At 50.6% G+C, this 211,226-nt stretch overlaps 6 protein-coding genes and 1 pseudogene across 6 annotated transcripts; 5 read left to right on the forward strand and 2 right to left on the reverse strand.

The window, feature by feature from the left end:
* Positions 1-9,461: 9,461 nt before the first annotated feature.
* On the forward strand, positions 9,462-66,807 carry EFCAB8 (EF-hand calcium binding domain 8). The gene is given in 27 exon segments (XM_057529712.1): positions 9,462-9,507; positions 11,797-11,980; positions 18,269-18,387; positions 20,184-20,287; positions 22,752-22,887; positions 25,921-26,026; positions 26,256-26,340; positions 26,875-26,999; positions 28,977-29,050; positions 31,080-31,210; positions 35,260-35,327; positions 35,655-35,803; positions 37,190-37,327; positions 38,706-38,819; positions 39,981-40,208; positions 40,975-41,045; positions 41,883-42,087; positions 42,953-43,168; positions 44,225-44,359; positions 52,553-52,774; positions 53,338-53,475; positions 55,676-55,844; positions 63,330-63,462; positions 64,937-65,141; positions 65,228-65,326; positions 66,335-66,641; positions 66,644-66,807. Coding segments are annotated over 27 exon segments (3,867 nt in total). The 5' UTR covers positions 9,462-9,465.
* LOC103011210 (40S ribosomal protein S24-like) lies at positions 50,446-50,828 on the reverse strand (annotated as a pseudogene).
* Positions 66,808-83,183: 16,376 nt separating the features above from the next.
* SUN5 (Sad1 and UNC84 domain containing 5) lies at positions 83,184-103,771 on the reverse strand. The gene is made up of 13 exons (XM_007193285.3): positions 103,686-103,771; positions 101,644-101,702; positions 101,379-101,447; positions 100,313-100,379; positions 99,351-99,412; positions 95,531-95,580; positions 94,207-94,241; positions 93,508-93,616; positions 86,818-86,896; positions 85,755-85,870; positions 84,992-85,159; positions 84,389-84,475; positions 83,184-83,315 (listed from the first exon to the last, which is right to left on the reverse strand). Exons 1-13 carry the CDS (start codon positions 103,769-103,771, stop codon positions 83,184-83,186), a joined length of 1,119 nt encoding a protein of 372 aa, XP_007193347.3.
* A 2,940-nt stretch (positions 103,772-106,711) lies between these two features.
* Positions 106,712-126,552, forward strand: BPIFB2 (BPI fold containing family B member 2). Its single transcript, XM_007193284.3, has 16 exons — positions 106,712-106,759; positions 107,529-107,672; positions 109,936-110,029; positions 111,882-111,986; positions 112,899-113,045; positions 114,525-114,585; positions 115,965-116,025; positions 120,816-120,907; positions 121,179-121,364; positions 121,591-121,644; positions 122,215-122,385; positions 122,900-122,967; positions 123,132-123,177; positions 123,889-123,952; positions 124,329-124,405; positions 126,353-126,552. The coding sequence occupies exons 2-16, from the start codon at positions 107,564-107,566 to the stop codon at positions 126,392-126,394; spliced, it is 1,377 nt and encodes a 458-aa protein (XP_007193346.2). The 5' UTR covers positions 106,712-106,759; positions 107,529-107,563; the 3' UTR covers positions 126,395-126,552.
* A 4,927-nt stretch (positions 126,553-131,479) lies between these two features.
* Positions 131,480-145,958, forward strand: BPIFB6 (BPI fold containing family B member 6). Its single transcript, XM_007193383.3, has 16 exons — positions 131,480-131,528; positions 134,032-134,250; positions 135,502-135,601; positions 136,689-136,793; positions 137,278-137,415; positions 137,567-137,642; positions 138,105-138,169; positions 138,954-139,044; positions 139,828-140,001; positions 141,146-141,199; positions 141,562-141,735; positions 142,527-142,594; positions 143,868-143,913; positions 144,726-144,787; positions 145,202-145,280; positions 145,926-145,958. Exons 1-16 carry the CDS (start codon positions 131,480-131,482, stop codon positions 145,956-145,958), a joined length of 1,533 nt encoding a protein of 510 aa, XP_007193445.2.
* Positions 145,959-153,954: 7,996 nt separating this feature from the next.
* Positions 153,955-176,638, forward strand: BPIFB3 (BPI fold containing family B member 3). Its single transcript, XM_057529713.1, has 16 exons — positions 153,955-154,072; positions 154,792-154,951; positions 157,438-157,542; positions 157,964-158,104; positions 159,573-159,636; positions 161,424-161,484; positions 162,268-162,359; positions 162,497-162,676; positions 163,901-163,954; positions 165,906-166,076; positions 166,961-167,028; positions 168,226-168,268; positions 169,045-169,108; positions 169,719-169,795; positions 170,620-170,754; positions 176,618-176,638. Exons 1-16 carry the CDS (start codon positions 153,961-153,963, stop codon positions 176,636-176,638), a joined length of 1,548 nt encoding a protein of 515 aa, XP_057385696.1. The 5' UTR covers positions 153,955-153,960.
* A 1,707-nt stretch (positions 176,639-178,345) lies between these two features.
* Positions 178,346-200,925, forward strand: BPIFB4 (BPI fold containing family B member 4). The gene is made up of 16 exons (XM_007193283.1): positions 178,346-178,451; positions 179,422-179,484; positions 179,848-180,367; positions 181,331-181,435; positions 182,192-182,335; positions 184,741-184,804; positions 185,243-185,303; positions 186,300-186,391; positions 187,955-188,158; positions 189,494-189,547; positions 192,433-192,603; positions 193,189-193,256; positions 195,172-195,214; positions 195,542-195,605; positions 197,545-197,621; positions 200,902-200,925. Exons 1-16 carry the CDS (start codon positions 178,346-178,348, stop codon positions 200,923-200,925), a joined length of 1,860 nt encoding a protein of 619 aa, XP_007193345.1.
* The last annotated feature ends 10,301 nt before the right edge of the window (positions 200,926-211,226 follow it).

Raw genomic sequence — 211,226 nt, forward strand, 5'->3', positions numbered from 1 at the left:
CCTCCAGGAGTGCATGGAGTTTGTGAAGATAATTTTGGGTAATGTCAGCTGAGACGTTACCTTGGGAAGAGTGAAGCTGATAACTGTGTGTATCTCTGACCTAGTAAGTCCATTGGCCTGGCTCTTTAGGCTGAGGCACAGTCTTCTAATGTGGCTAATTCAGGTTAGATCACTGGTGCGGTGAACTTGAATAAGCTGCTTGGTTTGCTTGGCAGGTTCTGTGTTGCATGCGGTATAGGTAAACAGATGGCTGGATTTAGATTTAGGATTCACTCATGCTGGTGGTCCTCAAACTGATGGGCTTCAGAATCACCTGTAGAACTTGATTGACATACATTTCTAAAGTCCAATCCCAGAAATTCTGAGTCAGGAGATTAGAAATCTGCATTTTACTATATACCTCAGGTGACCTGGGCTTAATGTAGTCCTCAGACGTGTACTTTTTGGCCTAACATTTATGCCTGCAAGTTCAAGTCTAATTCTGGCAGGGGGGATATCAGATTGGAGTCCTTGTAGGTCCCTCCTAGCTTTGTGACTTTTGAGCTAATTGATCCCTTTTCTTGTTCTGACCTGCTAAACAGGGATGATGATGTTGGCTGCAGTGCCTCCCTCACTGGGTGCTTGTTGAGATCAGAATGAGCTGAGAAACAAAAGGTGACCACAGCGTTAGGAAGCCCTGCATGGGTTCTTGATGCAGTCTGAAATTGTTTATAGATCAGAAAAGCTTAGGGCACAATTCAGGAGGGTGATCCTTAAGATAGACTTTGAGTATTTTGTAAGGTAAGTAACAAGTTCTTCTAATGTTTCTTTTTCAGCTTGCGGGGATTGATTGATGAGTCCAACTCCTTTTAGTTTTCAGACTATGATTTTCATCCTGTTTTTCCCCCAGGTGAAATCGTGTTCTAAACACACCTTTCCCCTTTTTCTTTTAAATGAAGATTCAGTGATTCAGTAATTGATTCATTGATTTAAAGATAGGTATTTCTTCAGGGTTTACTCTCTAGAACATAATATGGTGTTGGAAAGGAAGCAGTTTTCTTTTGCTATAACCAAAATGAGTCTAGGGAAGTTTTTCTTTAAGGATTGTTTTATGAGATTTGGTATGAGGAGCTCCTTTTGTGATGTTTACCATAGTTCACCATAGTCTACAAACAAAACCTAGGCTTTAAGCCTGATCAGCCTAATCAGATTAATTTGCTAGTATGTGGGTGACCCAAATCTGACTGCTGTCAACAGAGTGGAAGTAATTGCTTTGAACCAAGCTGAACCTGAGCCTTCGGTTAGTGTTCATGAATCACCAGTCATTTTGCTGGTCTGGCACTGTTGCTGTTGTTTTAAAATTAGGAGTATGTCGTATTTTTGAATTCATACATTCCAGTTATAAAATTTTAAAACCCGATGAGTTCATACTTATTTCTTACACTTGCAGCTTTTTTCTCAGTTTTCACATGTGACAGTATAACTGAATATGCAGAGTCCTTGTCCGAAAGAAAGCCCAGAGAGGAATTCTGTGCTTTTACATTGAACTTGACTATCCTTAGAACCATTATCCCAGATGCCTTCAGCCAGATTGTTATGCAGGTATAATTTGTGAAGGTCTGTTTCCCTTTTGGCTTAATCTGAGTTGGAAAGCAGTGTTACCTTAGCCTGGAGCACAGAGCTTTCTGTTGAGGTTGTGGTCAGGTTGCCTTATTAATTTCGTTATCTAGGTAAGCAGGTCGAGCCCTAGAGTCAGAGTTCTAGGCCCCTTATTCCAGGACCATACACACACACACACACACACACACACACACACATAAAAAATTAAAGTAACCTATATTTCTTTTGTATTGGATGCTCTGATGTTCTGAATTGTAAAATGAAAGTAGCCTTCACAGACATGTTTCTGCAGGTAGGAAGAGGCAAATCTTTGTCTTGTGATCATTTGAAAAGCAAAGCAAGTTAGCCATCAAAAACAAAGCCTAGAACTTTGTGAATGGTATCAAGAGATAGATTTAGAATTACAAAGTGAGTTTGGAATTGTGTGAGATGTCTTACCTTAAAAGTTAAAAATTTTTTTCCTTAACTTTTTCCTGGTTTACTTTGAATATTTTTCGCAGTCTGCAGGAATTGGTGAGGATAGGCTTGATGTAGGTATGAGGAAAAGGAGGAAGAGCAGTTTATTCCATTTGCTAATGTCTTTAATTTTCAGTTTTGGTGGGAGAATGAGATTTGGGAAGCTGTAGTGAGGTTCAGTCAGTCGGGGTAGGTCTTAACAAAGCTGGCTTTGTGGCTCTTACTAGTTTCCAGCGGGGACAAAGATGAGTTTCTAAGATTCAGCTTTCATGGATGATTCACAAATTGCAGTTTAGAATATTAAAGTTAAGTCAAGGTCAAGCATGCAAGTGGGTAGACTGAATATATAAAGGGAGTGTGTGGCTGGAGCGCTTCTCCAAAATGAACAAGGGAGAAGTGCTGTGATCAGGAGGCCAAGGATCAGGACCAGGGTCCTTCTCCAGGCCCTGCCTCCTTGGTCTGCAGAGCATGGCTTTTCTTTGGCTCAGTGAAGAGATGAGCGAGGATTGTTTCCCCAGGAACCTTTCTGAGCCAGGAAAAGTTACTTAGGTCTGTAAACGCCAGTAGGATACCAGAGCCAGAAAGAGTGGGAGAGTGCCCAGTTCCAGCAAGTGTTGCCTCTGGAGGCCAGTTTTCAACAGTTGAGAAAGTTTTGGTTCAGAGAAAAGCAAAATGTTTCTCAGCATCAGCTACATACATTTTGCATGTGAAATTTTGAAAAAATTTGCACTGACAATGAAATGGTTTGTAAAGTGTACATCCTTTTGTATTTTAATAAAAGTTTTGACTCTAAAAGAAGAGATTTTGACAGATGAAGTAAAAAGTGGCTCAACACATGTGTTTGGCTTTTTTTCCCACAGGCTGCAAGCTGCAGGGAGAACTTTGCTAATACATCCATCCCTGAACCACCATTTAGTGCAAGAATCTAAATATATTGCACCCAGGATCTGTCACCGTTTATCCTAGTCTAAGCTTGAGTGACCTTCAGATTTCTTTCCTGTCTTGCTTGCTTCACAATTGTTTCATCACATTCATATTTATATTTCTCCTGATTGGGCCCATTTATATATTTTGGAGTAGTTCTAGTGATTTTAAGATCCAGCATACCTCAGGGTCATCTGGATTTTACCATTCTAAAGGTTTCTAACCTGATATTGCCTTTTTTTTTTAACGTATTTTATGTTTTTCTACAAAATAATGTGAGTTAAATGTGTAATTATACATGACTGCTGTTTTTACTTTGAAATTTTAAACCCTACTAGGAAGAATGGAATAACCTGTTTTTTACAGGTAGCTGTAGGCTAATCGCAGCTTGCCCCTGTGTGTGCGCCTCCCTCCCTAGTAATTTTAAAGGCTGAGAGAAGAAACAGTAATTCAACGTTGAATGAAATAAAAATTATTTAAAAAAATTTCCTAAGAATTTGTAACTCTCTGACTTAATTTTTTTTCTTTCTTTTTTGGGGAGGAGATGGGTAATTAGGTACTGAACCACCCCAAGAATCTGCTGTTTTTCTTGAATCATGGTATTTTGAAATCTTTGGTACGTGAATCCGGAGTTCTCTTTGGCAGTGTGGTAGGAAGAGCATTGTTTTAAATGTCATGTGAGTTGAGTTGTTAGTCTCGACTAAAGGTGTGATCTTGACATTAATCCTCAGGGTCCCCTCCAGTTCCAATGGTCATTGGCTTCTGTCTTGTTTATTCGATTTTGAAAAGGAAAAAGCCTGTCTTTTTAGCTATCAAGTTGCACCTTAAAATTTTCAATAAATTTTATAAAGCTGTGAAGAATAATTGCAGCTTTACTGAAGAGTAATTCACACATATAAATTGTATGTTAGGTTACAATTTTTTACGTTTTAAGTCCCGCAGTGGTAAAGCTGGCGAGGACAGAGTTGGTGCTGCTGCTGAGTGGAGTGGAGCTGCCTTCCCTGGAGCAGTAACTGTGTCCTTGAAGCCTTCGGGCAGCATTCCATCTCCGCTTTTAGGGAGCAGAGTAGAATCTCCTTAGGATTGGCAAGCGATGGCTGAACTAGTCTCAAGTAGGACTTTGAACTTTTTTCCAGAATTATTTTGTGCAGAGGTTTATCTACGAGATTTTTTTCTTCTTAAACACCTTCCCTCCTACTTCTTGAGTTAATAAACTTGAATTATTGATGATCACGATTTTATTCGTTTTAGGTGGGGGTTTTCTGAACTTTTCCTTACCTAAGAAGTGGAATGAATGCATCTTACTATTTCCCCTTTGTTTCATGTTTCTTCTTTGGGAAGGAAAGTTACATTTATTGTGATAGAATTTAGCATATTTTGGCCCATGTAAAAATGTTGATAAACGCAGGGGCTGCTGTAAGTAGAAATGATAACATTGGATTGGAAAATGAAAACCCCAAACCAAAAGACAGTGGGGAATAGTCAAATCGGCCTGTTTCTGTTTTTTGTTGTTGTTGTTGTTGTTTTTTAATAAACCCTTCTAGTTTATTAATACCTAGTTTAATAAAACTCTGATTTAAAAGACCTTCTGCATCTTTTATGACATTTCATTGAACCACTCTACTTTTCATGTTTTACAGTGTGACAAAGTCTTTTGTCTCCACTGTTGATGAAATGGGAGCAGAAATTTTTTCTCTGTTTGGGTGTTCTCTTTGTGGTGAAGATATGGGGAGGGGTCTTGGCTTGGTGATCAGTTAACATTTTGGTAACATCTAGATCATCATGAAATGTGATTCAGCTGGGTATCTTTAAGTCTGGAATCCATGTCCCTGGTTGAATTCTGCCCAAGAGATTTGCCTTTGGCCAGCTCATGCTGCTGAATTGTGCCGGGGCAAGATTGAACAGTGCTGTATCAAGTCCAGGCCTGCCATGAAGTCTGGGTTTATAGGACTCCCATCTTACACGCAGTGCTCTTGTAGTCTTCCTCTTTTCAAAGAGTTGGAGCTCACGCATCTTATGTTGAGAGAGCTGCTGTGCCTTCCACTGTCCTCCAGCTGTGGGGGCTAGTTGGCCTTTTGGTTTTGGTGAACGCTGCTTTATCATTAAGCTCCCGGGCATTTCCCACAGTTTCCATGAGTTGTGGGCTCTCTGTGCTGTATTTGTCCTATGGGTCGTTCTCCACTCATACTTGTCCTGCCTTTGTGTGCTGTAGCTCCTCCTGTCACTGTCTGCTGTAAGTTCAACTTCATCCATAAAAAGAATGTCTCAGATTAGATGAAACATGGCTGTGTGGTTATGGTTGTGGGATGGATTCTGCTGTTCCGTTTTGTGTTCTGCATATGGAATTCTATCTCATTTTCCTGGTTCTAAGTGTGGCCAGCTGACCCTGCAGTCAGGTTGAGGCCCTCGGAGTTCCACAGCGACTTCATAGAGGAGCTACTTTGGACTTGGGGACAGCTGTCAAGATGTCTCTGTCGAGAAGGAAGTTGAAAACCAATAAGCCTCTGTCAAATATAGCCAGCAGTGTTAACTGGGGAGAGCAAATTAGGTCAGGGTGAGTGAGGGTTTGGGGTTAAAGTCATCTCCAAAAGATTGGACACCTGGGCCCTAAAATCCATTTGCCTGAGATTAAAGGCCGAACAGGAGAACTGAGCCTGTCTGAGCTAGATTTCCAGGACAGCTTTAACTGCATTTGGCCTTAAGTCATCTGCCCCTGTAAATTCTTACAAACGAATTACTCAGCAAACCAGTTATTCTCCCGTCCTCCGCCTACTTCCCTAGTGGCAGTTGTAATCTCACCCCTGTTCCCAGGTTTGTACCGAACCCCACACCCTGGCCCCCTTCCCCTCAGAGGAGGCTTCGTCTGATATTACCTGCTCTCATTCCAGATAGATATTTAAGTCTACAGCTGAATCTTCTCTTCCTTCCAGTATCAGAGGACTAGTACTTCTCTTTGCTTCTTACTCTTGTGCTTTGCTCTTGGGTGTCTCTGTTGCCCTCAACCAATATTTTTTCCCCTTTGTGGCCTCAGTCCACGAACATACAGAGCTCCTCCCTTTCTCATAAAACTTGTAGTTTAAAAATAATTATTGTAGTTTTAAATAAATTAATTATTGTAGTTTTAAATAAAATAATTATTGTAGTTTTAAAATAATTATTTATAAAATAATAAAAAGATTTAAATAGTTGTGAGAATAGTGTAAAGAACTCCTCTTTGCCCAGACTGACTAATATGGTGAACATTTTGCCGCATTTGCTTTATCATCGTATACGTTTGTTGAACCATCTGGGAATAAATTACAGATATTGTGTCCCTTTACCTTTAAATACCCAAGTGTGTATTTCCTAAGACCAAGGATGTTCTCTTGTATAACCACAGAACAGTTGTCAAAAGCAGGAAACAACATTAATTCAATATTATCTAAGAACGTAGTCATGTTTAAATTTTGCCGATGGTCCTAATAAAGGCCCTTAGACCTTTTCCCCACCCAGTCTAGGATCCAGTTCAGAATCACGCATTGCCTTTAGTTGTTAGCTCTCTCAGTCACCTTTAATCTGGAACAGTTCCTTAGTCTTTGTTCTTCATGACACAGATTTTAAGAGTAAAACCCAGTTACTTTGTAGAATGTCCTGCAGTTTGGGTTTGTCAGGTTACGTATGTTTGTGGATGGTACCGCGGAAGTGGTGATCTTGAGACCAGCACGGCAGGAGGCAGGGCCTTTGGCTCCCTCATCAGTGATGTTAACTTTAATCACATGTTAACCAGGACTTTAAAGCAAAACAAAGTATACTTGATTTCTGTATACATACCAGTGCTTTGTTGCTTAATATAAATGTGGTGATATACGTGCCTTGTGTTAGTGCAGACTTTTTTGTATTCCTTTATTCTTGGCCTACCTTTTCTGCCACATTGGCCCCCAACTCCCCATAATCCATATGTACGCATAATTTTGTATGTGCTGACAGTACAGTACCCCCTTAGACCCAGGCAAGAAGGGCCCCTGCCCCGGGCTGAGCTTTAGGGCATCCCACTCTGTCCCTCCTCTGGCCATGTCCCTCTCCACCAGATGAGGTAGGTTCAAGGGGCTAAGCAGATGGCCACTCAGGCCCCACCGGTGTGCTGCCCGCTCCGGCCCCCCCCCCCCAACCCCGTCCCCTGCTCTAAGTACTGGAATTCCCCACCCAAATCACTTTGAAGCTGATTCCAGAGTCTTTGTAGGCCTATTCCTCAGAGCGTCATTTTTGAGGGCAGCCTTGCCAAGGCTTGCAGTGGCCATGGAGCAGTGGAGGCATGGGGGACATGCAGCCTGGGTGTATGGGCTGGGGTGTCCGTCCCCGTGCCACCATCCACAAGCCCCCTCAGCAGGATGGAGAGGACATGGGGTTGGGCAGAGGTCTTGGAGGCCACACTGCCGAATTCTGTCAGTGAGCTGAGGAATTCGAGAGTTCTAAATTTGAACCTGGCCTTCCAGCTTGTTAGGAAAGTGTATTTGTGAAGGTAGGAGAATAGAATGTATTTTATTTAGCAGTGTAATAATTTATAAACATTTTAAATAACTAGACTTGCTATGTGGACCAATATTTGTTCTTTTGCTCTTGGCCCCATAATTATTAAGGGTAGTCCCATTTACAGATGTGTGTATGTGTACACACGTACTTATATGTATAAGCACGTACCTGTTTGTCATTCTTTTATAAATATTGGCATCATTCTGTGCACTCTTTTTGTATGTCATGGGAATCCCTCCTAGTCGTCTGCCGAAGGTCAGATTCATCCTTTTGATTCCTTGGGTAACGTCCTGAGTGCAGGTGTACTGATTTATTCAGTCATTCCTCTACTGATAGTCATCATTTTATTTTTTGCTGCTCTGAACGATGTTGCAGCAACCACTTTTTTTTTTTGGCTGCACTGCATGGCTTGCAGGATCTTAGTTCCCCAACCAGGAATTGAGCCCGAGCCCCAGCAGTAAAAGCGCCAAGTCCTAACCACTGGACCGCCAGGGAATTCCCAGCAACCACTCTTGTACAACGGTCTTTCACAGATGAGTAAATTGCTACCCACCATCCATTCCCTTGAAATAAATCTTAAAGATTGGTATGAACCTCTTTTGAATTAAAAAAAAAAGAGAGATGCATGATTTTAGACTGTAGAAATTCTCTGTAATCTCACCTGCCAGAAATAACTGACATTACATTTGGAGTTTATTTTTCCAGGCTCTCTTTCCATGCAGGTGGCAACATATACAGGTATATATTCTGAACAGAAATGGACTTATGAATACACCTCTGCAGCTTTCTCACTGGTGACCTTTCATCGCCGTGTTCAGTGGCCTTCATTTCTTATCATCTTGGCTCACTGTGGAGCATCCCAATCTTCCTGGTTGACCCATCCTGTCTTTTGTGTGTTTCTCCTCCTCTCTCTATCCCCTAAATGTAGCCACTCAAGTTTCAGTTCCCATATTTCTAGGTATTTGTTTTTTATTTCTAATTGGACGGCCCAACATCACATGCATTAAGCCACTTTCCCTCAATGCTCCCTTTTCTGGAAATGTTTCTGGCGTTTCCCTCAGTTACCCTGGTTCCTGGCTTCCAAGTCTCCTTTCCTTCGGCTCTTCTCTCTCCTTTGGTCCTTATAGCTGAGCTGTCGCCAAGACACAGTTAGGTTAGGACACCATGGGCCAGTCTTCCTCCTCCTCTCTCCCTCCATCTTATGCTGATGAGTTTTCATAGTTGCCTTCATGAAAGTTTTCATGCCATCCTAGAGTGCCCTCTCGATTCCTGCTGGTGACACTTGCCGATGAGGTGGATTGACGCTCCAGTAATCCTAACTCAATGCTGTCTTCCATCCTCTGTGGAGGTGCCATTGACCCAGTGGAAATGTGCCCTTTGTATTCTCAGAGCAGAGCTCCACGGAATGGAACCGTCCTCCACACTCACACCCGACCCCGTGCTGCGTGAGGAGAAGTCCTGCCTCCAGGGGCACTGAGGGCGGGTGGGTGCACACAGTGGAGAGTCGGGGGCCCATCTTGCCCCACCTTTGGTGCACGTGTTTGACCCTTTGGAAATGTGCTTGCCCCGGACCTTACTTCCCTAATCTGTGGATTATAATTGGACCCCCGCATGGCCTCCTAAGCCTTTTCTAACTCTGAAGAAAGGGTGACTCCCTTTAGGAAGCCTCTGGCATTAAGCCAGGAGTATAGTAACTTGAGAAGCCTCAGGGCCTCAGTAGGACAACTCTTTCCCATCAGAGGAAAGAAGGCTCACAGGTATAAGCTCTAGAAAAACTCCCTGTTGGAGGATCCCCTATGAGAAGACGGGTGCTCATCAAATACGGGCTGGGGGTCCATGGGCACAGGGCAGCCATCCTCTCCCTTGACCTTGACTTTTTTTCCACCCTCCTGTGAGTCAGCTAGGTCAGCCTCCCACATGGTCCTTACAGAGACTGGAGTTAAAGCAACTATGATTCCCTATTCTAGGTCAAGGCCAATGTCTTCTGAGGACTTCAGAGAGAGCTCTCTATCTCAAAAGGTAAGAAAGCCATCAGAATTGATAACGGGAGGGGGTGTTCCAGAGCCACCAGGCATCACTCATGGGCATCCAAGTCTGTCGGTTATCAGGTTATCAGCCTCTGCACAGGGAGTTGCAAGCTTAGATATTTACAAAGTAACAAGTCTACTGCAGTAGGCTGGTTTTCCATTTTAAAGCATTGTGTGGGCCAAATGCAATAAAACTGAGGCCACCAATTTGCAGTCTCTACGTGGACTGTACTTAATTTTGTCCAGCTAAGTTGTGATAATGGTGGGGTGGGCTGTACAAAGTATTATGAAGCCAGATGAGTATTTAGTGTCCATTATGTGCTTGGGGCTGGGGAAAATAGAATTAGTATAGATTAAACCAAGATAATTTTAAAATGCCCTGGCCTTCAAAGAGCTCACTATGAGATGGGGAGTAATAACAGGAGTTCTCATTGATTGTGTAATACAATTTGTTGGGGCTTCACATGTGTTCAGGTGTCATTTTATCTCACCACAACCCTTCAAGGTGGATACTGGGGAGAGATTTTGCAGATAAGGAAACTCGTGGCTCAGAGAAGTGATGTGATATGTCCACGATGAATTAGCTTGGGAGCAGGGAGCCAGGCAGAATTCTAGCCCAGAGAGCTCTGGGACTCTAGAGTTGTGTGTTTCCCATCACACCTTGCTGTCACACATATGGACAGACATGCACAGGTGTCAAGCATGCATGGCAGATAGGAACAAAGAGTTTGGAAGCACAGAGGTGGCAATGATGACTCTCACCTGAAAGTTATTGAAAAGCTCCTTGGAGGAGGTGTCATTTGAGCCAGAGCTTGAAGCATGGGTAGGAGTTCATCTCTGGGGATGGTGGTCTGTGTTGCATAGAGAGAAAGACGTGAGTAGAATTGGAATGCTGTCTGTGTTTGTGGGGTGGTGGAGAGCAGTTGGTGTGCCTGGACCATGGTGTGTGCATTAAAACTAGAAAGACAGGTCGGGGCTACATTGCAAAGGGCTTTGAGTGCCACACTCAGGAGTTGGGGATGATGGGAGTAGCCTGGAAAGTGTCAGCTGGGGTCGAGTCATGATCAGATTTGCCTTCCAGAAAGATAATTGGTGCCAGTGTATCGGGAGGTGGATTTGAAGGGAAGACCAAACTCTGGTCCCAGTTGGGGAAGGTCATTGTACTTGTCCCAGCAAAAGGCTAGGGTTTAGGGTGGGACAGGGATGTGGGAGAGGAGGGTTTAGATACAGGGGATGGATCATAGTAAGAATCAATAGGAAGGACAGTAAGAACGCAAGGGAGGCAGAGGGAAGAACCAAAGATGGTGGTGGGATTTCTAACCTCGGGGCCTGCGTGGCTGGTGAGGGCATTAACTAGCTCATCTGTTGGGCTCCATGAAGGCAGGTCTCCACTCTGTGCGATGGTGTGTCCACAGTGCCTGGCACTCACCGAATGTGCATAGACCCTGAGGGAATGAGGGAAAGTTCACAGTTGGAGGAGCACTGCGTTTGGGGAGAGTGAGTAGTCCAAACTCCACCTTGTCTTTTGACTTTCTGAAGTGAAGTCTTCTTGACTGCCCAAGGCCCAAAGCAGTGCATTTCAGTGGGCAACACCCAATGGTTATCACATAGTCCACACCTGGAGTCTTTTGGGGGAGGTGGCCTTTGATGACCTGAGTCCTCAGGAACCTGCAACACTGCTAAGTGTCAAAATGAGTCACGTGTAGGGGCAGCAGAGAGGAAGCTTTGTGGAGGGCTGGAGGGATGGGGAAGGCTGGGTGGAGAATGCGGGAAGGTGAGCAGGAGGAGGCAGAAGCCGAGAGCCCCCGATGGAGGGGACTGCATAAGCTTGGCTGCTGTGCACAGGTGATCTGACCTGATCCGGGGTGTCTGGGCTGGTCAGCACAAAATCACATTGGCTGGAGAAGATGGAGCTGGATTCCTTGGGGTCTTGAATTCTGACCACTGAAGATTTGAAACTATATAGTTACTAAACTGAAGCACCTTGTAAAGTAGAGTCCTGTGATGTGTGAGGTGGGACCTTGGCTGTGTCTGCTAACCTCGCTGAGCCTCAGTTGTGGCATCTGTAAAAGGGGAACAGTAGTTACCTCCCCAGAGTCAGGAGAAGCAGTCTAGATCTTCCTTGGGCTTCCTAGGCCTAAAAGTGGTTAAAGACTTACTTGTTTGCATCAGTAAGTAACACACCATAACACTACCTACCCCAAAGGTGTGCTCTTTCAATAAGATGTGCTTAAACTGTTCAGCTCAGGAAATCACCCCTCTCAGTGCCTGGTTCTTGTAGTCATCTGTGTTCCAGGTGTCCTCTGCAGGTGGGTCCCAGAAGAACAAGGAGGTTCTCAGCTCCCCAACACCCTCCGTCTCCCTTAGCCAGACATCCGACTTCCAGCACGAGTCTGAGCTGTTCACTGAGCCACACCTGGCCCAGATGGAGAAAACGTTTCAAGATGAGGTCGACTCGACTGGAGGTGAGGCTACGTCATGGGCTCAGCCTCTGGCTTCTGCACAGGGAGGGACCCAGGACCTGGCGTGGGTGAAGGGTGCAGACTTGTCAAGCGTTTTTATATCCAGTGTCTCCTTTAAAACTTTTCATCGTTATACTGTGTGGGTATTGTAAGCCTACTAGAGGCTATTTGGGACCGAGGAAAAAAATACCCCTAATCCAAACACTTGGGTAACCTCTATCAGCATTTCAGTATGTTTTCTTCCAAACAGTTTCATATGTATGGTTCATTATCTATTGCTGTGTAGCAATAATCCCACAAAATTAGTGGCTTAAACCAACACATGTTTATTATCTCACCATTTCAGTGGTCAGGAGTCTGGGCACAGCTTAGCTGGCTTCCCTGCTCAGGGTCTCACTAGGCTGCAGCCAAAGTGTCAGCTGGGGTTGCAGCATCATCTGGGGCTCGACTGGGAAGGATCCACTTTTTTTTTTTTGCTACGTCAGGTCTTAGTTGCAGCAGGCAGGCCCTTTGTTGTGGTGCACGGGCTCCAGAGTGCATGGCCTCTGTAGTCTGCGGCACATGGGCTCTCTAGCTGAGGCACAAGGGCTCAGTAGTTGCAGTGCATGGGCTTAGTTGCCCCTCGGCATGTGGGATCTTAGTTCCCCAACCAGGGATTGAACCCACGTCCCCTGCATTGGAAGGCGGATTCTTAACCACTGGACCACCAGGGAAGTCCCGGAAGGATCCACTTCTAAGTTCGCCAGGTTGTTGGCAGAATTCATCTCCTTGAAGCTGCAGGACTGAGGGCTCTTGTTTCTTCCTGGCTATTGAAAGGCCACTGTTTTCAGCTCCTAGAGCTGCCCAGTTCCTGGCCCTGTGGGACTCACCAACACGGCTGATTTCAAGACTCAAGTCAGGCAGGAAGATAGCAACTCCAGCACGATGTGCGCTACAATCTCGTAATCATGCACACACAGTCCCGTATATCCTGTCACCTTTGCCGTATTCTGTTGGCCAGGAGCAAGTCACAGGTTCTGCCACACTCGAAGGGATCACAGGAGGGCATGAATGCCAGGAGGTGGCCATCATGGGGCCACCTTCAGCCTCTCTGTCCCAGATGGCTGTGTGTGTTTTCACATGTCTGTAATTGTACTTTATGTAATTTCAGATCCTTCTTTTGCTCTTAATGTTAATTCTTTAAGGGTTTTTTCATACTTTATGTGGTCTTCTGAATCATCATTAGCAGTGAATGCAAGTGCTCTACTGGTTGACTAAGCCATTTCCCTAAATGAAACATTTAGGTTTTATTGAGTTTAAATAACATTGTGAAGGACATCCTTTGTGCATCAAACTTTTTTTCTCTTTAGAGCTTGATTTATCCCCTTGGGAAGATACACATAAAGTTAAATTATTATTCCTATTGGAATACTTAAAGTCATCTTTATTTCTATCCACTAGACTCTGAGCGCCAATGCTGGGGCCATGGCTACTTGCCCCATCAATTTGAGTTTTACAGCCACACCGTGTTTTGGCAGGAAAGAGTAACAAATGGTCAGTTTACAAAGAGCAAAGTGAGGTGGGGGCGGGACAATTTGTGTCTGACCTGAAGCTGAGATTGTCCCTAATCAGAGTTCTTCGGCCAGGAGGTGCCACCACTGTGTCTTAGAGGACCCGACAGCCCCAGCTTTAGCCACAGTTTTTATTGTTTGTCTTTTGTTTTGAACAGGTAATATAGGCACACAGTTCAAAATTCAAAAGGTGCCATTATCTCTCCCTCTTTTCGAAGCAGACCACCATGCAGTATTTTTACAATGCTGCATTACAAACATTTTCCCAAAAAAAAAAAAATTCAAAAGGCACTTTTCTCATGATGCCTTTTCTTGGTATACAGAGAAAATGTCTCCCTGGGCCAGACTGTGCTGCTCCGTCCAGCATGCAGTCCCTGCAGGCGTTACTGCTTTCCGTTTCCCGTGACCTTCAGAAGCACAGAGTGCCTGTAGTTGCTTCCCCCTCCTTTTCATATGCACTACTGTCTACACTGCTCTACTCCTTGCTTTTCTTCCCTCCAGCTTTATTGAGGTATAATTGACAAATAAAATTGTAATGTATTTAAAGCGTGCAAAGTGATGATTTGATATCCGTATACATTGTGAAGGATCTGCACAATTGTCTACTCCTTGCTTTTTTAAAAAATAATTTTTATCTAGTTTCCCCTCTTGAATATGTCTTGACCTAATATGTCTTGAAATCTTTTCCTATCAGTGTAAAAGGAGCTTCCTCATTTTAAAATACAAAAGAGAAAACTGGCCGTGGTTTTAAATGGAGGAAAGGAAAATTCACTCTTAGTTGATGGAGGGTAAAGGAAAATAGGACCCTTTTTCTCTTTCAGAAGGCTTTAAAAGAGGTGAATTCTGAGCATGGGCTTGAAACCGTTTCTTGGGAACCCTGGCCATTTGTGCTTGCCTCGGAGGGAAGAGGGGAGATACATGGTTCTCTTCCCTGTTCTGCAAGTTCCCTTTTTGGACTGCAGTGGTTTTGCTGGTCTTGAAAGTGTCCACGTACCCCTGGCCCGCTGCCCAGGGGCGCCTGCCTTGGGGAGGCTGCAGGCTGCTCAGGGGTCGTGGGAGAACCACCGGGCTAGGGGGCCCTGCAGCTCGGCCTGCAGGCAGGGGAAGCTTACCTTCTGCTCAGGTGCTCCTGGGTGGACGTGGGTGGCACACAGGCTGAGTGCCACCCACCCTTTATGCCAACAGACATTTTACCAAGCTCTGCCGGGCCTTATGGGTTATATAGGCCTCTGCTGGATTTTATTCAGTTCTCCCAGAAGCCTTGCAGCAGGGGTCCTGACTGTCCACGGGAGGCACCTGGGGCCTCTGCGCAGACAGACATCAACCACAGGCCCCGACAGAGTGGCCAGTCCTGTGGCACCAAAGCCTGTGCCTTCTCGGGCACCCCCACCGTGTGGAGCCCCTCAGACGCTGAAGCAGATGAAGGAGGCCCCTTCAGTGAGAGCAGGGGTGTGAGTCCAGTGCCCAGCATCGTCCTGTCCTCCATGGTCTGTGTGCTGGGAAGGGCAGGCATGCGCTCCGGACAAGCGTGGGGAACAGGTGCTTATTTCCCCTGGAGGGCAGAGTGGAGGCTAGGAAACAACATTTTTCTTTTCTTTTCATTTCTTTTCTTTTCTTTTTTTCAATTGAAGTATAGTTAATGTACAGTGTTGTGTTAGTTTCAAGTATACAGCAAAGTGATTCAGTTATACATACATATATATTATTTTTCAGATTCTTTCCCATGTAAGTTATTATAAAATAACATTTTTCTTAAGTATTTTTAATATAGCATTTGTTTTTTTAAATGCTTATAAGTATATAAAAAACAGAGATAAATAATCCATTATCCTACCTCTTGGCATTACAAAGAAAGGAAGAGAAAGGGACGGGGAGCTGGGGGCACTTGGCACTGGAAGAGTACACGGGTACAAAGTTCAGACAACACAGAGAGGTGCGGGTGCAGCCGGAACCTGTCCCCCTTCCTTCACCCCTGACTCCTGCCCCACTGTGTTCAGAGGAGGTCATCCTTGACCTGCCTGGAAAGGTGAAGTGGGAGTTTCCCAGGAGATGGGGAACAGGGAGGGTCAAGGCAGGGCCTGGCATAGGAGAGGTGTTGCTGGGCTAGAGGGCGAGCGGGGCATCCTGGGGCAAGGCTGGGGGGCCAGGTGTCCCTGGGGGGGCGGTGGGTGCCCTCGGGTCAGGAGGGCCCTGAACTCCGGCAGTGGGGCTGATGGGGAGGTGGCACATCTAGACCTGTCTGAGAAAGGTAAGTGTCATGGTGGCCAGGAGGTCGGGCTGGATGTGGAGCCTGGGGGGTTTGTTGAAAGAGCTCATCATGTGATGGCCCCACTTGGGGTCCTGGAGATTATAACACAGAGGAGGAAGTCTTCTGGTTTCAAATCCCCGCTGCACCACTGTGTATCCTTGGGCAAATCCCGCACCTCTTGTGCCTCTGTGTGCTCATCTGTAAGATGGGGAGAATGACAGTGCATCATTCTAGGACCACAGGACTCACCCCTCAGGTGTTCATCTTGGGTGACTGGGTGGAGATGACGCCGTTAGCAGAGATGGTGAACACAGGAAATGGGAGCAAGTTTCGGGATAAAGATAAGAAATTGGATTTTAAACATGCTGAGTTGAAAGGGCCAGGGGGACACTTGGAAATATTCAGGGACACGGAGAGAAATTCTCTCCTGAGATGTAGAGATGGGTGAATAGATGAGGTCGTTCAAGGAGAGTGTCCAGCAGAAAAGAAAGGGACAGGGATGGGAAGAGCTGAGGCACAGGACGAGTTACAGGACAGAGCAGGCGACGGAGCCTGGGGGAGATGCAGCAGCCCGCGGAGGCGAGAGTGGCTGGTGCTTGGCTGCCAGAAGGGAGGAGGCCCCGAGGACCAGGAACGGCATCCTCAGGGGGGGTTCGAGGTCACTGGGGCTCAGAGGAGTGAGCTGGCAGGAGGCAGGGAGCCGCCCAGAAAGTCCCTCCTGCCTGATCCTAGGGTATGTAGTGGCCCCCTCCCCAGGGACATGATATTTTCACTTTTGTGCCTCGAGAGCTGTTAGTGAACCGTTTGGTGTGAGGGGTGAGCGCTTCCTTTTAGCCGTGATGAGCAGGGGACCCGACTGGCTCCCACGGTGTACATTTCCTTTCCAGGACACCCTTGTGTGTATCCTCTTGTTATACTCAACGTTTTTTCAGTAAACTGTTTTTAAGAAGGATATTAAAATAATACAGCAGTGAACAATATATACAAGTTCTTAAACACCAATGAAAGGGACTCTCCCTGTAGTGTTGTCAAGAGGGGTTTGTTCATTAACCCTGCACAAAGGCCCTTTGACTGCCAGCTCTTTCCCGAGGAGACAGCTCTGTGCTCGTGGGCTGTCCCCTGACGTCCATCTGATACACGGAGGGGCTGTTACATGTCACTCAAATGTGTAAGGCTCTTTGGCTGTCGCTTCACATCAGCAGGATGGCTCCTTCTTTAAGCAGGGCAGCTTTCGTTCAGGCTTTCATTTGTTCCTCAGTTTAGCAGTAAACAATGATAATTGTCGCTGTAGTGCCGTGCTGGGCGTTGTATGAGGAGCGTGGAATAGGGTGAGAACGTGACCCCAGATTGCTGGGGATGGTCTGGGTGCCACCACTCACCAGCCATGTGACCTTGGGCACACGACCCCACCTCTCTGTGCCACAGTTTCCTCACAGTACCCCCCCCCAGCCCCTGCCCCCGCCTGCCACCATCAGGCGGTCAGTAAGAATAAACGCAGATGGTAGTGGTCCCCAGTCATCGTCATCACGTCCCAGTGCCAACAGAAATGCTCAGGGAACAAACATTTGCTGCGCGCTGAGGACCCAGTCAGAGAGGGGACAGGCTCAGCCCTGCACTCCCCGAGCTCATGGCCAGCTGGTAAGGAGGAAGGTCGGGGGGAAGTAGGATCCAGGCATGGGGCTGGGCCACCCCCTCCTAGAGTCCCTGGGGAAAGACTTCTCTGTGGAGGAACCAGACGCTGCAAAGGCCTTGAGGTGGCAGGGTGAGAAACGGTGTGGGGACATGGTGGCTGGAGCAGAGAATGAAGGGGACTGTGGTGAGAGGTGAGGTCCGAGAGGAGCAGCCTTCAGGTCACGGCGCAAGTTCCAAATATTTGGAGGGGGTTTTAGAAGTTCTTTTTAAAGACTGTGATTCTTTTTAAAAAAATCTAGACAGGAGTAATTGATCCATTTGCAGACAGATTCCCCTGTAGCCACAAAACCCAGCAGGGGAAGAAATTTTATCCCTGCCCCTCTGCCTCTCCCCTGCCCATCTTTCCCTCCAGCCCAAGTTTGTATTTTTATTGCCTCTAAAAGGTGCGTTTCACCTCTCCCTCTATAGCTTTGAATTTATTTATGTTCCTTTGTTGCCATTGTTTACTTATGTTTTTCTTCTTTCTGTCTTTATTATTTATTTATTTATTTTGGAGTTTTCATCAGTTTTCTTTGTCTCAATGCCTGGTCTGTCTGATTTGCTCAGAAATGGGATCTGATCTTTTTTAGGACCCACCCCCGTCACTGCCATGGGACCAACACGGTGCTTTCATGCGGCAGGTGTGCAGCCAGTATTTTTGGGTGATCGCGTGTTGAACAGATGAGATGCAAAAGATGACCCAGCAATGTGATCCTCTGTGTGTTCCCCTCAGCACCCAGACACCCAAGAACACTGTGGCTGGTGATGGGGCCGAGGGACTTGCGGTGAAGTGGACGGTGTTCTTCCTTCTCTCTTTTGAAGCTCTGGACATGAAGACTTTCGTTAAGGCTGTGAAGAAGATTCTGAGCAATACGTCCAACGAGATGATAGAGGCGCTGTTTTTGAAGGTGGACATGAACTGTAACGGCTCCATCACCTGGGTGAGGAGGGCGCCCCCACTTCTGCAGGTGGCTGGAGGGTGTGGGCCTTGGCTGGTCAGTGGGGCACGCGGAGGGCCGAAGAGGGGGTAGACTCTGGGGGGCTTGCTGGGTAGAGGGAACACTTGGAGTCTTTGAGGGGGCCCTCCCGAGACCCCTGTGAGCTGGGCTCACTGCAGCTTGTTCCCCTGCCGGGGTACAGGAGAGTGTGTGACAAACGCTAGTGACCCCTGCCCGAGACCGGCTAAGCACACAGCAGTGAGCGGCAAGGACCCCGCCTGCCATGTGGCTCTCCTGCACATCAGCCTCCCATTTGGCTAAGGGGATTCCAGCCGGTGCCACAACCATCTCTTAGCCCTTTATGGTCACTCAGTGGCTGTTAAATCAAAAAATGTCAGGGTTTTAGAGCATATTAATAATAATGCTTTTTACCCCTGATTTTAAATGTTCTACAGTGAACATATATAGCATTTAAGAATGCAGAAGAACACAATAAAGTACAAAAAAACAGTCTGATGTATTGATGTAGCAATGCTGACAACGATAACTAGCATTTACACCAGACATTGTGCTGAGCAGTTTATATATTATTATACTTAAACCTCACAGGAATCCTATGGGGTACGTGCTGGTAATGTGCCTCCATTTGACAGATTGGGAAACTGAGGCAAGAGAGGAATAAATTGGCCCAGGGTTACAGAGCTAGTTAGCAGCCAGGCCAATCTTCAGACCCAGGGGTTTTGCCTCAAGAGCCCATGTGTTAACAGCTCTGTCATATCTCCCCCTCAGCATAGATGTACATTCTGTTTCTTTATGTGTGTTTTTTGCTTTCATTTCTCTAATACTCTATAGTAAACATGTTTCCAGCACTCTGTCATCTACACAATGATCTTTGTTCATAGGTCCCTCTTTTTTTTTTTTTTAATTAATTAATTAATTAATTTTAGGCTGCTTTGGGTCTTTGTTGCTGCACGTGGGCTTTCTCTGGTTGTGGTGAGCGGGGGCTACTCTTCCTTGCGGTGCATGGGCCTCTCATTGCGGTGGCTTCTCTTGTTGCGGAGCGTGGGCTCTAGGCGCGCGGGCTTCAGTAGTTGTGGCATGTGGGCTCAGTAGTTGTGGCTCGCGGGCTCTAGAGCGCAGGCTCAGTAGTTGCAGCTCGCGGGCTCTAGAGCGCAGGCTCAGTGGTTGTGGTGCACAGGCTTAGTTGCTCCGCGTCATGTGGGATCTTCCTGGACCAGGGCTCGAACCCGTGTCCCCTGCATTGGCAGGCGGATTCTCAACCACTGTGCCACCAGGGAAGTCCCCTGTCTCTTGTTACAGCTTCATATGGTGGCCAATTTCGACCTTGGCCATATTTTCGTGAGGCTGGTCAGTAGAGTCTAGATTTGCCCTCGTGGCCTGGCTTATGGGTCCTCCCCAGCTACTGACTTCTTGATATATGAGCTGGGGCAACTCATCTATACTTATATGGGCCTCAGTCTTATTATCCATAAAGTGGGGTGAATAAAGAGACTCAGATGCAATGGCAAATGTGGAGCGATGTGAGGATTATCTAGGATTACAGAAACGCGTTAAGGAGGGAGGCGCTGCTGTGCTGTCTTCACAAATGTGCGCACAGAGGCCCTTTGCCAATCCAGATCTAAGAACAGCTCTGGTGCCTGGCTGCCTCCTCTGGCCAGAGCCTCTGGGGGCTCCCGGAGTCCCTTGGAAGGGGCTGGGAGAGACAGGACAGGCACTGGAAGCCGGGGCTCAGCCAGTTTGGCCGACGCCCTCCCTGCTGGCGTTTCTTCCCGAGGCAGCAGGAGTACCTGGACTACGTGATGCGTGAGTTCAAGGGGAAGGAGAAGATGATGAGGAGCCAGTGCCGCCTGCGCTTCCACCTTCCCATGAGGATCGTACCCCTGTAAGGAGCCTCTCCCTGGACTCCCTGGACTGAAGGGTGTGTCTGGACCAGGCTGGGGCCAGCCCTGCATCGCCCCTTTCTGAGTCCCCGTGCCTGTCTGTGGGGCCACCGCGGGCCTGGCACCACGCCTGCAGCTCGGTATTCTTTAGCTCATTTCAGCCTCACAACCCCATAGGTGGGCTTGAGCATCCCCTCGTTGTGTCCCCATTTTGCAGACAAGGAAACTGAGGCTCAGAGAGGCCAAGTGACAGTGGTGGGGTCGCTCTCTTGGGCCCTCCCTATCAGCAGCATAGATGCTGCTCCTGCTTCCTGCTCTGGCTGGGGCTGAGCAGGTCTGTGGTTTCATCCACAAGGCACAGATGGCTCACATAGCGGGGATAGGGCTTTCCTCTGAGGTGACAGGAGTGAGAGCCATCACAGGAGACTGCTCCTCAAGCCCGCACCAGGCCTCGGGAGCAGCCCCTGCATCACTCCTGGCGCAAGTGACTCCTGTCCCTGCCTTGATCTGTGCCTGACCCTGCGGGCTCTCTCCTCCATGTGGCTCCTCCTCTCTCTGTGCCCTGGCCCTGTCTTCCCCCACCCCTCCAAACTCCCTAAGAACGAGGAACATTCTAGTGGATCCAGCCCGTGGGCCCAGGCCTCCTGAGCTGGGCTGCTGCAGGCTCCTTGCTCTCCTCTGGAGTCCGCCTTGGTTGGGGCACCAGATGCCCCGTGCAGGCGGCTGGGGCCCGGGAGCCGGGTCCTGTGGTAACAGATGTGGTGGCCTCCATTTGTGGCCTGGTTAGGAGGGGCTGTGGGTGAGTTTGTCTCCGGGGACCACACCCAGAGCAGGCCACGGAGAAGACCACAAACTAGAAGGGTGTCTCTGCCCTCAACCAACCTGAAGTTTAATAGAGAAGATGGTGTGATGAAAATCACAAAAGGGTAACTTTGAAAACAATTTGGTCAAGATTTAATTGAGGAATAGCCAATAAATATGAGTGATGACACACTTTGTAACCATAAATTTCTACATGAAAACTTTGCTGGGTGTCGTCATACCTTTGCTGGTCTATTTCCTGGGACGTTTGATTCCCCAGGGTGATCCCAAGGGCCTGAAACAAGAAGCTTATCCCTGTTTTCTCCTATTTATTTGCTCAACCTACTAACCTGGAGGGCATGTCCAACTTGGTGGAGAAGATAGCCAAATAATATTTCATCACCATCAGGAAAGGGGAACTTTGAAAACTGGCTCACCTGTACTGAGCCTGGGCCAAGCTCACCTAGCGCACCATCTCCTTGATCCCGTGGAGGTGCTGTCACTGTGGAGATGAGGAAGCTGCGACCTCAGGAGGGGACAGCTTCCTGGGGCACTCTTCACTTTAGAGCTCTCACCTCTTGGGTCTGTTCCCTACAGTCTCTTGGCCCTGACAGAGGAGGCAGAATTGGAAGGGACGGCTAGAGGGGTGACTGAGAAAATTGGTCAGGCTCTGAGCAGAGCCGTGGGCTGAGGGCAAGAGAGGGGAGAGCCGTGTCCAGATAACGAGTCCCCGTCTCTTGTGCAGAGTCTGTAACACAGTAGAATTTCCCAGTGACGTGGGTTATCCTTAAGTCACGGCTCAGCTCACGTCCATGGCAACGTGTGGAAAGGGCTCCGGCTGGAGTTGGAGTCGAGGTGCCTGGGTTCTAGTCCCAGCTCTGCTGGGAACCAGGACATAACTCCAGGCAGACGGTTAGCCCCTGACTCCCTGTAAGGTGAGGCAACATCACCTGCCCTTCTGGGGCCCAGAGGTGTGGGCACATCAAGTGGTAGAGGGTGTGCTGTGCTGTGTCTGGCCCTTTAATAGCCAGTTGGCTTAGCCAGCTTGGGGACAGGAAAGAAGCCACTGGAAGGTGGCATTGAAATTTGCTGGGAAGGCCGTTCAGTGGCTTCCTGCGAGGCCAGGCATGCCCCAGGAGCTATTAGCTATGCTCAGGGCATGATTTTGGAGATGAAGAGTTGGGTTCACAAGGCCCTGATTTCTCACCATCCCTTTATCTACTTTTATCTCGTTCTTGGGCCCTATTCCCCCCCCCCCCCCCCCATCTCTAAGCACTAGAGTAGTTGCTGGAAACACTGTTATTTTGCAGTTTTCCTCACAAGCCCCACTCCACTCGCCTCCTGTGGACTGTTTTTCCTGTGAAAGAACATCTGTTCCCTGTCTCGTCTGGCCCATCCCATCATGAGGAAGCTGACTGGCTATTTCATGGGGTAAACTTACTGCTCTGGAAGCCCCGTGTCAGCCCAGCATCCCATGTGGGTCTCCTTTCCTTCTGGCCACGGTTGTTAGTGGTGACAGTCCCCTTTGGAGGAGGGGCAGAGCCCACGTCTCACAGAAACTCACCCGAGTTTCTCGTGGTGCCTGTGAGGGAAGCTTTGTCCTTCCTCCTCTGTGCTCTTTGTTCTGGTTTGGTTTGGGCTCCTCTCTCTTATCACCTTCCGCAGGAATCATGGGTGTGAGATTGTGAAAGTGGAGTTCTTAGTCCAGCGGTTCAAGAAGATCGGGCATTTCCTGACTGTCACCAAGGACGGGATCCTGCAATTCTGGTCGGAGTCCTTCTCACTGACCAGCTCCTTTACGGTGAGTGGGGCCCACGTGGGTGGTTGGAAAGCCTCTGCCTTCATGCCCTGGACCCGAGTGGGCTCCTTCTCTGGACCTGTGGGCTAGACAGCCACACTTGCTCCTGGGAGCAGGTCCTGGCTTCCCCATGGGACCATGAGCCTCGCATTTCTCTTCTGAAAGCAGGATTCCACCTGGATGTCCATTGCACTTAGATGTCCAACAGACACCCTAAACCCACTTTGTTCAAACTGAATGTCACTGTAGCCCTCCCTGCCCACCAGGCTTCCTTCTCCTGTGCCTCCAGGTCAGTGAATGGCATCATCATCCACCAGGGTTCTCGTGCTGGAGATCAACCTCCTTTCCTTTCCCTGTCACACCCATTCCACCCCCAAGTCCTGCTGGTTCAAATCCTCTACTTGGACCAGGGAGGAAGTCACAGTGACTGTGAACATGGGCTCCGGAGCCCAACTGCCAGACGTAGAGCCCTGACTGTACCACCTCCCAGCTCTGTGACCTTGGAAGTTACTATATTGCTCTCTGTGCATCAGTTTCCTCATCTGTCAAGTGGGGTTAATAATAGTATCCCCTACAGACAGGGTTGTTGGGAGGATTTAATGACATAATCCATGCCTGGTGCTTGGAGCAGGGCAAGGCATGCAGCAAGCACCTGATAAACATAACTGACATCGTCGTCGTCATGGTCATTTGTGCCATCAGCTCCTGGCCAAGCGCAGTAAATGATAAAATGCTCAGGAAAACCCCGGTGTACTTGCTGTTGGCCAGGCCAAGCCAGAGTCCTCCAGCAGATGAGGGCCCAGCTCTGCAGAGAAGGCTGAGTGAGCATGCTCTGTGCCTGCAGAGTGTTTCCTAAGTGCATCAGGGGTCATCCTTTGGGGCAGGAGGATTCTGTATCATCCTCCTGACCCCAGTTGCCAAGGGAGAGAACCAAGGTGTGTGGAGTTCTAGTGACTCTCTTGGGTGCACTTGGTAGCCTAGGACCAAGGGGGATTCTCACCTGTACTCCTGAGGCTGGGGTTTCTGGCACATTCCACCCTCTTTTTCTCTGTGTGCTTATCAGGGGGGCACATTATAGCCTGAGCTCCTGCTTGTGGCTACTACATGGTCACCTCAGCGCTCCTGAGGGCCAAAGCCTGGGAGGGCAGAAGAGGACAGAGAGGCTCCCCCAGAAGGCCCACAGACCTGGGCATCCTTCCCTGAGGGGCTGCTTTGGCAAGTAGATATTGGCAAGAGTGAGCTGCCAAGCACCATCCTTGAACACTCACTGCATGGCCACGGTTGTGCAGCTGGAAGGCCCTGGAGTCTGGGCTTCACTTACCAGCTGTGCAACCTCGGGCAAGTCTCTGAGGCTCCCCAGGGCTCTCAGTTTCTGGTGTGAACACGGGTCTAGGGGGGTGATGGGCATTACCATCATTGTGTGTGGGTTAGACCCCAGTCCTGGGCCCAAGAGGGGCCTTGGGGGCCCTGGTGCATTGTTTGAGCCATTAGCTCAGGCCCCTGCTCTTGGTGCTCTGAGTTCTGATGGGACAGTTCGGAGCCCGCGTGGCGCTACTCAGGGAGTAAAATACAAGTTCCGCCGCTGGCCACCCCTCACTCATGGCCCGTCCTCTCCAACCCAGACCTGTCGGGCTGGCCTCCTCTTCCCTGGGCGTGGCAGCTCATTTCTGCTGACTTGCCTTTGTTCGTGGTGTCCCCTGCCTGGAGTGCCGGCTCAAATTCTGTCTGTGTAAGGGTTGTGTGAGGCTGACACCGGGGCAGGAGGCACCCATGCCGGCCCAGCTCCTCCCAGTGCCGGCAGCACATGGATGCTTTAGCTGTCACGGCTCCATTCGTTCCTCACAACCTGGCAGGACGGTTTCTCGTTGATAAGCCGCTTTGACCAGGCAACACCGGCAGATGGTAAACAAGATTCGGACAAAACAAACAAAACGAATACCAGTATTATACGTCAATTACATCTCAATAAAAATCAGAGAAAAAAGATTCAGGCAGAGAGGAGCAGGTCGTGGAAAAGTCGGTCTTCCTCTCCCAGACCCTAATTCCTCTCACTGGAGGCAACTGCTGTGACCACTTTGGGGTTACTTTTCCATGGACAGCCTGTACATACACCGACCCCCTTCTCTTTAAATACACAAATGGTAGCACATTATAATGCTGCTGGTCACCTTGCTTTTTCACTAATAACAGATCTTGGCAACTATTCTGCATTGTATGTACACAGCTCCCTCGTTCTTAATGTCCGGGCAGTGATCGGTGGTGTGGGTTTGTAAGGTGTCATTTCCAGGCACAGACTCTGGCCTGTTGCTGTTGTAGCTGGGCAGCAGTGCCCGTTCCTGCTTACACTTCTCTGTGAGTACCTGCAAACACATCCGTAGATGCTTCTTGGAATGGATCCTGGGATCACAAACTATGCACATTTAAAACTTTGTTGAGGGGCTTCCCTGGTGGCACAGTGGTTGAGAATCCGCCTGCCAATGCAGGGGACACCGGTTCGAGCCCTGGTCTGGGAAGATCCCACATGCCGCAGAGCAACTGGGCCCGTGAGCCACAACTACTGAACCTGCGTGTCTGGAGCCTGTGCTCCGCAACAAGAGAGGCCGCGATGGTGAGGGGCCCGCGCACCGCGATGAAGAGTGGCCCCCGCTTGCCACAACTAGAGAAAGCCCTCGCACGGAAACGAAGACCCAACACAGCCAAAGATAAATAAGTAAAATTAAAAAAAAAAAAAAATTAAAAAAAACCTTTGATGAGCTTGTCAAACTCCCTAAAGGGTTGTGAGGATGAGTGTTCTTTAAGCCCATTTTACAGATATGGAAACTGAGACTCAGGGCAGGGAGTTTATCCAAGACCCCACCGTTGGTAGTTGGTGGTAAGGCTGGGCTCCAAGACCCCACCGTTGGTAGTTGGTGGTAAGGCTGTGCCTGGCTCCAGGGCCTTGGGTGGCAGGAGAGGGTTTGTGGGGAGGCTGTGTTCCTGGCGTGCTCTCCTGGTCAGCCTCCCCAGCCCAGGTCTCCTCTGCTCTCCCTCTGGCAGCTTTACCAGATCCATCCACTCCACAACCAGCAGATGTGGGTCATTGACATGGTGTGTCTGCACAACATGAACCTGGTTGCGATTGCGTCGACCGACCAGAAGATAGGTGAGTCCCTGAGGCTCCCCAGGCCAGCGCCTGGCCACTGGAAGCCATGCAAGCCATGCATTTGCACTTGGAGAGGGCTGTCACCCAGCCAACTGTGAGCATGAATTAGAGTCCCCTGAGAGTATTGCTGGGTGGTGGGTAGTGAGGCTTCTCACTGTCACCAGAGACTCCTGAGGCCTGGGACGTGGGTTTGGGTTCATGTGTGCCTTCCCTTCTGTCTCTTCCCCAGAGTTCTTTGATATCAGTAACCGTAAATGTGTCCGGGCCTTCACCTTCATAGATCTGGACAGCTGCGTCCTGACCTTGGACTACTGGTGAGTCTCCTGGGAGACTGGTGCAGGGGCTTGGCAGCAGTGGGGCTGGGACCCCCAGAAAGCCACTCTGGAAGCAGCACTGGAAAGATCCCCACCCTCTGTGCCTGTGTCCTCTTCCCCTCAAGCTGCTTCTCTCTTGGGTCCCCTTTCATGGTCACTCAGACCTCAGAGTCATTGTCGGCCCCTCTTCCTTTCACCAAGTCAGCCATCAAGCCCGGCCTGTCCCGCTGTGTCTCTGGGAACATCATGGTCCATCAGTAGGGTGACTTGACAAAGAGCAGCTGAAGGACCAGGGATTCATTTATTCTGGTTAAAAAAAAGTGTTGATTTCTCTTGGACCTGGTTCACCAACGGTCTGGATCTGGGCGGCTGGGCCCACGTTTGTCAGCTGTTGAGGTCAAGGCTGGAAAGTTGTGTGGGATCTGCCCTCGCTTCCAAGGTGGAGGAGGGCCTCGGAGGCCGGGGAGGGGCGGAGGGTTGCACCGGACACACCCAGCCGGCTCCGTGGCCTCTTCTGTCTCCCTCTTTTCCCAGGTCTGACTATCACAGGGCTGTGTTCTGCTATGGGGACACCAAAGGCAATGTCATCGTCTTCACCTCCAATGATGTGACCAATGGACTGTTCAACCCCCGAATCCTCCCCAGGACCTCCAAATGGGGTAGCGGAGACGTGGGGAGTGGGGAGAGATGGTTCTGCCCTCGGAGCTCTTCCCCCTCCCTGCTTCCCTGCTCGAGAGCGCCTGGGAAGGCGGTGCATCCACATGCTCAGCTCAGAGCCGCCTGTGACAGATGGGGTGATGGCGTGACAGCGGGACACGGGACAGGGCTGGGGAGCTGGGCAATCTCTCTGAAGGTGGGAAGTTGTGCACGTGAGGGCTGGTGCGGAGGTGGGGGTCTTCAGGACCCTCCTCATCCCAGGAAGAAAGAACCTGTGGCAGCTGTGTAACCCTCCCTGGGCCTTGGGGAGGTGGCACTGGCTTCCTCCATGGCGTGAGGAGGGTTCTGCTCTCCTTGGCTGGGAGCTGCCTGTGGGTGGGTGGTGGGGTGGGGCGGAGAGGCTGCCAGAGGTGGGCTTTGCAGCGCCTGGAGGAAGGCCCGACTCCGCACGAGCAGCATGAATCAGCACAGGGACACTTGCTGAGCCCTTGGGTGCTGAGTGCTTTGGGCAGTCACCTCCTGCAGTTCCCGCCTGCTGCGTGGAGGGGCTGCTGTCGTCACAGCCTGTTAAGGGAGAAGGAGCAGGGGGTTTAGGGGGAGAAGCGCTTACACTGGCCCCACAATGACTAAGCGTGGCTGAGATCTGAGGCAGGCAGTCTGCGCCAGAGCCTGCACTTGAACCACTTGCTAGGCTGTATCCCAAACCGACTAAATGCTGGAGGATGCTGTCTGGGGCTGCTCTGCCTAGGGGCACGAGATCCCGAGGCCTCGGGGCCTGGGGCGTTCGGGGACATATCTGAACTGGACCCTGCCCGGGATTGAGCCTTCGACCTGCAGTGTCAGGCCCCCAGGCCGCTCTGCATCCATCTGGAGGGGGCCCCAGCCCCCAGGGACACTGACTCCGCTCCATCCAGGACTCCAGAACGGCCACTTGGGCTTCTAGCCAGAGTTTCTGAGCAGGGGCTCCAGGGGCCCCCAGGGCTCAGTGACACCTCCTGCCCAGCTTGTTGGGGCCGCATCCGCCACTGGCCAGACAGAAGATGGATCCTGCCCCGGACGCAGCAGGGGGCTGGCACCCTGCTGTGTCCTGTCTCGTCAGCCTCTGCCCCTGGTGCCCGACCTGCCCTGACCCAACCCACCGTGGTCGCTCTGTGCCACCCTGGGAATTGGCACAGGAGGTGGTGGTCTTTGAGCCGAGTGGTGGACAGGAAATCGGAGGGGAGGCAGATGAGCCTGGAGTGTTGGATGGGAGTCCTTCCATGCCGCATGCAGACTGAAGGCTGGGGACAAACAGGAAGGAGGGCCCAGCAGCGTGTTGACTTGGGAGGGACTGGACAGACCAGCTCTGTGTGACTTAGATCCAGTTGCTTAACCTCTCTGTGCCTCAGTTCCCTTATTCAAATGGGGCTGAGCACAGTCAGTTCATGGATTTCTTAGAAGGTGGAAGGAGAGAAAAGTGGGAGGGCAAGGCTGTGCTTACTGCGCTTGCTCCAGCCAGACACACTTGCTTTACGACGCATGCATGCAAGTTCTCCTTCTTGGAACTTGTATTTGCCAGACAAGGGGGGCATGTATTCAGTAGTTTGAAGCATGATGGCAAACTCCCAAATGATTATTTTCAGAATGAATAAGAGCCCAGGATCTCAGTTCATTCTCCGCTCCAGCAGAGTCAGAGCTCCCTAATGGAGACTCAACCAGCTGGGGAGAGTGAGGAGCCCCGAAATCTGGTTCCAGCTCTGCTAGGAGCTGGCAGGGGGACTCTGGGCAGCAGTGTTTATTGGCCCCGGTCTGTTTTCTGGGTGCCGAGTTCACCCCACTGAACTTACCAGGACACAGGGAGGCTTGAGTGAGCGTTTGGATGGGAAAGCCTTTTGGGATGCACGGGAGTTGCAAACCAACTCAAGGGGTCTTCTGAGGTCTCGCTTGTTCTACAAACGAGGAGAGCTGGTGACATGGGCCTTGATTTTCTCCCCTATCAGATCACTGGACCAATGTTTCCACACGGAAGCTCTTAAATGAGAAGTCCCCTATGTATAGAAATTACCGGCTGAGGGTAAGTGGGATTTTTCCTTGGCTGTAACCATGGTAATTAGCTGTACACAGGTAAAATAACAAAAATGCAGCAGGTGGATCTGCCCTTCGGTCTCTGGCCTTGGGGCTTGGTCTCTGGGGATCGGGTGGAGGCAGCTGCTGGATCCCGTCCGCTCTTTCTGCGGAATCCAAACCATCCCAGGTGTGACTAGTCTCTCTCACCGCCTTCATTGCTCAGGCACCAGCCCTCCTGGGTGGCTGCAGCGGCTTCTCGCCGTCTCCCCACGTCCTTTGTCTATGCAGTGCTTTCTCCATTCGGCAGCCTCAGGAATCCTGAGCTAGAAATACAGTCATGTCACTCCTCTGCTCAAAATCCCCCAGTAGCTCTCTTGTCTTGCACAAAATCTCAAGTGCTCCCCCACGACCGTCAGGACACGAGGGGACCTGGCCCTTGGCTTGTTCCCAGTCTTGCTTTCTACCTTTCTCCTCCTTACTCTGACACAGAGATGCCAGCATCCTGGCTGTTCTCTGAACATGAAGCCCTTTCCCACCTCAGGGCCTTGACACACGCCGTTCCTTCAGGCTGCCGTGCTCTCCCCCCACATACTGTACGCCCCCCTCTACTTCCCTTGGGTCCCTAACCAGCCAGCCTAGAACAGCCCTGCTCCATCAGCCTCTGCCTTCATCCCTTTACCTGCAGCACTTACAGGATTCTGACACCCATTACAGCGTGTGTTTTTTTCCCACATCTCCAAGCGATTCTCTGACACGAGCTGGGTGTCCTACAATTCAACTCAATTCTGACACTGTCTACCCCGAGATAGCGTCAGATCCTGCAGTTTAAGGGTCCCACAAGACTGCCCTCCCCTTCAGATGCCAATCCCAAGTTCAGGTTGTTACCTGTGCTTCTGACCCACTGGCATTAATCAGAGGTTTCCACGACCCCCTCCTTGGGTTCGGTTAATTTGCTAGAACAGCTCAGAACTCAGAGAAATGTTTTACTTTACTAGATCACTGGTTTATTAGAAAAGAATATAACTTAGGAACAGCCAGATAGAAGAGATGAGGATGGCAAGGTATGTGGAAGAGGCACGGAGCTTCCGTGCCCTGTCCGGGTCTCCACTCTCCCTGCACCTCCGTGTGTTCTCCAGCCCAGAAGCTCTCAGAACCCCATCCTTTCGGGTTTTTATGGAGGCTTCATTACACAGGCATGATTGATTATGTCATTGGCCATTGGTGATCAAACCATCCTCCAGCCTTCACCATGACAGACACTTGGTGAAACAGCTCATGCAAAACCCAGCTCACCTCGCCTCCATTCTTGTCTTGGAGAGGAAAATCTCCTGATTGGGAGGCCAAGCACTGGGCCAGAACACAGAGCCTGTCCAGCCAGGCCATGCCCTTGACCTGTGGGTCCCAGCCTTTATTTTTTTTTCACCACACCACGCGGCTTGCGGGATCTTAGTTCCCTGATCAGGGATCGAAACCAGGCCCTGGCAGTGGGAACGCGGAGTCTTAACCGCTGGACCGCCAGGGAAGTCCCAGTCTCAGGGAAGTCCCGATGTCGCCCAAGTTGCACCAGATAACATCTTCGCTCACTGCAGACCACTTTCCGACAAACACGAAGGGCAGTGGTGGGGCCGGGAAGTGCAGGCTCACCCATGGTGGGCGCCCCGTGGATGATAGGGACTGTGGACTAGGCAGACTTGGATCCGTCCTTCCTCCCACCTTGGCATGGGGCCACAGACAATGGTATTAGTATGGACCAGACCTTGCCTGTCCTCTCACTTATAAGCGAGAGTTCACCTGACAGCAGATTTCAGTGCTTTTAACCTGTTCCACTGATAAATGATGGCCACACACCCCTGATCACATGACCTGGGCTAGGACTGTGGGGCTGGAGCACTTTGTCAGAGCTGTGATAACTAGACGGGCACTAGACTTGGGGATCTCCTGGCCCCTCTAGCCCCCAACCCCTGCCACGTTCTGGCGGCTGGGCCTGGATGACTGTCCTTGGGTTGGGTCTCCCACCACCACCGCTCTCTTCCCAGGCTCTCCACCCCAACTGGTGTCAACAGGTCAAGTTCATCCCCCAGCTGAACCTGGTGGCTTCCTGTTCAGCCATCGACAAGTCCTCTCTGGTGCTGACCATATTGCCGTCCAAAGTCCCAGAGAGCCCCAAGTAAGGAGCACCTGTCTCCAGGCAGAGGTGGTGGGGCTGGGAGGGGGTGGGTGGTGACAGTGACTCTGGGACTCTGGCTTCACTTCAGCCACAGGTGGCCGTCCCTCCTGAGAGGGGACCTGCCTCCGGGACAGTGGCATCTCCTGTGGGCAGTAATACAGTGTCCTGTGGATCATGCTGGGTCCAAGGAAGCACTGTTTCCTATGGGCCAACAGTGAGGTGTGGTGGTTAGAATATGGGCTCTGGAGTCTGTTTTTTTTAAAAAATTGAGGTTGTCAGTTTAGAAAATTGACATATAACATTATATTAAGTTTATATTAAGATGTATAACATAACGATTTGATATTTGTATATATTGTGAAACGATCACAAGTCTAGTTAACATCCATCACCACACACAGTTGTGCATTATTTTCCCCTGTGATGAGAACTTTTATGGAATCTGGTTTTAATCATTCTGGCATTGCCACCAGCAGCAAAAATATGAGGCCTCTGTTATCCACCAATTTATAAACAAAACTCAGCACAGAAGCTGGCACATAGTGTAAGGAGACAGTCAGAAAAATGTTCTCTGAATGAAGGAATGAATGTGAGTTGCTTCACCTCTGTGAGCCTCAGTTTTCTTGTCTGTAAAAGGGGGTGATAATAGCCCTTCACTTATCTCAAGGCTTACATGAGTGAGTGTTGTACATGGCATGTATTCAGTAGTTGGCCACATTAATTCTTTGGAGATGGTTCTAATCTATTTCCTTCATTCTAGATTCCTCTACCCTAGGGGGCATCTTTTCCTCTTCTGTCTTTTTTATTTTTTAAAATCAACCGTTGGGAATTCCCTGGTGGTCCAGTGGTTAGGACTCTGCATTTTCACTGCTGGGCTCGCGGGTTCAATCCCTGGTCAGGGAACTAAGATCATGCATGATGAGCAGTGCGGCCAAAAACAAAAAACAAACAAAAAAAAGAAACAACTCAACTGTTAGTCACACAGGTATATGTACATATGTAAAAAATTCAAGCACTGTAAATAAAGCCGGAATCCTGTGGGCTTTCCTCCCCGTTCCCTTATCCAATCCCCAAGTCCTGGAACTAACTGCAGGTTGCAGGAGGGGAGTGTATGCCTGTGGCGGTGGGGAATCTTCTGTCTTGGTTTTTGTGCTTTGAGTGGGGCGGTGTGGTGGGATTTTGCTTGGAGCTGGTTTGCTGAGGTCTGTCTCTCTGCTTTGGTGTGAGTATTACCTCATGTCTGTGATATGCCTTTCATTCAGCTTCTTGTTTTATTGGGTCTCAAGGGCAGGAGGCTATGACAGGCTCCTTGGTCTGGCCCTGCCACCTTCCCACTCCAGCCACACGGGGCCCCCTCACACAGCTCACACATGTTCCTGCCCCCAAGCCTTTGCATTGCTCCTCTCTGCCTGTTTTTTTTTGTTTTTTAAACATTTTTATTATGAAAGATTTTTAAACACACACAAAAGTAGAGAAATAGTATAATGTTTTAATATCACTAGTACTAGTCCAAGTTAATCTTTACCCAAGTGTCTCAAAAATATCTTTTTATGATTATTTGAAATCAGATATAGACAAGGTTCTAGGATGGTTCTGAGCTGAGGAATGGTGTGGTCTGGTGTGTGGGAGCATCCTTCTGGCCGCTCTATTGCAAGTGGAATGTACGTCTGTGGGCAGGAGGGGAGATGGGGACACCAGTGAGGATGCCATTGTAATAATCCAGACTACATGTGATGGTGGTCTGGAGTCTGCCTGGAGTGGAGACGGAGGGATTTGAGATATATTTTAGGGGTGGGTTGCAGAATATAGTTATACACATGAGCACACATCCCCTTCCTTCTTGTCTGACTGCAGTACACACACTGGCCAGCAGGTGGCACCATTGACTGCTGGCTGGTCTCTTGTTCCGGTGATGCCCTCTTGGGGCGTAGCCTCCGCAGGTGGGGCTTGGCACTGCCAACCCAAATTCTGCCTCTGGAGTGGCCTTGTAGACTTCTTCCCTGCGTCCCCTCTGACCTTCCAGTCCCTTCTCTGCACAGCAGCCATCTGTGCAGAGACCTGGTCTCCTCCAGCCAGCCGTCCTGTCAAAGCCACCTGCTTATTTCCCTGCAGGACTTGCCATGACGTGTACATGTCCGTCTCCCTGTGCCTCTGTTCCTTTCCTTGCTCAGGCTGTTTTCCTCCAGAAGAAAAGCTCCAGTGAAGGCAGGGACATCCTGTCTGCGCCTCTGGTCATCCTGGAAGGGCATAAGAGCCAGGAAATCTTTGTTGAATGAATGGGTGAATCAGCCTGAAATGATTTCTAGTAATGTTTTGTGACTGTTCTTCCAGAAAATTTCTCTGCACACATAAGCATGGAGGGAGACTTATCTGGTTTGACAATACAGGTATTTGATATGCTCTTCTTGAAGTTTTTTTTTTTTTTTTATAAATTTTTTTTTTAAAGACTTTTTTTTAAAGGAATTCCTTTATTTTTATTATTTATTTATTTATTTATTTATTTATTTTTGGCTGTGTTGGGTCTTCGTTTCTGTGCAAGGGCTTTCTCTAGTTGTGGCAAGCGGGGGCCACTCTTCATCGCGGTGCGCGGGCCTCTCACTATCGCGGCCTCTCTTGTTGCGGAGCACAAGCTCCAGATGCGCAGGCTCAGTAGTTGTGGCTCACGGGCCCAGTTGCTCCTTGGCATGTGGGATCTTCCCAGACCAGGGCTCGAACCCGTGTCCCCTGCATTAGCAGGCAGATTCTCAACCACTGCACCACCAGGGAAGCCCTTGAAGTTTTTTAATTTTCTTTTTTTTTTTTGGCCGCACCGCGCGTCATGCGGGATCTTAGTTCCCTGACTAGGGTTTTTTGGTGACGTTTTGACTTTTAGAGGAATCCTTCTGGCTGTGGAGTGGGGAGCACAGGGGAGTGGGAGCAAGGCGGGAGGTTAAGAGGCCCTCCTGGGAGGCTGATGCAGAAATGAAGGGACCCTGGGCTGTGGTGGGACGTGAACAAAGAGGATTTGGGGCCCAGATGAATAATGGGAGCGCAGGAGAGGGAGCCTCTAGGGTGATAACCAGGCTTAGTTCCCTGGGGAGTAGCAGAGGTGCAGTTCAGGGGCAAGTTCAGTGGAGAGCATGCTGAGTTGGAGGCCTTGGAGTTGAGTTTTGAAGGGAGAGTTTGAGTGGAAAGAGCTGGCGGGGCAGGATGTGTGGATATGAGGGAATAGCACACGCAAGGCACAGAGCTCCCAGGGCTCTGGGGCCCGTGAGGGCTGTTGGGCCTGACCTTTCCCCTGACCTTCCCAGAAGCCCTGCCTGGGTCCCCTGGCCCTCCTGAGCACCCCAACCGCCTCCTGGCCCCCCATCCCCCGGGCCTCCAGCCCTGCCACACCGCTTCCTGTCCTGGAGCTCTGGTTCCTGAGCCTGCTGCCTCTCCCTGCCACGCCCACCCTGGGTCTGAACACTGACCCCCCACCTTGTCAGCCATGGGACCTTGGGAAAGCTCCTTAATTTCCTTCTGTGTCCTCCTCACGGCACAGGGCTGATGACAGTCTTCAGGGTTGTGTGAGGGGTCCAGGTGACTCACAAGACAGCATGCAGCACAGGGACCAGCACGTAGCAGGGACACTTTGTTCTCTTCCCCTAGCCTTTGGGGGACCCCCTTCCACCTTTTGGTCTGTGTCATGGGTGGGAGGACACCCGTCCCGGTATAGTGAAGGTGCACATCAAGTTAAGTTTGCCCTTGGAGCGAGGCGAGCATGGTACAGCTGTAGGAGTCACTCCTGCTTTGGGGCTGCTTTCACCTTCATGTGCAGGCGAGAGGTGGGTGTCTCCTCAGGCACTGCTGGTTTCGGGCCGAGGGGGGGCTGCTGCTCTGCTGGCGGTGCTGGCCCTGCCTTGGCTGCAGGGTGAGCCCAGGGCAGGATTCTGGGGGCTGCTCCTCTCCTTGGGTGGAGACGTGGTGACTTCTCCCTCCTGGCGGCCCTGCCTCTAGCTCCTCCACACCCCAGCCTCAGAGGCTCTCTGGAGGCCTCTGGTCACAGCCTTCCCCCTGTGCTGTTGTAGGCTTTCAGTGCTGAATTTAAGAAAAGGGATTCTTTGCTTTGATTACTGCCCAGAAAAGAATGTCCTGGGTAAGTAACGTTTGTATCACACGAGGCTGCTGGTCTGGCAGAACTAGGGTGAGAGGGCTGCTGGGGAGGTGGGGCCCATCAGAGCGGAGGAGGAGGCCCTGCAGTGTCTGCTGCGGGCCACACTGGTCCCCGCTCCTGGGCACTTGGGGTGGAGTGGTGACATGGGCTTGCTTGGCATGGTGGTGGAGGGGGCGGGGCGGGAAGGGCAGAGGGATGGATCATAGCGACGCCCCCCATCTGCCGAGCCTGGCTGGAGTCCGAGGCCTGGCCCCAGGACAGGGTCCCAGCGCAGGCCCCCAGTGGCTGATACCCGGTTTTCAACTCCAGTGACTGGTGGCCATGACCCCCTCATCCGCCTGTGGAACCCCTTCTTCTCGAAGAAGCCTGTGTGGCTGATGAAGGGGCATCAGACCTCGGTGACACACATTCTCGTGAACAGCAAGCACGGCGTCCTCCTCAGCATCTCCAAGGACAAGGTGTGCTCAGGGAGCTCGGCCCTGACGCCCGCCACTAGCTGCTGTTCCCCAGCAGAGATGCTGGCCCAGGGATAACGATCTAGCTCAGCCAGCCAGGGAGCTGGCTGGCAGTTGGCAGGAGCCTGAGGCCCAGGGCAGTGGTGTGACCTCCCTGTCCATGGTCGCACCCTGGCCTGAGGCCTAGAGGGAGGTACCCCAGGTGGCACCATGAGGGGGCCGTGGGTCTCTGACCACCCCCACAGGGACCTGAGCCCAGCTCTGAGCAGCCCACCCGAGCTGGGCAGGGCCCTTCCCTTTATGGGGTCTCAGTCTCTTCATCCAGAGAATGGGTGTTGAGTGGTTTAGAGAAGAGCTGCTGGTAAAAGCAGAGGAATGTCTGGCGCATAGTAGGTGTACAACAGATGTGAGCCTTTCCCTCCCCACAGACCCGAACTTGCTTCTCTCAGCTCTCCCAGTGACCACTGCTTGGCTGCCCTGGCTGCAGGGCCTGACTAGACCTTTTTCAAATGCCCGGGGTTCCCCTGATCAGGCCCGTTACTCTGCTCCTCTGAGCTATGGGTTTAGGGTCTCTCCCCACCTGCTGGGAGATGCAGGCCAATGGTTCCAGGTGCCCTCCTTCAGGGGACAAGTTTGTGTCTTCTGGGACTCAGTAGATCAGGAGCTGGCAGGGCCCTGGTTCACCAGGCCACGCTGCCCACACATCCCCACACTTGCTACTGTCTGGAATTCTCCTGGCAGCGCTGGGAGCTGGGCATCGTCACCTCTGATGAAGGCTCCGAGGCTGGAGGGGTGGGGGACAGAAATGGACTTGCCCAAACCTTCCTGGGCAGCGCTGGGCAGAGCCACGGTGAGGACGGGAGTCTGTGGCCTCCAAGCCCATGCCGTGTCCAGCTTGCTGCCGATGCCCCGAGTGAGGAGTGTCCTGGAGGGACTTCCACGGGGCCCCTCTGGGGACACTTCCTCAACCTGGGAGGAACTCGAGGGGGACAGGCGAGCCTTTTGGGCAACGATGTTGGCAGCTCTTTCTGTGCCCTGCCTGGCTTTACTCGAGGGAGGCTGGGGTGGGAGCTAGCGAGGGTCTGCAGGGGCAAGTGCTGCCTTGTGAGGTCTTCATCCTCAGCCGATGAGCAGCAGCTGCTCAAGCAGGGTAGAGGCCCTGGGGGAGGCTGGGGGGGGCGTGCCTCAGTTTCCTCATTTGAGCATAAGCACAGCGTCTCTGTCATAGGGTTGTGATCCATGGCAGTCACTTAGTGTGGTGGGTGTGTCTTGGAAGTGCTTGCACTGGGTGCCCTGGCCCCGCTCCCAGGAGAACCCCAAGGCCTCAGGTGCCAGCTGCATCCCCGAGAACCCACCCTTGGCCTCTTTGCCTGTTTCTCACCCCCGCAGAATATTCGCATGTGGGACATGCAGGACTACGAATGCCTCCAGTCCTTCTGCGGGAAGCATTTTGCCCTGGGACACTGCCCCATCACCAGCGCATACTTCCACAAGGATGACGGCAGCCTCATCTGTAGCACCTATTCAGTGAGTGCTGCACGGGAGGGAGGTGGGACCGTGGCTGCACCCAGAGGGGAGGGGCCGTGGCTGCGGTCCGCAGTCCCATGGGACACCGAGGGGTGGTCACATCCTGTCCGTCCTGAGACTGCTTCGTGCCATGAGGACAAAGCTGCTAGACTCTGTGACCTGGTCCTCAAAGCTCCCGTCTCCTGGGATTTCCTGGGGGACTGTTTCGAGGCCCTCAGTGGTCACCCTCTACGCTGCTGTCCTCCTGGCCCGTGCATCCTCGAGACTCTCCTTCTCGAAGCCCACCTCAAGGCCCGGGCTGGCTTAGAAGTCCCCCCACCCGCCCCCACCGCTCCAAGCTCCCTTGCCTCCCCTTGATCACGGCCCTTATAACTCTGTCCTGTCATGGTTACATGCCTGTCCTTCCTGCCAAATCGTGAACCCCAGGAGGGCAGGGCCCATACCCGAGCAGCCCCTCTGAAGGAGAGAGCCTGGAGGGACCTGGCATGAACACCGTCTATGAGCCATGACTTAGCTGGTGCCCATGTGAGGTCTGTCCTGACTCTGGAGGACAGGACAGCCTGGGAGAAGCACAGGGGGCTGACCGTCCAGGGTGACAGGGGGACCTGTGACAAGATGGGAGACAATCAGCAGCCAGTAGAGGGGGAGGTTCTATCTAGAAAGGGAGGCGAGGTGTCATTTGTGGTTGAGAGGAAGGGGAAGCCCCACTGAGACCTCCTTCCCACTGTTGGCCAGGTGACACACACGCTGTCCTTGTGCCCTTGGCTGGCTCTCCCAGGTGGCAGGTTTTTCTTGAGAAGGGAGTTGGTGGGTTCCTTCGTCTCTGCTGAGTGTCAGACTGGCTGCCAGCATTTGTTGAATTAAATAGACCTTTGAAGTTCATTTCAAATCATCACACGTTATCAGCCCTCTGATCTTTGTCAGGAGCAGAGAATATATTAATTAGGCACTGTCCCATCCCTCAAGGAACTTATGGGGTAGTAGGAGAACACAAAATTTTAGTAGAAAATGCTGTGTGTTATGATGGAGATGTGTGCTAGGTGCTTCATCGAGCACAGAGAAAGGATCCTTAGCCTAGCCTGAGGCAGAGGTAGTCAGGGAAGGCTTCCTGGACGAGGGGACACCAGATTGAGGCTTTATGCTTTTCAGAAGTTATAAAAGGGACCTTGGACTTGGATTTTGGGCTTGTGGGAACACGAGATTTGGGAGCCCTGATCTCAGGAAGTGGGGGCCATGGAGTAGGGGTGAGCTATCAGCAGGCCTGCGTGTAGTCGAGGATATCTTGATGTCTCAGTTTACTGGAAGTTTCTCCCTGGGGCCAGTCACTGAGGGCAGGCCCCTTCTGACTGCCCAACTGTCTGCCCCTCCTCACCTGTAGATTGGCGTCCTAAAAGGCCACTTGGAGACGCAGGGGCCTGGGAGAGCAGAAGAGAAGACCACGACTTACAGCACGCCCCTGTGCGCCATCCTCTACAGCAAGGTTTTCAAGCAGGTAAGTGGGCAGCAGCTCGTCTCTGAGGCCATCAGGGGTTGGGATGGGACAGGACGCTGGCAGCTTGGGTGGTGGTGCAGCGCAGTGGGAGGTGGGCGGGCAGCAGCCCTGCAGAGGGGTCACCCCAGGTAAGATAGGAGCTCCACCACGTGGTCAGTGGGTCACCAAACTCCTGTGAGCCTGTGCGCCCCTGGCTACTGCCCCAGGTCGGTTCTGGACGGGCAGCCTTCTTTATACAGTGTGAGATGGAACACAAGGTGTGAGCTGCGATTCGAGGCTCCCCGGGTGGGTGTGGGTGCTGCTCCTGGGGGCCGTTTCCAGGGAAGCCCTGGTTCAGCGTTGTCCATCGTGGGAGGGGAGGGAGGCCCAGGCTGTGGACAGCCCCCTGGTCCTGAGTAGAGATCTCTGCATTGGGCAGGGCAACTGGGAACGTGGATTCTGAAGTGTGGGGACACAAAGGGCTCCTGGGCCCTCTGCCCACTGCCACTGGGCCCCCTTTCCTGGCCCCGCCGCGTCTGCTGCAGCGTGGCCTTGGCTGCGCGAGGCCAGAGCTCACCTCTTTGGGTTTCCCTCTCTTTCGGACCCCTGGCACCACCACCCCTCATACCTTAGGGCTCTTCAGTGCCTTCCAGCAGTTTCAAAAAAAAATCCCCCTTCCCCAGCTTTTCTAGATGTCCTCATCAGGAAGGTTGGTCTGAAGTAGGCTCACCTGTTACTGTTTCATTGTAATAGTTGGAATGTCACCTTAGGTGGAGTGACCTACCTTTACTCCACCTTTCCCTACTTAAGGGACAGTTAGTGTATTTCCTGATGTTTTTTTCTATCCCCCATGATTAATGACTTTGCAGTAAATGTCTTTTCTGAATTAGGGATTATTTTCTCTGGATAGATTCTGATAAATGCCATTTCTGAGTTAAAGGGGATTTCACCAAACTGGTTCCTTCTGAAAAAACTGTGCCTGTTTGCACCGCCGTGGGCCTCAGGGCCGAGGAAAGCCTGTTTTCAAGAGTGGCTTATCCTGCAGTAGGAGGGCCCAGAGCGCCTGTCTTCTTGGTACACAGAGTGGCAGCTGAGCTACCCGCAGTCATGCCAGCTGGAGGCTGCCCTTGGGAGTGGGGGCCCTCTCCTCTCCAGGAGCCCTGGCTGTGTGCTCCCCCACAGGTGGTGAGCGGCTGCCTGAGTGGCATGGTGAGCGTGTGGGAGGTCGTGACGGGCAAGAGGATGACGGAGTTCTCCATGACTGGTGACCAGCACGTGGAGCTGACCGCCATGTCCCTGGATGAGTCAGAGGCGTGCCTGCTCACGGGTCTGCGTGACGGCACCATGAAGATGTGGAACTACAGCGTTGGTGAATGCCTGCTGACCTTCCCCAACCTGGACCAGATGGAGGTCAGTCTGGTCCATCAGCTGGGGCCTGGGGGCCCCTCGCAGCTCCTGTGACCCTGGGACATGCTATTGTCCATGCCTCTCTGAAAGGCTGTGCACACAGACTGCCTGGCCTCGTGCCTGCCTGAGCCTTTGTGTCCTTGTGCAAAAAATGAAGACAGGTAACAGGGCCTGTCCTTCATAGGTGTTCTACAAATGTTAGCTACTCTTGCTCTTTTGGTGTGTTAGCACTTCTTACCCTACAACTTGGAGCTTTGGATGGCATTGCTAGCAGTGGGGTCACATGATTCAGAGCCACCCGTACCCCTATTTGGGAAATGACTGCCAGGGTTATAGGGATGGTCTGTGGGTGTGACAAAGTGCAAAGCCAGCAGTCCCACTTTGGGACTTGCGCCCATTAGTAACCCCCGTGACACAGTCCTTTAACCAACTCAGAAGGAGCTCTTGGCCAAGAAGCTGGGGATTTAGAGGACTGGTCCAGATCCTATCACTCAGTCGTTTGACCTTAGCCAAGTCACTTGTCTGTTTCCCTGCTATCCCCCTATAAGACGGACATGGATACCTACCCAATCTGCCCCCTCCAAGTCCATCAAATGGATAATGGGATGTGAGAGCGCTCTGAAAAAAATATGGTGGTATCACCTCTAGGGAATTCTCATCATTATGGGGAGTTTTGATTTCTTGCTTGGTATAATTAGGAAGACATTTGGGGCCTGGAGCCATTTCCTCTGAGGTACCTTGGAGTTCTGTTTCCTTTCATCTTCAACAGATTAGTGGGATTGTCCATATGAACAAAGTGTTCTACATGACCGGATGGAGTAAGAGAATCACTTATTTCACGTGAGTAGCCAGGGTGCACGTGGGAGGTGAGGGCAGCTAACTGTTCTCTCTTTACTTCAGATGGGTTCCTCCATTCCTAGCTTTGCTGGTGGTTGGAACACCAAGCAGGAAATTAGTGCTGGGTGATGTCTATTGCTTCACCCACTCATCTGTCCATTTATTCATCACTCCATGCAGCCGATATGTTCTAGGCTTTGTACTAGGTGCTGGTGACAGGTATAAGCAAGAATATGGAGTCTTCATCCTCCTGGAGCTCCTCCTGGAGCTCCCAGGGGGAGGCAGACACTAATCAAATAACTTCATTTGTGATAGTCTGTTGAGTGCTATGAAAAAAAAAAAGTACAGGTTTCTATGGGGAGGGGACAGAAATCTGATCTAGTCTCAGGGGCCATCAGAAAAGGGTCAGCTGAGGATGTCATGGGTGGAGTGGGATCTGAAGAGTGAGCAGGAGGGGTCTCAGTGAAGCAGTGAGGGGCTAGGGACAGGAGGGACGTTCCAGGCAGAGGGAACAGCATGTGCAGGGTCCCTTCCTCTTCAGAGGGCCTTTCTAGGGCCATGGTTTCCCCTTCTTTCAACCTGAATCCTTACTCAGGTGTCTGAATGGGGCAAATCTGTGAGATTAGTGTACATAAAGCCCCTAGGACCAGACCTTTATAGCAGGCACATAGTAGGTGCTTAGTAAATGCAGTCAGCAGGGCAGAGCTTCAACCCTGATCTACACCTCCTCTGGAGTGTCCTCCTCTGGGTCAGCGCTCCAAATCCTAGAGGCCTTGATGGTCTCCCAGGAGACCAATAAGGCTGAGCTCTCAGCCCTTCTGCCTCTGGCCATGTGTGCAGGTTCCACAAGACCAAGCCAGTGCTCTTGTGCTACCACTGGCAGACCTTCCACACGGAGGATGTCCTGAGCATGGCCAGGTACCAGAACCAGTTCCTTGGGACTTCCTCCTACAATGGGGACATCCTCTTCTGGAACATCAGCATGTTCAGGCCCATCCTCCATTTCAACGCCTCTCAGAGTCCCTTGCCCTCACTGCCCAAGAGGGTAAGGTCAACAGAAACAAGCTGTCCTCTTCCTTCTTTCTCAGCTGTGGGCCAGAACCACGTAGGGCTGGTGGGTGGGTAGGGGACACCCTGGGAAGTGGAGGGAATTGTGGTGGCTTGTTCTGGAGGAGGTTGGGAGCTAGGGATGTAGGTGGTAGTTTTTATAATTATCCTCATTTGACAGATGAGGAAACTGAGGCACAGAGAGGTTAAGCATCTCGCCTAAGGTCACACAGCCAAGAAGTAATAGATCCAAATCTAGGCAGTCTGACTCCAGAGCCTGGTGGTGCTAGTCCTGTTCTCCCAAGATTACTGTCTCCTTGAAGGTGGCTCACTTCTGACCCATCGCTACTACAGCTTACTGCTCTGGTCTCACTGGGCTCTTGGTAGGACTTAGGAAGCCATACAGTCTCTGAATGACCATATCTTTGCAGATTAAAGCTGGAAGGGGCCTTCGGGGTCACCCTGTCCAGTAGTTTTCCAAACATGTTGTGGAGAGATGCTTGGAGGCTATTACAGCGGCTTCTCCAGAGCACTTCAGCTTTTTATCTATTTTACACTTTGGAGTTTCCCTTCAGATTAAAAAATACCTCAAAAATACTTGGAAAGCACTGTTCACTTTACAGATGGGGAGATGGAGTCCCTCATGGGCGCCATCTCCTGCCCGTGGATGCTCAGGGCATGAATGGTGGCTCGGGGACAGGCTTCTAAGCTCTGGTTCGATGCCGTTAAGGGTACAGGGTTTCTGGGAAACAAACCCCCGGGGCTCCTGGAGGGCCCTGTGGTGTTGGCATTGGGTGGGGAGGCCTCCCTCCCCTCCGGGATGTGCTCAGCAGCGCCTCAGGGCGGTTCCCTCCCCGGCACAGGTGCAGGACGCGGCTGACTGCGCCACGACTGAGAGCCACAGGCCCAGTAAGCCCTGCGCCGGGCAGCAGAAGTGGGCACACAAACTGCACACGCAGCCCCCGGGCCCCAGCTCCAGGGCCATGGCCAACGCCAACCTGCGGCGGAATCTGATGTCGGCACCCCCAGTGATGAGATGCCCGAGAGACAAGGAGCCGGCGGGGCCGGCGCCCCTGCAGGTGGCCGCCCCCAACCCCCCGCCACCCGAGGAGGTGCCTTGGCCAGGGGTCCCTCCCCAGTTAGGCCCACCGCTGCCTCGAGCCTGGGCCCTGTCCCTTCCCGGAGCGCGGCCAGTACAGACCCAGCGTCTGCAGGCTCGGGTGCAGGACCAGAGGGAACACCAGCCGGAGAACCTATGGCTGGGGCTTAAAGCCTTTCTCCATCCTCGGGCTCCTGTCGCCCAGGCAGAGATGAGCCACCTGGCCGCCTCGTCCAACAAGCCGTCTCACTCCCGAGAACAGGCTCCAGGGGCCTGAGGCCCAGATGCAGCAACCGCTTCCCTCCCACTCTGAGCCCTGGCCTCTGCCCCGGATTAATCTTTCCAGGCTTGACTGATGGTCCTGTTTTTGGGGGAGTAGGGAGGAAGAGCAGGGGAGCTACCCTCTCTACTCACACAGGGTGCTTTGGCCTCTGACCCTCAGCAGCGAAAACAGTGATCTCTCGTGAGGGGCTTGAGGGACCAGTCAGATTGTCTCAGCAACCAAAGTCTGATTCCCATTCCGGGGAGCCGGGCTTGAATGAGAAACCCCACCTTCCCCAGACACACGATGCTTGTGCGGCATAGGGCAGTCCACACCTAGACCCACACGACCTGCCAGACACAGTTCTGCTGTGAGATGCACATATGTCTGTCGCTCTGAGGCTCTCAAACCATCCTCGAAGTGTCAGGGTTGCACCACCGCATTCACATCTTCTAGAGCAAGGGGTATACACACCCCTTTATCCTCACCTCTAGCCAGACTCTCTCTTCCAGGACAAAGAAGGGGCCTTCCCCAAGGACAACTCCAGTCTCTGCCCTGAGAGCAGAAGCTGCCAGTAACTTAAAATGGAGACTCTCCAGCCTCAGAGTGTCTTTACGCCCAGGATCCTTTAGACACGCAGCTTTCACAGTACCTTTCACAGGAGGGTGTATCTACTGAGTGGGGCTGGGGTGGTTGCTCTTTCAGCATCTGCCTCTGTCTCTGTTCCCCAGAGACCTTCTCATGCTGACCTGGGAGGCCCATTTTGCTTTTCAGAAACCTCTCAGCGCCAGCAGCCTCAGTCGGTCAAGATCACCCCATGGCAGACCATCAGTTTTCAGAGAGGCTGAAAGGAGAAAAGGGGAATTCCACAAGAAGCTATTGCTGCAGTCCAATGCATCGGTGGAGAAGGTTGGCCATGCTCAGGCAGGGTCTGGGTTGTGAGCTAGGGGCTGGACAGTTGGGATGCGGCCGGGAAATGCAGCGCCTGGGAGCCTGGGGGCCCGGGGGCCCGGGGACCCGGGGGCCCAGGGGCCCAGCCTGGTTCTCTCCAGGGCCCGGAGAGGCATGCTGGAGATGATGGTAGCACTCAGGATCTTGGCTGCAGGGCCGCTGTTTGGGGGGAGGTCTCCAGTGTGGGGGGCTGTCTAGGGAGGTGAGCAGTGTGCCCTCCTGGTTGGGGGGCTGGACAGGGAGGTAGGAGAGGTGGCATTTCCAGAACCCACTGTTAAAAGGCCCTCCTGAGTTTTGCATGACACATGAGTGGGGATTGGGTCATCTCTGTTCTTCTCCCTTCCTCCTGTACCTTTCCCCTTTCTGACCCAGGACGCATCTCCCTGTGCTGTCACCCCGGGCGAGGTGGCCTCTAAGGTCCCTTCCAGCTTTAATCTGCAAAGATAGGGTAATTCAGAGACTCTATGGGTTTCCTAAGTCCCTACCATGAATCCAGTGAGAATACAATTCATAGTTGTAGGGTTCGGCAGGTCTGCCCCATGGCCCAGCCCCAGGGGACTGGGGACTCGAGAACAGGGGAGCGGTGTCCTGTGGGACTGGGTCCTATAAGGTGGAGCAGAGAGCTCCAGTGGCTGGACTTTCTCTCTTCCAGGTTCTGAATGTGCTTTCCTCTCTTTTAAAAAAATGCCTTTTAAAAAACCCCAAAACTTTTAAAAGTAGAAATGCTGATTGGTTAAAAAAAAAAAGAATAGAAATATGTGTAAAGCAAAAAATAAAGGTCCCTATTTCTCACCGTGTACTCCATCTCATCCCAACAGCAGTAGTCACAAACACTGCTAACAGACTGGTTTAGCTTTGTCTTTTTTTTTTTTTTAAGGGCAATGATGTAAAATTATAGCTATGTCCATTTGCCTTTTTTTTTTTAAACAACTTTTTTGTGAGTGCTACAAGCTACTGCTTATCTTTGGTTTTTATTATTATTATTATTGTTATTATTATTTGGCTGTGTTGGGTCTTCGTTGCTGTGCGGGCTTTCTCTAGTAGTGGGGAGCGGGGGCTACTCTTTGTTGTGGTGTGTGCTTCACATTGCGGTGGCTTCTCTTGTTGCGGAGCACGGGCTGTAGGCGTGCGGGCTTCAGTAGTTGTGGCACGTGGGCTCTAGAGCACAGGCTCAGTAGTTGTGGCACACGGGCTTCATTGCTCTGCGGCATGTGGGGATCTTCCTGGACCAAGGCTGGAACCCGTGTCCCCTGCATTGGCAGGCGGATTCTTAACCACTGTGCCACCCAGGAAGTCCTCCATTTGCTTTTTAAATTGAACTATATATTATGGATATGTTTTCACATTAGTAATTTAGATTCAGCTTATTCCTTTGTTAAGTTTAAAAATTCTTTTAAATGATTGCATAGTGCCCCATAGTTTGGATGTATCATAAACTATGAAGCCAGTCTTTCATTGATAGACAAGTAGGTTAGTCCCAGTTTTTAACTTTTATGAGCAGCACGGCATTGCACATCCTTGTACCTACATTTCTGTGCACCTGGGTGAGTGTATTGAAAAGATGGATTCCTGGAAGCAGCAGACCCCATCCCTTTCAATCTGTGAATCTGACCGAAGTGGCTGACTCAAAGCCTGACCTCCTGGGTTGGTGACCTAGTCCCATCAGGGCATAGACAGTTGTTAGCTGAGCATTTACACATGCCAGGTACTGGGGAGGTAGCAGTGAATAGAGGAGACAAAAACCCGTGCCCTCGTGGAGCTGATGTTCTAGTTGGGGTGAGACTGACAGTTAACCAGTGAGTGAAATAGATGGTGGGTCACAGGGCGAGCAAGTTCAGTGCTTGGGTGGATAAGAAAACTGGGCCGAGGGTAGTGAGAACAGCATGGGTGGTGGAGAGGGCGCTGCCGTTTTAACAGGGAGGTCAGGGAGTGCTTCATGGAGGAGGTGGCATTTGCTTAGAGCGTGAAGTCTGTGGTTATCTGGAAGGAGGGTTATCCAGGCAGAGGGAACAGCAGGCACAAAGGCCCTCACAGGAGACCTTATTTGGAATGTTCAAGAAAGAGCACTTCTCCCCCTCTCTCTCTTTTTTTTTTTTTTTCATCCTAGGTTTCAGTTTATTTCAAATATTTGAGTACAGTGACCAGTATACACTAAAAAATAGTCAGGTACACAAGGAAATAACACATCATGAGCAAAATGTGACAAGGACTTCAGATGTTGGTATTATCTGACACAGTATAAAGCAGCTGTGCTGACTAAAAGAAATGACAGATTCGACGGTATCTGAGAACAGCAGCTGAAAGCAGAAGGGGTCTGTACCCCACAATGGATGAGGACAAGGAGTCCACAGCCAAGACTGAAGGGGCCCTGGGAACCCTCAGAATTCAGCAGCCGTAGCTTCCTTCCAGAACTAGGTCACACTGGGGAGAAACATACAAGCCAGCAGTTCCCCTCCTAGGTATCTTTTAAAGATGGTAGTTTTTGAAGTTCTCTGTTATTGCTGGCGCTAAACCTGGAAGAATTTTGCCGTTTGTCTTTCTTCACTATGGGCTGAGGGACTGGCACATTTATTTTACTAGATACTGCAGACCGGGCAGCAACAAGACTGTTTTTCCTGCTGGGAATCTCAGATTCTGTTATATCTTATCCTTCTTTTGAACTTTTCCCACTTTTCCCTGCTTTTGGTCATTCTTTCTCCTCCTTGTTTTTATCTGGCCTGGCTGGTGTGGACCACCGCCGCCTGCCCCCAAAGCAGCAGCGCCCCCGCCTCACCCCCCCCCTCCGCCGCCGCCTCCTCAGCCCGGGGAGTAAGTCATTTGCCCGCTCAGTGTTCCCCTTTTCCAGGCTCCCAGAGGCTGCGGCAGCTGTGGCGGCGTCGGCGGAGGCAGCAGCAGCTCTCCCTCTCTCTTTAATCAGAAAGTGATATATGTCCTTCATGAAAACTAAAGCCTTATAGGAGAGTATAAAGGAAAAGAATGACTGACTACTTCCTCCATCTCCAGAGGTCTAGTAACTCTTAAGACCTGTTTTCCTGTTCCTATACAAGTGCACAAACATGTTGCAATGTATACATGTGCCTATAGATGTTTTTTTACCAAATGGTCTGTGTGTAATACGGATTTGTATCATGAATCTTGAGTGAATTTTTAATTGGAGAGTTGCATGCAAAGGACTGAAAGTCTGTTGGTGAGATTTCAGGCACCACGGCTGGCAGAGGGGTGTGTGTGCGTGTGTGTGCATGTGTGACTGGCAGTCACCGTCTCTGATGCTGGCCCACCTCTGATGCTGACCCTCACCTCTGGCTTCTAAGTGCTCTGCCTCCCACCCCCACTGCTCCTTAAGCAGAAAAGTCCTTTCCCTCTGGGGACCTGGGCAGCAGACAGAGTGAAACTTCTCAGGATGGTGCCCTGGAGAGGGTCCAGAGCTGGTGGGTCACCCTTGGTCCCAGCCTTTCCTTAGTGGGGTGAGGGTGGGCTAGGACAAGGATACCTGGGGTGGAGGGTCTTGCCTGTCAGGTCTTCCTTCCCACCATTTCTGCTTGGCCATCTCAGAAGACTGTGCAGTATGGCAGTCTCCTTCCTGGGAAGGAGGCAGGGATGTGGATCCAGGCGCAGCTGTGCCCCGACAGTCTGTAGATGAGCCCCAAGCTCTCCCTGGTAGTAAAGGACCGAAGAGGTGAAGAGTGGCGAATTGCTCTGAAAGGTATGAAGCCTAGCCTGGGTGTAGCCTCTGCTTCCTCTGAAGGGCCTGCTGGGAGACGTTTGGTCCCCTGTGGTTGAGAACCGTCTGAGACCCCTCGGCTGAGTGAGGCTGGAATGCCCACCTTCAGTCTGGCTGCTCGTTCCAAACTGGGCAGGGGACTACGTCAGAGGTTTCCGGGGCTGGGTGCAAAGTGCAGAAGGAATAGTGTTGGTTCTGCCTCCCAGCCACCCGGGTCCCGCTCTGTCCTGCGCTGTGCCCCTCTTCTCTGTGCCTGCTCCTGACACTGGCCACACAGCCCTGCCCATGTGCTCCCAGCCACAGTCCTTTCTGCTCAGTCACCTCCAGCCTGCCCTCTTTAGCTGTCCCAGGGCTGGTGGAGGAAGCTTTGGGAAGGAAAGCTCAGCTTTTCCCCAGTTCAGAAAAGGGAGATCTTCATGGCACATATTTTTGGTAAATTCTGTGTAGCTATGAGGAATCATGTTTTAGAAGTTGGTAAATTCTGTGTAGCTATGAGGAATCATGTTTTAGAAGAACACTTAAGGATCTGGAGAATGCTTATGACAAAATTTTTAAATTTTCCCTAAAAATGATAAATAATGACTACTATAAAAATTGTGTGCATCTTTGAGATGTATTTTTTATATGTCTATATGCTATATATACACAAGTATAGCTTTGGTTTTCAAATAAAACCGGGAGTGCTTGAGACTGTAGTTCAGCTGTTTGCCTTTTTTTTTGTTTGTTTTAAGCTAGCAATGTACAGTGGACAACTTTTCCTCTCGGTACATATAACTCTATCTACTTCATTGTTTTTTTTTTTTTTTTTTAAAGAAATTCACGTTCTTTTATTTATTTATTTATTTATTTATGACTGTGTTGAGTCTTCGTTTCCGTGCGAGGGCTTTCTCTAGTTGCGGCAAGTGGGGACCACTCTTCATCGCGATGCGCGGGCCTCTCACCATCGCGGCCTCTCTTGTTGCGGAGCACAGGCTCCAGACGCACAGGCTCAGTAATTGTGGCTCACGGGCCCAGTTGCTCCGTGGCATGTGGGATCTTCCCAGACCAGGGCTCGAACCCGTGTCCCCTGCATTGGCAGGCAGATTCTCAACCACTGCACCACCAGGGAAGCCCCTACTTCATTCTTTTTAATAGCTTCATATAGGGGGCGGATCTAGGTTTTTTAGAGCCTGGAACTTACACAATTTGGGAGGCACCTATAAGAAAAATAACATAAACTTTACGAATATAAAGTTAGATACAAAAGTGAAAATTTAGTTAGAATGAGAAAAGAAATGATAGCATATTTCAAAACTTACAAAGTTGACAGTTACAGTAGTCACTGCATGTTGCTAGTTCCTCCCATGACCTTGGAAGAGCTTTGAACTTGACCTTGATTTTACTTGGCCTTGAGTTTTGTGAACTTCAGTGGTAATTCTGCCCCTGGCTGCAGTGTATTTCCTTGAATTTGCCATAATTTATTTAATGAAAGCCCAACTGATACACATTGAAGTTGTTCCTAGTTTTTTGCTATTGTAAACAATGGTGCAGTTGAGACTCTTTATAGGTTTATCTCTGCAGGTTATGCTAGATTTCCTAGAAGGAGGATTGAGGGATCACCAATTGTGCACAGTTTATGTTTTGATTGATCAAGCCAGTTTTATCTCCAGGAAGACTGTGATGATCTACATTCCTTTAACAGTACGTGAGTCTGCCTTTGTCCTCACGCTAAGCCAATTCTAGACATCAGCCTTTTCTTCATTTCTGCCAGTCTGATAGGTGGAAAATAGCATTGTCTTTTGATATTTCTTTGATTATTGGTGATATTGAGCTTTTTGTATATTTGTTAGACATTTGCATTTCTTCAGTGGAATAAATATATATTCATATCATTTTCCTTTCTTTTTTTATTAATTTCTTGGAGATGTCTCTATGCTCTGGAAATGAATCCTTTGCACATATTTTCACCTCATCTGCCTTCATGGTATCACACTGAGGTTTTAATTTTTATCTAGCCATCTTTGTTATTTACCTTTGTGACAATAAAGGCATTGTTTATCCCAAGATCACAGAAATTTTTGTTATATTTTCTTCTAGACATTTATAATTTTATATATTTTAGTCAGCTTTTTGTCCTGTATAAGTAATTTTGAGTATGGTGTGATGTATAAATCTAATTTTTTTTTTCTAAATTGGTAGACAGTTGTTCAAATACCATTTATTGAATAGTTTATCTTTCTCCACTGGCTTGAAATTCTATCATCATTATATAAAAGGTTTTAGCTTATTAATCCTCTCATGAAAAATCTGCACAATCACTGCAGATACAGTTACTGAAGAATCTTTATTCCTTCTTTTTGCCAACACCAACAATGGCCTTTGCAGTCGCCCTGACTTTCTTCATTCTGTCCTCGCGTTCCTTTCGCTATTTTCTTGAGGTCTTTTTCTTCTCATACAGGCCATGTCTTGCAAGCCTGTGTTTGGGCTCATTCTTTGTGTAATCCAAGGAATCGTGATTCATGCCAAAGAAGTTGTCTTGCCACCACCAAAATGGGTTCTGAATCCAAATACAAAGATGACATCAGGTGTGGTCTTATACATTTTGGCTAGTTTTTCCCGAATTTCTGTCTTAGGTACTGTTGCCTTCTCATCAATGACCATTTGTTTTTGCTGAAGTAGTTGGTTGATCATGAACTTCCTGGTCCGGGTAGTTACTGTGTTGTTCATGATGGCGGCTGATCTGCAAGCAGCCAAGGAGCAAAAAAAATCTCTATCATCATTATATAGCGTAGTCTTCTGTAATCTATTTCTGGACCCTCTCTATTATTCCATTAGTATATTTGTCTATTCTTTTTTAATAGAATTTCACTTTATTATTTTTAAATGAAATTTTATTTTTAAAATTTATTTTATTGAAGTATAGTTGATTTACAATGTGTTAATTTCTACTGTACAGCAAAGTAATTCAGTTATACATATATATATACACATTCTTTTTCATATTCTTTTCCATTATTATGGTTTATCACAGGATATTGAATATAGTTCCCTTATTTGTCTATTCTTGCATGTATATTTCATAATTTTAAAAGATATGATAAAATTCTTTATAGACAATGTAATTAGAAAAAAGCTGGAAGGAAATGCATTAATATCTTTTTTTTAAAAATTTATTTATTATTTATTTTTGGCTGTGTTGGGTCTTCGTTTCTGTGGGAGGGCTTTCTCTAGTTGCGGCAAGCGGGGGCCACTCTTCATCGCGATGCGCGGGCCTCTCACTATCGCGGCCTCTCTTGTTGCGGAGCACAGGCTCCAGACGCGCAGGCTCAGTTGTTGTGGCTCACGGGCCTAGTTGCTCCTCGGCATGTGGGATCTTCCCAGACCAGGGCTCGAACCCGTGTCCCCTGCATTGGCAGGCAGATTCTCAACCACTGCGCCACCAGGGAAGCCCATGCATTAATATCTTAATGGTGGTTATTTCTGGGTATTGGGATTCTGTGGGTGATTTTGATTTCTTTTCATCTGTGCTGTCCACATTTTGTACAGTGTGCAAAGTACACTTATGTAAAATGGGAAAATACTTGCCCTTTGTCTTTGGTTTAGAGACTCCTGGTTTTGTGACCCTGGAACCTGGGTCAATGGGACACAGGCTGAGTATTTTGTTTTGGGTCTCTGTGACAATAAGGATAATCAAAAATTTTGTTGTTGTTGTTGGCAACATGGGGACACATAAGCTACCACACTGGAATTTTTGATTTAGCAGGAGTGGGGAAGCCTCCAATTTCTCGTGCCAGGTCTGACTCGCTCTACCCCTGACTCTGTGCTCTCTCTGCCTCACACATGGTGGGTACCAGGCAAGCAACTCTCTTCTCATGCTAACCATTCAGGGTGGGGGCCACAGGAGTGACGTGTAAGGTGAAAGTGAGGAGAGCAGAGATTTAGCAAAGAGCATGATCCAACCAAGACTTGAGGAAGAATTTGGTTAAAATGCTTTCTTGGTGATTGGCTGGCAAATACGGGATTTCACTGTAGATATATATGAAGGGGAATGAGTTTGTTCACCACATCGCTTTGAGTTGAGGTCAGGTCTTAGAAAATCTAGTTTGAGCCTTAGGACAAAATCAAACTTGTATGTCTTCATTCAATAACCATTCATTGATCAGTTATGATGTGTCAGGCAGCATTGTAGTTGCTGCTGAGGATAAAGTAGTGAACAACAACAAAAAGAACCACAAATCCCTGTCCTCAAGGAGCTCATAGTCTGGCCAAATGTTCCTGGTCGCCAGCTAGGTAGGAAAGGTGGTATCCCATCACCATTCTCAGCGGGCATCTAGGAAACTGGGGTACCAGGTGGGTGTGGCTCCTTGCCCAGGCCCCTCAGTACCTGTGACGGCGGCCAGGGTGAGCTCCAGCTCCCAGCACCGCTAAGCGGGATCACCTCTCTTGCACAGATAATCTTCTTGCAGAGCAGGCCTCGCCTGCCACACACGGCTGCCCTGCTGAGCAGCTGCATGGACGGCTACATCTATGCCTGGTCCATCCACGGGAGCGGAGGCCTGCTGGGGAAGTTCCCCGTGGACGCTGAAGACAAAGGGGATGTGGTGGTGGGTGCCATGGCCACTAATGAAAATGACTGGATTCTTGTCACAGGGGATTGTAAAGGACACATCAAGGTGAGGAAGCACTGGCGTTGAGATTGAGGGACTGGCATCAGCCAAGCTCTGGCCACCTCTTTGCCATATGTGGCCCTTGCCTAGTCCCTATGCCCTCTGGGTACTGGTTGCACTTGTAAAACAGTGGGCAGTGGGGTGGGGTTACCTAGAGGAGTCCTCTTCTGCTCTCGTGGGCCCAGTGAAATGAGGAAGGGCTTGGTCAGGAGGCCCCTCTAAGAAGCCTTCCCCGTGGGTCCTGTGCTCCATCATTCTTTTCCTGCAACTCCCTCACCCCCAGCCATGCATCTGATCTGTGATCAGCTGTCTCAGGAGCTGATTTTGTGCTTGGTGGTGACATGAGGTGAGAGTGTCCTGACCTTGGGTCACTCACACCCTCCCTACATGCTAGCTCAGGGTCTGGTCTAGAAGATCCTGTGGGCCCCTTCCGGCCCTGAGTGTCTGGGTATCTCAGAGGTGTGAGTAAGAACTATCCCCCTAAAGTGAAGAGACATGGTCTGGGAGGGACCCCCAGAGTGACCTGTAATCAAGGAGTGCTGGGCCACTAATCCACAATTTGTGCCTAGATCTGGGACATCAAGAATTACTGCAGACTTACTGACAAGCAGCCAACCTATCCTAGTAAAATAAACAAGTTTCCATTCTTAATTCCTAAACGGATTCAGATCAACCTCCCAAACTACAGTCCCTCGGAGGAGAAAAAGGTAGGAAGATTCCTGGACAGTTGCTCAGAATAGTGCCTCTGAGCCCCACCAGCGAGCAGGGACCATGGTTCCCGTACTGAGATTCTGAATCTTTTATGTTTTCTGTTCCAGATTGTCTGGTTGATATGGAAAAGTTTCTACTAACCAGAAGTCACCATTGACCCGTAAAACACAAGTATGCACACACCAAATACACCCACATACTCGCACATGTACACACACACACACACATATACAAACCTTCCATGGGCTTTGATCTTTGTAATGAAGGCCCTGGAGTCATGAATTCTTTTTAAAAATAATGAAAATATTTATGTATTTTCTTGAGTAGGTAATGCATTTACATAGTTAAAAATCACTTGATATTTCCCTGATGAGTAGTGAAGTTGAACATCTTTTCCTTAGTTATCAGGAAAATGCAAATTAAAGCCACAAGGTGATACCACTACACACCTACCAGAATGACTAAAACTGAAAGGACAGGCAATGCCAAATGTTGACAAGGATATAGGTCAACTGGTGATGAATGGTTATGATGGTGGTTGCAGAATCTGTGAAAATACTAAAAACCATTGAAGCCAGCACTTTAAATGGGTAAATTGCATGTGAAATGTATTTCAATAAAACTGTGTTTAAAAGCTATAGAAATGATAGAGCAAATACTCTTTTTCACAAGTCTTTGTTTGTAGTTGTTTATCTACACATCTGGTAATTTATACCAAGGAAGTAGTATGTAAAAGAACATAAAGCTAAGGCCTTTAACGTGTACTGCCAAACTGCATTCCAGAAAGTTTATACAGGTTTGCACTTTATTAGCCTGTTTTGCTTTATCCTTGACAACATAAGGTTTTTATTTCTAGCAGTAGTTATCTGAGTAAGTGTCCCCTGGGTCTATCAGAGTGCCTTGCTTAGAGAAGACATTCAATAAAAAAATGTTTAAAGTGAAAAAAAAACTTTCAGTTGATTTTTAGATACAGTTTCTTTTGATTTTAATTAAAATGTTTGCTTGTTAGTGATGTTGACATCTGTCCTCATTTTATTGGCCATATATAATTTTGTGAATTGCCTCTTCATGCCCTTGGCCCATTTTTCTATTGTGGTAACCATCTTTTATAAATGATAAAATAATCATTTATAAAATCATGATATAATCTTTTTAAAATATATTGAAAGATATTAACTCATTGCCTGTCATATGTATTACAAATATTTCCCCCCAATTTGTCATTTGCCTTTTAATTTCATTTATGATGACTTTTAAATTATAACATATTTTTGTTGTCAAGTTAATTTTTCTTCCCATTGTGCTATTTCCTGTCGCTCATCACTTTCTTATTCAGTGATAAGTAGTCACTCATACTTTCTTTTCGATGTTTTATTTTCATTTTATTTTATGTTTCATTAAAAAGGATTCTTCTAGTGTTTATTTAGTTGTAAGATATAAGGTAATGATTTAAGTTTCACTACTTAGTTTATCAGGAATTCCAGCACTGTTGAGTCCTGTTCTCTGTTACCACCATTTTTCCTACCTTTCTTATCATTTGCCAACGTTTTAAATATATATTTGGGTTGATTTCTGAGCTATCGTCTTCCATTGTTCTGCTTAGTTTTTATTATTGTGACTTAACATACTTGAACATGGTAAAACACATCCTCCTTCATTAATCTTGTTTTATTTGAGAATGGTCTTGTGTATTTGCACTCATTTTCCAGTTAAGTAGAGTTTTATTCTCTCATAGTGCAATGTGATATATCACCCCCTTACTCACCCTATTCTACGCCTGGTGCCCAACTAAACAACTTGAGAAAAAGACCTGTGTTCTTGTCACTTTCTAGCTGTGTGGCTTTGGGCCGGTTACTGAATATCTCTGACTCCCACTTCTCTCCTCTGTGCAGGACTCATATACATCCTGTAAGGTTATTGTGATGCTCAAATGGAATAATCTGTATACGGGCGGCTGGTAAACAATACAGCAATATGCAGTGCTTTTGATGATCTTACCAAAGGGACCAGTGAGAGCCAGAGAAGTGCTGGGACTTACCTAAGGTCACCAGAAACTTCATGTGGGAATGTGTCTAGGACTAGAACCCTGGCCCATGTCCCAACTCCTTCCAGAGGGCTCTGCTGCCTCCAGTCCTGGGTGCCCTCTGATGAGCCTGTGTCTTGGTATAATTAATTCTCCTGCACTGTCCCCTGTAGGTTGAGGCTGGCCAGACCATTTCCCTGGTTCCACCCAAGCTTCTGATTACCTGGAAGGCCCATTTGGATAGTGTGGCAGACATCCTGTATGTGGACAGCCTCCAGCTGGTTATCAGTGCTGGCCAGGACCGGGATGTCAAGGCTTGGAAACTCTCTGGTGACGCCATTGGTATGGTCCTGCTGAAGCTCAGCCATGCCCCATGGCCCTTCCTGGCCCTGGCCCTGTTAGAACATAAGAGGAGCATAACCTCATATCCTGGGGGTGGGGGTTTCAGGCAACAGCAGCTGTCTTTGCTCAGATAGTATTACAAGATGTGAGTCTTTCCAGTTGTCCATTCAGCAGTCTGTCCATCCATCCATCCATCAACTGTCCATCCACTCATTCACTCATTCACCCAACGCTATTTGCCTTTGTATATCAAATCATATATCTGATAAGGTACATTCTTTTCTCTTTTTAAAAATAAACTTAATTCTTGAGGTATAACATACATAACGAAAAACACACAAACCAAAAGGGTTTTCAGCTTGGTGAATTTTCAGAAAGTAAACATATACCCATATGACCACCATTGTATTAAGAAAGAGAACATTACCAGCACTCAGGGCTCCCCTCATCTCCTAACCCAACCATCTCTACCTACTCCTCTCCAAAAGGAACCACTGTTCTGATTTCTAAGTCCAAAGATTAGGTTTGTCTGGATTTGAGCTTTGTGTAAATGGAATCATCTGATAGCTTCTCCTTTGTGTCTGGGTTCTTTCTCTCAAACACCATTACGTTTGTGCCATTCAGCCATTTGTTGACTGTAATAGTTCATTTATTCATTGCTGAGTGATATTCTGTTGTTGATACACCATGCTTTATCTATCTGTGCTACTGTTGCTGGGCATTGGGGCTATTTCAGGTTATTAAAAATAAACACTGCTATGAACACACTTATAAGATTTTTTTGGTGAACAACTGTATGAATTTCTGTTGGATAAATATCTAAGAATGGAATTGCTGAACCACAGAGTAGACACATTCAGTCTCAGAATATACTGCTAAACTATCTTTCAAAGTGCTTACCACTTTGTACTCTTTCACCTGTCCCATAACTTTGCCAACACTTGATATTGTCAGTGCTTTAAATTTTAGCCATATTGATGAACATATAGTAACATTTCATTCTGTTTTTAATTTGCGTTTCCCTGATGAGTAGTGAGGTTGAGCATTTATTTATGTATTTATTGATCACTTGGCTGTATTGTTTTGTTAAGTGTTTGTTCACATATTTTGCCCATTTTCCTATTGAGTTATTTTGTTCTTTTGGATTTATAGGAGTTATTATATTTTCTGGTTATGAGTCCTTTGACAATTATATATTTTATAGGTGCCTCCAACCAGTTTAAGCCTGCTTTTTATTCTCAGTAATGTCTTTTGATGAACAGAAGTTGTTAATTTTAATGTTATCCATGTTCTCAATCTCATCCTTTATGGCTTGTGCCTTTTATATCCCTCCCCCCCGCCATTTTTTTTTTTTTTTAAGGTGGTTAAAAAACAAATTACATGAAATCTACTGATTCAGCAAGTCCAATTCCGGGTATGTGTTCAAAGGAAATGAAATCACTATCCCAAAGAGATATCTGCACCCCCATGTTCATTTCAGCCTTATTTACAATAGCCAAGATGTGGAAACAAAGCTACATGCCCAACGATGGATGAATGGATAAAGAAAATGTGACATACATTATTTGTGACTCATATATATATCATATATAACATATATGTATTGTGTATATATTATATATGTATAGTATTGTATATGTATGTGTGTGTATATACACACAAAAATACACAATGCAATATTATTCATTCATAAGAAAGAAGGAAATCTTGCCATGTGTGACAACAGGTGGGTAATATGCTAAGTGGAATAAGTCAGAGAAAGAAAAATACTGTATGATCTCACTTCTGTGTGGAATCTAAAGAAACCAAACTCATAGAAACAGAGTAGATTGGTGGTTGTCAAGGACAAGAGGTGGCATGGGGTAAAGGGATAAAGGTTGTCAGAACACACTTCCCGTTATAAGATGAATAAGTTCTGGAGATCTAATGTACAGTATGGTGACTACAATTAAGAATACTATATCATGTACTTGAAAGTTACTAAGAGATTAGATTTTAAAAGTTCTCATCCCCCAAAACAAAAAAATGGTAACTGTGAGGCGATGGATGTATTAACTAACCTTATTAAGGTAATCATTTTGTAATAAGTCAAATCATCATGTTGTACACCTTAAACCTAACACAATGTTATATGTCAATTATATCTCTAATTCTGGGAAAAAAAACATGAAATCTACCCTCTTAACAAAATTTTAAGTGTACAGTACAGTATTGTTAACTGTATGCACTTCGTTGTACAGCAGCTCTCTAGAACTTAATCATCTTGCATGACGGAAACTCTGTACACATTGGACAACTCCCCATATCCCCCTCCCCTCAGACCCTGACAACTACCATTCTACTTTCTGCTTCAATGAGTTCGACTGCTTTAGATACCTCCCATAAGTGGAATTATGCAGTATTTGTTCTTCTGTGACTGGCTTATTTCACTTAGCATAATGTCCTCAAGGTTTATCCATCCTGTAGCATAATACAGGATTTCCTTCTTCTTGAAGGCTGAATAATATTCCATTGTATGTATATATCACAGTTTTTGTTTATCCATTTGTGAATTTATGAACATTTAAGTTTTTTTTAACTCTTAGATACTCTGAATAACACTGCAATGAGATACCTCTTTGAGATCTTGCTTTCAATTCTTTGGGATAAATAACTCAGAAGTGAGACTGCTAAATCATATGGTAGTTCTATTTTTAGTTTTTTAAGGAACCTCCATACTATCTTCCATAGTGGCTACACCATTTTACATTTCCACTAACAGTGGAAGGGTTCCAATTTCTCCACATTCTCACTAACACTTTTTATTTTCTGTTCATGTTTTTGGTTTTTGACAGTAGCTATCTCTATTCCTAGTCTGCTGAGAAGTTTTTTCGGTAATCATGAATAGGTGTTGGATTCTGTCAAATGATCTTCCTGCTTCTATTGTGATGATCGTATGGTTTTTCTCCTTTATTCTGTTAATGTGGTGAATTACACTCTTTGAATTTTGAATGTTAACGCAATCTTGCATTCCTGGGGTAAACCTCAGTCAAGGTGTATTAATCTGTTTAATACATTGTTGAATTCTTTTTGTTTGTTTTTGACTGTGCCATGCAGCTTGCAGGATCTTAGTTCCCTGACCAGGGATTGAACCCGCACCCCCTGCAGTGGAAGCTCGGAGTCTTAACCACTGGACTTCCAGGGAAGTCCCATGTTGAATTCTGTTTGGTAAAATTTTGTTGCTTCTATGTTCATGAGGAATATTGATCTGCAGTTTTCTTTTCTTGTAATGTCTTTGTCTTGTTTTAGTATCAGTGTAATGCTAGTCTCATAGAATGATTTGGGAAGTACTCCTTCTTCAATTTCTGGGAGAATTTGTATAGAATGGGCATTATGTTCCTTAAATATTTGATAGAATTCACTATTAAACTCACTGGGTCTAGAATTATCTTTATGGAAAGGATTTTGATTATGAATTAAATTTCTTTAGTAGATATAGGGCTAATTAGTTTTTCTATTTATTTTTGTGTCAGTTTTGATAAAGTCATTTTTTTCAAGGAATTTGTTCATCTAAGTTTCAAATATGCTGTCATTAAGTTCTTCACAATAATGCCTTATCATCTTTATAATGTCTACAGGATCTCTATTAATGTCCCCTTTTTCATTCCTGATACTGACAATGTGTTTTCTTTTTCTCTCTCTTTTATCAGTTTTGCTAGAGGTTTATAAATTTATTAATATTTTCAAAGAATCAACTTTGTTGATTTTCTCTATTGTTCATTTTCTATTTTATCATACTAAGTGAAGTAAGTCAGAGAAAGACAAATATCATATGATATCACTTACATGTGGAATCTAAAAAAGTGACACAAATGAACTTATTTACAAAACAGAAATAGACTCACAAACATAGAAAACAGATTTATGATTATCAAAGGGGAAAGGGGGTGGGGAGGGATAAATAAGGATTTGGGGATTAACAGATACACATTACTATATATAAAATAAACAGCCAGGACCTACTGTATAGCACAGGGAACTATACTGAATATCTTGTAATAACCTATAATGGAAAAGAATCTGAAAAAGAATGTATATAAATATTCTTTTATATATATATTCATATATATGTATATATATATATAAAACTGAATAACTGAATCAATTTGCTGTACACCTGAAACTAACACAACATTGTAAATGAACAATATTTCATTGGTGAAATATCTATATTTAGGTCTTCCGCCCATTTTTTAGCTGGATTGTTTGTTTTTTTGATATTGAGCTCCATGAGCTGTTTGTATATTTTGGAGATTAATCCTTTGTCTGTTGTTTCATTTGCAAATATTTTCTCCCATTCTGAGGGTTGTCTTTTTGTCTTGTTTATGTTTCACTTTGCTGTGCAAAAGCTTTTAAGTTTAATTAAGTCCCATTTGTTTATTTTTGTTCTTATTTCCGTTACTCTAGGAGGTGGGTCAAAAAAGATCTTGCTGTGGTTTATGTCAAATGGGAAGTAGCAGCATAGCACAGGGAGATCGGCTCGGTGCTTTGCGATGACCTAGAGGGGTGGGATAGGGAGGATGGGAGGGAGGCTCAAGAGGGAGGGGATATGGGGACATGCATATGCATATGGCTGATTCGTTTTGTTGTGCAACAGAAACTAACACAGTATTGTGAAGCAATTATACTCCAATAAAGATCTATTAAAGGGACTTCCCTGGTGGTGCAGTGGTTAAGAATCCGCCTGCCAGTGCAGGGGATACGGGTTCCAGCCCTGGTCCCGGAAGATCCCACATGCTGCGGAGCAGCTAAGCCCTTGTGCCACAACTACTGAGCCTGTGCCCTAGAGCCCGCGAGCCACAATAACTGAGCCCGTGTGCCACAACTACTGAAGTCTGTGTGCCTAGAGCCCAAGCTCTGCAACAAGAGAAACCACCGCAATGAGAAGCCTGTGCACTGCAACGAAGAGCAGCCCTGGCTCGCTGCAACTAGAGAAAGCCCGCGCACAGCATCGAAGACCCAGCGCAGCCTAAATAAATAAATATATTTATTTATTTTAAAAAAATCTATTAAAAAAATCAGTATTTCAAAAAAAAAAATTCCATTGTCTCTGACTTCTATATTTCCTCTTGAAGGGTCAGTTGTAAGTTGATACTTATTGGGGGGCTTTTTAAAAAAATTGAAATATGATTGATGTACAATATTATGTTAGTTTCAGGTATACTACATAGTAATTTGACATTTGCATACTTTATGAAATGATCACCATGATAAGTCTAGTTTCCATCTGTCTCCATACAAAGTTATTACACTATTCCTTATGCTATATATTACATCCCTATGGCTTATTTATGACTGGGAGTTTGTTCCTCTTAATCCCCTTCACCTATTTCACCCCCCAGTCTTCTTCCCCTCTGGCAACCACTTGTTTGTCCTCTGTATCTATGAGTCTGTTTTTGTTTTGTTTCATTTGTTTTATTTTTTTAGATTATGTAAGTGAGATCATACAGCATTTGCCTTTCTCTGTCTGACTTATTTCACTTAGCACAGTACTTTCTAGAGCCACCCATGTTGTCACAAATGGCAAGATTTCTTCTTTTTTATGGCTGAGTCATATTCCGTTGTATATATATCTCATTTTTATTTATTCATCTACTGATGGACACTAAATTGCTTTCATATCTTGGGTGTTATATATAATGCTGCAGTGAACATTGATGTGCATATATATTTTCAAATTAGTGTTCTTGTTTTCTTCAGGTAAATACTCAGAAGTGAGATTGCTGAATCATATGGCAGTTCTGTTATTAATTTTTTGAGGGGCCTCCATGCTATTTTCCATAGTGGCTACACCAATTTACATTCCCACCAACACAAGTGTTCTCTTTTCATGGCATCCTCACCAACATTTTTTAGTGATCTTTTTTGATGATAACCATTCTGACAGAGGTGAAGTGATAGCTTATTGTGGTTTTGATTTGCATTTCCCTGATGATTAGTGATACTGAGCATCTTACTTACTGTAAGACTTACTGTATGACTTTGTAACACATCTGTTTTGTTTTTCTTAATTAAAAAGATTTCTGCATCAGGAGAATGGCCTACAACTCAACTATACCCTGCCCAGAAACAGGACTCATGTTTCTCTATTCTCACTGCCTACTTTCTACTCCAGCCCTGTTCCTCCCCAGACCCACTCCTAACCTCACATCTGATAGATGCCCAATAATGTTTTTTTTTAATTTTTTAATTTAATTTTATTCTTTTATACAGCAGCTTCTTATTAGTTATCCGTTTTATACATATTAGTGTATACATGTCAATCCCAATCTCCCAATTCATCACACCACCTCCCCACCCCCCCGCCGCTTTCCCCCCTTGGTGTCCATACATTTGTTCTCTACATCTGTGTCTCTCTGCCCTGCAAACCAAGTTCATCTGTACCATTTTTCTAGGTTCCACATATATGCGTTAATATATGATATTTTTCTCTTTCTGACTTACTTCACTCTGTATGACAGTCTCTAGATCCATCCACATCTCTACAAATGACCCAATTTCGTTCCTTTTTATGGCTGAGTAATATTCCATTGCATATATGTACCACATCTTCTTTATCCATTCGTCTGTCGATGGGCATTTAGGTTGCTTCCATGACCTGGCTATTGTAAACAGTGCTGCAATGAACATTAGGGTGCATGTGTCTTTTTGAATTATGGTTTTCTCTGGGTATATGCCCAGTAGTGGGATTGCTAGGTCATATGGTAGTTCTCTTTTTAGTTTTTTAAGGAACCTCCATACTGTTCTGCATAGTGGCTGTATCAATTTACATTCCCACCAACAGTGCAAGAGGGTTCCCTTTTCTCCACACCCTGTCCAGCATTTATTTTTTGTGGATTTTTTGATGACTGCCATTCCAACTGGTGTGAGGTGATACCTCATTGTAGTTTTGATTTGCATTTCTCTAATAGTGATGTTGAGCAGCTTTTCATGTGCTTCTTGGCCATCTGTATGTCTTCTTTGGAGAAATGTCTATTGAGGTCTTCTGCCCATTTTTGGATTGGGTTGTTTGTTTTTTTAATATTGAGCTGCATGAGCTATTTATATATTTTGGAGATTAATCCTTTGTCCATTGATTCGTTTGCAAATATTTTCTCCCATTAGACGCCTGATAATCTTGTGCTATTACCATTTTACATGCAAGCCGCTTAAAGCCCGACTGCGGACCATTCAGTCATTGCCATAGCGCTCTCTCCATCTAGCCTACATGTGGGGCAGGATGCTTTAGGCCTGAGCTCCAAGTATATCCTAGGGTTAGTGTCTGATTCCTCCAGATGTTTGCCGAGTAGCTAGCATAATGCCTGGCATACTGTGGGCATAATAAGGTGTAGGCCAGGGGTAAGGGATTGCTGGCTGACTTGAGGGTGGGTGGTGAGGGGCAGAGTGTTCAGAGGAGGTGGGAGTAGGCCAGTCCTTGTTACTGAACTGGGTCTGGTTAAATCACAGGGACATTTGGCCTGAGTGTTTGGAAAAAGCTGCAGGATGCCCCCATGATTAGTGATCGCAAACTAAGAAAAAGCTTAAAGGAGGAGGATGACTTCATAGACGCTGATGAGAAGACCTTCCATCTAGAGCTTCAGTGAGTTATCGCAGTGTTCACTGGTCAACTGGTCAACTCTGGCCTGAGGAGGGGGATGCTGGGAGCCTCCTCAGATCGCAGGTGGCCTCCCCTGGCTTGGGTAGTGCTGGACATATTTGGGTAGGGCCCTCAGAAGGCCACAGGCTTGGGGATTGCAGGCAACTTGACTACACAGGTGGCAGCTATGGCCTAGGAGCCTGAGACTCTTTTCTAGCCCAGATCAGCTACAAGATTGAGCAGTAAAAACCAGAAAATATAAAAACCCAAGTCCTTAGATGGGACCCTGCCCCAGAGCCAGGTTCAGATTTGCCAGGGCTGGCTTCCCTGCAGAGGCCACTTCCATGTGGCTGGAGGCCCCTGGTGGGAGAGTGCCCAGGGCTCTGGTCCTAAAGAGACACGTGCGTTATTTCTCTGATTCGGGGGAAGCAGGTTGCTTGCTACTTGTTCTTTCCTCTATAGGGTCCTCCTCCACCTGGGCTCTACCCCTATTCTTGACCAAGTCTCAGATAAATTTGGGTCATTCAAAAAGTACTTATTCATGGACATATGTACACTACCAAATGTAAAATAGATAGCTAGTGGGAAGCAGCCGCATAGCACAGGGAGATCAGCTCGGTGCTTTGTGACCACCTAGAGGGGTGGGATGGGGAGGGTGGGAGGGAGGGAGATGCAAGAGGGAAGAGAAATGGGAACATATTGTATATGTATAACAGATTCACTTTGTTATAAAGCAGATGCTAACACACTATTGTAAGGCAATTATACTTCAATAAAGATGTTTGAAAAAAAAAAAAAAAAGTACTTATTGAGGACCTGTGACTGCCAGGTTGTGCTAGGTTCTGGACATCCAGAACAATCCAGACACAGGTCCTGCCTCACAGTCTACTTGGGGAGATGAACATGCAAACCCATGGCCACAGTTCTATGTGATAAATGATAGGACTACTAAGAGCAGGCATGGCTCAGAGGGTAATCACCTGACTGGGTGGAGCAAGTAAGGAAGGCTTCATAGGAGAAGAGATTTTGGAATTGGGTTTTGACATGTAAGTAAGAGTTTGCGAGGAACTCATAGAGTCCTTATGGCTCCTATGCTCCTATCAAGGCATACATCTTTACAGTCCTGTCGGGAGATATCAAACAAGGCAGAGGCAGGGTTTCCATGGGAGGGAGAGTATGTTTAAGTATTCTACAAGGGGAGGCCCAGGAAAGGTCAGGATGGGGTGTCAGGCCTCCATAGAAGAGGGCATAGGGTGTTGGGAAGGGTTGCAGGGCTTGTTGGGGGCCAGGATAAGCAGGGCGTTGCTAGTGTTAATTGAACACTTGCTCAGTGATGGGCCCTGGGCTGTATGGCCTCAGGGGAGGGATGAGAAGGTTGGAGAGGATCAGGCCCAGAAGGGAGAAACCCTCTTGCTGTTTCTGGGAGGGCTGTCTGTGGCGCAGAGGGCATCTCATGAAGGAAAGCCCCTCACATCAGGGAGGAGCGGGATCTTGCTGAGGCGCTGGTGTACCAGCGGCGGGAGCAGGTGGCCCTCATGGCTCTCCTGTATGGCAAGGCGGACACAGAGCCTGAGGCCTGGGCCAGGCTGCAGAAGATAACCCTGACATCCCCATGGGCCGGAGAGCGTTCCCCGGAAGACATTGAGGATAGCTGGTACAAGTGGGAGTCCAAGGACAAGCAGGTGAGGCTGGGTGGGGGCACGGAGACGGGTAGGGGAGCCCTCAACCCTCAGTCCTGAGCCTTCGCCCTTGCCCGGGACTCCTGCAGGTGAGCAGTGTCCTGGGAGCAGCATACAAGCCCAAGGAGCGGTTGCAGAGCCCCAGACTTCTGTTCACTGACGTGCAGTATGGCTGGATGAAGCACCAGGTAAGGCAGGGTGGGGCTAGCTCCCTGAGACGCTGGGGCTCGAGGCTGGGGGGGTCCCATCTCCATTGGCAGCCACCCTTGTGCCCACATGCCCCTCCAGCGGGGTTGAGGGGCACATCTGTCCTTTAACAGGGTTCTGGGCCACGGACAGTTCTGGGGTGAAACTGGTCTGGCTGGCTTGGTTGCCAAGGCCCTGTTTGAGGCCGTGGACACAGGTTTTGTCCTTGAGGACAAACCTCATTGGGCCTATGGGAGGAGGTTGTCCATGGGCCTGGCACCTGTTGATTGCCTTCAAAGCATTTCCCAGAGTCTGTTTGTTTGTTTGTTTGTTAGCATGTTCACTGCTCGTGTCTCCGTACTTTGGGCCACTCCCGAACAGACACAGGGCCTCCTGGTGCCAGGCACACAGTCAACAAGAGAAAGAGGGAGTGGAAGGGGGCCTGTCCTTGGGGAGACAAAGGAGCCAGGAGCTTTGGAAATACCTGCTTTGAGTCCCATCCTGCCTCTTGCTTGGGCGGATTCCAGCCTCTCTCAGCCTCTTCCTCCACCTTAGGGGCATTAGGGGAGCTCCCACGCTCTGTGGTGGGGACTCAGAATAAGTGAGATAACCCCCGTGTCCCAGCTGGGGAGGGGTCAGTGCAAAGAAGGAACGCTCGTTATCCCTGCCCTTTCCCGGAGGTGGGTCTCAAAGCGCAGCATGGCGAGTGCTGATGGGAGAGGTGGGGGCATGTCTGGAGAGCTCCTTGCATCTGAGCCTTACTCGGGGTGCAGCTCGAGGCCTCATTCTAAGATGGGGACAAGCCAGTGCTGACCTCACAGGACTGTTAGCAGCACCAAGAGGCGGGCCGGTGCTGGGCCTGGCGCACAGCGGGCTCGCGGCTCGGCAGGGTGTGGTCATCAGTGGCAGGCCTGGTGCTTTCTCACGGGAAACTCCCTGGACCCACCCTCCCTGTTAGTCCGCTCTTGGTCCTGGGTGTCCTCCGCACTCCCTGGCTCCGTCTCCCACAGATCTCGCCTCAGATCTACCAAAGCCTGCACTTCGTTGAGCTGGCGCCCACCCAACAGCCTGACTTCACGAGGCACAGGGTCCTGGACCAGCAGAGGCGGCTCACTCTCCTGGTGACCCACCGCATCCACGAGGACCTGGGTCCCAACAGGGAGACCATGCCCGAGCACAGGGCCAGCACGCCCACCGCCATGGTCTCCTCTCCCTCCTCGCTCTCTCTGTCAGCCTCAGGCTCCGGGTTCCTGGCGTCAGGCTCGCCCGCCTCCCCTCGGCCCCAGCCCCCCCGATCCTTGCTGCAGCCCCGGTCTGCCCTGGTGCCCAGTCCTCCCCCGCGGTCCTGTCCCAGGTATCCGGGGACATCCTGCGGAGGCCGGCACCCCCCATGCCCGGTGCCTCTCCCCTCAGGCTGCTCTCCAGGCCTCTGAAGGCCTGCCTTCCGCCCTCTGTGCAGGAGGGTTCCCACGTCAGGCTCTGAGGTGGCCCACTCTTCTCTCCCGTCCTCCGGCAGGACCACCAGGCCCATGGGGTCCTGTCTGTCCCTGGCTTACCCCTGCCAGGCCCAGAGGTGTCCCCACTGGGCCATCTGGGGAAGCTGACCTTTTTTGCCAGAGCCCTGGCGAAGAAAATAAATGTTCTCAGATGTTGGAGTCCCACCGGCTCTGGGATCAGGCTGTGTGTCCCTCGCCCCCTTAGGCACCTTGCTGTGTCTCCGAGATGGGGTCGTGCTCCCTTGGCAAGGCCCTGGGCTGATGCGGGGAGGAGAGACCCTCCCCCCAGGATACCTGGCGTGGCCGTCTGGCAGGTGACAGGCCGAAGCCTGGGACAGGGGCTTCATAGGCCCCGAGGTGATGTGGTGGGTGGGACGTGCCACTGGGGTGGGCTGTCAGACTCTGAAACTCGGTTCAGCCTCACGGCAAGAGTGGGGCCCAGCAGCCGTCCGCAGGGGGTAGCCGTTGATCATCCCCTGCCCCTGCTGGGTGTCTGTCCTCCTTCCCCGTCAGACACTCCTCTGCGGGGAACCCTGTATTTCCAAACCGTTCTGTGTCCCATGCAAGGGAGGCCCGGAAGTGTGGTGGGCAGCACCGCGGCCTGGCTCTGCCGCTGTCTGGCTTGGGAGTCCCTTGTTGTCTCTGGGCTCATTGTCCCCCTGTGGCCCGGAGGCACCTGTCCAGGCCTCTGCTGGGCCACCCGCCCTCTGGGGACTCTGGACACACGATCTGATCTGCGGCCTGTGGGGAGCCAGAGCGGCCACTGCTGTGCACCATGCTGCCCAGGGGGCCTCGCTAGGTGGGGGCTTGCTGGAGCGGTGGGGAGGTGGGCTGCAGACCTGCTTTTGGGGGGGCGGTCTGGATAACTCTCTGTTCCCACAGGTCCTCCCGCCCAGCTCAAGGCTCAGCCCCGAGGCGGTGAATGTACAGCTTCTCATCTCTCTCTCCACTTCCATCTCCCTTCCACGCTTCCCTCTGCTCTCGGCAGGGAGTACCTGCATCACTGTTCCTCCTCCCCAGAGCCACTGTGTTCTCTCTGCCATGGAGAAACTATGGTCTGAGCCCTCCAAGGCTTGGGTCTTGGAATCAGGGGGCACCCAGGAGTCTGGATTATTGAGGCCAAAATACACCTGCATGCTCTACTCCCTCATCATCCCTGTATCTGTTTCCTAGGGCTGCAGTGACAAAGAACCACAAACCGGTGGCTTGAAACAACAGAAATGTATTGTCTCTCAGTTCTGGAGGCCAGAAGTCCCGGTGTTGACAGGGCCATGCTCCCACAAACCTGTAGGGGAGAATCCTTCCTTGTCTCTCCCAGCTGCTGGTGGTTGCTGGCAATCCTTGGCTTTCCTCGGCTTGTAGAGGTGTCACTCCAATCTCTGCCTCTGTCATCACGGGGTCGCCTCCCCTTGTGCGTTTGTGTCTTCACACCGTGGTCTCCTCTGTGTGTGTGTCTCTCTTCTTCTTGTAAGGACACCAGTCACTGGGTTGGTCACTGGGACACCCTACTCCAGTATGACCTCATCTTAACAAATGACATCTGCAGTGACCCTATTTTCAATCGGGTCACCATCTGAGTTACTGGGGGTTAGGACTTCAACATCTGTTTTTGGAGGATGCATACAATTTAACCCAAACCAACCTCCAATCCATAGATCCCCTCAGATGATCGGGGAAGTTACAGGAGCCACAGGGACCTGCAGTGCAGGAAGTGAGGGGTGAAGAGTGGGTCTTCTGAGCACAGGGGGCAGTTGGGGCTGGGGGCCGGGCAGGTTGGCCAGACCTGGGTCGTCAGTCTGAGCCTCTCCAGTGGCAGGCCTGGCCCTCCGCCCGACTCTGGTCCAGGCTCCTCTGCCACAGTCTTGGTTCTTCTCAGGGGCCACTGGGGTTTTTGTTGCATTTGAGCCTCAGCAATTCAAAGGCAGACAGAGAGGATCCTGCAGCCCCTTGGGGAGGAGCTTCCCTGCCTGGTCTGAGGGCTCTGGCCTGGCTGTCTCTGGCAGAGGCTCCCCTCTGACGAGGCGGATTTATCAGGGACTCAGTCTGCAAGCTGGGATGGCTGTTTTCCTGGCAGAGTTGTCAAAATCTGGTCCCGAACAATGGTCCCTGGCCTGGTAAGGGGGGTGGATTGTAGAGCTCTGACCCCATGGCTCGCTCTTCAAGCCGCTGTTCAGTTGCACCCATTTGGGGCAGTTACCTCGATGCTCCACCATGCTTGGCTTCCAGGCCTGTGGCGGGCGTCTCTGGGCCCCACTGCCTTTGGGAGCCTCAGGGTATAAAGGCTAGAAGGGCCCCAGGGCTCAGCTGCTCTAACAGGGAGGCTCAGGGAGCCCTAAGTTTTCATATCTAGAAACTGGTTGAGCTGGGACTCGAACCCAGGTTTTCCTGAGGCAAAGCCTCCGATCATTCTGCTGCATCCTGATCCGGGCAGTGTCTGCGGTAGGGAACGCAGGAAGCGGGGAGGTGCGTGAGTAGGGTGGTGGTGAAAGCGGTGGCAAGGCCAAGGCCTGTGTCCAGAGGTGAAGGGAAGGGTATGGTATGAAGGTATGAAGGGGGAGTATGGTGGGACCTGGGGATGTGGCAATGACCAGGCCTTGAGGGATTTTCCTTAAAGGCCTCTGCACAGCCTTGACCTGGAGGGCAACTCAGGGTCCCCTATAGGACCCGAGACCTTGACTCAGGGCCCACTGGCTGGACACTAGGGGCCTGGACATGCTGACCTCTGGGGAAGCTTCCGCTTGACTCTGGGACTCAGTGAACTCTGCCCTCAGTGGACCCAGCCCTGTTACAACATTTACTGCATCTGCCCACATGTTTTAGTTTTGGCATGTTTTAGAAAATAATTGTAGAATCTGAGTCCCACCTCCTACTGAGGCCGCGGCCAGCCATAGAAATTCGTCTCTGGCCACAGGAGGCTGCAGGTGCCCAAGATGCACGATCCCAGGCCCCAGGCTGAAAAGTGGGGCTGAACTTGGCCAACAACGTCAGTGACCCCTGTCTCTCCTGCTGCCTGCACCTGGCCCAGGCCCTTGTGGGATGTCGGGCAGATAATTCCAGAGCATCAGGGTCACAAGCAGCTTAGAATGCAGATGAGGAAATGGAGGCCAGTGTCACACAGGAATGGGTGTGTGAGGAGCCCGGGTCGGAGGCCCTGCCTCTGGGTCCCCCTGGGCTTCCCTGAGCCCTGCGGCACCCCTGCCCCTCCAGCTTCCGCTCCCTCCCCAGGCCAGCTGCCCGTGGGGCCACACCTGTCTCCTCTCCATCTGTTCTCTGCCTTTTGCATCACTTAAAAAACTACTTGTTTTAGATCTTTTCTGATTCTAAAAGTAGCACAGGCTGAGTATAGAAAATTAGGAAATTACAGAAGAGCATACAAACCAGTAAAAACCATCTGGATTCTATCTCCCAGAGATCATTTTGGTACATCTTCATCTAAATTTTTTTCTGTCTTTAGGTGCACTTGTGCACACACCCATTTACACACACACTCACGCCCTCACATTCACTCACAGGCAGACTCACACCCACTCGTTCACTCCCTCATCCACTCACATCACACAACTCATACCCTTGGCGTTCAAGCCTCAAATGCAGAATTCCTCATGCGATAAGCAAATGCCTGTCACTGCAATTCCTCGTAGACCTCGCCTGTGATGGCCGCGTTCAGCCCTTCCTGGTGTCATCTTCTCCAGGATCTAGGGTTGTCGCCCTGCTGCTCTTGAGAGGAACAGGAAGGCACACGCCTCCTGTCTGGCCCCAACAAGGTCCTGCTAACAGAGCAAGGAAGAGATATTTACCTCCAGTGGCGCAGAAATGGTTTCCTGGGCCCAGCGTGGCTGAGGGGTCAGGACCAAGGGTGGGTGTCTCTCCACCAGGAGATGGGGTACGAGGGCACCAAGGGGAGTGTGGGGACCAGCTTGTCCTCGGAGAGAAGCCATCGTGGACCTTGTTTTCTGGCCCCACTTCTGTATTTCATACTTGTTCAACACTTACTGAGCACCTGCTATATGCCAAGCACTGTCCCGGGCCCTGGGGACTCCAGAACGAGGAACACCCAGCCCTTTCCTACGGGGGACAGGGATCACTCCTCTGCAGTGTGGATGCGTATTCTCATCGGTTTATCCAACAGATTATCTCGTTGAGCACAAGCACCGGGCATCTGGAGGGAGGCATGGAGCTCGTGGGACAGTAGGCAAATGCAGTGGGGAGAAGGAGAAGCCATCCGAAATGGCTTCCTGGAGGAGGGAGCTTTTAAGCCCAGCGCCAGCCAGGACCTTTGTGTTTGTTGTCCACTCTGCCTGAGAAGGGCTTCCCCCGGATCAAAGGACCTCTCCTCCATGCCCTGCTCAAACACCCCTCAATGCCCGACACCCCTGCACTCTCTGACCCCTGCCCCACTTTATTCTCATCACAGTATTTCTTTGTGTATCTATTTATCACTGTGCCCCCTTCCCCCAGGGCAGGACCAGGTCTGCTTGTTCACGGTTCCCAGGCCTGGCACAGTACTTGTCACATCACAGGTGATGGAAAACTACTTGTCCAAGAAATAATCTTGACTCTCAGCTCTAAGTCTCCCTCCTCCAGGAGATCTGAGATTGATCTCACCCCGGTTTTCCCTTCTCTGAGGCTGGCTGTCCTCTATTTGCCAGCCCTGGCTAGATTTTGGAGTGTCCCTCCCCAGTGGGGGACCGCAAACCCTGTCTGTGAGCCCCAAGCCTCTGGTGGAGCTGCTGGGAAGAGGAAGTGGCCTGGGGACTTTGAGGACCTGACTGGCTCTGGAAATCTGGGCTTCTTTCTGATTCCCAGAAATCTGAGTGTGTCCTGACTTGGGTCTGGAAGGGTGGGTAGGCCTTGGATTGGCCGGTGGTGGGGAATAAGGGTGGGGCAATGAGGAGGGCCTGGGAGCTGGGCTGGGGGTCCCTTTGTTCTGAGGGGCTGGCTGTGGAGCCCATGGGGATGTGGCGGCTGCTGGGTGTTCTGTGTGGCAGAGCTCACCCGTGGGAACTGCAGCATCGGCGCCCTGTGCTCTGGGAGTGGAGGGCAGATCCAGAGCAGTGCGTCACCCGCCCCCAGGGCATGAGTCCATCTCCTGAGGCGGCGGCCTGGGGCCAGGAGGGTAGAGGCCTGGCCCACCGTCACAGGGGGGCTTTGTGGTGAACAGTGGTGCCTGGGTTTCGTGACAGCTGTTTCCAGACCTGCACTGCCAGGTGTTTGTGGGGGGCAGTCGGGAGGGGTCTTCCAGCAAAGGGGACAGCCAGGGAAGAAGCCCTGAGGTAGGAATGAAATGGCATTTTCAGACAGTGGCGAGGAGGCCAGTGTGGCTCAGGGGAGTGAACAGAGGGAGGGAGGGGGCGTGGGGAAGAGGCCTGGAGCTGCCGGTCGCACAGGGCTTTTTTTCTCTTGGGAATCCCAGGGGCATTTAATAAAAGGTGCAGCACAATCTCATTGGGGTCTTGAAAAGTGCCCTCTGGCTGGTGGACTTTGGAGGCAGGAGAGGTCCTGGAGACCTGGGGTTAGGGAGGGGCAACTTGGGTATCCTAGACCAGAGGGTGCAGCCACTGATGCCAGGAGCTGGCCATGGGGGGCCTGAGGTGTGCAGGAGAGGAGCTCTGGGCGGCTCTGGGTGGCTCTGGGCTGCTTTTCCTTCAAAAGATTTTTTTTTTTTCTTTTTACTTCAAGAGCTTTTAAACACTACCAGATTTGCTCAATTCTCAGACATAATTTTAAAACTGTATTAAAGGGACTTCCCTGGTGGTCCAGTGGTAAAGAATCTGCCTTCCAATGCAGGGGATGTGGGTTCAATCCCTAGTCAGGGAACTAAGATCCCACACGCCACGGGGCAGCTAAGCCCGTGCGCCACAACTACTGAGCTCGTGCGCCTCAACAAGAGAGCCTGCGTGCTGCAACTACAGAGGCCATGTGCCCTGGAGCCCGGGCGCCACAACTAGAGAGAAGCCCATGTGCTGCAACAAAAGATCCCGCATGCCTCAACAAAGATCCCGCATGCTGCAACTAAGACCCTATGCAGTGATAAATAAATAAATAAATCTCTTAAAAAAGAACTGTATTAAAAAAGCAATTTAAAAAGATTTCAGAAATTGGGATGTCTCACGATTGATGGGTACATTCAATGACCTTTTCCCCTTGGGAAGCTGATATTGCATTGATTGTGTGTATCCTGGGGTAGAAACAGGGCGGGTAAGGCAATCCTGCTGGGGAGGGAGCGCCCCCTCGTGGAGGGAGATCCCCTCACAGACCCAGCCCGCTTTGAAGATGCAGGAGACAGGATTCCTTCGTTGGGAGAGGAGTTGGGCTTCTGGAGGGGATTGAGGGTGGGTGGGGAACCTCTAGCTCTTCTCCTTGGAGCCTTTTGGGGGGTGGGACAGGAAGTGACACTACCTTCCAACTTGCCAGATGTTTTACACACATTTTCTCACAAAGTTCCTACAAGGTAGGTCATCTATCCCCATTTTACAGATGAAAAAACTGAGGCTCAAACAGGGTGATGACTTGCCCAGGGACCCCCAGCCAGGAAATGTCAGAGCTAGGATTCCAACCAGGGATGTCAGGTGTTTCTGCCTCTTCCAGGCTGAGATGCTCAGGATTTGGGAGTGCTGCATTTGGGTGGGGATCCCTTGAACATTGGAGACAGAAAAACTGTGGGAAGATTCCCTGTGACAGGAGACCCCCACCTGTAGCAGGCAAGATCAAAGGCCAGGGTAAGGGGAGTGTTCTGTTGCCTCACAATGCTGTCCAAGCTTTCCAGGGTGCTGGGTGACCTTGAGTAAGTCACTCACTTTCTCTGAGAGAGCATTAATCCCCCTGAGCTCTGGGCTGGGGCATACACCTTATGGTGATGGGCATGTATGGAGGGTTGAAGGGAAGGCTTGGCGGATGGAGATGCTGTCCCATGAGTTCTTTCCCTTTGCAGAGAGGGCAGCAAGGCTCTGAGTTCCAAGGAGTGGCCTCTGATTTGAGGAGTTGAGGGGGAAGCACCCATCCTCTGTGGCCCCTCCAACCTCAATGTTCCCTTCACTCACTCAGTCACAGGAGCCAGTAGAACTGGATGGAAACCTCTTCACCCAACCTTCTCCCAGTCATTACTTCTTAACACACAGCATTAAGGAATATTAAAGTTGACAGGCCATAAATTTTATTTGTTCAAGGGTGAAGTGTGGACAAATAGATGGCATGTGTACTACCTCCCTCCCACCTCTCACCCATTGCAGACATCACTAATGGATCATGCACTTTCTTGCTGAAGTTGGATGTGGCTTCAGAATCCTTTCCTAGGCAGCCACTTCCAACCAATCTCAGTTAACACTTGAGGTTAAACTCAGCCATCCATGCTGTTAATCCCCTGAAAGACCAACTCTGCTCTGAAGCCAGTTCAGGGGTGTCTTCATTTAGAGGAGAGACAGGAAGCCAGTCCACTCAGTCAGTAAACATTCATTAAAAAACACCTTACCACTGTGGGCTACTGGAGCTCTATCCCGCTGGGGCTGAGTAGACATGCCTCATGAGATGTTGTGAAAATTCATTGAGATTGTTGCAGTGCCTGACATAGAAAAGTAATACTTTTTATTGAGTAGTTACTTTGTGCCAGGTGTGACCACATTTAACCCTCACAACCATGCGACTCAGAGAGGTTGAATAACTGGCCTAAGGTCACACAGCTAAAAAGTAGACTCCTAACCAGCCCACTATCCTGCTTCTGCAGTAATAATACTGACTGACATTTACTGACCACTTATTATGTGCAGGTACTGTTCAAAAGACTTTAAACATTCTACAGTCTTTACTTTTTTAATCCTCACAACAATGATAAGAAATGGATACTAATATTATCCCAACCTGCTAGATAAGGAAACTGAGGCACAGAGAGACACAGAGAAGTATCTTGATGGTTAGTGATGGGGCTGGGATTCAAACCCAGGAAGAAGACTGGCTGCAGAGCCTATTTTTCTGTTTTTTCTCCTTTTTAAATAGTCTATGTTTTTGGTCAGCACATTATTTTGGTTCTCTGAAGGTACCTAATGCCCAAATTGTGAGCTATTACTATTATCATCATTGATACTGTAGGTGACAAGCTGGAGGCTCAGAGAGAAAGGGTGTGTTGACTGTAGAGCAGGACACACTAAAAGCAGAACTCAGGTGTGTAGGTGGAACCCGAGCTCATGGCAGTGAAAGCACCGAGTCTTAACCACTGAACCGCCAAGGAATTCCCTCTGTAGGTATTTTTAGCTCCTTATTTTTCAGATGAGGAAACTGAGGCTCAGAGGAGTTCTGTAGGTCTTGTCTGGCTCTCTAAGGTATTAGACTCGCTGTGGGTGAGGGACTAGGGGGCCCCGTAAGGACCCTGGAATCAGTAGTGTCTCAGGGTTGAGTTGGTGCTCGGCGGAATATGGACTCCAGAGCTGCACCAACTGGGGTTCAAATCCCAGCTTCTCTACTCACGCCTAGTGTGACCCCTGGCAAGTGTCTGACTGTCTCAGAGCCTCACTTCCCACATTTATAAAATGGGGATAAGTGGTTGGTGGTTGAATTCCCCGACGGGAGGGGGCGTGGCCTGGCAACAGAGACTCTGGGTTCTCACAGAGGCTGAGGATGGCAGCTGATGTGCGGCAGTACACTCCGTGCCTGCTCAGTGCCCCTGGTGCTAAAGGAGATGGTGTTGGGCATCCCCAGGGAGCTGCCGGAGGAGGGCTGGTCTTTCATGAAGATGTGCACCCTGTGGAGCGGCTGCTGAGTTGGTCCAATGGCTGGTGGTTCCTGCTGCTCATTCTCAAGGTGGTGAGGACTGTGGGGGGCATCCTTGCCCTCCCGCCCGCCTGTTCCTTCTCTCACCATCCCTGTCTCAGTGACTCTTAGGAAGGACTCTGCTGAACTCTTCCCCACTGAGGTGTGAGCGACTGAGAGCAGCACAGACCAGGCACAGGGTTTTAGGCCAAAGGGACATGGTACTAGTGGTGGGATGAACCGCCACTAACAGGGCTGATGCTTCTTTCTCAACAGGCAGAGCTGGTTTTACTCTGGAGCCTGGGGGTCCTCATGGCCCCTCCCCCTGTTCTGCTCCCCACCCCGCAGCTAGAGAAGGCACAGACTTGGGTAACACAGTCTTTCTCGACAGGTTCAGGGACAGGAAATGTGACAAGGCCGGTGACGTCCAAACTGCAGGTGTTGGTTCAGACACGGGGTGCTGGTGGTTCCAAGAGGGTTGATGGAGCAGTGGAGATGGTTGTTAAATCAGCAGGTGACTTGGCAGGTTCAAGGCTGTCAGGAGCTGGGCAGGGCAGCTGGGCCCCGCCAGCCCCAAAGTCTTGGGTATCAAGCTGGTGATGTCACCACAAAGATTGTCCAAGTAAGCCCCCAGGGCCTGGGCGCTCCCTGCATGCAGGAGCTCAGGGCTCTCTCTCTCAGAGACCTGGCCTGTGGTGCCTCAGTTCTCCTGGGTGAGAAACGGCAGCATTCTGCTTCTCCAGAGGCCTTTCCTACTTTTTATCATTCAGATGAGGCCGAAGGGCAGGAGGCAGTGTGCCTATTGTGCAGATGAGGAAACTGAGGCCCAGAGAGGGACTTGGCTGGACCCCATGCTTCCCACTTTCCAACACTTGTCTCTGTCCTGCCTATTTGTGGGTGAGCCACCGCGTTCTCCAGAATGCTGCTGGTGCAACCCTGACCCCAGACTCGGTGACTTGGGGGAAGCCAGGCAGCGCCAGCCCCTGCTCATTTTTAATGGACCTCACACAGCATCAGCACCCCATTGTAGATAAGCACCCTCGTTTGTTCCCGGATTCTGAGAGTCTGAGCCTGTGCTGTCCCTGCCGCCGGGTCGTTCAGGGTGTCAGCACTCTTCCCGTGTGCTTTCACTCATCAGCTTGTGTTTATGGAGCACCTACCGTGTGACAGGTGCTGTGCTGGGTGCTGGGGACACAGCGGGGATAAGACCGCCATGGTGCCTGCCGTCAGGGACCCCACATGGAGCAAATGATGCAGAATAGTAAAAATAATCAAATCACATCGATAGAGCACTAAGTGCTAAAAGCAGGGGGTGGGAAAGGCAATGTTGGGTGGGAGGTGACAGGGAGTTAATTAGGACACACGATCAGGGAAGGACTCTCAGGGAAGGTGACGTCTGAGCAGAGACCTGTAGGACCGAGGAGCCAGCTGGGTGGCCATTTGGGAAAGAGAGTTCCAGGCAGGAGCACAGCTGAGACAACGGCCTTGCGGGGGGCGGGGTGAGGCCAGCGTTTAGGGAGCAGTAAAGTGGCTGGTGCAAGCGAGCTGAGGGAACAGCGGAGGAGAGGAGGTCCGCCTGGCAGACAGGGCCTTGCAGATCATGAAAAGGAGTCTGGAGTTACTCTGAGTGAGACAGGAGCCATCGCAGGGCTGGAGCAGGGAGCAGCATGCTCGGATTGGAGCGGGGCCGGGGCTGGGGAGGAAGCTGCTATGAGCAGCGATGGTGGAGCTGCGTGCAGAGGGCGAGGGGGACGTTCAGGAGGTGAAGGTGGTGCAGGCGCCGATGTGCAGGAGTAGAAGTGTTGGGGAAGGAGGTGTCTTGCTCAGCTCCCCGGTTTTTGTCCTGAGGCCCTGTGCACTGCACATCCCACTGAATTTCCAGGGAGGTGGCTGTCTTCCCCCCATTTTACGGAAGAGAGTAGAGGCTCTCAAGTAGGGGAAGTAACTTGCCCGAGGTCATCCAGCACGGAAGCCAGAGGGGGATTCACACCCAGGCCAGGTTGACCCTTGCATCTGCTCCCCTCTCTTGGGTGCCTCCCTGGTCCTGCCCCGCGCTGGTAGGGTGACCATGTGCCGGTGACTAAATCTCTTCCAGCTGCATCTGGAAAGCTAGGCAGCTCCTCCTGGTGATTCAAAAGATTCAAATAAGAGACAACATTCCCCGTGGGTGGCACTCAATAGACAGTCTAGGGCTGAGGACCCCTCAGGGAGGAGGAGGAAGGAGCCACCTCTAAAACCAGGTTAGAGAATCCAAGGAATCCTGGGCTCTCGTGTAACTCCACCCCCCGCCCCGGCTTGCATACCTCCTGGGACGGGGGCTCAGTCCCTGCAGTGTTGGACTGGTAGAACGTCCTTCCTTGGGTGGCATCCACGTTTACCTCCTGCTCCGGCCCAGCTCTGTCCAGGAGGGTGATGAGGGGAGGCAGTAGGGGTGCCAGACCGTGTTCCCCCAGCTTCTCACAGGGACCACAGGAGGGACCTAGCGCACAGCCACAGACCCCATCACGACCAGCCCTTCCCTTCCCGTACACCCACCAGCAGCAGCTCCAGAGCTAGACAGCCAGGCTCAAATTACCGCTCTGCAGCTCTCGAGCTGCGTGACCACACGAGGCCTCGTCCCGCTCATGTCCTCCAGTTGCACCTCCCTCACAGGGCTGCCAGGAGAAGAGGACATGGAGAGGTACAACGAGTTCCCATCTCCAGGCCCAGCAGGGTGAGCCCTCCACGAAGGGTGCCTATTATTGTCATTTTTATTTCTCAGCCCCCTTGCAAAGCCCAGGGTCTCAAGCGTCCTAGGATGATGCCTGACATATCTGTGCTACTTGGAAGGGCCATCTGGGAACTTCCCTCCTGTTGCAGGGGTACCTTCTGGAGGCAATGCCCTCACTTGGCCACATGGCTGGTTGGTGGCATTGATAGCAGACAGCTGGCAGGTTAAGAAGGGAGGGGTCGCTGGGAGCTCTGCTATTCTGAGCTCTGGGGGGGTGGACAAGGCCTCCCCTTCCTCCTCTTTCCCACTCCAGACCCACTGCCAAAGCTGAGGGGCTCAAAGGACTCAGGGCTGAGTGCTGGGGACAGAATCCTCCTGGAGCCCAGCCCCAGGGAACTGCCCAGGACCAGTGTCTGAGAGCAGAACAGAGCAGGAGGTTCTCTGCCAGTGCAAGGGACAGGAGCAGGTGGTGTCCAGACACCCAGTGTGGAGGGGGTTCTAGGGGCCCCAGAGTCTGGGCCAGCCTTCCAGGCCACCTAGAGATTCCCATAAGCCCTTGGGCCCCATAGTGGAGAAGAAGAGTAGATGGGGTGCTCAAGCTCAGGCTCCCTGACCTTGACCATGACACGTGGTGACCAGCAGCCTCGACCCCTCCTCTCCAGGGCTGAGTCATCCCCAAGAGCCCTGGGAGGGTGAAAGTGGCCTAAAAAACCACTGTGACCACTGTCGGGTTTCCCACTGGCCTAGATGCATGAGGCCTCAGAGCTGGATCTGGTTTGGAGAAATGAAGACTGTGATGCTTCCCTCACTTTGTGTGTGAGGGGTTCATACCCATCATCACAGTTGGCAAGGGCCTTCCACACCAGGAGCTTGGGGGCCTCAGTTTGCCTCTGGCCTCTGAGATGAGGTGAGGACTAGCGTCTCTTGGGCTCACGTGGGGAAATTGAGGCTAGGAAGGTGACTCCCTCCAGGTCACATGCTGAGGGAGCACAGGGTAGGGGTGGAGCCCAGGGCTTTGTCTCATCACTGGGCCAGGGGGCTCTGAGTCACGGAGAAGCCAGGCCCTGCCCGTTGGCCCCAGCCCTACCTGGCCGGGCGTCCAGGGATTAGCGGGATTAGTGAAAATCCTGGGGCTTGAGCTAGGCTTACAGGAGGTGACACTCCGGGTACCACGGAGCAGGGCGGTTTGGTGCTCTGTACCTCTGGTTCTGTCATTGCAGAGCCGACTCCCACCCTGGCCGGCTGCCCACTCCTCTGCTCCGGTCCAGTGGGTGGGCCGGGTGGCGGGCGGGCAGCCAACCTTGTGCATTATGGGACTGGCATGGGGCAGCGGGGAGAGAGGCCCAGGGGCAAACTTTGTTCTCCTGCAGGATGCTGCCCCAGAGATGAGCCCCTTCTGGCCGGAGCAGCCCCCTGCTGTGGGCCTTGGGTGACACTGGATCCCTCTGGGGGCCTGTCTCCTTGTCTGTACAGCAGGGCTGTTCAAGGACACCGTGGATTGCAATGCCCAAGCCAGGGCCTATTGACCTTCAAGGGCAGGGGCTGTGAGGCATGTAGGGGATGCGTCTGGGGCAGGTAAAGGGGGAACCCGTGGTGAATAAGGCAGAGGGCTGAGCTGCATGCAGTGGGGGCTCCTGGTGAAGAACAGGACCCCCCGTGGATGGAGCACCCCCGCTGTGCCCTTCCCTGCAGTCTGTGCGATGGCTCGGTGTCCTGGGGTGGGCGGGGCGGTCAGCCTGCTCCCCAGGGTGCAGCAGGGACAGACCCAGCAATCCTGCTGCCCCTCACACTTCCACAGTTGGTCCACCCAAACCGACTGGAATCTAAAATGACGGTGAGAAGGGTTGGATGGGCGAGCAAGCATTTCGGGCCTGGAAGGGTCTGGGTTGATGTCATAGCTCCACCATGACGCATTGTGACTTTAAGAAGTCACTCCACCTCTCTGTGCCGCAGTCACATGTCTGTGCACTGTTCCCAAGCTACAGATGAAAGATGGACTGTTTAATAAAGGTACTGTATTGTGGCCTCTGGTAGCAATTTAGCTAAAATTAAACTAGATCCCTACCTCACACCAAGCACAAAAATAAATTCCAGATGCATTAAAGAGCTTTCACACATCTAAATCTTGTGTGTGTGCACTAAAGAGCATATATCTATATATCTATAGTGTGTAGGTATGTACATACATTATATGTAAATTAGAAAATTAGTAGAAGAAAGTATATGAATATATTTTTGTAGTCTTGGAACTGGGCAGGACCTTCCTGACAATACATACAACTTAGAAGCTATAAAAGAAAAGACTGATTTAACTTTGGACATAAAATTTTTTTAAAAAATTAACAAAAGACACTTTAAACAAAGTTAAAAGACAAATGACTAGAAGGAAACATGTAGGGCAGTTGGAGGAGTGAGACTGGGAGAGGCATTTGGGGGAGGAAGTAGGGTATCTCTGGGTTCACTTTTCACCAAACTTCAGTATGGTGTGTTAATAACATTCTTGTTAATAACAAGGATGGTTCTCATAAAAACTATGGAAATAATGCCAAGTTGGATATGCATGGCTCCCAGGTCCACTGGTTGCTGGGAGGGGGCAGGGAGTGGCAGGAGGATGAGGTGACCCTTTGAAGCCACCCTAACCATGGAGACCATTAGAGGCAGGCCCTAGGGCCAGGTGCTGGAGGGTTCCCAGGGGCTGGTGAGGAGCCTGCCTGATGGCCAGAGGGGTGGGTTCTGCAGCAGGACAAGGGCCTGTCCGGGGTGCTCTCCCAGGAAATGGTGTATTTCCGATTTATCTGCCCTTCTAATGTCCAGCTGAACCCTTGCCAGCCTCTCCACCTGCCTCCCCCTGCCTGTATGGAGTCCCTCCCTTGCAGGTTCCATCCCTGTGCCCTTTGCGGCTTGAGCAGCCTGCCCCCTTCTAGCACAGCGTCACCCCGTCCCTGAGTACTGGACCTCCTATCACCCGCCTGGGGCCAGAGGTTGACAGTGATCATTTACCTTGGTGATCATTTACCCATCATTTACACAGCACCTACTGTGTGCTATGCTCTGTGCTGAGACCTCCATGGGTGGAACCGTGGTAGATACTCACAGTAGATACTGGCTTTAGCACTTCCGTAAGCTCTTAAGTAAATACTAGAACAGGTGAGACTCAGCTATGACAAAGATTACGCACATAAAGAATGAGTGACTGATTGAGGGAACAGAAACAAAAAAATATTTACATCTGCATTTCTAATCGTATACAGTGATGACATGGAACACGCTATCAGAATTTATAGAGTTTTCTTACAGTGTTTCCAAAGTTTCCCAGAGTTTCTCCTTTACAGGATTTCAGATATTTTATAATTTTTTTTTCAATTTTTAAAATTGTGGTAAAATACATGCAACATAAAGCTTATCATCTTAACCTTTTTAAAGTGTACAGTTCAATGGTATTAAATACATTCATAATATTGTGCAACCATCCATCTTCATAGTTCTTTCCATTTTGTAAAACTGAAATTCTGTACCCATTAAACACTAACTCCCCATTCTCCCCTCCCCCAGCCACTGGCAACCTGTCTACTTTCTGTCTCTAGGAATTTGACTACTCTAAGTATCTTATATAAGTGGAATCATACTGTATTTGTCTTTTTGTGACTGGCTTATTTTATTTAGCATAATGTCCTCAAGGTTCATCCAAGTCATAGCATGTTGTGGAATTTCCTTCTTTTTTAAGACTGAATAATATTCCATTATATGTATAGACCACATTTTGTTTATCCATTCATCTGTTGATGAACACTTGGGTTGCTTCCAGCTGTTGTGAATAATGCTGCTATGAACATGGGTGTACAAATATCTCTTTGAGACCCTGCTTTCAGTTTTTTCGGGTAAATATCCAGAAGCAGGATTGCTGGGTCATGTGGTGATTCTATTTTTAATTTTTCTGTGAACTGCCTTACTGTTTTCCACAGTGGCTGTACATACCTTCCCACTAATAGTGCACAAGGGTTCCGGTTTCTCTACATCCTCATCCACACAGTGTTTCTGGTTTGTTTTTTTGTTTATGTTTTTAAATTTTTATTTATTTATTTATTTATTTATTTATTTTTGGCTGTGTTGGGTCTTCATTTCTGTGGGAGGGCTTTCTCTAGTTGCGGCAAGTGGGGGCCACTCTTCATCGCGGTGCGCGGGCCTCTCACTATCACGGCCTCTCTTGTTGCAGAGCACAGGCTCCAGACGTGCAGGCTCAGTAGTTGTGGCTCATGGACCCATTTGCTCCATGGCATGTGGGATCTTCCCAGACCAGGGCTCAAACCCGTGTTCCCTGCATTGGCAGGCAGACTCTCAACCACTGCGCCACCAGGGAAGCCCTGTTTTTTTTTTTTTGATGATAGCCATCCTAACGGGTGTGAAGTGGTATCTCATTGTAGTTTTGATTTGCATTTCTGTAATGATCAGTGATGCTGAAACACTCTGTGATGCAAGGGTGGGATTTCTCATCTCCCACATCATCTGATACAACAGCCATAATTCTGTCCCCATTGTACAGATGGAGAGACTGAGAGGGCTGGGTCTTGCCCAAGGTCACACTCGGGTCAGGGGCAGAGCTTGACTTGAAGGCAGGAAGCTGAGTCAGGTACGGGCATCAGACTGCCTGGGGTTGAATCCTAGTGCTGCCATTTGCTGGCTGTGACTTCTGGCAAGTCATTTTTTTTTGCTTGGAGACTTCATTGTCCCCATCTGTGAAATGGGGCCTCATGGGGCTGCTGTGAGAGTGCCTGGGTACCCAGCACGTGATTGATAATTGCTAACTGAGCTTCAGACATCAAACCCTAGCCCACCCTCACTTTTTGGGGCCAAAAGACACTCAGACTTGGGCAGGGGCGTGAAGAATAAACTTTAATCTCTCTTGGGGTGGGGCCTCTAGTTAGGCTGCTCTATGGGTGGAGTTACAGAGCCGTGCACACGCACTCGGTATAGGCAGGTGAAGCGTGGGTTCCCCCAGTTGCTCGATATCTTCACCTTGACTGCTCCAAAAGTCCTGGGAGGGTGGTTCTAGAAAAGAGTCACAGACAGGGGGCAGCTTGCCATAGGCCCCCACCTGGCCTGTCCAGAGGAGTGTTTGGGAGAGGAAGGGAACCCTCCATTTCCTCAGGTGGGGAAACTGAGGCTCAGAGAGCAGAGTGTCCCAAAGCCACACAGTAAGTTGCTACTCAGGGGCTGGGATGGAAGGGGATGAGGCCAGCGGACAGATAGACTGTGATGAGGAAGGCGTCCCAGCACAGCACATACGTGCTCCGGGACCCTGGGCAAACCACGCCCTCTCTGGGCTTCAGTTCCCGGTCTGTAAGAGGAAGGGGTAATATCTGCTTCTCAGGGTTGCCGTAAGCATGAAATGAGATCTTGGGGCCAGATGGCTTACTGGCACCTGACACACAGTAGGTGCTCTGTAAGTGCTTCCCCCTCCCCTTTTTGCACCCTCCCCAGAGGGGATGGAGCCCAGTGCAAAAGGGGGCCTTGGCCTGTGAGATCTCACTGGATGGTCTCAACCTCCCAGGGAATTACACCAGGGGAAACTGAGGCCCAGAGAGAAAGGGAATGGCCTGAGATCACACAGAACTTTTGGTTGGGTCAGGATTTGGGTCAGGGTCAGCCTGATTCCCAAGCCTAGACATTCCACTGAGTCTCAGGGCCATTCCAGCAGCCACCCTCTGGTCCTGCTTCTGTCCCCAACTCCCTCCCCTCCAGGCCTCAGCTTCCCCACCTGTGGTTGGACCAGGTGCTGATCATGTGACCTCCCAGTATGGAGACACTAAGTTTGAGGCCAGCAACCCTGGCCTGACGGGCCCCACCTGCTCAACACCTGCTGTCCCTGGAAGGAAGCACAGTGGGAGGGATCCTGGGCAGGTCAGGGAAATGGAAGCAAATAGGTCTCCTCAGAGTCCTACTCTAGGCCCTGGGCAGTAGCTCTATCACTCTGGGCCTCAGTTTCCTCATCTGTCAATGGGTTAGTGACAACTGTGCACTGCCTTGGGCTGCTGGGAGATGAAGTGGGGTCACCTGGGTAAAGCCCTGAACAGGGCTGTGTGTTCATTAGGCGCTCAACATGGGCAGCTTTTCTCAGGTACCTGGAGCTGGAACATCTGAATGGTGTTTTCGGGCTGAAACTGGAACGCCCCCAGGAACACCTCCTCCTTTGGGGAAACTTCCATGCCCTGGAGAGTCAGAACCAAGAAGAAAGTGTCAGGCACAGGTAGGACCTCTAGAGGGTGCTGCCTTCTCCCAGCCGAGACTTGCACACCTCCCAGGATGGGGAGCTCCCTACCTCTTTGGGCACCGTTCCATTGCAGCACAGAGTAATGAGTAGGAAAGAGCACTGGACTGGGGGTCAGAAGGTTAGGGGTCCACTCCTAACTCCGCCATTGACTTGTAGGGTTTGATGCTTCCCTGCCCTTTCTCTGAATCTCCAGTTTTCTTATCCGTAAAATGGGGGCTTAATGGTCTCTGAAGACTAAATTGGCTCTGAAAAGCTTGGGTTGAAATAAAGTACTGTTTACCCCCTTTCCTTGAAGGCTGTGATCTGACCCCGACCCTGGCCATTCCCAGCCTTATGTCCAGCCCCTGCAGGCTGTGGGAATTGTGCAGACAGTTTATCACAGCGCCTGGAATGCTGCCATTATGAGCTGTCCCCTCCCTCAGTTAAGCATCGCTCCCGGCCAGGGCGTGCTCACGTAGATGACGAAGTCCTTGGGGGCAGCGTCCAGGCTGCCTGACAGTGAGATGGTCTTGGGGATGTGCTGCAGTGTCAGGTTGGACAGGTAGACCTTCTGGGCCAGTTGGATGGTCACCTGGCCTCTGCCACCCGAGAAGGCCCAGCAGTTGCCAGGTGTCACGTTGGGCTAGAAGTGCCAGATGCAATGAGGGCTTTGCTGGGTGGGTGGCTGGGTGAGAGCAGGTCCCTCATCCCACCCTGGCTCACCTAGACCTCCGCGGCCCTCCTGGATGAGCCAGATCCTTCCTGTCTACAAAGCTTGGCTCGAGTACCACCAACACCAGGAAGTTTCCCTGACCGTAGGCAGCAAGGATAAGCCTTCCCCTCAGCCCAGCGCAGCGAGGGCAGGGGCCTTCTCGGGGCCCTGAGGGTTCCCTGCCCCTCAAGACTTGAGGGCTGGGGGAGGGGCCCCTTCCAGTGCCAAAGCAGGCTGTCCTTGCCCCTGTGCCTGTCCCCTACTCCTGCCTAGCCCCCCCAGGGGTCCCTGCTGTCTGCACTTGCCTCTTGTCCTTGCCCCCTGACTTCTCCCCAGAGCGCCCCCCCCTTGCCCCATCAGTTGCCCCCTTTCTCTGCCTCTGCACCCCGCTCTCCTGTTCTTACCCCTACCCCTGCCCCAGGCCCCCACCCCCTGCACTCTCACTCCAACCTCTGCCTTCAGTTCCTGCCCCCAGGCCTCTGACCACACCCCTGCCACTCTCCCCAAGTCCTGCCATTCCTCCTGCCTCAAGGATCACGTCCGGGGGCTGCGCATAGTTCCACAGCCGGATCCAGTTCCAGTAAGAGCGAGCCTTGTCGTGGTTGTATGTGGCTGACGTTTGCTCGTAGTCGATGGAGGCCCCTGTATGGGAGGTGATGGTGCAGGGTTGGGGCGGGGAGGGGTGTCTCAGCTGAGCAGCCCTGGCTTCTGCCTGGTGGAGGGGAGACTCACTATGTGCCGGGGGAGCACTTTGGAAGAGTCACTGGTCCTCTCTGGACTTTAGTGTTCTCCTCTGGGAAATGGGAGTAATAATAGTAACAATAATAGTAGTAATGATAGCATCCATTTCATAGGGTTGTCGTGAGGTTAAAAGGAGTTAATACACCAAACTGTTTTTACAGCAGCGCCTGGTGCAAAGTAAGGTGCTTGCTCACTTACGTCAGCCTAGTTACTATAACCTAGTAATTATTGCTATGGCCATTATTATACCCATTTCACAGAGGAAGAAACTCCGGGCCTGAGAGGTTAGACTGATGCCTTCTGACCCTACATCTCCTTGGGCCTGGGGGTGCCTGGGTGAGCTGGTACTGTCTGCACAGGGCAGCTCGCCCTGCCAGCCCACCTCCCCGCCTTCCACGCAGCCCCTCGCAGGGGCACCTTTCACATCGGTTCCCTCAGTCTGGAACGCTTTTCCCTCCTCGCCAGGTCTCAACCCAGCGTCCTCCTTCCCACCCGTCTACTGTAGCCACTGGCCTTATTTTTCCAAGGCACGAATCCCAACTGTAATTGGGCCCGTGGTCAGTCTCCCCAGCCAGGCAGGGACAGATCTGCTGACCCCTGGGTTTGGAGGATGATGGGTGGGGGAGGGGTGGGGAAGGGCCTCCCCACCCCACCTCAGCTGCCATGGGAGAAAACGGAAAACTGTATCAAGGAGACCAGCTGGGAGGCAGAGGTTAGCTCTGAGGACAGACTTCCCAGCAGCAGAGTGTGCCCCAGACCAGAACTGAAATCTACCCTCTGAAGGGTTTCTGAGGAAACTGGACGTGGGCCGATTGGTGGGGCAAGGTGGGGGGGGGGGATGCACTCACCTATCGACTTCAGGGCAAAGTCCGGTTTTTCAATGTAATCTCCTTGGATCATCTTCATTATTTTCTGGGCCATTTTTTGCTGAGAAGGCAGAAAACCCAAGCTGTGCACTGGTGCGTTCTTAACGGATCATGGTCCACAGGCATGTTCACACCAGGTGATGTGTGCCTTCAGGACCCCTCTTGTCCCTACCTGCTTGTCCCTGCCTGTTCCATGCACAGGGCTGCCCGGTGCTATGCTGTGAGGAAGCCCAGGGCCACCCCTATCCCACCCATGGGGTTACTTAGTATTTTCACACCCACCGTGATGGGATATCACACACGCAGGACCAGGAGTCTCAGTGAAGTTAAGGGCAGGGGACCTGGAGTCAGACAGACCTTTCCTGCTAAGAGCCCTTGGGCTATTTACCACCCCCTGAGTCTCGATTTTCTTGTCTGTAAGATGGGATGATAATCGCGTCCACTTCCTACTTTTGCAAGGATTAGAGCTGAGACTCATAAAGCCGCTACTATATGCCAGGACTGTCTTCGGCTTCACATATGGTCACTCTTATGCCCTCACAGCAACCCTAGGAGGTGTGTACCATTATCATCCCCATTTTAAGGAGGAGAATCCTGAGGCACAAAAGGGTAACTTGTCCAGGGTCACACAGCTGTTAAGAGGCAGACCTGGGAACTTTGGTTCCAGAGTTCAGGCTCTTAACCACTATGCTCTGTTGCCAGAGAAAGACTGCAAAGCATTTAGCACACTTGGTGCTCAATAATCACTGGCTATTGTTTTGTTAGACTCTTCACAGCTGTGGCAGATTGTATTTTCTAAAAATGGCTGCAAAAATGTCTCCCGTTCCCCGCTCTTCCTTCAGTGTGGCTTTGACACCCTTCTCATGGAGACGCGGGACTTCAGTTCCCTCCCCATCGGTCTGGATGGGCCTGTGACTATGGCAGGAGTGATGCTGTACGACTTGTGGGCTCAGTCCTAAAAGGTGAACAGCCTGCTTCTTTGGGGACGCTCACTCTTGAAAGCCAGTTGCTGTGTTGTGAGGAAGCCCGTGCCATACGAAGGGACCACCTATGGGTGCTTTAGTCAACAGCCCTGACTTCCCAGCCGACAGCCAGCATCAACCTCCAGACGAGTGAATAAAGATTCCTCTAGATGATTCCAGACCCAGCTATTAGGTCATCCCTAGCCTTCAAGTCTTCCCAGCTGAGGCCCCAGACATCATGAAGCAGTGAAAAACCATCCCCACTGTGTCCTGTCTGAGTTCCTGACCCACAGAATCTCTGAACGTAATAAAATCGTAGTTTTGCACCACTCCGTTTTAGGATGGTTTGTCATGCAGCAGTGGTAACTAGGATAACGGCTAGAGTGTTACAGGGCAGTGATTATTACTCTATTTCGTTGATGTGGAAACTGAGGCACAGAGAGGTAAGAGCTGAGCTCCGAAAGGTAAGAAAAGATATTGCTCATAAAAAGCTATTGCATCAGGGGGCTTCCCTGGTGGCGCAGTGGTTGAGAATCTGCCTGCTAATGCAGGGGACACGGGTTCGAGCCCTGGTCTGGGAAGATCCCACATGCCGCGGAGCAACTGGGCCCGTGAGCCACAACTGCTGAGCCTGCATGTCTGGAGCCTGTGCTCCGCAACAAGAGAGGCTGCGATAGTGAGAGGCCCGCGCACCGCGATGAAGAGTGGCCCCCGCTTGCCACAACTAGAGAAAGCCCTCGCACAGAAACGAAGACCCAACACAGCCAAAAATAAATAAATTAATTAATTAAAAAAAAAAAACTTAAAAAAAAAAAAGCTATTGCATCTATAAAATAAGAATAGGAAAATAAGAATATGAAAAGAAGCACTGAGAGAACAAAGAGAAAACCGTTAACGAATTCAGAATATATTAGCAGAAATGAAAACCTCAGTAGAAGTTTTGGTAGATAAAACTGACAATGTTTTCTCAACTGTAGAGCAAAAAGATAAAGAGAGGAAAATGGAGTGAAAAGAAAAACTTCCCAGAGGATTAGTTTAGGAGTTTGACATCCACATAATAAGGAGTTTCAAAAATGAGAATAGAGCAACCAGGGCCTGGGGGAAATCATCAATTTAATCACATGATTAAAGAACATTTCTTTTTTTTTTTAATTGAAGTATAGTTGATTTACATTGTTATGTTAGATTCTGGTGTACAGCAAAATGATTCAGTTATACACATCTATATGTTTTTCAAATTCTTTTCTATTATAGGAAAAGATGTTGAATATAGTTCCCTGTGCTATACAGCAGGATCTTGTTGTTTATCTATTTCATATATAGTAGTGTGTATATGTTAATCCCAAACTCCCCCTCTAATTTATCCCTCCCGCCTTTCCCCTTTGGAAACCATAAGTTTGTTTTCTATGTCTGTAAGTCTGTTTCTGTTTTGCAAATAAGTCCATTTTTATCATATTTTCAATTCCACATATAAGTGATATCATATGATGTTTGTCTTTCTTAAAGAACATTTCTTAGGACTAAAGAACACATGTTTCCAAATTAAAAGAGTTCCAAGTGTGGCCAGCCCATAGGCACACTATTATGACATTTCAGGTATAAGGTAAGATGTGGGGCTTCTAGGTAAGATGTAGTAAGTTACAGAGAACCAATGGTCCCACTAAAAACAACTAGAAAAAGCCAGATAGTTTACTAAATCATATTTTAAAATCATCACTGAGCTATGAAAGAAACAGGAACAGAGGGACTAAAATTCTAGAGAGGGGACAACCACTCTAAAATGTGCTGACATTCTTAAAAAAATCCCTGGGGCATTTGATGATTCTGGCATGGGGAGGATCTGAGTTTAGGTCAGACAAGGGGCTGCTACTGGTAAAAGAGAAAGTAGCAAAGTTTTTAACAGTTACATACAGTGGGTGAGACAAAATTGGAGATTTGAGGAGCCTTGACCATGACCAGTTTCCTCCATTAGATGCTAACTGAACCCCAAGACTATGTAAGAAGATAAAGGGCTACTTTGAAAGCTTCTGAAAGGCAGAATAAAACTTCCTGGTCTCACAAGCCTTAGTAAACCAAGTCCCTCTGAGGAAGGGGACCCCAAAACAAAACAAGCAAGAGGTTAAAGCCTTAGAACAGTGATTCTCCTTATTATGTGCCAGAATCACTGAAGGACTTGTTGAAACATAGATAGTTGGTTCCCATCATCAAAGTATATGATTTGGTAGGTCTGGGTGGGGCCCATTAATTTGAAATTTCTAACATTTTTCCAGTTAATAGGCGGATGCTGCTGGCATAGGGGCCTCACTGTAAGAACTCCTGCCCTAGAAGAAATGCTAAATCAATACTGAGCAGCTACAGCTGTGCTTACCTGAGGGCACTAAACCAATTATGGGTACAATTAGAGGCTGAGAATCCAAGCTTGCCCTGGCAGAGAAGGCTGCCAATGGGGTCAGAGATTTTGTATCCAAAATTGGAAACTCAAAGCCCAGAAATAAATCCACACACCTATGGTCAATTAATCTTTGACAAAGAAGGCGAGAATATATTGATACAATGGAGAAAAGACAGTCTCTTCAGCAAGTGGTGTTGGGAAAGCTGGACAGCTACATGAAATCAATGAAGTTAGAACACACCCTCTCATCATACACAAAAATAAACTCAAAATGGCTAAAAGACTTAAATATAAGACATGACACCATAAAACTCTTAGAAGAGAACATAGGCAAAACATTCTCTGACATAAATCGTACCAATCATTTTTCTTAGGTCAGTCTCCCAAGGCAATAAAAATAAAAGCAAAAATAAACAAATGGAACCTAATCAAACTTATGAGCTTCTGCACAGCAAAGGAAACCATACACAAAATGAAAAGACAACCTACAGACTGGGAGAAAATATTTGCAAATGATGTGACCAACAAGGGCTCAATTTCCAAGGTATACAAACAGCTCATACAACTCAGTAATAAAAAACCAAACAGCCCAATCAAAAATGGGCAGAAGACCTAAGTAGACATTTCTCCAGTGAAGACATACAGGTGGCCAACAGGCACATTGAAAGATGCTCAACATTGCTAATTATTAGAGAAATGCAAATCAAAACAACGAGGGACTACCTCACACCAGTCAGAATGACCATCATTAAAAATTCTACAAATAACAAATGCTGGAGAGGGTGTGGAGAAAAGGGAACCCTCTTACACTGTTGGTGGGAATGTAAATTGGTCCAGCCACTATGGAAAACAGTATGGAGGTTCCTCAAAAAGCTAAAAATAGAGTTGCCATATGATCCTGCAATCCCAATCCTGGACATATGTCCAAACAAAACTATAATTCGAAAAGATACATGCACCCAATGTTCACTGAAGCACTATTTACAATAGCCAAGACATGGAAACAACCTAAATGGCCATCAACAGATGAATAGATAAAGAAGATGTGGTATATATATATATATATATATATATATATATATATATATATAATGGAATACGACTCAGCCATAAAAATGAATGAAATAATGCCATTTGTGGCAACATGGATGGACCTAGAGATGATCATGCCAAAGTGAAGTATGTCAGAAAGAGAAGGACAAATACTATATGACATCACTTATATGTGCAATCTAAAATATGACACGAATGAACTTATTTACAAAACAGAAACAGACTCACAGACATAGAGAACAGACGTGTGGTTGCCACAGGGGAGGGGAGGTGGGGGAGGGATGGACTGAGAGTTTGGGACCAGCAAATGCAAACCATTATATATAGAATGGATAAACAACAAGGTCCTACTGTATAGCACAGGGAACTATAGTCGATATCCTGTGATAAACCATAATGGAGAAGTATGAAAAAGAATGTATATATATGTATAACTGAATCACTTTGCTGTATAGCAGAAATTAACACAATATTGAAAATCAACTATATTTCAATAAAATAAATTTTAAAACATTGGAAACTCAAGAGACCTCAAACACATGGCAGTCTTTCCCATCAAGACATTTGCCAGGACTTCCCTGGTGGTGCAGTGGTTAAGAATCTGTTTGCCAATGCAGGGGACATGGGTTCTATCCTTGGTCCGGAAGATCTCATGTGCCATGGAGCAACTAAGCCCATGCACCACAACTACTGAGCCTGCACTCTAGAGCCCACGAGCCACAACTACTGAGCCCGCACACCACAACTACTGAAGCCCGCAAGCCTAGAGCCCGAGCTTCGCAACAAGAGAAGCCACCACAATGAGAAGCCCGCACACCGCAACGAAGACCCAACAGAGCCAAAAAAAAAAAAAGACATTTACCAATTTTTGAAACTGCATGGGCAGGAGGCTAGAGGGTTAAACTGAAAACCTCTGACTAAGTCCTATAAAAATTGCAATCCAGCAGGGAGATCAGCTCGGTGATTTGTGACCACCTAGGGGGGTGGGATAGGGAGGGTGGGAGGGAGGGAGATGCAAGAGGGAAGAGATATGGGAACATATGTATATGTATAACTGATTCACTTTGTTATAAAGCAGAAACTAACACACCATTGTAAAGCAATTATACTCCAATAAAGATGTTAAAAAAAAAATTGCAGTCCAGGTCTGAACCAGTTCAATGCATGTTTACATAGAAGTGATTAGTATACTTCATCTTCCTTACAAAGAAAAGGGGGAACTCTCCCTGTTTGAAATTATAATTATCTGGAGCATCTAGTTCTTTTGTAAACAATGTCCAGAAAACACTAAAAAATTACCAGACATGAAAAGGCAAGGCCATAAGATTGATACTCCAAAGAAAAAATGGAAAATAGGAGGAGACCATGGATGATCCAGATATTAGATTTAGCAGACAAGGATTTAAAAATAATTGTGACTAGTATGTTAAATAAAATAAAGGAAAAGATGGACAGCATAGATGAAATGATGGAGAATTTCACCATAGAATTAAAATCTATGAAAAAGAATCAAATCTATATTCTAGAACTAAACTATGCAATATATGAAATTAAGAATTTAATGGAAAGGTTTAAGAGTAGATTGGACAGAACAGACTACAGGATTATTAGTGAACCTGAAGAAATATGAAGAAGAAGTATCAAAACTTAAGCACATAGAGAAAAAGAATGAAAAAACAAGCAAACCAGGTAATAATATAGGAATTATGTGGAAAGCACTCTAAAGTTTAGCATAGATGTAATTGGAGTCCCAGGAGAGGAGATAGATAATGGGGTAGAAACAATATTTTAAGAAATAATAGCTAAGAATTTTCCTAAACTATTGAAAAAAAATCAACCCAGATAATCAATAATTTCAGCAATCCCCCAAGCAGATTAAATATAGAACACTGGAGTTAAAAATAATATCCTACAAACTCTCAGGAATGAAAAGAGATCACACTCAAAGGACAAATAATAAGAGTGACATTAAATTTCTCTAAAGCAACAGTATAAAATAGAACACAATAGTGGACGTCTTTCAAAATCCTCAGGGGAAAATTTCCTATCTAGGATTCTATTCCCAGCCAAACTATCAATCAAGTGCAAGGGTAGAGTAAGGGTGTTTTCAAACATGCAAGTTCTTAAAAAATTAATATACCTCTTATTTTGCTCTTTCCCAGGAAATTATTGTGGGATATGCTCCACCAAAACTTGGGATATGAGGAGTGGGGCATCAAACAAAGAGAGGTCAAGTGTTTGGGGGCAGAATGGCCAGCATCTCACCTCATCTGACATGGCTTCCATCTTCTGGAGCTTGGCAATGAGCTGATTCAAGTTACCTCGGAGGTCCTGGATTTCCCCAGCATGATGTCGCACCTTTTCTTGGTACATCCTTATGAGGAAGGAGTGAGAATATGGACTGACCAATTTGTGATGCTGTTACTTTTACCCTCAGTTTCTACCTTTGCCAGTCAGCCCACAAAGAACTAGCTTCATATTTTTCCACTCTCATGGGCCCATCCCTGAACCTACCCAGAAAGTTCTTATCTGTAAAATATTACTCATGCTCTTCCTTCTGCTTGGACTGTCCAACTATCCTTAAACCCAGCTCATTGCTTCTAAATATTTGAGTATTTTGTCTGCATTTAAGGATGCTGCCACCAGGTGGTATCTTGTTGGTTAAAATTTTTTATTTGCTGAGCACTAACTATGGGCCAGGAACTATTCAAGAAAGTTTACACCTTCTTTAATACACATAATTACTAGAACAGGGTGGATGTTATACCTCACTCATAAATGGGGAATAAAAGGCCCAGAGATGTGAAGTGACTTGCATAAGTTCAGCCAGGTAGGAAGTATGGAAGCTGGGATTTAAACCCAGGTTTTCTGGCAGAGCCCACATTCTTAGCCAATACATCTCAGGTCCTGGCTATAGCTCTGGTTTTTAGGTGATAATAGGACTATTTAGCAGATTCTTCTTACCTCAAGCTCTGCAGTGGACTATTTATGCTGTCATCCTGGTGGGGTGTTGAGGAAAGCAAGGGATCTTCTTCAGATGGCCTAATCTGGGTCCAATAGAGTTTCATCCATCTATGCTCCCGCAACCATAACTCCATCCATTCATCCTCTTTCCTATTTATTCTTCCACCCACCGGCCCACCCATCCACCTGCCATCCATTCAAAATCCAATTTACCCTTCTTTTTATTCATCCATCCACATACACTTCCATCCACCCTTTCCCATCCATCTGCTCCTCCATTTATCCAATCTTTCTCATCCATCTACCCTCCTATCCATCTGCCTTACCTTATCCATTGACCCTCTCATCAATCCATGCATGCATGCATCCCTCTACCCTCCCATCTATCTACCATCCCACTCAACTATCCATTCATCCATCCATCCATTTACTCACCCTATCCCATCTGCCCTCCCATCCATCCACTCTCTCATCCATACACTCTTCCATTCATCGATCCATTTTTCCCCTTATCCATTTCCCCCATCCCTACCTCCATTACTTCCATCCCCCATCCATTCACATTCCCATCTGGCCGTCTAGACATCCAGCATTGATCGTGTCCACCTTGTGCCTAGCATTGAGGTGGACATCGCTGGAATGAATCAGACCTGGCTCTGCCTTCAAGGACTCCCAACACAGTTGGGGAAATAGTTATGATTACAAAAAATTGCATTTATGTTTACAGAAAATTGTGGAAGGGGGGAATGTGACTACCTATGTTTAGGTGTTCCTGGAGGAGGTGACGTTTTAGCTGGATCTTGAAGCATATATATGATGAAGTTCATGAGGGGAGAAGAGGAGAGGGAAGGACAGGCCCATCAGATCCCCTTTCTCTCTAGGGCTCTTTGCTGTCCTTAGACAGGGAGCTCTGGCCATTGATTTCCTCCTCCTTCTTCTCCAGGAACCACAAAGCAAATGGTCTCATCTCAATTAAGCAGAAGAACAAACTGCCTTGAGTAGAGAGAGAAATGTGTTCCCCGGCCTCACCGTCCCACTCTAGGTGGGGGCCTTGATAAAGAAGAAATGGGTCACTTCTGGGAATGAGTGACAGGAGAGGCATCCTGGAGGAGGAACTATGCATCTGGTCCTCAAAAGTCACATTTTGGCAGGGGAAATGGGTTCCAGGTGGGTGGCATGGCAAAGGCAGAGATTTGGAGCTGGAATGAGTCAGGAACTGAGTAGGATCCAGATGTGGTAAGAGTGAAAGGAGCTTATGAAGGTGACATTGACTGGCTGGGGTGAAGCCAGTCAGTGGTGGGGCCTGAAGAGAGCACACACTCACCTGCCAGATTTCCACTTTGGACGGCAAGTGCATAGAAAACACCCAGAATCCTGTGGGGATGGGGGAATGAGAATGAGCCATTTAAGATGAAAGGTTAAGAGCTCTGGAGTGAAGCCATCTGGATTCAAATCCCAGCCTTACTAGCACTTGGGAGAAGTTACTTAATCTCTCTACACTTCAGTTTCCTCCTCTGTAAAATGGGAATAGCAGTAATATCCACTTCATGATTGAATGATATCATATATGCAAAGTGTCTCACATAAACCAAATAATGTCTCCTCTCCCTCTCCTGTCTCAATCTTACTGAGGATAATTGGCAAAGAGAAGAAAAGGGGGTGTGGTCTCCCCTGCATTTTATGATCTCTGTGCTGCCTGAAATCTCATCATTCAAGCCATTATTAAAAGCTTGTAAAACTCATTGGTTGTTCATGATAAAACACTCAACAAACCAGGAATAGAATGGAACTTCCTCAGTCTGAAAAAGGCCATTTATGAAAACCCACAGTTAACATCATACTTAATGGTGAAAGACTGGAGGTCTGCTCTTGCCGTTTTTCTTTCTTTCCCTTTCTTTCTTTCTTTCTTTCTTTCTTTCTTTCTTTCTTTCTTTCTTTCTTTCTTTCTTTTCTTTCTTTCTGTCTGTCTGTCTTTCTTTCCTTCTTTCATCTTCCTTCCTTCCTTCCTTCCTTCTTCCTTCCTTTCTTTCTTTCTCTCTCTTTCTTCCTCCCTTCCTCCCTTCCTCCCTCCCTCCCTTCCTTCCTTCCTTCCTTCCTCCCTTTCTTTTGACAGCACCGTGCAGCTTGTGGGATCTTAGTTCCCAGACCAGGGATTGAACCCGGGCCCTGGCAGTGAAACCAACGAGTCCTAACCACTGGACCACCAGGGAATTCCCTGCTCTTGCCATTTCTATTTAAAACTATCCTGGAGATTATAGCCAGGTCAATTAGTCAAGAAAAAGAAATAAAAGGCAGATGACATGATGTTGCATATAGAGATCCTAAAGTATACAAGACTGGGTGTCTTGCCCAGTGTCAGCAGTAACACATGAATTTGGCAAGGTTGCAGGATACAAGATCAGTACACAAAAATCAATTGTACAGTTGATCCTTGACAACAAGGGGTTGAACTGTGGAGTTTACTTACACACAGATTTTTTTCAATAAATATACCATTGGCTCTCCATGTTGGGGGGTTTCACATCTGCAGATTCAACTAACTGCTGATCTAAATTTCCATCTGCATTTGGTCAAATCTGGTGATGCAAAACCTGCAAGTAAGGAGGGCTGACTGTATTCATTGTATCACATGATTTTATATAAGGGATTTGAGCATCTGCAGACTTTGGTATATACAGGGGTTCCTGGAACCAGTCCCCCTGAGGATACTGTATTTCTAAACACTAGCAATGAACAATCTGAAAATGACATTAAGAAAACAATTCCATTTATAAACAGAATGTCAAAGAATAAAATACTTAGGAATAAATTTAACAAAAGAAGTACAAAATTTGCACTCTGAAAACTACAAAACATCATTGAAAGAATTAAAGGAGGCATAGTTATTCATCAATAATGGAAAGACAGCCCAATGTTTGTGGATTGGAAGACTTAACATTGTTCAGGTGACACTACTCCCCAGATTCATGTGTGGATCAATGCAATCCCTATCAAAATCCCAATGACCTCTTTTGTAGAAATGGAAAAGTTGATCCTAAAATTCATATTGTAATGTAAGGGACCCATAGTAGCCAAAACAATCTTAAAAAGAACAAAGTTAGAGGACTTGCACTTCTACATTTCAAAACTTACTGTAAAGCAACCAATCCAGGGTAGTACTAGCAAACAGATAGACATATATGTCAATAGCATAGACTTGAGAGTACAGAAATAAACCCTCATATTTATGGTCAATTGATTTTCAGTAAGGGTACCAGACAATTTAATGGGGAAAATAATAGTCTTTGCAATAAATGGTGCTGGAACAACTGTATATCTACATTCAAAAGAATAAGGTTGGACCCTTACCTCACACCATATACAAAAATTAACTAAAAAAATGAACCATGGACCTAAATGTAAGGGCTAAAACTATAAAAATTTTAGAAGAAAACATGGGAGTAAATCCTCATCACTTTGGGCTAGCCAATGGTTTCTTAGATATGACACCAAAAGCAAATATCACAAAAGAAAACACAGATAAATTGGACTTAATCAAAATTTACAATTGGCCTTAATCAAAGGACTTTATCAAGAAAGACAACCCACAGAATAAGAGAAAATATTTGCAAATCATATATCTGATAAGGGACTTGAATCCTGACTATATAAGAAATTTTTAGAACTCAATAATAAAAAGTCAAATAATCCAATTTAAAAATGGGCAAAGATCTGAATAGACCTTTCTCCAAAGATGATATACAAATGGCCAATAAGCACAAGGAAAGATGCTTAACATCATTAGTCATTAGGGACATGAAATAAAAACCATAATGAGATATCACTTCACATGACCTAGCATGGCTGATAAAAGACAGACAATAATGATTGGAAGGGAGATCGGCTCAATGCTTTGTGTCCACTTAGAGGAGTGGGATAGGGAGGGTGGGAGGGAGACGCAAGAGGAAGGAGATATGGGGATGTATGTATATGTACTGCTGATTCACTTTGTTATACAACAGAAACTAACACACCATTGTAAAGCAATTATACTCCAATAAAGATGTTAAAAAAAAATGATTGGAACCCTCACACATTGCTGGTGGGAATGTAAATGGTGCAGCCATTTGGAAGAGAAGTTTGGCAATTCCTCAGATAGAGTAATCCAGCAATTCTACACCTAGGTATATACCCAATAAAATTGAAAACACGTGTCCATGCAAAAATATTACAGGAATCTTCATAGCAACTTTATTAATAACAGCTAAAAAGTAGAAACAACCCTAATATCTATCAGTTGATGGATGGATAAACAAAATGTGGCTTACCCATACAATGGATTTTCAGCCATAAAAAGGAATGAAATGTTTACGTATGCTACAAAATGGATGAACTTTGAAAACACTGTAAGTGAAAGGAACCAAAAGACAACATATTGTATGATTCTATTTATATGAAATGTCCAGAGTAGGCAAATCCATAGAGTCAGAAAATAGATTAGTGGTTGCCTAGGTCGAAGGGGAGGGGACATGGGGAATGACTGCCAGGGACTGGGAAGTTTCTTTCGGGGGCAGTGAAAATACTGGAATTTGTTAGTAGTGATGGGTGCACTACTTTGTGAATATACTAAAAACTGCTGTATTATACATTTAAAAATGGGGTGATTTATGGTATGTCAAGTACGCCTTAATAAAGCTATTTAAAAGAATTTTATCTGTTGGGTTATGTTGCCTAGGAATTTTTAATTTCCTAGGAAATTCTGCCCCGGCTCCAAACCCCGTGGTGCCCTTAAGTGGAAGGAGGAGATTCCTTCGCTTGAAAAAGCAAAGCTGTGATGCGGAGGTGGTGGTGGTGTCTGGTAGGAAGCCATAGAGACCCAGAGAGACAGAGAGAGAGAGAGAAATAATTATCATAACATGGTCTGGGGAGAGCTTTACAGTTTTCATAGTTTTTCTTAGCTTTCAAAAAATTTTCTTAGTCATTGTTTCATTTAATCTTCCGAGCAACACTGATTAGACAGATGAGGAAACTGAGGCTCCTAGAGGGGCAGTGTCTGACCCAGTGTCACATAATCAGTGCCAGAGCCCTCACTCTTTCCCTTCCCAGGATGGGCAAGAGCCCAGGGATACCTCCACCTGGGATGGGGCAGGGCTCTGGACACGTACCCAAAACACAGAGGATCAGAACACCTGTCTTTTCCATGAGCTTGTGGAGGAACAGCTTGCATCTGGAAGACAGAGAAGCAGTGGTCAAGGCGAGGTAGGGCTTTGCACAGCCTAGTAAGTCTTAGCCTGGCTCTTGCCCCGTTCCCACCCCAAGAGACAGGTTCCTTCCTGGGCAATGACACTCTCTCCCTAATGCTGGCCGTATTCTTTGGCTCCACAGCATTTCCGAGGAAAGAAAGCTCTTACCTCAGTGTCTGGGGCCATCAGAGATCAACTCACAGTGGTCACCCATGTCCTTCTCACTCCCTCTCTCCATCTATATCCTGTTTGTCCCCTCCCTTCTTCTCTCCCGGGAAATGCACCCTTCAGGGTTTCGTTCAAATGTCCCCTCTGCCTACAACCTCCAGAGTCAACACTCCCAGCTTGGCACTCTTTTTGGTGTCTGCCTGCCCCACCCAACTGGGAGCTCATGAGTGACGGAGGCCAGGTTGGGCCCAGAGTAGGCATTAAGGAAGCGTTTAGGATATAAACTTTAAATGAATGAATGAGGTGGAAAACTCTTGCAGGAATTTAGAGGCATTTGCATGGGCAGGGAACAGAAAGGGAAAGAATGGGACAGGCGTTGCAGGCAGGAAGAACAGCCTGTACAAAGGTATGGAGGTGGGAAGAGGAACAGTGGGTCCAGGGAGTGAGAATCCTAGCCTTGCTGGCCCAATGGATCCACAGCAGAAAGCAGGATAAGAGGAGCTTGGAAAGAAAGGGTGGGACAAGATTTCAGAGGGCTACAGGCTGAGGTGCTGGAGAGATGGGAAGCCACACTGGGGTCTGGGGTGAGGCGATCCAATAAAAACCAGGTTTGAGATAGCTTATCTGAGGGGAGGTCCAAACCAGTGATGGGGCTGCCATGGTCACCAGTGCACGGTTCCAGTCCCCATAACCCTCCCCTCACCTGCCCTGCTCACCTGCAGGTGTTGAACAGAACCTGGTGGGCCTGAGTCCTCAGGAAGCAAGCCAGGCAGGTGATCCAGGCTGTGGAGAAGACAGGAGAGCAGTGAGTAGCTGCACCCTCATTCTTATCCTGCAACAACTCACAGGGGCGAGACCCTCTTGTTTGGAGACTCTCTCAATTTGCTATTCGAGCCCAGGACAGTCCTTTGCTCTACTTATGGGTAAGCACCAGCTTGGAGTGAGTACTGGAACTACAGTAAACCCACTAGCAACCGGCGGTTAATAAACACTTAAAAGTGACTCAGGCACATGAAAAGTCTGAGATGTCCTTGCTAATGTCCATTCCCAGACACTGAGAGCTTCTCAGTAGAAGAGTCCTTGTCTGGTTCATCCCCGGGTGCCTAGCATTGCCCCGCATTGGGGAGCTAGGCAAAACAGTAGGGGTTCAGGATGGATGAATAGGTGGAAGGATGCATGGATAAATGGAAGAATGGGTAAGAGAATGGCTTGGAAGATAGATGAATAGGAAGATGAATAAGAGGATGGGAGAATGAGAGGGGCGTTAGAAGGATGGATGGGTTGATGACTGGACGGATGTGAATATTAACAAATAAAGGTATGGGTGAATTGATGGCTGACTCAGTGAATGGATTGGAGGGATGGATGAACTAATGGGATACATGGATATTCCAAAAGGTGGATACGTGAACAGATGGTTGGGTAAATGACTGAGTGGATGAATAGTGGAAGTGTGGCTGGATGAACATAGAAGACTGATCTTTAGGGTGTGGTCAGAACCATGTCCTTGAAGTGAGGGTGAGTTGCATCGAACCATTCCCATGACCTCAGGGACCAGCCTGGTGGCAGAGTAGAAGAGGGCTGGCAGTTAGCTTCTCCTCCAAACAGCAAGTCTCTCTCCTAGTCCCTTTCTCCAACCGCCAAAGAGATCCTCGCTGGAATGACACCCCTGACACCTCTGAAGGGAAGACCTCCAGAGCTCAACCTGCGGCCCGCCTTGAGGCTGGGCCCTCTTCCCAGGCCCATGTTGATGGCCAAGGCAGCTCTTCAGTGTATACGTACACATACATCCCAGCATGCACTGGGTCAGGCCTGAGGCAATGATGTGGATAGGCAACAGGAAGGCATCACCTGCAGAGAGCACAGGGCTGTCATGTCACTGCCAGCCTCTGGGACATGGTGCCTGCAGACACCAGGGGAGCATCCCTGCCCCCTGCCCTGCCCCGCCCCTTGCTGGGTGACCCTGGGTTGTCCATTTGACATCTTTGAGCCTCAGCCCCTCACTGCCCACAAAGACCCTGGGATCCCCTCTCCCCTGCCTTCTCACTCGTATTTGACAAAGGCTCCTCTGTCATCCTGCAGATGTTCCGGCCTCGTTGGATGATCCTGGCAACAACAAGATTCACAATTGCATTTTACAACTTACGAGAAGCGTGGTGTCCCCATTTTCCAGATGGAGAAACTGAATTGCAGAAAAGTTTGCTCAAGACCACAGGGCTGCGAATCAGGGAGAGACCCAGGTCTGGCTGACTCCCGATGCAGGTCTCTTTAGAGGAAAGGACTCAGTTTGCTGTGGCAGTCTTCCAAAAGCCACTCCCTCCTCTTACTGGCAGAAGGCTGATATTGGTCCTTTGTCCCCTTCTCCCCCGAGTGATTTAGATGGTCCTGATTGGTCTCAGCCTGTTGTATTCCCAGTCCCCTTGCTGTTGGCACAAGGATGGGGAAGTCTGCAGGGGTGAGGTGTGGGGGTGGATACAGGGGTCTGGGACTTGGGGGAAAAGTTTTCTCATTGCTAAGCTGAGACCTACAGGATGCAATACCCACTCTCCTTCCACCCTATATGGCCATGCTTCTGTGTGACCCCTGGTACAGTGGTAGCCATCTTGTGACCATGAGAGGAGGCCAAAAGGGAGAGCAAAAAGATGGCAGGAGGGACTTCCCTGGTGGCGCAGTGGTTAAGAATCCGCCTGCTAATGCAAGAGACATGAGTTTGAGCCCTGGTCCGGAAAGATCCCACGTGCCACGGAGCAACTAAGCCCATGCGCCACAACTACTGAGCCTGCACTCTAGAGCCCGCGGAGCCACAACTACTGAGCCCACGGGCCACAACTACTGAAGCCTGCGCACCTAGAGCTTGTGCTCCACAACAAGAGAAGCCACAGCAATGAGAAGCCCAGGCACCGCAACAAAGAGTAGCCTCCACTTGCCGCAACTAGAGAAAGCCCGCGCGAAGCAAAGAAGACCCAACGCAGCCAAAAATAAATAAATAAATAAATAAATAAATAAATAAACTTAAAAAAATAAAGATGGCAGGAACCTGCGTCTTGGCTGGCACTGCAGAGCCTCAGAATTAATGTTCTCTGGAGCCACCCATATCCTGGGACCTTTGAATATGTGAGATAAATTTTCTTTATTCCTTTAAAATTTTTTAATTGAAATATAGTTGCACAATATTGTATAAGTTACAGGTGTACAATGCAGTGATTCACAATTTTTAAAGGTTATAGTCCATTTATAGTTATTGTAAAATATTAGCTATATTCCCTGTGTTGAACGTTTTTCTTTCTTTTCTTCTTTTAAAATTTTTATTGGAGTGTAGTTGCTTTACAATGTTGTGTTAGTTTCTACTGTACAGCAAAGTGAATCAGCTATACGTATACATATTTTCTTTATTTCTTAAGGTAATGCTCTCCAAACATCATTTTTTATTATACTCCCAATGTTTTATATATATATATATATATATATATATAGCTATACATATATATATATATATATCTACAAGTGTGCTGATATATTATTTGTCCTTTCAAATGTACAAGCTTTATTTATACCTTCCTGAGGAATATAAATTAAAAGAGGATGAGCTAAAGGAAAATACATACTGAAGTTCTAATAATTTTTCCCCTTACCCCAGTGAACTCTTTTGTATACCCTCTTGGGATATACACCTGTTCTGGGGGCCCAGAGGAAGGCATCATTTTGAGTTGGAATTTCCATCACCTGCAGCCAGAGGTCTCCTACAGATAAAGATGGCAGAGATGTGTGTTTTCTCATTTACTATCTGTGTCCCTCACGTGAGCTCCACAGGGGCAGGGAGCACACCCGTCTGGTGCAACGCCGTGCTCCCAGCACTGTGCCCAGTGCCTGGCACACAGCAGGTGCTCAGTAAACACGTGCTGAAAGGATAACCACTCCACCACTTCCTGGCCGGGAGACTTTAAGAAAGCCACCATCCAATCTCTCTGACCTCAGGTGCTGCATCTGTAGGCGCAGCTGGTAATGCCCGCTGGCTTCCAAGAAAAGGCTGAGGGGCAGCATTTTGTAAACTGTCAAGGGCTGGGCAGAGGGAGGGGATGCTGTCCTCACCTCCTGGGTCTGACCTCCCTGGGAACGTGGACCACATTTTCGGGTGGGTCACACGAGTCCCCAGGGTTCCTTGAGGACCGGGGCATCGATGTCCTTCTCTAGGACGGGGAATTGGTGGCAGGGCTCTCTGGGAGTCGGTGAGGAGGAAGTGGCCACTTCTGCTGCCACCTCCTAGTGTTCCCTGGAAGGTGCCATGTAGAATCTTCCCTGGGTCAAGGGGAGCTGTTGGCACTGTGACCTCACAGAGCAGGTGGGGATGGTCAGCCCAGTCTCTAGCTTGGCTCTGGAACTTCCCCTGGGAGGAACCCATTCTGACCAACTTTCCACTTTAAAGATGGAGAAATTGAGGTCTCAAGAAAGGAAGGGCCATGCCAGGGACTCAGGGGCTGGACAGGGGAGAGACCTGGTATGCCAATATCCAGGCCATGCTTTTTCTTGCTCCCAGGCCCCTTTCTGCCCCAAGCTTCCCACATTCTTAGGCTGTACACGAATTTATTCTGTAATGCCGAGCTTCTCCCTGGTGTTTTGTATTTTACATAGTACAAAACGATGTTTATGTGTTGTTGTCTTAATAAAGTTCTACTTTTTACTGGTGAAAAAAAAAGCAAACAGAAGGGGAATGTCTGGCTGTGGTTTTTTGGTCAGTCCTGCCTGTGAAGAGCCTATTTGGATTGTGGAGCTAAAAATGAATTCACTTCTGCCCCCCTGGTGGCCGTTGCTCAAATTGCAGGCTAAGTACCTGTGGTAAATAGAGTAACTGTCCTCCAAAAAGGCTCACATACTAAAACCTGAACATGTAAATATTTTAGGTTACATAAGGGGAACTGAAGCTTGCGGATGAGATTAAGGTTGCTAATCAGCTAACCTTGACATGGGAGAATATCCTAGATTATCCAGGTGGGCCCAGGGTAATGATAGGGGTCCTTATAAGTGTAAGAGGGAGGCAGAAGAGGAGAGAGATGACAGCATAAGGAGCCTAACTTGCTGGTTCTGAAGATGGAGGAAGGAACCATGAGCCAAGAAATGAAGGCCAGGAAGTGGATTCTCTTCTAGAGTTTCTAGAAAGGAACAAAACCCTGCCAATACCTTGATTTTAGCCCAGGGAGACCCATTTTGGACTTCTGACATCCAAAACTGTTAAGGTAATAAATTTGTGTTTTAAGTCACTAAGTTTGTGGTAATTTGTTATAGCAGCAATAGGAAACTAAGACAGTGCCCTGAAGAATATTTGGTGAAGGGGAAGCCCTGAAATGCTGCCACTGTCATTGTTACAAGGGCCTTTCATTGGTGCATTCATTTATTCATCGAACAAGTATTTATTAGGCACCTGCTATTTGTTAAGCACAAGGGTGAGCAGAAGCAGCTCCTATTCTCGGGGTGGAGGGTAAAGTGGCTGCAGAATAGCCTGCACATAGCGGGTGCTCATGGAACAGTGCTTGTCATTGATGGTTGGGAGGAGGGGCTGGTGAGAATCTCTCTCCTTTGTTCCTACTGGCTGTCACCCAATGTCCCCTGGTGCTTGAAATGTGGAGGAAGAGGAAGTGTTCATGCAGAGAGCAAACATTGAGAGTGGCTTTGGTCAATATTTGTGCTGCTTTCCGCTGAGTCTGCTGTTTGCCTCGGCTACAGCGAAGACCAGGAGGGCTGGTCTTATGCATCAGTGGATAAACTGAGGCCAGAAGAAGGATATTAGGGAGCATGCAGCTGGCTCTGCTCATTCCTTTTTGCCTAAAGAATGGGGCAGGGGAGCATGGGCTAGGAGGCAGGGCTGGTCCAGGGGAACTCTGGTCTCTAAGGGGAGGGCCTGCTGGTTTCTGTACTTCCTGTCAGCTCTGTGGGCACTAGTGGGAACCCAGCACGGGTGGGCCTGGACTCTGGGCCTGGTATATGGGCTGGTGTGGAATCAGTGGGAGCCACGGAGGGCTCTGGAGGGAGGACCTGGGGCCCCTTGTGTCTGTACCCCAGGTGAGCCATGCAGAGGAATGGAGGGGTCTTCCCTGTAGTTCTGCCATCACCTACTGCGCACACCTGTATGTACACACACAAACACATATGCATACCCCGAATGTCAGGAACCAGTCCACTATATACACATATACATACACGTACAGACCCACAGACACACTCAGTATACTAAGCCCACTTAAACATATTGTACACAAAACTCCCCACACCTGCACTCATGTAAACAGGCATGTGACACCATAAACTAAGATGGCAACACGTCCATTTCATGTGCACACCCACACACAAACACACAGTTTCCTCTGATGCCAGTAATTATGACCTAGTACACGTGTGTATGCATGACTACGCACACACAACCACACACACATATAAGGACGCATATACCCCTCAGACGCTCATGTATAGACAAACCCATTCAGGGGCACACACAGTTCCTTGGGCCCCGTATAGCCAAGGCGGAGGCTGGAGTTTGTAAGGCGGAAAGAGCAGATGGGCTCAGCCCTCTGTGAGTGGGATGTGCATTTGGAGAGAGGCTGAGTGTTAAGTAGCAGCACTGGGTCCTCCACACCCTCTCGTCTGCCGCCCTTTGAGTTCGGGTTCCACGTTTGATGAGGGCGAAGTACGTGACCAGGAACAGGGCTCAGTCGGTTGGGGCTCAGGTAGCCTCCTGCGCCTCCTAGAAGAGCTGGGTTTCCGCGTGGAGGCGCAGGTGCAGAGGTCAGTCATCCCCCTGGCTTTGGGCATCCCTTTCCTCCTGGGCCTGGCCCAGGGGCAAAGAGGGGGCCTCCCGGGGGCAGCCTTCCTTCTAGAGATCTGTTGATCTTTGAGGCCCCAAAGCTGCCCGGCCCCAGGGTCTTGCAGTGGTTGGCAGCGGGCTTGCTACGTGGACGTGGCAGCCCCCCCGCACACGTGGGATCACACACTTTGGCAAAGGCCATGTTTGCAGGGAAAACACTTGCAACCACAAGCAAACCTGCCCCTCCTTGGATACCCCCCCAGTGGGCCCTGTGTACCGGGGAGCCTCATAAAGCAGTTTCCGCACCTGCCCCGGGCCGCGGAGGGCTTGGCTGGGACTGAGAATCCACCTACCCCGGGAACTGCCTGAGGTAGGAACGGAGATGGGGCTGGCACTCCTCCAGGAAGGAGCCTTGACTTTTCCATCTGTTCAGTGGGGATGCTACTTCCAAAAGCCTTCTGCAGAAGGGTGCATCCCTGGTCTTGCTGTGGGACACTGGGCAAGTGCCGCCTCACTGGGCCTTAGTTACCCATCTGAGCAGTGGCCCCCCGGTCCCGCCTGACTCCCTCTCCCCAAGTCCACCCAGCTGGGCTGGGTCGGGAGGGGCCGGGGGCCATGGGAGAGGCCTACACTTAGGACATACCTCATTTGGCACAGGATGAATGAGGATAGGAACCACCCTGGGTCCTCCTCTGGCTGGGTTCAGACAACTGGGCACCAGGCTGGGTTGGATTCCTGGCATCAGACGACACAGGCCTGGGTCTTGGGGTGCTGGGCCTGGGCTCCCTCCTTGGGACAGGAAGCTGCCCTCAGTCTCCACATCTGGGAGTCTCTCCATCCTCCTTTGGCACAACTTGGGTCCTGCACTGGGTCCTAGTTTGCTGTGTGGCCCTAGGCAAGGCCATGTCTTCTCTGGGCCTTGGGGGCCGTTTCCAGACCAGATGTCCCCGTGGTTCCTGATGAAGCAGGCTGGGAAGGGGATTCTTCCCCGTGCAGAGATGCAAAAACTGACGTGTGGCGGGTCGTGAGCAGGGCTGGGATCGCCACTCACGGTTTGTGACGTCCTGGCTGGGGTAGGTTTAAGCCGCCCAGGGTGGGACAGCTCTGGACAAGTTCCCTGATGCTTGTCCCCACCCCAGCACACAGATCCTGGGGGGCAGGGGCCAGGGCCGCCATGGCTCAGGCACGTGGGCTGGGCCTGCTGTTGGCGTTGCTGTTGCCCATGGTCGGTGCCTCCAGGCCGGACACCGTGGTCAGACTCAACAAGGAAGTGCTGAGCTACGGTAAGAGACGTGCCGCCAGGCTGTCCTGCGTGTGTCTCTGCATGAGCATGTGCTTGTGAGCCCATGTCTGTGCGTGTGTGTACGATCCTAAGTGTACGCGTGCATCGATGAGCTCAAAGCCCCACAGGGACCTGGATTTTCTCTCTTCTGCCGCTGCGTCCCTGGCCCCCAGACAGTGCTGCTCAACAAGTATTTATTAATGGATAAATAAGTGAATGCGTGAGTGGGAGTTACATGCCATGCCCGGTGTGCACATGTGCTCCTGTGCCCAAGTGATGTGAGGATGGGTCGGTGTGAGGGGCTCCTTTTGCTTGTGTGCGTCTGGTATGAGTTTGAAAATCCATGGAGATGTGCCCACGTGTGTTGGGGAGGGTGCCTAACCGCTGTCCTGTGTGCAAGGGCCACAGGGCAGGCCTGAACGTGTGTACCGCTGTGGCTGTGCACCCTGGGTGTATGTATGCCTGGGGGCCTGCATGCGCATGCGTGCTGGGGAGAAGCACATCTAGCGCAGCTGGGCTCACAGTGAGAACCAGCCCCTCTCTGGGCCCTTTTTGGGAGAGGCCTGTGTCCTATGTCTCTGTTCTCTCCTTCCAAGTCCTATCCAGTCCTAGGGCAGAGGGCAAAATGAGGACATCTAGACCCAGGAAGGGACAAAAGCTGCCCACCAGCTGTCCCTGGGGAGGCTTTTGGGATCCCACCAACGCTGGGTCAGCGGTGAGAGATCAGAAGCTCTTTTCCCCAAGGCCAGACCAAACTCAGATAACAATGTGAGAAACTCAGGTCAGACAGTGGAGGGGACTTTCAGGGGTCCCAGGCCACAAAGCAGCGAGGCAGTGGCTCAAGGAAGCTGCAGGGGCCCCATGGGGCACACACAGCCTTCCGGAACCTTGCATCCGGGCACATGGGCAGACAGTGAAAGGGGTCAGTGATCCGTGTTAGAGTGGCACATGGATGACTGCAGGCAGGGAAGGAGGCCTGCTGCCCTCCCCTGGGTCCCTCCCTCTGCTGTGCTGTGTGAGCCTCCTTTGTCCCCAGACAGCCCTCCCGGGTGCACCTGCCTGTTTGTTCTCAGCGGAAACAAACTGCCGAGAACACACTGCACACACCTCTTCCATGGCCGGGCTGGTGGCTTTTTACTCCCGTCCCATCCCGCAAGCCCCAGGGTTCAAGCCCGTGTCAGGGGAGCACTGTGGATGGAGTCCAGAGGCCTGGGTGTGAATCTCAGCTCAGCCGCAGACGGTCAGGCAGGAGACGTTCAGGTCTCCTCGGGAGCATGGAGACCACCACCTTTATGCTCTAGGGTCTGCGGAAACTGAGACCCAGAGGGGCACAGGGACTCCCCAGGTCCCACGGCGAGTCTGAGGGAAGTTCGGGCCTCTGGGCTCCTCCTTTGATGCTCCCTTCCTGCACCACAACCTCTCATTTTAATTCTGCTCGTGTTTAATTGTTTAGTTAGCGCCTCTGTCAGCCCAGCAGCCCAGGTACGGGAGGAAGTCCAGGGCCTTGAGGGCCGGGGGCCTTGGCCCAGATCTGACTTCTCCTGGCCAGGGTGCTCAGCACTCAGAAAACTGGGTCTAATATTGTACTGACGTCATAGAATTTTGAGGAAAACTAAAGCCCTCAGAACAGTGCCTGGCACAGAAGAGCACTGTAGAAGTGCTAGCCATTATTACTGCAAAAAACAAATAGCCGTGGGCGCTAACATTTCCTGTGAACTGAGTCAGTCTTTACAAGGACCCCATGTGACAGGCACCATTCTAGTCATTGCAGATGAATAGGGGGGGACATGAGGCACAGGGCAGCCACACAGAGAGTGAGTGGCAGAGCTGGGGTTTGCACCCAGAATCTGGGGACTCCAGAGCCCTCAGCCTCCAGGTGAGGCGGTCCCCACCCCATCCCCGCAGGACGGGGAAATGCTCCTTCTGCCTGGGGGCTTGTGGCGGCTCCCGGGGAGGTGGGGTCTGATCCGGTCCTTGCAAAAGGGCACAGGGTGTTACTGTTTTCGAGGAGAGGGTAGACACGTAGGATTTGGAGAGGCAGAAGTGAGAGAGGCGGAAAGGCACGTCTGGAGGGGCCTGGTGGGGTCGTGCACCCAAGGTGGGCACATGGGGAGCCAAGTGGCCCCTCATGCGCCCATGGACAAGGCCACCCCTTCCAATCTCTGAGTTCTCTCTGCCCAAGGTGTGGGGCGGATGGTGGGCAGTGTGGTCTCTCTCGGTGGCTCCTGAGGACAACCTGACCTCACCCTGCTCTGGCCCCTCAGTGGCTGAAGCCGGGAAAGCTCCTCTCCAGCGCGCCCTGCAGGTCACTGTTCCGCATTTCCAGGACTGGAGTGGAGGGGTGCTCCAGCCCACCAGGTGAGTGCTTCCCTCCCCAGGTTAGATACTCCCACCTGCCGGCTGAATGGAGGATTTACGAGATGGGACCAGGCATGGGGACCTGGTGCCTCTTAATTAGTAGATTTCTACACCCAGGGGCCAAGACTGTGGCTTCTGGGTCCCCAGGGCTGGCAAGACCCTTGGCTACTTCCTCCAAAAGCCAGACACTGAATCTGGACACAGATCTGAGCCTAATTTACCCCTACAGCCCCCTGTAATGCAGAGAGGCTCAAAGGCAGAGGTAGGTGGGGGCACCTCAAACTCAGACACTTTTAGGGGCTGGGCTAATTGCGGGAACGCAGACTCATTATAGCCAGGACTCTGGATTTCCAAGAGAATCCATATATACATATGTGTGTGTGTGTATATATATTATATATGTATAAGAACTCATATATGTATATATGAATAATATGTTCTTATAAAAAGCCATATATATGTTTTGACTCTTGCTAGCAATAATGTTATTTCTTCATCATTGTGATCATCATCATCAACAACAAACATGCAGTTTCTTCCTTCTTCAGACGTAGCATTGTAAAATGGGTGCTACAATCTGCCTATGGTACAAAGTTTATAAATGCAATACACCGATACAAAGTTGAAGCCATTAAAAAGAGCTTAATAACAACTTCTTGGAGATAATTAAATCTGATCCGGGGTGTTGATGGACTCTGTGAAGAGATTTAGAAACAACAGACAAACTGAAACATTTAGTAAACGATTTATTACTTGGGAAGGAGTGAAAGCAGAACTTTTCATGTGCTGCTGAAGGGTTTTCTCAGTTGCTCCAACCTGACTTTCTTTCTGCTATGATCTTTAAATAGTGCAAAGCATCGTGAGCTGCATCACTCTGTGCATTGTCATAGGAGATCCCAGAACCATATCTGTATATTTAAAATCTATCAAGTTTTGAATGATGGCAACTAATTAAAAATCATTTAAAACTTTCAAACACTGGGTAGGTGAAAAGACAGCTGGCGTGGAAGCCCCCAGTTTGAGACCTTAGGGTAGGGCTGGGCTGCCGCTCATGGTGTGGCTGATAATGTGGTGGCTGGGAACGTCAGTACCCAACAACTGAGGATCCCTAAATGATTTGCAGTCTGGCCACACAGAGGACATCATGTGGTTGTTTGAAAACAGCTCCAAGAGTCCTTGTTTGTAGATGTGGGAACACATCCAGAATGGTTGTCCAGTGAAAAGAAGCAGGTTCTAGGTCAGCCTGTGTCCTAAGGAGAGTCATGGAAAGCTGTCACCCAAGTGCTAACAGTGAGAGTGTTTTGACGTGACTTTTAAAATTTATACCACTTTCTAGTGCTCCCCACAACTAACTACTGTGCAGGAAAAAAAATGACTTTCATTTAGGAAAAAAAAAAGAGATCTTAGGTTACCTGGAGAGCGCTTAGCAGTCAGAACAAGCAGCTTTGAAGGGAGTGAGTTTCCCATTGCTGGAGGGCTACAGGCCAAAGCTGTTGACTAGAGGGAATTTCTGCCTTCTGTAGATGCCAGAGTCTTTCTTTCCCTACCTTCCCAGCTTTCCAGACCCCTGTCAGAAACTAAAATCCCTCCAAGACCTGAGTAATCATCTCACCCAATTCATGCCCAATGCTGGGGTCCTCTCTGCATCTTTTCCCTACTGGTTGGTTGGCTAACCTTGGCTTGCATGCCCTCTATGATGGAGAACTCACTACTTCTTCCTCATCTCTTAGTTCTAGTTGTCAGAATGTCCTTTATAAACACCAACCGTGTGGGTGGGCTCAGAGTACCCACCCAAGAGTTGATTCTGTGGTTTAAAGGGGGCCACCCTGTCACTTTGATTCTTACCCTGCAGGATTCAGATTCTGAATGTCCATGTGCCCCACCTTCAGCTGAAATTTATTGCTGGCTTTGGAATACACTTGTTGGCAGCCACCAATTTTACTTTCAAGATCTTTCGGTGAGTGAACCTCCTTGTTGGGAGCGGGAGAATTTTCAAGAACTCTCCGAGGGCAGAGTGAGAGGAGGGCGTTTAGCAACTTCCAGGATCCGAACTCAGACCTTCTGACTCTCTGTCCAGCACCCTCTCTCCAGTGTCTTCTCTCCCAGCCTCCAGTGGGGAGGGAGACAGTGAGAGAATTTCTGAGAGTCCAGACCCTACTCAACAGCTATGCAACTGGGCAGAATCATTTCACTTCTCTGACCCTCAGTTTCCTCCTCTGTAAAAACAAAACAAAACGAAATGAAACTTTGCAGCATGGCTATGAAGGTTGCAGTGAATGGATTCATTACTGTGATTAAAATTACATTACCCTTTCACAGTGCAAGGCACATAGTAGATGCTCAATAAAATATTAGAATTATTTCTGTGCATCAGTCACTTTATATGCATTTAATTTTCAAACTTGGAGCTGGGCATTCTTATGTTAACTCCTCTGAGCTGACACTGCCATTTTATGAGGGCTCACTGGGGGCCAGGCTCCAAGCAGGATGTTTTCACATGATTGTCTCCTAGAAAACTCAGCACAGCAGCCCTGTGAGATAGGTACCACCAATCTTGTGTCCATTTTACAGAAGAAGAAACTGAGGCTCAGCATGGGGAATGACTGGCCCAGGGTGTCGCAGTAAGAGGGTACAGGGAGCCAGAGTTCACGGTCAGCTGCTGCCATGTCTGTGACCCTGAGTGGAGTTTGGGAGAGCATCCGGCCTGCCCCAGGTGGGGCCATCTCATGTTGAGTGCAGGCCCTGCCTGTGTTAAATGGTCTGCAGGCTCTTGCTGGCGGGGAGGGCGGTGGTTGTGGGGTCTTGCATCAGTCAATGTGGGCTTGCTGGGCCACAGTGCCACTGTGGCTCAGGACTGGTGTCCCTGCAGTGTCCCAGAGCCCCTGCATCTGATGCTACCCATGGCACTGCTGGCCGACACCCCTGTGAGCCAGGGCTCCATCGGGACCCCCGTGGTCAGCATCTCTGGCTGCTTCTCTCTCTTCGACAAAGCCATCGTGCTTGATGGCCATAACAGGTGGGTGCCTGTTGGGGGCTGGGCTGCAGGATCCCAGACACCGAGGCCGTGGTGTCATTTCTTGAACTTTCTACTTCATCCAATCACCAAAACGGACCTGAGCACCGCACCCACCCGCCCCCTCAGTATCACACCTATTTTATGGCTGAGCACACTGGGGCTCAGACAGGGGGAGGAAGTTGCCTGAGGTCACACAGTGAGTTTGTGGCCAGAGCGCATGTCCCCACTACTGCCCTGCACCACATGACAGTGCACACTGGCCATTAACATACTATATGGGGCGGGAGTCTGGGCTGGCAGCCGCTGTTAGGGACCTCAGGGGGCTGCCCCTCCCCGCAGAGATGAGGAGTCTGAGGCCCAGGGAGGGGTTGGGACCCGCCAGGTTCTCCCCGTGAGTCAGGTGGCTGCTCCTGTTGGCATCTAAAACTGACAGCCACTCTACCTCCAGAGCACCTGCTGTGTGCTGGGTGTGCTCTGGGCCCTTTCTGTGCATCACCTCACAGTAGTCCTACCAGGTAGGTGGAAGCATTTCCCTCATTTTACAGGAGAGCAAACGGAGGCCTAGAGTGGTTAAGTGACTTGCCTAAGGTCACACGGCTGGCAAACGGGTTCAAACCCTGGCAGCCCGGCAAACCCAACCGCTGTGAAGTCCTCTGCATTAGGTCTATAACTTCCCGCCCGCGGATGGGGGCTCACTGTGAGGCGGTTGAGTATTTTAGAGACTTAAGAGGGTGCGACATTTACACAAAGACTGGACTTCTTCCTCAGAGAAGACTTGGGTGTAAATCTATTCCCACCAGGGTCCCATGAGCAGCCTGTGTAACTCACAACCCCCCACGACCCCTCATGGTCCTCATGGGCAGGGGCTGCTCGTGGTTCATTGACGGGGAGATGGAGCCCAGAGTTTGATGCTGTTGAGAACATAGATGCCATCCTCCCACCTCCCCAAGAGGCCATTCAGTGAGGCTGGGAAGTGGCTAAGGTCAGCATTTTAGGAGACCAAAGAACCGTGATTGCCAATGGATCCGCGCAGAGGAACACGGACTCAGACCCACCTCTCAATGAGGAAGGGACTTTAGTAGGTGCATCACAGAGAAATGGGGCCCACACAGGAAGCAGACTTGGGCCGCCAGCCCCACCACCCCTCACTGGGCTCAGTGGCCATAAGGCCAGCTGGCCAAGGACGTGGCCGTGTCCGGCTTTTGCAACACCCTCTGTCTCCCCCGAGCCTGGCCTCATTCTCGCATCTCGGCCACTTCCGAACCTTGAGACCAATGACCCCCCTCTTGGCAGCTCGGTTCCTCCTCTGCGGGCACAGTCGTGCCTGTACTGTGCCTGGCACGTGGCAGGGTGTGGAGTGGGAACCACTGGCCCCCGGCCGAGGGGATAGTCTTTTCTCTGGGGCCTGTGGTTTTGCGGAGAGACAGGCCCCAACGTGCCCACCTGGAGCTCAGGGGCCCTTCCTGGTCTCTTCTTCAGCACAGCCCCTGCGCTGCTGGCCCCGCTGCAGAATCACATCAAAGCCGTGCTGCAGAACAAGGTAAAGGACCTTCCGCCAGACCCCGCGGAAGGCGGGCGTCGCTCACCTCCAGGCGTGGCTAATGAACCGGGGATCACAGGCACGGGGGAGGTGGGGTGCTAGTGCTTTTCTTTTTTCTTCAGTAGAAGGCCCTTCGTGGGGCTCCCCCAATTTCCCCATGAGGGCAGGGAAGAGGCTGGGGCGATGGTCCCGTGCAATGACGTGGGGACCCAAGCAGGGCGTGGGTGTGGGGCTGCAGGGGAGGGGGGCTCATCTTCTCGGACCAGCCCCAGGGCTGAGCTGGAGCATGGGGTGGGGACGGTGCTTTCGGGGCTGCGTGGCTTGTGAAAAGAGAACACAGTGCGAGCGGGCGAGGGCCTGGGCACCAGAGCCAGATGTGACCTGGCTTCCAATCCTGGTCCCCTCCTTCCCAGCTGTGAACCTTGGACAAGTCACCTAGCCTCCCTCTGCCCCTCCTTCCACATCTGTCAGGCAGAGAGAGTGAATGTCCCTAGTCCCTGGCGGGCTGGCTGTGGAGGCTGAGTGCATTACCGTCTGTGGAGACTTTACAACAGTCTGGGGAGAGTGAGTGCTGCTGTTACCGTTGCTATTTTAGCTCCTGCCATTGTCTCTGGGTGGTTGACTTGGTGAGCGATGGTGGCCCTGGGGCCAGGGTCCCACTGTCCCAGGGGAGCCAACTCTCCCTCCCTGCCCCTTCCCACCCCACTCCCACCTCTTTTAAGGGGCAAGAGTGGGGACCAAGTCAACCCACTGTGCGCCATCCCACACGCCCAAGAGGCAGGCCTCAGCGTCCCCATACTGCAGATGAGAACACTGAGGCTGGAGGGCTGAAGGCAGTACAGCCTGACCCGGCCCTCTCCTGTGCCTCCTGGCTTCGCCTGGCTCAGCCTCACCAGTTCTGGCCTGGACCAGCTGTGGCCGCCCCCGGCCTTGCAGTTTCCCCTCTGTCTCACCTCTGTCACACTGACCCCAGCTTCCTCCACTTCTCTGGCGGCCCACTGGCCCCGCAGGACTCCAGTCCCCTGGCCTGGCTGGCTGACCACTGCCTGCCCCCACTGCACGTGGCACCCTTACACCTGCTGGCCTCTGGGCCCCAATGCTGCAGGCTACCGGCCTCAGTCCCCTGGGCCTAGCTGTGGCCACCTCTGCTGTGTCCCACAGCCCCTGCCCTTTCCTCAGCGCCCGCAGGCCCCACCTTCTCCTCTGAATCCCCAGGGCCCAGAGGAGGTGCTGGAAGATGCCCACTGGCTGGTGGAGGAAGGAAGGGCTCCTTGGTGGCTGGGTTGGGAGAGCTTCTAGACAGGGCTCTAGACCTTCCTAGCCTCACCCCCTCCCACCCTGAGTGCCACCCTAACCCAGCCGCCTCTGTCTTTCTGCAGCTGTGCCTGAGAATCTCCAACCTGGTGCAGGGCTTCAATGTCCACCTGGGCACTTTAATTGGTAAGACTGGGAGCCCAGGGGGAGGGCCTGGGGCCTCTGAGATCCTCTGGGGCCCCCATGACCCTTCAAAGACCCCAGCTTTGCATCAGGGTCCACCATTGGGAGGTCAATCATAGGATGACTGAACCATTATTGGTGGAATATGGGACTCTCCAAATTCTAGAACAAGTCTTTGAATGTTTAGTGTGTGTGTGTGTTGGTGGGGGGTACATCTCAGTTTGCAATTGCTTCGTCCCCTGCCTGGAGATTCAGGGACCCCATCCTCCCCTGGTTTAGGTGCCACATCTCCCACATTCTTTGCTGGACTCTCTTCCTGCCCCCCACAGTCGGGGCTCAGGCCCTTATATTCCTCCTCCTCCTGGACATCTCCTCCTGGAGGTCCCACAGGCTCCTCTGACTCAGCACATCCTCGACAGAACTCAAGCTCTTCTGCTCCCAAGTGCCCATGCACCTGTTTCCCACCTCAGGGGCCACGCACCACCCCGCAGGGACCCAGAGCCAAGGCTCCCCCCCTCTGCACTTTCCATCAGCCTTGTTCCAAGCCTGATTTTTCCAGGGATCCTTGTTATCCAGGGAGCGCTAGGAGTGTACCAGGACAAGGCCACTGTCAGACTAGTCCCCCCAGAAGCAGACCCTGAGATGTGGATTTTAGTGCAAGTGGTTCAAATGGGGGTTGGTCCTAGGGAGCACTGGTTAGGGAGGGGGCTGTGAGACAGGGAGGGAAGGGCGCCGCTGGGGGCAGCTGGGGCTCACTCCCATGGGGGTCCCACTGGGGACTGAGTTGAAGTTGCCTAGTGTGATCCTACCTGAGGGGCAGGAGCCGGGGTCTGTATCCACCAACTCCCATCAGTCACTGGTCACCTCCCCACCACCCGCACACCTTCCTCCACCGCTGCTGACAGAGTCCCAGGGGTTCCCAGCCCTACACATAGTCTGCTTAGAACTATGCATCCTAAACAAGGCTTGGGCAGGTCCTCAACTTACAATATGGAACTAAAAGCTACAAAAGTCGGTCAGCTTCATCTTTTTAGGGGTATTTATCAATATTGAAGAACGACACTGGCAATTACCCACCCATCCCCAGACTGATCAAAGAATGCATCCTCTGTTGATTGGGGGGTAATATTTTCTCAGTAAGCCCCGAGCATAATCCAGGGCGTCCTCTGGTTTTTCACAAACCTGTTTTGAACCTGCTCCTGTTTGAAGTGCACCTTCTTCTACCCAACGGCTTTGCCTGGGATTCTGGTGTTTCTTCTGTGTTACTGTCATTGACTTTGTGAAATCCAGAGCCGCAGACTGTTGGCAGCTGCACTTGGCAATCCGTTGGCTCTGCCTTTGAGTCAGGCATTTGCATCTAACTCTCATACAGCCCAGGACAGGCGTGCAGGAATGGAGGGTGTGGGGACAGGTGTGCGGGGCGACATGTTGGTGTTAAGCCAGGAGGGATGTCTGGCAGGGTCCACGTTTATCCTTGGTGGCTTCTTTAGTGAATATTTTCATATCAAGGTAGCTTTGGCTTTCTTGTGCAAACTTCTAACCACAGTCCTATGAGGTGGCATCATTATCCCCAATTTATAGGTGGGAAATCAGAGGCTCTGAGTCTAAAATCCTCAGCATGGTGCCAGAGCCCCCCATGAATCAGCTCACCTGGGTTTGCTCATCCTCCTCACCGGTCCACCTACTGCTCTGTCCACACTTCCCAGCCCGGCTCAAAGTCTGGGGAACATTGCTTGACTTGCCCCACTCCCCTCACTGACCCAACCCCAATATTACCTTAATAGGAAAGTCTGCTCTTCAAAGTCTGGGGAACATTGCTTGACTTGCCCCACTCCCCTCACTGACCCAACCCCAATATTACCTTAATAGGAGGTACCGAGAGGCCATGGAAAATGGACTTGACATCAAAGGACATGGGTGTGAATTCTGGCCTTGTTTCTCACTTGCTGTGTGACCTTAGGGAAGTCACTCCATCTCTCTGAGCTTAATCATTCCATCCAAAAATAGGAATCAAAATTTCTACTTTTCCCATGTGTTGCTACAAGACAGCACAGGTTACGTACCTGGTGTGCAATAAACTCAATAAACGTTAGTCTCTCCCTTCTCCCTCAGAGGGGTTGTCTCTGTCAAGATGCCTTGTAATTGGGTTCATACCAAAGACCAGCTCTTGCCCTTGTCTTTGAGGAATTTTTAAAAATCTAGTAAAAGAAGCCTAAGTGTCCAGCCCTAGGGGACTGTTTACATGAGTCATGTACACGTGGAACGTGGAGTGACAGGAACCATTGAAAAGCGTAGTTTAAAGGGGCATTTGATCACTTAGCCATATGCCTGGCAAAATACAATATTAGAAGAGATTTACTCTAGTATTATTAGTTCCATTTTACAGATGCAGAAACTGAGGCAGTCTACCATGAGAGCTTCTGCTTTTAAGTAAGCTATCATACCACTCTGTCAAGAAAACAAGGACACAAAACTATATATAGCTTTGCTCCAGTTTGAGAGAGAGAGAGAAAGTTTATTTCTGTAAAAGAAAATACCGAGGGCTTCCCTGGCGGCGCAGTGGTTGAGAATCTGCCTGCCAATGCAGGGGCCACGGGTTCGAGCCCTGGTCTGGGAAGATCCCACATGCCGCGGAGCGACTGGGCCCGTGAGCCACAATTACTGAGCCTGCGCGTCTGGAGCCTGTGCTCCGCAACAAGAGAGGCCGCGACAGTGAGAGACGCGCGCACCGCGATGAAGAGTGGCCCCCACTTGCCGCAACTAGAGAAAGCCCTCGCACAGAAACGAAGACCCAACACAGCCACAAATAAATAAATAAATAAATAAATAAAATATTAAAAAAAAATACTTTTTAAAAAAAAAAAAAAAAGAAAGAAAATACCGAAAAAGAAATAAATTTGAGATTCTGAGTTATATTTTTTCCATATTTTAAGAATTTTCTATATGTCCACAAAAATATGTATCATTATTTTACAATTTTTAATGTTTTTATTCATTTAAAAACATATAATATTTTTGGTAGTGTCCAATACTATGAGTTTTGACAAATAAATGCATATGGTCATCACAATGTTCATTGCAGCTCTATTTACAATAGCCAGGACATGGAAACAACCTAAGTGTCCATCGACAGATGAATGGATAAAGAAGATGTGGCACATATATACAATGGAGTATTACTCAGCCATAAAAAGAAATGCAACTGAGTTATCTGTAGTGAGGTGGACGGACCTAGAGTCTGTCATACAGAGTGAAGTAAGTCAGAAAGAGAAAAACAAATATCGTATGCTAACATTTATATATGGAACCTAAAAAAAAAAAAAAAAGGTTCTGAAGAACCTAGGGGCAGGACAGGAATAAAGACGCAGACGTAGAGAATGGACTTGAGGACACAGGGAGGGGGAAGGGTAAGCTGGGACAAAGTGAGAGAGTGGCATGGACATATATACACTACCAAATGTAAAATAGATAGCTAGTGGGAAGCAGCTGCATAGCACAGGGAGATCAGCTCCGTGCTTTGTGACGACCTAGAGAGGTGGGATAGGGAGGGTGGGAGGGAGACTCAAGAGGGAGGAGATATGGGGATATAGGTTTATGTATAGCTGATTCATTTTGTTATACAGCAGAAACTAACACACCATTGTAAAGCAATTATACTCCAATAAAGATGTTAAAAAAAAAACAATAACAAAAAAACCATGCATATGGTCGTGTAACCACCACCACACTTGAAATAGAGGACATTCCACCAGCCCCCAAAATCTCTTTGTGCTGCTCCGCTCCTCCCACCTTCATCTTTGACACCACTGATCTGTAGAAATGGAGTCATACTATCAATATATTGCTTTTACCATAATAAATTTCCAAAATATTAGAGAAAATAAAATGAAATCCAGAAGAGACAGTAGAAAATCAGACAGAAATCTGAATGCGCACACACACACACACACACACACACACACGCACACACAGAGGCACACTTAAACCTTGGTTATCCAGAGTCTTTGGGGGAGGAGCTCTTGCTAAGAGGGCTTTCCTGACAGTGAGGTTGAGGCTTCCCCTGCCATGCCGTCTAGTCATGTCCAGAGATGTCGTTCCCACAAGTGACTCACCCTTTGCAAATATCCCAATCAGAATATTCTGAGCCTTTGGGGAACTACCCTTATAGGAACTGAGTCCTCAGCTCGCCTCCCTGGGGGCCTCTCCAAGGATCTGTGGGGGGCGGGCACTGCTGTGCTCCTGCGCTGAATGGCCCCAACGGGTGTGCCTTCTGAGTTCTTGTAGGAGAGGTGTGTTTAAGTGGAGAGAGAGTAGCTTTGGAATCAGACGGACCAGGTATACAATCGGGGCATGACTGAACTCACCAAACTATGTGTGTGTGTGTGTTTGCGTTTGTGTGTGTGTGTGTGTGTGTGTGTGTGTGTGTGTGTGTGTGTGAAGGGTTCCTAACCCTACAGCGGTCTGGACCTTGATAAATGTGAGCTCCCTTCTTTTTCTCTGGTTCTTTCTTGCCTTTTGCAGGGGGTATTTGTGCCTGAAGTGACACTTCTCCTTCCTTCTAATTTGGGATCTCTAGCCTTCCACTGATTGGGAAAGCAGAAACCAAAACGGTTAGAATTGTATCTCAGCTAACAGTCAACAGCTTGTGAGTGGCTGCATCCTGGGTGTGCATTTTGCTCCTTAAATTTGCTTACTCGCAGGGCCTTTTCCTGCCTCTTTTCTTGGCCTGGGTCTGGCATTGGTGGATAATGCTAAGAATGCCATCTTTTGTTCTTTACCCTGGTTTCATTTAGGCCTCAGCCCTATTGGTCCAGAGTCCCAGGTTCACTACTCCATGATCGACACACCTACCATCACCAATGACTACATTTCCTTGAATATCAACGTAAGTGCCTCCTTGTCAGCCCAGAGCTGGGGGCTTGTTGCCTCTGGAGTCCTTAGTGTTCTGGAAGATTCCTAAAGGAGCAGGGAAGTTGAGGGGAGAGGAGCTGGGACAGCCTTCCAGGTGGGAGCATGGCACATAGGCAAAGGTGTGAGGCTGACAACACGCGGCATCTTGGGTTGGGTGGCATCTCACAGCCCAGGATCTGCCATGGAGCTGCCTGCCTATTGAGGCCCCACTGCTGTTCTCCCCCTTCTCACCCCCAACCCCACAGGCTGTTCTCTTCCTCCTGAGCAGACCCATCGTCCTGCCTGTGGATACCACCCCCTTCGTGCTGCCACAGCACGTGGGCACCAGGGGTGCCATGGCAACCGTGGGCCTCTCCCAGGACCTGTTTGACTCTGCCATCCTGCTGCTGCAGAAGGCTGGTGCGCTCAACCTGGACATCACAGGGCAGCTGGTGAGAGCTGGTCCTGCTGCCCAGGGCACGTGGGGTACACGTGCCCGGTGGCCCAGCCTGGGGAGACAGTGCTGAGGCCAGATCATGGGTGGGTGGGGCAGCTGGAGTTTTGGGGCCACAGGGTGGCTGTTGGAAGGGTTAGATGGGGTTGGTGGGGAGGCAAGAGGTGGCCTTGCTTGGGGAGTGGCTGCCCTAAAACCTGTCATGTGTCGGGGGCTGATTTCAGAAGTCAGATTACAACCTGCTGAACACGTCCATGCTGGGCCAGCTCATCCCCGAGGTTGGTGATGTTTCTGGTCATTCCAGGGGCTGAGACCCGGGATTCGGGTGGGAGGCTCTCTGGGCTGTGGGGTCTTCGCTGGCTCATGCCTGCTCCACGTGGGGTCCAGCACCTACTTTTCCATCTGCACCTCCTCCGTCTCGGGGAGGCCCCTCCTTCTGCCCAGACTTCACGTCATTTTCTCCCCTCTGTGCAGTGCACAAGTGGTACCCTCTGCCTGCGCTGTCTTTTCTGCTTCCTTTCCCTGATCTATCTTCAAGTCCAAGCTCAGGGATTACCTCCTAGGGGAGGACTAAACCCCTCATCTGGTCCAGGAGCCTCCTTGCACTCTCACGCCCCTGAGCTGCCCTCCCTCCTGGCACAGATCACACAGGTTGTGCCTGTCTTCATGTGACCACCCATCAGACTGGGTGTCCCTGAGGGCAGGGGCCGGGGGTGGACCCACCTCTGTGGCCCCGGCACTTACAGCACAACGGTGGCTTGATCACTGTCTGAGGAATGACGAGCAAAGAGCCCACCCAGCCTTTGCCCCCAGGTGCCCTCCTCTCTCTCTCCCCCTCTGCTCCCCAGGTGGGCCGTCAGTTCCCTGAGCCCATGCCCCTGGTGCTCAAGGTGCGGCTGGGTGCCACACCCACAGTCACACTCCGGACCAACAACGCCACACTGCGGCTGCAGCCCTTCGTGGAGGTCCTGGCCCCGGCGTCCAACTCGGCTTTCCAGTCCCTCTTCTCCCTCGATGTGGTGGGTGAGGTGGGCTGCGTGGGGCTGGCCAGGGGGTGGGCGACTCTCAAGGAGACCTCACTTCCTCCTGCACTCTCCTCACTTGCTCTGTTCTAGCCACACTGGGCTCCTTGCTGTTGCTTCCATGTGCTAGGACATTCCTGCCTCAGGACCTTTGCATGTGCCGTACCCTGTGGCTAGGGCACTCTTCCCCTGGCTCTTGGCATGGCTGGCTTCTCCTCATCTTTCAGGTCTCAGATTAAATGTTGCAGCCTTCCTCCGGGCAGCCTTCCGGGACCACCCTGAGAAAGATGGCCCCCATCTCTCCAAACGCCCTCTGCCCTCATGGCACCCACCACTCTCTGAAAGGATCCTGTCTGATTACTTTGGTTGCTGTTCACCTCCTCCAGTGGCCTGTGCTCCACAAACACCTGAATGAATAGGGCAGTGGGTGGGAGACTGGGGTAGCTGGTGGCCAGCTGAGAGCTCCCACGTGGCTCTGTGCCCTTTGACCCTCTTCTCCCCACGTGTCCAGGTAGTGAACCTGAGCCTCCAGCTCTCCGTGTCCAAGGTGAGGCTTCGGGGGACCACATCTGTGCTGGGGTAAGTGAGGCCTCCTGGACCCAGCAGCCTCAGTGTGTTCCTCTGTGCAATGTGCCTGCAATCATCCATCACAGTGTCAGTCAGAGGAGCTTGGGGTGCAGCAGGCATGGTACACGGGTGGCGGGCACTAGGCCCCATTCTGAACCCCTCTGCTTCCCTTTCAGGAATGTCCAGCTCACTGTGGCCTCCTCCAATGTGGGCTTCATTGATGTGAGTATGGGGCTCGGGTCTCCAGAGACCCCCTCACTGGGTGGGGCAGGCCGTGAGCCCGGGGAGAGGCAGCATGAGCGTGTGTGCTCACACGCATGCGTGCTCTGATCAGGCTTCCTCCCCGGGCGCTTCGGGACAGTGGTCAGGCGGCAGCCCCTCCATCGGACAGTCAGTCTGTCCCGGGCTGTCTGTCTGCTGGGCAGCCGGTCAGTCAGCCTCAGATCCTCAGTGGGGTCAGTCAGCTGTCCTGTCACTCTGCCTGGGTGTCGATGGCTCGCCAGCCCTGCCCTCAGCCCAAGAATCACTGAGGCCAATAGTAAGTGATCTGTAGAAGCCAGTGTCAGACAGTGTCGGCCACTCTTTCAGTCACATGATGTTCCTGGGCCACCAGCCACCGTGCATTCCTTTGTCGGGTGGCCCATCAGTCTGTCCATGGTCAGTTGATCTGTCTGTTGGTCGGCGCCAACAGGGCAGCCGGTCTACCTTCTGGTCACGCAGTGACTGTCAGTCAGTCAGCAGTCCCAGGGACCTGATGCTGACCCGACCCCGGGGGTAGCTGAGCTCTGCTTGAAGCCCGGACAGGGGTGACCTGTCCTCCTCCCTCCCCCGTGCCTCTGTCATCTGTTGGTCTGTCTGTGTGTTCATGTGTCTCTCCTGGCCCCTCGCTGGGGCGGGCCTGTGGTCCCCATCTCCCTGGCTCCGTGGCTGCAGACGGACCATGTGCAGCCACTCATGGGCGCTGTGTTTGAGAAGCCCCTGCTGGACCACCTCAATGGTGAGCTCTGCCCTCTTCCCTAGTGTGGCCCCTCTGTTCCCCTCCTGCCCCCCATGCCTGCTCCAAGCTTGGTCTCGGCCCCTTCCCACCTCCTAGGCCCGGAAGCTAAGAGGGTGGCCTTGGGATTCCAGCTGCCTGTGCGTGCATCTTGGCTCAGCTGTTTAGCAGCTGTGTGGTCTTACCTAAGTTCTGTTCCCTCCCTGAGCCTCAGTTTTCCCTTCTATAAAGTGGATATAATAATAACAGCTCCCACCTCCTGCGTATCTGTGGAACTCGGTGTCATGATGCACACGAGGACTTCAGCACGTGGCCACCTCCAGGTGATACTTCGTTACCGCCTCCAGGCGGAACTTGATTTCTCCTTTCCCTCGTACAGCTCTCTTGGGCATGGGGGTTGCACTCCCCCACGTGGTCAACCTCCAGTACGTCACCCCTGAGATCTTTGTCTACGAGGTGAGAGCCTTTGGGTGTGACCAGAGGGGACTCCTCCATCTTTGGAGGGAGGCTGGGCTCGGGGAGGCGGGGGCGTCACCTCTCTCCCTCCCTCCCTGCTAGTGCACTCAGTGGGGTCCAGGGTCAGCCAGGCCTGGGAGTGCCCCCTGCCCAGACCACGCCATGAATCATCAGCTGCAATGAGATGGAAAATTCCAGATGTCAAGAGACATTGGAACAGGGGTTTCACCCACCCTTCAGTCCTCATCAAAATCACACCAGGCCACATTCGGAGGATTTGGACCTTCAGTGGTCCCATGACTCTGTGCCCTGGGATAGGCACGGCCCCTGTGGTGTCTGGGGGAGGATGAGAGAGGGGGTTCTTCCAGCGTTGTACACAAACCTCCACAGGCCGGATGGTGGGAGAGGGATCCTGACTCTTCTAAAATGGATTTCCCTGGATCAGAAATTGTGGGCCCAGGGTGAAATTCAATCGCCACTGCCCAGCATGAGATCCTACTTCTTTCTGTTTCACCTGAGATATAAAAGGATAATATTCTTCCTAATTCATTCAGTAAGACATGCATGGGACAGAAAGCTTAAGCAAGGTCCTTCAAGCCCAACATCTGTGTCATTCACACCCCCTGAGTGGGACTGGCTGATGTCTTTCAGGGAGGATGCCCTCATTGCCTAAGAACAGTGGTCCCAAGGCGACTGGGTGATCTACCCCGCTAAGCAGTGACAATCAGCACATGTTGAAGCAGGGCTTTTAGTGGGAATTTCCCCAAGACTTCCCTGATCAGGCACGGTCAGTTGCTGACGCACCTTGGCACTCCCAAATCCAGCCACCTGGGACCAATGTCAAAGGTCCCTAGACCAGCACTGCCTGATAGAACTTCCTGCAAGGATGGAAATCTGTAATGTCCAAGGCAGCAGCTACTATCAGCCATTGGGCGCATGTGACTATTGCGCACTTGAAATGTGTCAGTGCAACTGAGGAGGTGAATTCTAAATTTTACTTAATTTACTTAATGTAAATGTACAGTAGTCCCCCTTATCTTCAGGGGATACGTTCCAAGACCCCCAATGGATGACTGAAGCTGCAAATAGATAGTACCAAACCTGTATATATTGAATACTGTGTTTTTCCTATACTGAGGTGCAGGTAGTGTGTACAGCGTAGATCCATTGGACAAAGGGATGACTCACGTCCAGGGTGGGACAGAGCAAAATGGCAAGGGATTTCATCATGCTACTCAGAACAGCATGAAATTTAAAACCGATGAACTGTTTATTTCTAGAATTTTCCATTTAATATTTTCGGACCATAGTTAAACTTGGGTAAATGAAACCGTGGATAAGAGGAAGAAACTGGAATTAGCCAGATGCTAATAGCTACCATATTGGACCATGTATGAGCTACACAAGTGCAGGCACTGGGTCTGGTTTTTCCTCTGCTGGGTCCCCAACACCTGGCACAAGGCTTGGCTCATAGTAGAGGATCAGTGAAGATTTGTTGAATGAATGAATGAATGAATGAGAGAGATCAGCAGGCCCCCAGGAAGTTTCTGCAGTGCAGTGTAGAGAGCAGGGGACATTTGGGGGGAAGTGTCTGGCTCTGCTGGGAAGACTTCGACTTGGAGAAGATACTCAGTGGTCTGAACTCTGGGTCATAAAACAGAGATGAGTCTGACCACGTAGGAAGCACAAATCAAGCTCCAGCCTCACACTGAGGGCTCTGCCCGTGTGATCTGGCTGCATCCTTATAGTAGCCTCGCGAAACGGATGCTGTTACCACCCCCAAGTGACAGCAGGAAACTGAGGCCCAGAGAGGCAAACGACTGTCCTCGGGACACACACAGCAAGAGTGGCAGAGCATGAACTTAGAGCCAGGCTGATGGGGTGGCTGGGGGTCCTACGGTCCTCATGTGGCCTCTGACCTGGCCCGTGGTTGTCTTTGTCCTTCAGGGCTACATCGTGGTGTCCAGTAGACTCTTGTACCAGCGCTGACCTGGGACCACTCGGAGAGCTGCTCTGGGGACCCTTTTGCCTCAAGCCACTTGGGAAACTGAGGCAAAGCCACACTTAGTCATCGCCAGCAAGCTGGATGGCCCAGTCAGGCTGCTTAATCCCACTCCTCCGCCCCTCCTTCCCCAGCCCCCTCCTTCCTTCATGCCCTCCTTGGAAGGAGCAGATAGCTCCTCCAGGCTGTAGAGACCTGTCTCCTCTTGCATTAAACATCTTCTCTTGAGCTGCAACTTCCAGCCAGGCCTGGCAAACTCTTTGCATATCGGAGGCCAGTTCCCTACATGCAGGCCCTGGTCCTGTCTGTCCCTGGAGCCCCCAAAGCTGCCTGGGAGAGGAAGAGGACGTGACCACGTCTCTGCTCACCGTATCTGTTGACAACATCACCTCCTAGCCCAGGGGAGCAATGCAGACGAGCTGGAAGTTACGAATGCCATGGTGGCACTTTAGGCATTGTGCCCTCACCTGGTGGCATTTCCCCTCTACAGTGTCACGTCCCATCCTGTTCCTAGAACCTCATAATAGCCCTGGGAGTCAGGCAGGCTGAGTGTGCAGCTCCATCTCACAGATGCAGAGATTAAGGCCCAGCAAGGAGAGGAATGTGCCCGGAGTCTCAGAGCTGGGTGACAGCAGATCCCCAGGACTGCGACCTTCCTAGAATCCAGACATAAGATGTCCAGTCCCCTCTTCCATCACCAGCACCCACACCTGGGGTTTGTCCTTGGGTCACGAGCCTCAGGTGACGGGAGCTCACTGCCTTCTCAGGTGGCTTCTCCATCTTGGTTTACCCCTATCACAGGCGAACTTTTGTTCAAAGGAGGCAGGATCTGCCTCCTGGGCCTGTGGCCTCACTGAACATGTCTAATTCCTTTTCCCTCTGAAACCTCTTCAAACCCAGCGAGTCACACGTGACAAGATGGCCTAGGGAAGACAGAGGGGCACAAACCCTGGCAGGACAAAGCCATGTGAGTTTCTCTCCCTGATAAACTAATCTCTTAGCCAGAGATGGTATTCCTTCCTGCCTAGATACACAGGATTCACGTTCTGTTTGTTTCCCTGGGGAGAAAATGTGCCCGAATTTCCACCATCAGTAAGCAAAGCCTTTGGTGCAGCATGATGCTAGCCTCCCTCCCTGTAACAGTTATAGGTTCATCCCTAAAGCCTCCGTGTGACAGGCAGAGGGGCCTGGAACAAGCCTGGAGTCTTGGGGGGACGAAGTGGGGTTGGGGCTGGAGGATGGAAAGGGCCAGGCTGTAAAATCCAGCCTCGTGATTTCACCCAGGACAGCATGGCTCTTATTTCATTTGGTTGCTTAGGTAATTAATTCATTAATCCTACTTTTATTGGGTCTTAATACAGGCTCAGCCCAAGGCTAGGTAGTTTGGAATATGGGAGAGACAAAAATTTAAGAGAAAGACTCACCCCATGAAGGAAGTAAATAACCTAGGAGAAGATCAATATGTGAGATCTATTCATTAAACGATCAGGCCAGTGATCCGCCCCTATTCCTTTCTTCCTCCCTTCTGTTCTTCCTTCTTTCTACCCACCTGTCTGCCCATCCATCCATCCATCCATCCGTCCATCCATCCATCCATCCTCTCATCCACACAGCTACCCATGTATTCAATGATGTGGTCTAGGTCTTACCTGTACTCGTGATGTGCGTGGTTCTATAATATACATTCCTTTAAGAGGAGGGGGATGAAACACCTGAGTCAAGCTCCTTGTCCAGAGGGAAGCCATGGTCTGCCTGAACAGAGCCGGCCCCGTCCCTGAGGGACCCCATTCAGCCATTCAGTCAGGAGCTTCTGGGCGCTGGCTGCTGAGAGGCACCGATGAGCATAGCAGTCTGGGGCCAATCAGAAGATAGAAACCACATAATATCTTAAACAGGGGATGTTCCATGTGAAGGATTATTAACTATGGTAAAAGAGTATAAGCCCTAAGGAAACTCTGCACGGTTCACTAGGGCTGAGGGAGAGTACCCAAGGAAGGAGAAACTTGGAAGGGCTCAGACCTGGAAGAGGAGCGTGCCGTTCAGCTTACTGGGTAGCAGAGAGGTTCGCTACCAGGTTGGAGCTGACCTGGAGTTGCTGGGTAAACAGTGGCAGCAAACACCTCCAGGGCATTCCCTGGCGGTCCAGTGGGTAGCACTCTGTGCTCTCACTGCACAGGGCCAGTGTTCAGTCCCTGGTCGGGGAACTAAGATCCACAAGGCGAGCTGTGGGGCAAAAAAAAAAAGAGACCTCCAGAGCCTCCATGCAAGCAGCATGGGGAGGGGAGAGGAGAGAGGGAGGGCTTGTGACTTGCAGATGTGGCAGCCACCTGAGGCCCAGAGAGCCACACACTGAGCAGCTGCCAGAGGGCCTTCGGGCACTGCTGTGGGCCAGTGTCCTTCAGAGTGAGTGGACGGCCAGAGGGGGGTGGGTGTGGTGGGGACCCTGGCTCGTTTGGAAAGGGCTGCGGAAAGGCTGTCCCAGGCTGAGGCTGAAGGTTGCAGAGGGATTGAGTCTGGGCCTGTGGCTGAGACAGGCTTCTCTGGCTGTTCTCCTACCTACACCGCTCACCTCAACCCCCTGGAAACTGCAGGAAGCCCCTTCCTCTCGCCCGCCTCCCCGCCACGTGCCCTGTTTAGCTTCGTGCTCACTCTAAAGGAGGCGTGCTGAAACGAGTTCTGAATTCCGTCCTATATACAGACCTGTATTGAAGGGTGCATTCACTGCCGCGTGCTCGCAGGTCTGGCTCCTTCATGAACCTCCAGCCTCCTCCCACTTGTCTGTGCGAGGCCCACCCCTCACCTTGAATATGCACCCTGCACGTCTCCTCTCTAGGCCTTGGCCTTTGCCCTGGCTCTTTGCTCCACGTGGGCCACCTGAACCTGAACTGGATGACCCCACCCACCAGCTCAAATGCAGTCTCCCCTGGCCACGTGCAAACTTCTCTGCCACGGTGACTCTGATGTCCTTCAATTTCCGGTTGCTGGTGTCTTCGGCTTCCCTCCCCTCCACACCTCTCTGACCCTTCCAGAGCCCCGCATACAGCAAGTGCATAATAAGCGTGTGGTGTGTGAGCTGCTTGCACGTGTATATGCCAGAGCTCTGGCCCAGCCCTGAGCTCGGGAAGCCTCGTGGAGCCCAGTCCCCTCAGGCAGGTGGGGCTGCTGGGAGTTGCCCTCCTTGGGTGCCCAAAGCGTCTGTGGGGAAGGGAAACGATGCCACTGAGCTTCAGGGCTGGCCCAGTCTTCAGTATCTAAGACGTGGGAGGCCGGGGGGAGAGGAAGTTTCCCTGGAGGAAGGAGCTGCAGCTGGTCCTGGAAGGATGGCGGGATTTGGAGTTGTGTCAGGGACCAGGCAGGGTGATGCTGGGGCAGCGGGTGGGGGGGTGGGGGGCGGGAAGGGAGGTCAGTGGGTAGACAGTGCCCCCTTGGGTGTGCTTTGGCAGGGCTTGGCCTGGACTCTGGAGCCCCTCGGATCCAGATTCAGCCTGGCTGTGCCATCGCTTGCTGTATACCCTGGGCAAGTGGCTTGATCTCTCTGAGCCTCAGGTTTTCTGTCTGTAAAATGGAAAAAAATTACCAAAGTGCCTACCTCATAGGGTAGTCCTCAGGATTATATGGACTAGTGCATATCAAACACTTAGCACGCTGCCCAGCACACGTCAGATTCACAGTAAATGGGCCCTCTTGTTACTATTATTTTCAGCATCGTGAGAGTTGAGTCAGAGGCGCACTGGAAAGTGCTTCCAGCCACAAGCTGGCTGGACCAGTCTTCCCTGCTCATGTGATGATCCAGGGCCCCAGGAGAGACTCTCTTGTTTCCTTAAAGTAATTTATTTTTAGGGAGCTTGCCTCCTATCTGGCCACTGGAACTCGGCTGGGGCCACTCTGAATTTAGAGGAGCAGGGGGTGGCATGACTGTCCTTTTCCCTCTCAGCATTGCTATTATTATTCTGTCCCCTCATCTTAAAGAGGCTAGAACAGTGGCCCAGGGAAGTTGAGGGAGCTACCCAAGGCCACACAGCTTGGGAGGGCAGTGGCTGGCGCTGGGCCCCAGATCCCCAAACCCACGCAAGAGGGTTTCTCCAGCCTCCCCCACCCCATCCACCCCACTTCCTTCCTGCCTCCCCCTTCCCCCCAACACCCAGGATGGTCCTGGGGGAGGGAGGAGGGCCAGGTGATGGGAGGCACTAGGGAGGATTTTCGTGCCAGGAGGAGGCAGGGCCTGCCGGTCCCTCTGTCTGTTGGGGGGGGTGGGGGGGGTGGGGGGGCGGATCTGCAGGGATACAGTGAGGCTATCTGTAGTCTGGCTCCTCCAGCTCAGGGCCCGGATCAGGATGGAGACCGACTGGGCTGACCTGGGTCCTTCTGTCCCCCGTTCCAACTTGGCTTTAGAGCGGCGAGGGGGCCCAGTCGGGATGGTCCTAGGCCTTTGCACTCGCCAACTCCCCAGGTGAAACCCCTTCCCCTGCCTTGCAGAGCTGGCTCTGCTCAGCCCTCAGGCATCAGCTCCAACATCCCCTGCTCCAGGGGTCTTCTGCTCTGAAGATAACCCTGCTCTTCCCTCCCTGCCCCACCCCCCGGTTCACTGGCTTCCACCACCCTCAGGTCCCCAGGACTGACCAGGCTCTTGCAGAGTGCCCGTCTCCCCCATAGGCTCCAGGAGCCCTCTCGGGATAGGAACCCCGACTGCCTTGCTCACCACGGCATCCCTAGCACCTGCACAGGCCTGGCACACAGTGGGTCCTCAATAAACGTTTGTGAAAGGAATGGATGAGTGCCAGCTGTGTGTCCAGACTTATGGGAGGCTCTGAGTCTAGGGGAGGGGAAGTTTGAGCCCCAGTGCCCGCTCCGGCCACCGCATCCCCTCCCCAGGGCCTGCCCCGGTGCAGGCACCTGGGATCTCCAGCCACCCTCCTCCTCTGCGCTATTTACACTGGAACAAACTGAATCATCACGTGAGCATCGGGGCTCCTGTTCTTTCGGAGTCTAGATAATTATCTGGGCCTTATTAAACTCTTAATTATCTAAGCAGCTAATCAAGCTCCCAACTATAAGGGCTTCCTTGTCCCAGGATGGGGAGGCAGGGGCCAGTCATCGGCAGGACGTCCCAGGCTCGGCAAGGTAAGGACAGGCTCTATCTGTGGAACTCTCCCCAGATGATGTCTAATTCAGCCCTGTCATTTTATAGATGAAAACACTGAGGCTCAGAGAGGGCAAGGGACTTGCCTGAGGTCACACAGCAACGGGGTGGCAGGGACAGGGCTTGGATCTATGTCCTGAACCCCGCCCAGTGCTCCTCACCTGACAGGAAGCCACTGGACATCGCAATCCTCAGATGCTGTAGGACTTGGACCGGATCAAGGAGACAGCAGATCTGAGGCTCATCCTTGGGCTCCATCTGAGGCTGACGGGAGACAAGGGAGGGTCTGCTTTGCAGGAGCTCAGAGCTGAGCTGAGGCAATGGCGGGGGGTGGTGGTGGTGGTGGTAGGGGGCATCTAGGAGCATTTGCTAAGCGAAGAGAGAGAGGAAGGACTCCAGATGGAGGAAACTGTGAACAGAGGGTGGGGGTGGAGCAGCAGGAAACACTTGTCTTGGGGTGGGATGGATTAGCTATACACTCAGGTTCAAACTGTGGTTTTTGAGACTGGGAGTGATTGGAGGTGGAGGGGAGGCTTCCTGGTGGAGGATGCAAGGGCTGAAATTAGGGCTTGAGGGATAAGCAGGTAGTAGGTGGCTGGAGAGAGGGCATTGTAAGAGGGAGGGACAGCTTAGGCAAAAGCACAAGCACACTCAGAAACAAACCGCTGGCATTGACCGTTTGTCCCAGAAACACCCACACGACCGTGTACCCCAAGCCACTTATTATTGTAAGAGGGCAAAAGATCCTGCTCCAAGTGGCCTTGACATCTGACATCAGTTCTGGCCTGGGAATGGGGAACTGGGGTGGTGCTCAGTCCTGGGGCTCCAGCTCCCCACCTGGGAGACGGGGCGGGGCTGGAGGAGACCTTTGCCCAGCCCCTTCCAGCTCTGCCGCTTGCACTGAACCCCACGGTCCCTCACAGGATGAACTTCAGAGATTTGGCACTGGGTGTGCTGTGCCCGGCATTCCCATGGCACACGTGTGTGTGTTCATAGGGGTAGAAGAAACACCACGACTGATTATTTTCAAGCCCAGATAGATATTTAAAAATTGAATGGGGGGCTTCCCTGGTGGCGCAGTGGTTGAGAATCTGCCTGCCAGTGCAGGGGACACGGGTTCGGGCCCTGGTCTGGGAAGATCCCGCATGCCGCAGAGCAGCTGGGCCCGTGAGCCACAATTGCTGAGCCTGCGCGTCTGGAGCCTGTGCTCCGCAACGGGAGAGGCCGCAGTGGTGAGAGGCCCGCGCGCCACGATGAAGGGTGGCCCCTGCTTGCCACAACTGGGGAAAGCCCTCGCACAGAAACGAAGACCCAACACAGCCATAAATAATAAAAATAAATAAATAAAATAAATAACCCCCCCCCCCCAAATAATTGAATGGGACGAGAGACAAATAGATCACGCTTTCACTTAGCGAATACTTATTGTAGGCTCGAAGGTCTCCTTGGGTTTTATGTGCTGGCTGCTTCTCATCCTTTAGATCTCAGCCTAAATATTTCCTCTCTAGAGAGTCCTTCCCTAATCCTCCCTCTGCCCCCCATACACACTGTACCCCATTCCATTGCTTCTCTTTAAGGTTCAGGAGGAACAGGACTATCTCTGCTGTGTGTACCTTGTAGCCTGGCCTGCCTGGCACATAGTAGGTACTCAGTCAATTCGAGCTGAGTGAATGAATGCATGCAGGCAGGCATAGGCTGGGACTAAAAAGGTGGGCCCCCAGTAGGCACCCGCTTCTGTTTGTGTATCGGTGGAGCCCTCAGTGGCCGAGCCTGCTGTCAGCAGGAGATCATGTGGAACTCTTCTTCTCTGGTGACACAGGCCACCCCCCTTGATTCTTTTCAGCCACAGCTCAGCCCTGAAATAAACACTTGGCCTCTGGTTGGGAGAATTTCAGGTCTTGGTAAGTAGTCAGTAGGAGGAAGGGGTGTCTGGGGGCCCAGGGGTGGGATGGGGCTTTCCTGGGAATGTTGAATGATCTGGGGTGGGAGGTCGTTATTCGATTCTCTACTCACCGGCTGTGAGACCTTAGGTCTGGCCGAAACTGCCTCAGTTTCCTTATTGGTGAGGCGATGTCTCAAGGGGCCTTAAGGGGCTGTGAGCTGAGATTTCTGGAAGTAAGGCTGAGCTGGAGAAGGTGGGGGATGCACTGGCTGTTGTGTCGTTGTTGGGGGAGCAGAGGGTTCCCCCATTCCCACACTGCAGTGGGAGTTCCCCAGTCAGGACCAGGTTGGAATCCCCTCTGTGGCCCCAGCGCTGCCCTCTGAGCCACACCTGAACTCATGAAAAATTGCAGCTAAACCTCTCACCAACCCCATCATGCAGGCTAATCAGAATGCATCACGCTCACAGACGAGGAGACTGAGGCTTAGAGGGGAAAGTGACCTGCTCGGGTGACTCCAGAGGCCTTGTATTTAATCTGGACACTCTTGGGCCCTTCTGGAGGAGGCAGTCATGAGGGTTGCTGAACTGCCTGGCGTCCAAAGGCTACTGGACATCCGAGATCATCCGGGGGCTCGGTCTGCTCTGGAGCATGGGAGGTCCCCAGGGGAACCAGGGCCTGCTGGGCTGCACCCAATTCAGGCCCCGTGACACAGGTGGAGCCGGGCTGCGAATCCTGTGTCTGGTGCTCTGCGGCCCGCTGACCCCCGCACGAGGGGACCCTGGGGCTCTGCTGCAGTTGGGCATGGACGTCTTGAATCGTGGTGAGCTGGTGCTGGTTGTGGGGCGGGGTTGGGAGAGGGGTACGGGGGAGGTATGGGACTTGGGGTAGGGGGTCAGTAGTGACTGCTCATGTTCGCATAGACCTGAGTATTTTGTGATCCTCAACATAAACTTAAAAGCAACATGTTATTCTTCTTCCATTTTACAGAGGCCCAGAGAAAACAGGGTAACTTGCCCAAGGTCCCCCCACAAGTTGGAGGTAGAGCTGGAAATCCTACTTCCCTGGATCCTCTCTTTGGCCCTCATGGCAGGAGTTGGTGTCCACAAGTGGGCTGACATGAGCCAAATCCCAGCTCTGCCAACAATTTACTGTGTGACCTTAAGCAAGTCACTTACCTTCTCTGTGTTGCCGTTTGCGCATCTGCAGATGTAAAGAAATGTAGAATAGGGTGAACCATCCTTTTTGGGCAGGATTAGATGAAATATGAGATTGAAAGGCCCTGGGGGCACTTTACTAAGAGGTATTTTCCACCTCTAGCTCTGTGACCCCCAGGGAAGTCACATCCAGGTGCAAAGGGCAAATGACAGTTCATCAGCTCAGGATTTGTCTCCTCTCTGGGAACTAGCCTGTGACCATTATGGAGTGTTTCTGGCACCGTGTCATTTGGGCTTGGGGCCTCCAGGCCTGGGGAATCAGAATGTCTTGGCTTCAGGCCCCAAATCTTCCCCTTAACAAGCTCCCAGTTGAATTCCCTTACCACCCAGGTTTGAGAGTGGCTGGGCCACAGGATAAAGTCGACACTGTACCTTGGGCTTCAAGTCCTCCATGATGTGCCGCCTGAAACTGCTCCAGGTTCCCTGTCCTGTCCCTCCCCCCTCCAGCCACGCTGTATTTCTCACTCCTCCCTCACCATGCCACCTCCTTCCCCCCTTCCCCACCTTTGCACTTGCTGGCCCCTCTGCCCTGAGTGGCCTCCTTTACCCCTTTGCTTCCTGGTGAAAATTCCTATTCCTCCCTCTAGGACCAACTGGCATGTCACCTCCTCCTGGAAGCCTTCCCCAGCTCTTCCTTTCCTGGCCCAAACCCTTCATATGGTTCTTCCAGCTGCCTGTGCTTATTATGGCTCTCATCACTCATTACTGTCATTGCTGGTGACTCTGTCTCCCCTGTGAGGCTGGAAGAGGGCAGGGGCTGGGCATAACTCATCACTGGGATGACCAAGAGACTGGCCCAGGTCAGGGAAGCAGTGAGGAGTCCAGCTGAGGGTCTCTCCCACCCTCCGCCTATCCAGAGGTCCAGAATGCCATGGATGAGAGCCATATCCTGGAGAAGATGGCAGCTGAGGCAGGCAAAAAACTCCCAGGCATGAAACCCATCAAAGGCATCACTGAGTGAGCAGGGGAGGGGCTTTGGGGGCAGGGGGTGGCTGTTAGGGCAGAGGGTGTTAGGTAATGCTGTGCCTAGGATCTGAGTGGGAGAGGTGGTGCAGGGCATGGGGCCTCTTCCTGGCCTTGCTGCTGGCTTGCTGTGTGACCTTGGGCAGGTCACTGCTCCTGACTGGGCCTCAGTCCCCTCAGTCATCCACTGGGACAATTCTAGTCCTGTTGTGAGCAGAGCCAATGGGAGAAGGAAGTGAGTTTGGAAAGTCAAACTCCAACTCCCTGCATGCAGCAGGAACTCACTGAATATACATGAAATTGAATGAAAAATCCTCCAGTGGCAGAATGGAAACAATCCTCTAATGACTGGGGCAAACTGGTTTCATTGCAAGTGTCAGATGGGATTGACTGGTAGGGGCTGCCTGGAATGATGTACTGGGGAGGGTTCTGAGGCACTTTCTGGACTTAGCAGGAAATAGGACTGTGATCAATTAACAATGTCTGCCAAGAGCTCAGGATGGGCAGGTGAGGTAGGTGTGCCACAACTTTGTTATACTGGATCTTGACTGGTGGTTTTCAACCAGGGGTGATTTTGTCTCCGGGGGACATTTGGCAATGTCTGGAGACATTTTTGGTCGTCACAACTTGTGGAGTGGGGAAGAGGGAGTGCATTTAGAGCCTCTAGTGGGCAGAGGCCAGGGATGCTATGAAACATCCTGCAACGCACAGGACAGCCCATAGCACAGAATGATCCTGCCCAAAATGTCAATAGCATTTGACAGCATCCAGAAACCCTGATCTAAGCAAACCTCTCCTTTTTGCCAGTAGGGAAACTGAGGCCCAAAGCAGGGAAGGGAGCAGTCCAAAGTCACAAATTAAGCCACATCTCATCTCACACATGATGAGAGCTTTTTGTGTACAAATTGGTTCATGTCCAGCCTTTTGTCTGCATTTCATGACAGCCCCAGAGGTAGGTTTATCCCTATGACATGGGGTGGGGGATTTACCCAAGGCCTCCCGGCAAAGCAGTGGAGGAGTGGGTTGAGGGCCTGGGTCTCACCTGTCCAGTTCTCATTGCTTGGATGTCTGCCCCTCCCAGTCTGAAGGTAAAGGATGTGCAGATACCAGTCATCACACTGAGCTTCCTACCTGGGGTGGGCATCTTCCAGTGTGTGTCCATGGGCATGACCATCACTGGCAAGAGGTGAGTATGGTGGGGAGGTAAGAAGGAAAGGACAACTTCTTTGTCTCGACCTTACATGCACATTTATTGAGTACCTACTGTGTACCATCTGGGTGCTGTGGTCTGAGATGATGCAAACTTGGTTCCTAGCTTTGATGGGAAATGGACCTGAGCACAGATGATCACAGACTGACCAGGGACTGGCCTGGGACAGAATAAACATTAGCAGAGCGCAGGGGGTGGAGATTAGAAAACGCCTTTGGGAAATGATGACAGCTGGGCAGAGCAGGGTTTTGAAGGATGTGTAGGAGTTCACCAAAGCAAAAGGGGAGAGGAAAGCCTAGTCATATGACCTTGGGTAGGTCCCATCCCTCTTTCTGTCCTGTGGCGTGGTCCCCCACCATTTCCCTCTCTCAGAGCTGCTGAGATTGTGAGCAAAGAGATGACAGGGATAGTGGCCACAGTGGCAGTGATCCCCATGATACCTGCCTCCCCCCTCCTCCAGCTTCATGGGTGGGAACATGGATATCATCGTGGTCCTGAACATCACAGCCACCAACCGGTTTCTGCAGGATGAGGAGATGGGCCTCCCCATGTTCAAGAGCGAGGGCTGTGAGGTCCTCCTTGTCAGCGTGACGACGAACCCAAGTGAGGGCCCTGCAGCTGGGGCGGAAGGCTGGGTTCACCTTGCCAGCCCAGCCCAGCATCCCACTTCCTGAGCCACTGAACTGCCTTAGCCATGTCCCTGCATGTCCCGTGCCTAACTTTCTGCCATCTGTGCCCCTGTCCCTGTCCTCTGTGTCCAGCATGCTGCCCAAGATGGTCAACAAGTTCCTGGACAGCACCTTACACAAAGTCCTTCCTGGCCTGGTGAGTGCCCAGAGCAAGCCTCCGCCCCTCATCTGCAGCAGTGCTTAGACCAGGGCTGGCAAGCGCATTTCATCTCGGTTGCTGACCCTGACTGACCGCTGGTGGCTGAGGGTTCTGAGACTGTGGCTGGCTCGGTGGGAGAAAGTACGGTGATCAGCTAGTGATGTCTTCCGTGAGACGGGGAGGAGAAACCGGCAGCCTGCACAGCACAGCTTGCCAACCCCGCTGAGAGCACCAGCCCCTGGGGAATGAGTCCTCACTGATCTTGCAGGCTATGGTCAGGAGATCTGGATTCTAGCCCAGGCTCTGCCATTGACTTCCTGCGGGACTATGGCCTTGGTTTATGTCCCTGTCCGGGTCCCTCCAGGGCTCTTCAGACTCCCCATGGAGTAACATTCAGCTGTGAGGAGTGAGACCCTCCATGCAGGGACCCCCTCAGCACAGTGCCTTCTCTTCTTCCAGATGTGTCCAGCCATTGATGCGGTCCTGGTGTATGTGAACAAGAAGTGGGCCAACCTGAATGGTGAGCAGCTAGCCATAACTTGCTCCTGCGTGGGGATAGCAGGATGGCTGGACTTTGATGCCCCACTCCCCATTCAAGTGCCTGCTCCCAGCCCAGCCTTGGGACTAGAGGAGGTCTGAGGTCATGGAATCCGCCCAGCCCCCTCACTGGCCAGATGGGGCACCTGAGACCCTGGGGGACTCTGGGGTTCTTGCCTCTCAGCCTTCCATCCAATGTTCTATCCATCACCCCCCAGACTCCAAGGACAGCAGCCTTTGTGGGCTCATCCACAAACCTGGCACCACAAATAATAATCCCAATAGTAACCCCACTCTTTCCTTTGTCAAGGGGATCCCTGCATCTCAGGGTCCACAGGGCTCCCCAGGGTGGGGGAGAGGGAAGTCCAATGGCTGGGACTGAGGAAAACTGGTTCATGTGGCCAGCAGCGTGGCCTGGGACATCACCTCGCTCCCCCAAGCCTCAGTCTGTGCATCTGTAAAATAGAGCCAATAATCCTGACCCTGCCAATCTGTTGTGAGAACTGAGCTGGACAACCCTTGGTGAACGTTCAAGCTCTGTGCCTGCAGAGTGATGTGAGGGGGCGTGATTTTCTAGGCCAGGCACCATTGCTTCCATTCTGTAAGTAAAACTACTGAGGCCCAGAGATGCTAAGCAATTTGCCTTGTGTCACACAAAGGGCCAGGGGTCCTGGCGCCCAGGCCAGGTTCAGGTGGCAGCTGGTCGGTGCAGGCTTCTCTAGGCTGCCCCTGGGCTGGTGCCTCTCTGAGTGAACCTTCCTCTTTGCACAGCCCCCTGCCCGTGGGCCAGATGGGCACCGTCAGATATGTCCTGGCGTCCATACCGACCACCACTGCCAGCCATATTCAAGTGGACTTCAGTGTAAGCTAGGGGGCATCAGCAGGCGGGTGTCTCACTGGCCTGAGGGGTGGGGGCTGCTTCCACCAGGGCAGGCGGCTGAGCTGGGACTTCGGAGGGTGGGAGGGCCCTCTCCCTCTTTCTGTCTCAACATGAACCCCGAGTCCTGAGCTGATTTCTGGAATGGCTGACCCCACACCCGCGCCTTCTCCCAAGGCTGCCTGCTTCTCCCGATGAGTGGCTTGCCCAGTTGTACCCTGTCATTGTATAGATGAGAGCACCGGGCCCAAGAGGGAGGCAGGATTTGGCTAGGGCCCCCCGTGAGTGGTGGCAGAGTTGGGTCATCACCCAGGACTCCAGAGCCCCGGTGACTAGGTGAATGCATCTTCCAGGAATGGGAAGAAAAATCCCAAGCAGTCATCTCCCTATGAAGTCTTCCTCCAGTGTGGTTCCTACAGGCCTCATGTTGTTTTCCGTTTACCTCTTTCTCCTGAGAATAAAACAGGGAGCAGGTTCTGTATAAATGAGGGCTCTAACCCTCGTTAGAGGGTTAACTGAGGTTACTTACACAATCCTAGGAAGAACCGCCAGTGGTTTAGTGACTGACTCCCTTATCCTCTTGGGCCTCAGTCTACCTACCTGCACACTGGGAGAGTTGAGCCACTACAGCCTGCTCTGGCTTCACCATCTTATGACTTGCTGACTTGGGGCTGATTTGAGCACCATTTGTTTGGAGATCTGAGACTTGCCCTCAGCCACAGTCCTTCATGGCCAAGGCTGAGTGTCTCTCCCCTGGCTGTCCCACAGCCTGTGGTGCAGCAGCAAAAGGGCAACACCATCCAGCTTGCAGATGCCGGGGAGGCCGAGTTCCCCGAGGACTATGCTGAAGGCTCCTCACAGCTGCTGCTCTCAGCCACCCTCCTCACAGCAGAGCTTGCTCTTCTGCAGAAGTCCTTTGATGTGAATGTCCAGGAAATGACGGTGAGCTGCCCAGTGGCCACACCGCCCACCTCTGCATCTGCCCCCTGTAATGACAGCCCCTGCCCAGAACACGCATTCTGAGAATTATCCAGGGGTGTGGGTAATGCTAGGACTGGGAGGGGCCAGGACTGATTTGAGTTTCCATCATCATTTCACCCACCATCCACCATCTCTCTGTCCATGTAACCACCGTCTATTCATCCATCCATTCAATTGTCCATACAACCAGGTATTTATCCATCAACCTACAACTCTCATGCATTGGCCATCCAGCCACCTTCTTTATATCCAGTCTATCTCGCTACTATGTATTCATGTCCTAGACTCTATCCTTCCAGCTAGCACCCACCCAACACTTCATACCATCCACACCTAGAACAGGGCCTGATATTACTGAATGATTGAATCTATGCATCTGTCATTTACCACCCAAAAACCCAGATACCCACCCATCTACCCATCCAACTCTCCATTATCCATCCTCCTACTCATCTGCTCATCCATCCATCCATCCAACCATCCATCCATCCATCCATTCATTCACTCCCCACTGATCCCTTTATTCATCCTCTCATCCATTTACCCACCATCCATCCATGTACCTTCACATCCATCCTCCCACCCATCAATCCATTCATCACCCATTCTCTCATCCATTTGTCAGGCCATTCCACCATCTTTCCATCCACCCATCCTCCCATCCATTATTCTTTTCATCCCTCCACCCACCCATCCACCTGCCCATCTATCCATTATTCATTCTCCTACACAAACACTCATCCATCCCACCCATCCATTCACCCACTCATCTGTTTATCCATTTTCCGCATCCATCTAGCTATCCATGAATCCATTCACCCACCCCCTCTGATCCACTGCATCCACCCGTTCTCCCATCTATCTGTCTGCTTTTTCATCAAACAAAATTTTCTCAGCTTGTAATCTTGTACTCAAAACTGTGGGCATTGGAATGTATGAGCCACAGTCTGGGCTACCCAGGAGCTCATTATCTACTTAATCAAAGAGTGATAACTGTTTTGATGAAGGAATCTCAGAGGGCATGCCTTATTGTGTCAGAGGAGAGGTTTGTTAGGATGGCTCAGGGAAGCCTTCAGTAATCCTAACCTTGACTTTTATTTGGTAGATTGGCAAGCTGCCCCCACAAACCACGGAGACACTGGCTGGCTTCATCCCTGAAGTGAGTGACCCAACTACCCATGATCACCACGCCTGCCCTGCCCTGTTCCCCAGGCAAAGGGACAAGGGATTTTGAGTACCGTGTCTCCCTTGTCCAGTGTGGAATCATCCCAGCTTCTCCATAAAGTACTCTTTGGGCCCCGCACAGAAACAGCCCAGCTTTTGTGCATTGTACTTTCTGTGTCCAATATAGAAATAGCTAGATTGTCTGTTTTGTTTCTTTTATTTCCTGATAGACACATCCCAGCCTTTGCATATCGTGCTTCCAAGGTAGAAACCACCTATTTCATTATGGACTCCTGGTTTCAACTGAAGCCACCAGTCTGAGGTTCGGCCCTGAGGGGAGTTTCCTGGTTTCTATAGGTGGCCAAGGCCTATCCCAAGCCGAAACCCCTGGTGACCCAGATCAGGATAAACAAGCCCCCCAAGGTCACTACGAAGACAGGCAAGAGCCTGCTGCACCGCCATGGCACCCTGGAGACGTTTGCTCCTCTGCTGCGGGGCAAGGCTCCTGTATCCCTCTTTCTCCTGGAAATTGTGAGTGGAATCTGTTTCCCAGTTTGGCCCAATCTCATGGATATTCGAGGCTGGAGGGTAGGCTTTTAGCTCATAGTCAAGCAATGGATTGAAGGGTTCTTAGTTAATCTCAACTGTGTGGTCCTAACCTCCCGGGCAATGTCACCTGCTGTCTGATTTTTGGCTCTGCAATTGAAACTTTGAATGACTAGAAAGATCAACAAAAGAAGGGTCAAAAGTTTAGTCCTTCCTTTCTTTCTCCTCCCTCCCTCCCTCCCGCCCACCCCCCTCCTTCCCTTCTGCTTCTCTCCCTCCCGCCAACATTCATTAGCATCTATAAGGACAGTGAAAGCTCACTCAGGGAACTATGGGAGTCTAGAGAGATCCCCAATCTAGTTTGAGGAAATCCAGAGGACTTCCTAGAGGAGGTGATGCCTGAGCTATGTTTTGAAAGTTGAGCAGGAGCTGGCCAGGGAAAGGATTGATGTTGGGGAAGCTGGTGATGGAGGGCACTCCAGATAGAGTCGCAGGATGTAACCTGGAGCAATAACATGTTGTGTTCAGGCACCTACAAACATACATGCCAGGATTTTTGATAGTGCTATCCTGGGCTAGGTACAGGGAAGATGAGGACGCTGGGCTGGGCGCATGGGGGGACTGCTGGGTTCAGTTCCTGAGGGTGGGATGGGCAGAGAGGAAGACTCCTGCTTTGTCTTGGCAGTGGTGGTGGTCCTGGGAAGGTGGTAGAGCCCCTGGTTTTACCAGCCCTGATGGGGGACCCACTGCCTTCTCTCTGCTTCCCCCCTTATCAGCACTTCAACCTGAAAATCCAGTACTCAGTTCGTGAGGACCGGCTGCAGATGGCCACCTCTCTGGACAGGTAGGAGTCAGCTGCACTACCAACACCACTTGGTTTCCTGCTCTAGGACCTCCCTCTGATCCATCCAGCACAGCCCACACTGCCAGGCTGCTCAGGTCACTATCCCTGTTCTAGAACCCTCAATGGCTCCCAAGAGTCTGCATGATCTTTTGTCAAATCTTAGCCTGGCACTCTAGGCCCTTTTTAAATTCTCCCACCACTGCTCCCACTATTCCACTAGCCTCTTGGAGAGTGAATCTGATTGTAAGCCCATGTCCCCTTTGCATTAATAGGCTTTACCTATGCCATCCAAATGCCACCTGCCTGTCATCGCCCACCTCAAATACCACCTCTTCCAGGAAGCCTTTCTTTATACAAATAACAGTTAACATTTATAGTTGCAAGAGACAATTCCAACTTTAACTGGCTTAAGCCCAAAAGGGAATCTTTTTGACTCACATAATTAAAATCTCTAGGGGTAGATCTCCCCTTTCAGGCATGGCAGGACCTAGGTGCACAAAATTCTCACAATCTGTCCCCCTCCTCCCTTGGCCTTTGCTGTCCACTTTATCGGACATTCTCAGGCAGCCTCTCCCCAGCTGGTGGCAAAGCGACCCCAACAATAGTTCTAACAAAATCCCAAAGGCTGCTTCTCATTGGTCTATCATGGATCACATGACCAACTCTAAGCTAATCACTGTGACTCTAAAGATGGGATGCTCTGATTGGCCAGGCCTGGGTCATGTCCTCACCCTGGGAGCTCTGGCTTCTGCTTCACTTTAATGCCTTGGATTGAGAGTGGAAAATGGAGGGTCTGTTACTGGAATAGAGAATAGATGTTGGGAAGATAGAACCACCAGATGACCATCACATGGCCTGTTCTGGTGCCAAGATGTATTAGTGCCCACCAGAGGCTGTGCAAGGGAGGGGGCCATGTGAGGGGCCGCAATTCTGTGTCCTGCAAAAATCTGGGACTGACTAGTTGAGCTACAAACCTCTGCATATCTGGCCTTGGGCAGGAGCAATAGACAGGGCTGGGTTGCCAGAGGGAGGAGTCAGGACCAATGAGAGGAGGCAGTGGTTTGAACTGGGGTAAACAAAATGGGCTGTAATGAAAGGTGTAAGTGCCCCATCACAGGTAACATGTAAATAGACTTAGGAGCACTTGGGAGAAGGCTGTAGAGGGGACTTCTGCAACAGGGAGGGGTTGGGGGTGTTTGAGATCCCTTTTCTCCAGGGCCAGGGGAATGGCTCTGACTGCCCTTTCTCCTCCTTGTTTCCCTCTCTTCTGCAGATTACTGAGCCTGTCCCGGGGGTCCTCATTGATTGGTGCCTTCAACGTAAGTGTCCCAAGTACTTCTGCCTGGTCTGGCTTAAAAGCAAGAAACTGGGCCTGTTTTTCCTTGGGACTGCGGGGAAGGGCTCTGAAATGGAGGCAGAGTGAATAGAGTAGGTCATCGTGGGCCTTGGGGCTCCTGACTGACTGTGTGACCTTGGGAAAATCGTTTAGCCTCTCTGAGTCTCTGTTCTCTCTTCTGGATAGAATCTGGACATCTCCCTAGATTGATTTTAAAAGCATTGTCATGCATAGGAGCAACCTGAGCTGGCTTGGTTGGCCCAGCTGCTATTTTTATTAGTCTCTGTAGCCTCAGGGCCCAACACAGAACCTGACAGAGTAGGCGCTAATAAGAATCATAATCACAGCAAGAGCGGCAACACTACTTGCTGAGCACTTACTCTGTGCGTTATCCAAACCCACTGAATCCTCCCGGAAACTGTGAGTAGGTGCTATTATATTTCTCTTTCACAGATGGGGTAACTGAGGAACAGAGAGGCAGTGAATGAATCACTCATCAAAGCTACTGAGTTTTCTGTAGGATGAGGGGTAGGTCCACAGGCCACCCAGTGTCTCCTGAATTCCTCCATGTCTTCACTGTGACCTAAGGCCCACGTGTCACCTGAAGAGGGGCTAAGCAGAGGTGAAGGGCATCAGCCTACAGTCTAACAGTCAGACGCAGTTCTGATGCAGTTTGATGTCTCTAATATTCATTCCTGTGGTCCCCGAACCCAGCTGGAGTGAGGGCTGAAAAGATCTGTTGAATTTAATTGAGTGATGGCATGAGGATGTTTTCTCTTTCTCTCTCTCCCCCAGGAGAAGGCATTGACTGGCTTCATCACTGATTTTCTCCAAGAAGCCTACATCCCAGCCATCAATGGTGAGGGCTCCAACAGGCTTTGATTTTGCTGGTGCCAAGAAGCACTCTGAGCAGGAAGGGACGCCACCTGGGTGGTCTCAAAGCCCCTCCATTGGCCCCAGATGAGGGAACCTAAAAGGGAGTGGATAGTCATTGCCGAGTCTTTGAGGCTGATGTCATCTTAATGTCACTTACCTGGGGACAAAGGCCCCTCCCACAACTTGGACTCTGACCCTTGACCACACACCATGCATCAGATCTTGACCCAGACCTGGGATGCAAGTACATGGTGATCCAGCTGATGTTCTCTAGGCCCTCGCAGCTGGCAGACATCCTGAATCGATCACTGCACTATTTCCCACTACTCTGCTCCAGGCAGTCACTCAATCAGTCGCAGAGCAGGCAGGCTGAAATGACTCTTCCTGTATTTCTCTGATGTGCTCCAAGTTGGGCTCCCAATTCCAGACTTCCTGGACATGAATTACAACCTGGCAGAGCTGGACATAGCAGAGGTGAGGAAAGGAGCTGGGGAAGGACATGTCCGCCAATACTTTTGGCCAGTGAGCAAAAGCCTGCCTCTCTCAATCTGGAGGGAGTTGGGCTGAGGAGGGCAGCGGCATCAGTACAATCCTGCCAATCCCTTGGGCAAGACCCTTCCTCTCAGAACCTGGGCCCTCCTTGGCCAGGGATCCCCAGGAGGAAAAGTAAATTCTGCTACTCTCCTTCTCTGCCACCTCCGGCAAATTGCTTCCTCTTTCTCTATGCTTCTATTTTTCTGTTACCTAAAACGGGGATAATAATATGGTATCCACCTCAGAGAGCTGTTGTGATGATTCATTGAGATAATTCACCTAAAGGCATACGGTACATATTAGCTTTGCATTGCACACCAAGCATTGCACTCGGAGCATTGAATGGACATTTTTCTCATTTGATTGCTCCACTCTGGGAGGTAGGGGTGGCTTCTCCCCACTTGACTGTTGAGAAAGTCGAGGCTCAGAGAGGTGAAGGGTCATAAGGTCAGTCAAGTTCATCCTTTGTTCTTAAACACCACACAGATTTCATTTCCTGACCACACCTCAGTCCATCCCATCCTGTGTCTGGGTGGCCCCATCATTGATCCCTGCACTACCACCTGGCCCTCTGTCTCCTGCCAGAATGCCCTGCTGCTGGACTTGAAGCTGGACTGACCGCGGCAGGATTTGCCTGCCAGCTGCCCACACACCACCAACCGGCTGCACCCAGTGGAGGAGCCCAGCTGGAGCTCGGTGGGTCTGGCCCCCTATCACCGGGGCTGCTTCCCTTGGTGAGGAGTGAGCAGGGCGGGACTGGGCTGGGGGCTTGGCAATAAACAGGAGAAAGGCCCTTACGAACATCTGACGTTTTGACCTCTTTGTTTGTAGCAAATCGACGTGTGTTTTTTCTTCCCCTTCAGTGGGTTTTGGGATCTAGGAGCAGGTTGAGGTCTGAAGGGCAGGCTTGAGCATATATTGAGTACCTGCTGAATGCCATGCTCAGGGCTTTACTTGTACCGTCTCATTTAATCCATGCAATAACCCTATGAGGGGAGGGTGACGATTGCCATCCCCACTTTACAGAGAGGGAGTTGAGGCCCGGGGATGTCCACTCCCTTGCCCATGGTTACACAGTTTAACAAGCTCTTCTCACCCCACTTTAGCTGCTTGCCCCCAAATCTTGGTAACTTGAGGACGGCCCTATTCACAAGGAGCCTGTAGAAGGCCTGGTGCGCTCCCTGCAGTTCTCCCTGCATCACCTCCTTTAATCCTCCCAACAGTTGAGGGAGATAAGCACTGTCCCCATCTCACAGATGAGGAGGCTGAGGCTCAGACAGGTGGAACCCAGCAATTCAGGGGACAGAGCTGGGATTGGAATTCAAGCTCTGGAGCCAGTCGGCCTGGGTTCAACTCCTGGCCCTGCCTCCCTGCTGCTGTGTGCCCTGGGTAAGACACTTTTACCTCTCTGAACCTCAGTTTCCTCACCTGTAAAATGGGAATGATGACAGTACCAGCCCTGCTCAGCAGGGTTGTCATGAAGGTTAAATGAACCAAATCGTGAAAACTGCTTAGCATGGCACCTGGCACAAAGTAAGTGCTCATAAGTGAGCACCGGTGAGTTTGTAAGGCTGAGACAGATGTGGACAGGTGTGTCTGTGTTGGAGTGTGTGTAACCACTCCAACAGAGACACACCTGTGTGCTAGAGTGTGCATTTTGGAGCACATGTGCATTTTTGGAGCACGTGTCAGGGTATAAATGGCCTCTGGATCATGGCGGCCCAAGGCGTCCTTGCAGACACCAGTGTCCAGTTGTGGAGGTTTGTGCGTGAAGAGACCTCTGGTGTCCGTCTACGTCTGCGTGCGTCTGCATGTTACCACGTCACTCACATGTCTTCTGCCCCGAGGGTGTTTCCACGTCTCACAGACGACACTCATGTGAGAATTGGCTCCTGCTGTTTGTCATATCTGCCCCATCACCTCTCCTGGGATTCACACTGGTACTATTCTTCAAATTGACTCTTTTACAAGTAAATGTATGTTTACATATAACTAAGTTAAAAATACAATTTAAAATAAATGTTTTCCAAGTGGACCCTGAAAATCAGTATCATTTGTTAAATGTAAAAAAAAAAAAAAATCCATAACTTTGAAATAAAGTTACATCAGAGCCCCCTATGATCAGCTGGTGCTCCAGCCCTGGAAATTATTGAGATGGTGGCCCCACGTGTCCACGTGTCCTTGTGTTGCTGTGTGCGTCTGTCAGAAGGGCTCTGTCTCCATGGGGGTGGGTCTGTGTACCAGCCTGGCCCAGACCCATGTCTCGGAGGAAGGAGGGCCCCTCCCTCGCCTTGGCCCGGGTGCCAGGGCCGTCCCCTTTTCCCTCAGAGTCAGCCCTAATCTCATCACCCATCATCTCCCAGCTCTGCGACAATGGTGGCCTTGAGACTGGCCTGGAAGATACGGATGCCTGGGTAATCCATGGGTGGCTGATGCCTGACCCTAGGCATGCCAGAGACGCCCCCTCCACTCCCCTAATCCCGTCCTTGGATGTTCACATAGCACACTCATGGCCACCTAAAGCCACACCACCGTCTTTCCCAGGCCAGTACACAGATGGAGAAACCAAGGCACAAAGCTTGAGTCAGGAGGATGGGGTTCTTGCCTTGGCCTTGGACAAACCATAGCTCCTCTCTGGACCTCAGTTTTCCCATCTGGGAAATAGGTTGAGTGCTCTGACCTCTAATCTGATTGCGGCATTCTTTGAGTGATCAGTTACCCCAGATTTACCCTGGGCAGAAAATGAGGGCTGGGCTGGCAAGGGGACCCCTGGGCTATGACCCCACCTCCTGGAGAGGCAATGATGGGGGTTCTCTGCCTGTGGGCATTGCTCATCTTCCAAGACTCCCAACCCTGGATGAGTAAGTGGAGGCTCAGAGAGATGAAGCCAGAGCCCAAGGGCACACTTGCATGTGGGGCTGGGACTTGAACCCTGCCTGCCTGAGTCCAAGTCTCCTCCTTGCTTCTTCACACCACATTCAGCAGCGAGATGCATCATCCTTCTTTAAAGAAACGGAGGCCCAGAGAGGGTATGTGATCAGCTCAAAGTCACAGAGCAAGGAGGGAGCAGAGCCACGTCTTTGATCCTGAGCCCACGGCTATTGACCCCCAGAGCCTGCCAGGCAGCCCCCCAGAGAAGCTGAAGACCATACACCATCCCCCACATTTGTGTCTACACCAGTCACCACCCATCCTGCCTTCTCCCTTCCCAGTCCACTCTCAGCTCCAGTACCTACGGGAAGGCCTCCCAGGGATCTTGCCATCGTCTGAATTTCTCAGGCATCTTTGGCAGCCCTTCCTTAATGCCCTAAGGTCCATCTCCTGGATACCTGTCCTCACAGGTGAGGGTGGGCATCTTTAACATCGGCCCCTTTTGCAGCTGGGGAAACTGAGGCTCGGAGATAGTGATGATCAGAGTCAGGATTTGGACCCAGGAATTCTGGCTCCAGGGACTTCACTCTAGGAGCTAATATCCAGGGGTACATCTCCTCATCAAGTCCCTCCCCTGCTCTAATCCCTTCTGTGGCCCCACATCACTCAGGGTTCTCAAAAGGGCTGCACATCAGATTGCCCCTGGAGGCTGGTTAAACACGCCAGTTCCTGAGTCCTCCACCCTGGGCCAATTGAGTCAGGGTTGCAGGGTGGGGCCTGGAGAAATGTATTTTCATTCATCCTTCCCATTGGCAGGCCCAATCCCTGACTCAGCCTTGGTGCATGAGGTGGCTTGTAGGTGCCTAGGGAGCTGGCGAGTAGGGGTCTCCTCTGGAGTGGGGTCTGGAAGGAATTGGTGAAGATAAGGCAGGCCAGAAACTAAGTAGCACTTTTCTCCTTTCTGGGGGCTGGGCTGGGCAGGGCAGTGGTTAAGATGATGAGTGTCATTAACACAACATTGTAAATCAAATATATTACAATAATAAAAAGGTGGTGGGGGGAGATGAACAGTGTCAGAGTCAGATGGGCTGGCTGGACTCTCCTCTGACCTTGGGCCAATGGCTTCCCCTTGGAGACAGAGCCTTGGCTCCTTGAGGGTAAGACAGGGAGTTATGACAGAGCTGACCTTCCTGGTCATCGTGATGACTGTACGGATTCGTACACATCAGTGCCTTGCAAACAATAAGCGCTCAATAAATGGCAGGTGATAGCTTTCCTCCCCCCCCAACAAATGTCTTAAAAATATTGGTGGTACCCAGTGCTGGCGAGGATGCAGAGCAGTTGTGACTCTCAGACCGCTGGTGGGTGTGCAAGTGCAGAGGCACTGGGAGAGCCCCGGTGGCTCCTAGGAAAACTCTCCAAGCGATGCGCTGCTGGGACCCAGCAATCCCAGTCTCCTGGCTGGCCACCCAAGAGAAGTGAACACTAAACACATGTCCACAAAAACACTCAACACGAATGTTCAGAGCAGCTTTATTCTAATAGCCAACAACTGGAAGGCCTGGGTGCCTCTAGACAAGAGAATGGATAAGCAAACTGGATGTGTTCACACAGTGGAGTAGCATAGAGCAAAGAACAAATCATTGCCTTGAACAACGTGAATGAATTGCATGGACATGGGGTGTGAAGGGGCCATGCACAAAAGAGTGCACATGTGCAATTCCATTTACGGGACCCTCAAGAGCAGACCAAGCTCATCCATTGTGTTAGAGGTCAGGACTGAGGGACAGAAGGGGGCTTCTGGAGTAAAAGAATTTTGTAAAAATTCATCAAGCTGTACACTTAGGATCTGGGCTTCATATTTCGATAAAAGGTTTACTTTTTAAAAAAGTGGTGTGGTTGAGTAACCCGGCTCAGTGTCTAAAGTCATAGGCTAAACACCGTATGGTTAGGGGTTCAGAGGTTATGAGGTGAATCACGCAAATACCATCCCTCCTCCCATCTCACCAGGCAGGGCCTCAGGGCCCCATGCAGGAGGCAGATCCACGAGTACCCAGAAACACGGTTACAGCCTTGCATGTCACAGATTCTGACAGAGGGGATCCCAGGAGGCTGTGGGATCACAGCCAGCTTGGGAGTCAGGAAGGCTTCCTGGAGGAGGGGATGCCTAGCTAGGACTTGCTGAAGAATTGTAAACAAAAGCCAAAGTCTCTAAGTCCGTATGGTAACCTGCAGGGCCCTGTCACCTCTTCGGCCCCATGGTCCCCACACCCCTTGAACCACACAGGCCTCTTGGTGTTCCTGGAACACATCACCTCAGGGCCTTTGAACTTGCCCTTCCCTCCATCTGACAGGATTTTCTTCAGGTAACCACCTGGCCCACTCCTTCTCCTCCTGCAGGTCAAAAGTCACACCTGCTCCAATGTAAGGCCTCCCCCCGACCACCATACTGAAAACTACACCCCGTCTCCTGCTTTATTTTTGTCATCAGCCCCTGACTTACTGCATCACAGGCTTACCTGTTCCCTCCAGAGCTGCACTGACCAACATGATGGCCAACAGTCATACAAAGAGACTGAGCACTTGAAATGCGCGAGTCCAAGTTTGGTGTCCAGATTTAGTATGAGAAAAAGAGTGTAGGGTACCTATTAAGAATTTTATATTGATTGAATGTTTGGATATATTGGGTTAAATAAACTATACTATTTTTTTTAGATTTTTTTTCCATTTTTAAAATAAATTTGTTTATTTATTTATTTATTTATCTTTGGCTGCATTGGGTCTTCATTGCTGCACGCGGGTTTTCTCTAGCTGCGGCAAGCAGGGGCTACTCTTTGTTGTGGTGCGCGGCCTTCTCATTGCGGTGGCTTCTCTTGCTGTGGAGCACGGGCTCTAGGTGCACAGGCTTCAGTAGTTGTGGCACGCGGGCTCAGTAGTTGTGGCACGCGGGCTCAGTAGTTGTGGTTCACGGGCTCTAGAGCGCAGACTCAGTAGTTGTGGCGCTCAGGCTTAGTTGCTCTGCGGCATGTGGGATCTACCCGGATCAGGGCTCGAACCCATGTCCCCTGCAATGGCAGGCGGATTCTTAACCACTGCGCCACCAGGGAAGTCCTTTTTCCATTTTTGTATTTGAAAATGTTCAAATCCACAGAGGAGTTGAAAGTATAGCAACAGTAAACAGCCACATACTCTTCACGTACAATTTAAACTATACTATTAAAATTAATTCATTTCACAGGGAGAACAGCTCGGTGTTTTGTGACCACCTAGAGGGGTGGGACAGGGAGGGTGGGAGGGAGACGCAAGTGGGAGGAGATATGGGGATATATGTATATGTATAGCTGATTCACTTTGTTATAAAGCAGAAACTAACACACCATTGTAAAGCAATTATACTCCAATAAACATGTTAAAAAAATTAATACATTTGTTTCTTTTTCACCTTTTTAAAAAATGTGGCTACTAGAAAACTTTTTAATTGCATTATATTTCTACCGGTCATCTCCTTCAGGGCAGGTGGTTTGTTTCTTTTGTTTACAGGTGTATCCCCAGCACCTAGCAAACAGTAGGTGCTCCACAAACGCCTGCTGAAGAACGAATGAACGAATGGATGGATGAATGAATGAATTTCTCTCTACCGTCATCTGCACCAGACTCAGGAAGGGAAAAAAGCAGCCTGCTCTGGAACTCCAGGGGGGGACACTGGGTCTTGGGAGTTGGGGGTGGAGTTGGTGCCCCTCCCCCATGCTGGCCCAGAGTTCCTCTCTCCAGGCCCCATGGCCATCTCCCTGCCAGGCCTGGGATGGGGGGAGTGGCAGAGGGACAGAAGACCCAGCAGCCTTAAGCTCCTTCCTTCTTTCCCTGGGCCTCAGTTGGGGTAGGTGGGGAAGCAGGGTGGATTCTGTGCCGTCAGGGTGTGATCCTTGGAGAACCCTGGAGGCAGATCCTATAGATGGGCTGAATGCCCTACCCCAGCCCAAGTTCTGGGGGGAGGTGGCTGCCTTTGCAGTCCCCATGGTTTCATTCCCACCCCTGGGCACTGACCCCAGCCAGTCCCCCCTTTTACTCTCCCCCCAGAAGGAAGGCTTAGCCCAGGCCCGCAGGGAAAACCGCAATTTGCTTCTGACAGGACACACTAACGGGTTTCTGGTGGCTGTGCCCCCTTTATGTCCCCAGAGCCATTGTGGGCATATAAGAGCTGCCCCCAGGCCTGAGAGGGTGGAGGAGCCGACAGGAGGCCGGGAACGCCCACCCACTCCTCGTGGAGCTGCAGGAGCGGGTAAGGCAGCCTGCGGGAGACCTGCGGGAGGCTTTATCCAGATCCTCAATTGTTGATCCTGTGACCATCCTGCTGTCCCATCTGAATAATGGGCACTGAAAGAATTCTCCCTAGGAGAACACTGGGGGTACCTGGAGGGTGATGGGAGAAAAAGCCCATTTTGCAGATGGGAAAACTGGGGCTCAGAGAGGGGCAAAAGCAGGGATGTGTGGACTGAGGACAGAATTGTCCTAGGCTCAAGGTGGGGTGTCCATTTTTCTCTAAGCCATGGATTCTGACTGGTTTCTCATTGTGGTAATATTTCCTTCATAAGAGATTCAAGGTTACAGGGAACCCCTCTGGGACCAGTCCTGCTGAGATGGCTGCTAGTCCATACAGAGCCCATATGTACCTCTGTGCAAATGAGGAAAAGGTGTCCTCTTGGGTAGACACAGCCTGCACCAGGGCAAACTATTGGCGAGTGAAGTGGGGCTGGATTTCCATCCACTCTTGCCCCCTCAGCAGGCAACCCCTCCAGCACACAACAGTGCATGGAGGCCCTAGACACAGTCCCTGCCCTCACAGAGCTCACAGAGATGGCTCATGAGGACACAAGCACAATGCATGATCACAAATTGCCTTAAAGTAAATATTCTGGGTGATGTTTAGTGACAGACGGGCTTCTGTGGACAAAGTAAAGGATGGAGGCCTTTCCAAGCAGTTGACATTTATTCAGAACCTGAAAGATGAGGAGGTAGTCATGCAAAGAACCAGAGGAAGAGCCTCCCTAACAGAAAGAACAGCATGTGCAAAGGCCCTGAGGTGGAAGGAGCTTGTCATGGATAAGACTAAGAAGGTCAAAGAGGCAGGCAGGGCCCTTGTGAGTAACAGTAAGGAGCCTGGGTTTTATCCCAAGGGCAGTGGGGGACTGCTGAAGGGTTTAAGCAGGGGTCACATGAGGGGATAGATGGGTATGTGACTGGGTTGGCAGATATGGAACTTCATACAGAAAAATCCCATTCTATGAAACTAGTAAGTTAGCCCTGCTCTCACCTCCTATCTCATTCCTTTCAACATCAATCCAGGATAGAGGCAGGGGAGGAGGAGAGAAACGGGACATGCTAAATCTAACTGCTGAATGTCTCCAATCAGCCACACCTTCTGAAATGGCCTATTGAGCCAATGGGAAAGCAGTCCAGGAAACAGAGCTCCCATCCTGCTGTCCCAGAAAGGAAGGCCCCTCTGTGGCTCTCCCTCAGAGACAGGTCCAGGGTCACTGGGGCCGCAGAGGACTAAGACTTTTAAGTCAAATGTGTTAGCCGCTGCTTGAATTCGATGGAGAGGGCTTTCCAGGGAGTGAAGCTGGACTTGAGTTGTGCCAGGTGGGCAGGAGGACCCCGGGTTGGGGAAGGGGCAGAGGGAGGATAACGTCTGGGCAAAAGGATGGCCTCAGGGTTCCTGCTTCCGCCCCCAGTAGGTGTGATGCCGGCGATGTTGGGCGTGTGGTCTCTGCTTCTCCTCTGGGGTCTGGTGACTCCGTGCCAGGGGCTGCTTGAGACGGTGGGCATGCTTGCTCGGATTGACAAGGATGAACTCGGCAAAGGTGAGCCCGAGGTGGGCAGTGTGTGAGGGGTCCAGCTGCAGAGTAAACCACCCCATAGATAGGCTCACATGCTTATGCTTCAGGAACAGATGAGAACAGGTTTTGATTCCCAACTGCACAGGGAGTTCAGGGGGTTAAAGGTTTGCTTGCAGGTTCCAGTGGGCGATTAGTTCACTCTCTTCTGAGAAGTGAACCGGGTGGGACAGGCATGCGGGGCCTGTGTCTCCCTCAAGGACAGGGGCGGGGGTGGTTGAGGAGGTCCAGGGGAGGGTGCTGGCTGGGCCAACATCTCTGCCCCACGTTTCTGGGGTGGGGGAACTCCACTGGGCATCTGCTGCTCCAGGGCTCAACGGCCCAGGGTGACCATAGTTGTGAACAGCAAATGCTTCACGGAGGCTACCCCGGCCTGCTGCAACCTCCACGAGGCGGTCCCTTCCATCTTGCCCTTCTCACGATCCGCACAGAGTCAGACCAAGGGTGCCCAGGAGGGGCAGAGGTTGCCTCCTCCCTCTTGATCGTTCCCTGGTGGCTGCGTGCTCCCTCCTTTACTTCTGCCCCAACTTTCGGTGCTACCGGGTGACCCAGGGTCAGGAGCCCTAGTCATACTCTTGGTCCCAAACCCAATTTGCTGTGTGACTTTGGGCAAATCTCTGCCCCTCTCTGGGCCTTAGCTTCCTCATCTGTAAAATGAACCTTCCTCCCCACCACCCTGTTTTCAGCCATCCAGAACTCGCTGGTCGGGGGGCCCATTTTGCAGAACATGCTGGGGACTGTCACATCTGTGAACCAGGGCCTCCTGGGCTCAGGGGGCCTGCTCGGAGGAGGTGGCCTGCTGAGCTACGGAGGGGTTCTTGGCATTGTCAAGGAGCTTTCTGGTGAGTCTTTACAGTGTGGCCGCTTGACCACCTACCTACTGTGTGCCCTACAGGAAGTCGGATCTTTTCTTTGCTTCAGGGAATAGAGAAGATGTTGACTCTTTTTAATTTGTTGGCAGGCAGTGGGAATTTCATGGGGAGCCTGGACAGGGAGTCCCAAGAACCAGAGTCAGAAAATAAAGAGTCTACTGCGTGCCAGGCAGCATGCCCCTGTGGTTGAGGGTTCCAGCTCTGGGGTCAATTTCAATTACTCACTGTGTGACCTGGGGCAAGTTGCTCAGTCTCTCTGGGCTAATCCAGGTTGCTCAGTCTCTCTGGCTAATCCAAGTTGCTCTTTCTGGGTTAATCCAGGTATCTGCATGGCTCCCTCCCTCCTCCTCTTCAGGTGTCTGCTCCAAAGACCCCTGCCCTGACCAGCCTCTCCTTGTTCCCTTGCCTGCCTTCATGTTCTATAGGGAATGAATCACACCCCTCTACCCCATATATTTCACTTTTTTTTTCCCTTGCCTCCCTTGCTAGATTATAAACCCCAGGAGGGCTAGGACTTTTGTCTGGCTTGTTCACTGCTGTGTCCCCAGTATCATAAGTAGTGCTTGACACATAACAGATGCTCAAAAAATATTTTTGAATGAATGAATGAAATCCCTTAAGAGCTAATATTTATAACTTAATGACCACTTAGACAGGTTTTCTGGGTGCCTAGCACTGTGCTAAGCATTGTGAGTAAATTATCCAATGAATCCAGAGGTAGGAATGTCATCAACTGCACTTAATAGGTGAGACGATCGACGTCCCCACAGGCAGTGAAGGGACTTGCCCGAACTCACCCAGCTAGGGAGTGCAGTAGCGGGGCAGGGCGGGGGCGGTGTCTGGGTGTTTAATCACCGCCATACTGCCTGCCCCAGGTAGGCAGGAACGAGTCCACGGCTGGTGGTGGATCAGGGGATGGCCAAACAACAGGCCTCAAGAAAGGCTGAAGGCCAGGAGAGGGGTATGGGGAAGTGTCACTGTCCAGGAGGAAATGGAGTGCTGGGAGCAGAAGGGGAATGGATGCCCACCTCCCAAAACAGTAAACAGATGTCTGGAAAGGGAGCTGGTAAGGACTGACTGCTCAAGGATCACTAAGTGCCAATCTGTGGTAGGTATTGTCATTATCCCTATTTTACACACAGGGAAACTGAGGCACGGAGCAGCAATGTGATTTGCCCAAGATCACCCAGTCAATTAGTGGTAGAACTGGGATTTGAACCATCTGGCTTTTACTGGCTGCACCATGAGCAACTACTCATGGGGTTGTTGCCAGGACAGTGAATCTGTATCAGGATGAAACAGAGCCTGGCACATAATAAAAGCTCCATAAATATTAACTATTATTATTATCATTATTAATAGATCTAGTCCCCCTCCCACTGTAGAATCCCCTCTACTTGGTGAGGCTGGGGCCGCAGACATGAACCACTGTCCTAGCTTCAAAGAGCCCCCAGTATGAGGTCGGACCCAGCAGTCATGATCCTGTAAGCTCAGGGCAGTGATAGAGGCAGTCCAGGCAGGGTGTGGGAGCTGCTCAGAGGAGCGTATTTGCCTGAGTCAGAGAAGCAGTAAGGAGGGCTTCCTGGAGGAGGAGATACCCTAGCTGAAATCAGGAGAGCCGGAGGAGTCACCTAGCTGACAGTGGATGCAGAGTGGAAGAAAAATTAAGGAAAGGGTATTCCAGACTGAGGGAACAGCCTGGGCAAAGGCCCAGTGGACAGAGAAAATAATGAACTGTGGGGAGCTGTGTTTGAGAACCCCCTTGGGTTGTGTGTGTGAGCCTAGGAGATGGGAGTGGAAGGACAACGACCCAGGCCAGAGACTGAACCAGGGCTGAGGCCATTGGGATACCCTAGCTGAAATCAGGAGAGCCGGAGGAGTCACCTAGCTGACAGTGGATGCAGAGTGGAAGAAAAATTAAGGAAAGGGTATTCCAGACTGAGGGAACAGCCTGGGCAAAGGCCCAGTGGACAGAGAAAATAATGAACTGTGGGGAGCTGTGTTTGAGAACCCCCTTGGGTTGTGTGTGTGAGCCTAGGAGATGGGAGTGGAAGGACAACGACCCAGGCCAGAGACTGAACCAGGGCTGAGGCCATTGGGATGGGATGGGGGGAGCACTTTAGCTCATTGAGCCTCCAGTGAGGATGATGATATTACAGTTCCAGAGCATATGCCTTACCAGCTGTGCACCTACATTATCTAATTTTTCTCTGCAACATCCCTATGAAGTGGGAACTTGTATAACCCCACTTAACAGATGCAGAACCTGAGGTCCAGAGAGGTGAAGCAACTGGCTCAAGGGCCCACAGTTGGGTTTATGGGTTAGAGGTGGGACAGGGGACACACCCAAGAGAGGCTCCAGGCTCTGCCTGGTCTGGGATGGTCCAGGCACTGAGGGACTGGTCCTGGGGCGGGGTGGGGGGGGTTGTCTGGTAGTCAGTGGCCCTCTCCTCCATGCAGGCTGAAGACTGAGGAAATCACACTGCCGAAGGTGTCTCTGAAGCTGCTGCCTGGGTTTGGGGTGCAGCTGAGCCTGCACACCAAGGTGGGCCTGCATGGCTCCGGGTGAGTGTGCCCCTGGGGACCCCCTACCTCATTGTCTCTCCACACCCACCCCCTGCCCCCCTATTTCCTCCTTCCTTCCTTCCCAAGAGACTCCCACTTTCCTATTCCCTCCCTGGATCCCACCCCACTACCCCTCCCCAGGGATCTCCATCCCACTGACGTCCAGAGACTTCCATCTCTCTCTCTGGAGACCCCTACCCCACTGCCTGGAGCTCACTGGTGGGGGTGAGGGAGGGGGCGCAGGGACATGCAAAGGGGCAGGGAGGCAGGAGGTGAGAGGAGGGAATGGGGCCGCTCACAGGGTACCCCACCCGCCGCTCGTCAGAGCCCTGGTCAGCGGCCCCGGGGTGGGCGCGGCTAAGGCGGCCCTGGTGGGTGGCGCCTGGCCGCCTGGCCACGTCCCCAGCATCAGGTCTCGCAGCCCCCTGGGGGGCCTCTTGCAGCTGGCAGCTGAGGTGAAAGTGTCGTCGCGGGTGGCGCTGGGCGTGAGCGCGCGGCGTACGCCCATCCTCATCCTCAAGCGCTGCAGCACGCACCTGGGCCACATCAGCCTGCTCTCAGGGTGAGTCCGCGGTCTGCAGCCGGTGTTGGGCTGCTCCCCGCGCCCGGACCTCCTCGGGCTCATCGCGCGTGCGCGCACCGGGCGGAAGTCTCCTGGGTCTCCAGGGAGCGGCCGGCTGGGCGGGGTCTGTCTCACCGGATCAAGCCTCGGCGCAGACCTGCAGATTGGCAGGGACAGGGACTCTGGCCCAGCCCGCAGCTTGCAACGTCCACTCCTGAGCGTCCCCCTTCTCCAGCCCCCGAGATCCTGCCTCCCTTCTTCCAGGTAGAACAAGGGCCCTCTGTGGTCCCTTGACCTGTAGGCATTTCAGTCCCTGCTCTTGGCATATACGAGACCCAGCTCAGCCCCTGACTTGCTGTGTGACCCTCCAGGGGAACCCCTTCCCCTGTCTGGGCTTCAGCGTCCCCATCTGTATGATGAGGACCTAAATTTAATGATCTGGAAGGCTCTGGCACTTTTATAGCCATCTCTTCCCCCAACTGTCAGGACACAGTGATCCTTCTTCCATGGGACAGCTGAGGCCCACAGAGGGCAAGGGACTTGCCCAAGGTCACACACACAGCTTGAGGCAAGCACGGAGATGGGCTGGTCTTTGGACTCAGGTCCAAGGCTTTCTCACAGCACTCTGCATCCCCCCCCCCCCCCCCGCGACACCTGCCGCCTCCCCTGCCTCACACGTTGAGTCAACCCCTGTTAGTCCCTCTGTTCCAGGCCAAATCCCACACCCACACCCACACCCCACCTTTGCTGGGTGGCCCTGACCAGTGAGGGGTTATCGGACAGCTCTGTGTTAGCTCCCAGGAGCAGGGTGAACCGGGGTTGGCCCTGTCTGCAGAAGGGTCTTAGTAAGAGGTTTCCAGGCAGGGTCGTGGGCTCCTTAAACCCCAGTGGTTCCATCCTGTTCCTCTGGGCTAGCAGGGGCTTGGAGGGGGTGGAGCTCAGGAGGGTGTCCTGTGGTTGTGGTTCTGTGATTGTCACCCCTCCCTCTGTACCCCCATACTCTCCAAACAGACCTAAGCCCATCTATCGATACATGCACATCCTCAGGCCACTCAGGCGTTCATTCATTTGACAAATACTCATTTATTCAACAAATACTTATTGAACCCTCACTCTAAGCCAGGTGCTGTTCTAGGCCCAAATGTCACTCATCTACACATATTGGAGAAGATGAAGGGAACAGACATTTACTGAGCATCAGACATGTTTACACTCCCATTTGATCTCAGCAGCAACTGCTCTCTCTAAGGCAGGCACTGTACTACAGATGGGGAAACTGAAAGCCTCCTCTGGGTCCCATGGTGAGGCAAAGCCAAGATTTAAACCCAGCTGCCCAAAGCCCCAGCCGAGCCCACGAGGAGAGGAGATGCGTGAGGTCCAGAACCGCCAGTGCCCACCCTGCCCCGTCATCTGGGTTGGCGCTGTCCCCGCGTGGTGGCCACACCTTCACGCATCTCACTCTGCCCAGGCTGCTGCCCGCACTGCTCTTTGGGGTCGTGGAACAGACGCTCTTCAAGGTGCTGCCAGAATTCGTGAGTGTGAGGGCTGCAGGCCAGGTACACCCTGAGCTGTGCCCCTCCTCCCCCCGCTTTGAGTTAATCTGGGCGCCAGGCAGGATTAGGCTGTGTTTTCCTTCCACGCCCATCAGGTAATCCCATCCTGGCCTGCGCACTGGGCCTCCCAGGTGCCGCCGCCTGCGAGTCTGTAGGTGGGCTGGCACAATGTGTCCCCAGACCTCTGAATCCAGGTGACCTGAGTCACCTGCTCCCAAATCCAAGTAAGTCCCTTTCTTACCCCCTGCTCTGTCTTTGCCACCTGTATTATTATTATTGACTTTATACTTTTCTTTAAACTAGGTTTGAATTGGGTCACTCAGTGATTTTAAAGAAGCCCTGTGCTTGGCAAACATGTCTAGAAGATCACATACATGTACATGTTAAACACAGTATGATTAAACTGCTCCAGGATGCTTGTCCATGGCCTGCCCCCGTCATCCCTTGAACCACAATTAAGAAAAGCTGGTCTGGCCAAAGCCCCAGTTCACTGAGGACAGAGAGGGGAGGGGCTTGTTGGGGTCACACAGCCAGCAAAGAGCAGTCAGGCCTCCTGATCCCCAGTCCTGGCAGGACCTCTCCTGTGAGTCCTTGTTAAGAACACCCATGGAGATGGCAAGCGTGTGGGGGACTGAGGTTGGCAGAATTGCCCTGGGCTTGAAGAACCCAATCAGAAAAGAAGCTCAGGGGGAGAAAGGGAGCTCCCAGCAGCAGGGACCCCAGCCCAGGCCCATCTCAGGTAGATTTCAACAAGGGGGTGTGGGTACGTTTAAATTGTGGCCCATAACTGGGGTCTCTGGACCATTAGCTGCAAGACAGGATTCATGTGACTCAAAGAGGTTTTAAAACTAAGAGTTAATTACCAGCACTTAGAGATTGGAGAGTTCTCTAAACAATCCCATTTCTGGCTTCTCTTATGCAATCAGCCACCCCAGCTGCACGTACCTCCTTCCTGTAGGCTGCACATGGCTGGCGCCCAGGAGGCTCCTCCCCCCACCCATCACAGCCCCTCTGGTCTCCTCTCATTTCCGAGACATGCCTGACCCCAGAAGCCCTGGAGTTTGGGGCTCCAAGTTTAAATGAAAAGGCAACTCTCTCTTGTCTCTCTGAGAACAGCTGTGACCTTGGACAGGTCACTTCTCTTCTCCAGCCCCAGCTGTAGAATGAAGGGGCTGAAGGAGTGAAGGGGCTGGGCTGGACCACCTCTGGGATTCCTGCTCTGGCGGACTCAGATTCTGTGATTCCCAGACTTGGGATTCTGGAAGCCGGACCACTTGTTCCCTAATGTCACAGCCCAGGGGTTTTTAGGAAACCCGGGGTGGTGTGCACAGTGGATGCCCTGGGCCAGCCCTGATTCCAGGTGGAGGGGAGGAGGCGCCCCTCTGGGGGATCTGGATTGTAGGTCTCCCAGTGCCCACATGGATGGCAGGAGGGACCTGAGACCTTGTTTCCTTGGGGGAGGGCCTTGTCCCTACACCCCAGCTAGCCTCTGGAATGTGTCTTCTTGTCCCCCCAGCATCCTCCAAGGTTTTCTGAGGGGACTCATGTAACTGGCCCTCTCCACCACCCACTCCGCCCTCTGACACTTCAAGCTCCAGCCCCTCCCCTGCCTCCCATCTGTGTGTCTCGCCATCCATCTCCATTGTCTGCCTTACCTCGGTCCCTGGGACCACATAGCAAATCATTCAAAGAAAATGAAGCTGTTCCCCGTGCCAGGCTGGGGCCCGCTGTTACTCTCCTGTAACTCCTGTCTCCTCCGGACACAGCCGTGCCCCGTGGTGGACAGCGTGCTGGGCGTGGTGAATGAGCTCCTGGGGGCTGTGCTGTGTAAGTTGGGGCCCACCCTCCTCCTCTCTGCACCTGCTCTTACGTCTCCCACACCATTACCCCAGCGGGTGGGGTACCAGGGAAGAGGACGGGGCAGAATTCTGGGACCTTTCATGTCTTCCTCAGACTGACGAGGCCGCCACTTTGAGGAGGCCTAATGGTGGCGTTCTGGGCTGAGGTCAGTTCCGCAGGGTGAGGAGACCCGGAGCCATCCAGGTCTCCATCTGCCGGGGGCTTCAGGCCACTTACTGAGCACCGGCGGTGTGTCTGGCATTGTCAGAAGCATGAGGCAGATACTGTTATCCGGACAGACAAGATGACTGAGGCCCAGAGCTTACGTAAGGAACCCAAGGCCCCGCAGCCACAGTGGCCCCCAGCCTCTCTGAGCCTTGTGGAGACATGGATGCCTTTTGTATTCACAAAAGGGCCTTGAAAAGTATAAAAATGCATAACTAGGATAAGGATAGAAAACTTGGGGGCAGATATGTCTCTGAATGTGGTATTATATGAGAGAGACAGGGCAACAACGTGGTTAGTGACACCGGCTCTGGAAAACAGGAACCCTGGCTTTGCTACTCTGTGGCTTGTGTGGGCTGGGGCTGGTGACTTCCTCTGTTGGAGCCTCAGTTTCCATATCTGTAGAATGGGGATGACAGTAGTGCCCTGGTGAATGCTTAGTAGAGTTTTAGGCGTTCAGCAGGCACTCAATAAATAGAAGCAGAGCCTGTTATTACTGGGGCCTGGGCTCATGAGGTCTTTCTCCTTCCTCCCCTCCTCATGCAGGCCTGGTGCCCCTCGGGGCTCTTGGGTCCGTGGAATTCACTCTGGCCACATTGCCTCTCATCTCCAACCGGTACATAGAGCTGGACGTCAATGTGAGTGCCCGCCAGGGCCCCGCCCACAGCTGGGGGTGGGTGGGGTACAAGTGGAGGCCAGGCAAGGGATGCTAAGTCAAAGTCAGGTGAGTGAGCTGCCCTGAGACCCTGCCACGCGCTGTCTCCTGCCCCTGCAGCCCATTGTGAAGAGCGTAGCAGGTGACATCATCGCCTTCCCCAAGCCCCCCAACCCCATCAAGGTGCCCCTCAAGGAGGACCACACATCCCAGGTGACTGTGCCTCTCTACCTCTTTAACACTGTGTTTGGACTCCTGCAGACCATTGGTGCCCTTGACCTGGACATCACCCTTGAGCTGGTGAGTACGGCACCCTGCCCTGCTGGACCTTGGCAATGCTAGCGGTGACCTAGTCACATCATCGCTGATCAGCCTTGACGAGCCCTCTTCTTACAATAGGAGAGAGTTGGACAGGTTTATAGCATGCACATACCCACTCTTGTCCTTCAGGCAGACATTGCTAATTGATAATGACCTCTACTTGGCTAAACCTGAATGGGATTTCCAAATCCTTCTCAACATGACACTCAGGACGTTACTTTGAATTGGTCAAAATTGGCATATGAAATGTAGCCAACTTCCCATCCCTGCACCAGATGAGCCCTTCTAGAGTCAAAGCCCAATTTTACACTAAAGTGTGAATGGCTAACATTCCCACTGCTTTCTCAAGAGCATATTTGAGTTGGAGAGAAGAAGACTAGGGTTGGACTATACCAAAGGTCACTTGGACATTTGTTTTGAAGCTTCTGAGACCTCTCTGTTTCCATTCTGGCCCCTATCACACCCTCACAGATGTCTGGAAGCCCCAGCCCCCGGAAGCCTTAGCCAGAGACATTTTCTTGGTCTCAGCCCTGTCCAAAGGCAGGGAGCTCTGAGCTACCTGGGCTCCTACCTGAAGCTCAGCCCAAGGGAGCAGGGATTGATTACTCACTTCCTGCAGGTGGGGTCCAGAGAGCACACTGAAGGCCTATGGGGTGGTTGGAACAGGGTCCTGAGCTGGGAGGCAGGTGTGACCAGATTTTCCAATTTTTTAGCCAGAAACTGCAAATTTATATGAAATGTCCTGATGTGTAAATAGTGGAAACAAATTTATAGTATTTGAAAATATTTTTGGGGTAAAAGGCAAAAATGTCTGGGGTCAGATCCCTGGGCCTTCAGATTATGCGCTCTGGCAGGGCAGTTTAGAAGTTCTAGAATTAGCCTGCCTGGGTTAAAGCCTGGTGCCACCATTTACCAGCTTATGACCCTGGACAGGAGCCTCAGGTTTCCCATCTGTAAAGTGGGAATAATCGTAGCACCCACCTCCTCGAGCAGTTATAAAGGTGAAATGAGTGAAGGCACACAAGACCCTTAGCATGTGTCTGGCATGTAGTAAGCACTCATCATTGGTCAATAGAAGGAACATGAGTGTCTGTAGAGAGGTATGTATAAAATTGGGTAGGGGAAAACTACTTTGTGTGTGCTGAGGGATCCCTATTTGGCTCTGTGTTTACCCCCCCCCAACCCATTTGGTCTTGGGTCCAGGTTTCCAGCAGTGTTCCACTGACAACTACAGAGCTGGCGGCTTTGGTCCCTGAGGTGAGTGACCCTTTCGTGGGCTTTGTTCACTGTAGCTCTTTCCTGATGACCCTGAGTGGACTCCAGAATCTTTCTCAATACAGCTCTCCAGACAGCTGCAATTGAATGTTGAGTCCAAATTCATACTAAAGTGTGATTGACTAACACCTCATCCTTTCCTGATAGCAGATTTTGCTTAGAGAAGAAAGGACCAGCGTCTAACTGCCCCAGAAGTCAACTGGGCATTTGTCCTGGGGCTGTTGCTCCTATGTCAAGCAGATTCTTTCCAAGTGATTGAGCCCCCTCCCTCCAACTGCCTTACTTCATCTTGGTCTCAGTCTTCTTGTCCTCAGAGAGAAGACTCAGGGCAGTGGCCATGGAGATGAAAGAGAAGGGAGGAGATTCAGGGAGATTTGACTAGTGAGCATCAGTCAGTACGTGACTGCAGGGCCTGGTCCTCAGCTTTCCCATCCCTCCAACTGGTGCTGAATCAGCTTCTTTCCAGCTGTGGGAATCTGAATTATACTGAAGTTGAAATGACTACTACAAGGTCTTTACATAACAGCAGATTCTGACAGAGATTAGAAAGAGACCCACAAGGCCTGGGCTTCCACCAGAGAAGATGGAGAGGGCAGCTGAATTTGGGGACACAGACAAATTCTGTGAGTCCTTGAAGGTGGTGATGGAAAGCAGCTTTGGTGGGCCTGAGTGGGGCCTCTGCTTATTGGTGTTTTGGGCTAAAGGGCATAGGTGTCTCAGGCAAAGGCTGAGATTGGGGCTAGACATTCAGAAGAACCTCGTTCTTCTGAGGAGTTGTAAGATGGTGGAAAGGGACTTGGGGGAGGCCAGGGTGGCAGGAGCAGGGACCCATGGATGCAACAAGGCATGCCATGTCTCTTAGCCTAGGGAGGTTGGGCTTGTCTCTGGAGCCTGAAGCCTTTGTTTTCACAGTATCAGAGCCCTGTGTGTGGCCCCAGTTCTGAGTTTGGTTCCATGGCTTCAGAATCTGTGGATATAGGAGGCTGGAATCCGGTGATTCCCCCTGTCTTTATGATACTGCAACTCTGGGAGTTGGGGCTTGAGGAATTGGTCACCAGATCCCAGCATTCAAGTGATTCTAACCTTCTGTGGATGTGTGGTTTCCAGCATTTCTGTAATCCACGATGTCGTGATTATGAGATTCAGCATTTCCTGATTGTGGGATTCATTCAGTCAACTAATATTCACTGAGCACCTACTATGTACCAGGCCCTGTGCTAGGTGCTGGGCATGCAGAAGGGGCAAACGGTGAAAAGTAGACAAAAGTCTCCGTGTTCAAGGAGCTGCCATTGTGGTGGGAGGGACAGACATTGAACAAATAAATAAGTAGAATATACACAGTGTCAGAAAGGTGGAGGAGGGTGCTCTGCAAAGCCCTCATTGAGGAGGCGGCGTATGAGCTGAAGGCTGAAGGAGGGGATGGAGGGAACCATGCAGGTGTCTGGGGAAGACAGTTCTGGCAGAGGGAGCAGCAAGTGCAAAGGCCCTGAGGTGGGAGCATGCCTGGCTAGTTGGAGGAACAGCGAAGTGGTCAGTGAGTCTGGAGAGGAGAGAATGAGGGGCCAGTGGTGGGAGGTGAGATAGGAGGGCAGAGGATGGATGATGTAAGGAGTGTAGGCATCGGGGATATTTTTTGTTTTGTTCTTTTATGTTGTGTAATAAAGTGTGTCCTAGGGGGAGGATTTTGACTCTGATTGGTTGTTCTGTGGATTGGTATCTCCGCACCTGAGTGTCAGCCTCGTGGGGGCCAAGACCAGGCCTGTCTGGTTCAGGCTGTTACCTCAGCTCCCAGCACGGTGCCTGGGGCCCACGAGGTGCTCAGTGAGTGTTTGTTGACTGACTAACTGATTCTATTAGTGGAGCATCTAAGCTGCCTCTGCTTCTCTCCTCGTGCCCCTACTCTGCCCCCGACTCTGCCCCTGCTTCTCTCCAGACCCTGAGGAAGCTGCCACCAGGCCAGCAGCTCCTGCTCTCACTGAGGGTAAAAGAAGCACCCATGGTCACGCTCCAGGACAAGAAGGCCACGGTCTCCGTCCCAGCTAACATCCATGTGCTGTCCTACCTGCCTAAAGGGACCCGTGAAGCCTTCTTCCAGCTGAACAGAGTGAGCAGCTGAGGGGTGGGAGCTGGCACTGGGGTTCTAAGTAGGGCTGACCCTCTCCAGGCTGCGGATCTCAGGGTGGGAGGCCCCATGTGGCACAGCACAGGAAACCCCGCCCCCATTGTCATCACCTGAGCTGAGACCCAAGTGCCCTTGGACTCCCAGCTGCTCCCTCATCACACACGTGTCCACTGTGCTTCCTCAGGACCTCAGGAATTGCCCCCACCTCCCCAGCCTCTCTGTGCTCAGATATCTCTTGGATGACCCTCCAGCTCCCTCCTGGCCCCCACCTCCAGTCTGCTCCCCTCTACCCCACCGCTACTAGTTTTCCCAGCCATACATCCGGGCAGTGGCAGGTCCTTCCCCTGCTCACTCTCTGCCCTGGCTCTGCACGGCCAAACACCATTCCATCCCCAACCTCTTGCCTCATCCTTGTGCCTTTCCCAGCCTTGCGCCCTAAGTCAGTTACTCAGGGCTACCAGGTCGCACCACCCTGCCTTTGTTTGTGCAGGGACCACCACCTGGAGGGCAGTTTCTCGCCTTCCCTTGGCTAACTCCTCATCTACCAAGATTCAGCTCAGGAGTCACCTCACGGGGAATGCCTTCCCTCACCCACTGCAGGCTGGGTTGAGGGTCTGTCCAAGCTCCTGCAGCCCTAGAGCTGCCTCGCATCCAACGCCGATTGCCCTCAGTACCCTGGTTCTTGAGCGCCAGAACCTTCAAGTTACCTCCTCATAGCCCAGCGTGGACCCTAACACACAGTAGGGCCTCAGCAAGGGGTAGTGGAGGAAATAGACGGTGGAAATTCACCTGTTGGCCAAGGCAGACCTGTCCTCAAGTTCCTTCTGCCAAATTCAGTGTAATCTCTGCCTGCTGTTCCCATGCAGGTGATGACTTTAAATGCCCAGCTGGCTCCGTCAGCTACCAAGCTGCACCTCTCCCTGTCCCTGGAATGGTAATGTGGGATCCTGGGCCTTGTCTTTACGAACAAGAATTAGGGACCGACAGAAACCCTCTCTTATTTATTGAGCAGCAACTAAATTGCAAGTGTTTTACCAGCATCTTCCTTGCCTCTGGGACCTGCTGGGAAGGGGTGGTATTAGCCCATTGTACAGATGAGGCAACTGGGGCCCAGAGAATTGGCTCCAGAGCGGGCATCTTCCACTGCACCTGCTCAAGAGCTGGCCCTGGAGATAAACCTGCTGTGGGGTATGGAGTCTAGACTCCTGAGTTATCAGCCCTAGAGGCTGGCCATGGAGGTAACTGTCCTTGAATGTTGTCAGATGCTTTGTTATTCATGTGGACTAGCTATTTCTCTAGTTTCTCCACCCCTGTGGTAACTAGGCCTCATGATAATCATAATGACCAAGATGGTGATGTTGATGACAATCTTTCCTTACACGTGCATGGCACAAAGCCCAGGCTCGCACAGTGGGTTGTCCCTGGAAGCAGGTCCACAGTCTGGGCCTCCATTCTCTGGGCCCAGTGCTCTCACCTTAGCCTGGGGCCTGGGGCCTCTCTGTCCCTCCCCTGGATACAGGGGTTTTCCCAGGGGACTCTGGGGTCAGACTGTCCTGGGCCATAGGTACCCGGTGCTCACCTGACCCCTGCCGGCCCCTCGGGCTACTACTACCCCGCTGCAAGGCTCCACCATCGCCCCATTTGTAAGCTTGACAAAAGGCCTCACTGACTGCCAGGGTTCGTCTCCCCTTCCTGGTGGCAGTTGAAGCCTCAGCCCTTCAGGAGACAGAGATGTGTGTCCGGGCTCTGGCCCTGGACCTGCATTTGAGCCAGCTGTGATCCGTTGGTGGTTTATTGCCTTTAGTGAGCAGCTGTTGGGTGCAGGGCACTCTGTGTCCAAGGCTCAGTCTATGGGAGAGCCACTCCTTAGAGAGGTTCAGTCAAACAACTGGGATTCAGACCAAGGCTCCAGGGCCATGGAGTCGGAGGTGGCAGTCATGATATCTCAGAAGGAGGTTAGCTCCCTCCAGGCCCATTTTACAGGTGGGAAAACTGAGTCTCTGAGTCAAGGCTGGATAGAGGCAGAGTTGGCCCTGTAACCCTGCTTCCTGATCCTGGAGAGCTAGGGGTGGGGCAGGCTGGGGGTGTGGTGGGTGCTGGGGCCCCTCAACATCTCTCTTCTCTCCACCAGGCTCAGTGTCAAGCTGGCCTCCTCCTTCGCCCATGCCTTTGTTGCAAGTTCCTGGGAGGGTGAGCAGCTTGGCATTGGTGAGGGTCTACAGGTGGGGGTGGAAAGGAGGCAGGATGAGTCATGGGCCATATGACTGAGCTGGCCCCAGTCTGGGCTCTGCCCCAATAAGCCAGAGTGGGCAAACATCCGGACAGGTGTGTGTGGGAAGGGGGGGGTTGCGGACACGCATACGCACGTATAATATAGTCATTGTCTTAGGAAAGTGAATCTCATGATCTTGGAACCTCACAAAGTTGTAAATGTGTAGAACCTCACTAGGGTTCAGAATTCTGGAATTTCACACAGTAATAAGGTTCCTAAACTCAGAAAGTTCTAACATTTCAGAGGCCCACAGAGCCCTTAGTTTCCTGCTTCTCAGAGGCCTGAGGTTCTAGAATTTCACGATGGTCTCAGGTTCTAGGTCATTCTAAGTGTTTCTAAACTCACAGGAATCTAAGATCAGACCACACAGAGTTACTGGCGCTGGGCACATTTCCTCCCTCTTTCTCAGACACAGGCCCCACAGACCCTTCCTCCGGGAGAGCGGCTCGTCCAAGCTCATGGGGCCCAGGGTGAACCCTGCCTAAATCACAGAATCCCCTTTGGGGTCACTGGTGGACAGCCCACCCCAGCGGGCCCTGTGTCTACCAGGAGCTATGTCCTCAGGCATGGAGGTGGGGAGGCTGGGGCAGCTGGACCTCTGGATTTTTATCCCTGGGGAAGGGTTGCACAGCTCCCTGCAAAGCCACACCTCCCAGCCCTCTGTGTGCTCTGTTGCAGGCGTCCCGTTTAGAAGAGTGGCTCAGTGATGTGGTCTGGGTAGCTTACATGCCAAAGCTCAATGGTAAGGACAGCCTTCACTGTCTTCTTGGACACATGGAGTGTCTGAACTCAGGATTGCCAAATCCATTGCCTCTCTCCATTGTTATTTTTTTTAAAAAATTTTTTATTGAAGTATAGTTAATTTACAATGTTGTGTTAGTTTCAAGCGTACAGCAAAGTGATTTGGTTATTATCCATTGTTCTTAATAGAGACACTGAGGCTGGAGAGGGGTTGATCCCCATTTCCAAGATGCAGAAACCAAGATTGTTTCCATTCAGACAACATTGATTGGCTCCTACATCATGCCGGACTCTGGGCCTCAAGAGCTTGTGTTCAAGCTCACAATCCAGAGTGAAATAGTCATGTAAACAAATGAGTAGAATATAGATCACCCAGAATGTGCAAGGGACTGACAGAACCTCAAGGAGGTTCTACTGAAGGGACCCCTTAAGATGATACAGAAAAAGGACATTTTCATTTGGGTTTAGTAGGATGAGTAGGAGTCTGCCAGTATGGGAACCTGAGTCTCCAAGAAGAGAACTGCCTCGCTAAAGAAAGTTGTGGAATAGGGTCAGCAGGTCCCACCTTGGCTCCCCACATATCTTTGCTTTCAACCACACCCTCTTCACAGTGAACCTGGATGTTGGAATCCCCCTGCCTAAGGCTCTCAATGTCAGTTTTGCCAGTGCGGCCCTTGTGATCATAGCGGTGAGTTTCCCATGCAGGTGTGGCCTAGATGGGCCTTAAGCTTGTCTCTGGAGAGCCCTGCTTGAAACTCATGAGGGGACTGCTCTGCTTCATCAGCTGGTCTGTCCCTGCACCATTTTCTAAGTTGCTCAGGGATTATAAATTACCTAATTTGGGAATGGCAAATATACAACGTATGTGCTATCACTCCTTCCTTACTTGCCCGTGGCAGACATTGTCAAGCAGTCACAGAGTTCTTTCCTGCTCAATTCAGACACAGGACTGGCCGATAGGATGGAACCTCAGGTTTACTCACAGAATCACAGTTCCCCTGGTCCAGGGGTAGCAAGTACACGTTCTGTCTCTCCCTTCTGCTGTGCCCGTGGCAGGCGTGGCTAATAGATCATGACATTTTTTCTTACTGAATATTGACATGGCCTCACAATCCTTTTCAATCCAGCACAGCTTTGAGTCTCGGTACAGCTCTGGGAGGTGGGCAGATCAGGGAATTCTGGGCCCATTTCTCAGATGAGGACCAAGGCTGAAGGAGGCCACATTTCTGGCCCAAGGTCACACAATAAATTAGCAGGAGAAATGGCACTTGAACTTATGTCTCTTAAGTCCTAAAGTCAGTGACCTCTCCCACACTGAATGTCATTTATTCATCATTCATTCATTTCTTCATTCATTCACTTAATAAGTGCCAGCTGTGTCCCAAGTACAGTGCTAACCCCAGGGCATGGGGTGGGGGGCACACAGAGATGGCTGCAGGGATGAGGGTATGTGGTGGCGGTGTTGGGCACAAGGACTCAGAGGGCCTAACCTTGAGCCGTTGCCACTTGCAGAATGCTGTTGTGCTGACGTGGCATCCTGAGGCTGACAGCTGGCCACCATCCCTCCCTGTTGACTGCCAGAGTCCTGTCCATCTGCCCGCTCTGCCTCAGTTTCCCTCCCAGGCTCCAGCCTGTGTCGGTGACAGTGTAAGTGTCCTTTATCCACGCAGGCTCACCCAGGTGCTCTGGCCCTGCAGCTCTGCCCCCAGTCTGGGGTGGGGACTGCAGGGCCAGCCACAGCACTCTGCTTTGGAGAAAGCTCTGGGGCCTCCTTGGCAAGTCCTGAGCTCTCAATAAACGACTCCTCTATCTCAGCACCTCCCGGCTGGTTTGTTCTCCAGTCACACAGGGGCTGCCTTGGCCTCTGCCTCTGGTGCCCTCCCCAGCTCCAGGCAGGGCTCCTGGGAGGCGAGGGGACTTGGGGCCTAGTCATTGTAGCTTCACATCCCAAACTTTGCTGGTTGGCCCGGGCAGCCTCTGTGTCTCGTCCTGCCTTCCTCCGCCTCTGCCTCGAGCTCCCTGTGTCCCTCTCCCCTCCCACCCTTTCCCTCTCCTCTCTCTATTTTTCTAAATACCTCCATCTTTCACTCTGTCTCTCTGAGTCTGAGTCTGTGTCTGTCTGTCTCTGTCTCTCTGACTTTGGGACATTTCTCAGAAGTGATGTCTGAGCTGAATTTTGAAGGGTAAGAGTTTTCCAGGGAGAAAAGGAGCCAGCATTCCAGGAAGCAAAGATGAGTGAGACTCAGTGTTGCCCGGGAGGGATCGCTACTGACTACACATCTGCTGTTGACACACCTCAGGATAGACCTCAGGACAAAGCTACACTGAGAAAAGCTACACTGTGCGGGCAGGGAAACTGACACCAGACAGGAGCCTGGCTGGCCCAAGGCCTCACAGTAGCAGAGCTGGGATGGGAAACTGGGAGTCCTGCCTCTCTCTCCTGGGCTCCTCTCTGCTGCTCAGGATGGGCCTCCTTGGTTCTGGGGAATGGCCCCAAGTTGGTACTTATGAGTGGGCCTGAGTGAAAAGGTGCCAGTTAAGTTTTGGGAACTGGATCAGAGGATTTGAGGGGGGTGCAGAGGAGAGTTGGAACCCATCTAGAGGTTTACCCACCAATAGGAATGACCATCCTCCCATCCATCCATCCATCCATCCATCCTTTCATCCACCCACCCATTCATCCTTCCATCTACCCATCCATCCACCCACCCACCCATCTACCCATCCATCCATTCACATACCCATTCATCCTTCCATCCATTCATCCATCCATCCATCCATTCATCCACCCACCCACCCATTCATCCTTCCATCTACCCATCCATCCATTCACATACCCATTCATCCATCCATCCATCCACCTTCTACCCTTTCTTCCTACCCCTGTCCCTTCTTTCCTCCTTCCCTCCCATCTACCCACCTACAATTACTGGCACCTACTACATGCCAGGCCTAGTGCTGAGTGACATGTTGGGATTTATCTTTGACTCCTTTCTCATCTCTAGTGTCTCCTGACTCCCATCCAGAACAATGCAGTGATTAAATGAGTAGCTTGTGTTAGCTGCCTGTGTTCAGATCCCATCCGAGCTGCCATGTGGCCTCAGGCAAGTCTTTTAATCTCGCTGACTTTCGATTTCTTCATCAGTAACTTGGAGATGATAGTAATTTGGTTTTGAGGGTTAACCAGCACTCAGGATGGTGACTCACCCATCAGAAGCCCTCAGTGCCTTTAGCTCGTGTTACTGCTGCATTATTCTCCCTCCTCATCCTGCCTTCACCTGTTCCTGCCTCTCTACCCAAACCCCAGCACACCCTCCTCCTCTCTCACGAGGACCGCACCTGCCCTCCCTGTCCTCACAACCTCCTCTCTTCCATCCTGTCCTCCTTCAGCTCATTCTTGACCTTCCATGGCTGGATTCTCACGGCCAACAGGAAATCATCCAAACTCCCAGGTTTGGCATTCAAGGCTGCCTAGACGTGGCCTCAGCTGATCCTCTTGGAGCATGAAGAGGGAGCAGAGCTATCTCTGCGCCTCAGGCTCCTCATCTGCGAAATGGGAATCCCGTAGGACTCACTCATAGGTCGTTTGAGGATGAAATGAGACAGTCCTTGTAGAGTACTGAGAAGAGCGCCTCCAGCCTCACGTGCCCTAGGCAGGGTCTATTATTGTGTTCACACTGGATGTCACTGCCTCACCCTGTTTTCCACTTGACCAAGAGCACCTCAAGGTCAGGGAGGGTCTTTGTCCTGGCGAGTCCTGTGGCTGCACACAGTAGCAGTGAGAGCAGCTAACCTCTACTGAGCACTTACTGTATACCGGACATTGTGTTAGATGCTTAACATCCCTTTGCTCAGTTAATTTTCATAGTGACCATAATCAGTGGGTATTATCACCCTGTATTACATATGAGGAAACAGGCTCAGAGAAATGGAATTGGACAGCTTCTAAGTGGCAAAACCAGGATTTGAACCAGGTCCTTCTTACCCTTACTCCAAAGCCTGGGCTTTTCACGGCTACGCTATAAAAGTAATACTTGCTGTGTTAATTTTATGCTTAATAAGAGCCAGAAACTGTTCTAAGGGCTTTAGATACATATGTCATCAACTCCTTGAATCAACCCTTCTTTCTAGGAACTGTTTTTACCTTCATTCTAGAGTTGAGGAAACCTGAGGCACAGAGAGGTTAAGAGACTTGCCCAAGGCCACACAGCTAGGAAGTAATGAGGTTAGAACCTGAACCCAGGCCCTTGACTCCAGAGCCCAGGCTCTGAACCTCCGCACTTAGAGTGGGCAATGAAACCAGACGTGCAGGAAGCCCCCTGTTCGGCAGCCCCCCGCAGGCCTGGCGAGCTGACGGTTCATGAGGGGGACCAGTACTGAGAGGAGGGGTTGGTAGTGGGGCTGGTTCTGTTTCCTGGTCTTGACAGCCTCCTGCATGAATCCCCCACGTGGCCCCCTGCAGGCTGAGTCACCTTCAGGGTGAGTTACCTCCCAGGGCCTGGTCCCACCAGCTCCAGACAAAGGTGCCTTTTGAACGCTAAGCCCAGGTGATCTCCCTGGTGCCGGAGCTACACTAATCCTCTCGGGGCCTGAGGGGGCAGGCTGGCCCCATGGCCACCAGGACTTGGCTGGTCTCAGGACTGAGGACAGGCACAGAGCCTCTGATGACTGACCTTCATGTGTGCACTGCCCTCTACAATTTACAGTGGGCGTTGATCCCTGCTCTCTGGTGGGAGGGATGGGGGGGTGGAGAAAGGCACAGTTGCCCTCTTTGCATTGTATTTCAATTTTATTTTATTTTAGTTTTTAATTTTTTAAAATAGATTTTATTTATTTATTTATTTATTGGCTGCGTTGCATCTTCCGTGGCTGTGTGCGGGCTTTCTCTAGTTGCCGAGGGCTTCTCTTGCGGTGGCTTCTCTTGTTGCGGAGCACAGGCTCCAGGCACGCAGGCTTCAGCAGTTGTGGCACACGGGCTCAGTAGTTGTGGTGCACGGGTCCAGTTGCTCCGCGGCTTGCGGGATCCTCCCGGACCAGGGCTGGAACCCGTGTCCCCTGCATTGGCAGGCGGCCGCTCAACCACTGCGCCACCAGGGAAGCCCCTGTATTTCAATTTTAAAAGGCAATATTTTTGTTTAACAAGCAGTTTTATCACACTAAGTGCCAGGAATGGGGAGTCACAAACGGGGTTTACTGAGCCCCCATGAAGCTCCAGGTATATTCCAGATGTTTCCTCTTTAATCCTCAAAACCCTGCTGGGAAAGTGTGATTATGCCCATTTCTCAGATGGCCAGACTGAGGCCCCAAAGGAGAAGTGATTGTCCAGAGCTGAGAAGGCATATGGGATGTAGGAACACAGGCACATGTGGTTCTTAGGGTCCCTACCCTGGAGCCCGTCTAGCCCCTACAGATGATAAGATGGTCCAGGGCCCGGGCTCAAGCACCCCCCTCACACCCCTCATGGTTTTCACTGACTTGCTGCCTTGTGGTGCCAGCAGGGACCCGGAATTATGGGAATAAAAATGCCATCTACTGAGCACCTACTGTGTGCTGTGCCCTGTTCTCAGCACTTTGCATGATTAAGTCACCTGACCTTTACAACATCCTCTTGAGGCCAGGCCATTCTGGTCACCATCTCAACACCAAAGAAACAGGCTTGGAGAGAACTGGCAGCAGAATTTGAACCCAACATCTGGCTCCAAAGCCTGTCCCATTAATGCACCCACTGCAGATAGGGAAACTGAGTCCCAGAGAGGGGCTGGCCCAGGGGCCAGTGGTGACATTGGTGAGCTTGGCAGGACTTAACATCACCCATGCCTGCCTTCAGAGCCTCCATTGCCCCCAGGGAGTAGGGAGGAAGCATCTTCCTGCAGAGTTCGGCAGAACTCACATTTATTCTCAGCCTGGCTTGAGAGCAGGCCTCGGTGGGGAGAGACAAATGCCCCCTCACCCTAGAGAGGTTCTCAGGTAGGCCTGGTGGGGGAGGGAGGAAGTGGCATCAATTAAACATGGAGGTAGGACCTAGGCTGGGGCTGGGGCTGGGGGTAAGAGGCAAGGAGGACTCAGATTTCTCCCCATCTGGTATGGAGAGAGTAAGGGCATTCACTCATTTGCTACACTGGTATCTGTACCTGTGTTGGGCTGGGAGTGGGGCACAGGCTTGGTTTCCCCAGAGTAACGCCATCTCAGGGGGTTGGCATTGCAGAGGGCCTTGGGGGGGGCATCCAGAGGAAGGGTCAGAGTTAGGGGTTGTCACAGAAAGCTTTCTAGAGCAGCTGGCATTTCTGCAATAGTGTGACTAATGGAATCTGGAGAAGGGTATTCTATGGCAGAGATTGCACATGCAAAGGCCCGGAGGCAGGGAGGCTGGAGGTGGTGGTGGTGAAAGGAACGAGCAGCACTGGTGTGGAAGGCAGATCCTCCTTGAATGCCAAGGAGGAGGTCGGGGCTGTGTCCCAGCAGGTTTTGGAGGGGGCAGTGGCTGCCACTGAGGGGTGGGAGCAGGCACTGACTGGGAAAGAACAGGAGGGAATATTCTGGGATGATGAAAATGCTCTATATTAAGATAGGGGTGCAGGCTACATACTGTATAACATGTCAGTATTCAACAAATAAACACAACATTTGTGCATTTCACTGTATGTAAATTTTACATCTAAGGAAAAGAATCATAATGGCATGCATGTTGAAATGTTTAAAGGGAAGTATACTGCTAACTGCAACTTTCTTTGAAATACATTTTTTTAAAAAAAGATGGATTAATGGATGAATAGATATGCAATAAAGCAAGTATAACAAAATGTTAATGGTAGATGTAGCTGGTGGGTGTAAGATGACAAGCATATGGGTGTTCTCTGTATACTTCTTTCAACTTCGCTGTACGTATAGACATTTCATAATGAAATATTGGGAGAAAATCTTCTGCAGGTCAACAGAAGCCTATCTGCTTATTCTCTTCGCACCTGCCCCAAGTTTGAAGAGCAGATCCGTATCCATCTCCCTGAATCCTCAAATCAGTCCTGTGAGGCAGGTATTATACTCATTTAGCAGACGGAAATATGTAATGAGAGGCACAGAGCAGGGAAGTGGCCGGCCCAAGGTCAACCAGTGAGTTCAGGGTTGAGCGAGGTCTGAACCAAGGTCAGCCTGATGCTGAGTCTGGGCACAGTTGTCTGCCCAGGCCATCTGGAGTGGGCAGTGCCTGCTTTAGAGCTGGAAACTAGATGCGTCTGGGGGTGTTTCCACTTCCTCCATCTGGGGGCCTAGCTAGGGTCTCCAGGAATGTGCCCAGACCAGGGGCTGATAAATCCCAGCTCACGTGACACCATCTGGGGCTGAACAAGTTCTCAGAATTAGCCACAAACCGCAAACCCTTGTGGTTTTGGGTCCCGATGCCCAATGTGCAGAGCAAATCTGGATTCCGGTCTCTCATAATTACATGGTGTTTCCCTCCCTGGGTCCAGGATCAGACTCCAGCCGCTATATAAGACTGGCCTGTGATCCGGTTCAGCCAAAGCAGAAGGCCCGGTGAACGGGACCTCTCAAGGCTGAGCTGCGGGGACCTCCTGGGGGTAAGGAGGAGCCTCCTCCCTCTTCAGAGTCTGGGCAGGGGGAGGCTGAGGCCTGGGGAGGCAGTGAGGCATGTCCCAGACTGGAGACCTGCCTGGGAGACCCTTTTCTGAACCTCAGTGATCTTGTCTGAAACATGGGCATAGTCAGGAGAACCTCTCAGGGATCAGCAAAAGGGCCTGAGTCCCTTTAATTACATGGGTGAACGGAGCTGCGCTCATCTTTCCCAGGGATGCTGGGTACCTGGGACCTTTGCTACCTCCCTGAGACACTGCAGCTGCTTGCTGATGCCAGAAATCCCTCCTTTGATGCCCATCTTTTTAAACTGAAGGTGGTGATCCCTCTTTGAACACAGAACTCTCTGGGCAGTGGGGTTAGGATGAGGTGAGGAAGCCAGGGGGAAAAAAAACTCTTGAACATATTAGTCCTTAATACTCTAGTATAAATGAGTGCCTCTGATACTCTCCTGGGAGCAATTAGGAGCGGGGAAAGAACTTGGGGGCTTTGTGAACTTCAAGGGACGTGGGGGCAGGGAAAAGGGAAAAGCGTGCATAAATGGCGCTGAAGCCAAAAACTTTGCACAGTCTGGCTCAGATGGGAGGCCATGTCCTGTTCTGATTCTCTGAGGCTGGAGAACGGTTAGACTGGGCTTGTGGAGTGAGAGAAGTGGACTAGACATGGAGGCAGCAAAATAAGGTCTCCTGGAGGTTGACCTGCTCATCCCCAAATGCATGCTTCACCCCTCCAATCTCATAATACTTCACACCCACTTCTTAGAGGTCTGAAATAATAGTCCCCAAACAATAACTACTGTTTACTGAGTGTCTGCTATGTACCAGATATGATGTGCTGGTGACTAGGAAGCTGTAGTTCAAAAAGCTCAAATCTCTTGCCTAAGGATTAGAATCCAGATAGCCCTGATCCAGAGCCCTTCATCTTAACTACATGGTGTAGAACTGTCTCCTCCAAAGAGGTGGGAAAGGGTATTTGCTGGCTGGCTGGATGCATGGAAGTGTGGCTAGATGAATGTTTGACAGCTGCATGGACTGATGGAAGGATATATGGATGATGGATGTATGGAAGAAAGGAAAGATAGATGGATGGACATATGACTTGCTTGCTGGCTGGTTGGAACATGGATAAATGATGGATAGAAGGGAAGGAGGATGGATAGATGGATGGTTGGATGGATGGATGGATGGTTGGATGAATGAATGGAAGGATGGATGGGTAGGTGGTTGGATGAATATATGAGTAGATTTCTCCAGAAATCTCTGGAGAGATTTCCCCAGAGTTTGTCTTCTACTAATTTGCTATTTTGGTTGGAATCCCGATTACTCTTCTCTCTTCCTGAGGCTCCATTTGTAAATTTTCATCTCAGGAGATAATAAAACATCTATGTTATGGGACAGTTTGGTTAATGGTTCTGCTTTGGGCCCCCAGATTCATTGCAATTTGAAAAACTCAGAAGGTGGTATCAGGAACTCTGGACCTGCCCCATTCTATGACCTGGGGTCGTTTACCCTGTCTCTGGGCCTCAGGGTCTTGATGTGACTCTTGGCGGGTTGGGGGGTGGTGGTGCTAACTCCACCTGCTGGCCAGTGCGGTGACACCCAGCCATGGCCATATGACCGACCCACTGTCTCCTTAGCAGAGAAGCAGGGCCAGCATGTGGACAGCGTGGTGTGTGGCTTCTCTGTCCGTGGTGGCTGTGTGTGGCATCCGCCAAGAGACAAACGCTGTCCTCAGGGTTACCAAAGACGTGCTGAGCAACGGTGAGTCCAGCCCTGCAGTGGGTGGGGAGTGGCAGGGGGCAGGTAGGGAAGTCCAGCCAAGTCTGAAGTTCCCAAGGACTCTCTTCCTCACTGGCAGATTCTACATCAGATGGATGGGTGGCTTTTCTCTGGGCCTTAGCTTCCTCTTTTTCTTTTGGCTCCCATCTCCTGAGCACCTGCTATGTGCCAGACACCATGTTGGGGACTTTATGCTTGAGGCAGTAGAAAGCAGTGATTAAGAGCTTGGGTCCTAGAGTCAGCCTTCCTGGGGTTCAGATACTGACTGTGTGACCTTAAGCCCATGACTTGAGTTCTCTGAGCCTCAGTTTTCTCATCTGCAAAGAAGGTGTAATTATGGTCCCCTTCTCAGAGAATTGATTCAAGAATTAAATGAGATGAACTTTTGAAAACTCTGCACAGTTCCTGATTCATAGAAAGCCCTCAAAAGTGGGAGCTGATATTGATTCTGCCTTCAATTCTTGGGGCCCCACTTTTGTCATCTGGCAAATGAGGACACATTCTCTGCCCTAATTCCTATCCAAGGCTATCATAAGAATAAAAAAATGAGGTCATTTCCTAAGAGTCACAAGCCTCAATTTCTTTATCCATCTAATGGGGACAATAATTCTGGTCTTGACTATTTCCCAGGAATCAGATTGAATAATGCACAAGGAAGTAGGTTTTTTTAAGCTGTAAAGTGTGGAGCACTGGAAGGGAGGATCATGAAGAAAATCTATCCAGGTTTGGCTGAATGCTGTCAAAATCCAGTTAAAGTGTGAGAGGTCAAAGCCAGCAGCTGATGAGTTCCCGGGGGTGTCAGGGCTGGGTTGGTGTGGAGGAGTCTTTCCATTCAACCTCAACGTTTTACCAGTGGGAAAAGTGGGGCCCAGAGAGCCGAGCAATGCTGGGAGGCAGTGCCTGGGGGCCGGAGGGGGAGGAGCCCCTAACTGAGACCTTTGCTTCTCTGCAGCCATCTCGGGCACCTTGCAGCAAAGTGATGCTCTCCGCTCAGCCCTGAGAGAGGTGCCCGTGGGTAAAGCTGGTGGTGATGGTGGTGGGCCTCTCCTGGGGGCTTTGCTTGGTGGAGGTGGAGGTGGCCGGGGAGGTGGTCTTCTGGGGGGCTTGCTTGGTGGTGGGGGTGGTGGCAGGGGTGGTGACCTGTTGGGTGGAGTTGGCGGAAGCTTACTGGGTGGCAGTAGCCGCAGTGATGGAGGCCTCCTGGGTGGTAATGGTGGGGGGCTTTTGGGTGGAGGGAGTAGCAGTGGTGGGGGGCTGCTGGGTGGTGGAGGCCACGGTGGTGGGGGGTTGCTGGGTGACAGTGGTGGTCTCTTGGGTGGTCTTTTGGGCGGTGGCCGACACCATTACGATGACTACAGAGGCGCTGAATTCCCCCGAGGTGTCGGTGGTGTTCCCTACAATGAGTTTCACGTCCAAGAACCACCGCCAGAGTATACCAACGGCAACCAGCTTGGTAGTAATTACAAGTACGGTCACACTGAGGCCAATGACAACACCGCTCAGCAGGGGGGCAAATACCGATACGGTGAGACCCTTGAGTCTGATGGAAGCATCAGGGACCTCCGGAAGGGCAACTACCGCAACGCTGAGAGTGCATATGGCAGCCAGAGGGGCCACAGGCGATACAGGTCAGCGGAAGTGGCAGCGACCATGGGCAGACTTCACCGGCAAGAGCTGCAGCCTGGAGAGATCCCACCTGGTGTGGCCACTGGGGCGCTGGGCCCAGGTGGTTTGCTGGGCACTGGAGGCATACTGGCAGCCGAAGGCATCCTAGCGGGCCAAGGTGGCCTGCTCGGTGGAGGTGGTCTCCTTGGTGATGGAGGACTTCTCGGAGGAGGGGGCGTCCTGGGCACACTCGGCGAGGGTGGCATCCTCAGCACCGTGCAGGGCATCACAGGGTAAGGAGGGGCCAGGCTTTCCCTATCAAGCTCCCTGATGAACCTCCAAACAGGAATGATCACCCCCAGGGGCCTGGAGTTGGAAAAGGGATGGTCTTCAGTGCCCTGTACACTTTAGGGCTTGGCCTCAGGACTGGACATCTCAAGTCCCAAGTTGTATGATTTGGAGTCTTGTCATTAGACAGCCCTGAGTTTGAGTCCCAGTTCAGCCTTTTATATTAGTGTGTGACTCTGGGTCATTCTTTTCCTCTCTCTGAGTCTCAGTTCCCTCATCTGTAGAATCGTCATAGTAATATAGTCTAGGTGTGAAAAACCCAAGGATCATACATACATATTATAATTTCAACTATACCCAGCCTCCTCCTCACATTCACTATTTAATTCAACCAATATTTAGAGTGCCTACTATGTGTGGGGCACTATATTGGCACTAGGGACACAACCTCATGGCGAGCCAAGACAAGACACATCTCTTGTCCTCACAGAGCTTGCAACTTGGTGGGGTATATGGCATCAATAAAGAAGCCTGGAAACAATCATACAATTACAACAGTGCTAAGAAGTTCATGGAGAAGTGAGGATGTGTATAGTGGAGAGATCAGGGGAGGCTTCCTGGAGGAAGAGGACCTGGAGCTGAAATCTAAAGAATGTGTAGGAGGGAACCAGGCAAAGAGGGGCAGGGACAGGCAGAAGGAATAGCATCTTTACATGAAAAAAAATTCAAAGGAAATACATGGAAATATAAACGGTGGGTCTCCAGGCAGTGGGAGTATGGGTCGTGGTGTTTTTTTGCCTTTAACTTCTCTGTGTTTTCCAAGTTCTATCCACAAACCACAGGTCTTTCTGGAGTCTGGAGGAATGAATGGGGCGCAGAGGAGGAGGGTGTAGGAAGGGCGGTCCCGGGTGAGCAGCGTGACAGGCAGTGGGGCTGGCCGCCCTCTCACCGCTCTCGGTCCTGTTCAGGCTGCGCATCGTGGAGCTGACTCTCCCTCGGGTGTCTGTGCGGCTCCTGCCGGGTGTGGGCGTCTACCTGAGCTTGTACACCCGCGTGGCCATCAACGGGAAAAGGTGTGTGCCCTTGGTCCCGGAGGGGTCCCTGCCCCGCTACATCCTAGCTGGGAGATCTTGGGCAGGTCATCTCCCATCTTTGTCCATAATGTGGGGACTAAAAGACCTGAGGTGTCACCAGCACACGCGTGGCTTATACCTTTGGGCTCAGGTCATCTCCTGAGCGGCAAGCAGTAAAGGCAGTCTGTGTGGTGGTTAAGATCTGCAAGGCTGGAGTCTGGGGACTGCCTGGGTTCAAATCCTGACTCTCTCTTTTAATCTGTGACCTCAGGCCAGTCCCCCTAATTTCACTGAGCCGTAGTGTCTTCACCTGCAATGGGCATGATAAGACATATCCTTTTCCAGGTGGTTTCAGCCACAGCGAGGGACAGCAAGCAAAGGCCTCGCTGAACAGTGCCTGCCACGTAGGTGGTGTTCGTTAGAGAACCTCAGACAGTGGACTTTTGCATCGATTTATCCCCATGGGATGAGGTCATGCCTACAAAGCTGGATGATTGGGTGGTCACCTTGGAAACCAGAATTTATACATAGAGTTCACTTATGGACCTCTGTTCCTAGCCTTTGGAGCTCTCATAGGCTAAGGGGAGATAGAATTGTTCACAGATGACTTGAGGGACCAGGGAAGCCTTCTGGTTTGGGACCCCTAGACGTGAGCCAGCAGCATAGTAGATGGTGGGGCCAGCCAGAGCAAAAGCCGAGGTGTGAGGTGGTGGTGGGGAGTTGACATTGTCTCCCTGGCCCCATGGTCTCCTCCAGTCTTATTGGCTTCTTGGACATCGCAGTGGAGGTGAACATCACGGCCAAGGTCCAGCTGACCATGGACCGCACGGGTTACCCACGGCTGGTCGTGGAGCAATGTGACACCCTCCTGGGGGGTGTCAAAGTCAAGCTGCTGCGAGGGTGAGTACCAGCGGGCTGTGGAGTGCCTTGGCAGATGCTGGAGTGGTCTGTCTTTGGCAAACCATACTTAAGAGCAGAGGCTCTGGAAGCAGCCTGGGGTTCAAACCTCTTCAGCTTCATTATCGCTTGCTGTGTGACTTTTGGGCAACTCCGTTGCCCCTCTCTGAGCTCCACTTTCTTTATCTGTGAAATAGGGGTGATTCTTTTCCCCTTTGGAATTAAGATAACGAATGTAAAAAACTTAGTGAAGAATCTGGCACATTTTAAGAGTTTATGAATATTTGTCTAACAGAGGTTTTGCATCCATTGGTGCTCCAACTCACAGGGAGATTTCCCAGTTGATTCTGTTCAACGTGACCTTGGTCAGGTGGCGAGTATTTTCTATTACACACCCCCCACAAAGTGGCCAAGTCGGCACCTTCTGTGCAGAGTGGTTTCAAGTGTCCGTGTATTGACCGGTACGCGGCCCCCAGGTGATGGTCTTAGGTGAGAGCACATCAGGGCAGCTCAGAGCTGAGTCCCTTTCTCTTCACTCCCCAGCCCTCATCCTGGGAGATGCTTGTTCTGCTTCTCTCTTTGAGGCCCCCTACTCCTTCGCCTCCTGTCTTATCAATTTCTTGGCCCAATCCCCCCAGCCCTCATCTTATCTAGACTGTGGGATCAGAGAAAATCATTGTGTAACTTGAGCCCCACATTTCCGATTCATGTGGGCTTCTCTGAGTCTTTGTTTCTGCTCCAGGGTGGGTGGAGGCAGAGAAAATCAGCCCCAGGTGTTCTGGTGAGAAGAGGAGGGGGAGGGAAACACAAAAACCTCACAGATTTTTAATTCACATTTTCACGAGGAAATATATCTGGTAGTACATGGTTCAAAATATAAAATGATAAAAAGGCACAGCCCCCTCCCTCCCTGTCTCCCATCTGCCCCCTTCCCATTGACCTCACCATAGTTATTTGTTTCTTGATTCTCCATCCAATTTCTTTGAACAAATGAAGCAAACATGAATGTAAATTCTCATTCCCCGCCCTCATACTGTAAACACTGTTTTGCACTTTTCTCTCACCATTTATCTATTGGGAGAATTTTCTGTACGGAACATGGTTTCCTTTTGTTTACCTTTTTACAGCTGCGTAATATTCCACTGTCTTGCTGAACCATCATTGATTTGTGCTGTCCCCTGGTGTTGAACATTGCAATTTGTCTAATCTGCTCTGACAAATGAGGTTATAATGAATAGTCTTTTACATACATCTTTTCACACATGGGCCAATGTGTCTGTTGGATAACTTCCCAGGAGAAAGCAGTCTGTGCCCTGAATATACATAGATTAACTTCAAATTATCACGCCAACACACATGGGCGGGCACACACACACGGATAAACATGCATGTGCATTCTCACAGCCCTTATCATCCAAGGAGAAGTAGAACCAAGACAAGACCCCTCAAGGTGAATTCGCTTAAAAAGGAGACCATAACACATAGTAACCTTGGGAGAAATGATGGAATTAGGACTTTATCTGAAGAAATTCTTTGCTTTGCATAGCATTGGACAGTCAGCTACAACCTGGGGGTGGGGAAGGGGCACAGCAGGGCAGAGGAGGACCAGTCTAAGGGGTCAGGCTGTCAGTGATACTTTTGTGTTAGGATAGCCATGTTACCCTCATTTTCTCATCACCACAGGGCCTCAGGAAACAAGTACATTAGAAACAAACAAATGCATTACAAGTCTGTCCATCCATCTATGTGTTTTGTCTGTGTATCAGTAATCAATTTCCCCCCCTTCATTAACTGGTTAGGAGAGTTAGTTTAGAGCTGGGTGATGCACTTAGAACTTGCTCTGGCTCACTTCTCTGGGCCTTAGTTTCCTTGTCTGTAGAATGGACCACATTTCCCAATCTTTTCAGCACCAAGGACTCATTTTCTCTGGTGGACCAGTATTTCTCCTTCCCTCCCCTCCACAAACATTAATTGAGCACCTACTATGCACCAGATACTGTGCTAGGTGCTTGGATAAAATAATACACTCATCTTCCCTTTGGGAAGATTATGCAAAGCTGCAGCAAACAGCCCGTTAGAGGGGCAGATGAGCAGGAGAGAATGCCATTTGCAGTTAAAAAACAGGAATGTGCGAGCCTAGGCTAGGCCCATAGTAGAGCTCAAGGAGCATTTGTTTGTTTCTTGAATGAATGAATGAATAAATAGATGAGTGAATGAATGATGAAAAGCCAAGCCATTTGCTTGAGCAGCCTGTCCAGCCAGGTCTAGGGTGAGTATACACTGACCTTCTAGCCTTCAGAACAATTTTCCAGCACTCAAGGGCTCTGCTGCTCAGACAGCACCTGGACAGGGACCCCGAGTGTGGACAGCTTGGTGAGCCTCTCCTCGCCCCACTCCTCTCTCCTCAGGCTTCTTCCCAACCTTGTGGACAACTTAGTAAACCAAGTCCTGGCCAACGTCCTCCCAGACTTGGTAAGAACCCATCCTGGGACGGGGTGTGGGGGGCACAGACTTTCCTCAGACCGAGGGGCCACAGTCGTCCAGCCTCCATCCCTGGAGGCCTGCAGGTGAACCAGAGGGATGGGGGGAACCAGGGGGCTGGGATGTGTCCTTGGGGGTCGGGGAAGGGCCCTGAGGAATGTGGAGGGACAGATTAATGAAGGGATAAGGAGGTGAAGCTCGAGACTCACACAGTTCTGGGTTTGAATCACCTGAGTCTCAGTTTTCCCATCTGTAAAATGGGGATCATGAGAAAGCCTTCCCCATAGGGCTGCGGGGAAGACAGTGCCCCCACATAGTGCACAGAGAGGCAGTCAGTACACAGTAGCTATTGTCGTTGTTACTGTTCGTGCACCCCCTCCTCCACCCCCGGCGCCATCACCAGAGCTCTGTGCCCTCTCTACCCTACAGCTCTGCCCCATCGTGGACGTGGTGCTGGGTCTTGTCAACGACCAGCTGGGTCTCGTGGACTGTAAGTCCTTCCTGCTTTGCTTCATTCAACCAACATCTACTAGCGCCTGATCTGGGCCAGCCCTCGGAAGGCCCTGGGGACACAGCAATGTCTGGGAGGAAGGCCCAGTGGGGTGGAGTGCTATGCGGCTGACGCCAGGGGAGAGGGGCTGCCTGGCCTTTCCTCTTGTCCCCAAACATCCCCCCAAGTCCCAGAGGGAGGAGGTTCCCGCTTGGACCCAAGGGCGCTACGGCTCTGGACTGGCTGGGTTCGAGCCCTGGCTCTGCCCGGGCATCGTGTGGACTTGGAGAGACCCTTCCCGATTTCCTCATCTCTAAAATGGGGGAGTTGGCTTCAATCCCCAGAGAGACTGGAGTGAATAGCAATAGATTAGAGAGTGACAGACGCTGTGGAGACTGTCCAGGTTCTCAGACTCAGGCTCCAGCACTAGTCCTTGATCCAGGATTTCTGAGTGAACATTCATGAAGGTAAGCCTGCCCCACGTGGTTGTCCAGGTCGTCCACTCCATGATTCCAGGGACCTCCTTCCAGATAGACCACAACATAATGGTAGCATCAGTTATGCAGTGCACAGTCTCTACAGCCGTACAGGGCCAGAAGAGCCCAGAAGGTCGGGCTGTCCATCACAAGCAGTCAGGGAAATGCCAGATTCAATTAAGCACCACGTTGTGGAGCCCTAAACCTTCTTCCCTGGTGTACAGCACTTCACAGCTTACAAAGCTTATCAATATGCAGAATCTCATTGGCTCGCCAATATAGTCCAAGGAATTCTATTAAGCCTATTTTACGGAGGAGGAAATGGAGATTCAGAGAGGTGCAGTGTCTTGACGGAGATCACACAGCAAGGAAGAGGCAGAGCTGGGATTTTTACCCAGAATGCTTGCTCTTTCCATGGTGTCTGGAGCTGGAACCTTGCTGCCCCTCTCCACTCAGGGTACAAGGAGGGTGTCTGGGTGGGTGAGGGGGACCTTCCTGTGACCCCCACCTTTGCCTGCAGCTCTGATTCCTCTGGGAATATTGGGAAGCGTCCAGTACACCTTCTCCAGCCTCCCGCTCGTGACTGGGGAATTCCTGGAGCTGGACCTCAATGTGAGTGCCTGGGCTCGGGCAGGGGAGGTGGCCCTCTCCCTATAGGCAGAGGTGAGAGTGAGAGGCCCCCAGGACTGCTGCTGAATGCCTGGGAAGCAGCATTTGAACAGAACCCTTTTCTGCTTAGATGAAGACCTTCTAGGAGCCGTGCTGGGAAACACAATCATAGCCAACACTTACCGAGTGCTTACTGTGTGCCAGGCACATTCCTAGTGCTTTATGTAGATTAACCATATGAGGTAGACACTCTTCTTGGGGAAACTGAGGCACAGAGAGGTTAAGCCACTTGCCAAAGGTCACACAGCTAATAAACGTGAACCTGGGCTCTGAACCAGGCAGCCTGGCTTCTAGCTATGAGAGCTGCTGCTATGGGCTTGGGTTTGCTGGAGGAGTGAATCTGGCTAATTGTGTGCTGGTAAGCATTAACCACTCTGCATGATTTTTTTTTAAAGTCCCTGATTTGTAGTGTTTGCTGATTTCCATGGTATAAGTACTCCCTCCCTGGCCTAAACATGGTGTTGGGAAGAGGTGCCTGGAATTGGCTCTCATGAGCTGGTGTGAGCTGGCTCACTCACACTGATGAATCTGGCCCATAACTGCACAGGCGCACGCACAGACGTACTTCCCCTGGGCTGCACAAACCTGAGTGCCTCCCCGCTTCGTCCATCAGACGCAGAGCTAGAGCGCACACCGTGCTCTCGCAGACACAGCACACCTGTGCACACCGAGTGTATCCATAAACACATAGTTATTCAAGAGACGTTTATCAGTTACCTGCTGTGTGCCAGGCTCTGGGCTGGGGCTAGAGGTGCAGTGATGAGCACGACAAGATCTCTGACCTGATGGAGCCGGATAGGCCACCCGAGAATCCCTCAAACAATTAGAGACCGTGAGCTCTGTGAAGGAGGGTCCCAGGCTATCAGAGCCGAAAGCAGCGGGTATGATTCACCCAGGGAGGTCACAGAGGGCTTCCTGGAGGACGTGACACTTGAGCTGAGACCAGCCAGATGAGCGGGATGTAACAGAAGAAGAGTGTGGGGGAGGGATCGGCAGGCGGGAAGCACCATGGTGGAGGCGCTGAGGTGGAGGCAGGGATGGACGAGACCCTTGTGGCTGCCCTGCGGAAGGGTGGGTGAGGGGCAGAGTGGCTCCAGATGGGGCAAACCGCACAACGCCCTGCAGGCTGTGGAAAGCAGTCTGGTCTTTAGAGTAGATACTCCAGTGTATATTGTGCAGGTGCGTTAACTTGCTACCTTGTTAGAGCAGGGCTGGGAGGGTGGGGTGGGGCAGAATCTATGGCATACTTCTATTTCAAATATATGGCGCTGTACCACGGCTTAATTATAAGTGGTCATAAAGCGGGAACTGCAAGAGATGCTATTCCATCACAAATTGAATTTGTGAGGGCCATAGATGAAAGAGTCACTCAAGACCCAGTGGGTTTAACCAAGGAAGGCTTCCTGGACGCAGATGCAGGGCCTCCCCCCAGCCTTCAGCCCCCTTCCTCCACTCTTCTCCCTGCACCTCTCCCTTCTGTGACCCCTTTCCTCTCTGCTTCCCCAGACTCTGGTTGGGGAGGTTGGAGGAGAGCTCATTGACTATCCACTGGGGCGGCCAGCCATGTCTCCCAGGCAGAAGATGCCAGAATTGCCCCCCATGGGCGACAACACCAACTCCCAACTGGCCATTTCTGCCAACTTTCTGGGCTCAGTGCTGACTCTCCTGCAGAAGCAAGGGGCACTGGATATTGACATCACCGACGGCATGGTGAGTCGCAGCCCCCGGGGTGAGGTGGGCTGGGCAGCAAACAGCCCGCTGTTGATCCTCTCTAGTCCCCAGGGCCTTGGGGAAATGGCTTTAAAGCAAAAACCGTAGACAGTCCACCCCTTGACTTATCTCCAGTTCAGAATGTGTATCGATTATGTCAGTGTTTACTAAAGCGTGGTGCCTGGGAGGGTTTTAGGTGATTCACAGACATGACACTAAACAACATCAAAAAGTTGCTCCCTATCCAATTCTATTTTATTCCCATCCTTTTTAAAAAAGCGAGATTTAAATCCATATATCTGTATCTCAATATAAATATTTAGAATCCTTTTACTTGGTAAACATTGATACTATGTAACTAAAAGATACATAAGAATAAAATACCACCTTTAGGTATGTTCCGGAGTCATTTTCTCTCCAAATCTTTTCTTTCAAAAAAATTCAAGCCTTCATAAAAGCTGCAGAATAGTACAATTAATGCCATAATATCCTTCACCTAGATTCACCAGTTAATATTTTGCCACATTTGCTTCATTTCCATCCATCCATCCATCTGCTGTTGAACAACTTGAGTGTTTGGTGACATCATGACATGTCACTCCATAAACTTCAGTGTGTATCTCATAAGAACAAGATGTTCTCAAAAAAAAAAAATCATATACATTATGTCAACCTCGATTCTATCAAGAGGAAAGTCTCCATTTGATGCCAGTATAATGTAACCCTCTCTTAAACTTTAAGGTGTCCTCTTTTAATTGAGAGAGAACAGAACTCACACCCAAAGGCCCCCAAAGACAATGGTATCCATGCAGAATGTAATGTCATTGTTTTGTTTTTATTGCATTTAATTTTACACCTGCCATCTCCTTCTGTCAAGTAGTACTGGCTTTCCATTTTTTAGTATTTGATATTTTTAAAAGTAAAGTCATCTAAAGAAGATATTAAGTAAATAATAGTGCAGGTAGTTCAGGGATATGGCAGAATCATGCACTTAGTGGACCCTGGGTTTTGCACACGGACACACTGATGCTCACCTTGTTTTAATAAAGAATCACATTTTTAGAGGAGAAGATTCAGGTCTTGCCTCCTGCCCTGAAAAGTCCTCTCTGTGGTAAGCTTCAGTGGCTGCCCCCATCCACTTAACCACAAAACGGCTACCATGGTCTGCATGGTGGCCACTGTTGGACAGGCAGAGCCTCCCAAGAGGTCTTTAAGGGGGAGGAGATGCCCCCACTGGTTGTCTGAGAGGTGCAGGAGTTTAACACAGTGTGTTAGCAACTCCTGTCTGTCCCTTTAGCTTCAGGGACTCACATAACCCTTCTTCTTTCCCTGCAGTTTGAAGAGCTCCCTCCACTCACCACGTCTACACTGGGAGCCCTGATTCCCGAGGTACGTAAGGCTGGTGCCTACCCTTGTCTCAGCCTCACGCTCCCTCTAGCTGTCCCAGGAGCTGGGTGCGAAGGGAAGACACTCAGTACTAGGGTGAGGTGCTCCACACCCCCGCCCCCCGGGAGTGCAGTGACAAAAGCTTGGAGGCTGGACCCCTGTGAGGGGGCGCAGCACAGAGGGCTGAGATGGAAAGAACCTGAGCTCTAGCAGTGGACTGGCCTGCCCAGGTCTAATTCCAGCCTTGTCACTTCCTCGCTGTGTGTCTTTGGGCAAGAGTCTTAACATCTCTGAGCCTAAGTTTCCTTATCTGTCAAAAAAGGATGCTAATATCTTTTGCACAGTTTCATCCAGGAGGATAAAGGAGATGAAGGAGATAATGCACGTACAGATGCTGACATGGGGCACATGTAGGTGCATGGAGGCCTAGAGGGAAAGGGCCAGATCTTTGGAGCAGATAGACATGAATTTGAATTCCAACTCAGCACATCCCAACCATACTCCCTTAGACAAGTGACTTCTCTCTGAGCCTCAGTTTTCTCATCTGGAAAACAGGAGCAACAAAGCCCACCTCACAGGGTGGCTGCAGACCTGGGATTTGAACCTAGGCCCAGAGTAGGCATTTGATAAATGTTATCTATGATTGTTCTTGTTAATAATAAGAATTTCTTTTTTTAAAAAAAGAGCAAATGTACTCTTGTTGGATCAGCCACCATACACAGTTGGAACAAAGGCCTTTCTGATACCAGTTCTCGTCCCAGCTCTGGTCCCAGGCCTGCTACCCTGCACCTGGCACCAAAGAACTTCTTCTTTTTTTTTTTTTTAATTTATAGAGAGAATGTTTTGCTCATCTCTTTTGAATTTTATTTATTTATTTATTTATGACTGTGTTGGGTCTTAGTTCCTGTGCGAGGGCTTTCTCCAGTTGTGGCAAGTGGGGGCTACTCTTCATCGCAGTGCGCGGGCCTCTCACTATCGCGGCCTCTCTTGTTGTGGAGCACAGGCTCCAGACGCGCAGGCTCAGTAATTGTGGCTCACAGGCCCAGCTGCTCCGCGGCATGTGGGATCTTCTGGGACCAGGGCTCGAACCCTTGTCCCCTGCATTGGCAGGCGGATTCTTAACCACTGCGCCACCAGGGAAGCCCCAAAGAACTTCTTATGTAGTATTATACAGATGCAAAGGACTGCGGTACTTTACAGCCATTTTAGACATTTTTCATCTCCTTTCTACCTGTCCCATCTGGTTCTGGGTGGAATTCAAAGGAGGCAGGAAAGGAGATCAAATTCCACAAATGGTCGCTATCACCCTCATGTGGTTGAAAGCCGAATGGCAGGGCACCATTACTAACGCCATAAATGGTGGCCTCTCCAGGAGGCAAGTGGACCCCTCAGTCAACTGGATCTTTTATTTATTGGACCACTTCTTATGTGCACTGCACTTTACGATTCATGAAAGTTTTTAAGAATCCACTGTTTCATTTGGTTTTAATCATCCCCCCATCCATGGGGCTAGTTTACAGATGGGGAAATAGGCTCAGAGCGGTCACACAATGTGGCCAAAGCAGGGACGCAGGGCTTCATGTGGAGCTGGGTCTGCAGCAGGGTGGCTCAGGCTAGACACAGAGGAATGTCTCCTGGAGTCACCTGGAGATGCTTGACCAGAGCTATGAGGGCATCCTGGGTCCCGTACTGCTGCGGGGAGAGAGTTCAAGGTAACCTTTCAGGGCCCCTGTGAAGGCGGTGCTGCAAGTTCTTGGAGATTCTGCATGTTGGGGCAGAGGTGGTTGAGACACCAGGCCCCTGTGAGGAAGTATCCTGAAAATCCTTTTGTGAAAAGCCAATGCACCAAATCACTGATTTGTTGAAAGCCGATTTGCCAAAAGGTGAGTCCACTGAGTGGTCAATTGGCTGAATTTGCTGGATTTGCCATTAGACCAAGAGCTTGTCCAGAAGAGTTTCACCTTGAATGTGTTCAAGAAAATGAATGTCTTCTTAGGACCCACACTGCTGAACTGCAAATATAAAAGTTTATGTTTAAATTAGTTTCTTTTTAAAGCAACTTTGTGGATTTTCCCATATACTTATGCTCATTTAAAATATTCAAGAAAAGTGTTCCTTAAAATAAATTTTTTGGTAAATCAGTTATTTAGCAAATATGGGAAGCTGGTCATTTGATGAATTGTCCCTTTAGCCAATTAGCTTTGGAGGAATCAGTTTGCAGCCAACGGGCTCAGATCCCTCCCGCCGTGGGTCTCCGGAGACCCCAGCAAATCCAGGCGGGTGGGGCAGGCTGTGCCTTGCTCTGGGAATTTCACGGTGAGGCACCCCGAATTGTGGACTTTCTCATTCCAGGTGGGGCAAGAGAGTCAGTGAGAGGGGAGAGAGGTCCTGGGTTTCTGAGTCACACAGACCTGGCCTGGAATCTCAACTCTCCTGTTGGCCTTGGATAATTCGCTTGATGTTTGCCTCTGAGTCTCAGTTTTCTCATCTGTAACATGGAGAAAAAATTACTCTATGGAGTTGTGAAGGATCAATGAAATCATGAATGCCCAGCACTGGCCTCAGTGCCCATCCCCCCTGCCCCATCTCCCTAAGGACCAGGTTTTGAACATTTCCGAGGGTCAGGCATTGAGTTCAAAGCTTTGCTGGCATGATCACATTGAATTCTCATGATAACTCTGTGTGAGAGGCTCTGAGAAGGCAGCCCCTGTCCAAACCGCACAGTGGTTGGAGGCTTTGCATGTGGTTTGTAGGACTCGAGCAATATTGTTGGGTCTGAAGGTATCCAGTGTGGGACCCTGTGCTGTGTGTTTAGAGGTTGACTGACGACCCCCTGAGCCTGCCCATCACCGAGGGCCCTGCTCACCTCACCCAGTGTCCGCCCACAGGTGTTCCAGCAGTACCCCGAGTCCTGCTCCCTCACCATCAGGATCCAGGTGCCAAACCCACCTTCAGTGATGCTGCAGAAGGACCAGGCGCTGGTGAAGGTGTTCGCCACCTCCATGGTCATGGTCTCCCAGCCCAATGATGTCGAGACCACCATCTGCCTCATCGATGTGGTGAGTGGGGCTGAGTGGTCACGTGGTCTCGGGGAGTCTGCAGACACCTACAAATACCCATGGTCCCCACCACAGTGACTAGGAGTCCAGTTTGGGGGCCAGATGATCTGGAGGGCAGGGAAGCAAAGAGGGATCTTCTTACAACAAGGCTTCTGCTTGGAAAGGTGGATGAGTTTGGACCTTGTATGCCCTCTCCTTGGGGGGTTGGGGGGGGCGGGCAGTTATGATTGACAGTGACGATGCCCAATCCCATCTGCAATGGCTGATCTGAAGCAGGCCTCCTAGGCTGCAGGCCACCCCCACCTCCTCTAAGACAGCTCAGAGAAAGTTGATAAACACCTCCCATGCCAATTGTCAGCTTCCTGTGACAGTTGTCTTTCTGAGGAATGTTCCCCAGCCCTTGCTGTGACTTACTTGTGAACAACAGTTAATGCAGGCAATTTATGATTCCCAACTCCTTCCCTCCGGAGGTGGGGAAAATCCATCATATGGTTTGCGTTACGGGGGGTCTCCCAGTGAGCCCCCAGCAAGCAATGACCAGCATATAACAGCAGTGATGTTCCACTCACCTTCCCTTTCCTCCAGGACACAGAACTCTTGGCCATGTTTTCCGTGGAGAATGATAAGCTCATGGTTGACACCAAGCTGGACAAGTAAGGGGGTTTGCTGCCGCGGGCTCCTGCTCCTCAGAAAGACCTCTTTGGTGCTCTTGTGTCTGGTGCCAATTCACCGAGGGACCAGGGAGGGCTTAGAGGTCTCCAGGCACGGCTGCCAGGGTAAATCCAAGGGGCCACACAGGGGAAAATGGGCCGTGATTGCCAGGATCACTGGCATGAGCCGGGTAGGGTGGGTGGAGCCGTGAGCTTCACAGAAGGACCTACTGCTGACAACAGCATGGACAATAATGATGCTGGTGGTGACGATGTGCTAAGCTCTGCGCTGGCTACTTCGATGTCTTATCTGGTTTAGCCCTGCAGAGTCAGGGCTGTTATTCTCCCATTTTAAAGAGGAGAAAACTAGGGCTCAGAGAGGTGGATTTACTTACTCAAGGCTGCAGCATGAGAACAGAGAGGGGCTGTGAACCAACCCGGGTCTGTCTGACCTGGAGCTGTGTCGAATGGTTACAAGCACAGGCTGTGGAGCCAGTGGTATGGGTTCAAATCCTCACATGACCACCAACTGGCTGTGTGATGTAAGGCAAGTGACCCTGCCTCTCTGAAACTCAGTTTTCTCATCTGAAAATAGGCATCTTTGTCTCTACCTCATAGGACTCGTAATAAGAAGAAATATTATTTATTAGATGCTCTTTCTAAGTGCCAGGCATTGAGCTAAGCCTTCAATGTATTCATTTAATTCTTTTTTTTTGGCCGTACCATGCGGCTTGTGGGATCTTAGTTCCCCAATCAGGGATTGAACGCAGGCCCCCAGCAGTGGAAGCACAGAATCCTAACCACTGGGCTGCCAGGGAATTCCCATTCATTTAATTCTTGACATCAGCCTATGGCAGCAAGGGCTATTATTAGTCCCACTTCAAGATAAATGAGAGAGTATGTAACATTTTCAGCATGTGCCTAGTTCATTGTAAGGTTTTCGTCTTACAACAAATATTTATCAAGCCCAACAGTGAGAGCTACTCATAAGGTGATGCTAATCAGAGCCATTCAGGAGTCTCTAAGGAGATCTGAGACTGAGGCTTGGATGGGGAGAAGGGGGCAGCCAGGTGAAGAGCTGGGGTTTCCAGCAGCGAGAGCAGGGCAGGCAAACTTCCAGGGGCAGGAAAGAGCTTGGGCGTCGTGGATGGAGTGGTCGAGGGAGAAGGAAGGATGGGAGAGGAAGTCGGGAAGGAATCCAACATTCCAAAGCAGCGTCTTCTCCCCTGAGAAGCCTCATCTGTTTCTCTCGCTCTGGACGCCAGTGGCTCCAATGTCTCTCTGCCCTGTGGACGGGTCTGGTCTGGCCTCTTGGGTGGGACTGTCGGTTTGCAGGTGAGATTCAGGTGCAGTGAGACTGAGGCCCTCACGGAACAGAGAAAGACCTCAAACCCAGGCCTTGGGCCTCCCTGCTCAGGACAGCACAGCAGCCGTGAGTGCAGCTCAGGGCGCGAGACTGGGGCGCCCTCTCCCCAGCTCTGTGGCCCTGGCCAGTTCCCTGGGAGTCTTCAGTTCCTCCTCCACGGGGTTCCTGAAGGATCACACGAGGTAGTAGCGATGCTCACGTGCACGGCACTCACTGGGTCCCAGGCGTGATTCTAAGGGCTTTACTTGAATTATCTCATTTAGCCGTTGCAGCCACCCACTCTGCAGAGGAGGAAACTGAGGCACAGGGAAGTTAGGTACTTTGCCAAGGACACACAGCTGTGATGTGAGCCTTATGCATATGGCATCGTGTCTGGTACATAGTTGGTGCTCCCCACGTGGAGACCAGCCTTGTTCTTATTACCTCCCCCAGACTGAAAGAGGTCTCTGTGAGGATGTTGGTGGAGGGGCTTCTGGCAGTTTATTGAAATGTGAGCCCCTTATGATTCTCAGGCAATCTCTACTTCTAATGAGATGTTTTCTTTATCTGCAGGACCAGGCTCAACCTCAGAACCTCAAATGTGGGCAATTTTGATGTAAGTACCAAGCTCAGGCCCCAGAGTGAGATCTAGGAATAGCATCCCTGTGAGGCTGGCTGGGCTTCCCTCGGCCCCTGCCTCACCATAAGCCTTGGACCAGCACTTGCCCCATTCTGGGCCTCCGCTTCCCAACTGTACAGGGAGCAGGCTGACCAGGTGCACTTCGGGGCTACCACCTTGGGAGTTCTGGAATCACAGGGGCTCTGACTGCCCCCTCCCAGGTTCTCCCGGGGCAGCTCTGCGGCTTTCCTTCCGGCCACAGGGAGGCCTCAAGTATCCCTTCGGATCTGAGCCAACCACTGCCTTTTTGTTCTTCCTCTGCAGGTTGGCCTCTTGGAGGTGCTGGTTGGGAAGATTTTTGACCTGGCGTTCATGCCCGCGATGAATGGTGAGAGCAGGTGCCCGGGCCTCCCTGGGGGCCTGTGACTTGGGGACCGGGTGGCTACTGGTTTGCTGGGCATATTTGATGCACAGCTGTTCCACCTCAATAGTATTTCTGAGAACTTCACTCTAAGCTTATTTATTTTGGCCCCTGAATGCAAATGTTGCCCCAAGAGTCCATCAACTTCTTTATTTGCCGCTTTTGCTATATTCTTCCTGCCGCCCTTATTTGGCTGATTTTTCTGATTATCTATGTAAACTTCTGATTGTATATGAAAATTATATGTGTGTACATTTTAGAGAGTCCAGAAGAGTCTAGGAAAGAAAATCTCACCTCCCAGAGACAATTAATCCCAACATCTGGGTATATTTCCTTCTAAACTCTTCTTCCTCTGTTTTTTAGCATACAGTTCAAGATGTTTCCAGATTTATTTTTTTAAGTGTTTCTTTTTAGTTGTAAAATACACATAACATAAAATTTACCTTCTTAGCCATTTTTAAGTTAAGTATATTCACATGGTTGTGTTCCTGACTTATTTTTAATGGTGTATTTATTTTTCCTTTCATAAGGACCACGTGCACACATTATTATTGTAAAAAGTTCAATCAGTACAAAGCTAAGGTTGCTCTTGCCAGGATCCCTAACCTCCTAACCCAGAATCTGCCCCCTAGGCAGTCACATTGTCAGTTAGAGAGTTTTCTTACCCAAATGTATAAATAGAACAGACTGAGCGTGGTGCCTCCTCTCTGCGGCTCCTTGTTGAACCCTGGGGCCACTGGAGGCTGGGACAGCCTCCCCATCAGTAACCTCAGTCCCCAACCCTCATGCTTCTGGGCCCCAACCTGTCTCTCCTCACTTCCGCTTCCTGGAAGAAAGGATGAAGAGGGACAGCATCAGCTGTACAAGGCGGGTTCGCTTGGACAGCTCTGGATGTCAAACAGACCCTTATTCTGGGAACTGTCACCAGAGGAGGCTGAATCTGAATCACAGGGAAGTGCTGGTCACCAGGCCCATGCTCGTTCCCTGGCAGGAGAGGATGCTGTCAGGAGCTGGCCGGGCTGGGCTGACCTGGAAGCCAAGAGATGGAGACACTTGTCTGGCAGAGGCACTGTGAACCTGGCAGCAAGTCCCTCAATCTCACTATAGTGCGATTTACCATTCTCAAAAGTGAGAGAGTGGGTTAGATCCATGATTCCCAAAGAGGGTTCCATAGAAAACTAGTCCCACAAGATACTCTGCGAAAAGGGTTCCGTGGTCAAGCAAGTTTGGGAAATACCGAATAGGTTCCTCTGGGGTAGATTCACAATGTTCTTAGCTCTCTGAAAATTCCTGCTGGAGTCAGGAAGTCTGTTCAACCTCACTCCATCCTATTTCCCCCACCTGCCCTTTCCTGCTCCCTTCCTCATTTCCTTTCTTCCTTCCTTCTTGGAATGTTAATCAGTGGGTCAGCTTAGGCTCTGATGATCTAAACCAAACAGTACATCCCATGGCGGTCACTTGTTGGGATCCCATGTGCATCCTTCCACACCTTCATTCAGCAAATATCTGCCTCCTCCTCTGTGCCCGGCCCAGGGCTGGGTGATGCTGGGGACACAGTCCTTGCCTGAAGAAACTCACAATCTGGTGGAGGCGACAGATGTGGAGACAGGGGATTAATATTTTGTGATTTCTGGAATGGAGTTGTTCGGGAAGAGTGGCAGGGGCCCAGCGTTGCTTAGCTTGGGGTGGAGGAAGGGTCACAGAGGTGACATCCAAACAGAGTCTCGGGGAAGGCTCAGAACTCAGCAGGCAGGCAAGGGTGAGGCAGTGTGCTCCTGGCACGAGGACCTGCAAGGACAAAGGCCTAGAGGCATGAAAGACATGGTTAGTCTTCTTGAAAACACTGGTGGCTTCTGAAAGGCTGCCGCCGTGCTGACTCTGCCCGATCATTCTTTTCTCCCTGCAGCCATGCTGGGCTCTGGCATCCCTCTCCCCAAAATCCTCAACATTGACTTCAGCAATGCAGACATCGACATCCTGGAGGTAAGGGGAGATAGAGTTCTATTCTGCTTTCCCCTCCACACCTAGGAACTGGGAGGAGAAAGAGAAGGGAAGGGAAGGGTGGGGTAACAGGGGCCTCTTCCTTCAAAGAATGGGGCTGAGCGAACAAGAAACAAAGCTGCCAAAGAGCCTTAAATGAAGCTTCTCACATCCATGCTCTCATTTAGTCCTCAAGACAGATGTCATTGCCCCCATCTCACAGATGGGAATACTGAGGCTCAGAGCAGTAAGGGGCTTGCCCAAAGTGGAAGTGTGACATGGTTCATCAGAAAAACTTTTATTGAGCACCTCCTGTGTGCCAGGCAACTCCCAAGGGGCTGGGGATACAGCAGTGAACAAAAACATGCACAATCCTGGCCCTTGCAAAGCTTCCCCAACCAGTGGGGAGATGGGCCTTTGGGTAAATATTCCTGAAATAGTCGCTAATTATAATCATGGTTGGTGCCATGAAAGGGGTCTACTACCCCTACAAAAAACACAAGAGCTCAGCATCTGAAATTTGGAAAATACCGAAAAGATTAATCAAACACATGTTTATCCTCCTTGATGTATTTGCAACCCAGAAATTACCCCTTAGAACATTTTGCTGTTTTTCATTCCAATCTTTCTGGAGTTTTATTTTTAAACATTACTTGATCAGGGGGTCAGTCAGTAGAGCATTGGCGTTAAAGAATAAGGGTGCTGGTGCCCAATGGCCTGGGTTCAAATCCTGACTCTGTCAGTTTCCAGCTGAGTAACCCTGGGCCTCAGTTTTCTCCTCTATAGAAAGGGGCTAATCATAGTACCTACCTATAGGACTGCATTTAGGATAAAAGGAGATTCTGCATATAGGTGCCTTATACAGCCCCTGGCACATAGTAAGCATTCTAGAAGTGTCCATTGTTATCAGTGTCATCATTGTAATAAAGAAGGCTCCAGTGTAAATCCTGGTGGACAGAACTGTTTCTGGCCTTGGGATTTACTTCCTTAGAACATGCTCCCAGAAGCGGAGTGAATGGGCCTTTGCTCCAGATTGACAATTTCCTTTTCCAAAGGTGGCACCTATTTGCATAGCCACCAGCCGTGTGCAGAGAGCCCAGCTCCTCACACTCATGCCAGGCTTGGGCCTCGGTCCAGGGGCAGCCCCCCACCACCTTAGGGGAGCAGTAAAGGCAAGTGGCAGAGACCTTGGATGGGCAGTGTGGGCAGCAGTCAGATGCAGGCTGTGGGACAGTCCTCAAGGGTGCCGGTCCTGGTCCCTTCTCTTGAGCTCCTGCACGACCTCAGCATCTCTCTGAGCCTCAGTTTCCTCATCTGAAAATGGGGAACAACACTACCCACCTCATGGAATTTATGGTGACAGTTTAAATGAGATACAGCATTTTAGTGTTAACTGTTATCATTCACTTTGAAAAATAGGTTAGGAAATATGAACAGGATTGGCACAAATTTCTCATCATCATCATCAGCACCATCATCATTTCTACCATTTACTGAGCATGTGCAGTGCCTTCTGCCCTGTTTTGTAGGCATTTGGGCCTTACCAGGGCTCCGGTTGATGTTTGCCCTAACATCATAGGTGAAGGTCCTGAGTATCAGAGAGGGTAGGCCATTTGCCCAAGGTCACTCAGCTAGTGAGAGGTAGGATTTGCACTGAAATAATAGAGGCAGCTCAAACCAGTGGTTCTCAACCAGGGCTGTACTGCAACCCACCTCCCAACCTGAGGGGATTTTTGAAGTTAGTGGGGATGAGTCTTTCTCTCCTGAATAATCATGTTTCAATATTTCACATCAAAATACATATTATTTTATTATAAATTACTTACCTCTTATTTCTTCTTTATATTCCGGTGAGTGAATTTATACTAGTTTTTTTTAAAAAATGTGTAAGTAGACTGTATAATATATGAATTTTGTTTCAGAATAATAAAGGAAATAATATGGAGACCTATAATAAAATGTAAAATGGGTATTGAGTCTGAAAGGTGAAGAACCACTGGTTCAAAGAAACACTCAGAAAAACAAAAGAAAGACTCAGAGGATCTTGAAGGCCCTCTGTAAATGGTAGCTATTCTTCTAATTATTATAGCTATTATATGGGTCTAGCCATTTATTTTAACTTTTTATTTTGAAATAATTTTAGACTTACAGAAAAATTGCAAAAATAGTACAGAGAGTTCCAGAACACTCTTCACCCAGCTTCCTCTAATGTTAGCATCTGCTATAACCTGAGTACCATGATCAAAATCAGGAAATTAACATTGATACAAAGCTATTAACTAATCTACAGGCCTCACCCACCAGGTTTCCCACTAATGTCCTTTGTCTGGTTCAGGGTCCAGGGTCCCACTTTGCCTCCAGTCACGTGAGCCTCCTTAGTGTCCTCCAATCTATGACAGTTCCTCAATTTTCCTTGTGTTTTATGACCTTCACATTTCTGATGAGTCGGGCCCGTTTTGTGGGATGTCTCTCAATTTGGATTTGACCGATATTTTCTCACGATTAGATTGAGGTTATGTATTTTGGGCAAGAACTCCACCAAATGCTGCTGTGCACTGTGTCGGGGCACATGATGTCAGCATCTTATTCCTGGAGATGTTCACTTTGATCTTGTGGTTAAGGTGGTTCCTGCTAGGTTTCTCCACTAAGTTACTATGTTTTCCCTTTGCAACTAATAAGTATCTCATGGGACTTAAACTTCTTTGACACTACACAAATATCCTGTTTCTCACTATACTTTTCCCACTGATTTGGACATTCATTAATGGTTCTTGCCTAAGTTATTACCGTGCTGTTTGCCCGATTGTGATTTTCTATTTCTGTAATTCCTTTTACACATATTAATGGAGTTCTGCTGTAAAGAAAAGCCGTCCCTTCTCCCCCATTGATTTATTTACTCAATGATTTATATCAGTATGGACGCATGGGTATTCATTTGTTCTATGGATTAGGTCTATTACTTTTATTATTTATCATTGTTTTTTAATTACAGAAACTGGATTTTGGAAGAGTGTGGAAGGGGCTCAGGCCTGCTTCTCTTATTTTGGAAAAGAAGGAAATGAGGAGCAGGGAGGGAAAGGTCTTGCCCAGGATCCCCTGTACACAGCAAGCTGATGACATGGCCAGGGTGATTCTCAGGCCCCTTTGACCCCAGCTGTCTCCTCCGTTCAGAGTTACTGCTGCCGAGAAACGCGACTAGCTCGATCCATAGGCAGGTGACTGTGGAGGCTGCAGCCAGAAGCCACCCCACCCACTAACTGGGTTCTCTGTTCTGCCCTCCTAGGACCTTCTGGTGCTGAGCACCTGAGTGACAGAGGCAGAGATGCTGCCGCAGCCCCGAAAGAAGCCAGAACCAGACCTGGAAAGGCTCGTCCTGACACGCTCCCCGGCTCCAAGTCCCTTCAGCCCTTCGACAGTCCCCTCCCCAGCCCTCCAACCCTCTTCTCACCTGCCCCCACCCTGAGAAAGGGCCCAGCCATTGCCCCTGTTGACAAACAATCTCATCCACGGTCAGCCATGCTCCCCATCCCCACGGGGGGATGGAGGTCGCCTGGAGGACTGAGGCCTCTCAGACTCCAGGCTGCTCCCAGACCCCAAGCCGAGAACTTTACGCTTTCAATAAAAGATTCCACTTTCCCTGCAGTTGGGGTGAGTCTCCACAAGGGACCCTCCCTCGGGGTCTGGGTGTTTCTTTCCTTCAAGTCTTCACGGGGGGCACCTGGCAGATGTAGCTACAACCACATGAAGGGTGGTTCAGTTCATGACTGAAAAATGCCAGACGCCTCTGGGGATGCCGCGGATGGGCAGGAGGAGACCTGAATCCAGTTCTCACTGCTTTCTTCAGCCTTCACTTGGCCTATCCCTCATGCCTCAGTCCCCCAACCCCCCAACTCCGCAGCGCACGGGGAGGGCCAGGACTCAGAAGCAGCAAGTTCAAAGTCACCAGACCGACTGCACACTGCCAGAGAGACCGCCCTCTAGCCTAACTGCCATGCACCACGATGACAAGGGTCTCCTCTCCTTTCTCAGCTTTCAGTTGCCTTCTCGCCACCCCCTCCCCTCTGTGTTCCCAGCATGTGATTTGCCCAGGTCCAGAAGGGTGGATGGGCATGTCTCAGGTCCCAGGGGAGAGATGAAAGAGGCAAAAATAAGATACCCTCCTGCCTCATCTTCCTGAGAGATGTTTATTGACTGCTTGCTACCTGCTGAGCCCAGCACTGAGGCTTTGGGACTTGATCTCATTTAATCTCATGAGAGCACCATGAGACCACCAGGATCGTCCCTATTTTGCAGGTGGGGAAACCGAGGCACCAAGAAATGCAGTGACTTGCCCAAGGTCACACAGTTGCAAAGTGACAGAGCTGGGGTTTAAACCTGATGATTTAGCTGCAGGGCCCATGTCCTCTCCACACCACACTTCCTCTGTTGGTAAGCTGCAAGAAGAAGCCCTGGGCTGAATTTGGCCCCAAAGCTGCACAGTCCCCAGAACAAAGAAAGAACAGGGAGTCAAGCATCAGCACTTCCAGGCTTCCACCAGGAAGAGAAGCACATCACTTCCGCTGGCATTTCATCAGCCAAAGCAGGTCACGTGATCTTGCCTGACCTCAAGGGGTAGGGAAGTGTGATCAGGAGGAAAGGAAAAACAGGTATATCGTTGAGCACAGTAATGTCTTCCACACTCTCCCGTGTCCTCCTGTGTAGGTGAGGCTGGAGATGTGGCCGAGGGGCGGTGAGGCTCCTGCTGCCATAGAGATTTTGCAGAAATACTAGGCACCTCATGCCTTCAGGTCCAAGCTGGGGAGGCACGGATGCAGCAGCAGCCCACAAAGTGAGCAAGGAAGCTCCCAAATCACTTCTTTACAGACAAGCCCTTGGTTTCTAGAAATAAAGCCCAGTGACTATACATCCAATGAAGCCTAGATCTTGGCCGTGTATTGTCTGCTCAAAGCAACTGCTCCCCAAGCCCCACCCCACGGCTCCTGGAAACCCTATCTGCCAGACAGTGAGGGAAACAGCCAATGTCTCCATATTGAAAACAATCAGACAGCGTTCTATAGAGAGGTTCCCCTGCCACAGGACAGCTTTATACGTCACCAACCTCAACTCTGGCATCAGGAGGTCTTTAAAGAGGAAGAATTTTGGAGTCAGGAGAATGGGGCTCACATTCCATCACTGTCACTTGGTTGACTTGGTGAACCCCTTAGCCTTCTGATACTCAGTTTTCCCGCCTATAAAATGGAAAATAGTAATAATACTCTAAAATGAGTGTGAGGCTATTTAAATGAGATCATTTTCTTTCTGAGGTGCTTAGCACTGAGGGTGGCACACAGTAAGTGCTTAATTTGTGCTTGCTGTGGTTAGAGCTAATTTCTAGAGTGTGAGCCTATGGGACCTCTTGCCTCTGTTGACCTAGAACAAATAGACTGCCAGTTATTCTTCAGCAAAGATGGGCTTATTCAGGATCAGCAGAAAATTGCAGTCTGGGGTCTGCCACCATGGTGAGCCACGTGCAAGTCCCCCCGCAGCAAGGGAAGGAGAACCCTTTTATAGAGGGGGGAAAGGAAGTTGCTGGGGCTGTAGTGAACAAAGAGGCCGTGGCTTTTCATGGGCCGAGTCCTCATCAGGGAAGAGGAGTCTTTCTTCTTCCTGTTGGGCTCTGCTATTGTTGTGCGATGTGACAGCTCCCCTTTCTGGTCTCCCAACTCTAATTAATTGAGTTTTCTGTTTATTAACTTTTACACCTCTGATCAGAGCTAAACTGAGAACAAGGAGGGGCACTTGGCATGCTGGCAAGAGAATGCCCAAGGGATCCTTCCTAGAGCAAGGCAGGAGCAGATCCCCCACACAGCTCCATGTCTATGCTTAGAGCCACACAGCACATTTAGAGAAGTTTTAACAGACTTATTTGATTCCAGCTTCTAGCCTTGAAGGGGCATATAAATACTGAAGTCCCTTTTACACAAGTAAGATATTTCTTCCTCCCAGTGATTTTTAAAAAGCCTGTTCCCCCCATGTCTTGTTTTTTCTTTCACTTAAATGTTGGGGAGCTAAACTATTTAGTTTATTTGCAACAGTTTATTGTAACCCAATATATTGTGTTTATTCCTGGCTGCATCATTCATTCATTCACTAAGTGGTTACCAACTCTGCCCTCCTGGAGCTTACATCCTAGTCCGCAAGACAGACCTGTAACAATAAGGTCTAAGGAAACAAGAACAAGTAAATTAGTAAACAAAAAGGCTATTTTGAGATCGTCTTGAGGGTTATAAGGGGGATAAATGGGGACGCATATCAGGGAGGGAAGGGGGAGGGGGAGGCACCACTGGGTGGTCAGAGAAGGTCTCTCTGAGGAGGAAGCATCATCAGAGACCCCTCTAGGGGACTTCACAGTCTATCACCCTGCCTTTCCCCAGGATCCAGGGTCTCTTTCTCTCCTGGTCTCCTTGGTAACACCCAAATCCTAGCTCCTGGGAAGGGGGCTCAGAGAGAAGTAGGGCAGGATTTCCTGTCCAGTCTGCCCTGGGAAAGGCTAGAGGGGAGGAAGTCCTGCCTCAAGAGGGCGACAGGAACTTGATTTCCAGGCCAGTGGCTAAGGCTGCTCTGTTCCTACTTCCAATGTTAGAACCACCTCCTACAAATTGTTATGAATTCATCCGTTTGTTTCTGTTCCTACCTCCACCTTTCTACCCCCTCCCATCACCTTTCCTCTGAACCACTGCTCCGGCCTCCTCACTGGTCTCCCTTCTTCCAATCTTGCACCTACTATCCTTTCTCCACTCAGCGGCCAGAAGGTTGGGTTTTTAAAACTGCACATCCAGTCATCTCCCTTCTCTGCTTCAAGCTCTTCTATGGACTTTTCATGGCACCCAGAGCAAAATGCAGACCCCTCACCACTGCTCACAGGGCCCTGCAAACTCTGCCCCCACCCCGTTCTTCAGCCCCATCTGTCCGCTGGTCCTGTGCTGGAGGAGGGATGGTGAAGCCCTCCGTATGGCCCTCATACCCCTTCCTCAGACATTAAAACACACCCACAGCCTTCAACAAGTTTAAGTTTTTCTGCTGTTTAATTTTTGAAAGAATTGAAACTTTGGGGGGGAGTGTACATTTTGGGGTTATAAATAACTCAAGTCATTTCCCATCAGGCTATGATTTCTCAAAAGTCAAAGGGTATGCTCAAGCATTCTTTCAAAGTGAGAAAGTGGATTTGGAAGACTAGGGAAGGAGAAAGAGTCGCGGATCAGATTAGAATCTGGGCAGAGTAGCTTGGGGTGGACGATCCAAGTGATAAAGAGCGGTCTGGGACGCTGGGACTTCTGGGGCAGCGCCGGGTATAACAGAGGAGTGAGGCTCGATGACATCAGTGCTGCTGACTCAAGAGTCTTCAACACCCGGCCTGATTGTTCAGGCCTCAGACTGCACTGCCCCCTCCTCCTTCTGCTCACGGTGAAATGGACCAAACCATCACTACATCTTGAGTTGACAATGACAAAATCAAATGAACTGTTCATTTAAATTTAAAAGTGAGAAGAGGCTCTATTAAGCATCTCCACCAGCTTTGGATGATACTGAGTTTCCACGAATAAACCAAGGATGCTCCTCAAAATTGCAGGGATTCCAGTTCTCTGCATGTGAGCGAGGCTGCTCCTTGAAGCACTGCAGCGCAGCAGATTTCATGGCAGGACATGCAATGAGACTTCTTAGGTAACTCCACTGATGTCCTATTTCAGTTGTAGTTGACAAATAACAAATGCTAGAAGCCCCCCAAAGAGCTCACTTAGTAGGTGTTTCTGCTACTAATGTTGAGTAACAAACCATCTGAAAACTTAATGGCATAAAGCACACTTTTAGTTTTTGCACAGATTCTGTGGGTCAGGACAGTTTATCTCTGCTCCAAGATGTCAGGCCTCAGCTGGGAAGAATGGCTGGGGTGACTTGCTGTCTGGGGGATGGAGTCACCTGGGGGGTCCCTCGCTCACCTGGCTGGTGGTTGATGGTGGCTGTCGTCAGAACACCTACACGTGGCCTGTCCATGTACTGGGTTCAAAGGCTGAGCATCCCAAAGGCACAGAATGGAAGCTGAATGGCATTTTTATGATCCAGTTTTGGAAGTCACGTGGTGTGACATCTGTTATACTCATTTAGTCAAATCATTCACAAAGGTCCTTCCAGATTCATTGAAATGGCTACTTCATCAGAGTCTTGTCACAATGTCACAAAGTCCTGCGAGTGACCCGACTGCCTCTGAAATTCATTTCTTTCCTTCCTAACTTCACCACCCTGGCCTTCAATCCCACACCTAAAATCTCAGTTGTAGTTTCACTAGGAGAAAGAGTAGTCTTCTAGTCCAATCCTTCCATTTTTCAGATGAATCAAGTGAGGTTGAGAAAGGGCAAGGGCATCCCACAGATTGAAGCAACAGGCACAACATGGGATGCTGGCATGTGTGATAAAATTGCCTTTGAGGCTGCTGATTCCTAGGAAATGCTCCGTTTCAGTTATTTATCACTGATCACTAACCACTCCAAAACCTAGTGGCTTTAAAAGCCCGACAACTTATTATTTATCATGCTTCTGTGGGTTAACTGAGCAGTTCTTCTGTCACATGTGGTGTTGACTGGGGCACTGGGATGGCTGGAACGTCCAGTGTTGGGCCTAAGGACTTCCCTTCGGCCCGAACAATTGTTTGGCATCTGTCAAGCATTCAAAGAGAAGGTTGGGTCCTGCCAGTGTCCTCCAGTAGAGCCTGCTTGTCCCAGGCCCCAGGTGGGCCATTTGCATTGGCCTCTGATGCCCCTGCAAGTCCTGCCAGGCCCTGCTTGTGCCCAGGTCCCACCTTGGGGTTGGGCACCAAGACCCTACCACCAACCCCAGAAGCACCTAGAAGCAGTGTGGAGTGGACTGTAGTCCCTACGGGCGCCAGACCAGCCCTGGACTCCCAGGCTGAGCCCTTCTAGTTTGTACTGTGGAGCCTTGACCTCTCTCTGACAACTCAAGAAGCTAAGTCCTTTGAATCCACACATGGAAATCATCCTCATCCTCATCCTCATCCTCAAGGTTATCACAGCCACTGACTGAGCACTTACGCCGTGCAGGGTGCCGCACTGAGCACTCACAGCTACCATCGTGGTGGTATGATTACTTATCCTTCCTATTCTACAGACAGGGAGTGGAGGCTCTGAGAGGCTAAGCTGCCCGTTGGCATGCAGTATGTGGGCAGCAGGGCTGAAACTCCCTCCTAGGCCTACGACGCTGAAGCTGGTGCTCTACTGTCAAACGATGACAGAAGTCCCCACCACATGGGATTGTCATGAGGTTTAAATACAGGGTGCACGGGAAGGGAGGGAGGAGTAGGGTACATACGAGATATCGATGTTTTCAAATGTTTTGCTGCTTCGGGGTTGCCGAAGGATAGACTTCAGAGAGTTCAGAGAGAAGTTAAAGATGACCCCCCCTGCGCTGCGGGGAGGTTGGGGGCGCCGGCTGCGGGGAGGATGGCTGAGCGGCGTGGGTGGTGCGATAGGAGCAGGTCGCTGAGCTGAGTGTGAGTGACAACAGAGGAGCTGGTGTGCTGAGCGGAGCGCTGCTCCAGGCCCCCCCGGACGGCAGGCAGCGAGGGTGGGCTTGGGGACGTAGGTGGTAGGATATCCAGGGTCACGCTGAACAGGCTTCACGGGGGCACAGTCGGGGTGTCAGGTGCTGTGGGGGGACAGCAGGAGGCGGTTCACTGCGGGGGCAACAGCAGTGAGGGCTGTGGGGGTGGCAGCAGGTGGCAGGGATGCTGAGGGTGGCCAGCCCTGCAGCAGCTGCGCTTTGTCTGGGGACGCCGTGCGGGCCCAGGAGGAGACTTCATGTCCGGGAGCAGCAAGGACGGCACCGCAGTGCTAGGGAGGGGGCCGCGGCGGGCAGGGGTGGGAGGAATCTGAATGCATCTGGCCGTGGCCTTGCCGGAGGTGCGCCCAGCCGCGTCAACAGGGCTGAGTGCCAGAGGCGGCCTGTCGGCGAGGTTCCTTTGTTCGGAAAACGTTTACTAGCTGGTGGTCGGGGGTTGGGGGTGGTGGCGACAGCTTGGGTGGCAGTGGTGGCGGTGGTCTCATGGGGGGGTAACAAGGAATTGGCAGAGCGAGAGGAAGGCTGAGGAGACTGTGTGTGTGTGTGCGCGCATGTGTGTTCCCTGCACGCGCTTTTCTGTCTTGGCTTTGCCTGGAGGTGACGTTCATCCCTGTATTCCAGTGGTCCTTTTGCCGGGACCTCCACCGGGGGTCCGGGGAGCGTTGCTCACAGATGATGTCACCCGGAAAGCAACGGACCGCATGGGGGACTGCACTCCCTGGCCAGTGGTTCCACATTCTGTGCTGCTCCAGCCGCAGGGGTGTCACTGCTCTGCGTGGCCCTCCCGTGCCAGCGCCATCCCAGCCCGAGAGCGCCTCTTCTTTGAGTGTGCCCTTCCTGTGACCCCTTCGGCCCTGTGCGTCCCCGTGCTTCCGGACATGGCGGGAGCCCCCAGCTACCACCTGAAAGCCATTTGGGAACCTCGGAGAAGGCAGCACCCACAGCAAAAAAAGCCTTGCGCCTTCGGGCATTATTGGGAGCGTCTTTGGATCAAAGCAAGAGGGGGAGAAGGATGTCCAAGTTTAAACCCATTAATGCAGGTCAGGTTTGACAGGGGGGAGAGGGTGGAAGGAGAAGCAGTACCATTGACTAAAGGCCTAGCAAGTGCCAGGACTTTCCCACCCATCGTCTTGTGAAATTGTCACAGCCATTCTGGGGGATAAAGGGTATGATCCTCACTTCACAGATGAGGATGTGAGCTCCGGGAGTCTAAGTGACTTGCTTGGAACCTGGCCTGGGTTTGGCTTCAGAACTTGCTCTCTTCTACTGCACCGCAGCGAGTAAAGGCAGAGAGTAAGGAAGCCCAGAGGGTTTGGGGAAGAGAAAAAGGAATAGTCTGATCAGAGCAGGTGAGCAGCCTGGAAGGCTGGCCAAAGAGTTTGAATTTTCTCTGGTAGGCAGTGGGGAGCTATGGAAGGTCTTACGGGGAGGGGGGGAGGAGGAACCTGACATTGGTGTTGGATATGCTGAAGTGGACAAGGCAGACCGCAGTGGGAAAGGCTGGAGCCTCGGTCAGGGTCTTGAAGGAAGAGAGGAGGCCACAGGGAGAGGCCTAGGTCACCTGGATATTGGCATTTCTTTTTCCCAGGACTTCCCTGTGTGAAGAGGATGCCCACCCAATCTGAGCCTCTGAGGTTCCCCAGTGCCGAGCCCCGAGGTCTAAGCTTAGGCAAGGAAGGCTCCCGTGCCCCCAGCTACCACCTTCTTCCTGCCACACCAAAGCGTCTCTGACTGGATGCAGGCACTCCACCAATGTTGTCCAGTCTCGCTCTCAAACGGTTAAACTTCCCATTTTGCACATGATTCTGGAGTAGAGTCAATGTGTGTGATTCAACGACACAGTCAACCTAAAAGCCCAAGTGTGTGTTGCTGGGCACCTGACAGATGCTCAAGAAATGCAGACCCCACCCCCTTGCAGACCTTTAAGCACAGCCTTTGCTGTTTTGGAAAAAAGGGAAACAGAGGCCCAGAGAGGCAACGGGACTAGCCCAGGGCCACATGCCAGGAGTAGTATGGTAGGGTCTGGACCAAGTCCCCTGAGTCCACATCAAAGCTCTTTCTACATCATCTCCGGGTCTCAAATCCTGGTGAGCACAGAATCCCCGGGCAGCATGTAAAGAGGCAGGTTCCCAGGCCCCCTACTCCTCAGAGCTTCTGACTCAGTAGCTTCAGGATGGGGGACTGGAATCTGAGTTTAATAAGTTTCACAGATAGATTGGGGAAAAGACTTTGAGGAATATTACTTTAGTCTACCATCCCCATTGTGCAGTCAGGGACACTGAGGCCGGGAAAGAGCAAGCAGGTGACAGGGTTGGTTTTAGACCTGATATTCGATGCTCAGCCCTGAACTCGGTTGGGCTTGCCTTACTTGTAGGGTGTTTCAAGCCCTTGAGTCTGTTCCTCTCCCCTGCAACGAGGTACGAACCAACTGTGACAGAGTTTACCAGCCTTCAACTCCCACCCCCAGTCGCTTTCCAGGCAAGAGGTGACTCTGAAAAGTGCAAACGCAGGAGCTGCCATGGCCTGGGCTTGATAAAAAACAAACCAGGCAATTGCCTTAGGGGAGCTGCGGGGCCAGCGATAAAGAGCCCTTGTTCTGAGCCCTGAGCTGACCCTCAAGGGCCCCGCCCCTGCCCCACCTGAATGCTGACATCCATCCCACCTGTTAGCCTGCGTCATGTATCTCCCCCTGGGGAATTCTGCGTCTTTCTCCCAGTCACTCAGGCGGCACCCTCAGAGCTCTCTCTGTCCTCCCTCTACCCGCCTTCTTCCTCCATCTCAGACTTGCTCCAGCCCCTCCTCCAAGTGGTTGGGACCTTTCAAACTGTTCTGTTGTCCCTGTCCCGGTTCAGTCCTTGTTCCCTGGTTTCTGGACCAGAAAAGTCTCCCAGCTCCTGTCGCTACCCTTTTGTGAGCCACACATCTGATTCTTCATCTAATGAGCAACTACTATATTCCAGGATGCAGGAGTAGGACAGCCTCCCCTCCCTGCGATCCTTTGAATTTAGGCAGCTCTGCTGCTTGGGGAGCCAGGTTTGAGCCTGGAAATCTTTGCCCAGGCTGCGTCCTGGCACCTTAGCTCCCACACAGCCTCTAACCTCTGGGGTCCTATCCTCTCTCCAGGGTACAGCCAGGAGCCAGGTGTAGGCCTCACTGCTCCTTCCCAGACTTGGGCAACCTGTCTCTCACCGGAGGGTTCCAAAGCAGGTTGTAGCTGTGACCTCATTTGACCTTCATCTGGGAACTGTGAGGCGAAGGAGGGATTGGGATTCGCATTTCACAGAGGGGGGAACTGAGGCACGGGAAAGGTGTGACTTGCCAGGGCTACCTGGTGAGGAAAAGGCAGTGCTTGATGGCAACCCAGGCCTCCTGAGCTCGCCTGCAGGGCTCTTTGTGCGAATCGTAACAGCAACAGTGGATGAGTTTACTTGGTGCCTGGCAGCGTGATAAGCTCTTGGCATGAGATTCATTCAGCCATCACAACAACGCTTCACAGCAGGTGCAACCATTAACTCCACTTTATAGATGAGGAGACTGAGACTCAGAGAGGGGATTTGCGGTCACCCAGTGCCCAAAGAGCAGAGCTGAGATTCGAATGCAGGTTATCCTGACTTTGCTGCACATGCTTCCAACCTAAGCCACAGAGATGATGGGGTGGCATTTAAACCCAACCAAACATGGGGTCCTGCGAAGTGAACAGAGGAGGTGGGGGTGAAGTTGATAACTGGCGGCCCATGTTGCACCAGGGGTGTTCACACTGAGCCCTCTCATCAGCTGGTTTCTGCCTGGGTTGAGGTGATTATACTATAGTATAATCAAGACGGAAAAATTAGTGAGGGTTTCTGGACAGTCCAAATAGAAAAACCGATGAGCTACTTGGGTTGCAGGAAGGTGGGATTCAGAAGCCCTGCCTCTCGCGCTCCCTCACTCCCAAGATAGCCTAATTAACGAGAATAATAATGGCAAAATGGTGATAAAGCACTATCAAAGACAGATGTA

This window comes from Balaenoptera acutorostrata, chromosome 15, assembly GCF_949987535.1.
Source record: "Balaenoptera acutorostrata chromosome 15, mBalAcu1.1, whole genome shotgun sequence".
NCBI lineage: Eukaryota > Metazoa > Chordata > Mammalia > Artiodactyla > Balaenopteridae > Balaenoptera > Balaenoptera acutorostrata.

What these genes read in the sequence shown, in the direction of transcription:
- SUN5 (XM_007193285.3), bottom strand. Translation starts at nt 103,771, where the DNA reads ATGCCCCGGTCCTCAAGGAACCCTGGGGACTCGTGTGACCCACCCGAA. An exon ending in AGGGAGGTCAGACCCAGGAG is followed by an intron (nt 101,703 to 103,685) that starts GTGAGGACAGCA and finishes TGTTGTTGCCAG; the next exon opens with GATCATCCAACGAGGCCGGA. An exon ending in CCAAGGACTTCGTCATCTAC is followed by an intron (nt 84,476 to 84,991) that starts GTGAGCACGCCC and finishes CTGACTCTCCAG; the next exon opens with GGCATGGAAGTTTCCCCAAA.
- BPIFB2 (XM_007193284.3), top strand. Translation starts at nt 107,564, where the DNA reads ATGGCTCAGGCACGTGGGCTGGGCCTGCTGTTGGCGTTGCTGTTGCCC. An exon ending in GGGGTGCTCCAGCCCACCAG is followed by an intron (nt 110,030 to 111,881) that starts GTGAGTGCTTCC and finishes CTTACCCTGCAG; the next exon opens with GATTCAGATTCTGAATGTCC. An exon ending in AAGCCGTGCTGCAGAACAAG is followed by an intron (nt 114,586 to 115,964) that starts GTAAAGGACCTT and finishes GTCTTTCTGCAG; the next exon opens with CTGTGCCTGAGAATCTCCAA.
- BPIFB6 (XM_007193383.3), top strand. Translation starts at nt 131,480, where the DNA reads ATGGGGAGGCAGGGGCCAGTCATCGGCAGGACGTCCCAGGCTCGGCAA. An exon ending in CATGGACGTCTTGAATCGTG is followed by an intron (nt 134,251 to 135,501) that starts GTGAGCTGGTGC and finishes CCGCCTATCCAG; the next exon opens with AGGTCCAGAATGCCATGGAT. An exon ending in ATGGCCACCTCTCTGGACAG is followed by an intron (nt 142,595 to 143,867) that starts GTAGGAGTCAGC and finishes TCTCTTCTGCAG; the next exon opens with ATTACTGAGCCTGTCCCGGG.
- BPIFB3 (XM_057529713.1), top strand. Translation starts at nt 153,961, where the DNA reads ATGTTGGGCGTGTGGTCTCTGCTTCTCCTCTGGGGTCTGGTGACTCCG. An exon ending in CACATCAGCCTGCTCTCAGG is followed by an intron (nt 158,105 to 159,572) that starts GTGAGTCCGCGG and finishes CACTCTGCCCAG; the next exon opens with GCTGCTGCCCGCACTGCTCT. An exon ending in TCAAGGTGCTGCCAGAATTC is followed by an intron (nt 159,637 to 161,423) that starts GTGAGTGTGAGG and finishes CTCCGGACACAG; the next exon opens with CCGTGCCCCGTGGTGGACAG.
- BPIFB4 (XM_007193283.1), top strand. Translation starts at nt 178,346, where the DNA reads ATGTGGACAGCGTGGTGTGTGGCTTCTCTGTCCGTGGTGGCTGTGTGT. An exon ending in GTGGCCATCAACGGGAAAAG is followed by an intron (nt 181,436 to 182,191) that starts GTGTGTGCCCTT and finishes GGTCTCCTCCAG; the next exon opens with TCTTATTGGCTTCTTGGACA. An exon ending in TCCTGGAGCTGGACCTCAAT is followed by an intron (nt 186,392 to 187,954) that starts GTGAGTGCCTGG and finishes CTGCTTCCCCAG; the next exon opens with ACTCTGGTTGGGGAGGTTGG.